Raw genomic sequence first — 257,393 nt, forward strand, 5'->3', positions numbered from 1 at the left:
TGGGCAGCCTAAACTTAGCAGACGTAGACACTGTACATCTAATGATCCTCACACAAATGTAAATGCAACATCCATACCATGATGAAGAAGACAAACATTTTACCTTGGTCCAAGATTGGCCACAGTACAACACTGCATTTATTTGAATATGAAGTTAAAGTAGGTAACAAATTAAATGTAAATGTGTGTCAACTTACTCTCCTCTGGCACATGCGCACCTCCCTGAAGTTCCTCCGGGGCCTCTGCTGCCCATTCAGTAGGTGGGGAAGGAGGCTGGATGGGGGAAGGAGGCTGGATGGCGGAAGGAGGCTGGATGGGGGAAGGAGGCTGGATGGGGGAAGGAGTCTGGATTGGGGAAGGAAGGATGGAAGGGGGAGCTGGTTACAGAGGGTGGGTCTGATTGAGAGGGGGAGGGGGGCAGAGAGGTGGGTTCGGCCACAGAGGGGGAGGGGGCAGAGAGGTGGGTTGGACCACAGAGGGGGAGGGGGGCAGAGAGGTGGGTTGGACCACCGAGAGGGAGGGGGGCAGAGAGGTGGGTTGGACCACAAAGGGGGAGGGGGGCAGAGAGGTGGGTTGGACCACAGAGGGGGAGGGGGGCTGAGAGGTGGGTTGGACCACAGAGGGGGAGGGGGTCAATGAGGGGGATTGTGTCACAGAGGGGTAGGGGGGTGGAGAGGGGGTTTGAGTCACAGAAGGGGAGGGGGGCAAAGAGGGGGATTGTGTCACAGAGGGGGAGGGGGGCGGAGAGGGGGTTTGTGCCACAGAAGGGGAGGGGGGCGAAGAGGGGGATTGTGTCAGAGAGAGGGAGGGGGGCGGAGAGGGGGTTTGGGAAAGAGAGTGGGAGGGGTTTGGAGAGGGGGAGGTTGGGGATGAGGAAGGGGAAATATTTTGTTGGGGTTCAGGGACTTGAGGTGGGGAAGGAGGTTGGGCTGGTGGGGAATGATATTGCCTTCCAGCCGCTGCTTACCGTTGTGCTTGCCCTAGAATGACATATGTTAAAATTAGGATTTTTATCAAATAAATTCCCATCAGCATTTCCAAATTACATTGTTCTGTCCCATTTTAAATACACAGAGCAAGTCATTAATGTGTTCAGCCTACAGCCTGTGTAGAGACTCAGTACAACAACATTCACTTTTTCACAAGCACTTTGCTACACAGTCAGTACTGCAAGCCCTAACCACACACAATCTGGAAACTTGTTAAGTGTGTTATGTTTGTGCTACAATAGTGTAATTACACAGTCTGCTAATTATCTCACTATAGCACTTCTTAGTGAAAATGTGCAGTCTTTAAATTTAATGTTTCTGCTACTAATCTCAGTGTAATAAACATGTTTACACATTGTAATGCGTTTAACTTACTGCGTCGGCGGCATGTGCGTATTTGTTGGCGCAGCTCCTCCAACAGCTCCGGCGTGCGACGGCGGAGGTCACTCCACCGCCGCTCTAATTGTATGATGCTGCGCCGTGTCCAGGTGCGGGTCCGCAGTATGCGGTGGACCTCTGCGTAGGCCTCGCGCTTAACCCGATTGGGGATAAAGGGCCCTGCACTTCCTACGCGGCGGTCCATTACCGCAATCAGCACGCGCAGCTCACGCTGTGAGAATGCAGCTGCGCGCATGGTGCCAATGGCGTTTTCCATACATGGGCATATATTTATAGTGTGTGGTGGCATTTGATTGGTTGTATTCTTATGGTGTCATCTGTATTAAACTTTATTGATATGTGTACATTAATGTGAAGGACAGTGTGTATATACTTAGTTCGCATCAGCAGAGATTCGCACCCGCGGACACACACACACACACACACACACACTTATTATCAACATTTTGTATTCAAAAATCCTGCATCAAAATTAATAGCATTGTAGGTTTGTAGGATGAAAGCAAAATGAACTAAACATGACAATGTTTAGATATCTCTCTCTAGATAGTTATATAGATACACACACACACACACACACACACACACACACACACACACATACCATTAATATATGGCCTAAATGTATAAACATATAAGTCTACATATATATATATATATATATATATATATATATGAAATAGGATTTGTCAGTTCCGCACTAGCAGTGTGCTGTAAAGCCACACTTAGGTATAAACAAATATAAAGATAACCAATATAAACAGTGCTAATGACCAAATCTTTGAATAGCACTTTGATTATTGGTGGTGCTCCCAAAATTACTTTTGTAGATTAACTACACATATAATAGGAAAGGGAAGACAAAAGAAATCCTTTTTGGGAGCACTCTTATTGTTGATTATAATTAATCTAAACAGGTTGATAATGTGATAATGAGTAATCTAAAACTTAGCATTTATTCTGTTCCTATTAAAATATCGACCAATGCGGTCCAATATAGCTTTTATCTTTATCTTAATTTATAGAATAAAGAGTGGAATAGAAAGGTGAAGTATGAAATATAGTGAGAGTGAGCAGCATAGAGTCGCTCCACCAGTGTTATTCTAAATGAAAATTAAGTGATCATCTTGGTGATATCCACAGTGCCTGGTCTTCCTATGTGGTCTCCCTTCAAAGTACTAGCCAGGTCTATCCTATCAGCTTCTGAGATGGAAGATCGGGCTACTTTCAGGATAGTACGACCTTGAATAGTAAAGATGATAAATGAAGGAAGAAAGAACCCACTTCTGCTGTCTGTACTCTGCCTGATACTCGTTACTGGATCAATTGGCCCCAGGCTTTTCCAGATGAGAGAGTGTTGGAAAAGAGAACCATCACCTGTCTCATAGAGGCCTGAATGATCACTTTTCTTAGAAATGAGACAGAGCATAGGAAAGAAAAAAGAAGGAACCACTTCTGCTTTCTGTTGTAACAGCAAAATGTACGCTGAAAAGGGCGAATGTCCTTGTCAACACTGCTGTTAGCCAGATGAGAGAGTGATGAAAGGAAAGGTTCAGCTCGAAACAGATTGTGGGAGGAGTCGATATTGAATAATTAATAATTCAGTTGAAATAAATTCATTCAGAAACCATCCCAAAAATGGCTAATCACCTTTTGATTGGCCTAAAAGGACTGCCCAAAGATAAACAATAATTATACTAGTGATTGGACAATTAAAGCAAGATCCACTAGAATGAGCATTTGGCCATTGTTATATATCATGAATGTAAAATATAGATCAATCTATGTATAATATTGGTTCCAATCAGATAGTTATTCTTAATTATTGTTGTAAATCATGAACATTAATCACTCTATATATCGTGCGGGTTCCAATAGAAGAAAGACACTGGACTCTAACAACAACATATATAATATAGTAAAATTACTAATCAGATCTGCAAAGCACAAAAAGGCTTATAAAGCCAAGAAATTCAATTATCCTTCATTTGATAACATAGTATAAAAGTGGCTATATCATCATACATTGTTAAGCTAATTAATCTATTTGAAGGTTTATTTATCCTCAGCTACAGGTTCAAATCCATAGATTTCAGACAAGTTCATCTATGGAAATACACAATCATAAGTTGATGCTTTCTGCAGAGGAAAAATGGCACAATGCTGAAGAAGAACTAAGTAGTTCAAACATTTCTATGCTAAATATAGTGGTTTGGAATATCATTATCCCCTGCTAACATGATTGAAAAGAAACAAAATCTGACACAGTTGAAAAGAGCAAAATCTGACACATTCGTTTGTCAGATATAAATTAATACTTTCTACAAAGGAGACATTTGCAACATTAGAGAAACATGAGACACTGTTGCTTCACACATAAAAAAACAGCAGTATTTATCCACAGGACATTCATTTATCAAAGTCAGCAGCATTAATCCACAGGACATTTATTAGTTAATATGGAAAGACATGGACTTTTACTTTCTGCAGAGTGCAATATGTAAGAGCATGAAAGTGATGTTTCTTCACTTTCACAGTCGGCAGTATTAATCCACACAAACAGTGAATTAGGCCATCATTAAATCGCACAATGCTGCAGGGGCTGATTTATCAGACATTATTAAGTTAGATGGTAAATTCAAGACCTCAGTGTTTTCTGCTGACGTTGTTACAAAAATGGGTCTCAAGAAAATGTAGAACATTCATTTGCTGAGATAGAAAGTGCTTTATGCAGAAAAGAATACTATAGCATATATATCACTCACATATAGAGTGCACCTCATTAGAAATTTTGTGCAGGGACAAAAGGCGGATTAAGTGTATATATTTTAATTAATACACTATTCCTACAAAGAAGGGTATATGTAGCGAATCCCAATTATCCTTAAAGTTTTAAGGGTGCGCTATATAGATAGGAAAGAAGAGAGCAGAGCAGGGTAAATGCCGCCGTGGGTAGCTACATTAGGTATAGAGTGAGAGAGTGTAAGTTACCAAACGCCGCTCCATACTGCTTCGGATGCCGGCGTGTATCAGTGTCCTCCACTGCCCTGGCTGACTCTCAGCTCCCCGCTCACTTCTATCGCGCGCCGTCCCACTGAGGTGCTGCGGCCGCCCGAACGACAAAGGGGGCGTGGCCGCAAGACGTCCTTAGATGACGTCAGTCCCGACGTACGTTTCACCGCTGGGCTTGTTCATGGGAGGCTCCCGTGAACAAGCCCAGCGGTGAAACGTACGTCGGGACTGACGTCATCTAAGGACGTCTTGCGGCCACGCCCCCTTTGTCGTTCGGGCGGCCGCAGCACCTCAGTGGGACGGCGCGCGATAGAAGTGAGCGGGGAGCTGAGAGTCAGCCAGGGCAGTGGAGGACACTGATACACGCCGGCATCCGAAGCAGTATGGAGCGGCGTTTGGTAACTTACACTCTCTCACTCTATACCTAATGTAGCTACCCACGGCGGCATTTACCCTGCTCTGCTCTCTTCTTTCCTATCTATATAGCGCACCCTTAAAACTTTAAGGATAATTGGGATTCGCTACATATACCCTTCTTTGTAGGAATAGTGTATTAATTAAAATATATACACTTAATCCGCCTTTTGTCCCTGCACAAAATTACTAATGAGGTGCACTCTATATGTGAGTGATATATATGCTATAGTATTCTTTTCTGCATAAAGCACTTTCTATCTCAGCAAATGAATGTTCTACATTTTCTTGAGACCCATTTTTGTAACAACGTCAGCAGAAAACACTGAGGTCTTGAATTTACCATCTAACTTAATAATGTCTGATAAATCAGCCCCTGCAGCATTGTGCGATTTAATGATGGCCTAATTCACTGTTTGTGTGGATTAATACTGCCGACTGTGAAAGTGAAGAAACATCACTTTCATGCTCTTACATATTGCACTCTGCAGAAAGTAAAAGTCCATGTCTTTCCATATTAACTAATAAATGTCCTGTGGATTAATGCTGCTGACTTTGATAAATGAATGTCCTGTGGATAAATACTGCTGTTTTTTTTATGTGTGAAGCAACAGTGTCTCATGTTTCTCTAATGTTGCAAATGTCTCCTTTGTAGAAAGTATTAATTTATATCTGACAAACGAATGTGTCAGATTTTGCTCTTTTCAACTGTGTCAGATTTTGTTTCTTTTCAATCATGTTAGCAGGGGATAATGATATCCCAAACCACTATATTTAGCATAGAAATGTTTGAACTACTTAGTTCTTCTTCAGCATTGTGCCATTTTTCCTCTGCAGAAAGCATCAACTTATGATTGTGTATTTCCATAGATGAACTTGTCTGAAATCTATGGATTTGAACCTGTAGCTGAGGATAAATAAACCTTCAAATAGATTAATTAGCTTAACAATGTATGATGATATAGCCACTTTTATACTATGTTATCAAATGAAGGATAATTGAATTTCTTGGCTTTATAAGCCTTTTTGTGCTTTGCAGATCTGATTAGTAATTTTACTATATTATATATGTTGTTGTTAGAGTCCAGTGTCTTTCTTCTATTGGAACCCGCACGATATATAGAGTGATTAATGTTCATGATTTACAACAATAATTAAGAATAACTATCTGATTGGAACCAATATTATACATAGATTGATCTATATTTTACATTCATGATATATAACAATGGCCAAATGCTCATTCTAGTGGATCTTGCTTTAATTGTCCAATCACTAGTATAATTATTGTTTATCTTTGGGCAGTCCTTTTAGGCCAATCAAAAGGTGATTAGCCATTTTTGGGATGGTTTCTGAATGAATTTATTTCAACTGAATTATTAATTATTCAATATCGACTCCTCCCACAATCTGTTTCGAGCTGAACCTTTCCTTTCATCACTCTCTCATCTGGCTAACAGCAGTGTTGACAAGGACATTCGCCCTTCTCAGCGTACATTTTGCTGTTACAACAGAAAGCAGAAGTGGTTCCTTCTTTTTTCTTTCCTATGCTCTGTCTCATTTCTAAGAAAAGTGATCATTCAGGCCTCTATGAGACAGGTGATGGTTCTCTTTTCCAACACTCTCTCATCTGGAAAAGCCTGGGGCCAATTGATCCAGTAACGAGTATCAGGCAGAGTACAGACAGCAGAAGTGGGTTCTTTCTTCCTTCATTTATCATCTTTACTATTCAAGGTCGTACTATCCTGAAAGTAGCCCGATCTTCCATCTCGGAAGCTGATAGGATAGACCTGGCTAGTACTTTGAAGGGAGACCACATAGGAAGACCAGGCACTGTGGATATCACCAAGATGATCACTTAATTTTCATTTAGAATAACACTGGTGGAGCGACTCTATGCTGCTCACTCTCACTATATTTCATACTTCACCTTTCTATTCCACTCTTTATTCTATAAATTAAGATAAAGATAAAAGCTATATTGGACCGCATTGGTCGATATTTTAATAGGAACAGAATAAATGCTAAGTTTTAGATTACTCATTATCACATTATCAACCTGTTTAGATTAATTATAATCAACAATAAGAGTGCTCCCAAAAAGGATTTCTTTTGTCTTCCCTTTCCTATTATATGTATATATATATATATATATACCAGGTGTGTTGGAGGATCAGCCGACCCCAACAGAGGGCACTCACCAGTCCATATAGATTTTAAAAGCTTTATTGATACATTACAGTCACCAGTAGTGTGTCGACGTTTCGACCCCTAGGGCCTTTCTCAAGACAGTCAGAAAGGACATCCAAACAGCATGCCAGTTACACACATACTGACACTGCCTACCGGTCCCCTTATATAGCACATCATATTCCAATCAATAATGCAATCAACCCAAACAGGTCACATGCAGTGTAATTAAGACCCATACTCTGCATATAGTATAACATCAGAACTCACAAAACATCATAGAAACCATAATCCATATTGCCGGGGTAGACATAGTCAGCACAGTTCAGCAATTCAAAACAGCTAAGGACGCTGAGCCGCGCGCCCGGAACTACCGGAAGCGCGTCATACGCGTCACTCGGTGTCATAGCTACAGTGATCCAGTCGTTCGTGCCATCAGTAACCAAGGCAGCGCAACGCACATCTATCCACACCATGGACACTGATCACATGCCCACCGCTCACAGGAACACACCATATGTGTCACCCGTTACCAAGGTAACCCCAACACACTGTGGAGCACAAACCCGGAAGCGCCGAACAACCAACGTGCGTTCCACCAGCGCTCCTAGCCGCGCTCCACAGTGCTGGGCTCCAACCAGCCTAGAGCCAGCAATATATCAAAATACACTATAGAGGTTAATTAGTAACACAAACACTAATACCTTATAGACCCATAAACTCAACTCTATTTATATACTGAACCTCCGATACGGTATAGCAACATATTAATCAGACATAAGATATAAACTTTATGTCAGCGGCAGAGTAATAAGCATAGATGGTCTTTAGTTTACACTATAGGCACGGATCATCTATACAAATTAATCCAATATAACATTCGCACCACATCGATGATTACGGCAATATCATACTACATCAATTAAATACTAGAATAAGAAATGCAGGAGCAGGGTTACAGCAGTACTTATGAGCTGTAAATGTAAACAATATACTTGAGGTTGTCTGCCCTATATCGTACACATCGAACCAATTATCATATCAATCCCATACTCCCTCAGCGAAATCCCACCAATCGGATATAGGGATTGAATATAGGACACATCAATATAATTATATAACAGACAACCAAAAATATGATGCTATAGAAGAGGACCCGGCAAAAGCAATACACCCATTAATACCCCCAACATAAAATCTCCATATGGTGATCAATATCACCCAAACAGAGAATAACAACATAAAAAAAACAAACGATATACCAATACCAATAACCCTGTGCCTCTGGAAAAAAAGGGTCACAAATTGACCCATAACAAATGCTAACTAATGAACGAATATACTAAGTGGGTTATGTTCATTAAGACCGCGCGGGGTGATAGTGTCCAGCCTATGGATCCACCTCGCCTCACACTTCTTCAGGGTCAAAACACGATCTCCACCCCGCAGGGGTTCAGGAATGTGGTCAATGACCATACAACGTAATGAAGCTACTTGATGATTTGCAAGGAGGAAATGTTTGGCGACTGGTTTATCGGTCACACCAGATTCAATGGCCTGTCGGATGGAATATCTATGGTTTGCCATCCTGTCCCTGAAAGATCTCTTGGTCATCCCCATATAGTAGAGTCCACAGGGGCAGATAACTATATAGACCACAAAGGCACTAGTGCAGGTAAGGTTATATTTGATGGATATTCTAGTACCATTATGCGGATGGCGAAAATCCTTACCACTGATCATAGAATTACAAGTGGTGCACTCCTTGCATTTAAAGCATCCAGTCCTCCCAGAGCGTAACCAACTTGAGGGCCCAACACTGGGTTGCAAAGTGGGGCGCATCAAGAGTTGTCGCAAATTGGGACCTCGTTTATAAGCGCACATCGGGGGTTTATCACCGCGTAATTTCAAACTCGAATCAGTGGTTAGTAGTGGCCAATTCTGTTCATATATCTTCTTGGTGATATGTGAAGTATGATCATATGTACTCACATGTATCATGCGATTATCAGTAGCCTTCTTGGGCAATTTATCCTTTGGGTGATTGTAGCGATGGTATGCTTTATTGATACATCTCTCGAGTGTATTAGGTGAGTACCCTCGTTGTAGAAACCTGGATTTCATCTCATTGATCTGTAGCTGAGCAAATTCACTTGAAGAATTAATCCTGAGCACCCTCAAGAACTGGGAAATCGGTAGACTTTCCTTCAGAGTGGGAGGGTGTTGGTTCGTAGCCTGTAACAAAGTGTTCCGATCCGTTTGCTTACGGAACAGGGTGGTACCCAGTCGGGAACCCTCCCTCCAGACAGTTACATCCAAGAAATTAACGGAGTGTAGATCCATACTATAAGTAAACCTAATTGGTTCATCTAGCGCATTAAGAGTTTCAACCATACTAGTCACTTCGTCCCCAGTGCCAGACCACAGCAGAAAGACAACATCAATAAATCTGACATATATTAAACATTTATGTCCAAATTGGCGAAAGATATAATTACGCTCATATATGGCCATGTACAAATTGGCGTATGCCGGCGCCAGGTTGGAACCCATGGCCGTGCCATTGATTTGGGCAAAAAATGTTGAACCATACATGAAGTAGTTCTGCTTCAATACCAACTCAACCAAGCTAGTCAGAAATTCAATAGGTGGTTGTCTATGAGCAGCTTCAATCAAGTGTCGTCTAATAGCATCAATACCTTCCCTATGTGGTATTACTGTATATAAAGACTGTATATCAAGGGTCACCAACCATACTGCACCATCAGGGAATACAAAATCTTTTATCTTATGAAGAAAATCGGTGGTATCACGAACATAGCTAGTGGTATTGAGCACCAAAGGTTGCAAGAATTGGTCCACATATACCGCAAGCGGCTGTAAAAGAGACCCCCGGGCAGATATAATTGGTCTGCCCGGAGGGTCTTCAAGCCGCCTGTGGATTTTAGGCAGTGTATAAATAATAGGGGTTATAGGATGTTCAACCTTTAAATAACCAGCTGTATCACTATCAATCCACCCTGCCTGCAAACCAAGATCGATGGTATTATCAATAAGCGATTTTCTTCATAAGATAAAAGATTGGTTTGCAGGCAGGGTGGATTGATAGTGATACAGCTGGTTATTTAAAGGTTGAACATCCTATAACCCCTATTATTTATACACTGCCTAAAATCCACAAGCGGCTTGAAGACCCTCCGGGCAGACCAATTATATCTGCCCGGGGGTCTCTTTCACAGCCGCTTGCGGTATATGTGGACCAATTCTTGCAACCTTTGGTGCTCAATACCACTAGCTATGTTCGTGATACCACCGATTTTCTTCATAAGATAAAAGATTTTGTATTCCCTGATGGTGAAGTATGGTTGGTGACCCTTGATATACAGTCTTTATATACAGTAATACCACATAGGGAAGGTATTGATGCTATTAGACGACACTTGATTGAAGCTGCTCATAGACAACCACCTATTGAATTTCTGACTAGCTTGGTTGAGTTGGTATTGAAGCAGAACTACTTCATGTATGGTTCAACATTTTTTGCCCAAATCAATGGCACGGCCATGGGTTCCAACCTGGCGCCGGCATACGCCAATTTGTACATGGCCATATATGAGCGTAATTATATCTTTCGCCAATTTGGACATAAATGTTTGACATATGTCAGATTTATTGATGATGTCTTTCTGCTGTGGTCTGGCACTGGGGACGAAGTGACTAGTATGGTTGAAACTCTTAATGCGCTAGATGAACCAATTAGGTTTACTTATAGTATGGATCTACACTCCGTTAATTTCTTGGATGTAACTGTCTGGAGGGAGGGTTCCCGACTGGGTACCACCCTGTTCCGTAAGCAAACGGATCGGAACACTTTGTTACAGGCTACGAACCAACACCTTCCCACTCTGAAGGAAAGTCTACCGATTTCCCAGTTCTTGAGGGTGCTCAGGATTAATTCTTCAAGTGAACTTGCTCAGCTACAGATCAATGAGATGAAATCCAGGTTTCTACAACGAGGGTACTCACCTAATACACTCGAGAGATGTATCAATAAAGCATACCATCGCTACAATCACCCAAACGATAAATTGCCCAAGAAGGCTACTGATAATCGCATGATACATGTGAGTACATATGATCATACTTCACATATCACCAAGAAGATATATGAACAGAATTGGCCACTACTAACCACTGATTCGAGTTTGAAATTACGCGGTGTTAAACCCCCGATGTGCGCTTATAAACGAGGTCCCAATTTGCGACAACTCTTGATGTGCCCCACTTTGCAACCCAGTGTTGGGCCCTCAAGTTGGTTACGCTCTGGGAGGACTGGATGCTTTAAATGCAAGGGGTGCACCACTTGTAATTCTATGATCAGTGGTAAGGATTTTTGCCATCCGCATAATGGCAGTAGAATATCCATCAAATATAACCTTACCTGCACTAGTGCCTTTGTGGCCTATATAGTTATCTGCCCCTGTGGACTCTACTATACGGGGATGACCAAGAGATCTTTCAGGGACAGGATGGCAAACCATAGATATTCCATCCGACAGGCCATTGAATCAGGTGTGACCGATAAACCAGTCGCCAAACATTTCCTCCTTGCAAATCATCAAGTAGCTTCATTACGTTGTATGGTCATTGACCACATTCCTGAACCCCTGCGGGGTGGAGATCGTGTTTTGACCCTGAAGAAGTGTGAGGCGAGGTGGATCCATAGGCTGGACACTATCACCCCGCGCGGTCTTAATGAACATAACCCACTTAGTATATTCGTTCATTAGTTAGCATTTGTTATGGGTCAATTTGTGACCCTTTTTTTTCCAGAGGCACAGGGTTATTGGTATTGGTATATCGTTTTTTTTTTTAATGTTGTTATTCTCTGTTTGGGTGATATTGATCACCATATATGGAGATTTTATGTTGGGGGTATTAATGGGTGTATTGCTTTTGCCGGGTCCTCTTCTATAGCATCATATTTTTGGTTGTCTGTTATATAATTATATTGATGTGTCCTATATTCAATCCCTATATCCGATTGGTGGGATTTCGCCGAGGGAGTATGGGATTGATATGATAATTGGTACGATGTTTACGATATAGGGCAGACAACCTCTAGTATATTGTTTACATTTACAGCTCATAAGTACTGCTGTAACCCTGCTCCTGCATTTCTTATTCTAGTATTTAATTGATGTAGTATGATATTGCCGTAATCATCGATGTGGTGCGAATGTAATATTGGATTAATTTGTATAGATGATCCGTGCCTATAGTGTAAACTAAAGACCATCTATGCTTATTACTCTGCCGCTGACATAAAGTTTATATCTTATGTCTGATTAATATGTTGCTATACCGTATCGGAGGTTCAGTATATAAATAGAGTTGAGTTTATGGGTCTATAAGGTATTAGTGTTTGTGTTACTAATTAACCTCTATAGTGTATTTTGATATATTGCTGGCTCTAGGCTGGTTGGAGACCAGCACTGTGGAGCGCGGCTAGGAGCGCTGGTGGAACGCACGTTGGTTGTTCGGCGCTTCCGGGTTTGTGCTCCACAGTGTGTTGGGGTTACCTTGGTAACGGGTGACACATATGGTGTGTTCCTGTGAGCGGTGAGCACGTGATCAGTGTCCATGGTGTGGATAGATGTGCATTGCGCTGCCTTGGTTACTGATGGCACGAACGACTGGATCACTGTAGCTATGACACCGAGTGACGCGTATGATGCGCTTCCGGTAGTTCCGGGCGCGCAGCTCAGCGTCCTCAGCTGTTTTGAATTGCTGAACTGTGCTGACTATGTCTACCCCGGCAATATGGATTATGGTTTCTATGATGTTTTGTGAGTTCTGATGTTATACTATATGCAGAGTATGGGTCTTAATTACACTGCATGTGACCTGTTTGGGTTGATTGCATTATTGATTGGAATATGATGTGCTATATAAGGGGACCCAGTAGGCAGTGTCAGTATGTGTGTAACTGGCATGCTGTTTGGATGTCCTTTCTGACTGTCTTGAGAAAGGCCCTAGGGGTCGAAACATCGACACACTACTGGTGACTGTAATGTATCAATAAAGCTTTTAAAATCTATATGGACTGTTGAGTGCCCTCTGTTGGGGTCGGCTGATCCTCCAACACACCTGGTATATGTGAAACCTTTTGGGGTTATCATGAGGAGCACCCCACGTTGATGGCTTATGGGACGTGAGTGCGGACACCTCTATGGAACTATATATATATATATATATATATATATATATTTATTTATATATTTATATATTTATCTATTTATATATTTAAATATATATATATGTCTATAGAGATATAAAGATCTATATATATATATATATATAGAGAGAGAGAGAGAGAGAGAAACAGAGAGAGAGCACAAAAAAGAAATACAGAGATATATACACACACACATATATATATTGTTTTGCTATTTTTGGGGTCAGAAAATACACAACCAAGTTTTTAATTCTGTTTACTCACCACATTTTGCAGGAACAATCAGCTACACAAAGTCCCAAAGTTTTTTTTTGGGATCAGATGTTGTGCCATTTGTATGGTAAACAGATGCACAAGCCAAACATACAAAAATAAAAGAAAAAAGGCTGCTGTTATTGTTGTTTAATAACACAATTACACCAAATATAAAACACACAAAAAAAAACAGTAATACCATTGTATACAACAATATTACACAACAAACATGATAAGGAGAACATTAAAGATAAATTCTGAACTGAAACACTATAAAATACTCACAAAACACAAGCAATACACTCAGAACTTGACCAAGCCAGCTAAATGCCATCAGTCCAAAAAACTAAACATGTACAGACAGATTGGGGAGACAAAAAAAAAACATACCTGAAATAATCACGCACAATTTGAGCCTTTACGGCATGACCGCGGCGGTTCACAATCCCCCCACGGAATGGCCGGCCAACCCCTGGCTCTTCATCCGGCAATTCCTCCATGTGGGGAAGCTCTACGTGAGACTCCTTACAGCGATGTTATGGAGTATAGCGCACAGGACCACAATTTTACTTACCATCTCCGGCGAATACATGATGTCGTCACCAGTGCGGTGGAGCACACGAAAACGCCATTTAAGAACACCAATCGTACGCGCCACTAGCTGTCTAGTGGCAGTAAGTGCGGAGTTAAATGCCGACTGTGGTTCTGGCCTGGGTTTACTGTAAGGAGTCATGAGCCAGGGGGTGCAAGGATATCCACGGTCTCCTGTTTTAGAATATGAGAAGAGAAAAAGGATAAAAGCAACATTAAAGAATGTAATTCAAACAATATGACTGTTCAAAAACAACAAATTAATGAACTCACCCAATAGCCACATGTCTTGGCCTTCCATTGTTCTTAATCTTTGCCATATCCCTGATTGTCGAATGACATGGGCATCATGGGAGTTCCCTGGGAACTTAGCATTCAGGGACAGGATCTGGAGGGATGGGCCACAAACAACCATTACATTCAGAGAATGAAACAGTTTCCTGTTTCTATAGATTTCTTCATTATGTCTTGGCGCAACAATGGCAACATGTGTTCCATCCACAACCCCAATAACGTGTGGGAAGCGACTACCCCCTTCCTGAAATTGCCGCTTCACCACAGCCAGGGCACCAGCATCCAAAGGCATTGTTGGCTGACATGCCGCAGGACCTTACTGAACTGGCCCTGCGACATGCCAACCAGGTCCCCAACTACATGTTGGTATGAGCCAGTGGCCAAAAAATGTAACACAGCAAGGAATTGTGTCAATGCTGGTATTGCTGTAGGATACCTAATGGATTGTTCCAGATCACTCTCTATTATGGAGAGAGTGTCTAGGATTAGATGAGCTGGCAGCCTGTATCTGCGCAATACCACATCATCAGGCATCCCAAAAAGGGTGACACGGGTATGGAAAATTGGTGGCCTTGCACGACTCCGTTGCCTTGGAGGAAGGGAGCCGGTTGGGGTTGGAGGGCTTGCGCAGGTTGGGGTGGGAGGGCTTCCGCAGGTTGGGGTGGTAGGGCTTCAGCAGCCACATATATGGACATCACCAACTTCAAATGAAGGTAAGAATCATTAAAACACACAATCAATTAACAACAAACATTGCCAAAAAAAAAAAAATGTGTATGGGTGTTCAAACACTTACTGCAGGAGCGTACTCCATATCTTCATGATGAAAATACGGAACAAAAAAACCCAAAAAACATTAAGCCACAGTTAGCTACATAGCTACAACATAGTTTACCATCACACCTAAAAATTATAAAAAACCAACAAACATACCCATATAATTAGTGCAACAAGATATGAATTACCTACTAAGTATGGAATACTAAAAAAAAAAATGCATAAAAATATAAAACAAAAGGAGTAAGATAATAGGCCACTTACCTGCTCAGAAAATGAAGAGACACTTGGGTCAAAAAAGAAAAAAAACAATCCTACTTCGGCTACAAAGAAATTAGTCTGGAAACAAACAATAGAGCGACCTACAAGAGAGAGCAAAGGCCAATGAGAATAGCAACACACACACTGTCACCCCTCCAACACCATGCCACCCAGGGACAGGCCACTTACCTGCTCAGAAAATGAGGAGGCACTTGGGTCCAAAAAAGAAAAAAAACAGGCCTACTTCGGCTACAAAGAAATTAGTCTGGAAACAAACAATAGAGCGACCTACAAGAGAGAGCAAAGGCCAATGAGAATAGCAACACACACACTGTCACCCCTCCAACACCATGCCACCCAGGGACAGGCCACTTACCTGCTCAGAAAATGAAGAGACACTTGGGTCCAAAAAAGAAAAAAAAACAGGTCTACTTTGGCTACAAAGAAATTAGTCTGGAAACAAACTATAGAGCGACCTACAAGAGAGAGCAAAGGCCAATGAGAATAGCAACACACACACTGTCACCCCTAGAACGGGCACACTGCAAATTACATGTTACATAACTATTAGATACTACATGTAAACACAGATAATAAATTAAACATAAAACACCATACAAAATAAACACATTTTAACCCACTACAAAGGAGCATTGCACACCCATAGATACTCTGTTTTGTAATATACTAACTAATTTCCAAACAATATAAAAGTTGTGTAAAACACGCCAACCGCAACACAACAGTAAGAAATTAGCAAGCTAACAAACGCACATTTTTATGCAATATACTGCATTAAAAACTCACTCAGAAATGTGCTATGCACCACGTCCGCCATGCTTCTGTAGTAATTCTCACCATACACCCACACACACAGGCTGCATGCAAGGCATTTAAATAGCCAGTACAGCAATTACTGGACCAATTTGCATAATTGACACCTGTGTGAATTACCGCACTGGAAAACACACGCAGCTATAAATCGCAAGACAGCTGTGCAAACACACATGCCACCAGCAACATGGCTACACGTGAGCAGATGGCTGCAGAGTTAGACATGGTGCAGCAGCAGATGTCCGCATTGACATCTAGGCAACTAGCGCTGCGGAGACAGATGCTGCAAGCTGCCAGTGGTGATGATGAAAGAGCAGGACCCAGTACTGTTGAAACCCCATCTTCTGATACACAGGAGTTAGGTGTGAATCTCCTGCCAGACACAGATACTGGGGAAACTGAGGGCGATTCGGGACTACCATCACAAACCCTAAGTACACAACCAGCTAGTGAAGAGGAAGATGGTGAGGAGGTACAGGACGATAGCTCACAGGCTACATCAAAAAAACGTAGAAACCAGCCTTCACTAAGAGGGAGTTACGAGTTTTGGTCACACAGGCCATGGAAAAAATTCATAGAGGCAGCAAAAACATGGGTGCTGCAACCAAAGATCGCATCTAGAGGGACATTACTGATTCTGTAAATGAAGTCGGCTCAATTGTCCGCACCTCACAGGAAGTTAGAAGACGGTAAGTGTATATTGACACACCATTTTCTGTCCTAATTATTATTACAAACTTAGCTAGATGTGATGTTGCCTATAGCAAACAAATACATAACATGTGTACTATCAATAAAAACAGGTATTCTTAACTTTTATGTCCCTTACCCCTAATTCTACTCACATATGTAGTTGGGCCGACTTCAAATCCCGCCTGAAGGGAAAGAGGTCTGCGGAGTGGAATGCCTAGAGGGCAACAGGGGGAAGTCCAGCTGCCACTGTGGAATACACAGATCTTGAGGAGCTGGCGATGGACTGTGTGAGCTACGAGGAGGCGGGTGGGGTGTCTCATATGGACACGGACCTGCCTGAAATAGTTAATCTACATGACTTGCCAGGTAAGTTTACACACATATTCCTATAATTCCGATTTAGTGGTTACAAAAGTCTAATTTTGATTTTTTCTTCCCTTTTTTCACTCATTCTTCTATTTGCTTTTAACCTAACACAGCACAGGTGGGTGAGCAGGTAGAGTCAGAGGAGGGTTATGTGGCTGAGGCTGAGGTGGGGGGACCTAGTGTCTCTGCCAGTGTGGGTCCACAGATTCCATCGGTCCAGATTCCAACTGGCCCCCACACCCAACCCTTTGCTATCCCGGACATCCTGTCTCAAATTGCCAGGTATGGTGAGAGCCTGAATGATTTTCAGGACAGGATGATCCAGGAGGTAAGCCAGATACCTGTCCGGCTCACTGAGCACAGAACCAGTGTGGAGCAAGCTGTAGCTCAACTCTGCCAAGGTCTGGCATAGATCAGGCAGGGCCAAGACCAACTCGCCTCCTCGTTCCAACAAATTGCAAATTCCATTCTGCAAGGGCTCCAGGACATCGCTGGCTGCCTTGCCCACAGTGGCAGAGAGCCAGCCACATCTGCTCCCTCCCCTCCCTCTGCCCAGGAAGAACATCCCACTGGGCAGGGCCCTCGAAGGTCACTTCGCAGACCGAGCCGTGAAGAACAACATCAGGCAGGGCAAAAGAAGAGAAAGTGATGTCTCTCCAGATGCCCAGCACCCATGTTTGACATGTTGCCTCTATGGTTTTTTTTTTTGGCTTGTGTGGCCAGAATGTACAACTCCCTCAAGGTGAAAGGGGGTTGTGTTCTTTTTGGATTTGTAGCCTGTGAGTTATTTTCCTGTACACTTGAGCCATCTTCCTCTTCCTAGCGTGCTGTGTATGTTAGGGTTGGTGTATTGGGTCCAGAATCTACCTCAGTTCCCCTAAAAGTATCCTCTGTCTGGGGGTTCACAACATATTATTAGTCAATATTATACTTCATATATTGCCAGTAGATGGGGTTACCATAGTACTGGGTTCTGTTATGTCAAATTTGCCACTGGCAGCTGCTTGTTGCTATGTCCAACTTTGTATGTCATGCTCATTTGTAGCCATGTTGTGTTGTTGCTTTACTTTATTTATCGAAGTAAAAAAAAAATGAAAACACTTGTTTGTGTGTTTTATTAAAGGTTATGCACTCTTGAAAACTGTGCACTGTAAACTTTAACATGGCATATTTACATTTGTGGAACAAGGGAACAAACAGAATATATATATATTTTTTTAAACATATTTTTATTGAAGCAATATATGTAATACATACATAACATTTTCACAGTAAATCAAAGCTATATTAAATAGGAAAAAGCGAAAGGGGAGTAAGTAATAATATAACCGAATCCCCAATCAAGAGACATTTTGAACACAGTACAAACAAGAATATTACACATGTATGAAACATGCCCCCCGGGGCTTCAGTAACCGCTATATTAGGAGCCGATGTAGTCAGCTGACCCAGACGCGAGCAGGTGAGGACAACAACAAAAAACAAAAAAAAAACCCAGTGCCCGTATGCCAGCTTCCTCCCAGTCGTCTACCGAGTCAAGAATGGCATTCAGTCCTATAGCACAATCGGCGGATCACCCGCAATTGTTCTAGTCAAAAACCATTCTGTGTCAGAGAAGGAATGATGGAGCTGCGTCCTAACTGCTGTCGACAAGGTCGTAATATAGCTTTCCCATACTTCAAAGAATCTCTGTATCTTAGTATCCTTGTCCAGCAAAATTCCTATCCATTCCATCCGAAAGAGATAAAATAATTTGGCCTTAAACAACGAAAGTGTAGGTGGATCCCTAGCCACCCACACTTGCAGAATAGCTTTTCTAGCTGCTATACTAACTGCTAGCAGTAACTTCCTACTTCCCTGAGAGAGACGTAAGTCCGGGGAGAATATACCGAAAAGCGCCCATTTTGGGCACAAACTCCAATAATTCACTAGATTAGTCGTTAAGTAATTCCTTATCCTTATCCAGAACTGTCGAATCCGGGGGCATGTCCACAAGCAGTGATATAGGTCCGCCTGTGGAGAACCACATTTCCAACATGTATGCGTGTCAGCTAGCCCTACGAGACATCGTCTATGAGGCGATAAATAAGTCCTGTGCAAAATATTGAGAGACATTTCTTTATACCTCGAAGAGGGAAACAGTTTACAAGCTTTTACATGGGCCTTAAGCAAGTCAGTCATCTCGATTCCAGGGATGCACTCCCCCCAGGACCGGATACCCCCCTGTCCCGTAGAGTAGTCTAGAACAGTCCGAAAGTATCCATATGTCATTGAAATTGCCTTACTAACTCTAGGGGCTTGTTGCAATAGTTTATCAATCGGATTGTTCCAATCCATAGGTGAGAGACAGCCAATAGTAGCAGAAACATAATGTTGGGCTAATAGAAAGGCCACAGGATAGGCCAGTAAAACTGGATATCTAGCAGTGGCTTCCTGGAACGTGAGCGGCCTCAGGCCCCGTGGATCCACCAAACGGGCTATCTTGGAGACACACCCCACCCGCCAGATATTGAATGGATATTGCGCCCTACCCTCCTGGAAGTCTGGATTAGCCATGAACGGCAGGTACAGTGATTTGTGGGAATTCAGATTTAGTTTATTACGCATCTCAGTCCATAGCTTTTTAATGTTCCACAATAGTGGATTCCTCCTCCACTCCCCGGACACCTCCCGAGTACGCAAATGTAAAAAGGCGACCAGGTCCCCCCCTTGTAGGAATTCTCTATCTAAGTCAGTGTTTGTGTAGTTGGTGTCATTGTGCACCCAGTCATGCAAATACCGTAGTTGAGCGGCATGTGAATACCAAAGAACATTAGGAAAATTAATTCCCCCATTCTCTGTGGTTTGCTGTAGTTTAATCAAGGCTATACGTGTTTTTTTTCCCTGACAAATAAAGCGTCTAAAAAGAAAATTGATGCGCTGAACATCTTTGGGTAGAAGCACATGGGGCATGGCCTGTATAAAGTACATCAGCCGGGGGAATGATATCATCTTTATCAAATTCGCTCTCCCCATGTACGATAAAGGCAGAGATTTCCAGGATTCAAGTTCTGCCTCAATTTTTCTGATCGCCGAAATAAAATTCAGGGTGTAAAGTCGCTCCGGTTGTTTCGATATTCGAATCCCCAAATAAGTGAATTGATCTGAGCTCCATGTCAGTGGTAAACCCCCCACCCCGTTTCTCAAAAACGCACCACTCCCCAGTCGTAGTGCCACTGACTTCGACCAGTTAACATTGAAGCCAGAAATATGGCCATACGCCTGCAATAGATTAAATATATGAGTCAAGGAAGTCCCCGGATCTGACACGTACAGCAGTAGATCATCAGCAAATGCAGTTAGCTTTAGCTCCCTGCAACCTATCTGAATGCCATGAAACTGAGTATCAGTCATTAACAATTGATGTAGGGGATCTATGGCCAAATTGAACAATAAGGGTGACAAGGGACAGCCCTGTCGTGTGCCACGGTGCATTACCACCGGATCACTAGTGTAACCATTCAGTAAGAGGGTAGTGGAAGGAGAGTCATATAAGTAACGAATGATGTTAGTAAAGTCTTGGTGGAAGAGTCGACATTCCAAGACCCTAAATAGATGGGGCCAAAGCACCGTATCGAAGGCCTTAGTAGTGTCCAGGCTGAGGAGTATGTTCCTGGAGTGGGGCGATTGAGCAGAAGCTATAACTGCCGCAATCGCAGCCCGAATTCCTTTTACCGAATGTGTGTTACGAACAAAGCCAAGTTGATGAGTAGTTAGAGCGTGGGGGAGAATCGTTTGTAGTCGATCCGCCAAAATCTTGGTGAATAATTTTATGTCGGTATTTAACAGCGTAATAGGTCTATATGAAGTCACCAGTTGAGGGTCCTGGGCAGGCTTGGGGATCATAACGGTATGGGCTGTTGTGAAATGATGAAAAGGGGCACGGTGTTGCAGCAGGCCGTTAAACAGTTCTAGCAGAGTCGGAATTATGTGAGGTTGAAGGATTTTATAAAATTCATTGGAGAGTCCATCCGGGCCCGGGGATTTGTGCAGGTGGAGTTTGGACATAGCAGAGACAAGCTCCTCCTCAGTAATTGCCCTTACCAAAAAAAATCCGACTGCGTATTCGTTATAGGGGGCAGAGCTGAATCAGGTAAAAGTGCAGCATGGGCAGATTCATTAAAGGGAAGATCTGAATATAAGTCGGCAAAATAAGATTCAAAATGCTTCACTATAGCAGGGGAAGTGGTAAGGAGATGCCCCGTATCCCTATGTTTAACCGCTGTTATAAATTTTAGAGCAGTTTTCTTCCTAGCCATATTAGCCAAAAGTCGACCAGACTTGTTACCCCACTGGTAATATTTGTGGGAAGAAAACACCATGTCCCGCTTCGCCTGCGCCAGCAAGTGGTCATTCAGAGTTGTTTTGCCTGCAAATAGAGCCGCAAAGATTCCTCTGTTTGGAGGGCATGGTGATTTTGTAGCGCAGCATCCAACTCCAAATGTAGTGCAGTGTAAATCGCCAGATTTTTCTTTTTCAATCTATGGACATATTCAATAATTTGACCTCGAAGGACAGTCTTCGCTGCACCCCAGAGAATATTTGGGCGATCCCAGTGCTCAAGGTTATCGTCTAAGAAGTTAGCCCAATTAGTTATCAAGAATTTCCGAAAGTCATCGCAATTATAAAGATAACTCGGAAATCTCCATTGTCTGGAGCCCCCTGACTGAAGAGTTCTCTGTAGCTTCAGTGTCACCGGAGCGTGATCCGAAATCAAAATATTATGGATATCCGCATGCGCGACTCGCGTGACAAGAGAGTCCGCAATCAAGATCGAGTCAATCCTGGACCAGGATCGATGAACCCCGGAGAAAAAAGTAAATGATTTGTCGGATGGGTTTAAGAGACGCCACGCATCAGTAAGCTGGAGGGAAACCATTAAAGTTTGAAGGTGTGACCAAGAAGGAGATTGGGAAGTGCGTGGGACAGGAGACTTGTCAACAGTGGGATCATCCACAGTGTTCCAGTCCCCCCCCAGGACAAGCTGGAAATTGTCGCGTTGCAACAGCCTAGAACTCAATTCCCGGAGGAAGGCAGCAGTTTCGACATTGGGTGCGTAGACATTCACTAATGTATATTTAGTACCCCAAACTTCCACATCTAAAATTATATAGCGTCCCTGTGGGTCCCTAATAGAGTCCAAAATAGTGTAGTATAAATTTTTACTAAATAGAATCCCAACCCCCCTGGTCTTCCGTATATTGTCAGCGGAAATACAGTCATCTAACCAAGGTGCCCGGAGAGCAGAGGATTTAGACCGGTTTCCTCCTGAGATTTAGACCGGTTTCCTCCTGAGGAAGCTGGATTATACCAGTGAAACGCGTTGAGCTTACTTCACTCATCTGGACTTCACTCTCCAACTGGCCCGCAAAGCCTTTGTCATCCTTCGGCACGTTTTGGACTTCTCTCCCATCACTGGACCCATTCATCAAACTGGTCTAAATCTACCCCTACAGCTGTAAAACGGACTTGTTCCAACGCTGATGCTTACCAACGTGGGGATCTGGTAATTATTTACCCATTACAGTGAATGCACAAGGAGAGGGTGTCCTAGCCTTTTAGGAATGGACAATTTCAATATAGGAGAATGTGAAACTCATGAAATTTTATCCAGATAAGACATTATCAAGTTTTATCGCCACCTTGTGGCAACAGGAATTCCTTCTTTCTAGATTTGTTTACATGTGATATGTTAATAAATTGTTACTTTTTTTACATAGAGCAAACCATCCTTATTATTTTAATTATTTAATTGGTTCAGCCAGCGCTGGTATATATTCTCTTTCTACTGTTTAGTTTTGAGGAACTGACCTTCCTCTTACCTGCTGCTGTTGGTCGCGCACCTGCTTATTTATTATCTGCTCAAAACACGCCTACTGCCGGTTGCATACTCCCACACTAGCCGCCCACTTTCACGCCCATTTCGTTAGATAGTGAAGCCGAGCCTCTGCCACGCCTCCGTCACTCCCTGTTTTCGGTGATGTAGTATGAACTGAATTTCAGTTAGTCATTTTGCACAAGTGTCGTATCACTCCCTTTGCGCACGTGCATTTCTACCTTCGCGCATGCGCAGTTTGCATATTTTTGCCGTTTGCGATGCGAAGAACTGCTGCGAATAACTCGGAATGAGGGCCAATATGTTGATGACTTGTTGTTTTGCTCTGACTCATTCGAGTCGTCCCTGGCAGACACTAAACAGCTTCTGTTTCATCTCTCCCAGACAGGACACAAGGTTTCAAAGGATAAGTTGCAGTTGTGTCGGACTAGGGTTAAATACTTGGGACACTGCTTGATGCAAGGAGTTAGGCACCTGACCACCGACAGAATACAGGCCATCTGCGACATGACTCTGCCGCAAACTCAGCAACAGATCCGCACTTTCCTCGGAATGTGTGGGTACTGTCGGAATAGGATTCTGGGGTTCTCTATCCTGGCACTACCTTTGCAAGAAAATGGTCTCCTCAAACAAACCAAAACTGGTCTCTCATACTGAAGAGTCCAAACTGGCGTTTGAGAGACTAAAACAGTGCTTGTCACAAGCACCAGCATTGGGGATGCCAGATTACGAGAAGCCCTTTGAGTTGTACGGTACTGAAAGCGCTGGGTGTGTGGCAGGAGTCTTAACACAGAAACATGGTGATGCCAGCAGACCGGTAGTCTACTACAGTGCAGATTTGGACACTGTAGCACGGTCTCTCCCCACTTGCCTACGAAGTGTTGCAGCCATAGCTTTGTTGGTAAAAGTGAGGACGTAGTGTTAGGACACGACTTGACCATTCATACACCACATGCAGTATCAGCCTTACTGAACTCCGCCCAAACCAGACATGTCTTATCCGCTCGGTTTACAAGGTGGGAACTATCACTGATGGCCCCTGTAAACATCACCATAAAGAGGTGCAGCACACTAAATCCTGCAACTTACTTGCCGAGTGTGCCTGGTCATGCACAAAGGGTGGAGGATGAGAATGATGGTGAAGGAGGATTTAGTGCAGACACTGATACGCATGATTGTATGGAATACCTGAACCAGACCTTCACTGCGAGACCTGACATCAGTGACAACCCACTGGAAGGCTTAGACTTTACCTCCTACACTAATGGTAGTTGCCACAGACAGACGGACTCGGGTGACCTGTGCACCGGATACACAGTTGTAGATGACGAAGGTATCATAGAAGCTGAACCCCTTAATCCACCTCACTTAGCACAAGTCGCTGAGCTGGTAGCACTGACCAGGGCATGTGAGTTGGCAAAGGGTAAGTCAGCTAATATATACACAGACTCTAGGTACACCTTTGGAGTGGTGCATGATTTTGGGGCACTGTGGCGCCTCAGAAATTTCATGACGGCAGCTGGCACACCTGTAGCGCATGCGTCACACATTAAGAAGCTTCTGACAGCCATACAGGAACCAGACAGAGTGGCTGTTATCAAGTGTAAAGCACACACTTACAACCAGGACCCAATTTCACTTGGTAACAGCCGAGCAGACGAAGCTGCAAAATCAGCAGCAAGCACCATCACACAAACCAACATCACACAACTGATGACATTTAACATGGTAAACATGCAACAGTTAATTGAAATGCAAAATTTGTGTTCCCTACATGAGAGGGCGGTCTGGAAGGCGAAGGGATATGGTCAGGAGTCCTCAGGACTTTGGACAGATGGACACGGTAAGCCAGTGGCCCCCAGGGCATATCTCCGGAGCCTAGCTGAGGCGGCACATGGTCTGATTCATCTGGGTAAGGAAGGTATGTTCAAATTGGTAAGAGCCTAGTGGAGTGCACCAGGGTTCTCTTCTCATGCAGGTAAGAAAGCAATGACATGTCTTACTTGCTTGAGGAAGAATATTGGTAAGACAATACCAACGGAGCCATCCCATATCCCTCCTACAGACGGACCTTTCCAGGTAATACAAATCGACTTCATACAGTTACCACCCTGTAGGAATTTAAAGTATGTGTTAGTATGTACCGATGTTTTTTCAAACTAGGTAGAAGCATTCCCCGCTGCCACAAATACTGCCATGTTCACTGCAAAGAAAATCATGCAGGAATTTGTGTGTAGATATGGTATCCCTAGAATGATTGAAAGTGATAGGGGTACCCATTTTACAGGTGAAGTCTTTCAGGTCATGTGCAAACTGATGGGTATTAATAGTAAGCTGCATACTCCATAACGGCCACAGGCAAGTGCGAAGGTGGAAAGAATGAACAGCTCTATTAAGAACAAGCTGAGCAAAGTGATGGCTGAAACTGGACTGTTGTGGCCAGAAGCACTGCCACTAGTGTTGTACAGCATCAGAACCATTCCCAGGTCACCGCTTAACTTATCACCCTTTAATGTTCTTTTTGGACGACAACCTCATGTAATGAGAGACCCCCAGGATGATTTGAAGTGCAATAACGAAATAACTGTGCAATATTTGGTTAGGATGAGCCAGCAACTGAGAAACCAGCAAAGGAATCTAAAACTGGCGGTTCCTGACCTACCAAACAGTAATTGTCATGACATTGAACATGGAGATTATGTGATGATTCGAAATATTCCACTCTCAGGTTGCCTCATTGACAGATGGAAAGGACCGTATCAAGTTTTGTTGACCAGCACGACAGCACTAAAAGTTGCAGAGAGAGAGACTTGGGTCCACTCGTCCCACTGCAAGAAGGTCGCTGACCCGGAGAAAACTCGTGACAAAGAGAAAGGTGAAGAGAACCTCGTATCACTAGAGAGTCTATTCCGGGAAAGCTGAGAGGCAGGACTGTTGGACGGCACCTGAGCGTGGAGAGCAATAAAATCAAGGACGGTTGTCGTACCATTTTTCTTTCCCCCCCCCCCCCCCCCCCCCACTGCATTTTTCTTTTTTTATCTTCCTATTTTTTGCTCCTTAACGAAATGGATCCACACCAAGAGACAATTACCTTTTCACATAGAGCTGATTGTCACGATCCGGGTATCTGGACGCCATTACCTGCCTTTCAGATGTCTCCTGAGGCTCGCTCAGCGTTCCAAGGCCGGATCTCATCTGTGTCCACATACTGCACATCCCTCCTGTCATGCTGAGATGCTGTCACAGCGGCGCCATGTTTGAATCCTGCATGGCGTCTCCCGTCCTCCGCGGCCTCCGCCGCCGCTCCTGTGTTATAGGTGCAGGTTGTCAGTGTGGTGTTCCATGCCTTCCGCGGTCTCCGTTGTCATCCACGAGTATCAGCATACATTTCTCAGTCTGGCGTCTCCTGTCCTCTGCGGCCGGCGCCGCCATTGCAGTTATGTTTCCACATGGTTTCCTAAACCAGTTTTCCCTCCAAGTTCTAACATGGGCGCAGCCATGTTGGATTCAATCACATGTTTCAGTTCCTCCAATCCACTGCCTGGAAATCTGCATAATTGCCCAGCCAATACCTGCATTGCTGCAGGTATAAGTATCCTGTGCCTGGGCCAGCAAATGGTCAGTGCTTTGTTTGTCATACCTTGTTCCAGTCTCTCTCCTGTGGTTGTGTCTCCAGGTTCCAGCTCCTGTCTCCAGCATCCACTAAAGAGACCCGCACCTGCCTACCATCCTGCGGTGCAGCCTGACTCTGCAGTCCTCCGTGACTGATCCAGTTTCCAGCTTCCAGCTATTTCATCTGCTTCCAGCAGTATCCACTACCACCGGTAATCATCCTTCAACTCCTCTGTTTCCACACTCCCTAGCATCTTACTATATTCACTCCGTGTTTCATCACCTGGCTGGTTCCACCCAGTATTCATTCAGTGACTTTATCATCTGGCTGATCCCATTCCGCATCTACTCCGTGTCTTACCCCCTGGCTGGTTCTATCCAGCAAATACAACAGCTGATTCAAGTTACCAACTTCATCTGTTCCATCTACTGGCATGTTCCTTGGATATCTTCACTACTACAGCCAGGCCTGGTAAGGTTATTCCATCTAAGGACTTTAACAGCTGTTCTTAACCTACCAGTGTCCTGTGAAACCATTTCATGGTCAGAGTGCTCCAGGAATCATATTATTTATTACTGCCATTATTAACCTTGAATGCTGTCTGTTTACACGGAGTCTGTTAATAAACTTTTATTTTGACTTTTACCTGGTTGTCATGGTCACACCTTCGGGTTTCATTTTAACACTTACATGTCCAGGGGTCTGATTAAACCTCCCCGGTTTAAGTTCCTCTCAGCCCCTACAACTGAGGCTTTCTCCTGTCAGCCAAAACCCTCAGTTGTGACAGTAAGCACTGACCATATGAATCCAGCCGGAGACCAGGATCAAGCGGCCAGGCCGATGCAAGAACTGGCAGCCCGACTTGAACATCATGAGGCTGCACAAGGCCACATCATCCGCTGTCTCCAGGATCTCTCTACGCGGCTGGACGGGATTCAAACGACCCTCCGTGGACCTGGCACGTCCGGTGCGTCCACAACAGTGACACCAGCTGTAACCCCCCCCACCTTACCCATTTCCATTCCACGTCTTCATCTCCCAACGCCAGCAAAATTTGACGGATCTCCAAGGTTCTGCAGGGGATTTCTTAACCAATGCGAAATCCACTTTGAGCTTCAGCCTGGCAATTTCCCCAGTGACCGTACTAAAATTGCCTATATCATTTCCCTTCTCAACGGCTCAGCCCTTGACTGGGCATCACCTTTATGGGAGAAGTCTGATCCCCTGCTGTCCTCCTATACAGACTTTGTGGCAACATTCAGGCGCATGTTCGACGTGCCAGGCCGGGTAACCTCTGCTTCATCTGAGATTCTCCGTTTACGCCAGGGAACACGTACTGTGGGACAGTATCTCATACAGTTCAAAATCTTGGCATCCGAACTGGCATGGAACGACGAGGCCCTGTATGCTGCATTCTGGCATGGCTTATCAGAACGCATCATGGATGAGTTAGCTACCAGAGACTTGCCCTCTAAGTTGGATGAGCTAATTTCTCCTTGCACGAAGGTTGATCTATGTTTCAGAGAGAGAGCAACCGAGCGAGGAAGATCGTCTGCTCCAAAATCTTCTGCTCCTCCTCTTCGTCAACCGTCTCCATCCAAGGATGAGCCCATGCAAATTGTCCGTTCCCGTCTATCTCCCGCTGAGCGCCGAAGACGTCTGAGTCTCTCTGTCTCTATTGTGCAGCTCCGTCTCACATTATCAATGCCTGTCCCAAACGTCCGGGAAACTCCAAATCCTAGCTCGCCAAGGAGAGGGCCGGCTAGGAGTAATGATCTCCCAGTCTCGCTCCAAATTGCTCAACGTTACAGGAACGTCATTGCCCTCCTTGATTCCGGAGCAGCTGGGAATTTCATAACCGAAGCTTATGTTAAACGGTGGTCCCTACCCACCGAGAGACTTCCTTCGTCCATCTCCTTAACTGCAGTAGATGGCAGCAAGATTTTTGACGCAGTTATTTCTCTAAGGACTCTACCAGTTCGTCTGAGAGTGGGAGTTCTTCATGCAGAATTTATTTCCTTCTTAGTGATTCCAAGAGCAACACATCCAGTGGTTTTGGGCCTTCCATGGCTCCGTCTCCACAATCCGTCGATTGACTGGACAACTACGCAAATACTAGCATGGGGTCCCTCCTGTGCAAAGACTTGTTTGTCCAAAGTGCTTCCTGTTTGTTCTTCTATCCCCAGGTCGTCTGATGTTCCACCTCCTCCATATCAAGACTACACGGACGTGTTCAGTAAAGCTTCTGCTGATATCCTTCCTCCTCATAGAGAATGGGACTGCCCAATTGATCTCATTCCAGGGAAGGTTCCACCTCGAGGCCAAACTTACCCGTTGTCTCTGCCTGAGACGCACTCCATGGAGGAGTACATCAAAGAGAACCTGGCGAAAGGTTTTATCCGACCTTCTTCTTCTCCAGCTGGCGCAAGCTTCTTCTTCGTTAAGAAGAAAGACGGTGGTCTGCGACCGTGCATCGATTACAGAGGTCTGAACGACATTACCGTTGTCACGATCCGGGTATCTGGACGCCATTTCTTACCTATCAGATGCCTCCTAAGGCTGGCTCAGCGCTCCAGGACCGGATCCCATCTGTCATCCTGATGTGCACATTCCCGCATCCTCGCCTGTCTCTCTGGACGCAGTCACAGTAACGCCTTATACATCTGGCATGGCGTCTCCCGCGGCCTCCGCCGCCGTCCCTGAGCTTCTGCATTCAGAGTGGCGATTACGTCAGCCGCGGCCTCCGCTGTGTCCGCGTGGTTGGATGTGCATCTGTCAGCCTGGCGTCTCCTGTCTCCGGTGGCCGGCGCCGCCATTACTGTTTTCCGGACCACATGGATTACAATCCAAACTTCCCTCCAAGTGTCTGCATGGGCGCAGCCATCTTGGATTCTGTCAGCTGATCATTCCTACCAATCCGTTGTCAGTATTATTAATTTGCATAATTGCCTAGCCAATGCCTTCCTTGCTGCAGGTATAAATAGGTTGTGCCTGAGCAAGGAAGGCGTCAGTGCTTTGGTTGTCAAACCTAGTTCCAGTTTGTCTCTCTTCTGTGAATGTCTTCCAGGTTCCAGCTCCTGTCTCCAGACTTCTACTATAGAGACCCGCACCAGCATTCCATCTGCGGTGTAGCCTGACTCTCCGATCCATTCTGGACTCACCTGTTTCCAGCTACAACAATCACCTGCTTCCAGCTCAGCTTCCAGCAGTGTACAGCTTCTCTTAAAGGGCCGGTGTCCTTTCTGCAGTTTACCACTCTCCACCGGTATTATTATTTCTCCGCTCTCAAACTCTACATTTCATCTATATTGCATCGCTCTCAAGCTCTATTTATTATTTAACTGGTTCCAGCCAGTATCCACTCCGTGCCAACACCTGTCTGATTCTAACCAGTACCCACAGCAGCATTTTATCTACAGCAGTCCAGCTTTCCCTGGAACACCAGCTGGTACGACCCTGGGCTTTCCTCATTGCTACAGTTGAGCCTGGTAAGGACTTTCCAACTTGCAGATAATAAGAACTGTCTCATACCACCAGAGCTCTGTGGCCCCTGCCATCCTGTAGTACCCAGGAACTGTATTATTATTTCTCTGCTGATTTTTATGTTACTTTTTACTGCTACTGTGATGCATGGAGTTTGTTATAAATAAATATCATTGACTTTTACTCAAGTTGTCGTGGTCACGCCTTCGGGCGGTTTCTCTTCATGTTACTTACATGTCCAGGGGTCTGATACAACCTCCCAGGTTCCGGTACATCTCAGCCCCTACAACTGAGGCTGCCTTCCGTCAGCTCAGGCCCTCAGTTGTGACAGTAAGCACTGACCAAATGAATCCAGCCGGAGACCAGGATCAAGCGGCCAGGCCGATGCAAGAACTGGCAGCCCGACTTGAACATCAGGAGGCTGCACAGGGCCACATCATCCGCTGTCTCCAGGATCTCTCTACTCGGCTGGATGGGATTCAGACAACTCTCCGTGGATCAGGCGCATCTGGGGCGTCAACCACAGTGACTCCAACTATAACCCCACCCACCTTACCCGTTTCTGCTCCACGTCTTCATCTTCCAACGCCAGCAAAATTTGACGGATCTCCAAGATTCTGCAGGGGATTTCTCAACCAGTGTGAGATTCAGTTTGAGCTACAACCTGGCAATTTTCCCAGTGACCGTACAAAAATTGCCTACATCATCTCACTTCTCAGTGGCTCAGCCCTTGACTGGGCATCACCGTTATGGGAGAGGTCCGACACCCTGCTATCTTCTTACACTGCATTCGTGTCAACATTCAGGCGCATCTTCGACGAGCCAGGCCGGGTAACTTCAGCTTCGTCTGAGATTCTCCGTTTACGCCAGGGATCACATACTGTAGGACAATATCTTATACAGTTCCAGATCCTGGCATCTGAACTGGCATGGAACGACGAGGCCCTGTATGCTGCATTCTGGCATGGTTTATCCGAGCGTATTAAAGATGAGTTAGCTACCAGAGACTTACCCTCCAAGTTAGATGAGCTAATCTCACTTTGTACAAAAGTTGACTTACGTTTCAGAGAGAGAGCAACTGAGCGTGGAAGATCATCTGCTCCAAAATCTTCTGCTCCTCCTCCTCGCCAACTGTCACCAACTAAAGATGAACCCATGCAAATTGGCCGTTCCCGTTTAACTCCTGCTGAGCGCCGAAGACGTCTCTCTGAGTCTCTCTGTCTGTATTGTGCTGCTCCGTCTCACACTATTAATGCCTGTCCCAAACGTCCGGGAAAACTCCAAATCCTAGCTCGCCAAAGAGAGGGCCGGCTAGGAGTAATGATCTCCTCTCCATCTCCTCAAGATTGTAATCTCCCAGTCTCGCTTCAAGTTGCTCAACGTTATCAGAACGTCATTGCCCTCCTGGATTCCGGAGCAGCTGGGAACTTTATTACCGAAGCCTATGTTAAACGGTGGTCCCTACCCACCGAGAGACTTCCTTCCTCCTTTTCCTTAACTGCCGTGGATGGCAGTAAAATTTTTGATACAGTTATTGCTCTAAGGACTCTACCAGTTCGTCTGAGAGTGGGAGTTCTTCATTCCGAACTTATTTCACTTTTAGTGATTCCAAGAGCCACACATCCTGTGGTTCTGGGCCTTCCATGGCTCCGTCTTCACAATCCTACAATTGATTGGACGACTACGCAAATCCTGGCATGGGGTCCCTCCTGTGCTGAGACATGTTTGTTTAAAGTGTTGCCTGTCTGTTCTTCCTCCCCCAGGTCGTCTGATGTTCCACCCCCTCCATATCAAGATTTCACGGATGTGTTCAGTAAAGCTTCTGCTGATATCCTTCCTCCTCATAGAGAATGGGACTGCCCGATTGATCTCGTTCCAGGGAAGGTTCCACCTCGAGGCCGAACTTATCCGTTGTCTCTGCCCGAGACGCATTCTATGGAGGAATACATTAAAGAGAACCTAGCAAAGGGGTTCATTCGACCTTCTTCTTCTCCAGCCGGCGCAGGCTTCTTTTTTGTAAAAAAGAAAGATGGTGGTCTGCGGCCGTGCATCGACTACAGAGGTTTGAACGACATTACCATCAAGAACCGCTATCCTTTACCCCTGATTACTGAGCTCTTTGACAGAGTTAGCGGAGCTACCATCTTTACAAAGCTGGACTTGAGAGGTGCATACAATCTCATCCGGATCCGTGAGGGTGACGAGTGGAAGACCGCATTTAACACCCGTGACGGACATTATGAGTACCTCGTCATGCCCTTCGGATTGAGCAATGCTCCAGCTGTCTTCCAGCATTTCGTCAATGAGATCTTCAGAGACATTCTATACCGTCATGTCGTGGTCTATCTAGATGATATCCTCATTTTTGCCAACAATTTAGAGGAACATCGTTTTTGGGTAAAGGAGGTTCTGTCCCGTCTCCGTGTCAATCATCTCTATTGCAAATTAGAGAAATGCGTCTTTGAAGTCAAGTCCATTCCGTTTCTAGGGTACATTGTGTCCGGTTCCGGACTAGAGATGGATCCTGAGAAACTACAAGCAATCCAGAATTGGCCGGTACCCTTAACCCTCAAAGGGGTCCAGAGGTTCTTGGGGTTCGCCAATTATTACCGAAAGTTTATACGAGACTTTTCCACCATTGTGGCGCCTATTACTGCTTTCACCAAGAAGGGTGCTAACCCGTCCAAGTGGTCTGAAGAAGCCATGCAAGCTTTTCATCTTTTAAAACAGAGGTTCATCTCTGCGCCTGTCCTGAAACAGCCTGACATCGACTCTCCTTTCATCCTAGAGGTGGATGCCTCCTCCGTTGGAGTAGGAGCGGTGTTATCTCAGAGGGCTAAAGATGGCCATTTACACCCTTGCAGTTTCTTCTCCCGGAAGTTCTCCCCAGCTGAGCGCAACTATGCCATTGGTGACCAGGAGTTGCTAGCCATCAAGCTCGCTCTAGAAGAGTGGAGGTATCTGTTGGAGGGAGCTTCTCATTCAATCACCATACTTACAGACCACAAGAACCTTTTATATTTGAAAGGCGCACAATGTCTCAACCCTCGTCAGGCCAGATGGGCACTTTTCTTTTCCAGGTTCGACTTTAAACTCCAGTTCTGTCCGGGCTCTCAGAATCGCAAGGCCGATGCCCTTTCCCGCTCATGGGAGCAAGAAAATGAGTCAGAGTCTTCAGACAAGCATCCTATTATAAATCCGTTGGCATTCTCCACGGTAGGGATGGACTCTACGCCCCCATCAGGGAAAAGTTTTGTGAAACCGATGCTAAGGAAGAAGCTCATGCATTGGGCCCATGCTTCCCGTTTTGCCGGACATACAGGTATCCAAAAAACCCTGGAGTTTATCTCTAGGTCCTATTGGTGGCCAACTCTGAAAAAGGACGTCTTGGAGTTTATTGCATCTTGCCCAAAGTGTGCTCAACATAAGGTATCCCGCCAGTCGCCTGCGGGGCAACTGGTTCCACTATCTGTTCCCCGTCGACCTTGGACCCATTTGTCGATGGATTTTATTACAGATTTACCCATGTGCAACAAGTTCAATACCATCTGGGTGGTAGTTGACCGGTTCACCAAGATGGCACACTTCATTCCTCTCACCGGTCTTCCGTCAGCTTCCAAGTTGGCTCAAGTATTCATACAAGAGATCTTCCGACTCCACGGTCTTCCTGAAGAAATTATCTCAGATCGAGGAGTTCAATTCACAGCCAAATTCTGGCGAAGTTTATGTCAAGTCCTTCAAGTCAAGCTAAAGTTTTCCACGGCTTACCATCCTCAGACCAATGGTCAAACCGAGAGGGTGAATCAGGACTTGGAGGCCTTCCTCCGCATCTATGTGTCCTCCTCTCAAGATGACTGGGTTCAATTACTTCCCTGGGCTGAGTTCTGTCATAACAACCAGTATCATTCTTCATCTGCTTCAACACCATTCTTCACCAACTTTGGATTCCACCCTAAAGTCCCTGAGTTCCAACCGCTTCCAGCAACTTCTGTTCCCACAGTGGATATCACCTTGCATCAGTTTGCCAATATCTGGAAGAGCGTACGATCAGCTCTGCTCAAGGCATCGTTCAGGTACAAGAAGTTTGCGGATAAGAAGCGTCGAGCAGTTCCTGCTCTCAAGGTGGGTGATCGGGTATGGTTATCCACGAAGAATTTGAGGTTAAGAGTTCCCAGTATGAAGTTTGCACCTCGCTACATCGGTACTTTTAAAATTGATCAAGTCATCAATCCTGTTGCTTACAGACTCCAGTTGCCTCCCTTCTTAAAGATACCCAGGACATTCCATGTTTCCCTGTTGAAACCGCTAATTTTGAATCGGTTTCATTCCTCACTTCCTCCAACTCCGAAAGTCCAAACTCAACGAGGCGTTGAGTATGAAGTAGCCAAGATCCTGGACTCACGTCACCGTTACGGTCAACTTCAGTATCTTATTGACTGGAAGGGTTATGGCCCTGAGGAACGTTCATGGACCAATGCTTCTGATGTCCATGCTCCTGCCTTGGTCCGGAGATTCCATTCCAAGTTTCCTCAAAAGCCAAAGAAGTGTCCTGGGGCCTCTCCTAAAGGGGGGGGTGCTGTCACGATCTGGGTATCTGGACGCCATTTCTTACCTATCAGATGCCTCCTAAGGCTGGCTCAGCGCTCCAGGACCGGATCCCATCTGTCATCCTGATGTGCACATTCCCGCATCCTCGCCTGTCTCTCTGGACGCAGTCACAGTAACGCCTTATACATCTGGCATGGCGTCTCCCGCGGCCTCCGCCACCGTCCCTGAGCTTCTGCATTCAGAGTGGCGATTACGTCAGCCGCGGCCTCCGCTGTGTCCGCGTGGTTGGATGTGCATCTGTCAGCCTGGCGTCTCCTGTCTCCGGTGGCCGGCGCCGCCATTACTGTTTTCCGGACCACATGGATTACAATCCAAACTTCCCTCCAAGTGTCTGCATGGGCGCAGCCATCTTGGATTCTGTCAGCTGATCATTCCTACCAATCCGTTGTCAGTATTATTAATTTGCATAATTGCCTAGCCAATGCCTTCCTTGCTGCAGGTATAAATAGGTTGTGCCTGAGCAAGGAAGGCGTCAGTGCTTTGGTTGTCAAACCTAGTTCCAGTTTGTCTCTCTTCTGTGAATGTCTTCCAGGTTCCAGCTCCTGTCTCCAGACTTCTACTATAGAGACCCGCACCAGCATTCCATCTGCGGTGTAGCCTGACTCTCCGATCCATTCTGGACTCACCTGTTTCCAGCTACAACAATCACCTGCTTCCAGCTCAGCTTCCAGCAGTGTACAGCTTCTCTTAAAGGGCCGGTGTCCTTTCTGCAGTTTACCACTCTCCACCGGTATTATTATTTCTCCGCTCTCAAACTCTACATTTCATCTATATTGCATCGCTCTCAAGCTCTATTTATTATTTAACTGGTTCCAGCCAGTATCCACTCCGTGCCAACACCTGTCTGGTTCTAACCAGTACCCACAGCAGCATTTTATCTACAGCAGTCCAGCTTTCCCTGGAACACCAGCTGGTACGACCCTGGGCTTTCCTCATTGCTACAGTTGAGCCTGGTAAGGACTTTCCAACTTGCAGATAATAAGAACTGTCTCATACCACCAGAGCTCTGTGGCCCCTGCCATCCTGTAGTACCCAGGAACTGTATTATTATTTCTCTGCTGATTTTTATGTTACTTTTTACTGCTACTGTGATGCATGGAGTTTGTTATAAATAAATATCATTGACTTTTACTCAAGTTGTCGTGGTCACGCCTTCGGGCGGTTTATCTTCATGTTACTTACATGTCCAGGGGTCTGATACAACCTCCCAGGTTCCGGTACATCTCAGCCCCTACAACTGAGGCTGCCTTCCGTCAGCTCAGGCCCTCAGTTGTGACAACCGTTAAGAACCGGTATCCTTTACCTTTGATTACAGAGCTCTTCGATAGAGTCAGCGGAGCAACCATCTTTACAAAGTTGGATTTGAGGGGTGCCTACAATCTCATCCGGATCCGTGAGGGTGACGAGTGGAAGACCGCCTTTAACACCCGTGATGGACATTATGAGTACCTCGTCATGCCCTTCGGATTGAGTAATGCTCCAGCTGTCTTCCAGCATTTCGTGAATGAGATCTTCAGAGACATCTTATACCGCCATGTCGTGGTTTATTTAGATGATATCCTCATCTTTGCCAATAATCTAGAGGAACATCGTTTCTGGGTAAAGGAGGTTCTGTCCCGTCTCCGTGTCAATCATCTCTATTGCAAATTGGAGAAATGTGTCTTTGAAGTTAAATCCATTCCGTTTCTAGGTTACATTGTGTCCGGTTCCGGACTAGAGATGGATCCTGAGAAACTACAAGCAATCCAGAATTGGCCGATACCCTTAACCCTCAAAGGGGTCCAGAGGTTCTTAGGGTTCGCCAATTATTACAGAAAGTTCATACGAGACTTTTCCACCATTGTGGCGCCTATCACTGCATTAACCAAGAAGGGTGCTAACCCGTCCAAGTGGTCTGAAGAAGCTACGCAAGCTTTTCATCTTCTAAAACAACGTTTCATCTCTGCACCAGTTCTGAAACAGCCCGACACCGACTCTCCTTTCATCTTAGAGGTGGATGCCTCCTCCGTTGGAGTAGGAGCGGTATTATCCCAGAGGGCTAAAGATGGCCATCTACATCCTTGCAGTTTCTTCTCCCGGAAGTTCTCCCCAGCTGAGCGCAACTATGCCATTGGCGACCAGGAGTTGCTAGCCATCAAGCTCGCTCTAGAGGAGTGGAGATATCTGTTGGAGGGAGCTTCTCATTCAATCACGATACTTACCGACCACAAGAATCTTTTATACCTGAAAGGCGCACAATGTCTTAACCCTCGTCAGGCCAGATGGGCACTTTTCTTTTCCAGGTTCGACTTTAAACTCCAGTTCTGTCCGGGCTCTCAGAATCGCAAGGCCAATGCCCTTTTCCGCTCTTGGGAGCAAGAAAACGAGTCAGAGTCTTCAGACAAGCATCCTATTATTAATCCGTTGGCATTCTCCACGGTAGGGATGGACTCTACGCCCCCACCAGGGAAAAGTTTTGTGAAGCCGGTGTTAAGGAAGAAGCTCATGCATTGGGCCCATGCTTCCCGTTTTGCCAGACATACAGGCATTCAGAAAACCCTCGAGTTTATCTCTAGGTCCTACTGGTGGCCAACTCTGAAGAAGGATGTCAAGGAGTTTATTGCCTCTTGCCCAAAGTGTGCCCAACACAAAGATCCCCGCCAGTCTCCTGCGGGGCAACTGGTTCCATTATCTGTTCCCAGTCGACCGTGGACCCATTTGTCGATGGACTTTGTTACAGATCTGCCTATATGCAACAAGTTTAATACCATCTGGGTGGTAGTTGACCGGTTCACCAAGATGGCACATTTCATACCCCTCACCGGTCTTCCGTCAGCTTCCAAGTTGGCTCAAGTGTTTATCCAAGAGATCTTCCGACTTCACGGTCTTCCTGAAGAGATCATCTCTGATCGTGGAGTACAATTTGTAGCCAAATTTTGGCAAAGTTTGTGTCAAGCCCTCCAAGTCAAGTTAAAGTTTTCTACGGCTTACCATCCTCAGACCAATGGTCAAACCGAGAGGGTGAATCGGGACTTGGAGTCCTTCCTCCGCATTTACGTGTCTTCCTCCCAAGATGACTGGGTTCAACTCCTTCCTTGGGCCGAGTTTAGCCACAACAATCAATACCATTCCTCATCCTCCTCAACACCATTCTTCATCAACTATGGATTTCACCCTAAGGTTCCAGAATTCCAACCGCTTCCAGCAACTTCTGTTCCAGCAGTGGATGTCACCTTACGTCAGTTTTTAAACAACTGGAAGAATGTCTGCGCAGCCCTGCTTAAAGCCTCATTTAGGTACAAGAAGTTTGCCGATAGGAAGCGTAGAGCGGTTCCTGCTCTCAAGGTGGGTGATCGAGTATGGTTGTCCACGAAGAATTTGAGGTTGAGAGTTCCCAGCATGAAATTTGCTCCTCTTAACATCGGTCTGTCACGATCCGGGTATCTGGACGCCATTACTTACCCTTCAGATGCCTCCTAAGGCGGGCTCAGCGTTCCAGGACCGGATTCCGCTGTTCCTGAGTTTCCACATGCAGAGTGTCAGAGTGGTGTTTTCATCAGCCGCGGCCTCCGCTGTGCCCGCGTGGTTAAATGTGCATCTATCAGCCTGGCGTCTCCTGTCTCCGGTGGCCGGCGCCGCCATTACTGTTTCCCAGACCACATGGATTACAAACCAAACTTCCCTCCAAGTGTCTGCATGGGCGCAGCCATCTTGGATTCTGTCATCTGATCATTTCCACCAATCTGCTGTTTGTATTGTTGATTTGCATAATTGCCTAGCCAACCCCTTCCTTGCTGCAGGTATAAGTAAGCTGTGCCTGAGCAAGGAAGACGTCAGTGCTTTGGTTGTCAAACCTAGTTCCTGTTTGTCTCTCTCCTGTGATTGTCTTCCAGGTTCCAGCTCCTGTCTCAAGACTTCCACCATAGAGACCCGCACCAGCATTCCACCTGCGGTGTAGCCTGACTCTCCAATCCATTGTGGATTCATCTGTTTCCAGCTACAACATTACCTGCTTCCAGCATCAGCTTCCAGCAGAGTACAGCTTCCCTTAAAGGGCCGGTGTCCTTTCTACACTTTACCACTCTCCACCGGTATTATTATTTCTCCGCTCTCAAGTTCCACATTTCAGTTCATATTTCATCGCTCCCAAGTTCATTTATTATTTAACTGGTTCCAGCCAGTATCCACTCCGTGCTAACAACAGTCTGGTTCCAGCCAGTATCCACAGCAGCTGTTTTACCTTCAGCAACCCAGCTTTTCCTGGAACACCAGCTGGCACAATCCTGGGTTATCTCCTTTGCTACAGTCGGGCCTGGTAAGGACTTTCCATCTAGAAGATCATAAGAACTATCTCACACTACCAGTGCCCTGTGGCTCCTGCCATCCTGTAGTACTCAGGAACTGTATTTATTCTTTGCTGACTTTTACGTTTTCTTTTACTGCTGCTGTGTTGCGGAGTTGTCATAATAAACATCATTGACTTTTATCCAAGTTGTCGTGGTCACGCCTTCGGGCAGTTATTATTCATGTTACTTACATGTCCAGGGGTCTGATACAACCTCCCAGGTTCCGGTACATCTCAGCCCCTACAACTGAGGCTGCCTCCCGTCAGCTCAGGCCCTCAGTTGTGACAGTAAGCACTGACCTAATGAATCCAGCCGGAGACCAGGATCAAGCGGCCAGGCCGATGCAAGAACTGGCAGCCCGACTAGAACATCAGGAGGCTGCACAGGGCCACATCATCCGCTGTCTCCAGGATCTCTCTACTCGGCTGGATGGGATTCAGACAACTCTCCGTGGATCAGGCGCGTCTGGTGCGTCAACCACAGTGACTCCAGCTATAACCCCACCCACCTTACCCATTTCTGCTCCACGTCTTCATCTTCCAACGCCAGCAAAATTTGACGGATCTCCAAGATTCTGCAGGGGATTTCTCAACCAGTGTGAGATTCAGTTTGAGCTACAACCTAGCAATTTCCCCAGTGACCGTACAAAAATTGCCTACATTATTTCTCTTCTCAGTGGCTCAGCCCTTGATTGGGCATCACCGTTATGGGAGAGGTCCGACACCCTGCTATCTTCTTACACTGCATTCGTGTCAACATTCAGGCGCATCTTCGACGAGCCAGGCCGGGTAACTTCAGCTTCGTCTGAGATTCTCCGTTTACGCCAGGGATCACGTACTGTAGGACAATATCTTATACAGTTCCAGATCCTGGCATCCGAACTGGCATGGAACGACGAGGCCCTGTATGCTGCATTCTGGCATGGTTTATCCGAGCGTATTAAAGATGAGTTAGCTACCAGAGACTTACCCTCCAAGTTAGATGAGTTAATCTCACTTTGTACGAAAGTTGACTTACGTTTCAGAGAGAGAGCAACTGAGCGTGGAAGATCATCTGCTCCAAAATCTTCTGCTCCTCCTCCTCGCCAACTGTCACCAACTAAAGATGAACCCATGCAAATTGGCCGTTCCCGTTTAACTCCTGCTGAGCGCCGAAGACGTCTCTCCGAGTTTCTCTGTTTGTATTGTGCAGCTCCGTCTCACACCATTAATGCCTGTCCCAAACGTCCGGGAAACTCCAAATCCTAGCTCGCCAAGGAGAGGGCCGGCTAGGAGTAATGATCTCCTCTCCATCTCCTCAAGATTGTAACCTCCCAGTCTCGCTTCAAGTTGCTCAACGTTATCAGAACGTCATTGCCCTCCTGGATTCCGGAGCAGCTGGGAACTTTATTACCGAAGCCTATGTTAAACGGTGGTCCCTACCCACCGAGAGACTTCCTTCGTCCTTTTCCTTAACTGCTGTGGATGGCAGTAAAATTTTTGATACAGTTATTTCTCTAAGGACTCTACCAGTTCGTCTGAGAGTGGGAGTTCTTCATTCTGAACTTATTTCACTTTTAGTGATTCCAAGAGCCACACATCCTGTGGTCCTGGGCCTTCCATGGCTCCGTCTTCACAATCCTACAATTGATTGGACGACTACGCAAATCCTGGCATGGGGTTCCTCCTGTACTAAGACATGTTTGTTTAAAGTGTTGCCTGTCTGTTCTTCCTCCCCCAGGTCGTCTGATGTTCCACCTCCTCCATATCAAGATTTCACGGATGTGTTCAGTAAAGCTTCTGCTGATATCCTTCCTCCTCATAGAGAATGGGACTGCCCGATTGATCTCGTTCCAGGGAAGGTTCCACCTCGAGGCCGAACTTATCCGTTGTCTCTCCCCGAGACGCATTCTATGGAGGAATACATTAAAGAGAACCTAGCAAAGGGGTTCATTCGACCTTCTTCTTCTCCAGCCGGCGCAGGCTTCTTTTTTGTAAAGAAGAAAGATGGTGGTCTGCGGCCGTGCATCGACTACAGAGGTTTGAACGACATTACCATCAAGAATCGCTATCCTTTACCCCTGATTACTGAGCTCTTTGACAGAGTTAGCGGAGCTACCATCTTTACAAAGCTGGACCTGAGAGGTGCATACAATCTCATCCGGATCCGTGAGGGTGACGAGTGGAAGACCGCATTTAACACCCGTGACGGACATTATGAGTACCTCGTCATGCCCTTCGGATTGAGCAATGCTCCAGCTGTCTTCCAGCATTTCGTCAATGAGATCTTCAGAGACATTCTATACCGTCATGTCGTGGTCTATCTAGATGATATCCTCATTTTTGCCAACGATTTAGAGGAACATCGTTTCTGGGTAAAGGAGGTTCTGTCCCGTCTCCGTGTCAATCATCTCTACTGCAAATTAGAGAAATGCGTCTTTGAAGTCAAGTCCATTCCGTTTCTAGGGTACATTGTGTCCGGTTCCGGACTAGAGATGGATCCTGAGAAACTACAAGCAATCCAGAATTGGCCGGTACCCTTAACCCTCAAAGGGGTCCAGAGGTTCTTAGGGTTCGCCAATTATTACCGAAAGTTTATACGAGACTTTTCCACCATTGTGGCGCCTATTACTGCTTTCACCAAGAAGGGTGCTAACCCGTCCAAGTGGTCTGAAGAAGCCATGCAAGCTTTTCATCTTTTAAAACAGAGGTTCATCTCTGCACCTGTCCTGAAACAGCCTGACGTCGACTCTCCTTTCATCTTAGAGGTGGATGCCTCCTCCGTTGGAGTAGGAGCGGTGTTATCTCAGAGGGCTAAAGATGGTAATTTACATCCTTGCAGTTTCTTCTCACGGAAGTTCTCCCCAGCGGAGCGCAACTATGCCATTGGCGACCAGGAGTTGCTAGCCATCAAGCTCGCTCTAGAGGAGTGGAGATATCTGTTGGAGGGAGCTTCTCATTCAATCACCATCCTTACAGACCACAAGAACCTTCTATATCTAAAAGGCGCACAATGTCTCAACCCTCGTCAGGCCAGATGGGCACTTTTCTTTTCCAGGTTCGACTTTAAACTCCAGTTCTGTCCGGGCTCTCAGAATCGCAAGGCCGATGCCCTTTCCCGCTCATGGGAGCAAGAAAATGAGTCAGAGTCTTCAGACAAGCATCCTATTATAAATCCGTTGGCATTCTCCACGGTAGGGATGGACTCTACGCCCCCATCAGGGAAAAGTTTTGTGAAGCCGACACTAAGGAAGAAGCTCATGCATTGGGCCCATGCTTCCCGTTTTGCCGGACATACAGGTATCCAAAAAACCCTGGAGTTTATCTCTAGGTCCTATTGGTGGCCAACTCTGAAAAAGGACGTTTTGGAGTTTATTGCATCTTGCCCAAAGTGTGCTCAACATAAAGTATCCCGCCAGTCGCCTGCGGGGCAACTGGTTCCACTATCTGTTCCCCGTCGACCATGGACCCATTTGTCGATGGATTTTATTACAGATTTGCCCATGTGCAACAAGTTCAATACCATCTGGGTGGTAGTTGACCGGTTCACCAAGATGGCACACTTCATTCCTCTCACCGGTCTTCCGTCAGCTTCCAAGTTGGCTCAAGTATTCATACAAGAGATCTTCCGACTCCACGGTCTTCCAGAAGAAATTATCTCAGATCGAGGAGTTCAATTCACAGCCAAATTCTGGCGAAGTTTATGTCAAGTCCTCCAAGTCAAGTTAAAGTTTTCCACGGCTTACCATCCTCAGACCAATGGTCAAACTGAGAGGGTGAATCAGGACTTGGAGGCCTTCCTCCGCATCTATGTGTCCTCCTCTCAAGATGACTGGGTTCAATTACTTCCCTGGGCCGAGTTCTGTCATAACAACCAGTATCATTCTTCATCTTCTTCAACACCATTCTTCACCAACTTTGGATTCCACCCTAAAGTCCCTGAGTTCCAACCGCTTCCAGCAACTTCTGTTCCCGCAGTGGATATCACCTTGCATCAGTTTGCCAATATCTGGAAGAGCGTCCGATCAGCTCTGCTCAAGGCATCGTTCAGGTACAAGAAGTTTGCGGATAAGAAGCGTCGAGCAGTTCCTGCTCTCAAGGTGGGTGATCGGGTATGGTTATCCACGAAGAATTTGAGGTTAAGAGTTCCCAGTATGAAGTTTGCACCTCGCTACATCGGTCCTTTTAAAATTGATCAAGTCATCAATCCTGTTGCTTACAGACTCCAGTTACCTCCCTTCTTAAAAATACCCAGGACATTCCATGTTTCCCTGTTGAAACCGCTAATCTTGAATCGGTTTCATTCCTCACTTCCACCAACTCCGAAAGTCCAAACTCAACGAGGCGTTGAGTATGAAGTGGCCAAGATCCTGGACTCACGTCACCGTTACGGTCAACTTCAGTATCTCATTGACTGGAAGGGCTATGGTCCTGAAGAACGCTCTTGGACCAATGCCTCTGACGTCCATGCTCCTGCCTTGGTCCGAAATTTCCACGCAAAGTTTCCTTTAAAGCCTAAGAAGTGTCCTGGGGCCACTCCTAAAGGGGGGGGTGCTGTCACGATCCGGGTATCTGGACGCCATTACTTACCCTTCAGATGCCTCCTAAGGCGGGCTCAGCGTTCCAGGACCGGATTCCGCTGTTCCTGAGTTTCCACATGCAGAGTGTCAGAGTGGTGTTTTCATCAGCCGCGGCCTCCGCTGTGCCCGCGTGGTTAAATGTGCATCTATCAGCCTGGCGTCTCCTGTCTCCGGTGGCCGGCGCCGCCATTACTGTTTCCCAGACCACATGGATTACAAACCAAACTTCCCTCCAAGTGTCTGCATGGGCGCAGCCATCTTGGATTCTGTCATCTGATCATTTCCACCAATCTGCTGTTTGTATTGTTGATTTGCATAATTGCCTAGCCAACCCCTTCCTTGCTGCAGGTATAAGTAAGCTGTGCCTGAGCAAGGAAGACGTCAGTGCTTTGGTTGTCAAACCTAGTTCCTGTTTGTCTCTCTCCTGTGATTGTCTTCCAGGTTCCAGCTCCTGTCTCAAGACTTCCACCATAGAGACCCGCACCAGCATTCCACCTGCGGTGTAGCCTGACTCTCCAATCCATTGTGGATTCATCTGTTTCCAGCTACAACATTACCTGCTTCCAGCATCAGCTTCCAGCAGAGTACAGCTTCCCTTAAAGGGCCGGTGTCCTTTCTACACTTTACCACTCTCCACCGGTATTATTATTTCTCCGCTCTCAAGTTCCACATTTCAGTTCATATTTCATCGCTCCCAAGTTCATTTATTATTTAACTGGTTCCAGCCAGTATCCACTCCGTGCTAACAACAGTCTGGTTCCAGCCAGTATCCACAGCAGCTGTTTTACCTTCAGCAACCCAGCTTTTCCTGGAACACCAGCTGGCACAATCCTGGGTTATCTCCTTTGCTACAGTCGGGCCTGGTAAGGACTTTCCATCTAGAAGATCATAAGAACTATCTCACACTACCAGTGCCCTGTGGCTCCTGCCATCCTGTAGTACTCAGGAACTGCATTTATTCTTTGCTGACTTTTACGTTTTCTTTTACTGCTGCTGTGTTGCGGAGTTGTCATAATAAACATCATTGACTTTTATCCAAGTTGTCGTGGTCACGCCTTCGGGCAGTTATTATTCATGTTACTTACATGTCCAGGGGTCTGATACAACCTCCCAGGTTCCGGTACATCTCAGCCCCTACAACTGAGGCTGCCTCCCGTCAGCTCAGGCCCTCAGTTGTGACACGGTCCTTTTAATATTGAACAAGTAATCAATCCTGTTGCTTACAGACTCCAGTTACCTCCCTTCTTGAAAATACCCAGGACATTCCATGTTTCCCTGTTGAAACCGCTGATCCTGAATCGGTTTCATTCTGTACTTCCTCCAACTCCTAAAGTTCAGACTCAACGGGGAATCGAGTATGAGGTGGCCAAGAGTCTGGACTCACGATTCCGTTACGGTCAGTTGCAGTATCTTATTGACTGGAAAGGCTATGGTCCTGAAGAACGCTCTTGGACCAATGCGTCTGATGTCCATGCTCCTGCCTTGGTCCGGAATTTCCACTCGAAGTTTCCTCTAAAGCCTAAGAAGTGTCCTGGGGCCACTCCTAAAGGGGAGGGGGGGTGCTGTCATGATCCGGGTATCTGGACGCCATTACCTGCCTTTCAGATGTCTCCTGAGGCTCGCTCAGCGTTCCAAGGCCAGATCTCATCTGTGTCCACATACTGCACATCCCTCCTGTCATGCTGAGATGCTGTCACAGCGGCGCCATGTTTGAATCCTGCATGGCGTCTCCCGTCCTCCGCAGCCACTCCTGTGTTATAGGTGCAGGTTGTCAGTGTGGTGTTCCATGCCTGCCACGGTCTCCGTTGTCATCCACGAGTATCAGCATACATTTCTCAGTCTGGCGTCTCCTGTCCTCTGCGGCCGGCGCCGCCATTGCAGTTATGTTTCCACATGGTTTCCTAAACCAGTTTTCCCTCCAAGTTCCAACATGGGCGCAGCCATGTTGGATTCAATCACATGTTTCAGTTCCTCCAATCCACTGCCTGGAAATCTGCATAATTGCCCAGCCAATACCTGCGTTGCTGCAGGTATAAGTATCCTGTGCCTGGGCCAGCAAATGGTCAGTGCTTTGTTTGTCATACCTTGTTCCAGTCTCTCTCCTGTGGTTGTGTCTCCCGGTTCCAGCTCCTGTCTCCAGCATCCACTAAAGAGACCCGCACCTGCCTACCATCCTGCGGTGCAGCCTGACTCTGTAGTCCTCCGTGGCTGATCCAGTTTCCAGCTTCCAGCTATTTCATCTGCTTCCAGCAGTATCCACTACCACCGGTAATCATCCTTCAACTCCTCTGTTTCCACGCTCCCTAGCATCTTACTATATTCACTCCGTGTTTCATCACCTGGCTGGTTCCACCCAGTATTCATTCAGTGACTTTATCATCTGGCTGATCCCATTCCGCATCTACTCCGTGTCTTACCCCCTGGCTGGTTCTATCCAGCAAATACAACAGCTGATTCAAGTTACCAACTTCATCTGTTCCATCTACTGGCATGTTCCTTGGATATCTTCACTACTACAGCCAGGCCTGGTAAGGTTATTCCATCTAAGGACTTTAACAGCTGTTCTTAACCTACCAGTGTCCTGTGAAACCATTTCATGGTCAGAGTGCTCCAGGAATCATATTATTTATTACTGCCATTATTAACCTTGAATGCTGTCTGTTTACACGGAGTCTGTTAATAAACTTTTATTTTGACTTTTACCTGGTTGTCATGGTCACACCTTCGGGTTTCATTTTAACAATTACATGTCCAGGGGTCTGATTAAACCTCCCCGGTTTAAGTTCCTCTCAGCCCCTACAACTGAGGCTTTCTCCTGTCAGCCAAAACCCTCAGTTGTGACACTGATAAAATACCTATCGACTCCGAACTTGTACGTAAGATAGCCACAAGTGGGAAGTATTTTCGGTATAGGTATACACGTGGGATCAAAACCATTTGGGCTGGAAAAGTGTTGCAGGGGTATTGTGCCCACATCATCCAGCACGATACTTGTACTGAGCAAATGAGAGAACTGGGGACCGGTTTCTTTATAAGAAAAATATGTGATATGGTTTTGTTGCATTTTGTCCCTTATGTTCTCCCAGTTGATGCCTACTTCATATGTGGAAGGAAAGCGTACAAGTAGCTTACTCCGAGCTCTGAAGGGTTGTGTTATATTGGCACAACCATAGCACACGACAAAATGAAAGACATTCACCGCAACGCTCAGACTCCTTATACTCATACACATTATGAAAACATCAAGAGACACCTCATAGATAGGACAGAGCACGCAGCCTCTGATTTAATCCATGAATTCACCGGGATTCAGTTCCTTCTCGCATTAGATATCACCCGTACTGCCAGAGGAACTATAAATTATAAGTACATCCATGCGCTGGCAATCTTGATTTATAATATCACTGAGATGTATGATGACACCTTCAGGTATACGGGTAGGGATCTACAAGCCTACAAGAAGGAGTTGGTCCAGCACAGGATGGTCCTGAATTATGTCACGGCTGTGACAGGTGGGTACTGTGTTACTTTGGCAACTCAATATGGTGTGAAGTGCTGTACGTATTGTCGAAGTCAAAAATATTACATAAAGAGAACATACAAACTACACACATATAAGTCGCTATACTTGCAAATACGCGCAGCGAGCACAGCAATATATGGTAACACACACATTTACACGGACATGCCACAGAGATTGATTTGACACTTATTTCATACAGTACATAACTATAATAATATCAAGCGCCAGACATCATGATGATTTAAAATTATATATAATGAAGTAATGTCATGTATGTGTATTATTTGAACGAAACAAGATAGACCAGTCATGTTTACTATTGAAGCAACCAGATTGATGTGTAGATTCCTTTGATGCTTGTTGTGAAGTTGTGGGACATTGCAGCGGATAATTATGATTAAATGTATAAAAGCTAAAATCACTCTTATTAGGACAGTGGACAGGAAACTCAGGCCAGCCCTTTGGATGTCTTCAAGGCTGAACCTGATTACCATATACAAAGGGACTGGTGACTCATCGTGAACCCCTCCCCCAGAAACTAGATAACACATTGATCACACAGGAGCTCAGTTGCTTTTTGGTCTCAGAGGATGATGGACTTGCTGCCAGTTCAGTTCCTGTATTTATTTACAGAGAGAGAGAGACATAAAATGCATTGGAGGGAATGGTAAGTGTATCGCTGGCCTGTAACTGTATGAAATTTGTATGTAACTGTATGTTTTAACTGCTTACTGTGTGAGTGTAACCATGTAACTATAGGTATACTGTACTTTGTATATATGCAATACAGAAAGAGGACTACTCCTGATTGGCGCTTGTCAGACAACACCCACATAAAACATTATGATTGAGCCATGATTGGTAGGAAATAAAGCATGTGTCTAGTGTTATGTAAAAACAATCTCTGTTTTAATTTAAATAAACACTTAAATCTCGCCTTCCGGAGCCTTATGCAGGGTATCTTTCCCGGGTATACCTTGCATATAACACCTGCGGCTCCGGCCACCATCTTGGTAGGATTCTCTGTGTTATCTACTTCCATTTTATATGTGTTTTGATTTTAAGTGTTTGTTTAAATTAAAACAGAGATTGTTTTTACATAACACTAGACACATGCTTTATTTCCTACCAATCATGGCTCAATCATAATGTTTTATGTGGGTGTTATCTGACAAGCGCCAATCAGGAGTAGTCCTCTTTCTGTATTGCATATATCCATTTCTATTTTTGGGCTCAACAGGGGAGCCCTGTGACCACCCCTAGGCCAGCTAAAGTCTATACATCGCAGTTTTTCTACCTCAACCCCATTTTGACAATACTGTACTTTGTAATATATATTGAATCCATATCCTTTTTAATAACAAATATATACATCAATGAGCTTTGGAACTCAGATAATGTGTGGGTGTATTGTTTTCTCTTATGGGATGCAGTGTTTTGCAATGTATAGCGCACATTCATGGGATATGGTAATAAGAGGTGCAGGCGTTTACAATATATATTAGAGCGGGCATTTTAAATATTAGTGAGAAATCAATTTGGCATTCACAGATGAGGGCTCTTACGGGATATCAGGGTCTTAATGATGCACTGTACATTACAAACGCGGCTGTAATTGACCGTCTCCGATGGACGCATCGCGAAGCTGATGAAAATAACATCCACGTGTATTGTTGTGGTATCAGTAAGCCAATGATATGACATTTCAAGGGACAATGTGTTTCTCATAATATTTAAGATGCTAAAATGTATTTTTATTGTTGCAAAACAAGGTTCAAATAAGTCATATTGTGTTTGATTCAGATTGGATTGTTTATCTGTTAAGTAGGTTTAAAAGATGCTGCATAGCCTTGATATAGTTTTTTTTAACTCAGGCCTAAAATAACTTCTGGTGCTTGTATGCTGTGTGATTTCTTTGTGACAAAGGAAGCCGCATGGTCTGTCCTCCATTTTGGACTAACCACATGGCCTGTCCACCATTTTGTGTAACCCTCATGGATGTGGAAGGGGGAGGAGCAGCGGCCATTTTGGGAAGGTCATTTTCTAAATGGCTGATTTTCACTGCTCAGAATAATCAGCTTTCCTTGGTCACATTAAACACGATTTATGAGTTACCAATGCATTTATTTAACCCATGCCATAGTCAATTACAAATAGTTTCAGCTGGGCCTAGTTAATAGATGAATACTTGATGTAAGAATTACACACAGATATAAACAAAGTTTTTTTCTTTTTCCTCCAGGATTTAGTTAAATCTGCTTGCTAGTTTAGGATAGCCATTGAAATGTTAATGAACCTGTCCCACTATCCTCTTGAACAGGCATATGAACCTCTGCTATGCAAATTAGAGACTTTGAAGGAAATGCATTCATTCAGTAGGTGTGTACTGTGTGGGGGTTCTATGAGAGTCAAGTGGTATATATATTATATAAATATATATTATATATAATATTATTATAATTATGTGTGTGTTTATATCAGTGTATGTTCTGCAGGATAGCTATCCAATCTGAATCATATCATTTAAATTATTGATCATTGCTAGAGTCATTATAGATCTGTGTGAAACCGAATACATTTGTTGCTATATAGTTAAAACTAAAATAAATGTTTTAAAGCACAAACGCAGTCTGGTCTGGTTGTAAAGGTTTATACAGAAAGAAACTGTGTGTTGTGTTAAGTGAGCGATTATAGTTAGTATTGCTCACAGTTATAGAAGCTGTGTGATTTGTTTTATTGCAGACGCAGGGTTTTGTACACGTGTCTCAGACAAAGTAAAGGACTGCGCACGCAGCGTAAGAGACACTCACGGTCACGTGTTTACGTAAAGTGCATAAGAATGCGGGCGCTAAGTACAAATTACACAATAGTGTTGTTTAGTTCAAAGGTGGGAGACATTTAATACATTAGCACAAAACTATCAGATTTCAAAAGCAGGTTACTCTAAATTTAGTTTAAAAACTGTATTGCCTATGGGGGTTAGAGCTGCCTATCTGAATGAATTAAAATTTTCTGTACAGAAAAATCAAAGTGTATTTGAGTGAGCGAATGTAGGAGTGAGTGGATATTGAACTTAAAGTGGTCTGAAGTGGTAACACCAGGTTAGCAGAGGCCCGGTGGCGTAGGGTTCGCTACCCTGCGTTATTAGGAACTGAAGTGGTCTGAAGTGGTATCCCATACAACTAAAGTGGTCTGGAGTGGTCTAGGCTAAGTGGTCTACAGCAATCATAGGGCATATAGATAACTAGTATTTATAGGCTGTGCTATTGCATCACATGTCCGTTTGTTCTGCACAGCGCAACGTGATATTATTGTGTTATATGCGCTGTGGAAGAGCATACGCAGACGTGATTGTATAGACAAAGGGGTTTTTCTTTGACAACGTCGGGAAATCTCCCTGGTGGGCTTCACTGGAAAGGGTGAAGGATAGTTATCTAATTTCTCTGTTTTTCACCCTGCAAACAATTCCAGCTGAAAGATACCGAAAAGGAATTTTTCGCTGCCTCTCTCAGGAAAACATTCCAATCAGAACTTCCACCGTAAGAAATTACGGTGTTGTAAGGTCTGATAGGAGCCCTAAGTTGGGTACATTGCCTTCGCTATCAAGAGTATTTTGGTATTTGTGGGAATAGCCGAGAAGGCAAGACCCACAAATTATGGGAGCCAGTTGCTCAACTAAGGGACGTATGGTAGCCAGGGTTCAGGCAGAAGAGTTAGGACCGAGAAGGTCATGTGTGAAAAATCTGAAGTGGTCTAAGTGATGGTTCACACACAGAAGTTTTATGCAATGAATGGTTATGTATGACTGACAAAGATAGGGTATCATTCCCTAGGGTGGGCAGCTTTGAACCAGAGGTACTGCAGAACTTAAGGATAAGAATATGTCTGATAAAATCCCGAAAACAAAGGGTCAGACATACAAATTGTTTAAACCTGTGACAGCAAGAGGGGTTGGCGAGTTTGATCCTAAGGTATTGCAGGTGGTATGTCTAACCAAAGTCATATAAGACAAGAATGGAAATATAAGAAATGTTTGAACTTGTAGCAACAATAAACAAGTAGGAAGAAAAAAGAGAATGCAAGTACACCGCCTTATGTAGATGTGGAAGCAGTTACGGCCAGCATACAAACTATAGAAAAGAATAAAAATATGAAAAATATGACTGTAACCTATATATGTACTAATGAATGTTGAAATTTTATTTAGGAGGAGAAGGTGACCTGATCGTTTTCAGCCATTTCTCATGCACCCAGAGGAGTATCCAACCGGTAAAAGAAGAGCAGTAGCCTGTGGGGGAAGTGGCTGAGACCAGTGGAACAGGTAAGTATGGTATCATTCGTGTACATATATAGTTAAACAAAAAAATAAAAAATAAAAATAAAAAAAAATCAAGAAAGTAACATAAGAAATGGAGAAAAAAACCTGTCCGCACATTAGTATTTGCCAGTAGGAAAGCGGACAGAGACAAGGTAACCCCAGGGTATTTCTTTCAGTTACCATATAAGAAGTATTCATTACTAGTAATGCCCCTAGTAAAGATGAGCCTGGAAATGTTTGTTGGACCATGTACAGACCCTTAATACGGGATGAGAAGGATTGAATGAAATACTTCGCATGACCTAGAAGCTTGTTCAACTTTTTTGTTGTTTTTGTCTCTTGCAGTAATAGAAAACTCTCTTCTGGATAAGACCACTGGTAAACACTAATTCAGCAAATAGGAGATGGCTGTCTCTGTGCAAATGGACGGGCTCAATAAGGCATTGAGTGTCAGGGTGCAGACTTCTTTGCAAAATTGGAAAGGTCACAGTAGCTAATCTTAGATAGTGTGCTATTGAACATCACAAGAATAGTGTTAGGTGCAGAGAAAAACAGGTGGAGAGGTTGAGGACGGTAAGTATACTGGCACATACAGGAAAGACCCATCAGTCCAAACCCCAGATCCCTAATGGTCAATAATATGTTACACTTGTAGGAAGGAAGGGCATTTTGCCAGAGATTGTAGGAGTAGTAGGACACATAGTCAATATAGATCCCCTAGACAGAAAACACAAGCCACATTATTAAACACATAGACGGGACCAATGGACATATAGTAAGGAATCATAAGCCATATAGAAAACACAGATTCGGCTAATGGGAAGAACAAAATAAATGCAACATTACCCTTTGACAAAATTTGAAGACTAATGTCGCATTCTGCTGTTCTAGATGCATGTCCATCACAGGTAGAGGAAATTATCTCACAGATACCAGGTTCCCTATGAACTTAGGATGGACAGGACACTGGATTGATGGCTGGGATAGTCCCAGTAGAGATAAGACACACAGAATTTTTTTTAGGGGTATAGACCAAGTAGAGAATCACTTCCCCGTAGTGCCCAATCCAGTTGTCAAATTTTTATAAAATCTTCTTCACCTCTACAAACTCATCTGTCACCAACCTCTATTCTGTTTCTCTACAGTTTCCTCTTCATCTTTTGCGTTCACACAGGGTGGTACAATACATGGACCCAAGTACAATTCAAACTCCACATGCCTAGGTCCTTCAGAGTTCTGCCCGAACCCAGTATATCTCAACAGCACGATGACACCAGTATTACTGCAGTGTGCCTTGTCATGCACAAAGGGTGGAGAATGGGAATACTGGTGAAGGGAAATTTTGTATAGACACTGATATGCCTGTTGGTGAATGGCAAACCTGACATTTTCTTTTTCATCTTCTTTCTCTCCTCTAGAGATGTTTCTTTTTTCTTTTCTTTTTTGAGTTATGCTCATGGTACTCTACATTGCAAACACACGATAGAAAATTAAAACAAAAAAATGTGTGTTCCCTGCAGGTAGAGGCAGTCTGGAGGACAAAAGGGTATGGCCAGGAGTCCTCAGGACTGTGGGCAGGTGTACACGGTAAGCCAGTAGCCCCCAGAGCATACCTTCCAAGTCTAGCTGAGGTGGCACACGGTCTGACTCATCTAGGCAAAGAGGGTAGGTGCAGGATGATGAGAGCCTACTGGTGTGCACCAGGATTATATTCTCATGCAGGTAAAGAGAGCAATGACCTGTCTTGCTTGCTTGAGGAAGAATATTGGTAAAGCAATACCAACAGAGCCATCCCATATCCCTCCTGCAGACGGATCTTTTCAGGAAATACAAATCGACTTCGTACAGTTAACACCCTTTAGGAATTATTGTTATGTATCGGTGTGCACTGATGTTTTCTCAAACTGGGTAGAGGCATTTCCTGCCGCCACGGATGCTGCTGTGTTTACCACAAAGAAAAATTGCGCAGAAATTTGTATGTAGATAATGGTACCCCTAGAAGTAGGAGCAAAGCTTGAAATTGTACTATTGTGATCATAGATACTGCCACTAGTATTATGTAGCTTCGGAACCACTCCCAGATCTTCACTCAATGAATCACCCACTTCGAAATTTGTTTTTGTTTTGGTATTTGTGTTTTTCTTTGGTTGTTTTTGGAAGACAACCTCATGTCATGATTGATCCGCACAATGATCAGAAATACACCAATGAGGTGACAGTACAGTACCTTATTGAGATGAGCCAGCATTTGAGAACTTGACAAAAGAACTTGAAACTGTTGATTGCTGGTATGCCAAATACTAATTGTCTTGATTGTGAACCAAGAGACAGTGTGATTTTTCTTACGCTCAGGTTGCGTAATAGACAGGTGGGAAGGACCATACCAAGTTTTGTTGACAGCACTAAAGGTCGCCGAAAGAGAGATTTGGGTCCACTCGTCCCACTGCAAGAAGGTCGCTGACCCGGAGAGAACTCGTGACAAAGTAGTTTATTGCTCACATTCGAGTTTGTGAACTGTGTGTTCGAAGTGAACTGGGTGTTCCAAGTGAACTGTGTGTTCAAAGAGCAAGGTGGAGAGCAAAGTGAACTGTGTGTTCCAAGTGAACTGTGTGTCCAAAGAGCAAGGCAAAGAGAACCTCATATCACCAGAGACTGTGTTCCGTGAAGACTGAGAGGCGGCACTGTTGAACACTACCTGAGCGTACTAAAGGATTGCAGAAAGACCAGTAATTGTAATTGATTTGTTATGAACAAGAGTTGTTTTGTTCTATTTCTCTTTTCTCTCTTTCCCGCTGACAAACATTTTCTTTCGGGATATTCTATTTTTGCGAGGTTTTTTTTATGAGGAGTCGAGTGTGGGACTGGAACTGGTTCTGTAGGAAGGAGTGATTTCCTTATAGGATCCCAGGATTATCCGATCAGTTTGTTAAAATCAGAGAAATATCAAAGGTCTAGTAGTTATGGAGTTCAGAGGTAATCAGAAAAAAATCAGACAATGGCTGTTCATACATTGCAGATAAACAGCTCATTAATATATGTGGAAGAAAGGTTTATGAGTGTCTCTCCCCGAACTCCGAAGGTTTATGTTATTTAGGAAGGACACTACTTATAACCCTTGTTCAATTATTAAACAGACCTAGCATACGTTCCAGAAATGGAAACAATGTTCAGAAAATGATAGGAATATATAGATCATGAAAATGTTATATGTCACTGTCACGATTTGTTTGTGTCTTCTTCATCTACCCAGCAGAACCTCAATCGAATCCAAACATCAGTGTACAAAGACGTAGGTACATGTATGTGTGAAGTGTTCATTGCAAATCAGACAGTATAGGCCAAAGCACTGTCCCAGCATACTCTATAGGTTGAATGTTGTCCCACACCCAACCAGTGGTCCCGTGACCGCTGAGTGCATATAGAGGATGTCTCATCCTCCTCCCTGTCTTCCCCAAATATAGTCAAGCGTCTGATTTGCGAAATGCATACATATTTGTGTCTAGGTCACCGTTTATTGTATGAAATATTTTTTTCATATGTTAAGAATTGATGGCAGTTATTGTTTGCTGCCAAAGGGTGGACTGTCGAAGTAAAAAATATTACATAAAGAGAACATACAAACTACACACATATAAGTCGCTATACTTGCAAATACGCGCAGCGAGCACAGCAATATATGGTAACACACATTTACACTGACATGCCACAGAGATGGATTTGACACTTATTTCATACAGTACATAACTATAATAATATCAAGCGCCAGACATCATGATGATTTAAAATTATATATAATGAAGTAATGTCATGTATGTGTATTATTTGAACGAAACAAGATAGACCGGTCATGTTTACTATTGAAGCAACCAGATTGATGTGTAGATTCATTTGATGCTTGTTGTGAAGTTGTGGGACATTGCAGAGGATAATTATGATTAAATGTATAAAAGCTAAAATCACTCTTATTAGGACAGTGGACAGGAAACTCAGGCCAGCCCTTTGGATGTCTTCAAGGCTGAACCTGATTACCATATACAAAGGGACTGGTGACTCATCATGAACCCCTCCCCCAGAAACTAGATAACACATTGATCACACAGGAGCTCAGTTGCTTTTTGATCTCAGAGGATGATGGACAGTTCAGTTCCTGTGTTTATTTACAGAGAGAGAGACATAAGATGCATTGGAGGGAATTGTAATTGTATCGCTGGCCGGTAACTTTATGAAATTTGTATGTAACTGTATGTTTTAACTGCTTACTGTGTGAGTATAACCATGTAACTATAGGTATACTGTACTTTGTAATATATATTGAATCCATATCCTTTTTAATAATAAATATATACATCAATGAGCTTTGGAACTCAGATAATGTGTGGGTGTATTGTTTTCTCTTATGGGATGCAGTGTTTTGCGATGTATAGCGCACATTCATGGGATATGATAATAAGAGGTGCAGGCGTTTACAATATATATTAGAGCGGGCATTTTAAATATTTGTGAGAAATCAATTTGGCATTCACAGTATATTACGAATAGTACTGAAGACCCAACGGAGATCATTGATCAAAAGATGGATGAGATCTTGCAGTTAAAGTGGGAGTTCTGAAGGAAACACAACCTTACCTTGACGGCTGTGGGTAATGAACTGACCGGCTGGGCCTCATGGTTGAACCCACTCAAATGGTTCTCTGGGTTAGGAGAGTGGGCGCAAAATGTAATTGTGAGTGTGGGAAAGTTTATCCTTTGTATCCTGGGTGTCATCATAATTATCGGCTTGATATTCAGATGTGTTCGAATTTTGATGAGGTGCAAACACAGGACAAATTTGATGAGTCTAAGGAGCGAGGGCATTGTAACAGCGGCAGATTTGATTTATGACCCATCCGTAGAAACAGTGTTATGATAAGGATTGCAAATGAATTTCATGGCCTGTTTCTTTCACCACTTTTTTTTCTGTTTTCCCCTCTACCCAGAAACATCCAACCGGAAAAGACTTCAACCATTCCCAAAATTTTTGTGAATGTATTTTTATGCGTCTTACCCTCATCTCTGCAACCTTCAGTTAATGGCACACATAGTCGATAAATGTTATCCACATATAGTAGCACACACATACATTTCCCCTCCATGTATCATCAGACAAATGTGCTCCCCATTTGTTGGTATAAGTAGATGGAAAGTTGAGGACTAATGGCCCTTGCCCGAAAAGAGCTCGGTAGTGTTTGTTTGCCCATGTACAGACCCTTAATACAGGATGAGAAGGATTTAATGTATACTTCACAATACCTCGAAGCTTATTTAGAACATATACGGCACGATGATACATGCCCCATCAGACATTAATTCATACACACGCTTTTCCTATCCCACTAGGCTATACATTTCCCACCTACAAATCTTCTCTGGATACATTTATTTTGTATATAATGTATATGTAATATTTTCAGTTATATTAGTAATGTGTGTCAGTTATTGTTTACTGCCAAAGGGTGGACTGTCAAAGTCAAAAATATTATAGCCACATGCATCACGTGCAAACACCACACAGAGTGGCCTCCGTGCATGTGCTTGTTAAGCCGTGTGTGCGCATACCCGCACATTGCGTATATTGGCTCACGAGGTCCTGCGTATTATCGCATGGTATGAGTAAATACAGTAGCATACGCATTCACATGGTAGAGCCACAAAGACATATCTCATATTTAATCCAAATAGTACATAATTTACACATAGCCTACACGCACCGCACCAGCAAGTTACATTTGCTTCAGAGGTATAACAGAGGAATTCGACTTTACAGGATATGAGGGGACAGAGTTAGGTTAGGAGGTGGTGTTTGGTATCCAGCTGTACAGTATTTCAAGGGCAATATTTCGATGGCAGTTTGCAGATAGAAGCACGCTCCTGCGCATAGATATGCACAGGAGTACAATATTAATATCACACTGTATTTACTGTACTCTTGATATTCGGCGGGAACCCAGTGGAGGACATCTGCAAGTGCACCTGGACCAGGCATCACCCACCTATTCAAACCCACCTAAGTCCCCTCATGTACTGTAAATGACCAGTCCTTTGACCTATGGATGAAGAGATTACAGTTTCCTTTGTGTCACACTTTGGACTATTGTATAAAAGCCAAGCCTCCTGGCCTGTCAGACACATTCTCTGAAGGTCATCTATCCAGATTAACTGAGGACCGGAACCGGGTGACGCTGGCGAACAAACGTATGTATCATTGATTGTAGCCTTTTCTCTTATGTTATTGTATTTCTGTTGTACCCCCTTGTCACAATCCATGTAGTTTCTCCTCCATGCCTGGGGTGGCGCTCTCTGCTCTGGTGCTCAGCGTTCTGCTCTGTATCTGCAGCTTGATCATTAGCTGTTACCACAGCTGTGAGCAGCACCTGAACTCACTACTTAGGCCAGCCACACAGGCTCCCTGTTGCCAGTTCATCGTGTCGAGATTGTTACAGCTCCTGGTCCTGGTCATGCTGGTCTCTGCTGCTAAATCGACCAAAGAACTGCCAGTGCTCTTGTTCCCGGCGAGTTTCTCCGCAGTCTACCCCAGTGTCTCCGGTGCTTCCAGCGTTAACTGCTGCACAGCTTCCAGCGTTCTCAAGCAGCTTCTGGACTTTCATGTGTCTCGGTCATCAGCGTGCTGGGAGTCAGTGTCTGCATCAGAGTCTTTAAGTATTATTTTCAAGTTCCTAGAATCATCAGTGTCTCCAGTCACCGTTTACTACTCTGCAAACCACCAGTGTCTTTAATTATTATTCTCAAGTTCCTGGAATCATCAGCGTCTTCAGTCACCGTTTACTACTCTGCAAACCACCAGTGTCTTTAATTATTATTCTCAAGTTCCTGGAATCATCAGCATCTTCAGTCACCATTTACAAGTCTGCAAATCACCAGTGTCTTCAATCATCATTCACAAGTTCCTTAACTCATCAGCATCTTCATTCACCATTTACAAGTCTGCAAATCACCAGTGTCTTCAATCATCATTCACAAGTTCCTTAACTCATCAGCATCTTCAGTCACCATTTACAAGTCTGCAAATCACCAGTGTCTTCAATCATAATTCTCAAGTTCCTTAACTCATCAGCATCTTCATTCACCATTTACAAGTCTGCAAATCACCAGTGTCTTCAATCATCATTCACAAGTTCCTTAACTCATCAGCATCTTCAGTCACCATTTACAAGTCTGCAAATCACCAGTGTCTTCAATCATCATTCACAAGTTCCTTAACTCATCAGCACCTTTAGTCACCGTTCACAAGTTTACAAATCATCAGTGCCATCCTGTGATCCAGCTACAGTGCAATCCTGCAGTCCTGTTACAGTGCAATCCTGCAGTCCAGCTACAGTGCAATCCTGCAACCCTGGTACGTGCATACTCTACCACAGTCTACATCATTTTCATGTACTCACAGTCTCCTGGCATCCCATGTCCCCTCAGTTTTCCCTTTGTGTTCTCTAGTTATTCCTGCTTTATATTTATTGTTTACAGTTGTACACTGCTTTAATAAACTTGCTATTTTACCGTGAACATCTGTCCCTGCTAATATGTTCTCACAATGGGAGATCCAAACGAATTCTGACACCCCTTTTAAGTAAATATTTGTTGCTGGGTTGGACCTCAACATTACATATACAATTGGTGTCGCATTTCTTTCCTGTTAGGGGTTATAAAGTGTATTCTGCCACACTGTAGCTACTTTGTGCTTACAGCGTGATGGTGTGCTTACGCAACGTGTACACATTTCATAGGGGTTTCACACACATGCTTAGCGGTCGCAGCGGCCTGAACATTTGTGCATTTAAGGTATTGCTTTTCTTTCCTGAAAGTTAATCAAACTTAACACCCCATCCTGCCTTGTGTCCAGGCTTGCTTTCGGGCCACCTACCTCATCTGTGTCCCTGTGCAGCTACCGCTATGCTGTGAGACCGCCGTGTCCCTCCTGTCTGGTTAACGCTGTGCCTGGTGGCTTGCTGCCTGTGCACTCCGTGAACCTCGCCGCATCGCCGGACTTCCGGTTGCACACTCGTTGGCTGCCCGGCTCCAGTCTCCGCAACACGGCCTGGAGCTCTCCTGCATCTGAGGTGCGCAGTTTGACCTCCGTGATAGTGGGATTCCGCGCTGCCTGTGCCCTGTCCTTGGCTTTGTGGATAGAGGGGGAGAGGCCTGTGTCCGGCGGCCATCTTGAGGGAGTGTGTTTCTCCCTATATGCACACCCAGTCTGCTGACATGCTGTGGCTTTCCTGAGGATACAGAGTTCTCTGGGGCTCCTCTCCCGTGTTGTGCTGCACTTTCTCAGTGAGTAAACGCTTATTTCTGCCTCCATTTCTGCTCATCTACCTATTTCTATTGTTATCTGCCCCTGCTGGACTGGTGACTGTTGCCCTGACTATAACCTCCTATTGCTGCACCTTCCTTGTTTTTTTTTTTTTTTTATATCTATGTTGCTGGCCTGGGACTGTTCCTGCTTATCCCTGCTATTGGTCAGATCACCTTATCTGTGCACTATGGGGAAAGGTGGTTCTGCTGCAGCTAAACTGGAGAAATTTGCCAGACAATCTGTAACCTAGGCTACTGCCTACCCGCCTATGCCTGGTCAGTCTGCTCATCCTGATCCCCACTCTTCAGTGGGCCCCAGCTCCTCCTCTTCGCCATCTCTCCAGAAGGTGCTCGAGGCTATTGCGGGCAGTGAGAAGCGACTCTCTGACAAAATGGAAAAGGTACAGTGTGATCTCTCCCTGTTGCGGCAGGATGGGCAGCATATCCGAGAACGAGTTGGGGAGGTTGAGACCCGTGTCTATACACTGGAAGATGCGAGTGGTCCCCTCAAACAAAATGTTTCCTCTTTGTCTCAGCAAGTTTCCTCAATTCAAACTAAGCTACTGGATATGGAGGGACGCCTACGTCGGAATAACGTCAGGTTCGTTGGCCTACTGGAGAAAGAAGAGGGTGCACACACTGAGGAGTATTTGGAAACCTGGCTTACAGAATTGTATGGCGCAGCCTCATTTACTCAATTTGCAGTGGAACGTGCTCACAGAGTCCCTTTCCGGCCTTTGCCACCTGGTGCACCCCTGCGTACATTCATTGCAAAATTTTTGCACTATAAAGATAGAGACGCAGTCCTTCGTATGGGGCGCACTAAGAGCCCATTTACCAGAAATGGTGTGAAGATATCCGCATTTCCTGATTTTGCCACTGATGTCCAGAAACTTTGGGCTCAATTTATGCCTATCAAGAGACTCCTTCGGGACCTTAACCTCTCTTACTCCATGTTGTTTCCTTTCAGGGTTATAGCGAGGGGGAATCTAAGTTCTTTAACACGCCTCGAGAGGCTGCTTCTTGGCTTGACCGCTATGTACCGGGTGATCGACAATTGGCTCTGGACTAAATGTTTGTTTCTCATACTTGGTAATGGGGGTTATTCCGAGTTGTTCGCTAGCTGCTTTCGTTCGCTGCGCAGTGATCAGGCAAAAAAACTGCACTTCTGCGCATGCGGCGCAATGCACACGTGCGTCGTACTATTACAACAAACGATGTAGTTTCACACAAGGTCTAGCAAAGCTTTTCAGTCGCACTGCTGGCCACAGAGTGATTGACAGGAAGAGGGTGTTTCTGGGTGTCAACCGACCGTTTTCAGGGAGTGTTTGAAAAAACTCAGGCATGCCAGGAAAAACACAGTCGTGGCTGGGCGAACGCAGGGTGTGTTCGTGACGTCAAAACTGGAACTGAATAGTCTGAAGTGATCGCAAGCGTTGAGTAGGTCTGAAGCTACTCTGAAACTGCACAAAATTATTTTGTTGCCGCTCTGCGATCCTTTCGTTCGCACTTCTGCTAAGCTAGAATACACTCCCAGTGTGAGGTGGCATAGCGTTTGCATGGCTGCTAAAAACTGCTAGTGAGAGAACAACTCGGAATGACCACCAATGTCTCCTGGACCTGTACACATTGATCTGGGGAGCCACCATGCGTTTGTGGTGTTAGTGTTATTGCCTCACTGTTTTTAGTTATATGTTAGATTTCTACTGCTTACTGTGGTTGTTTAGCATATACTTGTTTTATGTGTCTTCGTTTTGGTTTAGGGGTTAAAGTATGCCACTGTTCGGGGAGGTGTACGGGGTGGGGGGTAGTTGGGTTATGGGTTTGTTTTTGTTTTTTTGTTATTGTTTTTTGGCTGACTCTATGATTGATCATTCCAACTGTCTTCTTGCCATGTATTATGATGGAAGGTCTGTGTGCGCTCTTCAGCGTACTTTTTTTTTTTTTTCAGTTATGATTATCCTTATCCTGTATTTTGCCTTGTGTGATTTATGTCTGTATTGCAATTTCTAGCATGGAATGTCCAGGAAATAAATGATAGGGTGAAGCACTCCCTAGTCCTCAGAATGTTTAAGAAGTATGACCCGGACATTGCATGCCTTAGTGAGACGCATTTAGAAGGTAGCAGCAGGGCCGGTGCAAGGTTTCTCGGCACCCTAGGCAAAAAATCTGCGCACTCTCCCCCCACTCCCCCTCAGGTGAAAATGTGCAGGTGGCGTCTCAGAAGTTCCACAGCTGATATTGTTAAATAGAGAACGCCACCTACAACAAAAAATAAGAATTTACTTACCGATAATTCTATTTCTCATAGTCCGTAGTGGATGCTGGGGACTCCGTAAGGACCATGGGGAATAGCGGCTCCGCAGAAGACTGGGCACATCTAAAGAAAGCTTTAGGACTATCTGGTGTGCACTGGCTCCTCCCCCTATGACCCTCCTCCAAGCCTCAGTTAGGATACTGTGCCCGGACGAGCGTACACAATAAGGAAGGATTTTGAATCCCGGGTAAGACTCATACCAGCCACACCAATCACACCGTATAACCTGTGATCTGAACCCAGTTAACAGCATGATAACAGAGGAGCCTCTGAAAGATGGCTCACAACAATAATAACCCGATTTTTGTAACAATAACTATGTACAAGTATTGCAGACAATCCGCACTTGGGATGGGCGCCCAGCATCCACTACGGACTATGAGAAATAGAATTATCGGTAAGTAAATTCTTATTTTCTCTGACGTCCTAAGTGGATGCTGGGGACTCCGTAAGGACCATGGGGATTATACCAAAGCTCCCAAACGGGCGGGAGAGTGCGGATGACTCTGCAGCACCAAATGAGAGAACTCCAGGTCCTCCTCAGCCAGGATATCAATTTTGTAGAATTTTACAAACGTATTTGCTCCTGACCAAGTAGCTGCTCGGCAAAGTTGTAAAGCCGAGACCCCTCGGGCAGCCGCCCAAGATGAGCCCACCTTCCTTGTGGAGTGGGCATTTACAGATTTTTGGCTGTGGCAGGCCTGCCACAGAATGTGCAAGCTGAATTGTACTACAAATCCAACGAGCAATAGTCTGCTTAGAAGCAGGAGCACCCAGCTTGTTGGGTGCACACAGGATAAACAGCGAGTCAGATTTCCTGACTCCAGCCGTCCTGGAAACATATATTTTCAGGGCACTGACAACGTCTAGCAACTTGGAGGCCTCCAAGTCCCTAGTAGCCGCAGGCACCACCAATAGGTTGGTTCAGGTGAGACGCTGAAACCACCTTGGGGAGAAACTGAGGACGAGTCCTCAATTCCGCCCTGTCCGAATGGAAAATCAGATAAGGGCTTTTTCAGGATAAAGCCGCCAATTCTGACACGCGCCTGGCCCAGGCCAGGGCCAACAGCTTGACCACTTTCCATGTGAGATATTTTAACTCCACAGATTTAAGTGGTTCAAACCAATGTGACTTTTGGAACCCAAAACTACATTGAGATCCCAAAGTGCCACTGGAGGCACAAAAGGAGGCTGTATATGCAGTACCCCTTTTACAAACGTCTGAACTTCAGGGACTGAAGCTAGTTCTTTTTGGAAGAAAATTGACAGGGCCGAAATTTGAACCTTAATGGACCCCAATTTCAGGCCCATAGACACTCCTGTTTGCAGGAAATGTAGGAATCGACTCAGTTGAATTTCCTCCGTCGGGCCTTACTGGCCTCGCACCACGCAACATATTTTCGCCAATTGCGGTGATAATGTTTTTGCGGTTACATCCTTCCTGGCTTTGATCAGGATAGGGATGACTTCATCCGGAATGCCTTTTTTCCTTCAGGATCCGGCGTTCAACCGCCATGCCGTCAAACGCAGCCGCGGTAAGTCTTGGAACAGACAGGGTCCTTGCTGGAGCAGGTCCCTTCTTAGAGGTAGAGGCCACGGATCCTCCGTGAGCATCTCTTGAAGTTCCGGTTACCAAGTCCTTCTTGGCCAATCCGGAACCACGAATATAGTGCTTACTCCTCTCCATCTTATCAATCTCAGTACCTTGGGTATGAGAGGCAGAGGAGGGAACACATACCCTGACTGGTACACCCACGGTGTTACCAGAGCGTCTACAGCTTATTGCCTGAGGGTCCCTGGACCTGGCGCAATACCTGTCGAGTTTTTAATCATGTGGAAGACTTCTGGGTGAAGTCCCCACTCTCCCGGGTGGAGGTCGTGCTGAGGAAGTCTGCTTCCCAGTTGTCCACTCCCGGAATGAATACTGCTGACAGTGCTATCACATGATTTTCCGCCCAGCGAAGAATCCTTGCAGCTTCTGCCATTGCCCTCCTGCTTCTTGTGCCACCCTGTCTGTTTACGTGGGTGACTGCCGTGATGTTGTCCGACTGGATCAACACCGGCTGACCTTGAAGCAGAGGTCTTGCTAAGCTTAGAGCATTGTAAATGTCCCTTAGCTTCAGGATATTTATGTGAAGTGATGTCTCCAGGCTTGACCATAAGCCCTGGATATTCCTTCCCTGTGTGACTGCTCCCCTTCCTTCCCTGTGTGACTGCTCCCCAGCCTCGCAGGCTGGCATCCGTGGTCACCAGGACCCAGTCCTGAATGCCTAATCTGCGGCCCTCTAGAAGATGAGCACTCTGCAACCACCACAGGAGGGACACCCTTGGTGACAGGGTTATCCGCTGATGCATCTGAAGATGCGATCCGGACCATTTGTCCAGCAGGTCCCACTGGAAAGTTCTTGCGTGGAATCTGCCGAATGGGATTGCTTCGTAGGAAGCCACCATTTTACCCAGAACCCTTGTGCATTGATGCACTGAGACTTGGCTCGGTTTTAGGAGGTTCCTGACTAGCTCGGGTAACTCCCTGGCTTTCTCCTCCGGGAGAAACACCTTTTTCTGGACTGTGTCCAGGATCATCCCTAGGAACAGAAGACACGTCGTCGGAACCAGGTGCGATTTTGGAATATTGAGAATCCAATCGTGCTGCCGCAACACTACCTGAGATAGTGCTACACCGACCTCCAACTGTTCCCTGGATCTTACCCTTATCAGGGAATTGTCCAAGGAAGGGATAACTAAAATTCACTTCCTTCGAAGGAATATCATCATTTCGGCCATTACCTTGGTAAAGACCCGGGGTGCCGTGTACCATCCATACGGCAGCGTCTGAACTGATAGTGACAGTTCTGTACCATAAACCTGAGGTACCCTTGGTGAGAAGGGTAAATTTTGACATGAAGGTAAGCATCCTTGATGTCCCGAGACATCATGTTGTCCCCTTCTTCCAGGTTCGCAATCACTGCTCTGAGTGACTCAATCTTGAATTTGAACCTCTGTACGTAAGTGTTCAAAGATTTTAGATTTAGAATCGGTCTCACCGAGCCGTCCGGCTTCGGTACCACAACAGTGTGGAATAATACCCCGTTCCCTGTTGCAGGAGGGGTATCTTGATTATCACCTGCTGGGAATACAGCTTGTGAATGGCTTCCAAAACTGTCTCCCTGTCAGAAGGAGACATCGGTAAAGCCGACTTTAGGAAACGGCGAGGGGGAGACGTCTCGAATTCTAATTTGTACCCCTGAGATATCACCTGAAGGATCCAGGGGTCTACTTGCGAGTGAGCCCACTGCGCGCTGAAATTCATTGAGACGGGCCCCCCACCGTGCCTGATTCTGCTTGTAAAGCCCCAGCGTATACTGAGGGCTTGGCAGAGGCGGGAGAGGGTTTCTGTTCCTGGGAACTGGCTGATTTCTGCAGCCTTTTTCCTCTCCCTCTGTCACGGGGCAGAAATGAGGAACCTTTTGCCCGCTTGTCCACGAAAAGACTGCGCCTGATAATACGGCGTCTTCTCATGTTGAGAGGCGACCTGGGGTACAAACGTGGAATTCCCAGCTGTTGCCGTGGCCACCAGGTCTGAAAGACCGACCCCAAATAACTCCTCCCTTAATAAAGCAATACTTCCAAATGCCGTTTGGAATACGCATCACCTGACCACTGACGTGTCCATAACCCTCTACTGGTAGAAATGGACAACGCGCTTAGACTTGATGCCAGTCGGCAAATATTCCGTGGTGCATCACGCATATATAAAAATGCATCTTTTAAATGCTCTATAGGCAAAAATATACTGTCCCTATCTAGGGTATCAATATTTTCAGTCAGGGAATCCGACCACGCCAACCCAGCACTGCACATCCAGGCTGAGGCGATTGCTGGTCGCAGTATAACACCAGTATGTGTGTAAATACCTTTTAGGATACCCTCCTGCTTTCTATCAGCAGGATCCTTAAGGGCGGCCATCTCAGGCGAAGGTAGAGCCCTTACAAGCGTGTGAGCGCTTTATCCCCCCTAGGGGGTGTTTCCCAACGCACCCTAACCTCTGGCGGGAAAGGATATAATGCCAATAACATTTTAGAAATTATCCGTTGTTTTCGGGGGAAACCCACGCATCATCACACACCTCATTTAATTTCTCAGATTCAGGAAAACTACAGGTAGTTTTTCCTCACCGAACATAATACCCCTTTTTTTGGTGGTACTCGTATTATCAGAAATGTGTAAAACATTTTTCATTGCCTCAATCATGTAACGTGTGGCCCTACTGGAAGTCACATTCGTCTCTTCACCGTCGACACTGGAGTCAGTATCCGTGTCGGCGTCTATATCTGCCATCTGAGGTAACGGGCGCTTTAGAGCCCCTGACGGCCTATGAGACGTCTGGACAGGCACAAGCTGAGTAGCCGGCTGTCTCATGTCAACCACTGTCTTTTATACAGAGCTGACACTGTCACGTAATTCCTTCCAACAGTTCATCCACTCAGGTGTCGACCCCCTAGGGGGTGACATCACTATTACAGGCAATCTGCTCCGTCTCCACATCATTTTTCTCCTCATACATGTCGACACAAAAGTACCGACATACAGCACACACACAGGGAATGCTCTGATAGAGGACAGGACCCCACTAGCCCTTTGGGGAGACAGAGGGAGAGTTTGCCAGCACACACCAGAGCGCTATATATATACAGGGATAACCTTATATAAGTGTTTTTCCCCTTATAGCTGCTGTATAGTTAATACTGCGCCTAATTAGTGCCCCCCTCTCTTTTTTTAACCCTTTCTGTAGTGTAGTGACTGCAGGGGAGAGACAGGGAGCTTCCCTCCAACGGAGCTGTGAGGGAAAATGGCGCCAGTGTGCTGAGGAGATAGGCTCCGCCCCTTTTTCGCGGACTTTTCTCCTGCTTTTTTATGGATTCTGGCAGGGGTTAAATGCATCCATATAGCCCAGGAGCTATATGTGATGCATTTTTTTTGCCATCCAAGGTGTTTTTATTGCGTCTCAGGGCGCCCCCCCCAGCGCCCTGCACCCTCAGTGACCGAAGTGTGAAGTGTGCTGAGAGCAATGGCGCACAGCTGCAGTGCTGTGCGCTACCTTGTTGAAGACAGGACGTCTTCTGCCGCCGATTTTCCGGACCTCTTCTGCCTTCTGGCTCTGTAAGGGGGCCGGCGGCGCGGCTCTGGGACCCATCCAAGCTGGGCCTGTGATCGTCCCTCTGGAGCTAATGTCCAGTAGCCTAAGAAGCCCAATCCACTCTGCACGCAGGTGAGTTCGCTTCTTCTCCCCTTAGTCCCTCGATGCAGTGAGCCTGTTGCCAGCAGGTCTCACTGAAAATAAAAAACCTAATCTAAAACTTTCACTAAGAAGCTCAGGAGAGCCCCTAGTGTGCACCCTTCTCGTTCGGGCACAGAGATCTAACTGAGGCTTGGAGGAGGGTCATAGGGGGAGGAGCCAGTGCACACCAGATAGTCCTAAAGCTTTCTTTAGATGTGCCCAGTCTCCTGCGGAGCCGCTATTCCCCATGGTCCTTGCGGAGTCCCCAGCATCCACTTAGGACGTCAGAGAAATAAAAAATGCTAAGCACGACTTTTGCGGGGACCCCATGTAGGCTGTATTGTAGGAAAGGGGGACAACACAGGCAGGAGATATACAGCATATGGACTATAGTTGTGGGGGTGGGGGAGGGAATGCGGTTAACATCCCGACTGTTGGGATCCCGTGGTCAGAATACTGATGTCGGAATCCGAACACTTGGCGGAATACCGACACAAGCCCAGAATTCACCCTTGGGTGGTGGTCCATGTCACCACCCAAGAGGGAATATAATAGTGTGGCCAAAGGTCGCCACCGGAGCCGACGAGTGGCAACCGCAGCGAGCAAGAGGGGATTCGCTGTGCTCGCTGCTGGGATTTCGCCTGTCGGGATTTCGCCTGTCGGGATCCCGGCGTCGGTCTTCTGACCGCCGGGATCCCATACCGATCCTCTTTGCTCATTATGATGAGCAGATCAAATTATGCCACATTACAGTGCCCTCACTTCATATTATGTCACATTACAGCGCCCCCCTACCATTATAACATCCACTACACACTGCTCTCACTGACAGTGTCACACAGCTCAGGCTGGGAATGGATCAGACCCTATTACTTAGCAGCCAAAACTAGGGAAATTGCTATGCAACTTTATAACTTGGGTCCAGGCCCCCCTGAGCACCTGTGCCCCATAACAATGGCACCCCCCTGCACCCACAATAGTTACACCCATGATTATAGGCATCAATGCAGTGACAGACCATACAATACTGATATCACTGCAGTGACCGCAATGCTGCACATTCACTGTCCCAACGACTACCATACCACATAGACAGCATGCCTGTAATTGCCGTACCACACAGAGGTGGTAATTCAGACCTGGTCGCTGGGCTGTGTTTTTTGCTGTCCTGCGATCAGATAGTCGCCTACAGGGGGAGTGCATTTTCGCTGTGCAAGTGTGCGTTCCTATGTGTAGCAGAGCTGCTAAAAATCAGTTTGTGCAGTCTCTGCGCAGCCCGGGACTTACTCTTCCAATGCGATTGAATCCTGCTGATCGAGCCGAAGCTGACGTCAGACACCCTCCCTCAAAACGCTTGGACACGCCTACATTTTTCCGGACACTCCCTGTATGCGGTCAGTTGCCACCCACAAACGGCCTCTTCCTGTCAATCACCTTGCGGTGCCTGTGCGAACGGATCCTTTGCGATGCCCGTTGTAGCTGTCCGACGCGCCTGCGTATTGCGGTGCATACGCATGCGCAGTTTGGACCTGATCGCAGGTCCAGCAGCAATCAGATCTGAATTACCCCCAGAGAACATTCTATCATCTACCGTATTGCACAGACTGCACACGGTATCAGTGACCACCATACCATACAGACGACACCTTTGGGATTGCAATACTGCAATACAGTCCACTGAGTACAATGTGTGCTGGGACTTGTAGTACCTCTACTGCTGGATACTTGTGGTCCCTCTGCTAGCTGGGCATAGGCATGCCAGTCAGTTACGTGTATTAATACGGGATTCACAAAATTCCCATTATCCGCAGCTGCAGTTGCCAAATGTGGTGACATGCACCAGAAACAAAAGGGGTGGGATAATTCATTGCTGACCAGGAGGGAATGGAGAGACTACAGCCAGGGAGGAGCCACCCGAGAACAGGTTACTGTACGGGCAGGTGACATCACAGCACACGACAGTCATGTGACTGTCAGTGCCGATGCTGTATCCACGCTGAGACCAGCACCTAGAGCCAGGGCCGGACTGGGACTAAAAATAGGCCCTGGCATTTTTGAAGCACACAGGCCCACCTTTGTGACTCCTCCCCTTACTATTCCTGACTCCTCCCACTTATTAGTCTATACTCTTACAAATATAATTAATATTCTAACAACATACAAGCGTACATCATTTTCTATTAAAATACACACAACCTGTGGTTGAAGTGGAAATTTTTAAGTGGGGGTATGTAAATGTGAAGTTTGTAAATAAGCGTGCGCGGGGGCATGGCCACTCAAAAGGGGGCATGTCCTTCAGTGTAGTTTATCACACCATACACCCCTTATACGCATTATGCACCACAATAGTAGGACCCCTTATACTATCTAGTACTGGTGCCTCTTTCACATTATACCACACAGTATGAGCCAAAATTCACATTATAGCACCCAGTATGAGCCGAAATTTACATTATAGCACCCAGTATGAGCCGAAATTTACATTATATGCCCCCAATAGTGCAGTGCCAGATCCACAATTGCCCCCACAGTGCCAGGTATACAAATGCCCCCACAGTGCCAGGTATACAAATGCCCCCACAGTGTCAGGTATACAAATGCCCCCACAGTGCCAGGTAAACAATTGCCCCCACAGTGCCAGGTATACAATTGCCCCCACAGTGCCAGGTATACAATTGCCCCCACAGTGCCAGGTAAACAATTGCCCCCACAGTGCCAGGTAAACAATTGCCCCCACAGTGTCAGGTATACAAATGCCCCCACAGTGTCAGGTATACAAATGCCCCCACAGTGCCAGGTATACAATTGCCCCCACAGTGCCAGGTATACAAATGCCCCCACAGTGCCAGGTAAACAATTGCCCCCACAGTGCCAGGTATACAAATGCCCCCACAGTGCCAGGTAAACAATTGCCCCCACAGTGCCAGGTATACAAATGCCCCACAGTGCCAGCCAATTGCCCCCACAGTGCCAGATATACAATTGTCCCCACAGCAGCCAGTGGTGCAGCTACTTACCGCTGCTGCACTGCTGCTGCTCCTCCGGGCTGTGAGGGACGGGGGTGAATCAGGAGAGCAGAGCGCCCGCCAGCGCGGCTGTGTCTGGTGCTGCGGCGGCTTCGTTCAAACCAGCCGCCGGTTCGTGAGCCAATCAGAGCTCGCGGACCGGCGGCTTCTGATTGGCTGCCGGTCCGCGAGCTCTGATTGGCTCACGAACCGGCGGCTGGTTTGAACGAAGCCGCCGCAGCACCAGACACAGCCGCGCTGCGGGAGCTCTGCTCTCCTCTCCTGACAGCTGAGACATGCTGCCGCCGGACTGAGCCTGCAGCGTGTCTCAGTGACCTCTGGACCGGCCCAAGTGGCCATCGGCCCTTCTGGCATTTGCCAGATGGCCAGTCCGGCCCTGCCTAGAGCCAGGATGGCAGTTTAGTCATATGTGCAGGCAGTGCCGTAACTAGACATTTTAGCACTGTGTGCAAAAAACAGCATTGGCGCCCCCCTTACGTAATATAAGGGCAGTGCGCGCCGCAGGCATGCGGAAAAATATATAGGGGCGTGGCTTCATGGGGAAGGGGTGTGGCCACAAAATAATACCAATTCCTATTACGGTGCACAGTAGTCTCCATTATTCAAATTACGCCACAAGGTAGCGCCACTACACCATGTAGAGACCCTTTTACACATTACGGCGGACAGATCCCCCTTTTTACACATTACAGCAGACAGAGTCCCCTTTTTACACATTACGGGAGACAGCGTCCCGTTGTTACACATTACGGCAGACAGCGTCCCCTTATTACACATTACGGCAGACTGTGACCCCCTTTTTACTCATTACGGCAGACAGCGTCCCGCTTTTTACACGTTACGGCAGACAGCGTCTCCCTTATTACACATTACGAGCTGCTGATGATTTTAGGGAAAGTGGGCAGTTGCGCCCTCAGGGCGACTGCGCTGTCGCGTAGTTACGGCTCTGTGTGCAGGGCAAACGCAGAATTTGTGCCAGGGTGTTTCCAAAGATGGGATGGAGAACTGCAGAGACTGAGGTGACCATCTATATGCTGGGTTTGTTAGTGTTTGTGTGTATGCTCTGATTGGCTCACGGATCGGCGCTGAATTAAACTGAGACACCCGCCGGAGACTGAGGGGAAGGAGAGGCGCAGGCTGCGCTCTCCTCCCCTCACATCAGCGGCGGTGCGGCGGGGACGGCGGGTGCGGCGTGGAGCAGCAGAGGGAGGGAAGAGAAGCGGCGGCCCGTCGGTGTGGGTACGGCGTACCCACGGCTAAATTCTTACGGGTACGCCGTACCCACCCGTACCCGCCCACTTGCACCACTGTATATATACACCCCCATAAGTACACTGGCAGCAATAATTACAAGTCAGACTGTACACACACCCCGTCCGTCATGCTTAACTTACCACTGAGGTCAGCAGCAGGAACAGCACAGCAGAAAGCCTAGTACAGTAGTTCACGACTGGAACAGGAGCCGGCCGGGTGCCTAACTTAATGAAGCCCTGCCCCCTTGCAATGTGCTCTGGTCAGTAGAAAGGGGGCGGAGCCAAATGCCGAGAGGGGCGGGGCTTAAATAGCGGGTCTGGGCTGGCGACTTCATTGCATGAAAAACAATGCTAGCCTGTGGGGAAGGGGTTGGGGGGTTTGTGAGGGAGGGTTGATAAGTCCAGCGGCCTGCAGCTGCTGCCGGCATTATCTAAATGGAAGGATGTCTCGATGTCTCTCAGACAAGAGACATCCTTCTGTGTTGTTTGTTAAGGGGATCAGTGCCGCCCTCCAGTGGCTGGCGCTCTAGGCAGCTGCCTAAAGCTGCCTAGTGGTAGCGCCGGCCCTGTGTAGCAGACTGTTATCGCTTCGTAGACCGTCGGTTGGGTGGCCTTACCATGCCTCACACTCTTCATTCTCACGGGGTGTATCTGTTTAAATTTAAAAAAAAATGGTACAATTTGAATTGCTATCCCTGCAGACGGATCCCTATAGTAGATTTGTTTTTATAGATTGTAAATTGTATTCGCAACCGACTTTTATATTGGCTGTATATGTCCCCTCCCCCCTTTTTCGTACAATGTTTTACAAAAGGCGGCCACCTTTAAAACTTCTTCTCCCTGTACTCCTGTTATCTGCCTGGGTGACTTTAATAACCTCCTAGACTTTTCCCTTGACAAATGGAGATCACCCCCCACCTCTACTACTAGCGGTGGCACCTCAAAATTTGCAGGAAATATCAACAGTTTAGGATGGGTAGACGCATGGAGAACTGGTAACACGCTGCTACAGAAATTCTCTTGCTTTTCTAGGACACATGGCTCTTTCTCCAAAATCGTCCTGTCCTTAGTGTCCCCTTCACTTCTTTCCAGAATTACTGATATCCATTATGAGGCTAGGGGGATCTCTGACCATTCACCTTTATTGCTATCACTCACTGTTGAATGCCAAAGGGGTCACTCTTACTGGAAACTGCATCCGTCCTGGCTAGCTCAGATAAGTGCTAATGCCGATTTGATTGGACAATGGGAGGGTTATTTTAACACTAACATTGGTTCTGCCCACGTGGATGTTGTATAGTATTCATTTAAAGTCTTCTTACAAGGCAAATTTATTAGAAGTGTTGCTGCCATTAAATCATCATGGCGGCGCACTGAGAAAGATTTAGAATCTGACTTTGGGAAGTTAGAGATGCAGTACCTTAGGGATGGTTCTCTCACCACCAAGGCTAGCTGGCGATTGGCTCAATCGGCCCGGTTGGCCCACTTGGCAGATAAAAATTCCCGAAGCCTTATATTTCGTGTAAATTCCATGTGCATGCGGACAGGCCTGATGGCCCACTTAGTTCATTATGACCGCCCAGGGACTGTTGTCACACAACTGGTTGACCCTGCTGGTATTACTGTTACTACAACGCCTGATGTTGCACATGTTTTCCTGTCTTTTTATAAGAAGGTATATAGATCCAGGCTGTATTGCTGTGAACAGGAGCTGTCCCAATATCTGGCGACAGTACCTCTTCCTAAATTGTCAGTTGAAGCATGTGCCTTTCTGGACATTCCTATTACTATTGCGTAGATTTCTGCGGCCATCAGAGCCTTTCCCAAAGAAGGACCTCTTCGGAGCAGGAGCTGCTGAGGGAAGATGCGGAGACTTACCCGCAGTAGCGGTAGATATCCACGCGTCTAGGGCTTCCCCAAAGAGAGCTTGACCTGTATAGGGCAGCGACTCCACCCTTTTTCTGGATTCCGTGTTGGCCGACCACTGGCGGAGCCACAGTCCCCGACGGGCTGAGACAGACATGGAAGAAATTCCTGCAGCCATGGAACCCAGGTCCTTCATAGATTTCACCATGAAACCTGCAGAATCATGAATGTTACGCAAATATAATGCAACGTAATCCCTATCCATCGTATCCAAATCCTCCATCAAGGCAGCCGACCATTTCATTATAGCCTTAGCAATCCACGCATTGGCAATAGTGGGATGTAATATGGCCCCTGAAGCAGTGTACACTGATTTCAGAGTATTATCAATTTTCCTATCTGCTGGCTCCTTTAAGGCGGTAGATCCCGGTACCGGCAAAACCACCTTCTTTGAGAGTCTAGATACAGAAGCATCAACGATTGGCGGGTTTTCCCATTTTTTCCTGTCCTCCTCAGGGAAAGGAAAAGCTACCAGAACCCTTTTAGGGATCTGAAACTTCTTTTCAGGGTTCACCCAGGCCTTCTCAAATATAGCATTCAGCTCTTTTGATGCAGGGAACGTTAGCGAAGCTTTCTTGTTTTCAGTGAAGAAAGCCTCCTCAACATGCTCAGGTGTGGTATCATTAACGTTTAACACATCCCTGGTCGCCTCTATCAACAGCCGCACCCCCCTTGCAAGAGATGCTGACCCCCGCAACACATCCCCGTCACCATCTGTAGTGTCAGAATCGGTATCTGTGTCATCTTGTGTTACCTGCACAAGCGCACGTTTGTAGGGATATGTAGCGGGGAGACCCGGGGTACCCGACAAGGGCCACACAGCCATAGAGGACTGTAATACCTGGGTTACCGACTCATTACTGGTAACCCTGTCAGCAATCTGGGACATCCAAGTCCTGATAGAGGAAAACCACTCTGGTTCCCTTGCTGGAACCTGTGCTAACCTGATTGCATGGAATGGGACCATCCTGGGAGGATAAATCCTCAGCAGCATAAGAAACAGTATCCTTGGACATTGCTGCTAGTGACCACCACACACACACAGGATGGGGTAGGACAGAGTCCCCCCCCCCCCAAGAATGGCAAGAGAGAGACAGAGACTGGAGCCAACCCACACCAGCGCTTCCTATACTAAGAGACACCTCTTACCAGTGCTGACTTGTGCTCCTTAATAGGACACACAGTCAAGTATTCAGCCTCCCCTCCCTACTACAACCCCTGGTACCGTACAGTAACTGGAGCTGCTGTGGAGTGGATGAAGATCTTCCTTCAGCATGCAGCATGGAGAAAAATGGCGCTGGAACGCGGCAGGTCCGCTCTGAAGAGAAGCTCCGCCCCCTTCCCAGCGTTGTCTTCCCGCTCAGCAGTTTTCAAATCTTGGTCTGAGGAGTTATGCTGGCTGGATCCCAGGGGCCCGATAGGCTTGCTGACCAAGTGGGAAGGGTAAGCGCTGGCCCAGGGCGCCCCTTACAGCGCCGCACAGTGTGCCTCTGGTAACCATCCAGGAGCGCGGTAATACCGTGCTCCCTCCCCTGTTGCCGCCATCTTCACACCGGCCCACCGCTTGTTAGGGGGATCAGTGACTAACACTCCACTTTCTTCAGCTTTGTAAGGGGTCGGCGGCATGCTGCTGGGGTGAGCGGTGTCCCTGCGGCGGGGACCGATCAGCCCCCTCTGGAGCTCAGTGTCCAGTCAGCGGAGTCAGTGGCTCAGACCCCGCAGGGCGGACACTGCTCCCCCCCTTAGTCCCATGCTGCAGGGAGGCTGTTGCCAGCAGTCTCCCTGTAAAATACAAAACTCTAAACTAAACTTTTCCCAGGAAAGCTCAGGAGAGCTCCCCTAGCTGTGACCGGCAATTTCTAAACTGAGTCTGGTAGGAGGGGCATAGAGGGAGGAGCCAGCCCACATTCTCAAACTCTTAAAGTGCCAATGGCTCCTGGTGGACCCATCTAGACCCCATGGTACTAATGTGGACCCCAGCATCCTCTAGGACGTTAGAGAAAATAAGAATTTACTTACCGATAATTCTATTTCTCGGAGTCCGTAGTGGATGCTGGGGTTCCTGAAAGGACCATGGGGAATAGCGGCTCCGCAGGAGACAGGGCACAAAAGTAAAGCTTTCCGATCAGGTGGTGTGCACTGGCTCCTCCCCCTATGACCCTCCTCCAAGCCAGTTAGGTACTGTGCCCGGACGAGCGTACACAATAAGGGAGGAATTTTGAATCCCGGGTAAGACTCATACCAGCCACACCAATCACACCGTACAACTTGTGATCCAAACCCAGTTAACAGTATGATAACAGCGGAGCCTCTGAAAAGATGGCTCACAACAATAATAACCCGATTTTTGTAACTATGTACAAGTATTGCAGATAATCCGCACTTGGGATGGGCGCCCAGCATCCACTACGGACTCCGAGAAATAGAATTATCGGTAAGTAAATTCTTATTTTCTCTATCGTCCTAGTGGATGCTGGGGTTCCTGAAAGGACCATGGGGATTATACCAAAGCTCCCAAACGGGCGGGAGAGTGCGGATGACTCTGCAGCACCGAATGAGAGAACTCCAGGTCCTCCTTAGCCAGGGTATCAAATTTGTAGAATTTAGCAAACGTGTTTGCCCCTGACCAAGTAGCTGCTCGGCAAAGTTGTAAAACCGAGACCCCTCGGGCAGCCGCCCAAGATGAGCCCACCTTCCTTGTGGAATGGGCATTTACATATTTTGGCTGTGGCAGGCCTGCCACAGAATGTGCAAGCTGAATTGTATTACACATCCAACTAGCAATAGTCTGCTTAGAAGCAAGAGCACCCAGTTTGTTGGGTGCATACAGGATAACAGCAAGTCAGTTTTCCTGACTCCAGCCGTCCTGGAACATATTTTCAGGGCCCTGACAACATCTAGCAACTTGGAGTCCTCCAAGTCCCTAGTAGGTGCAAGGCACCACAATAAGCTGGTTCAGGTGAAACACTGACACCACCTTAGGGAGAGAACTGGGGACGAGTCCGCAGCTCTGCCCTGTCCGAATGGACAAACAGATATGGGCTTTTTTGAGAAAAAACCACCAATTTGACACTCGCCTGGTCCAGGCCAGGGCCAAGAGCATGGTCACTTTTCAAGTGAGATGCTTCAAATCCACAGATTTGACTGGTTTTAAACCAATGTGATTTGAGGAATCCCAGAACTACGTTGAGATCCCACAGTGCCACTGGAGGCACAAAAGGGGGTTGTATATGCAATACTCCCTTGACAAACTTCTGGACTTCAGGAACTGAAGCCAATTCTTTCTGGAAGAAAATCGACAGGGCCGAAATTTGAACCTTAATGGACCCCAATTTGAGGCCCATAGACACTCCTGTTTGCAGGAAATGCAGGAAACGACCGAGTTGAAATTTCTTTGTGGGGCCTTCCTGGCCTCACACCACGCAACATATTTTCGCCACATGTGGTGATAATGTTGTGCGGTCACCTCCTTTCTGGCTTTGACCAGGGTAGGAATGACCTCTTCCGGAATGCCTTTTTCCCTTAGGATCCGGCTTTCCACCGCCATGCCGACAAACGCAGCTGCGGTAAGTCTTGGAACAGACACGGTACTTGCTGAAGCAAGTCCCTTCTTAGCGGCAGAGGCCATAAGACCTCTGTAAGCATCTCTTGAAGTTCCGGGTACCAAGTCCTTCTTGGCCAATCCGGAGCCATGAGTATAGTTCTTACTCCTCTACGTCTTATAATTCTCAGCACCTTAGGTATGAGAAGCAGAGGAGGGAACACATACACCGACTGGTACACCCACGGTGTTACCAGAACGTCCACAGCTATTGCCTGAGGGTCTCTTGACCTGGCGCAATACCTGTCCCGTTTTTTGGTCAGACGGGACGCCATCATGTCCACCTTGGTATTTCCCAACGGTTTACAATCATGTGGAAAAAACTTCCCGATGAAGTTTCCACTCTCCCGGGTGGAGGTCGTGCCTGCTGAGGAAGTCTGCTTCCCAGTTTCCATTCCCGGGATGAAACACTGCTGACAGTGCTATCACATGATTTTCCGCCCAGCGAAAAGTCCTTGCAGTTTTTGCCATTGCCCTCCTGCTTCTTGTGTCGCCCTGTCTGTTTACGTGGGCGACTGCCGTGATGTTTTTCCCACTGGATCAATACCGGCTGACCTTGAAGCAGAGGTCTTGCTAAGCTTAGAGCATTATAAATTTACCCTTAGCTCCAGTATATTTATGTGGAGAAAAGTCTCCAGACTTGATCACACTCCCTGGAAATTTTTTCCTTGTGTGACTGCTCCCCAGCCTCTCGGGCTGGGCTCCGTGGTCACCAGCATCCAATCCTGAATGCCGAATCTGCGGCCCTCTAGAAGATGAGCACTCTATAACCACCACAGGAGAGACACCCTTGTCCTTGGATATAGGGTTATCCGCTGATGCATCTGAAGATGCGATCCGGACCATTTGTCCAGCAGATCCCACTGAAAAGTTCTTGCGTGAAATCTGCCGAATGGAATTGCTTCGTAGGAAGCCACCATTTTTACCAGGACCCTTGTGCAATGATGCACTGTTTTTAGGAGGTTCCTGACTAGCTCGGATAACTCCCTGGCTTTCTCTTCCGGGAGAAACACCTTTTTCTGGACTGTGTCCAGAATCATCCCTAGGCACAGCAGACGTGTCGTCGGGATCAGCTGCGATTTTGGAATATTTAGAATCCACCCGTGCTGTTGTAGCAGTATCCGAGATAGTGCTACTCCGACCTCCAACTGTTCCCTGGACTATGCCCTTATCAGGAGAACGTCCAAGTAAGGGATAATTAAGACGCCTTTTCTTCGAAGAAGAATCATCATTTCGGCCATTACCTTGGTAAAGACCCGGGGTGCCGTGGACAATCCAAACGGCAGCGTCTGAAACTGATAGTGACAGTTCTGCACCACGAACCTGAGGTACCCTTAGTGAGAAGGGCAAATTTGGGACATAGAGGTAAGCATCCCTGATGTCCCGGGACACTATATAGTCCCCTTCTTCCTGGTTCGTTATCACTGCTCTGAGTGACTCCATCTTGATTTGAACCTTTGTAAGTGTTCAAAAAATTTTTAGAATAAGTCTCACCTAGCCTTCTGGCTTCAGTACCACAATATAGTGTGGAATAATACCCCTTTTCTTGTAGTAGGAGGGGTAATTTAATTATCACCTGCTGGGAATACAGCTTGTGAATTTTTTTCCCATACTGCCTCCTTGTCGGAGGGAGACCTTGGTAAAGCAGACTTCAGGAGCCTGCGAAGGGGAAACGTCTCGACATTCCAATCTGTACCCCTGGGATACTACTTGTAGGATCCAGGGGTCCTGTACGGTCTCAGCGCCATGCTGAGAACTTGTCAGAAGCGGTGGAACGCTTCTGTTCCTGGGAATGGGCTGCCTGCTGCAGTCTTCTTCCCTTTCCTCTATCCCTGGGCAGATATGATCTTATAGGGACGAAAGGACTGAGGCTGAAAAGACGGTGTCTTTTTCTGCAGAGATGTGACTTAGGGTAAAAACGGCGGATTTTCCAGCAGTTGCCGTGGCCACCAGGTCCGATGGACCGACCCCAAATAACTCCTCTTCCTTTATACGGCAATACACCTTTGTGCCGTTTGGAATCTGCATCACCTGACCACTGTCGTGTCCATAACATCTTCTGGCAGATATGGACATCGCATTTACTCTTGATGCCAGAGTGCAAATATCCCTCTGTGCATCTCGCATATATAGAAATGCATCCTTTAAATGCTCTATAGTCAATAAAAAACTGTCCCTGTCAAGGGTATCAATATTTTTAGTCAGGGAATCCGACCAAGCCACCCCAGCTCTGCACATCCAGGCTGAGGCGATCGCTGGTCGCAGTATAACACCAGTATGTGTGTATATACTTTTTATGATATTTTCCAGCCTCCTGTCAGCTGGTCCTTGAGGACGGCCCTATCTATAGACGGTACCGCCACTTGTTTTGATAAGCGTGTGAGCGCCTTATCCACCCTAAGGGGTGTTTCCCAACGCGCCCTAACTTCTGGCGGGAAAGGGTATACCGCCCATAATTTTCTATCGGGGGGAACCCACGCATCATCACACACTTTATTTAATTTATCTGATTCAGGAAAAACTACGGTAGTTTTTTCACATCCCACATAATACCCTCTTTTGTGGTACTTGTAGTATCAGAAATATGTAACACCTCCTTCATTGCCTTTAACGTGTGGCTCTAATAAGGAATACGTTTGTTTATTCACCGTCGACACTGGATTCAGTGTCCCTGTCTGTGTCTGTGTCGACCGACTAAAGTAAACAGGCGTTTTAAAACCCCTGACGGTGTTTTTGAGACGTCTGGACCGGTACTAATTGTTTGTCGGCCGTCTCATGTCGTCAACCGACCTTGCAGCGTGTTGACATTATCACGTAATTCCCTAAATAAGCCATCCATTCCGGTGTCGACTCCCTAGAGAGTGACATCACCATTACAGGCAATTGCTCCGCCTCCTCACCAACATCGTCCTCATACATGTCGACACACACGTACCGACACACAGCACACACACAGGGAATGCTCTGATAGAGGACAGGACCCACTAGCCCTTTGGAGAGACAGAGGGAGAGTTTACCAGCACACACCAAAAACGCTATAATTATATAGGGACAACCTTATATAAGTGTTTTCCCTTATAGCATCTTTTTTATATATTTCTAACGCCAAATTAGTGCCCCCCCTCTCTGTTTTAACCCTGTTTCTGTAGTGCAGTGCAGGGGAGAGCCTGGGAGCCTTCCCTCCAGCCTTTCTGTGAGGGAAAATGGCGCTGTGTGCTGAGGAGATAGGCCCCGCCCCTTTTTCGGCGGCCTCGTCTCCCGCTCTTAACGGATTCTGGCAGGGGTTAAATATCTCCATATAGCCTCCGGAGGCTATATGTGAGGTATTTTTAGCCAAAATAGGTATTCATTTGCCTCCCAGGGCGCCCCCCTCCCAGCGCCCTGCACCCTCAGCGACTGCCGTGTGAAGTGTGCTGAGTGGAAAATGGCGCACAGCTGCAGTGCTGTGCGCTACCTTTAGAAGACTGAGGAGTCTTCTGCCGCCGATTCTGGACCTCTTCTTACTTCAGCATCTGCAAGGGGGCCGGCGGCAAGGCTCCGGTGACCATCCAGGCTGTACCTGTGATCGTCCCTCTGGAGCTGATGTCCAGTAGCCAAGAAGCCAATCCATCCTGCACGCAGGTGAGTTCACTTCTTCTCCCCTAAGTCCCTCGTTGCAGTGATCCTGTTGCCAGCAGGACTCACTGTAAAATAAAAAACCTAAGCTAAACTTTTTTCTAAGCAGCTCTTTAGGAGAGCCACCTAGATTGCACCCTTCTCGGCCGGGCACAAAAATCTAACTGGCTTGGAGGAGGGTCATAGGGGGAGGAGCCAGTGCACACCACCTGATCGGAAAGCTTTACTTTTGTGCCCTGTCTCCTGCGGAGCCGCTATTCCCCATGGTCCTTTCAGGAACCCCAGCATCCACTAGGACGATAGAGAAAACCTAAAAGTATTTTTCCAGCAAAGCTCTGTAGAGCTCCACTAGTGTGCATCCAGTCTCCTGGGCACATTTTCTAAACTGAGGTCTGGAGGAGGGGCATAGAGGTAGGAGCCAGTTCACACTGTTGACAAGTCTTAAAGTGCCGAAGGCTCCTGCGGAACCGTCTATACCCCATGGTACTAAAATGGACCCCAGCATCCTCTAGGACGCAAGAGAAAATGCTGTGCTGTGAAGTGGATAAGATGTCTACAAGTAGATACACTTGATGTAGGGTCCAACTAGGGACAGGTAAAAGCACCTTTAAGCAGGTTACATAGCGTTAGGACTGACCATACATGTATTATTAATGTGTACAGGTGTAAACACAGAATACGTATGATATGCCGGCAGTCATATGGCCAACAGTGGCATCCCGAAGCGGAGAGTTGGGCAAGTATGTTTACCCTCCGCACTTACCCTCCCTTCCAGCAGCTTAACCCTAACCTTCCCCACCCCACAGCCTAACCCTATGCCTCCCCAGTGGTGACTAAACCTTACCCTCCCCCCGTAGCCTAACCCAAACTGTCCCTTCCCAACAGTCTAACCCCAACCTAACACTCCCTTCCCTACAGCCTAATCCTAACCAACCCAGTGTCGTATTTCCGACTGCTGGCATCTGGTTAACACTGAGATTATGGGGGTTCTTTACCCACTTATGTGCTGGAAATGTAATAATGTGGACATCTTGACAAAGGTTTATGACAAGGACTGAAATATATCGACTTGCCCTGTGCTACTATGGAAACTATATGAACAAAGCTGATGGTTTTTAGCTGCAAAAAGCCTGGTGAGTGCCTTCTAAAATTACAATGTGCATGTGTGTGCGTGTGTGTGTACAGAAGCATCCTCATACACTGTTGCTGCAGACAAGCCAAATAGCCCTTCTCGGCGTGCCAGCTCCAATGCCACTCTGCCAATCAATTGTTTTGCTTGAATGTGCATCTCAAACGCAGAGGTCTGTATCAAAACAAATTCAAAAGGTTGCATGGATTAATGCACAACATTGTACATGTGTGTGTATGAGTCAGAATCTGTACGTGTCATCTATATTGCCGGGTGTGATTTTTTTTTTTTTGTACAAGCATGCAACACACCAGCTGGAGCGTGCACCCGCACATCCATGGGCACACTAATCACGGCAAATGTGCCATGATTAGCCACTGCCACAGGTAAGAAGAACTGTGAGATATCTGTACAAACTGCTACGATGCAGCGGCCATGGCTTGTTTTCATGGCAAGTTCCATTGTGCTTCATCTGTGACAAACAGTATTTTAAAGTAACGCCTGTGTGGTAAAGTCATAGCCAGTGTCTCTGGTACAAATTGAGCGGTGTTTCACGGTGTGCGCATTACAAATGAGAAAAAGTCGCTACGCCACACCCCGTGACGCTGGCTTGCACCAAGTGTCCTCTGCTGCATGCTGTATTTAGGCTAGGTATATCGGTCACTCAGGCTCTAGGACAATTGGTTGGCATTGTGTGCTTGTGAAGTAGCTGTCAGCAATATCAGCATTACTTCATCCCTATCCTTTGTGGCCTCTGCATACGCACACCACCTCACTGCTCACAAAATTCCCCACACTCCCGCAGTAGATTTACAGCAGGGGCGAAAGCTTAGTTGCAGCCCAGTTACACCTACTCAGCCACAAGCGGAGATGTTTGTGACTCTGAATTAGTCAAATGGTGCCCACACACAGTGTGCTAGGTGCGATTTGAGCTATACAATGTGTGCTATGCGATTTGAACTACACCCGAATTTGACTACACTACAATATGTAATGTATGCGATGTAGTTCGGAAATACCTGCCTGCACATACTATTTTGCCTTGCGATATTGACTAGATTGGAGCGTGCATTGCATGGGACAATACGCACGGTGCAATTTGAACCAGACGCGATGCTATTTGAACTTAAAAGATCAAATAGCATGTGAGAATCGCATCATGTGTGGGCACCAAAAGTGGAATATGCACAGCTTAGGAGCAGTGTATTCACTCACTCAGCCTATGATGCAGAGTAACCTAGAACAGATTAGTGACATCTTCTTCTGGTGCCCACCAGTGCTACAAGGGATACCCTATTGGTATATAAGAATCCCTATTGGTATATAAACAAGCTCAATGTATATTTTGAGCCATATATGTAAATAAATTCTAATGTTTTATTTCTATGTAATATACAGCACATAAATACTAGTGCAACCTATAAAAATAAATTCTAACACAACACTATGTAAACAGAAACAGTTTTTACCATTTTTTATTTTTATTATGTGACATTTAACACGTTATCTGCAGGTAAATTTATAGAGAAAAATAATTATGGTACAGAGAAATTACACATTCTAAGCACAAAATATACCATAATACACGTGTGAAACATGCTGCTGCATAACCAGATGCTAAAGGATTCCAAAGTCGCACCTGATCGGAGCACCCGCGATGTGTCACTGATGCATCCGATTCAGACAGATCATATGTGCTGCACATAAGATCTCCAGGCTCCGATCCGATGCGCACGGGAACACGCATCGGATTGGATGTCAAACACATCCTATTTGGCCTGTTTTCATTCGATATATCGGCCCGATCCGCAGGAATCGGATGAAAACAGGTCAAATCGGACCTGTGTATGGGGGCCTTAATGGACCGCACCACAGCAGGGTTCCCAGATGTCCTGTGCCAGCCCCATGCCAAACATGTGACATCATGTCTGGGAGAGGGGCCACCGGCAGGAGAAAGTGTAGACCTCCGGATGCTCCAGCACCTCCACAGCACATACCTGGAGCATCAGCAGGGTGCCAGTCCAGGAACCCTGCTATCCAGATGCAGGGACCATGCTCCTACAAGACTTTGTGTTGCCCTGCTAATAAGGTCACTTGTATGGAGGGTTATTGTCAATTTCACGTGACACATGAATAATCAGTACATTCTGCTATACCAAACAACAGTGTTCTAGTCATTTCTTACAGCAACATGCACATTTCTAATCAATCATTTTTAGCTTACTATTCTCCGAATCGGCTAGTTTAATTTGTTGGCTTTGGCTCGTTAATTCCCGAAAACCATTAAAGCTGTACATGGACAGGTTTCCTGTTTACACAACAAATACAATACATATACAGGTTGAGTATCCCTTATCGAAAATTCAAAATCACACATTTTTTGTTCCCCTACTGAGATAATGACACATATATACGTATATTATATATCTATATATATATATATATATATATATACACACACAATATAGAATATATATATATATATATATATATATATATATATATATATATATATATCTATATATATCTATATATATCTCCTTATCTCAGTTGGGGACCCAAAAATGTGGGATTTAGAATTTTGGATAAGGGATACTCAACCTGTACAAACATGTAGCAAGCCATAAAATAGTTGACAAGTAACTCATTTTGTCACAGATTTTAAAGTAATCAACAATATGTCATCTGTAAAACGCCTCTGAAGACAGATCTGGCTAAAGCAGCTCACACAGACAATTCCCTACAGAGACTAATTGGCAGTATGGTTTTAGTGGCTTGTTTCTAATATAAGAGCTGGGCAACTGTGTAGCTCTGAGGATCCTCAAGGCACCCTAATGGTCCAGGCTTTAAGGATAACCATGCTTGGGCACAGGTGACTTCATCAGTACCTCAGTTAATTATATTTAACCATCAGTGCTCAGCTATGGAGATCTTTAAAGGGGTGGTCTTCAGTATGCCGACTGACGGGATCCCGGCGCACAGTATACCGGCGCCGGGATCCCGACCGCCGGCATACCGACACTTATTCTCCCTCGTGGGAGTCCACGACCCCCCTGGAGGGAGAATAAAATAGCGTGGCGCGCCACCGTGCCCAAAGCGTGGCGAGCGCAGCGAGCCCACAAGGGGCTCATTTGCGCTCGCCACACTGTCGGTAAGCCGGCGGTCGGGCTCCCGGCGCCGGTATGCTGGTCGCCGGGAGCCCGACCGCCGGCATATTGTAGTGAACCCCCTTAAAGACCTGCCCCCATTCATCAACAATCACAAAAAACATTTTGCAGATTCTGAAATTTTTTGGCAGATTTAAAAACATTCCCCAAACCACCAATCTGCACCCAGACATTAGATATTTTCAGTGATTTGCAGATCATTCAGCAAATACAGATCTGCCAATCATGAAAGACTCATCAGTTTACTAGAAACGGTCTGCAAATCTGCTGATTGTTACCTTATGCTGGGTACACACTGGCAGATATATCGGCCGTTCTATTGAATAGCAGATATATTGCTTGCCCGTCGGCTAGTGTGTACGAATAATGTCTGAACGCCGTTGTTCACAGACATATCGCGGCGGCCCTGCAGCACAGCTGATGGACAATATAGCTAACGATAAATTGGTGCATCGTGCTGCGTGTACGGGCTAGCAATCTGCAGCCCCAATTGATCTGTGATATCCAACATGTTAGACAACCTGATTTAACAAACCCAATAATTTTGTGGTCTGATTCTTCCATCTGTGAACACCATACATTGCAGATTTATTTGCACTATCATCTGGAAAACATCAAATTTCCCCAACAGATTACTGATGTATGGGGGCCTTTAGGGCACCTTGAGGACAGAGTTTATGAACCACTGATGTAGCTGGTAACTGGTGTAAGCCACGGAATTAGAGCAAATATGGGGGTCATTCAGACCCGATCGCACGCTAGCTTTTTTGGCAGCAGTGCGATTGGGTCTAAACTGCGCATGCTCCGCAATGCGCAGGCGCGTCTGACTTTTGTTTGTGCAGCTCTCTGCACAAGTGATCGCACACCTGCACAGCGTTTACCCCTTCCCCCTGTAGGCGGTAACTACCTGATCGCAGCACTGCAAAAAAACGCCTGCGTGCGATCAGGTCTGAATCACCCCCTATGTTCATTTATACCCATGAGTGTTGGTGAATTTAGTGGTGCATTAAGCTTTACAAATATATATTTTAAATAGCATTATTTAATGGTAATTCAAATAAAATGATTATATGAAATTTAATCACTTAAAATTATCCAGATTGTTTGGGGACTAGGAAATTCCTAGATTTATTTTCTGTAATTCAAAAAGATACCAAATTTATAATCTACAAAAAAATAAAATCTTGCAAATCTCTGATCTCTTGATCTCGTCACATGTGCAGGAGTCGCACTGTGCAGATCTGATCTTGCTACTGATTTACATGCCGATGGCGGTGACAGGGAAGGCCAAGAAAAGTGCATGTCGCCCCAGTTTTCTGGGTGTGCCGAAGCAAATAGAAGTGTCCTCAGATGCAGCTTTGCTGGCCATGGCAGTGTGGTTTTGCCCTATGGCCACCCGATATTCACACAGAATCCAGTGCTGCATCTTCGGGTCACAGAAGCTGGCTCTTAAAGGACACCCAATGCGAATTTTGCATATTTTAGCACAGCCGCTGCGTACAAAGATGCAGTGGCTGCGATTTTACTATAAATCTTTGAATCAGGTTGTTAATCACTTCAATTTGGTGGAATAATGGGGGCCAACAGAAGTCCAAATCCAGTAGTCTTATGTTGTGGATATTTGAAATTGAATGATACGGCTGCGAGTGGGTCCCTTACCCACTGCCCGGAAAGTCACATGCTTTCCTGTGCAAAGTGTACCTAACCAAGTAAGCCTAATGTGCAGAACGTACTGCCTATTTCTTTCTTTACACACGTCTTGTAATAAAATACTACTAAGTCTTTTATTAAAAGGACTGTATTTAAATTCCACCAATTGTAGATTTTTTTGCCCACAGGATTTAAAACTGCAATAATAGTGAACGTAAAACCCTTCCATTTAAGATATTCTATTGTCATCGTAACACAGGCAATTCACCTATAAACGTTGGTTTTGAAAAACAGCCGCTTTGCAAATACAGCCTTAGGGGTCAAGTCTCAGATCATCCATGAAAAGTTTAGATTCTAGATACATACAGATATTATCACGTGTTCTTATGTAGAAATTTGCCCCATAGAGGCTCATTATTATTTGTCACAGCAGCTACAGACAGCCGACTTTATAGAAGCATATCTAAGAAAATACTATAAAAAGTCTAAAGACATAATGTGTCTGGCATCATTCTTCCAGCAACAGTCTTCGCATACAAATCTATATTTAATAATTTTAGCCATTTACAGTATGTACATTGGGTTCAACTGAATCACTTTATATGATGACCGTAAATACTATAAACCGACCGCTACACACTTCAGAGCATGTTCTAATGTGGCGGATACCACTCCTAATAAAAGTGAAAGATCACTCTGCTATTTCAATTGTTATCTTTTATCCATTGTTCAATCCACTGAGAAATCTGCTCCAGGTTTTGCTCCAGGTCCTCTGGTGTGTTACTGGGCAGCTGGTGAACTATTTCTTTTCGATAGGACTCTACAGCCTCTTCGTAAATAGTCTGGAAGATCTCACACTGGAGGTTATCCTGTAGTTTTTTCTCCTTGTATCCCCTAAACGATAAGATTTAGGTCAAGAGGGGTGCACTGTCAAATACCAGACTGGTGTACAGGTGTCAAGAATTAACACTCCAATATAAGACTGCAGGAAATACATATGTGACCCCGGCAGACGGGATGCCGGCTGTCAGTATACAGACAGCGGCATCCCAGCGGCGAGTGCACTCACCATGCTTCGGGCCTGGTGGCAAGTTTCACACCCCACATGTTACATTCGAACTCGGGTGGTGGCATGGACCCCACACCCAAGTGGGAATACTGGGCTGCGGTAAGATGCCAAACGCTAGCAGAGTTGCACAGGACAGGATGGCTCAGTCGTGCCAGGTATCTCCTGCTATGTGGCATATTTAGGCTAGATGTAGGAGGATAAATCTGTAAATTTCCTGTGGTGCTCAGGCGCACAGTTTCCTCTGAGGGCTACATTTAATAACAATACTAAATTCCGATGGCTTATTTAGTTTAGTATTACAATGATACATGCAAATATTCCACCGGTATCTAAAATATCCGGCAAGGTCTAGCAGCGTCCTTCTCCTTGGCGGTGTCCTCTGCCGTGCTCCCGGCAGCGGATTGTTAACAAGTGCACATGCACAATAGCCGCCTGCACTGTGCTTCAACCCAGAAGGAACACCGCAAAGCCTAGACATCATATGCAGTACAGTCAGTAACCGTAGTAAGCTAAGCTTATCGCTGTTTACTGAATACAAAATGGATGTCATAACCCCTTTTAGTAAGCTCTATTATGGCTCTTTCTTCAACAGAGCCCTGAGTATTTTACCCTTCAGTATAATAAGGACAGTTATGTGCTTACCTGCTCTCTAATCTCTCATAGAGCAAGGAATTTTCTGTTCTTAGGACAAACACTATGTGGAACCATCTCTCAGGGAAAAAGTCACAACCATGATAGTCTACAATGACTCCACCTTCACTCATGCTGTCCTCCAGCTCATCAATCACCTACCAGACAAGAAAACTGCTGAAAAAGGAACCCACTATACTGTACAGACACAAAGCAGGTGCTAAAAAAAAATATACCAGCACTCAACTCCACTTTGGAGAATTATTATATATCACAGTAAAATTAAAATACAAGAGTGTGACACAGCCCACATTACCTCACTGCATACACTGCTGTTATATACAGGTTTATAGCTTTACATTGGCTTTCAAAGATTGAAATAATTTCTTCTAGAATGATTAATTAGGGTATATATTCTGACAGCATATTTATCATGAAACAATAGAATTGATATTTTGGAACGGAGCAGGCGGTAGACAACGAGGTCACCCAGCATATACCAGGTCCCTTTACTAGGGCTACATAAGAAGTATTCATAGGCACAGATCTGTGGTCCCCAGGTTTGGTAGTAAAAGTACAAGAATAAACATACTCATAACTATAGTTTATCATTAGTGTGTCTATATTGTGGTTACAGAAAATTATTTTCATCGCTAGAAACATTTGAATCACATGGTCATTACTGGTGACATCTGTCATTCCTCCTGTACAGCTGCTATTGTTTATGGGTTTAGCGCCCCCCACCCCCGCACTAAATTTAAAGTGGTAACTCGAATGCTGTATTATCACCTACATAACAGTTCAGTTAAAATTTTCCATGTTTCACTGTATGCAAGTCTGTGACAATATACTGTATACACTTGCACAATATTTTTTTTTCATTGAAGTGATAAAAAAACAACTTACTCTGTCTTCATCAAGAACAGGACAACTATATACTTCATCATAACCCTCATACAAGTTACCTACAACAAGAAGGAAACATGCTCTTACCATCATAAATTGTAATTAACTGAACAACTTGTAGGGCGAGATTTTATCCCACCGGCAGCCACTAGATGGCACCCAAATGGAGCTATTCAATTGTAGCTCTGTATAGGCACGATGGCTGCCGGCGTCTGCATTTCAGTTCGCACCCACTGGGGGTGAAATGTGCGAACAGTGACCTGTTTGGCCACCTAAACAGTACTTATCACAATTGCTACCAGCAGTTTAGTCAGGCTTAGCCGCTTTACGCTCCTCACAGAAACACAAGTGAAATAATTATCTCTACCTGTGGATCTTTTAAAATGTCAGTGAGTAATGAATACACCTGTGCACCTGCTAGGTGACCTGAAAACATGAACTGTTGGGGGTCCTTGAGGTCTAAGTTTGGGAACCACTGTTCTCGGAGATGCTAGATAGATAAGTAGAATCTGATGCTATGGGCAGCATCCACCTTTCTAAAATCCAACTCTTTAGTAAATATGCCCCCTAGAGTATTTTGACACAGCAAGTCGCTTTTCTGTGACAGATAAATAGTGTTCCCCATTGATTTCAGTTTGACTGTTGGTGAGCATATCATTACTTCAGAACGCAATGATTTCCCTAGCATTTACTTTTTTCAAATGACAAATCACCTGTGAGATAGTGGTGTTCTGTCTTACGTTATTTGCCAGTCATGCGTACCCATGGCATCTTTGTGCCATTACAGGTGCCAACACAGTTTATTATTCTACGCGACACAAAATTACCCTTTCAAAATAAATACATATTAATGCTAGACACTATCAACACAACGAAACACACACTTCAAATGCAACAATAATTAAATGTAAAAATCTACACTTTCACAACGTTATAGTACAATAAAATGCAATGCTAGCACGGGTTTAGTATGAAATACCAACAATCAAAATTCCGACAGCAGTGGACTATATATATTCCCACTATTATATTCCCCCTCCAGGTCCACTGGGATAGTAGAGTATGGACAAATCAGTTTCAATTAAAAACTCATGTCGAAATTTTTGACCTGTCGACATTTTATGTCGGTACTTTTACCTTGTCTGTATTTTAAATGTCGGTATTTTGACCTTGTCGGGATTTTGATTGTAGGTAAATTGACCACATCCCGCTAGTACTAAACTTACTATACCTTCTTTTGCCAAGTCTCCAACATTAACAAATGTCAGACCATTTCTCTCTGCAAGCTCTTTGCCAAGAGTGGTCTTACCAACGCCAGGAGTGCCTGCAAAACAGCAAAATCATTAACAGTTTGCCAAACCTACAAAGTCTGTAAGCCTGAATATTTAATTTTGCAGGGTTTTTGTTTATATAAATGATGCTGTACATACTATTTTTCTCGAACGTCCTAAGTGGATGCTGGGGACTCCGTAAGGACCATGGGGAATAGCGGCTCCGCAGGAGACTGGGCACAAAAGTAAAGCTTTAGAACTACCTGGTGTGCACTGGCTCCTCCCCCTATGACCCTCCTCCAAGCCTCAGTTAGATTTTTGTGCCCGAACGAGAAGGGTGCACACTAGGTGGCTCTCCTGAGCTGCTTAGTGAAAAGTTTAGTTTTAGGTTTTTTATTTTCAGTGAGACCTGCTGGCAACAGGCTCACTGCATCGAGGGACTAAGGGGAGAAGAAGCGAACTCACCTGCGTGCAGAGTGGATTGGGCTTCTTAGGCTACTGGACATTAGCTCCAGAGGGACGATCACAGGCCCAGCCATGGATGGGTCCCAGAGCCGCGCCGCCGGCCCCCTTACAGAGCCAGAAGACAGAAGAGGTCCGGAAAATCGGCGGCAGAAGACGTCCTGTCTTCAACAAGGTAGCGCACAGCACTGCAGCTGTGCGCCATTGCTCTCAGCACACTTCACACTCCGGTCACTGAGGGTGCAGGGCGCTGGGGGGGGGGGGGGGAGGGGGGCGCCCTGAGACGCAATAAAAACACCTTGGATGGCAAAAAATGCATCACATATAGCTCCTGGGCTATATGGATGAATTTAACCCCTGCCAGAATACATAGAAAAACGGGAGATAAGGCCGCCGAGAAGGGGGCGGAGCCTATCTCCTCAGCACACTGGCGCCATTTTCCCTCACAGCTCCGTTGGAGGGAAGCTCCCTGGCTCTCCCCTGCAGTCACTACACTACAGAAAGGGTTAAAAAAGAGTAGGGGGGCACTAATTACGCGCAGTATTAAAGATACAGCAGCTATAAGGGGAAAAACACTTATATAAGGTTATCCCTGTATATATATAGCGCTCTGGTGTGTGCTGGCAAACTCTCCCTCTGTCTCCCCAAAGGGCTAGTGGGGTCCTGTCCTCTATCAGAGCATTCCCTGTGTGTGTGCTGTACGTCGGTACGTTTGTGTTGACATGTATGAGGAGAAAAATGATGTGGAGACGGAGCAGATTGCCTGTAATAGTGATGTCACCCCCTAGGGGGTCGACACCTGAGTGGATGAACTGTTGGAAGAATTACGTAACAGTGTCAGCTCTGTATAAAAATAGGATTTTGGTACTTACCAGGTAAATCCTTTTCTTTGAATCCATAGGGGGCACTGGAGTACTCTTGGGATATGGACGGGCGTAGCCGAACAAAGGCACTGAATATTCAAATTTAGGACTCTCCCCCCCCTCCATATCCCCAAGTACCTCAGTGTACTTTGCCAGTGTTTTTTACTGAGCGAACAGGATATAGAGAGGTTGACAATGGAGAATCCCTATAACATAACGGACAACCACAAAGTTGATCCGTAACCTTATTGTCAACTAAACAGTTGACACCTTAACCGATAGAACTTTATAATTTGAGCCAATTGGTGAAAATGTGTTACCCTAAGCTCCTTCGAGCTTAATACCATCCAAGTTAAATTTGTTCACTAAGCTCCCTTGAGCTTACAACAACCCAGGTAAAACTGCTCTGGGTGGGCGTCCAGTGCCCCCTATGGATTCAAAGAAAAGGATTTACCTGGTAAGTACCAAAATCCTATTTTCTTTATCATCCACTAGGGGTCACTGGAGTACTCTTTGGACGTACCAAAGCTTCCCTCGTGGGCGGGAGAGCTGTTTGATACTTGTAACAGTAGACAGCCAAAGCTAAATGCTGATGGCGCCACCATTCATAACGTGTAAACGTGCACAAACGTGGTGCACTAAAGGCTATGTAGCCGCGTCGTAGACGCTCCACGACCCGCTGGGTGTGACATTCCCACAGAACCTGTGGGATGCTATTACTGACGTAGGCGATTGTAACTTAGCCTTAAAGTAAGCCTGACTTGTAGTCATTATTATCCAACCGGATAAAATCTGCTGAGAAACTGGCTAACCCCAGTTTGCAGTATCATATAGAACAAACAACGTATTCATATCACGTACTACATATATAAACGCGTAACGCGTGTACCACATTCAGAATTTTAGAATGTGCTGTCCCCACAGGAACCACTATTGGTATATTGATGTGAAGAATACGAAAGCGGATTTCGTCGGAAGATCTGCTTTGTAATGAGAAAACTCAAATACGGTGGCTTGGAATACAAGGCACCCAAATATGAAAACAAAATCCTTGCCGAAGCACCCTTGGCGAAGCCAAGGCTAGAAGAAAAATGTTTTCCAAAGTGAGAACTTAATACCCATTTGTTGAAAGGATTCCAAAATATGAAAACTAAGAAATCTGAACCCAACCTTAAATCGCCTGGCGCTGTAGGTGGGATAAATAGAGTCTGAACTTTGGTGACACCTTGTAGAAAGATGTTTACAGACGTAAATAGAGGCAAACGCTTTGAAAATAAGTTTACCACACAGATACCTGCACTCTTAGTGCAGATGAACGCAGTTTTCCATCCCATCCCGTTTAACAGAATACGGGTACTTGAAGTATGATGTTGGAAACTTCCGAGGTTTATAACCTATGTAAGCACACGAAAAATTTTTTTTTTTTTTTTTTTTTTAATTATGAGCTGCCTTAAGCGGCTTACTATTTCGTAACATGGTTGGTATAACCGATACTGTAATTCTCTATTTTTTAAGAGAGCGGTCTGAACTCTCACCCCGTCAACCGCAGCTGCGGTACATAGATAATAGGTACATAGGTAACTATGGGTAAAAGAACGTTCCGTGATGTAACAGGTTGGCCGTATTATGAGCGGGCCAAGATCGTGTGCAAGTATTACTTGAAAATTCGAGAAGCAAACTTCTCCGAAACCCATGAGATACCACCAGTATGACTGTGACGAACTGTCTTCTGATCCGTTTTGGCAACGAAGAGAGAAGCGGAAAATGGTGGAGCCAGATACACGATGCTGAATGACCCCATGAATGTGATGTACACATACTGAGCTTTTGTAATTGTGGCGAGATGCCATTATGTATACTTGGGGTAACCGCCTTCTGTGGACTCACATATGAAACACCTCTGGATTTAATGTCCAGTTTTCAAGATCCAAACCCTGACGGGTGAGATCTTTTGTCTAACAAATGTCCACTCACGGATTGATGTCTTGACATTTTCACATAATGGCGTTCTGAGCCATTGAAGATTTGAGTTACCTGCCGCATTGCCATGCGGCTTCTTGGTTTTCACTGGTTGTTGTGTATGCAACTGCCGTTGCTTTGTTTGACTGCTTAAGGGCAGCGTGAGCCAGGCATGAAAAAACAAAATTACATGAAACTCACGGTTGTTCCTGTCCACAGAAATCTTTAGTAAAAAGCGAAAGATTTATTCGTTCTGAAGAGAACCCAGAGTCTATCCCTGGTCAGACTGAAAACGAATCATTTATTGCATTGTAAAATGCACAGAGTTCTAGGACATTTATCTATTGCATTGTAAAATGCACAGAGTTCTAGGACATTTATTGACAGCAATCTGTCGTGTTTTAGAACCTTTGCGTTGAAAACACATCTTTATTCTTAATAAGTGAATACACCAATGTACCGCTGTGCGTGTACCTTTGTTCTTGCTGGTGTAGTAGGTAAAAGTCTTTGATTTACCTTATTTATAATCTTACCTAGGAATTGACATCGTTTAGACCGACTTAGATGTGATTGTTTTCGAACTTAATCTGCTACCGCAGTATACCTTAGTAGCGCAAGATAGAGGAACTTTGTTGATACATAGTTCTTATGTGAGATGAGCGATTATTCCAACATCACTTTGGTAAATACCGGAAGCGATAAGCAACGGTATAAATGAAATGGTTAATGGTTGTGGCGATTTGCAAACGCTAGAACCTGTGATGAAGAAACCGGACTGGGTAAATACGCATTGTGAAGATCAAATGCAATTATACAATTTTGTGGCTGCAATAAGCAAAAACTAACTGCAGAAAATCCATTTTCTAACTGTAGTAAATGACTTGCTGATTGATATTGCAACGGAGCTGTTTGATTTTGCTCAAACAGACGGGAATAAGTAATTTTGACTCTGTTGGCGTACTATTGCCTGGTTTATAAACCAGCAAAGACTAAATGACAACCTGCCAAACCGTTCGCCAGAAGCAGTTTTGTACTCTAAGCTGTAAATAGCTGAGACATATATGAGTTGAAGTCATGAAACCTCGCAAATGTAACCTGAAAAGACGCACTTCCACAATTGTAAAAGAGGTCATCAAACCACTGGCTTGCTGACTGTAACGTCCTGTCGTTACAAGGCGTGAGTGATTTTTATAAAGGAATAAAACGCCGTTACAAGTATATTGTATGCGCTAATGGCAGAATATCGTAAAGGGATAAAATGTCGTTACACATATATCCAATTTAGGAGCAAACAAGCTCTGGCCTTGTTGCGCTTAACTAGCGACATTGAAAATAACCGGCGTTAGCAAAAGCTTTACAGATATACTCTGCAGCTTCTTTTAACCGTGATCGGCATGGTTTCATACATAGATTCTAGTGACCCAAATGTATCTGTGGTTTTTATAATGTTTGACAGAAACGCATATACCAATGGCGGATCGCGTCCTTTTGGAAACGATTATGTATGGTTGTCCAAAACCCCGCACTATCTGAATGCTGGACTAATGTACCCTTCTCACTTGTAGTTATCGGTGTGAGATTTGACATAGAATCGTGCATTAAATTATAAGACTAGTGAAATAAACACTCTGGTACCCAAAGGAAAATTGTCACTTTGGAAAGATTGTCTTTTGTTAGCGCTGGCGGAGTTATTCTGAGACTCCGATTACCGCTGTTTTAATTTGAATTGCCAATGTTAACATTTTTAGTCTGCACTAGAGCCTTATTCGCTATGTAGACAGACATCATAATAGGCAACAGACAGACACTTGCACGACTTAATAACATTATTATATGGCATATATATCTATATATATATATGTTATTGCTGAACAGCATATTTATTAGGAAACTAAAGTCTTTATGTGAAAAGCAGTTCACATGGGCATGAAACCCGAACCAAATTCCTACTAACACCCCTGCGCCTTCTGGTGGCTTAAAGATGTAGGGCAGGAATGTTCTAGAATTATCTTGAACTAAAAAATTCCCACTAACACCCCTGCGCCTCCTTGTGGAGTAGAGGTGTATGGTCTGGAATTATAACTGGAAAACCAGCAATGATTAAAATGGCCGTCATGCCATGCTTTCCCAGAAAATCACAGTACAGGTTACCTGCTGCAGTTTTAATATAGGCTTAATAGCCTATTATACAGTTACTTTGCCCAGGTGTAGGATACAGTAAAATATATGCATTTATGAGCACTGCCTGCAGTGTATTTATCTTGCAACTGTAACCAAAAATAACAGAAAACATGGTTAAACGTGCAATAGGTTATGCCACTGATAACCTATTGCCAGCCAAAGCCTCATATATATATTATATATATATACAAAGTGTTTACACATATAATCACAGTTCATACTGATATTATAGACAGTTTCGCCAGCAAAAGCTTCATTATATGTATATATATAAAACGTGCTGAAACATCACAGTACACAGTGTACATTGTTTAACGTGCTTCGCTGCTTGTGTATTTTGAACCCCTGCAGCCTTTGCTGCTGCTATGGGTATTATTCCCCCCCCCCCCCCCACCCTGCATCCCTTACCTGCAGCGTACGGAGATCGGGAGCAGGGAGAGCAGGAGAGCCTGAATCTAGCGCCGGGGAGCCGTCCGGCAGCTGCTTCCTACAGCAGTACACAGTCTCCCTGTGTCTGCGGTGTCTCTCTGGAAGAGTGGCCTGCGTCCTTTAGTGACGTGCGGCCGCTCTCTTTAGTAGAGGAGCGTCTCGGCGGCGTGTAGCGGTGCCGGGCCAACAGAGCAGTGAGAGCGGCCGGCGTCTGAGTGACGTGCGGCCGCTCTGCTTAGTTGAGCGCCCGGAGAATGTCGGCGGCGTGTAACGGTGCCGCATCAGAGCAGTGAGAGCGGCCGGCGTCTGAGTGACGTGCGGCCGCTCTGCTTAGTTCAGCCCAGGAGAATGTCGGTGGCGTGTAGCGGTGCCGTGCCCTCAGAGCAGTGAGAGCGGCCGGCGTCTGAGTGACGTGCGGCCGCTCTGCTTAGTACAGCGCACGGAGATTCTCGTACCGGGCCATCAGCGCAGTGAGAGCGGCCAACGTCTGAGTGACGTGCGGCCGCTCTGCGCATCGTTCAGCAAGACCTTCAGCGGCGTGCTCTTTCTACAGTATAACACTCACGTGCTCAGCGGCTATGGCATTTCTACAGTATAACACTCACACACAGCAGGGCGGCAGCGTGAGCTGACCGCCCTGACACTCATACCTTGTGCCGCCTTCTCTTCTCTCTGCAAGCTCCGTTTCAGCCTCATCTTGGCTGTGACGGAGCTTCTGTAAGCTCCTTGCAGCTGTAGATCCTTCCAGCTCTTTGTCTTATCCTGGCTGTGACGGAGCTTCTTTCTGTAAGCTCCGTTCAGTTTGCAGGAGACAGTGGCTGCCTGTGGCTGTGAGGGTGCTCTTTGTGAGGACCGACACGCCATGCGCTTGCCTATAGCGCCTGTGGCTGTGAGGGTGCTCTTTGTGAGGACCGACACGCCATCCGCTGCCTTGCAGCGGCACCATCCCGGACCCATGTTTTTCCATAAACTGAGACGGGAAGTGTAAAAATTAAAAATAAAAATAAAAATAAAAATCTGAAAAGTGGCCATTGCCACAAGCCGATGTTCATCTGTGAGCACCGAAAAAACACTGGCAAAGTACACTGAGGTACTTGGGGATATGGAGGGGGGGGGAAGAGTCCTAAATTTGAATATTCAGTGCCTTTGTTCGGCTACGCCCGTCCATATCCCAAGAGTACTCCAGTGACCCCTAGTGGATGATAAAGAAAGACAGTGGTTGACATGAGACAGCCGGCTACTCAGCTTGTGCCTGTCCAGACGTCTCATAGGCCGTCAGGGGCTCTAAAGCGCCCGTTACCTCAGATGGCAGATATAGACGCCGACACGGATACTGACTCCAGTGTCGACGGTGAAGAGACAAATGTGACTTCCAGTGGGGCCACACGTTACATGATTGAGGCAATGAAAAATGTTTTACACATTTCTGATAATACGAGTACCACCAAAAAGGGGTATTATGTTCGGTGAGGAAAAACTACCTGTAGTTTTCCTGAATCTGAGAAATTAAATGAGGTGTGTGATGATGCGTGGTTTTCCCCCGATAACAACTGATAATTTCTAAAATGTTATTGGCATTATATCCTTTCCCGCCAGAGGTTAGGGTGCGTTGGGAAACACCCCCTAGGGTGGATAAAGCGCTCACACGCTTGTAAGAACAAGGGCTCTACCCTCTCCTGAGATGGCCGCCCTTAAGGATCCTGCTGATAGAAAGCAGGAGGGCATCCTAAAAGGTATTTACACACATACTGGTGTTATACTGCGACCAGCAATCGCCTCAGCCTGGATGTGCAGTGCTGGGTTGGCGTGGTCGGATTCCCTGACTGAAAATATTGATACCCTAGATAGGGACAGTATATTATTGCCTATAGAGCATTTAAAAGATGCATTTCTATATAGGCGTGATGCACAGCGGAATATTTGCCGACTGGCATCAAGTCAAAGTGCGTTGTCCATTTCTACCAGTAGAGGGTTATGGACACGACAGTGGTCAGGTGATGCGGATTCCAAACGGCATTTGGAAGTATTGCCTTATTAAGGGGAGGAGTTATTTGGGGTCGGTCTTTCAGACCTGGTGGCCACGGCAACAGCTGGGAAATCCACGTTTGTACCCCAGGTCGCCTCTCAACATGAGAAGACGCCGTATTATCAGGCGCAGTCTTTTCGTGGGCAAGCGGGCAAAAGGTTCCTCATTTCTGCCCCGTGACAGAGGGAGAGGAAAAAGGCTGCAGAAATCAGCCAGTTCCCAGGAACAGAAACCCTCTCCCGCCTCTGCCAAGCCCTCAGTATGACGCTGGGGCTTTACAAGCAGAATCAGGCACGGTGGGGGCCCGTCTCAATGAATTTCAGCGCGCAGTGGGCTCACTCGCAAGTCGCCTCCTGGATCCTTCAGGTGATATCTCAGGGGTACAAATTGGAATTCGAGACGTCTCCCCCTCGCCGTTTCCTAAAGTCGGCTTTACCGATGTCTCCTTCTAACAGGGAGACAGTTTTGGAAGCCATTCACAAGCTGTATTCCCAGCAGGTGATAATCAAGGTACCCCTCCTGCAACAGGGAACGGGGTATTATTCCACACTGTTGTGGTACCGAAGCCGGACGGCTCGGTGAGACCGATTCTAAATCTAAAATCTTTGAACACTTACATACAGAGGTTCAAATTCAAGATTGAGTCACTCAGAGCAGTGATTGCGAACCTGGAAGAAGAGGACTACATGATGTCTCGGTACATCAAGGATGCTTACCTTCATGTCCCAATTTACCCTTCTCACCAAGGGTACCTCAGGTTTATGGTACAGAACTGTCACTATCAGTTTCAGACGCTGCCGTAGGGATGGTCCACGGCACCCCGGGTCTTTACCAAGGTAATGGCCGAAATGATGATACTCCTTCGAAGGAAGGGAATTTTAGTTATCCCTTACTTGGACGATTCCCTGATAAGGGTAAGATCCAGGGAACAGTTGGAGGTCGGTGTAGCACTATCTCAGGTAGTGTTGCGGCAGCACGATTGGATTCTCAATATTCCAAAATCGCAGCTGATTCCGACGACTCGTCTTCTGTTCTTAGGGATGATCCTGGACACAGTTCAGAAAAAGGTGTTTCTCCCGGAGGAGAAAGTCAGGGAGTTATCCGAGCTAGTCGGGAACCTCCTATAACCGAGCCAAGTCTCAGTACATCAATGAGATGGTTCTGGAAAAAATGGTGGCTTCCTATGAAGCAATCCCATGCGGCAGATTCCACGCAAGAACTTTCCAGTGGGACCTGCTGGACAAATGGTCTGGGTCGCATCTTCAGATGCATCAGCGGATAACCCTGTCACCAAGCACAAGGGTGTCTCTCCTGTGGTGGTTGCAGAGTGCTCATCTTCTAGAGGGCCGCACATTCAGGACTGGGTCCTGGTGACCACGGATGCCAGCCTGCGAGGCTGGGGAGCAGTCACACAGGGAAAGAATTTCCAGAGCTTATGGTCAAGCCTGGAGACATCACTTCACATAAATATCCTGAAGCTAAGGGCCATTTACAATGCTCTAAGCTCAGCAAGACCTCTGCTTCAAGGTCACCCGGAGTTGATCCATTCGGACAACATCACGGCAGTCACCCACGTAAACAGACAGGGTGACACAAGAAGCAGAAGGGCAATGGCAGAAGCTGCAAGGATTCTTCGCTGGGCGGAAAATCATGTGATAGCACTGTCAGCATTATTCATTCCGGGAGTGGACAACTGGGAAGCAGACTTCCTCAGCAGACACGACCTCCACCCGGGAGAGTGGGGACTTCACCCAGAAGTCTTCCACATGTTTATAAAACTCGACAAGTATTGCGCCAGGTCAAGGGACCCTCAGGCAATAGCTGTAGACGCTCTGGTAACACAGTGGGTGTACCAGTCAGTGTATGTGTTCCCTCCTCTGCCTCTCATAACCAAGGTACTGAGAATTATAAGATGGAGAGGAGTAAGCACTATATTCGTGGCTCCGGATTGGCCAAGAAGGACTTGGTAAACGGAACTTCAAGAGATGCTCACGGAGGATCCGTGGCCTCTACCTCTAAGAAGGGTCCTGCTCCAGCAAGGACCCTGTCTGTTCCAAGACTTACCACGGCTGCGTTTAACGGCAGGGCGGTTGAACGCCGGATCCTGAAGGAAAAAGGCATTCCGGATGAAGTCATCCCTATCCTGATCAAAGCCAGGAAAGATATAACCGCAAAACATTATCACCGCATTTGGCGAAAATATGTTGCGTGGTGCGAGGCCAGTAAGGCCCCGACGGAGGAATTTTCAACTAGGTCGATTCCTACATTTCCTGCAAACAGGAGTGTCTATGGGCCTGAAATGGGGGTCCATTAAGGTTCAAATTTCGGCCCTGTCAATTTTCTTCCAAAAAGAACTAACTTCAGTCCCTGAAGTTCAGACGTTTGTGAAAGGGGTACTGTATATACAGCCTCCTTTTGTGCCTCCAGTGGCACCTTGGGATCTAAATGTAGTTTTTGGGTTCCAAAAGTCACATTGGTTTGAACCACTTAAATATGTGGAGTTAAAATATCTCACATGGAAAGTGGTCATGCTGTTGGCCCTGGCCTGGGCCAGGTGCGTGTCAGAATTGGCGGCTTTATCCTGTAAAAGCCCTCATCTGATTTTCCATTCGGACAGGGCGGAATTGAGGACTTGTCCTCAGTTTCTCCCTAAGGTGGTTTTCAGCGTTTCACCTGAATCAACCTATTGTGGTGCCTGCGGCTACTAGGGACTTGGAGGACTCCAAGTTGCTAGACGTTGTCAGAGCCCTGGAAATATAGGTTTCCAGGACGGCTGGAGTCAGAAAATCTGACTTGTTGTTTATTCTGTATGCACCCAACAAGCTGGGTGCTCCTGCTGCTAAGCAGACTATTGCTCGTTGGATTTGTAGTACAATTCAGCTCGCACATTCTGTGGCAGGCCTGCCACAGCCAAAATCTGTAAAAGCCCATTCCACAAGGAAGGTGGGCTCATCTTGGGCGGCTGCCCGAGGGATCTCGGCTTTACAACTTTGCCGAGCAGCTACTTGGTCAGGAGCAAATACGTTTGTAAAATTCTACAAATTTGATACCCTGGCTGAGGAGGACCGGGAGTTCTCTCATTTGGTGCTGCAGAGTCATCCGCACTCTCCCGCCCGTTTGGGAGCTTTGGTATAATCCCCATGGTCCTTACGGAGTCCCCAGCATCCACTTAGGACGTTAGAGAAAATAAGAATTTACTTACCGATAATTCTATTTCTCGTAGTCCGTAGTGGATGCTGGGCGCCCATCCCAAGTGCGGATTGTCTGCAATACTGGTACATAGTTATTGTTACCAAAAAATCGGGTTATTGCTGTAGTGAGCCATCTTTTCTAGAGGCTCCTCTGTTATCATGCTGTTAACTGGGTTTAGATCACAAGTTATATGGTGTGATTGGTGTGGCTGGTATGAGTCTTACCCGGGATTCAAAATCCTTCCTTATTGTGTACGCTCGTCCGGGCACAGTATCCTAACTGAGGCTTGGAGGAGGGTCATAGGGGGAGGAGCCAGTGCACACCAGGTAGTTCTAAAGCTTTACTTTTGTGCCCAGTCTCCTGCGGAGCCGCTATTCCCCATGGTCCTTACGGAGTCCCCAGCATCCACTACGGACTACGAGAAATAGAATTATCGGTAAGTAAATTCTTATTATTGCTTTTAAGTAGATTTCTCTACAATAGAAATTAAACAGAACCCTTACAGTCAGTAAAGGGCAGTACCTACTCCCAATTTTGGAATTTGTGATCAGTAAAAGGCACCCATGCACAAGCAAATGATAAAGATCATACAATTTTGGGGAAAAAAACCCCCAAAACCGGACTGATCCAGCCCCATACAGGTAGAGTGCTATGACGTGTGTGTGGTGAGGCAGACGATTTGCCATATGGTAGAAAAGACGCTGGGGCAGTACGGATGGTGTAACGCAGGCATGTCCAAACTGCGGCCCTCCAGCTGTTGTGAAACTGCATATCCCAGCATGCCCTGACACAGTTTTGCTGTCAGAGAATGCTAAAGCTGTGTCAGGGCATGCTGGGATGTGTAGTTTCTCAACAGCTGGAGGGCCGCAGTTTGGACATGCCTGGTGTAACGTTTAACATTATGGCCTCACTGAGGTTGTGGGTTGGATTCCCAGTACAGCCCTAACTGTGTGGAGTTTGTATATTCTTCCCGTGCTTGCGTGGGTTTCCACTGGGTACGCTTGTTTACTCCACACTCCAAAAATATACTAGGTTACTGCCTAAACAAAAAAAATAAAAAATGAACCCTGGTGTGTAAATGGGCAGACTAGATGGGCCAAGTGGTTCTTATCTGCCATCATATTCTATGTTTCTATGTTACCCGGGACTTAGTTTGATGACAGGAAGGATGCCAGTGAGGACTTAGCTGATAGATGGAAGCATGATGGAGTGGGACTCGTCTGACAACTAGAAGGATGTTGAGTTCATTGGGGGCAGTGTTGGGGGGCGGGGTATCAGGAAGAATGCAGGAATACAGAGGAGCGGTGGGATAATAGGCAGGAGTCACTTGTCAGCAGAATCTTGGTATGCAGAGAGACCCATGTGCGCCAGTTGATACAGTATGAGGTGGTTGCTCACCTGTCAGAAGCATGCTGGGTTACTAGGAAGGAAAATACCTGGGAGCAGGCTGTAAGGCACCATGAGGGAATCGAGGTAACAGGGGGTTACTCACCTATAATCAGGATATTGGGGCACTATATGGGAACCGGGTTAACATGTGCTACTGACCTGTGGGCAGGATATAGCGGCACTATAGGGGGACAGGGATGACAGAAGGTTACTGACCTGTGAGCAAGATATAAGGCACTATAGGGGGACCGGGGTGACAGAAAGTCACTGACCTGTGAGCAGGATATTGGGGCACCCTGGTATCAGAGGGTCACTGACCTGTGAGCAGGATATAGGAGCATTATAGGGTACCGGGGATGACAGAGGGTAGTGACCTGTGAGCACGAAATAGGGCACTATAGGGGGACCAGGATGACAGAGGGTCACTGACCTGTGAACAGGATGTAGGACCCTATAGGGGAGCGGGGTGACAGAGGGACACTGACTTGTGAGCAGGATATTGGGGCACCGGGTAGCAGAGGAAAACTGACCTGTAAGCAGGATATAGGGCACTATAGGGGACCAAAGTGACAGAGGGTCACTGACCTGTAAGCAGCATGTAGGAGCACTATAGGGGACCGGGGTGACAGAGGTTCACTGACCTGTGAGCAGGATATTAGGGCACCCGGGTAAAAGAGGGTCACTAACCTGTGAGCAGGATATTAACGTTATGGTAAGAACTTACCGTTGATAACGTGATTTCTCTTATGTCCACAGGTATCCACAGGATAACATTGGGATATTGTCGAGCGACAGCGAAAATGGCACCAACACGGTCACGAGCTTTCTGGCCTCCCAGGATGCATTGGGGCCTCCACTATATAGTCCCGCCCACTGACTCAGTCAGATCAGTTCTTTCCACAGCGATTATAGGCAGGAACATTAGGTAGAGACCTGTACAGGCGATAAGAACACACATGCACACCCTTCCATACAAGAAGGAAGAGGTTTTTAGTGTTTGTCTAGATCCTCAAATCAGATGCGTCCGGGTGGGATCCCTGTGGATACCTGTGGACATAAGAGAAATCACGTTATCAACGGTAAGTTCTTACCATAACGTTTATTTCTCTGGCTGGGTCCACAGGATTATACACAGGATAACATTGGGATTCCCAAAGCCATTTTAGTGGTGGGGACGCTCCTGATTGCACAGGAGGACCTTTCGCCCGAAGTCTGCGTCATGAGAGGCAAAAGTATCCAAGGCATAATGTCTGATGAATGTGTTTATGGAAGACCATGTGGCTGCCTTACATATCTGTTCTGCTGATGCACCCTGTTGTGCTGCCCAAGAAGGACCTACCTTACGTGTAGAGTGTGCAGAGACATTAGCCGGAATAGGGAGATCTGCATGAGAATAAGCTTCAGATATTACCACTCGGAGCCATCTCGCCAGCGTCTGTTTACTAGCAGGCCAACCTCTCCTATGGAATCCGTAGAGGATGAAGAGGGAATCTGTTTTCCTGATGGCACTAGTACGATCTATATAGATTTTTAAAGACCGGACCACGTCCAGTGACGCTTCTCCCGCAGATAGTCCCGATACCTGAAAAGCTGGGACTACAATCTCTTCATTCAGGTGAAACTTTGACACCACCTTTGGAAGATAACTAGATCTCGTTCTGAGAACTGCTCTGTCTGGAAAAAAACTTAGGAAAGGAGACTTACATGATAATGCTCCTAAATCTGACACTCTTCTGGCGGACGCCATTGCCAGTAAAAAAAGAACTTTAAATCGTTAACCACTTAAGATCCGCTCTCTCAAGTGGTTCAAACAAAGGACCCTGGAGAAATTTAAGAACTAAATTCAAATCCCAGGGAGCTGCAGGAGGAACAAATGGAGGTTGAATATGTACTACTCATAGGAAAAACGTACGTACATCCTGTAGGTCAGCAATCTTCTGCTGAAACCATACAGTCAACGCTGAGACTTGCACCCTCAAGGAAGCAACCTTCAACCCCTTATCCAATCCTGCCTGCAGAAAATCCAAAATTCTAGCTACTTTAAAGGCTCTTGGATTGTAATTTTTTCCAGAACACCAATGAATATAGGCTTGCCATATTCTATAATATACACGGGCCGAAGAAGGCTTTCTTGCTCTAAGCATGGTTTGGATCACTTGCTTTGAAAATCCTTTAGCCTCTAAGATAGAGGTTTCAACAGCCACGCCGTCAAAGACAGGCGATCCAGATGACTGTGACAACAAGGACCCTGCATTAACAGATCTGGACGTTGAGGGAGCAGTATCGGTGCTTCCACGGACATTCTCCACAGATCTGTGTACCAATGCCTTCTTGGCCAAGCTGGAGCTATTAGAATGATTGCTCCTTTTGCCTGTTTTATCTTTCTCACTACTCTGGGTAACAGAGATATTGGAGGGAACAGATATGCCAGCTGAAACCTCCATTCTACTGACAGTGCGTCTACCAGGACTGCTCCTGGGTCCCTTGTTCTTGATCCGTACCTCGGAACTTTGTTGTTTAGACGAGACGCCATAAGGTCTATCTCCGGTAGACCCCATCTGTTCACCAGTGTCTGAAACACTTCTGGGTGTAGTGCCCATTCGGTTTCCTGAATGGTGTGCCGACTGAAAAAATCTGCTTCCCAATTTAGTACACCCGGGACAAATACTGCTGACAATGCTGGGAGATGGAGTTCTGCCCACTTTAGAATGGGAGTTACTTCCTCCATCAGACTCTTGCTGTGAGTCCCTCCTTGATGATTTAGGTATGCTACTGCCGTCGCATTGTCTGAGCGGATCTGGACTGGTCTTCCTTGTAGATTGTCCTTTGCCTGAACTAGGGCCAAGTAAATGGCTCTTATTTCTAACAGATTTATCGGCAGGCGACTTTCCCTTGCGGTCCATTTTCCCTGGAACCATAGGCTTCCGAGTACCGCCCCCCAACCTTGCAGGCTGGCATCTGTCGTCAGGACTTGCCACTCTTTTATCCAAAAGGGTCTACCCTTGTTTAAATGGTCTGTCTGTAGCCACCATGCTAGAGACCTTTTTACATTTACTGGAATCTTTATCATCTGCTTCTTTATTGTTTGATGATTTCCGTTCCATTTTGTCAAAATGAGATGCTGCAATGGTCTGGAGTGGAATTGCGCATATTCCACCATGTCGAACGTTGATACCATCAGACCCAACAGTCGCATTGCTGCATGGACTGACATTGTCTGGGCTTGCAACGCTTCCTGAGCCATGACCTGCACCTTGACTATTTTCTTCTCTGGTAAGAGAACTCTCTGTAGGTCTGAATCCAATATGGCTCCCAAATGAACCATCCGCTGTGATGGATTCAGGGACGACTTCTCCCAATTTATGAGCCACCCGTGTCTCTGTAAACAAACTATCGTCTGTTGGAGATGGCTCAACAGTAAATCTTGCGACTGTGCTAAGATTAATAGGTCGTCTAGGTATGGGAATATCCTTATCCCTTGTTTGCGCAGACAAGCTGCCATAACCACCATGATCTTGGTAAACACCCTGGGTGCTGTAGCTAGCCCGAAGGGCAGAGCTTGGAACTGGAAGTGTTCCTTGAGGATGGCAAACCTGAGGTAACACTGATGTGATAGTGCTACAGGCACATGTAGGTAAGCATCCCGCACATCCAGAGATACCATATAGTCTCCCGGTTCCATAGCCAACATTATGGAGCGTAACGTCTCCATGTGGAACTTCGGGATCCATATGTAATTGTTCAACATCTTCAGATTTAGAATTGGTCGATATGACCCATTTGGTTTCTGGATTAGAAACAGATTGGAGTAATACCCCTGTCCCTTTTGTGATGGAGGTACTGGGACAATCACACCTGACTGCAGTAATTTTTGGACTGCTTCTTGCAGGGCATTGGCCTTCGACTCTATACGAGACGGGCTGGTGCAAAAAAATATTTGAGGAGGCTGCCTCCTGAATGGGAACCCATACCCCTGAGATACTACCTTCTGCACCCAGGCATCTGTTGTTGACTGTTGCCATGTGTGTGCAAATTGCAGGAGTCGGCCCCCAACCCTGGAATCCTCCAGGCGGAGGCCCGTCTCTTCAGGCTGAGGGCTTTTGTTCAGGTTTGGAAGCTGGCTTTTTGCTAGCCCACTGCTTCCTACCCCTGGATTTAAACTGGGGTTGTTTAGGCTCCTCTTTACTTTTCGCTTTGCTTTGCCAGCGAAATGAGCGAAATTTTAAACCCTTGGACTTAGGGTTGTAGGTAGCCGGAAATCTGACCTTCTTCGATTCAGCCTCTGACTCTAGGATATCCGATAAAGGTTTTCCAAATAATATATTACCCACGAAAGGCAATGCTTCCAATTCCTTCTTGGACTCCGCATCTGCCTTCCAGGTCCGTAGCCAGACTGCTCTGCGAGCGACTACTGCCAGGGCTGAAGCTTTAGAAGCAACAGTGCCTACATCAATGGCTGCTTCTTCTAAATACTGGGCAAATTGTCTTAAACGGCAAAGACGATCCTCTTGCTCCCTAGTAGGAGAGGGGATGTCATTCTCTAGTTCCTCTATCCATTCGCCCATTGCCTTTGCTACCCAGGCCGAAGCCATAGCAGGTCTTACCACTGCACCCACAAGAGAAAAAATATTTTTCAATAGGCTCTCTACCCTCCTGTCTGTGACATCATTCAAAGAGGTAGATGACAGTGGCAAAGCAGATTTGTGCACGAGTCGCAGAACATGTGCATCTACTTTTGGAGGAACTTCTCTCTTCGAACAATCTCCAGCAGGAAATGGATAATAAGAATCCCATCTCCTAGGAATCTTATACTTTTTACCGGGCGCTGCCCAAGACTCATCCATCATTTCCGTCAACTCCTCTGACGCTGGAAATTCAGCTTTCACTGACTTTGTTCGTTTGAATACAGGTGCTTTTGCTTTTAACGCTGTCTTGGCTGGTTCTTCCAGAGAAAGCACAGCCTTTACTGCATTAATGAGTTCAGCTACATCATCTGAACTAAAGCTCTGTGACTGATCATCATACGGAGTTGAATCTATTGTTTCCGCATCATCATCCGATGTATCCTCTTGTGTAGTCTGCCATACAGACGTATCTGTCTTAGTCTTACCTACCCCTTGGTTGCTTGTAGAGGCTACTGGAACCAAACCATAGGAAGGGAGCTGCATGTATGGGTTCATAGTGTAACCTAACCCTTGAGGTGGTGCTACTGGAGCTAACCTGTCCGCTATTGAAGACAGAGTCTTTGCGAACATATTCCATGGTGGCTCTACTGGAGGTTGAACTAACTCCTGTTTTTTACTTCGCTGAAAAGCCAAACAGTTTGCACACAAACCCTCATAAGTGACCAATTGAATCATATCAATTACCCCTGACTTACAAGATAAGCATGTTAGGGCTGTAGGAGTGCTTGACAAATTCTCCTCATCACTTTTGCCGCTCACAGACATTTTTTCTGATATTGACTACACAATTTTGTGACTGAACCACACCCTATAATCAGTATATAGAGGTGAAATCAATCTGACCACAGTGCACCCGATTTGAGGGTCAGAACAGGACTGACATTACACAGAAAAGTCAGCACACATACTAGCAGTCAGTCACATGTTAAAGCATTAGACATTGTCATATGAGAATACAACCTCCATAATAACTTATACATAAGTAGGAAAATTGTACTTCTGTTTAACTGGTTCTTTTTCAACATAACATGCAGAAAACACAGTAATATACAGGTCTCATATGCAATAGGTACTAAAAATTAACAGTGCACACTAAGAAGTAGAAGGAATTTTTAGTACTGTATACCCTGCCTCCAGGGAGCGGGATACAGGGAGACTCACCACACTTCCATATCCAAGCAAAGACGCTCGAAAGACGCTGAGTGGATTAAGACGCTACTGGTGTACACTGCCGCTCTTGGTAACTGATAACAGACACGGACGCTCACCAACGGACACGGACGCTGAGCGACTCCACGTGCATGCAGACCTCGGTCTGGGCGGGTTTATATCCAGTGTACACAACCGCAGCGTCTAAGCTGCGACCGAGTACCCTCGTGGTAGCGTCTGAGCCGGAAGTGAGGTCATTCAGTTCATGAAACGAGAGACCCGCGGGAACTGGCCATGAACTCGGAGGAGGGACGGCCAGGAGAGCGTCTGAAACCCCCTGTTGACTTAAACTCCCAGGATCGCGGCCTCACCTAGTCCTGGCGCCTATGATCCCCGGAGCGTAGCGCTGTCACACTCGAGATGTTCGGCGCATCAACACGCTGTTTGTAGTCTCCACCAAATCAGCGTAGCTGTGTCCTGACCCCTCTAGTAAGAGGAAGTCCATATACTCACTGTCTCCCCATGCTCCGGCCACAGCCTGGTAACGTCTGCTGGACCTGCTAGAACATCCGACACAGACGCCCGTCGAGACAGCACTGTACCGCGAAGGTAAGCGTTGTTGCGACCCGGTGGGGAGTTGTTGGAGCGACTCTTTCTAATACACGTTTAAGACGCTGTTAAGAGAAGTCGCTCAAACCAAAACAGTAAGTCTATAAAAATAAAGTAATGAAAACTTGAGGCTGCTTTCACAGCAGCCCTGTGACCATGCGGCTTCCTGCCGCACCAAGCAAAAAACTGATCTGACTGAGTCAGTGGGCGGGACTATATAGTGGAGGCCCCAATGCATCCTGGGAGGCCAGAAAGCTTGTGACCGTGTTGGTGCCATTTTCGCTGTCGCTCGACAATATCCCAATGTTATTTTGTGGATAATCCTGTGGACCCAGCCAGAGAAATAGGAGCACTATAGGGGACAGGGATGACAGAGGGTAGTGACCTGTGAGCAGTATATAGGGCACTATAAGGGGACCGGGATGACAGAGGATTACTGACCTGTGAGCAGGACGTAGGAGCACTATATGAGACCGGGGTGACAGAGGGTCACTGACCTGTGAGCAGGATGTAGGAGCACTATAGGGGACTGGGGTGACAGAGGGTCACTGACCTGTGAGCACTATGGGGGACCGGGGTGACAGGGTTACTGTCCTGTGAGCAGGATATAGGAGCACTATAGGGGACCAGGGTGACAGAGGGTACTGACCTGTCAGGATAGGGAACTATAGGAGGACCAGGGTGACAGAGGATCACGGATCTGTGAGCAGGATGTAGGAGCACTATAGGGGACCGGGGTGACAGAGGGCACTGACCTGTGAGCAGGATGTAGGAGCACTATAGGGGACCGGGGTGACAGGGTTACTGTCCTGTGAGCAGGATGTAGGAGCACTATAGGGGACCGGGGTGACAGGGTTACTGTCCTGTGAGCAGGATGTAGGAGCACTATAGGGGACCGGGATGACAGGGTCACTGACCTGTGAGCAGCATTTAGGAGCACTATAGGGAACCTGGATGACAGAGGGTAGTGACCTGTGAGCAGGATATAGGAGCACTATAGGGGGACCGGGGTGACAGAGGATCACTGACCTGTGAGCAGGATATTAGGGCAACAGGGTAAAAGAGGGTCACTGACCTGTGAGCAGGATGTAGGAGCACTATAGGGGACCAGGGTGACAGGGTTACTGTCCTGTGAGCAGGATGTAGGAGCACTATAGGGGACCAGGGTGACAGAGGGTACTGACCTGTCAGGATAGGGAACTATAGGAGGACCAGGGTGACAGAGGATCACGGATCTGTGAGCAGGATGTAGGAGCACTATAGGGGACCGGGGTGACAGAGGGCACTGACCTGTGAGCAGGATGTAGGAGCACTATAGGGGACCGGGGTGACAGGGTTACTGTCCTGTGAGCAGGATGTAGGAGCACTATAGGGGACTGGGGTGACAGGGTTACTGTCCTGTGAGCAGGATGTAGGAGCACTATAGGGGACCGGGATGACAGGGTCACTGACCTGTGAGCAGCATTTAGGAGCACTATAGGGAACCTGGATGACAGAGGGTAGTGACCTGTGAGCAGGATATAGGAGCACTATAGGGGGACCGGGGTGACAGAGGATCACTGACCTGTGAGCAGGATATTAGGGCACCAGGGTAAAAGAGGATCACTGACCTGTGAGCAGGATATTAGGGCACCAGGGTAAAAGAGGGTCACTGACCTGTGAGCAGGATGTAGGAGCACTATAGGGGACCGGGGTGACAGAGGGTCACTGACCTGTGAGCAGGATGTAGGAGCACTATAGGGGACCGGGGTGACAGAGGGCACTGACCTGTGAGCAGGATGTAGGAGCACTATAGGGGACCAGGGTGACAGGGTTACTGTCCTGTGAGCAGGATGTAGGAGCACTATAGGGCACTGGGTGACAGGGTTACTGTCCTGTGAGCAGGATCTAGGAGCACTATAGGGGACCGGGATGACAGGGTCACTGACCTGTGAGCAGCATTTAGGAGCACTATAGGGAACCTGGATGACAGAGGGTAGTGACCTGTGAGCAGGATATAGGAGCACTATAGGGGGACCGGGGTGACAGAGGATCACTGACCTGTGAGCAGGATATTAGGGCACCAGGGTAAAAGAGGGTCACTGACCTGTGAGCAGGATGTAGGAGCACTATAGGGGACCGGGGTGACAGAGGGTCACTGACCTGTGAGCAGGATGTAGGAGCACTATAGGGGACCGGGGTGACAGAGGGCACTGACCTGTGAGCAGGATGTAGGAGCACTATAGGGGACCAGGGTGACAGGGTTACTGTCCTGTGAGCAGGATGTAGGAGCACTATAGGGGACCGGGGTGACAGGGTTACTGTCCTGTGAGCAGGATGTAGGAGCACTATAGGGGACCGGGGTGACAGGGTTACTGTCCTGTGAGCAGGATGTAGGAGCACTATAGGGGACCGGGGTGACAGGGTTACTGTCCTGTGAGCAGGATGTAGGAGCACTATAGGGGACCGGGGTGACAGGGTTACTGTCCTGTGAGCAGGATGTAGGAGCACTATAGGGGACCGGGATGACAGGGTCACTGAACTGTGAGCAGCATTTAGGAGCACTATAGGGAACCTGGATGACAGAGGGTAGTGACCTGTGAGCAGGATATAGGAGCACTATAGGGGACCAGGGTGACAGAGGGTACTGACCTGTGAGGATAGGGAACTATAGGAGGACCAGGGTGACAGAGGATCACTGACCTGTGAGCAGGATGTAGAAGCACTATAGGGGACCGGGGTGACAGAGGGTCACTGACCTGTGAGCAGGATGTAGGAGTACTATAGGGGACCGGGGTGACAGGGTTACTGTCCTGTGAGCAGGATGTAGGAGCACTATAGGGTACCGGGATGACAGAGGGTAGTGATCTGTGAGCAGGATATAGGAGCACTATAGGGGGACCGGGATGACAGAGGATCACTGACCTGTGAGCAGGATATTAGGGCACCAGGGTAAAAGAGGGTCACTGACCTGTGAGCAGGATGTAGGAGCACTATAGGGGACCGGGGTGACAGAGGGTACTGACCTGTGAGCAGGATGTAGGAGCACTATAGGCGACTGTGGTGACAGAGGGCACTGACCTGTGAGCAGGATGCAGGAGTACTATAGGGGACCGGGGTGACAGGGTTACTGTCCTGTGAGCAGGATGTAGGAGCACTATAGGGGACCGGGGTGACAGGGTTACTGTCCTGTGAGCAGGATGTAGGAGCACTATAGGGGACCTGGATGATAGAGGGTAGTGACCTGTGAGCAGGATATAGGAGCACTATAGGAAACCAGGGTGACAGAGGGTACTGACCTGTGAGGATAGGGAACAATAGGAGGACCAGGGTGACAGAGGATCACTGACCTGTGAGCAGGATGTAGAAGCACTATAGGGGACCGGGGTGACAGAGGGTCACTGACCTGTGAGCAGGATGTAGGAGTACTATAGGGGACCGGGATGACAGAGGGTAGTGACCTGTGAGCAGGATATAGGAGCACTATAGGGGGACCGGGGTGACAGAGGATCACTGACCTGTGAGCAGGATATTAGGGCACCAGGGTAAAAGAGGGTCACTAACCTGTGAGCAGGATGTAGGAGCACTATAGGGGACCAGGGTGACAGAGGGTACTGACCTGTGAGGATCGGGAACTATAGGAGGACCAGGGTGACAGAGGATCACTGACCTGTGAGCAGGATGTAGGAGTACTATAGGGGACCGGGATGACAGAGGGTAGTGACCTGTGAGCAGGATATAGGAGCACTATAGGGAACCAGGGTGACAGAGGGTACTGACCTGTGAGGATAGGAGGACCAGGGTGACAGAGGATCACGGACCTGTGAGCAGGATGTAGGAGTACTATAGGGGACCGGGGTGACAGAGGGTCACTGACCTGTGAGCAGGATGTAGGAGTACTATAGGGGACCGGGGTGACAGAGGATCACTGACCTGTGAGCAGGATATTAGGGCACCAGGGTAAAAGAGGGTCACTAACCTGTGAGCAGGATGTAGGAGCACTATAGGGGACCGGGATAACAGAGGGTAGTGAACTGTGAGCAGGATATAGGGCACTATAGGGGACCGGGGTGACAGAGGGTCACTGACCTGTGAGCAGGATATTGGGGCTCTTCATTGTCGCACCACTGTCTCGCGTTTCCACGCACGTGTTATTACTCTCAGGCCGTGGGCGGGGCGGTGTGACTGTGACGATAAGCATTGGCCAATAGCATTACGCCTCACGAGCTATAATCATTGGACGACAGACAGGCATGACGTGACGGTTGGTTCTATATCGGAGTGGCTGAAGGGACCTTGTGACGTATCTAGGGGAGGAGCTACGTCACCAGGGGGAGGAGCTACGTGCGAACAGGGTACCCGAAAAGTTCGCTCGCCACGCTTCGGGCACGGTGGCTCGCTCCGCTTCGCTCACCACCTAATTACTAAAGGTAATAGTTGGTGGCGTGGATAGTAGAGGAACTATCCCGCTGGCCTAGCTCCTCCCCCTTGCGTCGTAACTCCTCCCCCTTACGGAAAAGGTCCCTTAGCCCACTTGATTCTAGCATCTACCATGACGTGACTGCGCACTACAGCCGCTTCTATTCCATAAAAAAATAATAATAATAAAATAAATTAAAATAATAATAATAACAACTAAGACGTTTTCAGCTTTGTAACAAACAGTAATTATGGAGCCAGAGCCACTGCCCACTTCCAAGATGGTGGCCCGTGGCTCACTGGACAGCCCCGCCGGCCGCCGCTTTCATCCCGGAGTGCGCGTCACTCCCGCGCCGGTGACGTAGTTGTCAAGCGCCCACAGCCTGAGAGGTTCCACCGTGCAAAGTGACAACGGTTCGGTACGGGGTAGTGTGTGTCCAGACGGTGAGTTACCCGACGTGTACCCCCGGGCCTCCAGCAGTGACCCAGCCCGGGCCACCCGCTCCGCCATACCCGGTCACTTTCCGGTAATGAGAGGCTGGGGCAGGACCAGTGACAGCAGTCAGGGCAGCATTAGCCGCAGTGCATGCCAGCCTGCGTTCTTCCCCCAGTGTGGTGGGACTATAAGTTCCAGCTTGTCTTACCAACAAGAGTCGCAACTTCAAGTGATTCTTCAGTCCTACCGGCTGTTGTGGAACTACAAGTACCAGCATTTCCGGCAACACCGCCTCCTCCTGATGCATGATTGTATACATGTACTTATTATTATATGATGCTATGTGCTGTGTGCTTTATTCCAGGCAGCGGAAGCATGGTGCAGCGCTGAGGGCATGGGACGCCCACTGCTCTATCATGTCAAAGGCATCCCGCAGGAGAAAAGTCACTTCTGCTAAGGTAATGGGGCTGACGTGTGTAACACTATGTAGCAGCGTGATAAATGTGGGCATAGGAGGAATAAATTAAACTTTATCTGCAGAATCTCCCTCCACACTTCTTCCGGCACATCACTTTATTCATAATAGTAATAGGTCTTCCAACCTTGTTACCTACAGGGATGTAGTTTCTATTTATTTATTAACTTAAATTATGATACTTGTTGCAGATTCAACATGATATATAGTGTAGCAATTCACATGGAGACTAGAATTCTAATTATATTACTGCTTGAAAGTCATTATTTTTAAGCATTGAAATAATTAGTAATTAGTGTATTTTCTTTATTTAGCAAGATGTGATTTAAGTGAAAGTGCAGTAAACAAGCAATCTTTCTACTGGTGACCTCTTCTATGGTGTGGTGTTTTGTGTTTTCTACTGTCTAAGAATTCTGTTTATTCGTACTAATTTTTTTAATATGCTATTGTAGTAAAGGGCGCCCCATTTTGTATTACATCATGTTGCCTTTTAACTCTTAAGCTTTTCCATTTAACACAGTTTGGTACTGTAATTAAAAAATCAGAACATTACTTTAAAGTACACAGAAAAATGCATTATTAGACCTCAGTAGGCCTTCGCATGGGATGCAGTTAGTTTGCTGGCTGTTGGGATCCCAGCGGTAAGGATAACGAAACACCGGAATCCCGATAGCTAGCAATTCCGTCAGACAGAATCCCGGCGCTCAGGGTCTGTACCCACTAGTGGATGTCCACGACACCCATAGAGTGGGACTAGAACCTCTGGCAAGTGCAGTGAGCCCGCGAGGGGACTCTACGATCGCCCCGCTGCTGGCTGGGATGCTGTTGTCTGTATAGTGAGGGCCGGAATCTTTAACGCATACTGATCCCCGTCTCGCCTCATACGGGATATTGCATGAGAGGTACAAGGGTATGGATCATTAGGTTGACCCAATATGATCATTAGGTCGACAGTTACAAGTTAGTAGAAAAGATTGACATGTACAAAATGTTGACACAAAAAAGGTAGACACACTTTTTTTTTATGTCGTTTACACTTGTAACCACTTAACTGACAAATTTTTTCCCCAAAACCCACTCAGAATTTATTTATTTTTTTCTAGTCAGGTGGAGAATGTGTATTTAACATCATCTAAATTGATTTTAGTTAAAAATAAATAAATATTTTTTATTTTTTTTGTATTTGAAAAAAAAAAAGAGAGAATTTTTTTTCAAACATCGTGACCATCGCGGCTTTCATTTTGACAGCCGGGACAGCCTCCAGGTACACTGTGTATCTGACTGGTCGCGTCCTGTGCGACCAGGTCAGATAAAGCACTTGCTGGTATTGTAGCATCTGATGCGAACATGCCAGGCAAGTGGTTAAAGCACAGGGAACAGCTTTACTCGTCATGCTTTGGGCAAGGTGCATCGCTTCCCTGCAGCTGTGATCTGCACAGGTTACTATTATCAGTTATAGTCCACAAGGATGGTAACTAGAGATGAGCGCCTGAAATTTTTCGGGTTTTGGGTTCGGTTCCGCGGCCGTGTTTTGGGTTCGAACGCGTTTTGGCAAAACCTCACCGAATTATTTTTGTCGGATTCGGGTGTGTTTTGGATTCGGGTGTTTTTTTCAAAAAACCCTAAAAAACAGCTTAAATCATAGAATTTGGGGGTAATTTTGATCCCAAAGTATTATTAACCTCAAAAAACATAATTTACACTCATTTTCAGCCTATTCTGAACACATCACACCTCACAATATTATTTTTAGTCCTAAAATTTGCACCGAGGTCGCTGTGTGAGTAAGATAAGCGACCCTAGTGGCCGACACAAACACCGGGCCCATCTAGGAGTGGCACTGCAGTGTCACGCAGGATGTCCCTTCCAAAAAACCCTCCCCAAACAGCACATGACGCAAAGAAAAAAAGAGGCGCAATGAGGTAGCTGTGTGAGTAAGATTAGCGACCCTAGTGGCCGACACAAACACCGGGCCCATCTAGGAGTGGCACTGCAGTGTCACGCAGGATGGCCCTTCCAAAAAACCCTCCCCAAACAGCACATGACGCAAAGAAAAAAAGAGGCGCAATGAGGTAGCTGTGTGAGTAAGATTAGCGACCCTAGTGGCCGACACAAACACCGGGCCCATCTAGGAGTGGCACTGCAGTGTCACGCAGGATGGCCCTTCCAAAAAACCCTCCCCAAACAGCACATGACGCAAAGAAAAAAAGAGGCGCAATGAGGTAGCTGACTGTGTGAGTAAGATTAGCGACCCTAGTGGCCGACACAAACACCGGGCACATCTAGGAGTGGCACTGCAGTGTCACGCAGGATGTCCCTTCCAAAAAACCCTCCCCAAACAGCACATGACGCAAAGAAAAAAAGAGGCGCAATGAGGTAGCTGTGTGAGTAAGATTAGCGACCCTAGTGGCCGACACAAACACCGGGCCCATCTAGGAGTGGCACTGCAGTGTCACGCAGGATGTCCCTTCCAAAAAACCCTCCCCAATCAGCACATGATGCAAAGAAAAAGAAAAGAAAAAAGAGGTGCAAGATGGAATTATCCTTGGGCCCTCCCACCCACCCTTATGTTGTATAAACAAAACAGGACATGCACACTTTAACCAACCCATCATTTCAGTGACAGGGTCTGCCACACGACTGTGACTGATATGACGGGTTGGTTTGGACCCCCCCCAAAAAAGAAGCAATTAATCTCTCCTTGCACAAACTGGCTCTACAGAGGCAAGATGTCCACCTCATCTTCACCCTCCGATATATCACCGTGTACATCCCCCTCCTCACAGATTATCAATTCGTCCCCACTGGAATCCACCATCTCAGCTCCCTGTGTACTTTGTGGAGGCAATTGCTGCTGGTCAATGTCTCCGCGGAGGAATTGATTATAATTCATTTTAATGAACATCATCTTCTCCACATTTTCTGGATGTAACCTCGTACGCCGATTGCTGACAAGGTGAGCGGCGGCACTAAACACTCTTTCGGAGTACACACTTGTGGGAGGGCAACTTAGGTAGAATAAAGCCAGTTTGTGCAAGGGCCTCCAAATTGCCTCTTTTTCCTGCCAGTATAAGTACGGACTGTGTGACGTGCCTACTTGGATGCGGTCACTCATATAATCCTCCACCATTCTATCAATGTTGAGAGAATCATATGCAGTGACAGTAGACGACATGTCCGTAATCGTTGTCAGGTCCTTCAGTCCGGACCAGATGTCAGCATCAGCAGTCGCTCCAGACTGCCCTGCATCACCGCCAGCGGGTGGGCTCGGAATTCTGAGCCTTTTCCTCGCACCCCCAGTTGCGGGAGAATGTGAAGGAGGAGATGTTGACAGGTCGCGTTCCGCTTGACTTGACAATTTTGTCACCAGCAGGTCTTTCAACCCCAGCAGACCTGTGTCTGCCGGAAAGAGAGATCCAAGGTAGGCTTTAAATCTAGGATCGAGCACGGTGGCCAAAATGTAGTGCTCTGATTTCAACAGATTGACCACCCGTGAATCCTTGTTAAGCGAATTAAGGGCTGCATCCACAAGTCCCACATGCCTAGCGGAATCGCTCCGTGTTAGCTCCTTCTTCAATGCCTCCAGCTTCTTCTGCAAAAGCCTGATGAGGGGAATGACCTGACTCAGGCTGGCAGTGTCTGAACTGACTTCACGTGTGGCAAGTTCAAAGGGCATCAGAACCTTGCACAACGTTGAAATCATTCTCCACTGCACTTGAGACAGGTGCATTCCATCTCCTATATCGTGCTCAATTGTATAGGCTTGAATGGCCTTTTGCTGCTCCTCCAACCTCTGAAGCATATAGAGGGTTGAATTCCACCTCGTTACCACTTCTTGCTTCAGATGATGGCAGGGCAGGTTCAGTAGTTTTTGGTGGTGCTCCAGTCTTCTGTACGTGGTGCCTGTACGCCGAAAGTGTCCCGCAATTTTTCTGGCCACCGACAGCATCTCTTGCACGCCCCTGTCGTTTTTTTAAAAATTCTGCACCACCAAATTCAAGGTATGTGCAAAACATGGGACGTGCTGGAATTTGCCCATATTTAATGCACACACAATATTGCTGGCGTTGTCCGATGCCACAAATCCACAGGAGAGTCCAATTGGGGTAAGCCATTCCGCGATGATCTTCCTCAGTTGCCGTAAGAGGTTTTCAGCTGTGTGCGTATTCTGGAAAGCGGTGATACAAAGCGTAGCCTGCCTAGGAAAGAGTTGGCGTTTGCGAGATGCTGCTACTGGTGCCGCCGCTGCTGTTCTTGCGGCGGGAGTCCATACATCTACCCAGTGGGCTGTCACAGTCATATAGTCCTGACCCTGCCCTGCTCCACTTGTCCACATGTCCGTGGTTAAGTGGACATTGGGTACAACTGCATTTTTTAGGACACTGGTGAGTCTTTTTCTGACGTCCGTGTACATTCTCGGTATCGCCTGCCTAGAGAAGTGGAACCTAGATGGTATTTGGTAACGGGGGCACACTGCCTCAATAAATTGTCTAGTTCCCTGTGAACTAACGGCGGATACCGGACGCACGTCTAACACCAACATAGTTGTCAAGGACTCAGTTATCCGCTTTGCAGTAGGATGACTGCTGTGATATTTCATCTTCCTCGCAAAGGACTGTTGAACAGTCAATTGCTTACTGGAAGTAGTACAAGTGGGCTTACGACTTCCCCTCTGGGATGACCATCGACTCCCAGCGGCAACAACAGCAGCGCCAGCAGCAGTAGGCGTTACACGCAAGGATGCATCGGAGGAATCCCAGGCAGGAAAGGACTCGTCAGACTTGCCAGTGACATGGCCTGCAGGACTATTGGCATTCCTGGGGAAGGAGGAAATTGACACTGAGGGAGTTGGTGGGGTGGTTTGCGTGAGCTTGGTTACAAGAGGAAGGGATTTACTGGTCAGTGGACTGCTTCCGCTGTCACCCAAAGTTTTTGAACTTGTCACTGACTTATTATGAATGCGCTGCAGGTGACGTATAAGGGAGGATGTTCCGAGGTGGTTAACGTCCTTACCCCTACTTATTACAGCTTGACAAAGGGAACACACGGCTTGACACCTGTTGTCCGCATTTCTGGTGAAATACCTCCACACCGAAGAGCTGATTTTTTTGGTATTTTCACCTGGCATGTCAACGGCCATATTCCTCCCACGGACAACAGGTGTCTCCCCGGGTGCCTGACTTAAACAAACCACCTCACCATCAGAATCCTCCTGGTCAATTTCCTCCCCAGCGCCAGCAACACCCATATCCTCCTCATCCTGGTGTACTTCAACACTGACATCTTCAATCTGACTATCAGGAACTGGACTGCGGGTGCTCCTTCCAGCACTTGCAGGGGGCATGCAAATAGTGGAAGGCGCATGCTCTTCACGTCCAGTGTTGGGAAGGTCAGGCATCGCAAACGACACAATTGGACTCTCCTTGTGGATTTGGGATTTCAAAGAACGCACAGTTCTTTGCGGTGCTTTTGCCAGCTTGAGTCTTTTCAGTTTTCTAGCGAGAGGCTGAGTGCTTCCATCCTCATGTGAAGCTGAACCACTAGCCATGAACATAGGCCAGGGCCTCAGCCGTTCCTTGCCACTCCGTGTGGTAAATGGCATATTGGCAAGTTTACGCTTCTCCTCCGACAATTTTATTTTAGGTTTTGGAGTCCTTTTTTTTCTGATATTTGGTGTTTTGGATTTGACATGCTCTGTACTATGACATTGGGCATCGGCCTTGGCAGACGACGTTGCTGGCATTTCATCGTCTCGGCCATGACTAGTGGCAGCAGCTTCAGCACGAGGTGGAAGTGGATCTTGATCTTTCCCTAATTTTGGAACCTCAACTTTTTTGTTCTCCATATTTTATAGGCAGAACTAAAAGGCACCTCAGGTAAACAATGGAGATGGATGGATTGGATAGTTTACTAGTATACAATTATGGACGGACTGCCACGGTTAGGTGGTATAAAAAAACCACGGTTAGGTGGTATATATTATAATAATAATACAATTATGGATGGACGGACTGCCTGCCGACTGCCGACACAGAGGTAGCCACAGCCGTGAACTACCGCACTGTACACTGGTTGATAAAGAGATAGTAGTATACTCGAAACAACTAGTATGACACTATGACGACGGTATAAAGAATGGAAAAAAAACCACGGTTAGGTGGTATATATTATAATAATAATACAATTATGGATGGACGGACTGCCTGCCGACTGCCGACACAGAGGTAGCCACAGCCGTGAACTACCGCACTGTACACTGGTTGATAAAGAGATAGTAGTATACTCGTAACAACTAGTATGACACTATGACGACGGTATAAAGAATGGAAAAAAAACCACGGTTAGGTGGTATATATTATAATAATAATACAATTATGGATGGACGGACTGCCTGCCGACTGCCGACACAGAGGTAGCCACAGCCGTGAACTACCGCACTGTACACTGGTTGATAAAGAGATAGTAGTATACTCGTAACAACTAGTATGACACTATGACGACGGTATAAAGAATGAAAAAAAAACCACGGTTAGGTGGTATATATTATAATAATAATACAATTATGGATGGACGGACTGCCTGCCGACTGCCGACACAGAGGTAGCCACAGCCGTGAACTACCGCACTGTACACTGGTTGATAAAGAGATAGTAGTATACTCGTAACAACTAGTATGACACTATGACGACGGTATAAAGAATGGAAAAAAAACCACGGTTAGGTGGTATATATTATAATAATAATACAATTATGGATGGACGGACTGCCTGCCGACTGCCGACACAGAGGTAGCCACAGCCGTGAACTACCGCACTGTACACTGGTTGATAAAGAGATAGTAGTATACTCGTAACAACTAGTATGACACTATGACGACGGTATAAAGAATGGAAAAAAAACCACGGTTAGGTGGTATATATTATAATAATAATACAATTATGGATGGACGGACTGCCTGCCGACTGCCGACACAGAGGTAGCCACAGCCGTGAACTACCGCACTGTACACTGGTTGATAAAGAGATAGTAGTATACTCGTAACAACTAGTATGACACTATGACGACGGTATAAAGAATGGAAAAAAAACCACGGTTAGGTGGTATATATTATAATAATAATACAATTATGGATGGACGGACTGCCTGCCGACTGCCGACACAGAGGTAGCCACAGCCGTGAACTACCGCACTGTACACTGGTTGATAAAGAGATAGTAGTATACTCGTAACAACTAGTATGACACTATGACGACGGTATAAAGAATGGAAAAAAAACCACGGTTAGGTGGTATATATTATAATAATAATACAATTATGGATGGACGGACTGCCTGCCGACTGCCGACACAGAGGTAGCCACAGCCGTGAACTACCGCACTGTACACTGGTTGATAAAGAGATAGTAGTATACTCGTAACAACTAGTATGACACTATGACGACGGTATAAAGAATGGAAAAAAAACCACGGTTAGGTGGTATATATTATAATAATAATACAATTATGGATGGACGGACTGCCTGCCGACTGCCGACACAGAGGTAGCCACAGCCGTGAACTACCGCACTGTACACTGGTTGATAAAGAGATAGTAGTATACTCGTAACAACTAGTATGACACTATGACGGTATAAAGAAAGAAAAAAAAATACCACGGTTAGGTGGTATATATTGTAATACAATTATGGACGGACTGCCTGCCGAGTTCCGACTGCCGACACAGAGGTAGCCACAGCCGTGAACTACCGCACTGTACTGTGTCTGCTGCTAATATAGACTGGTTGATAAAGAGATAGTATACAATACATACAACAATGAATATACTACTATACTGGTGGTCAGGCACTGGTCACCACTAGTCACACTGGCAGTGGCACTCCTGCAGCAAAAGTGTGCACTGTTTAATTTTAAATTAATATAATATTATGTACTCCTGGGGGCTCCTGCTATAACAACCTGCAGTGCTCCCCAGTCTCCCCCACAATTATTATAAGCTTTGCCTTTTATACATTGATGTGCAGCACACTGGGCTGAGCTGAGTGCACACAGACTGAGTCACACTGTGTGACTGGCTGCTGCTGTGTATCGTTTTTTTTCAGGCAGAGAACGGATATAGCAGAGAACGGATATATATTAAAATAAATAAAAGTTAACTAACAACAACTGCACTGGTCACTGTGGTAAACTCTGTCTGACTCTGCACAATCTCTCTCTCTCTCTTCTAATCTAATTTCTAATGGAGAGGACGCCAGCCACGTCCTCTCCCTATCAATCTCAATGCACGTGTGAAAATGGCGGCGACGCGCGGCTCCTTATATAGAATCCGAGTCTCGCGAGAATCCGACAGCGTCATGATGACGTTCGGGCGCGCTCGGGTTAACCGAGCAAGGCGGGAGGATCCGAGTCTGCTCGGACCCGTGAAAAAAACATGAAGTTCGTGCGGGTTCGGTTTCAGAGAAACCGAACCCGCTCATCTCTAATGGTAACGTGTGAAAAAGTTGAATGTGCTTAGCAGTAGTTGCAGAAGAGGTACAGTATAAGGCATACAATCATCTGTAGGTGGACAACAATTTTGTGTTAGTTTATTGACCATTAATTGGCCAAATTGCTTATGAAATGCAAATAAGAATGGCTGTTCTAGTGGGCAACACGCACTGTGATGGGTCAGCATTATGCTTATTTATGGAAAATGTAACAAATATTTTTACATTTCTATGGTTTGTACAAAATGACCAGAAGTCTAATCTAATGTGTCTGCAGATCACAGACTGGGTAGAGCCGTCATTTGAAAACTTGTTTGGAAACACTGTGGACTCATCCACTCGGGCTTCAGGAGCAGCTAAAAGAGTTGTACCCAAGAAAGATGAGACTTTACTAGAGAACAAAGTTCAGAGCAAGAAAAGAGCAAATCCATTTTCCACAAATCATTCCAGTGACCTGATTAAACCCACCTCAGGTCAGTCACAGGATGACCCATGGATTGACAAATACAGACCTGAAGCTCAGGTAACTAAAACCAGAGAGATGAGAACAATATTGTATTGTATGGAACGGTTTAGGGTTTGTCCAGCCTGAAATTATTTAATTCTGAAATTCTGTTTTAATGAGGTTGAACTTTGTTGTTCCTGCAGACAGACCTTGCTGTACATAAGAAGAAAGTTGAGGAGGTTGAGACCTGGTTAAGAGCCCATGCTGGGCAAAAACAGGTTTGGTTTACTCTTGATACGTATTTGTATTTTATATTTGTATCGCAGCACACATTCATATCAGTCCTGGCCCCAGTGAAGCTTACAGTCTCTATTCTCTACAACATATATACACATTATGGTTAATATTTGTAGAATCCATTTAACCTACTAATATGTTTTTGGAGTGTGGGAGGAAACCCAACTAAACATTCGGAGACTATGTAAACGTCAAATGGTTAGAGCCTTGGTCAGGAATTAGACTCCTTGGTGTGAGGCAGTGACACTCACCACTATGGCACCATGCTGCCCAGTTTTATATAGCTTGTGCTCATGGGGAAAAACTCCATGGGGTATATTTACTAAAATTTGATTTTGGGAAGCACTTTATGAATCTTCAAAATCGATTGAAATCTATTCCTTTTGGAGTTTCTAAACTTTTTGATAAATCCCTAATTTACTAAAAATTTATTGTGCATTCAGTTTTCGATGTGGATTCATGTTTGGAAGGGATTTAGAATTGAATTGATGAAATCCCTGCCTAAATCGAACCTCAAATCCCCATTGAAATCACCAAAATCGAACTTTAGTACATTTTTGCCCCGTGTTACTGTTGATCAGTGTGTTGAGAAGAGTTTATCAATTATCCCTTTACGTCTTCACAGAATGGATCCATATTGTTACTCACTGGTCCTCCCGGCTGTGGCAAGTCCACAACTATTCTAGTTCTTGCTAAGGAACTAGGAATTGAGGTGCAGGAATGGATCAACCCTTTGATGCAAGAGTTTAAACAGGACGAGCCAGATGTTTTTTGTCGAGGTAGTGTTAAAATTTGTATATATTCTATTTTATTGCAATAGATTCCTGATTGGACTCATTTTTATAAAGCTTTTCTGGCTTTAATCAAGTATATGTTATTTAATCATACAACTTATGTCCCTTATTGTGGCTCTGCTTTTTTGTTTTCTTCAGATATGGGATTCCAGCCTTATACCAGCCAGTCTCAGTCAGCTCTCTTTCAGGACTTTCTGTTGAGGGCAAACAAATATAACAGATTACAGATGCTGGGAGAGTCACCATGTGCCGACAGCAAAGTCATCATAGTTGATGTAAGTTACATGGTAAAATGAAAATATACTCTGCTAATTAATCACCTATAGTGGTAAACATAGATAATTAAAGGAAAATATCACAAGTTTATACAGAGTGGTGTAATTGTTTTTTTAAATCTAATTTAATGAAGTGAAGTCCTGCAAACATTCTCCGTATTGATCTTTAGAAATGTACCTGTCACAAGATTGTTTGTTATGCGAGGGGATATGTATGGCAGTTAAAAAGGTAGTTATGAAACCCCTACTGGCATCAGTGGTTAACAGCAGACTGGGTATAACCTGGTTCTACTCCAGAACCTAAATGGACGATATAACACAAAACTTTAAGAGATACTTCTGGGCACTAATACTACAATTAAATGTTAATAATGAATAACAATACAAAGGGAATCACAATGAAAAAGCATGAATAAAAATAGTCCATTCCCTAAATGTTTTATTTTATTTTATTTTATTACTCTCTCTTTACTTGCAACAAGCACCTTTAGGTGATAGGCAGGAGAATCTTCAGCCTCTTAAATCCTACTTACATCATTTATTGTCTGCAGTGGTTTGGTCCTTTCCAATTTGGAAATCCTTTATATTTCTTATTGTTGTTTGCATTAGTAATTTATTAAACATGTTTTAAAGCTATAATACATTATGTTGTGGCTATATATTTGTCATGCATGGTTTTTTTTCTTGTTTTTGTTTACTTTATCACAGGATATGCCCAACCTATTTTATAGGGATCCTGGAAGTTTGCATGACATTCTCAGGTAAGGTTAATTGTAACCCTTTGTGTCTTTTCCTATTGCATTAGCATGTCTCTAACTGAGCCATACTGTTTTGTGATGCACTGTAGGAGATTTGTAAAAACCGGTCGCTGCCCTCTGGTGTTTATAGTCTCAGACAGTTTGAGTGGCGACAGCCATCAAAGACGACTGTTCCCGAAAGAGATTCAGGATGAATTATGCGTCTGTAATATCAGGTAAAAGATTTAAGTTTTTGGACCATCGCATAAAGGCATACTGTAAATATAAATTAGTAATCTATTTTTCTCTTACATCCTAGAGGATACTGGGTTTCCATTTAGTACCATGGTGTATAGACGGGTCCACTAGTAGTCATGGGCACTTTAAGAATTTGATAGTGTGGGCTGGCTTCTCCCTCTATGCCCCTCCTACCAGACTCAGTTTCAGAAATGTGCCCGAAGGAGCCGGTCACGCTGAAGGAAGCTCCTGAAGAGGTTTCTGCCTTTATTTTATCTGTTTGTTATTTTCAGGTAGGGCTGGTTGGCACCAGCCTGCCTGGTTCGTGGGACTTAGGGGGGGAACAGCCCAACCTCTTGAAGGGTTAATTGTCCCGTCCGCTGACAGAACACTGAGCTCCTTAGGGAACTATTCGCAAGCCCCACCATGGCGAGCGTACATTACCGCAGCATGTCGCCACCCCTAACAGAGCCAGAAGAAAGAAGAGTGGTGAGTACTAAGCCGGCGTCTCGGCTAGCAGTTCGCCGGCCTTTATGGCGGCATGAGGCTACGGAGAGGCACGGCTTCTAACCGTGGCGGAATATATCTCCAGACACAGCTGCGTCTCAGTACACAGTACCCACACTGGCAAAAACAGCCTTAAAATGGTTTTCTCTCCATTTTAAGCACCAGATTACCTCAGCCAGTATAAGAAAAGCGGGAAGACCGTGCGCCATTGAAGGGGCGGGGCCTTCACTATGAGCGGATCCAGCAGCTCACCAGCGCCATTTTCCCTCTGCAGTGGACACAGACGCTGACTGACAAGGACGTGCAGCTCCTCCGGAGAGACTCCAGATTACCTCAGCGGTACCAGGGGGTCATAGTAGTGGGGGAGCGATTATTAGTGTACTAAGTCCCCTATCAGGGTACTTAGTCTGCGACCTGGCTAAGCTTGGCATTAGCGATAAGGGCGAGGTGGGGGCTGGCTCCAAATAACTGTGTCTCCCTGAAGGGCTCTTTGTGGGTTAATTGTTGCTTAACCTTTTCCTGTGTGTGTGCTGTCACATTTACATTGTCAGGCAAAGAGTGTGTTTCTTGTACAGCGGAGTGTTCCTCTTCACCAGGGGGCTCACTACTGGGTACTCAGGGCAGTGCTACTTCCCAGAATAGCGGGGCTGAACCGGAGTGGGTCAATTCCATTAAGGGAATAATCTCAAATATTTCTCCAAAACTATCCCACAATGAGAAAGAGACAAAATACTTAAACTGTGGATGACTTTAGGAATAGAGACTCAGTCCCCAAACCAGTGTCTCAATCCCCTCACATTTGTGCGCACAAACGATCTCTGGCCCATAGCCTGCAGTCTGACTCTGACAGGTCAGACATAGAGGAGGGTGAGGTGGATTTGGAGGGGGGGGGGGGATGTTGCTCTGTCACAGGAAATAGAGGCTCTTATAGAGGCTATCAGAGATGTTCTGCAAATTCCTGATAAGGTGTCAGAGGAGTGTGAGGAATTTTATTTTAATGTAAAAAAGAAATCCTCAGTCACTTTTCCTGCGTCAAAGGAATTGAATACCCTGTTTGAAGAACCGTGGGTTAATCCTGATAAGAAATTTCAAATCCCTAAAAGGTTGCTCTCACCTTTTCTCTTTCATCCACTAGGGGACACTGGAGTCCTATACAGTAGGGGTGTGAAGCCTTGAACCGGAGGTGTGGCACAATCTAAAATTAGCATTGTCTCCACAGCCGGCTCCTCCCCTTCACATCCCTCCTCCCTCAGTTTGAAAAATTGTGCTGGAGGCACAATACGTGGAGCACTGAGCTCCTGACAGAAAAGCTAAAAGGGGCTGCGTAACCCTAAGAAAGGGGGAACAAAGCTACCTAAGTCCAGAGAGACAAAGATCTCTATTGAAGGGACCTGCATCTCTCCACAGGAGATCCTCCAAAAACCAACTAATAGTGAGTACTGGTCGAATTAGGCTAGGGACTTCCAGTTAGAAAAGTATTTTTTTTTTTTCTTTTTCTCATTCTATCTCTTATAATAATACTGTTAAAACTCCCTTTTATACAATAATCAGGGAGGAAGGGCAGAGCGAAGGTGACCGGCGCGTAGGAGACTTAGTGCTGCGCAGGACTCAGCCTGTCTTCCCTGCAGGGGGGACGGCGGAAGCTGCGCACTGCACAGTATAAAAGACATCGGGCAGAGCAGAGCACAGGCGCCGCTACGGGAGACGGACCCGTCGCGCGCACCAGCCGGCGGCTCCAGGGCAACTACATGAGTCACACGAGCGGAGCACAGGCGCGGCTACGGGAGACGGACCCGTCGCGCGCGCCAGCCGGCGGGTCCGGAGCGCACTGCAGGGCTCGGCACGCACAGGGGGTGAGATGCTAGAGACCAGCGGGACATAAAGAGCAGAATCCCGCAGAGCATTGAGGCGCAGGATTTTAAAGCAGTACTGCAGGTAATGGAATTACATTTAGTGGGGGCCATATTTTTTTCGTTTTGGCGCCAGGCTGAGGTGAGGGATAGGTCCTCCTCCCCCCTCCCCCGCAGTAGTGTACATAGGGGAAGGTTTATTAATAAAAGAATTAACTCCCCCTGCTGCTCGGCCTGGATAGTGCATGTATTCAGATAGTAGAGAGAGAGTTAGGTAACAGCTCCCTCTGCTGGTAAAATGTATATATACAACATATGAGGATCTCCTGAAAAGTAATCAAAATTTACAAATTATATTTTCAAGGGACGTCTGTTTCAAAGATCCCAGAGAAAATACACGGAAGCAAGCCAACTCTAACATCGTAGCTGATTTACAGTTGGGGTGTGAGGGTTGCGAGTCGGCTGGTGTTTTATTTTATTTTTATTTTTTGGCCTGTTCCTTTTCTAGAGAAAGAGGGGACGGGTAATTCCAGCCGGATCCTATACCTTCGCTTCCGTCATCTCCCAGTCTTTCTCTTCCTAGTTTAAAGGGTGAAAGCGCTGCGTAGTACCCGACTAAGGGGTTTTAAAAAGAAAAACAGCATGTCTAAGGCTACCAAGACCTCAAAGACCTGCTATGTTTGTACGAAATGTAACAAGAAGAGCACGCGGGTTGGCAGCTCCGGGGTGTGCGACTCCTGCTTAGACAAGGACGCTCCACCTGGGAGCAGTGCTCTAGCTAAGGCATGGGAAGACAACCTTGCTAATAGAATTTCCAAGGAGATGGCAGAATCCCGCAAGCAGCAATCGGAATGGGCTGCAGGATTCTCAAAGATGATGGAGGAATTTCTCATCAAGTTAACGCCACCCGCACACGCAGAGACGAGTGTGCGCAGGGCCGTTAAAAGAGCTCTTCCTATTATACCAGAAACTGAGGAGGAAGAGGGTTTTCTTCTGGAAACGGAAGAAGGTGAGTTAATTGAACCTAACCTAGACGCCGATTTTCCTGAAGAAGATTCCGCGATCTCGGGTCTGGATTCCTTAATTGACGCGGTAAAGGACATCCTAAGCTTTAAGGAAGAGGAAGTCCGGGAACCGGAAGATTTCGATTTGTTCGAATCCCAGAAGCCGCGTGCAGCAGCGTTCCCCATTCCTAAATCCCTCCAAACTCAGATGGAGGAGGCTTGGAAACAACCTGACAAACGTTTTCAATTTCCAAAACGTTTTCAGGTAACTTACCCCCTACCTAAGGGTGTAATGGACAAGTGGGAGTCTCCGCCAGTAGTGGATGCTTCACTAGGAAGATTGTCAAAGAAGACAATCTTGCCAATTCCTAACGTAACTACTTTAAAGGATGCGTCCGACCGTAAGGTTGAAACTGCGTTAAAATCAATGTTTGTAGCAGCAGGTGCAGCGCAGAGACCTGCGATCGTCTGTGCTTGGGTCAACAAGGCCATGGGTGCATGGTCCGGCCGTATTGTACAAGCTATTGAGGAGGAAAATAGCTTAGAAGAGATTACACAGTTGGCGGAACACATTCGAGAATCTGCTTCATACTTGTGTCAGGCTTCTAAGGATATTAGCAGAATAGCATCGCGCATATCTGCATCGGCCATATCGGCTAGAAGGATTTTATGGCTCAGAGAATGGCAGGGTGACTCTGACACCAAAAAGGCAGTAGAATCCATCCCCTTTGGGGGTGAGATGCTATTCGGACCAGAGTTGGACAAGTGGATTTCGCAGGCTACAGCGGGGAAGTCCACCTTTCTGCCGACTCCTTATACGAGAACCGCTCCACAGACTAGGAGGGGTTATTCGGGACCAGCATTTACTTCGTTTAGATCTCAGTCCTTTCGAGCCAGAGGAAGGGGTTTCGGTACACAAGCACGTGGGGGCAGAGGTAGAGGCCGCTCACAAGCCACAACCAGAAAGCAGGATAAACCTGCTGACAAGACCGTGGCATGACGGCCTCCCAGCTCACCTGGGGTCCCCCTTGGTGGGCGGCCGACTGGAAGGTTTTCAGGACATCTGGGCCAAAACCTCACCAGAACTTTGGGTGAACAACTTGATCTCTCAGGGATACAAGCTGGAATTTCAACAGAGGCCTCACAGTCAGTTTTTTACAACAGGATTGCCTCGGTGTCCTCAGAAAGCAAGGGCACTACGGGCGGCAATTCTCAGATTGCTACATGCAGAGGTCATTATTCCAGTTCCCGCTTCTCAGAGAGGAACAGGGTTCTATTCCAATCTTTTTGTCGTGCCAAAACCAGACGGGACGGTCAGACCAATACTCAATTTAAAAGTTTTCAACCAGTTTTTAAGAGTATACAAATTCAAGATGGAATCAATCCAATCAGTCATTGCAGGCTTGGAACAGGGAGAGTTCATGGTATCCATGGACATATAAAGGATGCATATCTGCATATTCCAATCTGGACTCCTCACCAGGCTTACTTAAGGTTCGCACTGGTGGCGGATCACTATCAATTCCGGGCATTGCCGTTCGGTCTAGCATCAGCCCCAAGAATTTTCACAAAGATCATGGCGATCATGGTTGCAGGACTGAGACTGTTGGGGGTCACGATTATACCTTATCTGGACGATTTTTTGATCAAGGCTCCATCTCAGAATCGACTGCTCAAGGATGCTCAGACATCCCATCACTTCCTAATTCAACATGGATGGATTGTCAATTTTCAAAAGTCCAACCTCATACCGACTCAACGGATTCAATTCCTCGGTCTCATCTTGGACACGGTTCTATTACGGGTGTTCCTACCAGAGAACAAGGTCCAGGACCTACAGAGATTAGTGGCTCAGGTACTGAGGACGCAAACAGTCTCTCTGCACCTCTGCGTACAACTTCTCGGGAAGATGGTGGCGTCGTTCGAAGCTCTCCAGTGCGGCAGACTTCATTCACGACCATTCCAGATGAACCTCATTGCTCAGGGAGCAGGCTCGCACTGGCTTCTCCATCGGAGAATCCGACTTCGCCCACAAGTACGGGTCTCCCTGATATGGTGGTCACTACACAAGAACCTTGCAGCCGGCAAGAAATGCGGCATTTGGGATTGGAGGATCCTGACGACGGATGCCAGTCTCAGAGGTTGGGGAGCCGTCCTAGAGGGCAATCAGTTTCAAGGACGGTGGACGCTGCAGTAGAGCAAACTACCCATAAATATCCTCGAACTAAGAGCAGTTTACAATGCACTTCTCTTAGCAGAAGACCTAGTCGTGAATCAACACATCAGGGTTCAGTCAGACAATGTCACGACGACGGCTTATATAAACCGTCAGGGAGGAACAAAGAGCAGGATGGCGTTAAAAGAAGCCACAAAGATCTTGTTGTGGGCGGAAAGAAGAGACATCATTCTCTCGGCAGTGTTCATTCCAGGTCTGGAGAACTGGGAGGCAGATTACCTCAGTCGCCAGGACATGCATCCGGGAGAGTGGGGCCTTCACCCACGGATTTTCAACATGATTGTGAGAAGATGGGGTCTACCTCAGGTGGACCTAATGGCGTCTCGACAAAACCATCAGCTGCCCAGATATGTGTCAAGGACACGAGACCCAGAGGCAGAAGGAGTGGACGCATTGACACTTCCTTGGTGTTACAGGAGGATTTACATCTTTCCGCCATTCCCACTCATACCCAGGGTTCTGAAAAGAGTAAAACGGAAACGAGTGTGGGCCATTTTAATCGCACCAGATTGGCCCCGCAGGAGTTGGTACTCCGATCTGCGGGGGTTACTTGCGGAAGATCCTTGGAGGTTACCTCAGAGAGAGGACCTGCTGTCTCAGGGACCATTCCTACACCCCGACCTGAACAGGCTGCGTTTGACGGCGTGGCTATTGAAACCAGGATCTTAAGAAACAGAGGGATTCCACGAACGGCCATCCCTACAATGATTGCCGCTAGGAAGCCGGTCACAGCCAGGCACTACTATAGGATTTGGAGACGGTACATGGCTTGGTGTTAGGAGCGGGGATGGAATTCAACGAAGTTCCATTTAGCTCGGCTTTTACTTTTCCTTCAGGCCGGTCTAGAGGGAGGACTCAGACTGGGCTCTCTGAAGGTTCAGATTTCGGCTCTTTCCATTCTTTTTCAACAGCGGCTCGCATCTTTGCCAGAGATTCAAACCTTTTTACAGGGGGTTCTGAGGATTAAACCCCCTTTTCGTCCTCCCACGGCACCATGGGACTTGAATTTGGTGTTAGAATATTTGAAGTCACCAATTTTTGAACCGCTGACAAGAACAGACCTGAAATATCTCTCTTGGAAGGTCACGTTATTGCTTGCCTTGGCTTCGGCTAGGCGGGTTTCTGAGTTGGGAGCCTTATCCTGTAAGAGTCCTTTCTTGGTTTTTCATGAGGATAGGGCGGAACTCCGTACAAGAGCAGACTTCCTTCCGAAGGTGGTTTCGGGGTTTCACGTCAACCAGCCAATCGTGGTCCCATCTTTCCAGGGTCTCACAGCTGAGGACGTGTCATTGGATGTTGTCCGAGCTTTACGAATATACGTACAGGTTGCGTCGTCTTTCAGAAGGTCGGATCATTTGTTTGTTCTTTATGATGGGCCAAAGAAAGGTTGGCCGGCATCTAAGCAGAGGGACTCTGTCTAGATGGATTAGACTTGCCATTCGGCAAGCGTATATTTCCTGTGGCAAACAGGTTCCAGTACAGACGGGTGCTCATACTACCCGATCAGTGGGTGCCTCGTGGGCGGCTGCCAGAGGTGCTTCCACTACTCAACTTTGCAGAGCGGCGACGTGGTCTTCAGCCCACACGTTCGCAAGATTTTACAAGTTTGATACTTTTGCGTCCGGAGAATCTAAGTTCGGACGTTTAGTCTTGCAGGCCACCGACAGCACTCCCTCCCTGGGGGAAAACTTTGGGACGTCCCCTACTGTATAGGACTCCAGTGTCCCCTAGTGGATGAAAGAGAAAAGATGATTTTGGTACTTACCGATAAATCCATTTCTCTGAATCCTCTAGGGGACACTGGACGTCCGCCTCGGTGCTGTCAGCCTGCTGTGTTCAAAGTTCTTGTTTTAAACAGTTCGTGCAAACAGTGTTTGTTGTTCGGTTAAGAGTTCTTGGCCGCTGTTTGATATGTTGTACGGTTCGGTTCCTCGCCATGGGCTATAGTGTCATGTCCTATTCTCTCAGTCACATTTTTCAAACTGAGGGAGGAGGGATGTGAAGGGGGAGGAACCGGCTGTGGAGACAATGCTAATTTTAATTGTGCCACACCTCCGGTTCAAGGCTTCACACCCCTACTGTATAGGACTCCAGTGTCCCCTAGAGGATTCAGAGAAATGGATTTATCGGTAAGTACCGAAATCCTCTTTTCCTTTTCCTCTGAAGGATAGGAAAAAATGGGAAAATCCACCGATAGTGGACGCATCAGTCTCTAGGCTGTCATGAAAAATTGTATTGCCTGTCCCTGGTGCAGCCTCCCTAAAAGACACGGCTGATCGTAAAATTGAGTCTATACTCAAATCATTGTACACAGCTGCCGGGATGGCCCGGAGACCGACTATTGCATGTGCGTGGATCACAAAAGCCATTGCTAAATGGTCATGTAACCTAATTGAGAGGTTAGATTCCTTGTCTAGGGGGGATGTTATTTTACTCCTGCAGCATATACAGGACCCTGCGAACTTTATGGTGGAAGCCATAAAAGAGATTGATTTGCTTATTGCACGTACCACCACTATGGCAGTGTCAGCACGCAGGGGCTTGTGGCTACGTCAGTGGACTGCTGATGCGGACTCCAGGAAAGGCGTGGAAGGCCTACCATTCACAGGAGAGGCCTTGTTTGGAGACGAACTAGACAAATGGATCTCCAAAGCTACTGCAGGTAAGTCTACGTATTTTCCTTCCGCAGCTCCCCCTGCCAGGAAAGCTTATTCAGCTTCAAATTTACAGTCCTTTGGACAGCCAAAATTAAGGGCATATCCAGAGGTGCTTCTACGGCCTCCAGAGGCGCAAGAGGTAATCCACGAAACCAGCAATTGCAGGTGCTCAGGAACAGGGCTCAGGCTCTACTACCTCAAAGCCTTCAGCATGACGGTGGACCGCGATGCCTGGAGGACTGTCAGGTGGGAGCCCAACTAAAATTCTTCAGTCACATTTGGTCAGGTTCGTGCCGGGATCCCTGGGTCATAGATCTTATTTCCCAGGGCTACAGACTGGAGTTACAATACCTCCCACCTCACAGATTCTTCAAATCAGGCTTATCAGCTTCACAAGAGGCAAGTATAACTTTACAGCAGGCCATCCAAAAACTAGTACAGACTCAAGTCATTGTTCCAGTTCCACCTCATCTACACAACAAGGGGTACTATTCCAACTTGTTTGTTTGTACCGAAACCGGATGGTTCGATACGACCAATTCTGGTCATCAATTCCTTGTTCTTAAGAGTTACAAACAATGTTTAAGAAGAACTGCAGCGCCCCTATTGATCGCAGTGGCGATTTCTATGGGATGTCACTCAGCAGCCACAACAATATAAACAGAAAATTATAGACACCACTTCTGCGCTCACAATAGGTGAGAAGTGTATAATGTAATCATATAAAGGTCCAAAGCCTTTCAATGGGTGGAAAGAATGAACATGGAAAAATCAATGGTAATAAGCGATCTCCTTTTCTAAAATTCTTCTACATAAAGGTTAAAACATTGGAGGAGGCACTCAAATTCGTACTGTACTCGTGGGAGCATGTGGTTTTCCTCATATAAAGGTATCTTTTGTTCCAGTATTAGGTGGTCCCAGATGTGGTTTACATGCCATCAAGTGATCCCCATGGATCTTCAGAAACAAAAGAAAGGGAAGGGAAAAACAGAGAGAAACCAATTGTGTGATCAGTTCTATCCAGAAAAATGGTTTCTCAAAGATAGATTCCTTCCCCTTTTCTCTAGTTATTGGGTAAACGGAATGCGTACCATACTCGCATCCGTCAGTGGTAATATATGCATATAAAGGTTTCTTTCTCTGACGTCCTAGTGGATGCTGGGAACTCAGTAAGGACCATGGGGATTAGACGGGCTCCGCAGGAGACTGGGCACTCTAAAAGAAAGATTAGGTACTATCTGGTGTGCACTGGCTCCTCCCTCCATGCCCCTCCTCCAGACCTCAGTTAGATTTCTGTGCCCGGCCGAGCTGGATGCACACTAGGGGCTCTCCTGAGCTCCTAGAAAGAAAGTATATGTTAGGTTTTTTATTTTACAGTGAGACCTGCTGGCAACAGGCTCACTGCAACGAGGGACTAAGGGGAGAAGAAGCGAACCTACCTGCTTGCAGCTAGCTTGGGCTTCTTAGGCTACTGGACACCATTAGCTCCAGAGGGATCGACCGCAGGACCCGTCCTTGGTGTTCGTTCCCGGAGCCGCGCCGCCGTCCCCCTTACAGAGCCAGAAGCATGAAGATGGTCTGGAAAATCGGCGGCAGAAGACTTCAGTCTTCACCAAGGTAGCGCACAGCACTGCAGCTGTGCGCCATTGCTCCTCATACACACTAAACACTCCGGTCACTGAGGGTGCAGGGCGCTGGGGGGGGGCGCCCTGAGCAGCAATAAAAACACCTTGGCTGGCAAAATAATCACAATATATAGCCCCAGAGGCTATATATGTGATAATTACCCCTGCCAGAATCCATAAAAAAGCGGGAGAAAAGTCAGCGAAAAAGGGGCGGAGCTATCTCCCTCGGCACACTGGCGCCATTTTCTCTTCACAGTGTAGATGGACGACAGCTCCCCAGGCTCTCCCCTGTAGTTTTCAGGCTCAAAGGGTTAAAAAGAGAGGGGGGGCACTAAATTTAGGCGCAATATTGTTTATACAAGCAGCTATTGGGGAAAATTCACTCAGTGATAGTGTTTATCCCTACATTATATAGCGCTCTGGTGTGTGCTGGCATACTCTCTCTCTGTCTCCCCAAAGGGCTGTGTGGGGTCCTGTCCTCAGTCAGAGCATTCCCTGTGTGTGTGCGGTGTGTCGGTACGGCTGTGTCGACATGTTGGATGAGGAGGCTTATGTGGAGGCGGAGCAGATGCCGATAAATGGGATGTCGCCCCCTGTGGGGCCGACACCAGAGTGGATGGATAGGTGGAAGGTATTAACCGACAGTGTCAACTCCTTACATAAAAGGCTGGATGACGTAACAGCTGTGGGACAGCCGGCTTCTCAGCCCGCGCCTGCCCAGGCGTCTCAAAGGCCATCAGGAGCTCAAAAAACGCCCGTTACCTCAGATGGCAGACACAGATGTCGACACGGAGTCTGACTCCAGTGTCGACAAGGTTGAGACATATACACAATCCACTAGGAACATCCGTTGCATGATCTCGGAAATAAAAATTGTGTTACACATTTCTGACATTAACCCAAGTACCACATAAAAGGGGTTTTATGTTTGGGGAGAAAAAGCAGCCGGTGTTTTGTTCCCCCATCAGATGAGTGAATGAAGTGTGTGAAGAAGCGTGGGTTCCCCCGATAAGAAACTGGTAATTTCAAAAAAATTACTGCTGGCGTACCCTTTCCCGCCAGAGGATAGGTCACGTTGGGAGATATCCCCTAGGGTGGATAAGGCGCTCACACATTTGTCATAAAAGGTGGCACTGCCGTCTTAGGATACGGCCACTTTGAAGGAGCCTGCTGATAAAAAGCAGGAGGCTATCCTGAAGTCTGTATATACACACTCAGGTATTATACTGAGACCTGCAATTGCCTCAGCATGAATAGTGCTGCTGCAGCAGGGTCTGATACCCTGTCAGATAATATTAATACCCTAGACAGGGAGAATATGGTGCTAACATAGAGCATATTAAAGACGTCTTATATATGAGGGATGCACAGGGGGATATTTGCCGGCTGGCGTCCAGAATTAATGCAAGGTCCATTCTGCCAGGAGGGTATTAGAGACCCGGCAGTGGACAGGTGATGTTGACTTTAAAAGGCACATGGAGATTATGCCTTATAAGGGTGAGGAATTGTTTGGGGATGGTCTCTGGGACCTTGTATCCACAGCAACAGCTGGGAAGAAAAATTTCTACCTCAGGTTTCCTCACACCCTAAGAAAGCACTGTATTATCGGGTACAGTCCTTTCGGCTTCAGAAAAGCAAGGGGGCCAAAGGCGCTTCTTTTCTGCACAAGGGAAGAAGGAAAAAGCTGCACAGACAGCCAGTTCCCAGGATCAAAAATCCTCCCCCGCTTCCTCTGAGTCCACAGCATGACGCTGGGGCTCCACAGACAGGTGCGGTGGGGGCGCGTCTCGGGAACTTCAGGGACCAGTGGGCTTGCCCACAGGTGAATCACTGGGTTCTGCAAGTAGTATCACAGGGATACAAGCTGGAGTTCGAGGCGACTCCCCCTCGCCGTTACCTCACATCAGCCTTGCCTGCTGCCCTCGGATATAGGGAGTTAGTACTGGCGGCAATTCACAAGCTGTACTTCCAGCAGGTGAAATCAAGGTACCCCTCCTTCAACAAGGCCGGGGTTACTATTCCAAAATGTTGTGGTACCGAAACCAGACGGTTCGGTGAGACCCATTCTAAAATTGAAATCCTTGAACACTTATATACGAAGGTTCAAGTTGAAAATGGAAACTCTCAGGGCGATTATTGCAAGCCTGGAGAATTTCAGGGTATCACTGGACATCAAGGATGCTTACCTGCATGTCCCTATTTACCCTCCTCACCAGGAGTACCTCAAAATTGTGGTACAGAATTGTCATTACCAATTCCAGACGTTGCCGTTGGTCTGTCCCCGGCACCGAGGGTATTTACCAAGGTAATGGCCGAAAGAATTATCCAGTACTTGGACAATCTCCTTATAAAGGCGAGGTCCAGGGAGCAGTTGTTTGTCAGAGTAGCACTATCTCGGGAAGTGCTACAACAGCACGGCTGGATTCTGAATATTCCAAAGTCGCAGCTGGTTCCTACGACGCATCTACTGTTCCTGGGGATGGTTCTGGACACAGAACAGAAAAAAGTGTTTCTCCCGCAGGAGAAAGCCAAGGGGCTGTCATCTCTAGTCAGAGGCCTCCTGAAACCAAAACAGGTGTCGGTGCATCACTGCACGCGAGTCCTGGAAAAAATGGTAGCTTCCTACGAAGCAGTTCCATTCGGCAGGTTCCATGCAAGAACTTTTCAGTGGGACCTCTTGGACGGGATCGCATCTTCAGATGCATTGGCTGATAACCCTGTCTCCAAGGACCAGGGTGTCTCTGCTGTGGTGGCTGCAGAGTGCTCATCTTCTAGAGGGCCGCAGATTCGGCATACAGGACTAGGTCCTGGTGATCACGGATGCCAGCCTTCGAGGCTGGGGGGCAGTCACACAGGGAAAAAATTTCCAAGGACTTTGGTCAAGTCAGGAGTCGTCCCTACACATAAATATTCTGGAACTGAGGGCCATTTACAATGCCCTAAGTCAGGCAAGACCTCTGCTTCAAAACCAGCCGGTACTGATCCAATCAGACAACATCACGGCAGTCGCCCATGTAAACCGACAGGGCGGCACAAGAAGCAGGATGGCGTGGCAGAAGCCACAAGGATTCTCCGATGGGCGGAAAATCACGTCTTAGCACTGTCAGCAGTGTTCATTCCGGGAGTGGACAACTGGGAAGCAGACTTCCTCAGCAGACACGACCTACACCCGGGAGAGTGGGGACTTCATCCAGAAGTCTTCAAACTGTTGGTAAACCGTTGGGAAAGGCCACAGGTGGACATGATGGCGTCCCACCTCAACAAAAAGCTAAAGAGATATTGCGCCAGGTCAAGGGACCCTCAGGCGATAGCTGTGGACGCTCTAGTGACACCGTGGGTGTACCAGTCGGTTTATGTGTTCCCTCCTCTTCCTCTCATACCAAAGGTACTGAGAATAATAAGAAGGCGAGGAGTAAGAACGATACTCGTGGTTCCGGATTGGCCAAGAAGAGCTTGGTACCCAGAACTTCAAGAAATGATATCAGAGGACCCATGGCCTCTACCGCTCAGACAGGATCTGTTACAGCAGGGGCCCTGTCTGTTCCAAGACTTCCCGCGGCTGCGTTTGACGGCATGGCGGTTGAATTCCGGATCCTAAAGGAAAAGGGCATTCCGGAGGAAGTCATTCCTACGCTGATAAAAGCCAGGAAAGAAGTAACCGCAAACCATTATCACCGTATTTGGCGAAAATATGTTGCGTGGTGTGAGGCCAGGAAGGCCCCTACAGAGGAATTTCAGCTGGGTCGTTTTCTGCACTTCCTACAGTCGGGAGTGACTATGGGCCTAAAAATTGGGTTCCATTAAGGTCCAGATTTCGGCTCTGTCGATTTTCTTCCAGAAAGAACTGGCTTCACTGCCTGAAGTTCAGACATTTGTAAAGGGAGTGCTACATATTCAGCCCCTTTTGTGCCTCCTGTGGCACCGTGGGATCTCAACGTGGTGTTGAGTTTCCTGAAATCACATTGGTTTGAGCCACTTAAAACTGTGGATCTGAAATATCTCACGTGGAAAAAAGTGGTCATGTTATTGGCCTTGGCTTCGGCCAGGCGTGTGTCAGAATTGGCGGCTTTGTCATGTAAAAGCCCTTATCTGATTTTCCATATGGATAGGGCAGAATTGAGGACTCGTCCCCAGTTTCTCCCTAAGGTGGTATCAGCTTTTCACTTGAACCAACCTATTGTAGTGCCTGCGGCTACTAGGGGCTTGGAAGATTCCAAGTTACTGGACGTAGTCAGGGCCTTGAAATTTATGTTTCCAGGACGGCTGGAGTCAGGAAAACTGACTCGCTTTTTATCCTGTAGGCACCCAACAAACTAGGTGCTCCTGCTTCTGAGCAGACTATTGCTCGCTGGATTTGTAGCACAATTCAGCTGGCGCATTCTGCGGCTGGATTGCCGCATCCTAAATCAGTAAAAGCCCATTCCACAAGGAAAGTGGGCTCATCTTGGGCGGCTGCCCGAGGGGTCTCGGCTTTACAACTTTGCAGAGCTGCAACTTGGTCAGGGGCAAACACGTTTGCTAAATTCTACAAATTTGATACCCTGGCTGAGGAGGACCTTGAGTTCTCTCATTCGGTGCTGCAGAGTCATCCGCACTCTCCCGCCCGTTTGGGAGCTTTGGTATAATCCCCATGGTCCTTACGGAGTTCCCAGCATCCACTAGGACGTCAGAGAAAATAAGATTTTACTCGCCGGTAAATCTATTTCTCGTAGTCCGTAGTGGATGCTGGGCGCCCATCCCAAGTGCGGATTGTCTGCAATACTTGTATATAGTTATTGCTTAACTAAAGGGTTATTGTTGAGCCATCTGTTGAGAGGCTCAGTTATATTTCATACTGTTAACTGGGTATAGTATCACGAGTTATACGGTGTGATTGGTGTGGCTGGTATGAGTCTTACCCGGGATTCAAAATCCTTCCTTATTGTGTCAGCTCTTCCGGGCACAGTATCCTAACTGAGGTCTGGAGGAGGGGCATGGAGGGAGGAGCCAGTGCACACCAGATAGTACCTAATCTTTCTTTTAGAGTGCCCAGTCTCCTGCGGAGCCCGTCTAATCCCCATGGTCCTTACGGAGTTCCCAGCATCCACTACGGACTACGAGAAATAGATTTACCGGTGAGTAAAATCGTATTTTTTCAACACCTATGATCTTTAAACGGTGGTTCTAGCCCTTTCATTCACCAACACGACTCCCCAAAAGTAAGTGAGACAACAGTGCGCGTGTGGGACATATGGGACGTACCCCAACTCACAGTTTAATGTATGGAGATGTGTCCATAAAGGTTTCTTTAGACCTCCTGATGGCTTCTTCCCCTCAATCCGGGAATTCCATCCAGTTCGACACATGGAGATGCGTTCACGAAGATTATGCTACACATCCTCCCTTTTTTTTCGCCTAACCACCCCCACTCCATTTGAGACATCCAGTCCATACATTGGGTAGAAGAAACCATCGGAAGACCCATAGAAATCTTCATGAACGCATCTCCACATGTCGAACTGGATGGAATTCACAGATTGAAGGGAAGAAGCCATCAGGAGGTTTAAAGAAACCTTTATGGACACATCTCCATACATTAAACTGTGAGTTGTGGTACGTCCAATACGTCCCACACGTGCACTGTTGTCTCACTTACTTTTGGAGAGTCGTGTTGGTGCATAAAAGGGCTAGAACCACCTTTTAAAAAATCATAGGCGTTGAAAAAGAAACCTTCATATGCATATATTACTTTTCGAAGGATGTAAGTATGGTACGCATTCCATCTGCCCAATAACTAGAAAAAAGGGGAAGGAATCTCTCTTCTTTTAGAAACCATTTTTCTGAATAGAACTTATCACACGATTGGTTTCCCTCTATTTTCCCCTTCCCTTTCTTTTGTTTCTGAGGATCCATGGGGACCACTTGACGGCCGTACTTAAGAGTGTTCAAGATGGAGTCTCTGAGAGCGGAGATCTCAGGTCTGGAGAAAGGGGATTCCTAGTGTCTCTGGATATCAAGGATGCGTACCTTCACATTCCGATCTGGCCGCCTCATCAGGCTTATCTACGGTTTGCACTGCAAGGCTGTCACTATCAGTTCCAGGCCCTGCCATTTGGTCTCTCCACGGCACCGACGGTGTTCACCAAAGTGATGGTAGAGATGATGTTTATACTCTGCAAGCAGGGAGTGAACATAACTCCATACCTGGATGATCTTCTGATAAAGGCACCGTCCAGAGAGAGGTTGCTGGACAGCATTGCTCTCTCAACCAAACTTCTCCAGGATCACGGGTGGATTCTGAACCTTCCGAAATCTCACCTAGAGCCAACATGGAGGCTCCCATTCCTGGGAATGATACTGGACACAGAGTCGCAGAAAGTGTTCCTTCCGTTGGAAAAGGCATTGGTAATCCAGTCTGATTCGGGATGTCCTGAAGCCAACCCGGATATCGGTGCATTTGCCTTCTGGGGAAAATGGTGACCTCTTACGAGGCGCTTCAATATGGAAGGTTTCACGCAAGACCCTTCCAGCTCGATCTGTTGGACAAATGGTCCGGATCGCATCTTCACATGCACCAGAGGATCCGTCTGTCGCCAAAAGCCAGGATCTCCCTTCTGTGGTGGCTACAGATTTCTCACCTCGTCGAGGGTCGGAGGTTCAGAATTCAGGACTGGATCCTGTTAACCACGGACGCAAGCCTCAGAGGTTGGGGAGCGGTCACCCAGTGGGTGCAGTTTCAAGGAAGATGGTCAAGTCAGGAAGTCATCCTTCCAATCAACATTCTGGAACTCAGGACCATATACAACGCCCTTCTGCAGGCCTCTTATCTTCAAGATCGGTCCATTCAGGTCCAGTCGGACAATGTGGCGGCAGTGACGTACATAAACCGACAGGCCGGAACGAAAAGCAGAGCAGCAATGTCAGAGGTGTCAAGAATTCTCCTCTGGGCAGAAAAAAACGCTGTGGTGTTGTCAGCGGTCTTTATTCCAGGAGTAGACAACTGGCAAGCAGACTTCCTCAGCAGACACGACCTGCAACCAAGGGAGTGGGGCCTTCACCCGGAAGTGTTCAGGTGCTTGACACATTGGTGGGGATATCCTCAAATCGACATGATGGCTTCTCATCTCAACAAGAAGCTCAAGCGGTATTGTTCCAGGTCGAGAGACCCACCGGCAGTGGCGGTAGACGCTCTGACGACTCAATGGGTCTATCAGATGTTGTACGTGTTTCCTCCACTTCTTCTGATCCCAAGAATTCTCAAATGAATAAAAAGGGAAAAGGTTCTAGCAATACTCATTGCTCCGGACTGGCCAAGAAGGGCTTGGTACACGGACCTTCTGGAGATGCTCCTCGAAGATCCGTGGCCTCTACCTCTTTGCAAGGATCTTCTGCAACAGGGACCGTTCGTCTATCAGGACTTACCACGGCTACGTTTGACGGCATGGAAGTTGAACGGCTGATTCTAGCCAGAAGAGGATCCCTAACAAAGTTATCCAGACTATGATCCAAGCTAGATGTGGGCCAACGTCTGGGCTCCATAAAAGTCCAGATTTCAGCCTTGTCCATTTTCTTTCAAAAACAATTGGCTTCTCTTCCTGAGGTCCAGACATTTTTGAAAGGTTTTCTTCTCATCCAACCTCCCTTTGTGCCTCCCATGGCACCTTGGGATCTCAATTTGGTGCTGCAGTTCCTCCAATTGGACTGGTTTGAACCATTACAGGATGTGGACGTAAAATATCTTACGTGGAAGACCGTCACACTGTTGGCCTTGGCTTCTTCAGCAAGATGTGTGTCCGGAGCTAGGGGCTTTGTCTCACAAGAGCCCATATTTAATTTTCCATGAGGGCAGAGCTGAACTCGGAACTCGTCAGCAATTTCTTCCCAAAGCGGTGTCTGCATTTCACATCAACCAACCTATTTTGGTTTTGGTCATCACCGACACTTCCGCTACTTCAAAGTCTTTGGATGTTGTGAGGGCTTTGAATGTATACGTAAAGAGGACAGCTCGTCACAGGAAATCCGACTCTGTTCGTTCTATATGATCCCAATTAAATTGTGTGTCCTCTTCAAAGCAGACAATTGCACGCTGGTTCAGGCTTACTATCCAGCATGTTTATTCCACGGCAGGATTGCCGGTTCCAAAATCTGTACAGGCCTACTCTACTAGGTTGGTGGGTTCATCTTGGGCAGCTGCCTGAGATGTCGCGGCTTTACAGCTCTGCCGAGCAGCTTCTTGGTCTGGTTCGAACACGTTTGCTAAGTTCTACACGTTCAATACTTTGGCCTCTGTGGTCCTTCAGTTTGGTCAATCCGTTCTGCAGGAACCTTCACACTCTCCCACCCGGTTTGAGAGCTTTGGTACATCTTCATGGTACTAAATGTAACCCCAGTATACTCTAGGACGTAAGAGAAAATAGGATTTTAATTACCTACCGGTAAATCCTTTTCTCGTAGTCCGTAGAGGGTACTGGGTGCCCGTCTGGTGCTTCGTTCTTTCTGCACTGTTACTTTAAGTATGGTTGATTCAGCTGTTGCTGTTTCTGTTTAAAGTTGGCTTAGCATAGCTTTCCTCTGTTTTGTATGTGCTGGTTCGGAATCTCACCACTATATTTATCTATCCTTTTCTCAAAGTATTTCTCTCTCCTCGGGCACAGTTTCTAGACGGAGTCTGGTAGGAGGGGCATAGAGGGAGGATCCAGCCCACACTATCAAATTCTTAAAGTGCTCATGGCTCCTAGTAGACCCATCTATACCCCATGGTACTAAATGAAACCCCAGTATACTCTATGGACTACGAGAAAAGGATTTACCGTTAGGATTTTAATTACCTATTATTTGAAATAATGGATCCTTCGCCTACACATCACATTTTCGCCCCTAAGTACTCTTGAAGGTTTGTTTTGCATTTTCAGAATTTTCCTCTGATCTCCCTTTCAATCTTGTCACTCCTACTGTACTCTGGCATCTATTCCCACAATTCCATTTACCACTTCTTAAGATATTTGATCTCTTTGAGAACAAAGCAAGTGTGGCATTCTTAGGATGCACTCCATTTGCTGCTCAACATGATTGCTGGGTGATAGAATCGTGTTCAGTGTGTTCACACACATTGTTGAGAAGAGCCAGCCCCTTGGACTGATCGGCTATTTCACTTCCAGCATGACTGCTTCTTTTTATTGCAGTCAGCTGACCACGTACATTGGTAGGTTGCAGTGATCTGTAGTCTCCTCTTCAAATTTTCCAACTTGCCCGGTGATTTTTTTAAATCTGATAAAAATTATTTATATCTGATTATTATCCTTTTTTGACTGCATATACTGGATTATGGGTCCAGTGGTCTGATATTGGTGGCAGTTTCACGATGTGTGGCCAGCATTACCTTGGTTTACAAACTATGAACATGACAGAAAAGTTACAGATGTTGAAGAAATCACCCCGTCTTATATTTATGTTGTGTATTTTCAGATTTACTGAATGCTGCCACACTTGACATCTAATTTGCATAACTGTACATTTGTAGTGTAGTATTTCCTCCCGTGGGTAATGGTTTTTGCTTAGTGAGAGGCCTTATGTATAGTTACATAATGTTCCTGATTGAAATCTTCTCCATGCCATTCTTAGCACACCCACCCCCATTCCTCGTAGCTGCATGTATTTATTTAATAAATTCTTTTTTACAATGAGAAACTGATTGCACATTTTGTTTTCCAGCTTCAACCCTGTTGCTCCCACCAGCATGATGAAAGTTCTGACTAGAATTGCTACTGCAGAGGCTGTTGCGGTAAGTGTCTGTATAATCTGAGCTAATAACCACTTCATTCAACCATGCAAACTTACATATCTTGAAACTATGAACTCCTGTACTAGGACTACCAGTCCCAGGAACAGGCCATCCCGCTTTGGTATATTTTTAGGCTTATTTCTCTTACGTCCTAGAGGATGCTGGGGACTCCGTAAGGACCACAGGGGGTATAGACGGGCTCCGCAGGAGATAGGGCACCTAAAAAGAACTTTGACTATGGGTGTGCACTGGCTCCTCCCTCTATGCCCCTCCTCCAGACATCAGTTAGATCTTGTGCCCAGAGGAGAATGGGTGCACTGCAGAGAGCTCTCCAGAGTTTTCTGTTTTAAAAGAATTTTGTTAGGTTTTTTATTTTCAGGGAGTCTTGTTGGCAACAGGCTCCCTGCATCGTGGGACTGAGGAGAGAGAAGCAGGGCTGGCTTTACGGTTGGGCTCTGTTTCTAGGCTACTGGACACCATTAGCTCCAGAGGGTGTCTGAACACAGGTCTCACCTGGGGTTCGTCCCGGAGCCGCGCCGCCGTCCTCCTCACAGATGCCGAAGATAGAAGCCGGGTGAGTATGAGAAGGCAGAAGACATCAGGCGGCAGAAGACATCAGATCTTCATGAGGTAATGCTCCCACTATACACACACAGAGCAGCACTGAAGGGTGCAGGGCGCTGGGGGGGGGGGGGCGCCCTGGGCAGCAATATTCCTCACTTCTGGGCATGTTAAGATGGATTAGGCTGCGGAGGCAGTAAATCCAAGAATCCCCCGCCATTGTAATAAAAAAAAGCACTTGGACCGAAGCCCGCCGTCGGGTCGGCGGGGCTTGATCCTCCGCACTAACCAGCGCCATTTTCTCCACAGAGGCTGCATGCTGAACGCTGGCTCCCTGGTCTCTCCCCTGCTGAACTTCACAGGCTGGAAAAAAGAGGAGGGGGGCACATTGGCGACGCAGTGAGTGGGAATTGGAATATTATTATATAAAAAAGCGCTATCTGGTCATATTTTTCCACAGTGTTATTAAGCGCTGGGTGTGTGCTGGCATACTCTCTCTCTGTCTCTCCTAAGGGCCTGGTTGGGGTTTTGTCCCCTTGTAGGTTAATCCCTGTGTGTGTGGGGTGTCGGTACGTGGTGTCGACATGTCTGAAGCGGAAGGCTTCTCCAAGGAGGAGGTGGAGCAAATGAGTGGTGTGTCCCGTCGGTTGTGCCGACTCCGGAATGGATGGACATATGTGGCATATGTTGAATGCAAGTGTGGCATCTTTACATAAAAGGCTTGATAAGGCTGAATTAGGGGGGACATCAGGGGGTCAATCCTTGGATTGGACCGACTCACAGGGCCTGTCGGGGTCTCAAAAGCGTCCCTTAACACAAGACACTACTACCGACACGGATTCTGATTCCAGTGTCGACTATGACGAAGTAAAATTGCACCCTAGGGTGACTAAAACCATTCAGTGTATGATTGTGGCAATAAGGGATGTGTTGCATATTGAGGATGAACCCTCGGTCCCCGACACAAGGGTACACATGTTTAAGGAAAAGAAACAGATTATTAATTTTCCCACATCTCATGAATTAAATGATTTCTTTGGAAAAGCTTGGGAGACTCCGGAAAAGAGACGGCAGATCCCCAAAAGAATTTATATGGCATACCCCTTCCCTAAGCAGGACAGGGAGATTTGGGAATTACCCCCCACTGTGGACAAGGCCCTGACGCGCTTGTCAAGAAAGTGGCGCTACCGTCTCCTGACACAGCGGCCCTTAAGGACCCTGCAGATCGCAGGCAAGAAACTAACTTAAAGTGTATTTATTCTCATACGGGTGCTGTGCTAAGACCGACAATTGCGTCGGCATGGGTGTGTAGTGCAATTGCAGCTTGGACAGATGAGCTGACAGATCAATTTGATAATATGGATAAGGATACTATATTCTTAACTCTAGCCCATATTAAAGACGCAGTCTTATTTATGAGGGATGCTCAAAGGGACATTGGACTGCTAGCTTCTAGGGCCAATGCCATGTCTATCTCGGCGAGAAGATCCTTATGGACTCGCCAATGGACGGGTGATGCGGATTCCAAAAAACATATGGAAGTACTACCCTATAAGAGTGAGGTATTGTTTGGGGATGGGCTGACGGACCTGGTTTCCACAGCTACAGCAGGTAAATCAAATTTTTTACCATATATTCCCCAACAGCAAAAGAAAGTAACACCCTATCAGATGCAGTCCTTTCGGTCGCACAAGTCCAGAAGAGATCGGGGATCTTCTTTCCTCGCCAGAGGTAAGGGCAGAGGCAAAAGAGCACCTGCTTCGGTAGGTGCCCAGGATCAAAAGTCCTCCCCGGCTGCTCCAAAACCCACAGCATGACGCTGGGGCTCCCCTGAGGGAGTCCGCACCGGTGGGGGCACGTCTTCGACTTTTCAGTCAGACCTGGGTCAGATCAGACCTAAATCCCTGGGTGTTGGAAATAGTTTCCCAGGGGTACAAACTGGAATTCGAGGAGGTGCCCCCGCGCCGGTTTTTCAAATCGTCCCTACCAGCTTCCACATCGGAAAGGGATGTAGTGTTAGCTGCAATTCAAACGCTGTGTATACAGCAAGTGATAATCAAGGTTCCCCTGCACCAGCAGGGAAGAGGTTACTACTCAACCCTATTTGTGGTCCCGAAACTGGACGGTTCGGTCAGACCTATTTTGAATCTGAAATCCCTAAACCTGTACATAAAAAGATTCAAATTCTGAATGGGATCACTCAGAGCGATAATAGCCAACATGGAGGAGGGGGAGTTTATGGTGTCTCTGGACATAAAGGATGCGTACCTTCATGTCCCCATATATGCCCCCCATCAGGAATACCTGAGATTCGCTGTACAGGATTGTCATTACCAATTTCAGACGTTGCCGTTTGGACTTTCCACGGCCCCGAGGATTTTCACCAAGATAATGGCGGAAATGATGGTGGTCCTGCGCAAGCAGGGAGTCACAATTATCCCATACTTGGACGATCTCCTGATAAAAGCGAGATCAACGGAGAAATTGCTGAGCAGTGTGGCGCTCTCTCTGAGAGTGCTCCAGCAACACGGTTGGATTTTAAATCTACCGAAGTCACAGTTGATTCCGACAACTCGACTGCCGTTCCTAGGTATGATACTGGATACGGAACAAATGAAGGTCTTCCTCCCAATAGAGAGAGCCCAGGACATCCAGAACATGGTCAGAGACCTGCTAAAACCGAAAAGGGTGTCCGTTCACCAATGCACTCGAGTTCTGGGGAAAAATGGTGGCGGCCTACGAGGCCATTCCCTTCGGAAGGTTCCATGCAAGGACTTTTCAGTGGGACCTTCTGGACAAGTGGTCCGGGTCCCATCTGCACTTACAGCGGAAAATAACTCTGTCCCCAGGGGCCAGAGTGTCTCTCCTGTGGTGGTTGCAAAGTGCTCACCTGCTGGAGGGTCGCCGGTTCGGAATTCAGGACTGGATCCTGGTTACTACGGACGCGAGCCTCCGAGGATGGGGAGCGGTCACACAGGGAAAACATTTTCAGGGACTTTGGTCAGACCAGGAGTCCTGTCTACACATCAATGTGTTGGAACTCAGGGCCATTTACAACGGCCTTCGACAAACCTACTGTTTCTGATTCAATCAGACAATGTCACAGCAGTGGCTCATGTGAACCGCCAAGGCGGGACAAGAAGCAGAGTCGCGATGGCGGAAGCCACCAGGATTCTTCGCTGGGCGGAAAATCATGTAAGCGCTCTGTCGGCTGTCTTCATTCCGGGAGTGGACAACTGGGAAGCACACTTCCTCAGCAGACACAATCTTCATCCAGGAGAGTGGGGACTTCATCAAGAAGTCTTTACAGACATAACACGTCTTTGGGGAACTCCTCAAGTAGACATGATGGCGTCACACCTCAACGAAAAGCTTCGGAGGTATTGTGCCAGGTCTCGGGACCCTCAGGCAGTGGCAGTAGACGCTCTGATAACACCGTGGGTGTTCAAATCGGTCTACGTGTTTCCTCCTCTTCCTCTCATCACAAAAGTGTTGAGGATCATAAGAAGAGTACAGACGATACTCGTTGTCCCAGACTGGCCTCGAAGGGCCTGGTACTCAGATCTACAAGAGATGCTCACAGGAGATCCCTGGCCTCTTCCTCTGAGGGAAGACCTGTTGCAACAGGGGCCCTGTGTATTTCAGGACTTACCGCGGTTACGTTTGACGGCATGGCGGTTGAACGCCGAATCCTAGCGAAAAAGGGGATTCCGGAAGAGGTCATCCCTACCTTAATAAAGGCTAGGAAGGAGGTGACGGTTAAGCATTATCACCGTATCTGGCGAAAGTATGTGTCTTGGTGTGAGACCAAGAATGCACCTACGGAAGATTTTCATCTGGGTCGTTTTCTCCACTTCCTACAGACAGGAGTGGATATGGGCCTGAAATTAGGCTCTGTTAAGGTTCAGATTTCGGCCCTCTCGATTTTCTTTCAGAAGGAATTGGCTTCTCTTCCAGAAGTCCAGATGTTTGTAAAGGGAATGCTACACATCCAGCCTCCTTTTGTGCCTCCAGTGGCACCGTGGGACCACAACGTGGTGTTGCAGTTCCTAAAATCACACTGGTTTGAACCGCTTAACAAGGTTGAGTTGAAATTTCTTACTTGGAAGGTGGTCCTGTTGTTGGCCTTGGCATCAGCAAGGCGAGTGTCAGAATTGGCAGCTTTGTCACACAAAAGCCCCTACTTGATTTTTCATGTGGATCGAGCTGAATTGAGGACACGTCCGCAATTTTTGCCTAAGGTGGTTTCTTCATTCCATGTGAATCAACCTATTGTGGTGCCTGTGGCTACAAGTGACATGGAGGATTCCAGATCCCTGGACGTAGTCAGGGCCTTAAAGATTTATGTAGCCAGGACGGCTAGAATTAGGAAAACAGAGGCTCTGTTTGTCCTGTATGCGGCCAATAAGATTGGCGCACCTGCTTCGAAGTAGACTATTGCTCGCTGGATCTGTAATACGATTCAGCAGGCTCACTCTACGGCTGGATTGCCGGTACCAAATTCGGTTAAGGCCCATTCCACTAATAAGGTGGGCTCTTCTTGGGCGGCTGCCCGAGGCGTCTCGGCATTACAACTTTGCCGAGCGACGACTTGGTCGGGGTCAAACACTTTTGCTAAATTCTACAAGTTTGATACCCTGGCTGATGAGGACCTAGCGTTTGCTCAGTCGGTGCTGCAGAGTCATACGCACTCTCCCGCCCGATTGGATGCTTTGGTATAAACCCCATGGTCCTTACGGAGTCCCCAGCATCCTCTAGGACGTGGGGAGAAAATAAGATTTTAAACCTACCGGTAAATCTATTTCTCCTAGTCCGTAGAGGATGCTGGGCGCCCGTCCCAGTGCGGAAACTCTGCAAGACTTGTATATAGTTGTTGCTTACATAAGGGTTATGTTACAGTTGGAATCGGTCTTGGACCGTTACTGTTGTTGTTCATACGGTTAACTGGTTATGTATGATCCAGGTTACATGGTATGATTGGTGTGGGCTGGTATGAATCTTGCCCTTGGATTTCTAAATCCTGCCTTGTATTGTCCATCTCCTCGGCACAGTTCTCTAACTGAGGTCTGGAGGAGGGGCATAGAGGGAGGAGCCAGTGCACACCCATAGTCAAAGTTCTTTTTAGGTGCCCTATCTCCTGCGGAGCCCGTCTATACCCCATGGTCCTTACGGAGTCCCCAGCATCCTCTACGGACTAGGAGAAATAGATTTACCGGTAGGTTTAAAATCTTATTTTCTGTTCTAACATGTAAAACCCAGACACATCCCACTCACATGGTTCTGACTGCAAGGGGTAGATTTACTATAACTGCTCAAAATTAAATGTACAGTTGTTGCCCATAGCAACCAATCATATTCTAGTTATAATTTATTGCATTCTAGATAATTTTAGAAGCTGGTTGCTATGGGCAACACCTCCACTTGTCTGTTTTAGAAGTTTTACACTGTCGAGTCACATTATTATGACTACCGGCTAATAGCCAGAGAAGTTGCCGTGTGCAGCACAGACAGCATCTAGATGGGCTGAACTGTCATTTTTAGACACTCGTCTGGTAACCCCCAGGTTCAATTTGACAGTGAGATGCTCCTCTGTAGCGTGTCTGGCGGCCCTCACGCACCTGCGTTGCCAGCGTTCACCCCTCACAACAATGGCACGTGGTGCTCAGCAGTTTCCATGTCTGTTATTCGCAATGGTGCCATTTGTCCAGTCACAATATACCTTCACCACAGCAGCACGAGAACAGTTCACAAACTGTTGTTTCAGAAACGCTACCACCCTTGGACCAAAAGCCGATAATCATCCCTTTTTGCCACTGGGATAAATCACTCCTTTTACTCATGACCGCAAGGAGTGATGTGTGCGGACGGCCTATCGCACACCTTATATACCCACCAAGTCAACACACGATATGTGACATACTTTATGGGCTATGTGCTGCTGAAGTCAAATGTAAGAGGTGATCATAATAATGTAACTTGACTGTGTAATAACTCTGCCTCCAAGTCTCTATATCTTGCATGGTTTTGTTTTGCCTCATGTCAGTTTCTTTTTTCAGAGTGGGGGAAGATTGATCATTCCTGACAAGAACACACTGGAGCTGCTGTCCTCTGGAAGTTCAGGAGATGTTAGAAGTGCCATAAATAGTCTTCAGTTCTCAGCACTTAAAGGTAAAGTTTGAACTTTAAGATTCCCAGTAAATGCAACATTCACTCAATAAAACTGCAAATCTGGCATCCAATACCTGTACTAAGAAAGTGGGTCACTATTTGGGGTGAACCCGGCGTGTTTTGCATTTGATGACTTTGCTGCTGTAAAACAGACTGATCAAATCAAGAAAACGTAACCGTTTTGAAAAAAATGCAGCTCAATAAATTGACCCCTTTGTTTCCTTTCAGCACCTGAGGTTGTGCATTGTGGCATTCAGCTACCAGGATGGATTTGAAAAAATATTTTCATAAATGCTCAATTTGTCACAAATAACTTTTTCTCTCATGTAGCGTGATGGACATGTTGGTATTCCTGTCAGCAGGCAGGGAGTCACTTCAAGATTTAAGAAATTCAAGCCCTTCAAAAAGACAGAAAGGAATAGATAACAAAAGCACTGCGATAAGCAACATAGGAATTACTGTAAGAATGTAATTTTGCCCAGCAGTGCTATAATGATGAAGCAAAGAATGATTACTATAACGAAACGAGATGGATCTGGACTGAGAACCTTTTTTATTCATCACTCATTTCTCACAGTGTAATGTATTTTTTTATTTTATTTTTGCAATATCAGTTTTCATTGACCAACTAGAAAGAGACATACAGAAATACATATGGTATCAATCACAGAGATGCATAGAGACCAGAAACCACTTTGTGGGTAAAAAAAAAATGATATATATATATAACAAACAAAGAATGCAATTTAGAGCACAAAGTCATAACCGTCAGTGCATTCCAGAGAACAACATAAAGTCTCCACAATATTGTAAGAGAAATCAAACTTATAAATATGTAAAAAATAAAGTATGGAGAAGAGAAGACCAAAAAGTAGAAAGAGGTGGAAAGAAGAGGGAAAAGGAAGACGGGAGTGTCGCCATCGTGGTTTTAAGTTGCCGCAGAAGGGACTGTCATCCTATAGGTTTTATAAACCTGAGATTCTTTAAAGGCGAGCCATTCTGACCAGGTAGCATCAAATCTAGAGACATTCAGTTGAGGGGGTGAAGTGAGTTCCTTCATGGCCATGTAAAAGTCAACTCTGTGGAGTAATAGGAGGCTGCACGGTGGTCCTCCAGTAGCTTGGTATAGTGGCCCTAGCTGCATTCATCAGATATCGTAGCAAAGAGCTTTTGTATTGGGATAGAGGAATGTCCATTAAACCAAGAAGCCAAAATTCAGGGGTTGCTGGGATTGGATATCCAGTGATTTGGCGAGTGACCGTTTGTACCTGTCCTAAGCTGACTGGCTTCTGGCAACAATGCCATCATACGTGGATAGGGGCACCTAATGCCTGTTCACAGCGCCAACAGAGAGCAGGCACAGTCGGGAACATCTGGTGAATGTGCTCAGGGCAGCGGTACCATCAAGACATAATTTTGTACTGGGTTTCTGAAACCTGAATAGAAGGAGAGCTGGCAAACATAAGCAAATATTTGAGGCCACTGGTCCTCAGTAAGCTCCCGATGGAGATCTCTGTGCCATCCCGCCACGAATGAAGGGGTCGGGAGCGAGAGACAAGTTAAACATTGTTGATACAAATGAGATATCATATGTCTATGAAGGGGGGCATTGAGACACAAGATCTCAAAGGGGGCCGGATGACACCCAGTAGAATGGGCTGGTAAAGAGGTTATATAGTGTCGGATTTGTAGAAAACCCCGAAAACTGTGACAGCTCAGAAAAAGATCAAAAGCCAGTTGCGTTGATTAAATGGGATATTCTAGAAATACCAACCGTGACCCAGTGGAACAATAGAACTTGGAAAAACGTGATTCGGAGGTAAATCAGGGTTGTATAGCAAAGGTGTGGGCAGAGATGTGTTCGGGCTAAAGGCTGGTAAGTGTATACATTTTTTCTAACAGAGGAAGGTGGGATCTAAGGTAGGGTGTTGGAACCGTGGGATTTTACCAACGCCATGGAAGAACATGGATAGGGGCATCAGTGGTAGATACTGCAATCGGAAGCCATTGTTTAGTAGCAGGATATTGAGACATTTCAATTATCCTGGTAAGGTGTATTGCGTGGTAGTAGCTTATGAAATGAGGGAGTTGCAATCCACCATCCTTACGGCTCCGAATCAGTACTGATTGGGCCAATCTATGACCCATCTTACCCCAAACAAAACTACATACCATGGCTTGGAGTGCTCTAAAAAAGGTGGTGGTAATAGTGATGGGTAAGGTCTGTAGGAGGTAAAGAATTTTGGGGAGGACATTCATTTTTACGGTATTAATTCTGCCCCACCAAGTGGGCTAAGGGACAACCATTTATTAAAATCAGTCTTAAGTTTATGTAGTAACGGAAGCAAATTAAGTCTATATAAATCTGAATGGTCTCGGGATATAATAACCCCCAAGTATGTAAAATGAGATGGGTGCCATAGAAATGGGAACGAGTCACAGAGGCCCTTAATCACTCGTTGTGGGGTGGTAATATTCAAGGCAATCGATTTGGTATAATTAATTTTTGAAATTTAGAGAAGGTGATAAATCTAGTAAATTCCGCTATCAATGCTGGCAGAGAGACTACCGGTTCAGATATCGTAGCTATGAGATCATCAGTATACAATGCAAGTTTGTATTCATGATCCTCTGCCCGTATACCCTGGATGTTCTGGTTGGTTCTAATAGCTTTGGCTAATGCTTCCATACAGAGCACAAATATGAGTGGGAAAAGGGGGCAACCCTGTCTCATTCCATTTCTAATCTCAAAAAGGATTGGAGAGGGTACCATTTACTCGGACTCTGGCTGAAGGGGATCTATATAGGGCCATGATGCGTTGGAGACAAACAGGGCCCAGACCCAGATGAATGAGGAGGCCTTCCATAAAGTGCCAGTCCACTCTGTGGAAGGCCTTCTCCGCGTCGGTGGACAAGAGAACCATGGGGGCCGACCCAGACCGAGCAAAATGTATAAGATGATTTTGATTTTGGACGTGTTGTCCTTTGCTTCTCGGCCCGGGAGGAAGCCCACCTGGTCCCCATGAACCACATCAGATAGGCGAGGGCTCAGCCGAATAACAAGCAATTTGGCATACAGTTTCACATCACAATTCAGTAAAGAAATAGGCCTGTAACTTGAGCAATGTGTGGGGTCTTTGCCCTCTTTAGGTATTACAGAGATATGAGCTGTTTGGGAAAGCCACTATCACGGGATACCGTATTGCAATCCTTTAGAAATAAGGGTAATAGGGAAGATTTAAACGCTTTATAATAACACACTGGGAAACCATCCAGACCTGAGCTTTTGCCCAGCGGGGATAACAACAGAGCCGCTTCAAGCTCCTTAATTGTAAACAGTGACTCCAGTGAATCGAGGTCCATCTCCGAAAGTTTTGGAAAATCTATCTCATGCAGGTAGTTGTAAAGCAGAGTCTTCAAGTCAAAGACCTCCGAAGGGGATTGGCCTGCACGTAAGTTATAAAGGGAGGCGTAGTATTGTTGGAAAGATTCCGCTATCAATGGGAGCGTGTGGACCAGGTTACCATGGGGATCCTGGACCGAATGGATGTAAGATTGAAGTCTCTGTGCCCTCAATGCTCGTGCAAGCATGGAGACTGGCTTATTGCCCCTAAAAAAGAATTTGTTGGCATTTACCCAAATCCCTTTTGGTAGTATCACCAAGGAGTTTGTTCAGTGTCTGTCTGGCCTCGGTTAGATCGAGCAGAACTTGAGGATCTAGTGTGGACTGGTGTTGAATTTCCAAGGTTGCAATACTGTCAAGGAGAAGTTACCTCCTTGGCTTTTTTCTCTCTCTCTCTTTAACTAACTGTGTGCCCAACTGTATGCATTTACCCCTGATGACAAATTTGTGTGCTTCCCAGACAGCCTAACACTCCAACATCAGGCTTATCATTATATTCAATATATTCTGCGATAGCAGAGCTAATCTCTGATGTGAGGCGTGGGTCGCTGAACATGGAAGAGTTAAACTTCCAGGTCCAGGGCGAACGTGTCGATGGGGACAAGTTAACCAAGGCATACACCGGTGCATTGGCTGACCAGGATATCTGTCCTATCTTAGTAGAGGGAAAAAATTGCAGAAACCTATGGTCTACAAAGTAGTCTAGCCTAGAGTACATATTATGGAGGGAGGAAAAGAAAGTGTAGACCTATAAAGTCGGGTGGTGGATCCTCCATAAGTCCATTAGTTGGAACTCATGGAGGAGCCGGCGCATCTTCCTGTGGTCATGAGTCAGTTGGCGTGGAGAAGTTGACAAACCGTCAATGACAGGGTCAAATGACCAATTAAAGTCGCCCCCAATCACCAGACAACCGTCTTTTCCATTCTAGAAAGGAATTGTCTCTGACCCTGGTTCGGAGAATATACTGTATATTAACAAAAGTGTTGTTTCGATCAAAAATTTGGCATTTGAGGACCTGACATCTCCCTTCTGCGAGAACTGAGTGTGAGATAGTGAGGCGACGGGAGAAGAGGATCGCTACTCCAAGGGATTTACACTGGGGATTGTCTCTACAATAAACCGAGGGATAAAAGAAGTTGCCCAATTTTGGGGAGGCCTAAAATTTAAAATGCGTATCCTGGATGAATGCGACATCAGCACATTCAATCTGGAGTTCACGTAGTAGGGTGTACCGTTTCTCAGGGATGTTGAGCCCCTTGACATTGAAGGAGCATAATTTAATACTAGATGGTGCCATGTAAACAGGGTGGAATGGGGGTGGGGGGGGTAGTGTTAGTGGTCGACGACGTTGAAAATAGAATATTGGTGTGATTACTCGCCAAAAGCTGAAGACGACCTTCCAAAGGACAGGTCCAGGCAGCGGCATACCACGATGACTAACAGGATGGGGGAGGAGTGGAAGGAGGAGGAGGAAGAAGAGAGGGGGGGGGGAGGAACAAAAGAATAATCGCATACATTGGCACATAGTAATAGAATAAAGAATTGAATAAACACTATATATGACACCAAAACCGCCAATGGGCCACAGGGGCTAGCCCCATGACCCAGAATCCAGTACAGGATGGTGGATAACCCAACTGGGGTGTGGTGGTGAGTGAACCAACCAGGATAAACAGGCAACAGTCGTGAGGCACGGCGGCGTCCAGGCCAATATTGTCGTAAGTGGAAAATTAGCAATATAAAAAACATGGAAAATGTAACTGTACAAACGGCAAGGCACAGTATGTACAGGGGAAAAAGACAAAAAAACAAACCTGAAATCAGAAGAACATTAACTGCTAACGTAGTTCGTGGCATGGGGGATTCAAAGGAACAAGGGAATGGGGTGGTGGGGAAATAGCGCCTCCATCTTGTGTGACCTTGAGACCGATCAAAGGACCAGGCGGTGGGATCGGTGGCCGAGCAGTCACCAGAACTGAGTGAAGGCAATGGGTGCATTAAAGAAAAGGCGAGTCTCAAGCAAACAAAATTACTCAGGTCGGAGGTGAGGATTAGGGACCCCGTTTCCGATTACCCATCGGAGTCCAGGAGGCACGTGGAACAGGAAGGCCAGGTGGGTCAAGATGTCTAGGACCAGTCTCCAAGGGAAGTTTCACGATATTTTAGGCCAAACAGAAGGCATCCAGATCTTCCGGGTACTGTAGAGTAACCTGGCGACCTTCGTGCATGACCTGGACGCTCATTGGGAAGCCCCATCTAAACCGCATGTCTTTGTCCTTCAAGACATCCGTTAGCGGTTTAAGGAGGCGGCGCTGTTGGAGCGCATGCCAGGAGAGGTCAGGAAAGAGGTGTATAGCTGAACCATTGAACTCCAGACGGTCAAGCTTCCTCGCTTTGCCAAGAATTTCCTCCTTGATGTGGTAGTAATGGAGGCGGCAGATAATATCTCTAGGGGCTTCTGTTTTGAAGGCCCCTCGGGCGAAGAGCCCAGTGAGCCCGGTCAAAAGTATAATATTGTCAGAGTCTGCTGCCAAGACTTCATTAAAATCAGAGGTTAGAGCGTCTATTACTCCCTGACCCTGTATATCTTCCGAAATTCCACGTATCCAAAAGTTATTTCTCCTGCCTCTATTATCCAGGTCATCTTGCTTCCGCTGCAGGGCCCTAAGCTCTTGAGCTTGTAAGGGAACGATGTTGTGGAGTGCCCGGTGCGAGGATCCAATTCTCCAAGATGATCTTCGACATCAGAAACCTGGTGCGTCATTTGGGAAAGGTCAGCTTGAAGGGCCGAAATTTCTGATTTGACAGTCTCCCGCAGCTTGTGTTCAAGATCCTGAAAGTCTTGCTTAGTTGGTAGAACTTGTTTTGTCGGGAGGGAGCGTAAGTGGGACAATAGATCAGCCATAATGACTTCAGAGCCACCGTCCGATATCGGCGACGTAGAGGAGGCCATGGTATCTACATCTTCAGGAGAAAGGGAAGAGGTAGGAGTTAAATGAGAATCCCCATCGTCTTCTTCCACTTGTTGGTAACTACATAAGTTAGGTTGCAAAGCGGTGGTGTTTTGTTTCTTAAGTGCCGGCGTATGCCTCTTCCTCCCGGTCTTCCCCATCAGCAAAGCGACTCCATAAGATGATTACAGGGAGGATATGGAAGGTGGTGCCACACAAGGAACTAGCAATGAGAGCACATGCATTGCCGTTTTGAGATCCTGGGATATAACATCACCCACTGGGCCCCATGACTTGCGGATGAGTTAGGGGATCGTGGCCAAGCAGGAGGCCCCAGATCAGTGCAATGGAAGCATGAGCCAGATACGAGATGTAACCGAGGGCCCTGACTTCGGACAGCAGGCAGCTAGATCACCAGGTTACGGGGAAGGGGGGTATAGGCCAGATGTGCACTGGACAGGACAGGTCACAAACGAGGGCCAGCAGCACTGGACTAGGATCCTGGAGCCACTACGGTGCTATAATATAGCAGATCAGCAGGGGGTTATGTCCCCCGAAGCAGCCAGGCCACCCAGACACCAGATTCCAGGGCACTGCCGCCTGTCCCTGAACTCTGCAGCACAGATAGGGTGGTAATACAGAGCTCAACTGCATAAAAAAATAAAATAAAATAAATGCCTCACTGAGGATAAGCCAGAACTAGCCCCTGCAGCAGACACCCCCTGCGCACCAGTGACACTCAAGACAGCAGGGAGCAGTGAGTGATGCAGGTAGCGGTGGCCAGCCCCGTGAGCAGGCGTTCAGGGCCCCTCTATATAGAAGCCCGCACCTCCCCTGGCTGCTGGACCGACAGCGGGAGCGCCGGGCGGGAAGCAGTGGAACTCACCAGGGCAGCGGGTGCGAGAGGCTGCAGACAGAGGAGCGTCAGAGCGTAGGAGTCACCGACTGTACAGCAGGCGGGCGGGGATGTCTCTCTGGCGGGTAGCATCCCGGGGCTCCGGCGGGGACATGGCACCCTGGTGAAGTCCTCCACGCCAGCAGCACCTCTTCGGCAGGTCCCAGGAGGTAGGAAAGGCCGCGTATTCCGGGTCTGGGTAGGCCGCAACCCGCAGAGACCAGCGCAGGGTCTCCCAGCTCTGCAGCACAGACCCAGGATGGTCTCCTCCACTCAATATTAACCCGGGGGACCAAGGATACGGGGGAGAGGGCTAGGAAAGCAAATTAAGGGGGTCACTTGGCAGGAGCAGTGTAAAAGCACGCCCTCCAGGATCTGTGCCAGGCCACGCCCCTCGTAATGTATTTTTTAATCCTTGGCCCAGTCTAGGTATATACACCAGAGCATAGGTGTATCATGTATACTGTTATTTCATGTTATTAGGTATATATTGCCCTTGCTAATACCTGCAATATGGTATGTATTGGAAATATAAGGACCATTGCCATACTGTGTGACTATAGCAGGACAGCAGAAGCTGTAGTGTGTGTGACAGGAGGGAGAGCCAGGCAGCTGTGCTAGCTCATTACCATTTGTATCACATATGTGAGTCCATTGTGTGAGGTGTGATAGGTGTTCCTGGTAATGTAATCAGAACAATGACAGAGTGACTGGTAAGATAGCTAGCTGCCAGCCCAAGTTATTTATCTAGGTCATCAGGTAATCTGGGAGGTAATTAGGTTAGAAATCCCAGAGGATGTTCAATGGGTCTCCACAGCACTGTACTGGCTGAAATAGCCTTGGGATATCCTGACCCAGCACCCTGAGTAGACTGTTTGGCACCAGAGGGGATCTGCCAGTCAGGTATATAAGGAGAGCAGGTCTCAATGGAGGAGATTCTGTTGTGGTGGATCCTGTAAATCAGCAGGAAACCCTCTGAGCTTGGCATCGCTGTGCCACCATAGGAAACTTTACCAGGACAGTGTCAGTGTGAGCCAGTACCCCAGGCTGGGGGACACAGGACTGTCTAGCAAACGGTAGTGGTAAGATACAGATTATTGCTACTGCTACTTATGGATGCTGACTGCAAGAGGCTGCTGGAGGATATGTGCTACCAATTACCCTGTAACATCTAACCACCGTCCCAGCGAACTGTGGTTTCCACCAAATTACATTCTGCAAAAAAAATGTAAATACATTTTTTTCTTTATTGAAATATGACATATGTGTCACCAAAGATGTATTTTCCATGAGTACAATAGAACACACATTAAGAACATTTATCCAGTAATAACAAATGTGACAGGAATTACATAGACTAAGTATAATCTAACACACTTTATTTCCACCTCAGGCAGGATACAGCTTCACGTGCAGGTCAGGTTATACAGGCTGTTATTAAAACAGCAGTATAACATTCCAAGTTCTGCTAGTCACAAACACTGCATAATCCAAATGGCTCCTAACTGAACCTCAGATTCCCATCTATCACCTGACCACTTGATGACAGCAGGAGCCATGACCTATTGACCAAAAGACATTTTTAAAGACCGCAAACAAGGTGAAGTGATTAGCCCAAATGTGGCTTACCACATACTCGGCTAAAACCTGCATTGGATTCCATCAGACTTGCTGCTGCTGTTCCAATCCTGCAAAAGCCGGTCGTTCCACAATAATCTCATGTAGAATAATGCTGTCCCTGCCGCACAATCTTAAATGAAAAATATGTTCAAATCTGGTATTACATTCTGCAATTCTTACATCTTGCCAAGAGCTGAAAACGTCAAAAGGAAATTTCTTTCAAAAACGGATTGTCTTAAAATGGCTTTTCCTATATTTCTGTTGATTACAGATGCTGCTTTACCAAATGATTTCTGGTCTAAAAAGAAAGGAAAACCAACAAAACTAGAAAAACTGTCATCCAAAGCAAAGAGTAAAAAAAAATCTGATAAGACAGGAGAAAACGATGATGATATCCAAGCAATTGGAGGCAAAGATGCATCGCTCTTCCTGTTCCGAGCACTGGGGAAGATACTTCACTGCAAAAGTAAGGTCATCTTAAAACATTGTTCTATTTATGACTATTTTGTGCCTGCCGTTTACAGTTTGACTGGAAAAGTGACCTTATGTGTAATAATACCAATTTCTCGTACGTCCTAGAGGATACTGGGGTCCATTTAGTACCATGGGGTATAGACGGGTCCACTAGGAGCCTTGGGCATTTTAAGAAATCAATAGTGTGCACTGGCTCCTCCCTCTATGCCCCTCCTACCAGACTCAGTTTAGAAAATGTGCCTGGAGGAGCCGGTCACGCTTAGGGAAGCTCCTGAAGAGTGTTCTGCATTTATTTTCTGTTTGTTATTTTCAGACAGGGCTGGTTGGCATCAGCCTGTCTGCTTCGTGGGATTTAGAGAGGGAACAGCCCAACCTCCTATAGTGTTAATGGTCCCGTTCCCCGCTGACTGGACACTGAGCTCCTGAGGGAACTATTCGCAAGGCCCACCACGGCGAGCGTACATTCCCGCACCACGCCGCCACCCCTAACAGAGCCAGAAGAAGAGTGGTGAGTAGGCGGCCCGGTTAGCGGGTCGCCGGCTGTAATGGTGGCTTAGGGTTATGGAGCGCGGCTGTAATGGTGGCTTAGGGTTATGGAGCGCAGCGCTGACATGCAGACTGCGTCTCCAGGCTCAGAACAACATGCTGTGTGTGAGTTCCGCTGTGAGGGGTGAGCTGAGCCACTAAGAACAAAAACAATACCCACACTGGCAGTACAGCATACAGGGGTTCTAACCTGCTGTTAAGCATCACAAACACCACAGTCCAGTATAATAAAACCGGGAAAACCGCGTGCCATTAAGGGGTCGGGGCTTCACTATGAGTGGATCCAGCATCTCACAAGTGCCATTTTCCCTCTGCAGCTCACACTGACAAGATGGGCAGGGAAGCGCAACTCCTCTACAAGGACTCCACATTTCCTCAGCGGTACTAGGGGGTCATAGTAAGGGGGGGGAAGCGGTGTTAGAATACTAAGCCCCTATTAAGGGTGCTTAGTCTGCGACCCAGCTAAGCTTGGCATTAGCAAGAAAGGCGCTGTGTGGCTGGCTTCATCATACTCTGTATCTCAGTAGTAGGGCTCTGTGTGAGTTACTTGTGCTTAACCCTTTCCTGTGTGTGTGTGGTTATGATATCACATTTACGATGTCAAAGGAGTGTGTTTCTTGCACAGCGGAGTGTTTTTCTTCCCCAGGGGGATCACTACAGTGTACTCAGGATAGTACACATTCTCAGACTAATGGGTCCTAACCAGTATGGTTGGATTTGCTAAAAGGGATGATCTCGAATATTTCTAATAAATTATCCCAGAACGAGATAGAGACAGTCTGTGGATGACCTGATGAATAGAGATTCAGGCAGCACCTCAGACCCCTACCATTTGTCCACAAAAGCGTACACTGGCCCAAATCCTGTAGGCTGATACTTATAACGACGTAGAAAGACCAGGCGCAGACGCGCTGTCACTGCTGCCAGTGAGGGATTGTCAGTCCCAAAAGTACAAATGTAAAAAGCAAGAATGCACCGGAGCAAAATGATGTTTCTCCAATATTAATAAACAGACGTGGATGAATGTAAAAATACATCTAATTTATTAACTAAACCACTTGTGTACCATAGTAATAATACTCAGATAAAAACATAAAATTGGGGCATATAAAAAAAAAAACTAAGCATAAGATTGATGCAGCTGCTAAAATAGGTCCACAAAGGATCCTGGACTCGAAATGAATAAAAGTTCCCTGGGGAAGGGTGATGTTAAATACAGCTGGTGTTACCCATGGTGACGGAGACTTCCAAATGCTTGATAATTAACAGCAGGCAGGCTGTGGTGATAGGCAGAAGCTGGGTCTCTCCAGTCAAATGCTGTAAAAGTGCAGTCCCACAGAGAAAGTTCCAAAAGTGAAACGTAGATTATGAGTCCATATCTGGAGCCTTGGAAAGTGGAGCGAATGTAGTGATGGCAGCTTGACAATTAACGCGTTTCCCTAGGCCAGGTCGCCTAGCTTCATCAGAAGTAAAGCTCAGTCAGAAAGTGGGATCTATTTAAACCCCTTTAACGACCTGATGCCCCACAGGTGTGGTACAAACAATTAATTCATTCATCCACATTAATAGTATAATAAACCATTCAATACATTAAAATATATAATTAGAGGTGACTGGGAGGCAAACCCACATGAAAAACAGCAACCAATTTGTTGTTTTATATATGAAAGCATTTAAAAATCAATCTGATAGCATAAAGGGTCAGAGGTCAAGGTAGTCATATGACTCACCTGCAAACATCGGATATATCAGTAATAATAATAATGTATGTTTTCTTAATCCATCTGGATTCCCCCAAGTACCAGGGGAACAGGTTCCCTCTGTAACAATGGTGCCATTAATAACTTTATTATTAAATGTCCGTCTCATTTTCGACGGCTGTCCCTACCCGCAGGCCCCCGTGGAGCACATTACATGTTCCTTCCGGGTCACATGACAGTGTTTACTGAGTAGAACCAATGAACTGCGGATAGAACATTTGAGGTTGCTAGGTGACCAGTGTGGACAGTCTCCGTGATACACCATAACGTCACCCCCCCGACACGTAACCGGGAGTACGGAGAGCCACATCGAGGCTTGAATACACATTCACTAAGCAACCAATTAGACTTGGATGGAGTGCACTCATGTGACTGATCACAGTCACATGAGAAATAGTCAGTTTGAACCAATGGGAGACTCGTATGATAGGGTTGCTAAGCAACCTAAAAAACAAATAAAATAGTCTAAATAATCATTAGCTTTATAAATAAGACAGCACAGACTTAGGGAATGACGGCCCCACCGCCCAGGTCGGGTGACTGCGCAGCCGTGGAGCAACTCCTGCAAGCAGGAGAAACCTTGTCATTAGGAACTTGTCCCAAATGACCACTCACCCTAGATGAGCTGACAGGGATTAACCTCTGTACCATCCTGGGTGTGCGTGGAATACTCCAGGGCTGCGCAGAACACAGACAGGTGGCACAGAGTTGTCACCTGTACCGACCCAAGTGCGGACGCGGCCGCCATGACTGGTCCTGCTTGATAAATCCACAGGGTTAATATACCATGACCCAAACTGTAAGGGTCCCAAATATGATGTATGATGTTATGCATCTCATTAATTAAAAATTTTTTGTTTAACCACAGTAATCTCTGTATAAACGTATGGTGCCTATGGAGAAATGCAGAATATTCCTGATACTCAATAGGAGTATAAACAGTGAAGCTCCAGAAATAGAGTAGGGAGGTAAGGGAAGTGGACAGAAACAACACAGACAGCCCAATGTATATTCAAATAATGGATTATTCAGATGACTACATTCAATTCCATCGTCTCATTTAAACCCGTTGGATATACCGAAATAAATTGAAGCATCCAATAAATTTCTCTTTTACACAAAAGTGAAAATCTGTCCCCCCCCCCTCTAATGGTGGGGGCCACGTGTTCTAAAGCTAGAACAGAGAGGCACCCAGGGTCTCTTTGATGTACGGAATGAAAGTGACGTGAAACACTATGTTTCAGATAACCCTTAACAATGTTTCTTTTGTGTTCCATAAATCTGGTTCGGAGTTTTCTGGTTGTACGACCCACATAATATAAATGACAACTGCACCGAAGGAGGTAAATAATGTATGAAGAGTCACAATTAATAAATGATTTAATTGTATATACCTCTTTTTTAGTTGGTAATTCAATTGATGATGTTTTCCTGGGCATATGGGAACACATTTGGCATTTATTTTTGCCACAATGGAAGAAACCAGATGGTTTCTTTGTCAACCATTCTGATCCTTGTGTTGGTTTCTTAGTGGTGTTACCATTATCTACTCTTTTCAAAAGACTCTGGGCTAGAAGAGTTTTCAATGACTTATTCTTTCTATATATTATTTGCGGTGTTGAGGGTAGTAGTTCCCCCAAAATTCGATCCTGTTTCAAAATTTCTATTTATGATGTTTCTAATTTGTCCTGCACCGCTATTATATTTACATATAAAGGAGGAGCTTTTATCTTTATTGTTATCAAGCTTGTCATTTTTGGAACGATATTGTAAAAGTGTATTTCTATCTGTATCAGAAACCTCCTTAAGGGCTTTTTGTAAAATATTCTCTGGATTCCCACACTCCCTGAAGGAAGTTAGTAGAGTATCTGCCTGTTCAGAGAAGGTGTCAAAATTTGAAAAATTACGTCTAAGGCGAATAAGTTGTCCCTTAGGGATGTTTTGCTTCCAGGGTCTAAAATGAGAGCTTGTAAAATGTAGATAAGAGTTGGTGTTTGTTTCCTTAGTAAATGTAGACGTGACTATTTGATTCTTAATAATCTCTAGAACTAACATCTAGAAAATTAATTTTAGTGGTATGAAACGTGGAAGTAAAAGTGAGATTATAATTATTAAGAGACAGTGATTGAATAAACTGTGTCGCAGAGTGATAATCCCCATCCCAAATAATAAAAAGATCATCGATGTAACGGCCATATAGGACCAGGCTCGAGACCAGCCGCCCCCCCACACATGGATTTGTTCAAACTCCCCCATGTAGAGGTTGGTATAGCTGGGCGCGAACCTGGTCCCCATGGCCGTACCCATCACCTGTAGATAAAAAACCCAGAGAAACACAAAATAATGGTGCGATAAGATAAAAGAAATAGAAGCAATAAGGAAGGATTTTTGTTCCTCACTGAGGTCATTATCAGAATCCAATCTTCTTTTGATGACATCACAACCTAAGAGGTGTGGCATATGTGTATACAGAGCAGAGACGTCCAAGGTGAGAAAGGCATAAGTTTCTTTCCATGTAATAGTATTTAATAAATTTAAAAAGTGTGTGGTATCTTTAATATGGGACCTCAGTGAGGACACTCTAGATTGAAGAAAAGAGTCAACATAAAAAGAAAGATTGGAAGTCAAAGAATCAATACCAGAAATGGTAGGACGTCCAGGAGGTGCAGTGAGGGATTTGTGGATTTTGGGAAGGTGATAGAAAACAGGAATGTGAGGAATAAAGAAAATGAAAGGTATCCCTAGATATAGTCCCGGATTGTACAGCTCCTTCTAGTAGAGTTTCTAATTCTATCTGGAATTTTAATGTTGGATCACCCTCTATTCTACAATAATGTTCCAGGTTGTTCAGTTGTCTAAGGGATTCAGCTATGTAATCAGTGCGGTTAAGAACGACTAACGACTTTTTTTTTTATATGCCCCAATTTTATGTTTTTATCTGAGTATTATTACTATGGTACACAAGTGGTTTAGTTAATAAATTATATGTATTTTTACATTCATCCACGTCTGTTTACTTATAACGACGTGTCAGACGCAGAGAAGGGTGAGGTGGACTCAGTGGGGGGGATGCAGCTCTGTCACAAGGGGTACAGGCTCTGATGGAAGCTATTAGAGATGTCCTGCAAATTCCTGATAAGGTGACAGAGGAGGATGAGGAGTCTTATTTTAATGTAAAAAAGAAATCCTCTGCTACTGTACTTTTCCTGCATCTAGAGTTGAATTCTCTGTTTGAAGAAACTTGGATTAATCCTGATAAGAAGTTTCAGATCCCTAAGAGATTACTCATATCCTTCCCTTTTCCTCAGGATGATAGGAAAAAATGGGAAAACCCACCGATTGTTGACGCATCTGTGTCTAGGTTGTCACGTAAGATAGTCTTACCTGTCCCTGGAGCAGCCTCCTTAAAGGACATGGCTGACCGCAAAATTAAGACCACTCTGAAATCCCTGTACACAGCTGCTGGAGTTGCCCAGAGACCCACTATTGCATGTGCATTTATCACTGGGGCCATTGCTAAATGGTCGGGTAATCTAATTGACGGGTTAGATTCCTTGTCCAGGGGGGAGATAGTTTTACTCCTACAGCATATACAGGACTCTGCAAATTTTATGGTGGAGGCCATAAAAGAAATTTGCTTGCTTAATGCTCGCACCACTGCCATGGCAGTGTCAGCATGCAGGGGCTTGTGGCTACGCCAGTGGACTGCGGATTCCAGGAAAGGCTTGGAAAGCCTACCATTCACAGGTGAGGCCCTATTTGGAGATGAACTGGATACGTGGATATCCATGGCTACGGCGGGTAAGTCTACATACTTTCCTTCCGCGGCCCCCCCAGCTAGGAAGACCTACTCTGCTCCAACTCTGCAGTCCTTTTTGGTCAGCCAAATGTAAAAGTAAAACCATAGGTTCTTCTACAGGCTTCAAAGGCAATAGAGGTAAACCCAGAAAACAAAGCAACTGCAGGTTCACAGGAACAGAACTCCGGTTCTGCTTCCTCAAAGCTTACAGCATGGCTGTGGACCGCACTGCCTGGGAGACAGGCAGGTGGGAGCACCATTTAAAATATTTCAGTCACATATGGGCAACATCATGCCAGGATCCCTGGGTCAAAGATCTTATCGCCAGGGCTACAGACTGGAGTTTCAGGAACTCCCACCTCACAGATTCTTCAAATCAGGCTTACCAGTTTCTCAAGAGGCAAGTATGACTTTACAGGAAGCAATTCAAAAACTGGTACAGACTCAGGTCATTGTTCCAGTTCCCCTTCAGCTACAAAACAAGGGTTATTATTTCAACCTGTTTGTGGTACCGAAACCAGACGGCTCGGTAAGGCCCATTTTAAACCTCGAGTCACTGAACCCGTACTTAAGGATGTTCAAGTTCAAGATGGAGTCTCTGAGAGCGGTGATCTCAGGTCTGAAGGAGGGGGAATTCCTGGTGTCTCTGGATACCAAGGATGCGTACCTTCATATTCCGATTTGGCCGCTTCATCAGGCTTATCTAAGGTTTGCATTACAGGACTGTCGCTACCAGTTCCAGGCCCTGCCATTTGGCCTCGCCAGTGCACCGAGAGTGTTCACCTAGGTAATGACAGAGATGATGTTTCTCTTCCACAAACAAGGAGTGAACATAATACCGTAACTGGACGATCTGCTAATAAAAGCACCATCTAGGGAGAGGTTGTTGTACAGCTATGCCCTCTCAACCCGACTACTCCAGGATCACGGGTGGATTCTGAACCTACCAAAATCTCACCTGGAACCAACACGGAGGCTTCCGTTCCTGGGGATGATGCGGAAGGTATTCCTTCCATTAGCAAAGGCATTGGTAATGTAGTCGATGGTGCGGGATGTTCTAAAACCAACCCGGATATCGGTGCATCTATGCATTCGCCTTCTGGGGAAGGTGGTAGCCTCTTACGAGGCACTGCAGTACTGAAGGTTTCACGCAAGGCCCTTCCGGCTCGATCTGTTGGACAAATGGTCTGGATCGCATCTTCACATGCATCAGTGCATACGTTTGTCGCCAAAAGCCAGGATTTCTCTATCGTCCTAGTGGATGCTGGGGTTCCTGAAAGGACCATGGGGAATAGCGGCTCCGCAGGAGACAGGGCACAAAAAGTAAAGCTTTCCGATCAGGTGGTGTGCACTGGCTCCTCCCCCTATGACCCTCCTCCAAGCCTCAGTTAGATTTTTGTGCCCGGCCGAGAAGGGTGCAATCTAGGTGGCTCTCCTAAAGAGCTGCTTAGAGAAAGTTTAGCTTAGGTTTTTTATTTTACAGTGAGTCCTGCTGGCAACAGGATCACTGCAACGAGGGACTTAGGGGAGAAGAAGTGAACTCACCTGCGTGCAGGATGGATTGGCTTCTTGGCTACTGGACATCAGCTCCAGAGGGACGATCACAGGTACAGCCTGGATGGTCACCGGAGCCTCGCCGCCGGCCCCCTTGCAGATGCTGAAACATGAAGAGGTCCAGAATCGGCGGCAGAAGACTCCTCAGTCTTCTAAAGGTAGCGCACAGCACTGCAGCTGTGCGCCATTTTCCTCTCAGCACACTTCACACGGCAGTCACTGAGGGTGCAGGGCGCTGGGAGGGGAGCGCCCTGGGAGGCAAATGAAAACCTATTTGGCTAAAAAATACCTCACATATAGCCTCCGGGGGCTATATGGAGATATTTAACCCCTGCCAGAATACACTAAAGAGCGGGAGACGAGCCCGCCGGAAAAGGGGCGGGGCCTATCTCCTCAGCACACAGCGCCATTTTCCTTACACAGCTCCGCTGGTCAGGACGGCTCCCAGGTCTCTCCCCTGCACTGCACTACAGAAACAGGGTAAAACAAGAGAGGGGGGGCAAAATAGTGGCAAAAATTATATTATAAAAGCAGCTATACAGGGAGCACTTATTATAAGGCTATCCCTGTCATATATAGCGCTTTTGGTGTGTGCTGGCAAACTCTCCCTCTGTCTCCCCAAAGGGCTAGTGGGGTCCTGTCTTCGTTAAGAGCATTCCCTGTGTGTCTGCTGTGTGTCGGTACGTGTGTCGACATGTATGAGGACGATATTGGTGTGGAGGCGGAGCAATTGCCAAATATGGGGATGTCACCTCCTAGGGGGTCGACACCAGAATGGATGCCTTTATTTATGGAATTACGGGATAGTGTCAACACGCTAAAGCAGTCGTTTGACGACATGAGACGGCCGGACAATCAGTTAGTGCCTGTCCAGGCGCCTCAAACACCGTCAGGGGCTGTAAAACGCCCTTTGCCTCAGTCGGTCGACACAGACCCAGACACAGGCACTGATTCCAGTGGCGACGGTGACGAATCAACCGTATTTTCCAGTAGGGCCACAAGTTATATGATTTTGGCAATGAAGGAGGCGTTACATTTAGCTGATACTACAGGTACCACTAAACAGGGTATTATGTGGGGTGTGAAAAAACTACCTATAGTTTTTCCTGAATCAGAAGAACTAAATGATGTATGTGATGAAGCGTGGGTTGCCCCCGATAAAAAGATGCTAATTTCAAAGAAGTTATTAGCTTTATACCCTTTCCCGTCAGAGGTTAGGGCGCGCTGGGAAACACCTCCTAGGGTGGACAAGGCGCTCACACGCTTATCTAAACAAGTGGCGTTACCCTCTCCTGAGACGGCCGCACTTAAAGATCCAGCAGATAGGAGGATGGAAAATATCCAAAAAAGTATATACACACATACAGGTGTTATACTACGACCAGCTATAGCGACAGCCTGGATGTGCAGTGCTGGAGTAGCTTGGTCAGAGTCCCTGATTGAAAATATTGATACCCTGGATAGGGACAATGTTTTACTGTCTTTAGAGCAAATAAAGGATGCATTTCTTTATATGCGTGATGCACAGAGGGATATCTGCACACTGGCATCACGGGTAAGTGCTATGTCCATTTCGGCCAGAAGAAGTTTATGGACGCGACAGTGGTCAGGCGATGCGGACTCAAAACGGCATATGGAAGTTTTGCCGTATAAAGGGGAGGAGTTATTTGGAGTCGGTCTATCAGATTTGGTGGCCACGGCTACAGCCGGGAAATCCACCTTTTTACCTCAAGCTACTCCCCAACAGAAAAAGACACCGACTTTTCAACCGCAGCCCTTTCGTTCCTTTAAAAACAAGAGAGCAAAGGGATATTCATATCTGCCACGAGGCAGAGGAAGGGGGAAGAGACACCAACAGGCAGCTCCTTCCCAGGAACAGAAGCCCTCCCCCGCTTCTACAAAAGCCTCAGCATGACGCTGGGGCTTCTCAAGCGGACTCGGGGGCGGTGGGCGGTCGTCTCAAGAATTTCAGCGCGCAGTGGGCTCACTCGCAGGTAGATCCCTGGATCCTGCAGATAATATCTCAGGGGTACAGGTTGGAACTAGAGACAGATCCGCCTCGCCGTTTCCTGAAGTCTGCTTTACCAACGTCCCCCTCAGAAAGGGAGACGGTTTTGGAAGCCATTCACAAGCTGTACTCTCAGCAGGTGATAGTCAAGGTACCTCTTCTACAACAGGGAAAGGGGTATTATTCCACTCTATTTGTGGTACCGAAGCCGGACGGCTCGGTAAGACCTATTCTAAATCTGAAGTCCTTGAACCTGTACATAAAGAAGTTCAAGTTCAAAATGGAGTCACTCAGAGCAGTGATAGCGAACCTGGAAGAAGGGGACTTTATGGTGTCCTTGGACATCAAGGATGCGTACCTCCACGTTCTAATTTACCCCTCACACCAGGGGTACCTCAGGTTCGTTGTACAAAACTGTCACTATCAGTTTCAGACGCTGCCGTTCGGATTGTCCACGGCACCTCGGGTCTTTACAAAGGTAATGGCCGAGATGATGATTCTTCTTCGAAGAAAAGGCGTATTAATTATCCCATACTTGGACGATCTCCTAATAAGGGCAAGGTCCAGAGAACAGCTAGAGAGGGGATTAGCACTGTCTCAAGAAGTGCTAAAACAGCACGGCTGGATTCTGAATATTCCAAAATCCCAGTTAATGCCGACAACTCGTCTGCTGTTCCTAGGGATGATTCTGGACACGGTTCAGAAAAAGGTTTTTCTCGCGGAGGAAAAAGCCAAGGAGTTATCCGAGCTTGTCAGGAACCTCCTAAAACCAGGAAAGGTGTCTGTACATCAATGCACAAGAGTCCTGGGAAAAATGGTGGCTTCTTACGAAGCAATTCCATTCGGCAGATTCCATGCACGAATTTTCCAGAGGGATCTGTTGGACAAATGGTCAGGGTCGCATCTTCAGATGCACCAGCGGATAACCCTGTCTCCAAGGACAAGGGTATCTCTTCTGTGGTGGTTGCAGAGTGCTCATCTATTGGAGGGCCGCAGATTCGGCATACAGGATTGGATCCTGGTGACCACGGACGCCAGCCTGAGAGGCTGGGGAGCAGTCACACAAGGAAGAAACTTCCAGGGAGTGTGGACGAGCCTGGAAACGTCTCTTCACATAAACATTCTGGAACTAAGAGCAATCTACAATGCTCTAAGCCAGGCAGAACCTCTGCTTCAAGGAAAACCGGTGTTGATCCAGTCGGACAACATCACGGCAGTCGCCCATGTAAACAGACAGGGCGGCACAAGAAGCAGGAGTGCAATGGCAGAAGCTGCAAGGATTCTTCGCTGGGCAGAGAATCATGTGATAGCACTGTCAGCAGTGTTCATCCCGGGAGTGGACAACTGGGAAGCAGACTTCCTCAGCAGACACGACCTTCACCCGGGAGAGTGGGGACTTCATCCGGAAGTCTTCCACATGCTGGTAACCCGTTGGGAAAGACCAATGGTGGACATGATGGCGTCTCGCCTCAACAAAAAACTGGACAGGTATTGCGCCAGGTCAAGAGATCCGCAGGCAATAGCTGTGGACGCGCTGGTAACGCCTTGGGTGTACCAGTCGGTGTATGTGTTTCCTCCTCTGCCTCTCATACCAAAAGTATTGAGAATTATACGGCAAAGAGGCGTAAGAACGATACTAGTGGTTCCGGATTGGCCAAGAATGACTTGGTACCCGGAACTTCAAGAGATGATCACGGAAGATCCGTGGCCTCTACCTTTAAGGAGGGACTTGCTTCAGCAGGGTCCCTGTCTGTTTCAAGACTTACCGCGGCTGCGTTTGACGGCATGGCGGTTGAACGCCGGATCCTAAAGGAAAAAGGCATGCCGGAAGAAGTCATTCCTACTTTGATTAAAGCAAGGAAGGAAGTAACCGTGCAACACTATCACCGCATTTGGCGAAGATATGTTGCGTGGTGCGAGGATCGGAGTGCTCCGACGGAGGAATTTCAACTGGGTCGATTCCTACATTTCCTGCAATCAGGATTGTCTATGGGTCTCAAATTGGGATCTATTAAGGTTCAAATTTCGGCCCTGTCGATTTTCTTTCAAAAAGAATTGGCTTCAGTTCCTGAAGTCCAGACTTTTGTTAAGGGAGTGCTGCATATACAGCCTCCTGTGGTGCCTCCAGTGGCACCGTGGGATCTCAATGTGGTTTTGGAATTTCTAAAATCTCATTGGTTTGAACCACTAAAAAAGGTGGATTTAAAATATCTCACATGGAAAGTGACCATGTTACTAGCCCTGGCTTCGGCCAGGAGAGTGTCAGAACTGGCAGCTTTATCTTACAAAAGCCCATATCTGATTTTCCATTCGGACAGGGCAGAACTGCGGACTCGTCCGCATTTTCTCCCTAAGGTGGTGTCAGCATTTCATCTGAACCAGCCTATTGTAGTGCCTGCGGCTACAAGTGACTTGGAGGACTCCAAGTTACTGGACGTTGTCAGAGCATTAAAAATATATATTGCAAGGACAGCTGGAGTCAGAAAATCTGACTCGTTGTTTATATTGTATGCACCCAACAAGATGGGTGCTCCTGCGTCTAAGCAGACGATTGCTCGTTGGATCTGTAGCACAATCCAACTTGCACATTCTGTGGCAGGCCTGCCACAGCCTAAATCTGTAAAGGCCCACTCCACAAGGAAGGTGGGCTCATCTTGGGCGGCTGCCCGAGGGGTCTCGGCATTACAACTTTGCCGAGCAGCTACGTGGTCAGGGGAGAACACGTTTGTAAAATTTTACAAATTTGATACTCTGGCTGAGGAGGACCTGGAGTTCTCTCATTCGGTGCTACAGAGTCATCCGCACTCTCCCGCCCGTTTGGGAGCTTTGGTATAATCCCCATGGTCCTTTCAGGAACCCCAGCATCCACTAGGACGATAGAGAAAATAAGAATTTACTTACCGATAATTCTATTTCTCGGAGTCCGTAGTGGATGCTGGGCGCCCATCCCAAGTGCGGATTATCTGCAATAATTGTACATAGTTATTGTTAACTAATTCGGGTTATTGTTTAGGAAGCCATCTTTCAGAGGCTCCTCTGTTATCATACTGTTAACTGGGTTTGATCACAAGTTGTACGGTGTGATTGGTGTGGCTGGTATGAGTCTTACCCGGGATTCAAAATTCCTCCCTTATTGTGTACGCTCGTCCGGGCACAGTACCTAACTGAGGCTTGGAGGAGGGTCATAGGGGGAGGAGCCAGTGCACACCACCTGATCGGAAAGCTTTACTTTTTGTGCCCTGTCTCCTGCGGAGCCGCTATTCCCCATGGTCCTTTCAGGAACCCCAGCATCCACTACGGACTCCGAGAAATAGAATTATCGTTAAGTAAATTCTTATTTTCTCTTCTGTGCTGGCTTCAGACTTCTCACCTGACCGAGGGCCGAAGGTTCGGTATTCAAAATTGGATTTTGCTAACCACAGACGCAAGCCTCGGAGGTTGGGGAGCAGTCACCCAAGGGAAACAGTTCCAAGGAAAATGGTCAAGTCAGTAAACCATTCTTCCAATCAACATTCTGGAACGAAGGGCCATATACAACGCCCTTCTACAGGCATCACATCTACTTCAAGATCCCGCCATTCAGGTTCAGTTGGACAATGTGATGGCGGTAACGTACATAAACCGACAGGGCGGAACGAAGAGCGGAGCAATAATGTCAGAGGGAACAAGGATTTTCCTCTGGGCAGAAAGATCCCAAGAATTCTCAAAAGAATAAAAAGGGAGAAAATTCAAGCAATTCTCATTGCTCCGGACTGGCCAAGAAGGGCCTGGTACGCGGATCTACTGGAGATGCTCTTAGAGGATCCGTGGCCTCTACGTCTTCGCGAGGATCTTCTACAACAGGGTCCGTTCGTCTATCAAGACTTACCATGGCTACGTTTGACGGCATGGAAGTTGAGCGTCAAATTCCAGCCCGCAAAGGGATCCCAGACAGGGTTATTTCGACCTTGATTCAAGCCAGAAAGAGGGTAACGTCTAAACATTACCACCGTATTCAGAAAAAATAAGTCTTTTGGTGTGAGAACAGGAATTATCCTACGGTGGAATTTCAACTGGGACGTTTTCTGCTTTTTCTGCAGTCAGGTGAGGATGTGGGCCTACATTTGTGCTCCATAAAAGTCCAGATTTCGGCCTTAACCATTTTCTTCCACAAACAATTGGCTTCTCTCCCTGAGGTTCAGACATTATTGAAGGGGGTTCTGCACATCCAACCGCCCTTTGTGCCTCCTAAGGCACATTGGGATCTCAACGTGGTGTTGAGGTTCCTACAATTGGAATAGTTTGAGCCTTTACAGGAGGTTGACGTACAGTTTCTTACGTGGAAGACCGTGACACTGTTGGCCTTGGCTTCAGCAACACGTGTGTTGGAGCTGGGGGCGTTATCTCACAAAAGCTCCAATTTGATTTTTCATGAAGATAGAGCTGAACTCAGAACTCGTCAGCAATTTCTTCCTAAGGTGGTGTCTGCATTTCATATCAACCAACCTATTGTGGTTCCAGTGGTTACCGACACCTCTGCTGCTTCAAAGTCCTTGGATGTTGTGCGGGCTTTGAAGATCTATGTAAAGCGGACAGCTCGTCACAGAAAATCAGACTCGCCGTTTGTTCTCTATGATCCCAATAAAATTGGGTGTCCTGCTTCAAGGCAGTCTATTGCTTTCTGGATCAGGCTTACTATCCAGAATGCTTATTCTACGGCAGGTTTGCCGGTTCCAAGATCTGTACATGGCCACACTACTAGGTCGGTGGGTTCTTCCTGGGCGGCTGCCCGGGGTGTCTCGACTTTACAGCTCTGCCGAGCAGCTACTTGGTCAGGTTCAGTCCAGTATCCTCTAGGACCTAAGAGAAAATAGGATTTTAATTACCTACCTGTAAATCCTTTTCATGTAGAGCAGGCATGTCCAAACTGCGGCCCTCCAGCTGTTGTGAAAGCCCTGACACAGTTTTGCTGTCAGAGAATGCTAAAGCTGTGTCAGGGCATGCTGGGATGTGTAGTTTCTCAACAGCTGGAGGGCCGCAGTTTGGACATGCCTGCCGTAGAGGATACTGGGCACCCACCCAGTGCTTTGTTTCCTGCACAGTTACTTGGTTAAGTATTGTTGTTGGTTCAGCTGTTGCTGTTCCTGTTCAAGTTTGGTTAGCATGGCTTTCATCTTGGTTTGTGTGTGCTGGTTCGAATCTCACCACTGTGCTTTTAAATCCTTCTCTCAAAGTATGTCCGTCTCCTCGGGCACATTTTCTGGTAGGAGGGCATGGAGGAGCCAGCGCACACTATTGATTTCTTAAAGTGCCCAAGGCTCCTAGTGGACCCGTCTATACCCCATGGTGCTAAATGGACCCCAGTATCCTCTACGGATTACGAGAAAAGGATTTACCAGTAGGTAATTAAAATCCTATATTTTGGCTAAGAGAGCAGGTGAGCTAGTTGAGACTGGGTTGTGACAAAGGCCAGTTGCAGTTGTATCTTGTAGAGATGAGTGTAGCTTACAGCTGCTGCAGAAAGGATCTATGGTATTTGTAATACTAATATTGGCGCTGAATAGGCAATGCTAATACCCGATGGGTCACTAAAATTGTGTCTCAAGTGACGTTGTACACTTCTATGCATTGTCATCCACCGCTCATACAGTGGCTTATAAAACCATTTTTTTCTTCTCCTTAGTAGTAAACATCAAAATGTCTATTAACATAACATTTACTGACTGATATGACTATTTTATCGGGAAAGGTCCAGGCTACATGCTAGATGGCTCACTATACACTACTGGAACCAATATTTGTTGGTAAACTCAATCAAATACAGTGTTAGATGTTATGACAAGGGCACTGTCTATGTGGAGTTTGTATGTCCCCCATGTGTATGTGCATTTCTTTTAAATGTCCAAAAGCGTATTTGGTAGGTTAATGTTCGTGTGTGTTTAGACTAGGAGTTCCACATGGTCAGGGTGTAAATGATTAAAGATTTTCTGTAAAGCGCTTTTTTAATATATTGGCACTCTATAAACAAATGTTAATAATTATAAAAATGATGATTTATATATTTTATTTATTCTTTTAAATATCTATTTCTCAGGAGAGACTCCAGACATGGACTCAGGCTACCATAAATTGCCAGCACATTTGTCGCAGCATGATAGAGATATACTTCTTGTTCTTCCAGAGGTGAGAAAGATCCTTAAGCGGAAAATGAGTCCATGATCATTATCTGCTAATTATCAAAGAGAAGCTTGTCCTGTAGTGTCACATGGTAAAATTTCCAAAGGCGTATCTGCCATATGTCCATGTTTATAGAAGCTGCGATTGGGAGAAATCTGGTTTGCATCTTCAAATACGTTTCTTCTGCAACCCGTCCAACAACCCAAGCTGGACAGTAATGCTGCATCTAAAGGCGCATTATGCCTGGATACGTGCGTCAATCCTCAGCATTGTAGTTAATAAGACCCTATGTTAACAGACTCATCACTCTATATTCTATCTTCCCTCTCCTATTAGTTGGTATAATGCTGGAAAAATATTAAAAATCTTCATCACTTTTTCCAGTTTACCATGCCCGAGTGCAAAGCAAAGGTCCCCTTCATCGGGTTACATTGTTCTAGGGGTCATTGGGGCACTATATTTGCATGATGTACGAGTGGGAGTGAGAAGCTGTAAACTTGGCTTGGTGACTCCAGGCATGGTATTGCTGTGTGGGTTACAAGTGGCTCTTTAATTTTTACATTTCCCTGACCATTCCATGTTACCTTCTCTCTGTCCTGATTCCTCTCACACAATCTTGTCTGGTATTAAATAATTCTACAAAAACACAAAATATCCCGATCAGTGTCCACACTATAGATAAGAGTCAACCTAAAGCTGCTGGTTGAATTAAATGGGGATGTTTTCTTAAAACTAAATAGAGAGGAGTTAACAACCTGCACTATGTCAACTTGAAAATATAAGTAAATCTAACAATACTGTAAAAGTGCCTCAAATTTACACAATATAACAATATACCAATAAATAAAGAGCAAAGAAAAATACACAAAAGGCTAAATATCCATAACATTCCTCCTACTCATTATGAATTACTAGAAATGATCGTGTTCGGATTCTCTCGGTTTTACTCCGATTTATTTGGAAATTAAAAACTGCATCCTATTGGCTGTTGACTCTCACAGGTTGGGTAGCCAATAAGATAAATCCGAACTTGTGCTACTGTGGCGGAAAAAAATATTAAATTCGAACCTGCTTATCGCAATAAATTACATTGGCGTCCATTTGTGTTGATGGGATTGCAGGTTGGGGCTGGAGTTTGCACTTAAATGAAACTCTAGCTTTAAAAAGTACAGTGAGCTCTCTTTTTTCCAGGTTTCTGCACAGTGGCTCCCTCACAGGAGTACTCATACACCAGGCAGCTGTGTCAGCGGCTGGTCCCAGGGTTTTCCCCATAACAAGAGGAAATACCAAGGATGAGGAACAGTGGATGGAGCTTCTTAGGCTGGCACCCTCCGTTCTCTTGCTGTGTGCAAGGCTTTGCAATGGCCATTCCCAGGTTTTTCCCCATGAAAGAGGAAGTACCCATGACCATGTACAAAGGAAGCACTGCATGGAGGGAGGGGGGAGTAAATGCACTGTGCTGGGTGTGGAGCTTGCTGAACTGGCCTCTGCCTTAGTGACCATTCCATACGTCAAGTTCCACTGTTTCGGTGGAAAATGGAAATGTGCCGCTCCGCCGTCTCCTTTCAGTTTTCTCGTTCTGGCAGACATATATTGTCTATCTTTCTTTTGGGGTTTTTCTTTTGTCTCACCGGTTTTGGTCATTGTGACTACTAAAGCGGCGTTTGGAACACAGGGTGCCATTATGTTACAACGCTCTGTTGTGCAAGGTTTTGTTCTTGACTGTTTTTTCCCTACTAGTTGGATTGTTACAACAGTTTCACTGAGTTACTGCTACTACTTTTCTGGACTTTTTTTTTTTTTTAAGTAGTACTGGAATTCTGAGGTTGTAGGGGGAGGAGTTTACTTTTTAAAGCTACAGTTAAATTTAGGTGCCAACTTCTGTCCCAACCTGCAGTCCCATGGTCCAGTGTTTCCCAGCCTGTCTCAGAGAAAATGATTCAACGGTAAGTGCCCAAAAATCCTGTTATCACCATATTGTTTGTTCTAAGCATTATGGATCAGCTTGCTTTTGTTCCCTAACCCAGAGGTTCCCAAACTGTGTGCCGTATCTCCCTGGGGTGCCTCGGGACACTTGCAGGGGTGCCCTGGGTTGGTGGTCCAGGACCAATTCAAATTATTCATGGTCAATATAATAGGCAAAACCAGTGCTGGTGGCTGCCAGTCATAAAAGATGTGGCCAAACAGAAGCAAATCTTATCCCTCACCACACAACTGACCCGAAGGATGACCTATAAATGCGATCTACTTAATGTAATATTTCTTTCTAAATTTCTCAATAAGAAATTTTTGGCTTAGGGGTTTCATGAAAAAAATTCCGATATTCTAGGGCGCCGTGATTCAAAAATGTTTGGAAACCACTGCCCTAACCTAATTAATTTCTGCGAAGTGTTTTTTTTTTTTTTAATGTGAAATTCTAATTGTAAGATTGTTTCTCCTTGTGTTTGCTCCCCAGGTTGTTGTAGAGAAGTCGCACATGCGAAGTGAGCTGTTTAACTTGTATCTTCACCAAAACTATTTAGATTTTTTCTCCGATATTGATGATGTTGTCAGAGCCAGCGAGTACCTCAGCACCGCAGACGTTCTCTCTGGGGACTGGAATGTAAGGAGTGTTTTATATGTGACGTTTTAACTAGATCAGTCCTAGCGTAATACCATTTAAGGAATACTGTCTAGAAATTTACAGTACAGCCACCAAAGCACTACAAGTAATTGAATGCTGATGGAAGTATGTTACAGTTGTACATAGAGCCTGATTCAGAGATGGATGGAAGTTCAATACCGCATGCACGCAGCATTGAATTTCTGTCCGATTTTCTAGGACGGGTATGTTTGAGACGTCTTATCAGAAGAGACTCCTGCTGCATGTAACTGCGACCAACGTCACAAGCTGGGATCCAACATTGCGACCATTGATTGTGATGTTCCCCGCAGACGGCCGGCTGAGTAAGCGGGGGTTGCAAGTATGGTGGCCAATCCCGGGATCGGGATCAGCGGGATCCTGGGATTTAGGGCCAAAAATGGCCAGGATTCAATCCCGGGACGCTCAGACGCTGCCCGGCTTCCTTCTTCCGGCTCCCCAGCGCAGCGTTGTCAGCTGCTGCCGGGAGCCGCCAGGAGAGAGCAGAGGATGTTCCCCACCCGACCGCCCTCAGTATATGGTGAGTTATGTAGGCAGGGCGAAGGGGCGGGGCCCCATTGTTGAAAGCCAATACCGGGAATCCCGGAATTGGCCATTTTTCAATCCCGATACCCGGGATTGAAAAAAAATGGCCCGGGATTGGCTTGCCTAGTTGCAAGGTCAGAGTGCATGGTGACACACAGACCCCAGCTCTCCCCTCCCAGAAAACGGGGCGACACACCCCTGTTTTCAGGAACACAGTCCTCCCTCCGCCCCCTGCACATCAGTCAGTCAGGCAGTGGAAGAGGGGAACTGCGGACGACATGTGCAGAACGGATCTTGCGTAGCTGCAGATTCTCAATCTGGAATCTGCGTGGTGGTGCTGAACTCTGAATCAGGCCCATAATTAAGCATGCATAAGTGTAACAAAGGTATTCCTAACTAAGGGGGTAATTCAGACCTGATCATAGCAGCAAAGTTGGGCAAAACCATGGGGGTCATTCCGAGTTGATCGCTCGCTAGCAGTTTCTAGCATCCGTGCAAACGCTATGCCTCCTCCCGCCGGGAGTGTATTTTAGCTTAGCAGAAGTGAGATCGAAAGGATCGCAGAATGGCTACAAAATTAATTTTGTGCAGTTTCAGAGTAGCTTCAAACCTACTCAGCGCTTGCGATCACTTCAGACCATTCAGTTCCAGATTTGACGTCACAAACACACCCTGCGTTCGCCCAGCTACGCCTGCGTTTTTCTTGGCACGCCTGCGGTTTTCCGAACACTCCCTGAAAACGGTCAGTTGACACCCAGAAACGCCCTCTTCCTGTCAATCACTCTGCGGCAGCCAGTGCGACTGGAAAGCATTGCTAGACCCTGTGCAAAACTACATCGGCGGTTGTAATAGTAGGTCACGCGTGCGCATTGTGCCGCGTACGCATTCGCAGAAGTGCAGTTTTTTGCCTCATCGCTGCACAGCGAACGAATGCAGCTAGCGAACAACTCAGAATGACCCCCCATGTGCACTGCAGGGTAGGCAGACATAACGTGCATAGAGAGTTAGATTTGGGTTCAGACTGAAATCTAAATTGCAGTGTAAAAATAAAGCAGCCAGTATTTACCGTGCACAGAAACAAAATATCCCACCCAAATCTAACTCTCTCTGCAAATGTTATATCTGCCACACACCTGCAGTGCACATGGTTTTGCCCAACTGCTAACAAATTTGCTGCTACGATCAGGTCTGAATTACCCCCAAAATAAATCATGAATAATCAGAATCGGCTTTATTGGCCAGGTATACTAGCGTATACTAGGAATTTGTCTTAGGTTTGCTATACAACAGCCAAGTAGGTAACAGATAAGCGGGGGGTGGGGGGGGTAAAGTCACACATATAGGTATACGGTAGGGACACAAGTTAGTTACATGTACGTCTAGTCAGTCAATATTCAGGAGTTCAGCAGGCGGACCGCTTGGGGAAAGAAACTTTTGAGGCTTCTGGTGGACCTGGCGCGGACGGCCCTGTAACGCCTGCCTGAAGGAAGCAAGTTAAACATGCTGTGGCCAGTGTGTAGAGGGTCTTTTACTATCTTCATTGCCCGCTTTTTAGCTCTGGAAAGGTACAGGTCCTGCACTGAGGGAAGGTTGGCCCTGATGATCTTCTCTGCCGTTCTGACCACCTTTTGGAGCCTGCATCTGTCCCTCGTGCTGGCGGAGCTGTACCATACGAGTATCGAGGAGCACAGTACCGACTCCACAATTGCGGAGTAGAAGAGGAGCAGGAGCTTCTGTGGGATGTTGAACTTCCTTAGTTGCCTGAGGCAGAACAACCTCTGCTGCGCTTTCCCAACAGTGGCGTCAGCGTTGGACCCCCATTTAAGGTCCTGGTAGATTGTGGTCCCTAGAAACTTGAAGGAGTCCACCAACCATACCACACTGTCAGCAATCATTAGCGGAGGTGCACTAGATGACTTCTTCCTGAAGTCCACTATCATCTCGACAGTTTTGAGGGGGTTGAGCTCAAGGTTGTTGTGGATACACCACTGGGCCAACTGGTCTACTTCCCGTCTATAGGCCAATTCGTCCCCGTCCTTGATGAGGCCGATGACGGTGGTGTCATCGGCGAATTTGATGATCTTTACTGATTGCGCCTTTGAGGTACAGTCATTTGTGTACAGGGAGAAGAGCAGGGGTGAGAGGACACAGCCCTGAGGGGCCCCTGTACTAATGGACCGCGCTTGCGGTCGGAATAACGTAATAAATGAGCAAATTAAAGACTAATATTCAGTCTAAAATAATAATCTAAATTACATTGTGTTCCTGACATGCAAGTGTTTTTACAATGGCCATGTTTTCTGGAGTTCTTCTCTTTTTAGATGTATATTAGATCATTTCCATCTGAATTCTGATGTTAGGGGTGTGGTATACGAGGTAGATTTTCGTAATATCAACATTCAGCAAATCAAAAGCATTCACCATGTTGACACTGACAGAATATTTACATACTCGACAGCAGCATCTAACCCTTACGCTGACTTGTTCTTATTGTAGACATGCATATTATCTACATTTTTGAACTTGTCAACTCTTTTGAATACAGTTGTTAACCTTCAGAACCATTCGACATTACAGTGTCTCAACATTGTAAACAATATGGCTGCAAACCAATATTAGAGTAAGGGCTGTATGCTGCCGTTTTATACATTTATTACAGACTAGGGGGTTGGGCAGAGCCACATTGATCATAGATGGGGGAAGAGTGGGCTCTGGTTTCACATATGTGCATTTTTTATAGCTTGTTTTTTTTTGGGGGGGGGAGGGGGACTTAACAGTGCATGTGTTGAAGTTGGTTTCAAAAAACGTGTGTCTGCCTACTATTTAGGACTGACAGTCACATTGTAAAAAGCTGTGGTAGGCCATTGGCGTGGATTATTGATTCCAAATTTACCTGCCTGATCTGTACCATATTTAGATAATCAGATTATTACAAATCAACGTGTGTGTGTGTGTGTGTGTGTGTGTGTGTGTATGTATATGTATGTATATATATATATATATATATATATATATATATATATATATATATATATATATATATATATATATATATATATATATATAATGTATGTAAGTATAATATATATTTTTATTTTTATTTGCAGTTCCGGTCCACGCTGAATGTGTACAGCTCCTCCGTTGCTAGCAGAGGTGTCATACATGCCAACAGTTCTAGGGCTTTTGCCAACTGTCAATCAGGAGTTGGATTCCGACCGCTACACAAACCACAGTGGCTTCTTGTTAATAAAAAAGTGAGTAGGTTTAGGTTTAATAATTCCACAGTACCAAGTCTGGTTGTTGTTTTTTTTTTTTTTTTGCTGTTTATTTTTCCCCTTCAGCCTTTGTTCTTCGTATACTTATTCCATGTTAACCTCTTTTTCACCTTTCTCATATCCTTCCCCTATTCATCAAAACTTTTTCTAGGTTCCCTGCTTTACACAGGTATTGTTCAGTTCCCCATCTGGTAATTTATTGATGTTCTGCGAGTCGATATTCGGTATATTTTTACTGTAGTGTTAAATAAAAGGTTTAAGAAAAAAAGTGGGTACAACTCTATTTTATTGTGCAAAAATAAACTGTCCCAAGTTTACAAGCCACTAACACAATGAATGAGGCAGGAAGGAATTCTTCACCTTTTTCATTTTGCACAGCTTCACCTGCCTAATATATTATGAGCTAAATAAGACATCAATACAGTATTATGTCCAAATCCTTTATTTTACGAACCGTTTGGCCAATGTGATCTCCTTCATTTCTCTTCAGAGAACACGTTACCTACACACAAGTGACGCAGCCATATTATATAGGAAATGTAGCAACGTTCATTAGGAACAAGCACTTTTAGTATAATAATTTGAATTTCTATTTCGTCCTAGAGGATGTTGGGCTGCTCAAAGAACCATGGGGGTATAGACGGGATCCACAGGAGACATGGGCACTTTAAGACTTTCAAAGGGGCGTGACCTGGCTCCTCCCTCTATATCCCCCACCAGACTCCGTTTTAGAAATGTGCCCGGACGAGACACAGGGCACAAGGAGGAGCTCCTAGAGTTTCTCTGAAAGACTTAATGTTAGGTTTTTTATTTTGGGAAGATCTGCTGGCTACAGACTCCCTGCTTCGTGGGCAAGAGGGGAGAGCAGTCTAGACCCACTTCTGATGAGTTCCAGGGCTCTGCTACTGCTGACAGGATGCCTTCAGCTCCTGAGGGGAGACGAACGCCGGGCTCTCCTGGATGCTCCCTCCCACAGCTTGCCGTCCCCCCTCTTCAAGCCAGAAGTCAGAAGACAGGTGAGTATAAGAGGAAAAGACTTCTCTTCATCTAAAGATGGCATATAAGGGGTACCGCGCACCGGCTTTGCTCAGTGCGCGCCTGGCTCCCGGACAGTACACACCGTGGGTGCATGGTGCTGGGTGGGGGGGCGCCCTTGGGAGCAAGTATATACCTCATATAAGGCTGGCATATGTCTACAGTGCCCAGGCACTGCCCGCAAACCCCCGCCAGGATAAAAAAAGATAAAAAATGCGGGAAGAAGCGCGCCATGTTGGGGGCGGAGCTTCTTCCTCACTGCTTACTCAGCGCCATTTCCTCCTCCTCACAGCAGCGCTGGTCCTTCCTCACAGGCAGCAAGGACCAGAGGGGCTAAAAACGGGGGGGGGGGGGGGGGGAGGCAGTTTAAATTAAATATAAAAATGTATTATCGCTGAGGTGTGGGCTGGATTGTCCCTCTGTGTTCCCTGACAGACTTTTCTTTAGGTGCTGTCTTATATATGGCTGTATATGATGTGTATGTACATAATGTTTAGAACTATATATGTATATATGTTCAATGGGGAAATGTTGGTGCTTGTGTGTCAACATATCTGAAGCCGAAGTTCCTCTCAGGAGGAAAATATAGTAGGGACACAATAATGTTATGAGGGTAGCCGGGTCGGCACCGCCAATGGCTCAGGGGTTAACTACTTGCAAAATGTGACTCTCCCATAGTCAGATTTTAATTATGGGATCTATAAAAGATTAGTTTTCTTGCAGATCCAGGACCCCATGGGGTCTCAATAATGTAGTTGCCCAGTTGACTGACACAGGTACCGACACGGGCTCTGATCATGTGTCGACTATGCTGATTCCAGATTAGATGCTAAAATGGCAGTGCGATTTCAGTACATTGTTGTAATAAAACTGTGTTATATGATAAGGAAAAGAAACCGGTGTTTACATTTCCTCACTCTTCTATACTGAACGCTGTTTTTGCAGTAGTCTGGGACAGCCCTGACAGAATAATCTCGACTCCTCGTAGGATTACAGTGAAGTCCCCATTTTTTCCCCTGCTGAGGGAAAACGTGGGGATTGCCTCCCAAAGGAGGACAAAAGTCTGTCTCATTGTAAAATCAAGTGGCTCGGCCAGCCTCTGGTACAGCAGCCCTCAAAGACGCTACGTTACTATACATTATAACGGTACACAACTCAGTCTGATTATACTTGGGTGGGTAGCGCCATTGAGACGCAGACAGAGAACTGGTTCTCTGATTTGGGATGCCCTGGATAGGGATAGCATCCTCTTGACGCTCAGTTATCTGGGACGCTACAGCGTTCCAATTGAAAACTGCGAGGGACATTGCCCTTTTATTAAAAGGTGCCATGTCAGTCGCTGTTGGGCGTGATTTGGGGGTTCACCAGTAGAATACTGTTGCTACCTCTAGGAATTATATGGACTTTCTACCATATGAAGGTGGTGTTTTTTGTTTAGATACAAAGGCCGCGGGTAAGCCGTCCCCTGTTTGTTTACGGTAGGTTCCTACGCTACTACAGGTGACACACCACTATCATCTACAGTCTGATATATGCTAGAGAGGATGAAGTTTTTTCCTTCCTTGCTTCTAGGGTAGGAGAAAGAGAGAGAAAAAAAAAGAGAACCCGCCTCCTCGGGTTCCCTGGAGCAGAAGTCCTCCCCGGCTTCTGCCAAATCCACCGTATGACGCCGGGCCCCCCTTTCAGGGGCCCGCACCGATGGGGACACGTCTACAGCTTTTTCAGTTAGGTCTGGGTTCGCTCGGGTCTAGACCCTTGGGTATTGAGTATTGTGTCCCAAGGGTACAAACTGGAGTTTCAAGACGTGCCCCCTCGACGTTTTTCATATCAGCCTTACCTGCTTCGCTGCAGGATAGGGCGCTGATCTGCGGTGCAGTACAAAATCGGGTTGTGGTCCCGGTACCCCTAGCGCAACAGGGGCAGGGCTTTTATTCAAGCCTGTTTGTGGTGCCGAAGCCGGACGGCTCAGTAAGACCAATCCTCAACCTGAAATCTCTCAATTTCTTTCTGAGGAAATTCAAATTCAAGATGGAGTCTCTCAGAGCGGTGATCTCCAGTCTGGAGGAGGGGGAATTTATGGTTTCATTGGACATAAAGAACGCTTACCTTTATGTACCCATTTATCCTCCTCACCAGAGTTTCCTGAGGTTTGCAATCCAGGATACACATTACCAATTTCAAACGTTGCCGTTTGGTCTATCCGCGGCTCCGAGGATTTTCACCAAAGTAATGGTAGAAATGATGGTTCTCCTGCGCAAGCAGGGTGTTACAATTATCCCGTACTTGGACGATCTCCTGATAAAGGCGAGGTCCAAAGACAAATTGTTACAGGACATTGCAATGTCCCTGTCCGTTCTGCAACAGCACAGCTGGCTCCTAAACTTGCCGAAATCACAGTTAGTCCCGACAACACGCTTGGCGTTTTTGGGCATGATACTGGACACGGTCCAGCAGAGGGTGCCTCCCTATGGAGAAAGCTCTGGAAATTCAGAGTTTGGTAAAACTCTTGCTGACACCGAAAACTGTATCCATCCATCAATGCATTCGATTGATGGGAAAGATGGTAGTGGCATACGAGGCCCTCCAGTTCGGGAGGTTCCATGTCAGGGTGTTTCAGTGAGACCTGTTGGACAAGTGGTCCGGATCCCACCTGCATATGCACCGGAATATAATTCTATCTCCCAACACCAGGATCTCCCTCCTGTGGTGGCTCAACAGCTCTCACCCAGCAGGACGTCGGTTCGGGATCCAGGACTGGATTTTAGTGACCACGGATGCAAGTCTCCGAGGTTGGGGGGCAGTCACTCTGGGGTGACCTTCCAGGGAAGATGGTCAAGTCAAGAAACTCATCTTCACATCAACGTTCTGGAACTGAGGGCCATTTACAACGGCCTTCTACAAGCGGAACATCTTCGAAATCTGCTGGTTCTGATCCCATCGGACAATGTCACGGCAGTAGCTTACATAAACCGCCAAGGCGGCACAAGAAGCAGAGCGGCAATGGCGGAAGCCACAAAGATTCTTTGCTGGGCGGAGAGGCATACAAGCGCTCTGTCGGCAATATTCATTCCGGGAGTGGACAACTGGAAAGCAGACTTCCTCAGCAGACACGACCTGAATCCAGGAGAGTGGAGCCTCCATTAGGAGGTCTTCACGCTGCTAACAAATCGATGGGGGGTTCCCCATATAGACATGATGGCATCTCGCCTCAACAAGAAACTTCCGAGGCATTGTTCCTGGTCCAGGGACCCTCAGGCGGACGCGGTGGATGCACTGACAACACCCTGGGTGTTCCCCTCAGTGTATGTGTTCCCTCCGGTTCCTCTCATCCCAAAGGTGCTGAGGCTTCTAAAAAGAACAAGCATACCGGCGATCCTTGTGGTCCTGGACTGGCCAAGGAGAACTTGGTACCCGGATCTTCTGACGTTACTGGTCGACGATCTCTGGCCTCTTCCTCTGCGCGAGGACCTGCTGCGGCAGGGGCCGTTCGTCTATCAAGACTTACAGTGGCTACATTTGACGGCATGGCAGTTGAACGCCAGATTTTAGCCCAAAAGGGTATTCCCAGTGAAGTCATACCTACTCTTATCCTTGCCAGGAAGGGTGTGTCGTCGAAGCACTATCACCGCATTTGGAGGAAATATATTTCCTGGTGCGAGTCCAAGAAAGCTCCTGTGGAGATATTTGACCTTGGACGTTTTTCTCCATTTTCTACAAAATGGTGTGGATGCGGGCCTTAAATTGGGCTCCATTAAAAGTGCAGATTTCTGCTTTGTCCATTTTCTTTCAGAAACAATTGGCCTCACTTCCTGAGGTGCAGACCTTTGTGAAAGGGGTGTTGCATATCCAACCTCCTTTTGTGCCCCCTGTGGCACCTTGGGATCTTAACGGGGTGTTATCGTTCCTTCAGTCACATTGGTTTGAACCTTTACGTAAAATGGAGTTGAAATTCCTCACTTGGAAGGTTGTCATTTTATTGGCATTGGCATCCGCTAGGCGGGTGTCAGAGTTGGCGGCCTTGTCTCACAAGAGCCCTTATTTGATCTTCCATGAAGATCGTGCTGAGTTAAGAACTCTGCTACAATTTCTGTCAAAGGTGGTTTCCTCTTTTCGTATTAACCAACCTATTGTGGTGCCAGTGGCTACTGGCGCTTTGGCTGAGGATAAGTCTCTGGATATGGTCAGAGGCTTTGAAAATCTATGTAGCCAGAACGGCTCCATTGCGGAAAACAGAGGTTGTTTATTTTATACGCTCCCAATAAGATTGGATGTCCTGCTTCCAAGCAGACCATTGCCCGCTGGATTTGTCAAATAATTCAGCAGGCTCATTCCAAGGCAGGCTTGCCGTTACCGAAATCGGTGAATACCCATTCCACTAGGAAGGTGGGCTCCTCCTGGGCGGCTGCCCGGGGTGTCTCGGCATTGCAACTTTGCCGAGCTACTACTTGGCTGGGGTCAAACACGTTTGCTAAGTTTTACAAGTTTGATACCTTTGCCGATGAAGACTTTAGTTTTGGTCTATCGGTGCTGCAGAGTCATCCGCACTCTCCCGCCCGTTTTTAGAGCTTTGGTATAATCCCCATGGTTCTTTGAGCGGCCCAACATCCTCAAGGACGAAATAGAAAATAGGATTTTGAATACCTACCGGTAAATCCTTTTCTATGAGTCTGTAGAGGATGTTGGGCGCCTGTCCCAGTGCGTAATGTATCTGCAGTGTAGTTCTGGTTAAACACAGTTGGTGTTATGGTTTTTTTTTCAGCTTCTTGCTGAATCTTGTTCATGTCCGTTGACATGTGTTTAGTTATCTGCCTTGTTGTACGGCATGTTTATGGCGTGAGCTGGTGTTGTGCTCACCTTTGTTGTTAAATCCTTTCCTCGAAATGTCCGTCTCGCCGGGCACAGCTCCAAACTGAGTCTGGTGGGGGATATAGAGGGAGGAGCCAGGTCACGCCCCTTTGAAAGTCTTAAAGTGCCCATGTCTCCTGCGGATCCCGTCTATACCCCCATGGTTCTTTGAGCGGCCGAACATCCTCTACGGACTCATAGAAAAGGATTTACCAGTAGGTATTCAAAATCCTATTATTGGTCAGGAGGTCGCACAGTGCGGTCACTGGTTCATGGTGAGATGATAGCCTGCAATGGATATAGGGCCTAATATAGAGCTGATTGTGTTGTGCGCACATGAAAGCATCTCACTGGTACTATCGCCTTTGCCTTATTGAAAGGCAGACGTGGTCGCGGGGCTGGAGGGGGTATGCCAGCTTTGTTTGAATGCCATTGGAGGAGGGTGCGGTCCGGACAATACAGGTGTGTCCGGACTGTTGCAGGGGCAGGCTGTAGCGTCACACGCAGCCGCTGTGACCCACAACATGTCGGGTAGTTGCCTGCCTTTTCCGGCAAGGGGGGGGGGGGTGTTTAGGGCTTTAGATGCGGGGCGGAATAGCCCTGTGCTGCATGTCAGAGATTGTGATCGTAGATGTGCTATTTTTAGCACATCTATGATCAGCTCTGAATCACTCCCATAGATTGAAGCTACAGAATGATTTCATTTTGCTTGGCTCATTTATTACAAACTCTGGTTGCACCCTGCAAGTCGCCTCGGTTTTGCACTGGTGCGCCTAGAAAGTCCACCCAGCGCAGCTCAAGATCATTCACATAGCAGTATTATTTCAGAGACAAAAAGTACTCAGCTGCTGATGCTGGACTCTCCGAGGGGCTCTAGAGGGGCTTCAGAAATGCTTTCTAACCTTTTAAATGCACTTCTGAAGTCTTAACTAAAAGAATAACGAGTCTATGTTCTAGGCCTTTGAGAGCAATAAAGAACAAGCTAGTTTGCTCCTAAATATCATTGTCTAACACAGCCTAAGACATAGCAGTTAGGAGCTGGCTGGCTGGTACTTAATCTCCGGCCACTTTATCTCTTTCCGAGACTTCGTACGTAGACCCCACAGTCTATAGGTTTCGTTTTTTTTCATATAAAAATATAAATGCATGTTAAATTGTTTTACCCAACACTTTAACACAGTGACAGTGTTTAATATAAATTAGCCCTTAGATCGCAAAATGTACCCTTTGCACAGCACTATGATACTGTTTATTCAGCTATTATGGAATGATTTTCATGCTACAGATGTGCCCTTATACACCAAGCTTCAATACGCCTGGCACGAGTGAGCCACACCAAGTGGTGTAGCAAAGCGACTTTTTATTTGAATTGGCATCTTATTCGCACCAGAGATGCAGTAAAACACCACTCAGTCTGTACTAGAAACACCAGGCTGTGACTTTGACCACACAGGAATTAGTTATAAATAAGTACAAAGTCGCAGTTGAGCACAATGGAACTTGGAGTAAAGAAAAAATCTGCCACTGCATCGTAGCAATTTGTATACAGATTCACACTTATTCGCACACAGATGGTCAAGTGTCACATATCAAATTGGATTGCACCTAAGGTGCACATTTGAGCAAAAGAAACGCCGCAAACAAATATACGCACAGGACCTGTTGTGCTGAGAAGGGTAGTTTGGCACGACTGCGGCAATAGTGTATGAGGGCACATCTGTATTTCAAATGTGTTTACAACTAATATACACTATGTTCCACATTTGTGTTTGCAAGTCATGAAATGTAATGCTAATTGCATAATTCCGCTGTATATATCCTCTTGAAACAAAGATTGACCTAGGAGATAGTTTACTTTGAACAAATCAGGGGCAATATAATTCTTCCTTTTCATTGTTTTTCTGGCTTGCAGTACCAGGAAAATTCCCATGCCGCAAGAGAGCTATTTTCCATCTTCTGTTCCTCACCACTGTGCCTTCAAACCCAGGTCATCCCATATCTGGCTAAATTGACGAACCCGCTGAGAAACCAAGGTACACTTATCTGTGTTGTTCCTTTGTAAAAATGTGAAATGCAAATGTATTATGAGCTAGCTGGGTCCTCAATTGTATGCTCAAATCCTTTATTTTACTACTTTGTAGTATCACCAATATGATCCCATTAATTTCTTCAAAGATCATGTTCTGTCCACAAGTTTCTACCCTTCTGCTCCATGAAGTGTTTCTGTCCTCCCTGAGCTATCCATAGGGCACTTGCATTATGATTTGCCCTTCTGTTCCGCGTGAGGTTTCTGTCCTCCCTGAGCTCTCCAAGGACACTTGCATTACGGTTTGCATTTCCGCTCCAAGGGTTTCTGTTCTCCCTGAGCTTTAGGACACTTTCGTTACTTTGGTGTACTGCGCAAGTCAAACTATCACCTCCCTAAACTTTGTAGTAAAACAGTCATCAGAATACAATGTCTTGACTGTTGGGCACTGCAGCTGGTTCCTTTTATAAAAAAAAATGTGTATTTTTCAGTGATACTTCATATGTTGTTTTGACACACTTTCTTCCTAGAATGCAGTTGTGTGTGGCATAACTAGAAGTTCCCCTCACTTCTTTTCACAACAACCTTCAGTACCTCATTATAACGTTTATTATTACCATCCCAAACACTGAAATCCTAAGCACTATGGGGTTGATTCAATTAGATGCAGATTGCTTGCAGCCGCGAATAAGTGCGGCTATTGACATTTCTCATACGTCCTAGAGGATGCTGGGGATGCTTCAAGAACCATGGGGTATAGACTGGATCCGCAGGAGACATGGGCACACTATAAGACTTTGAATGGGTGTGAACTGGCTCCTCCCTCTATGCCCCTCCATAACTCCAGTTAGATTCTGTGCCCAGTGAGACTGGATGCACACTGAGGAGCTCTCCAGAGCTTCTCAGGAAAAGACTTTATTAGGTTTATTATTTTCAGGGAGACCTGCTGGCAACAGGCTCCCTGCATCGTGGGACTGAGGGGAGAGAAGCAGACCTACTTCTTATAAGTTTAAGGGCTCTGCTTCTTTGGCTACTGGACACCATTAGCTCCAGAGGGTTCGATCACTTGGTACGCCTAGCTGCTTGTTCCCGGGCCGCGCCGTCACTCCCCTCACAGAGCCAGAAGACAGAAGCCTGGTAAGTATGAGAAGATCAGAAGACTTCCGTGACGGCAGAAGACGCGTTTGAGGTAACGCGCAGCGGCCGCGCTGCGCACCATGCTCCCACACAGATCACGGCACTGCAGGGTGCAGGGCGCAGGAGGGGCGCCCTGGGCAGCATGGGGGACCTCAGACACCACTGGCAATACACATAACAGTGCCCAGGCTCTAGTTAAGGGACCCCCGCCAGTATAAAGAATTTTGAGCGGGACTGAAGCTTCCATGTAGTGGGCGGGGCTTAGCACAGCTCTGACCAGCGCCATTTTTCTCTTCACAGAAGGCTGCAGAGACGCTGGCCCTGACCTCCACACTGCTGTGCAAGTAACAAAGTGCAAAATGGGGGGGGGGGGCACTAGTGATTTGGTTATTATATGTAAAAAGCGCTAGCAGGTCTGGGCAGTCTTGTGCTGGCTTCAGTACCGGGATAGGCGCTGGGTGTGAGCTGGCAGAACTCTCTCTGTGTCTCTCTGGCAGGCTTTATTGTGGGTCTGTCTCCTATAGCCCCAGTGTGGTTGTGGCTGTTGGTACGTGTATGTGTCGACATGTCTGAGGCTGAATGCTCGTCCCAGGAGAAGGCTGGAGTGGGGACAGACAATTCTGTGAGAGTGGCAGTGTCGGCACCGCCGACGGATGATTGGGTGAATATGTTGAGTGTTTTAAATGCAAATGTGACTAAGTTGGCTAAGAGATTTGATAAATCTGAGTCCAAAAACCAGACATGGAGGAAATCCATGGAAGATGCTTTGTCACAGGCCCAGACCCCTTCGGGGTCACAGAAACGTGCATTTACCCAGATAACTGATACAGATACAGACACGGACTCTGATTCCAGTGTCGACTATAGTGATGCCAGATTACATCCGAAACTGGCTAAGAGTATTCAGTACATGATTATGGCGATAAAGGAAGTATTACATATCACTGAGGACCCTGCTGTTCCTGATACAAGGGTCTGTATGTATAAAGGAAAGAAACCGGAGGTAACGTTTGCTCCCTCTCATGAACTGAACGCACTTTTTGAAAAAGCTTGGGAAAATCCTGACAAAAGGATTCATGTTCCCAAAAGAATTTTAGTGGCATATCCGTTCCCTGCTGGGGATAGGGAAAGGTGGGAGTCAATCCCCACGGTAGACAAAGCTTTATCGCGTCTTTCCAAAAAGGTGGCGTTCCCGTCCCCTGACACGGCAGCCCTAAAAGATCCTGCGGATCATAAGCAGGAAAATGCACTAAAATTCATTTATGTCGCTACGCGGGCGCTACTCAGGCCTGCCGTTGCTGCGGTATGGGTGAGTAGCGCTATTGAAAGGTGGGCAGATAACTTATCATCTGAGGTAGATACCCTAGACAGGGATAGTGTGCTTTTGACTCTGGGTCACATCAGGGACGCTGCAGCATATTTAAAAGAAGCTGTGAGGGATAATGGCCTTCTGGGATCAAGGGCCAATGCCACGGCAGTCTCAGCGAGAAGAGCGTTGTGGATTCATCAATGGAATGCTGATGCTGACTCTAAGAAGGCGATGGAGTCTCTACCGTTTAACGGTAGGGTCTTGTTTGGCGACGGCCTCATTGACCTGGTGTCTACGGCTACTACGGATAAGTCGTCATTTTTACCTTATGTTCTGGCACAACAGAAGAAAACACCCCACTATCAGATGCAGTCCTTTCGGACCAATAAATTCATAAAAGGACGAGGGTCCTCCTTCCTTGCTGCGAGAGGAAGGGGAAAAAGGTCACAGGCTGTGGCAAGTTCCCAAGAGCAGAAGTCCTCTCCGGCTTCTACCAAATCCACCGCATGACGCTGGGGCTCCTCTGCGGGAGTCCGCAACGGTGGAGGCACGTCTCCGACTCATCAGTCAGGTCTGGGTACACTCGGATCTGGATCCTTGGATATTGGAAATAATAACCCAAGGGTACAAGTTAGAGTTTCAAGATGTGCCCCCTTACCGATTTTTTTCAAATCGGCCTTGCCAGCTTCTCTTCCAGAAAGGGAGATAGTAAGCGCTGCGATACTAAAGTTGTGTCAAAAGTGATTGTCACGGTACCCCCGGCTCAACAGGGGGAAGGCTTTTATTCGAGCCTGTTTGTGGTCCCGAAGCCGGATGGCTCAGTCAGACCGATTCTAAACCTAACATCCCTCAATTTCTTTCTCAAAAAAATTCAAATTCAAGATGAAATCTCTACGAGCAGTGATCTACAGTTTGGAGGAGGGAGATTTTATGGTGTCGGTCGACATAAAAGATGCCTACTTACATGTCCCCATATATCGTCCACATCAGGCTTACCTGAGATTTGCTGTGCAGGATTGTCATAACCAATTTCAGACGTTGCCGTTTGAGCTGTCCACGGCTCCGAGGATTTTCACCAAAGTAATGGTGGAAATGATGGTTCTCCTGCGTAAGCAGGGAATCACAATTATCCCGTACTTGGACGATCTCCTCATAAAGGCGAGGCCCAAGGAACAATTGTTGAAGAATGTTGCCCTTTCACTGACGATTCTGCAACAACACGGTTGGCTCCTAAATTTGCCAAAATCACAGTTGGATCCAATGACACGGCTGTCGTTCCTGGGTATGATTCTGGATACGGAATTGCAGAGAGTTTTTCTTCCAGTGGAAAAAGCTCAGGAAATACAGAACATGGTAAAACAGATTCTGAAACCAGCAAGGGTGTCTCTTCTTCACTGCACTCGGTTGCTGGGGAAGATGCTGGTGGCCTACGAGGCCATCCCGTATGGCAGGTTCCATGCCAGGGTGTTTCAATGAAACCTGTTGGACCAGTGGTCCGGTTCTCACCTGGACATGCACCGGAAAATAATTCTATCTCCCAGGACCAGGATTTCCCTTCTGTGGTGGCTGCACAGTTCTCACCTTCTTGAGGGACGCAGGTTCGGGATTCAGGATTGGATCCTGGTGACCACACATGCAAGCCTCCGAGGCTGGGGAGCAGTCACGCAGGGAAGAAACTTTCAGGGAAAGTGGTCGAGCCAGGAAGCTTGTCTACACATAAACATTCTGGAATTAAGAGCTGTCTACATCGGCATACTGCAAGCAGAACATCTTCTTCGAGGCCTGCCGGTCTTGATTCAGTCAGAAAACGTGACAGCAGTGGCGTACATAAACCGCTAGGGCGGAACAAAGAGCAGAGCGTCAATGGCCGAGGCCACGAAGATTCTTCGCTGGGCGGAAAAACATGCCAGCGCTCTGTCAGCGGTCTTCATTCCAGAAGTGGACAACTGGGAAGCAGACTTCCTCAGCAGACACGATCTCCATCCAGGAGAGTGGGGTCTTCATCAAGAGGTCTTTGCAGAAGTGACAAGGCGTTGGGGAGTTCCTCAAGTGGACATGATGGCGTCCCGCCTCAACAAGAAACTTCAGAGATATTGTTCCGGGTCAAGGGACCCTCAAGCGATAGCGGTGGACGCCCTAGTGACGCCGTGGGTGTTTCCGTCAGTATATGTGTTCCCTCCACTTCCACTCATTCCAAAGGTGATAAAAATTATAAGAAGAACAAGGGTTCAGGCGATCCTCATTGTTCCGGATTGGCCAAAAAGGGCCTGGTATCCAGACCTTCGGGAGTTACTCGTAGAAGATCCCTGGCCTCTTCCTCTTTGGGAGGACCGGTTACAACAGGGGCCGTGCGTGTATCAGGACTTACCGCGGCTGCGTTTGACGGCATGGCGGTTGAACGCCAAATCCTAGCCCAAAAGGGTATTTCCAGTGAAGTCATTCCTACACTTCTTCAGGCTAGAAAAGAAGTAACGGCGAAGCATTACCACCGTATTTGGAGGAAATGTGTGTCTTGGTGTGAATCCAAGAAGGCTTCTACGGAAGAATTTCACCTGGGGCGTTTGCTCCATTTCCTGCAAGCAGGTGTGGATGTGGGCCTAAAGTTAGGCTGTATTAAAGTACAGATTTCGACCTTGTCAATCTTTTTTTTCAAAAAGAATTAGCCTCCCTTCCAGAAGTTCAGACCTTCGTAAAAGGCGTGCTGCACATCCAACCTCCTTTTGTGGCACCTTGGGACCTTAATGTGGTGTTGCACTTCTTGCAATCACATTGGTTTGAACCTTTGCGCAAGGTTAAGTTAAAATTCCTTACTTGGAAAGTGGTCATGTTGTTGGCCTTAGCGTCTGCAAGGCGAGTGTCTGAGTTGGCGGCTTTGTCTAACAAAAGGCCCTATTTGGTTTTCCATGCTGATAGAGTGGAGTTGAGAACTCGTCCGCAATTTCTGCCAAAAGTTGTTTCATCATTTCATGTTAACCAAGCAATTGTGGTGCCTGTGACCACTGACGCCTTGGCGGAGTCTAAGTCTCTAGATGTGGTCAGAGCTTTGAAGATCTATGTCGCCAGAACGGCACAGATTAGGAAAACAGAGGCTCTGTTTGTCCTGTGGGCTCCCAACAAGATTGGGGCTCCTGCTTCTAAGCAGACTATTGCGCACTGGATTTGTAATACGATTCAGCAGGCTCATTCTACGGCAGGATTGCAGTTACCGAAATCGGTAAAAGCCCATTCTACAAGAATGGTGGGTTCATCCTGGGCGGCTGCCCGGGGAGTCTCGGCGTTACAACTTTGCCGAGCTGCTACTTGGTCGGGTTCAAACACCTTTGCAAAGTTTTACAAGTTTGATACCCTGGCTGAGGAGGGCCTCTTGTTTGGTCAATCGGTGCTGCAGAGTCGTCCGCACTATCCAGCCCGTTCTAGAGCTTTGGTATAAACCCCATGGTTCTTGAAGCATCCCCAGCATCCTCTAGGACGTATGAGAAAATAAGATTTTAATACCTACCGGTAAATCCTTTTCTCTTAGTCCGTAGAGGATGCTGGGCGCCCGTCCCAGTGCGGGCTGTGTCTGCAGTTTGGTTATAGTTACGCTCATGTTGCGTTGAGTTCAGTCAATCTGCGACTGTTGTTGGTCATGCAGTTGCATGCGTTGTTGTTGAATGCCATGTTGTACGGCGTGTTAGTGGTGTGAGCTGGTATGTATCTCGCCTTAGTTTAGAATAATTAAATAAATCCTTTTCCTCAAAATGTCCGTCTCCCTGGGCACAGTTCCTATAACTGGAGTCTGGAGGAGGGGCATAGAGGGAGGAGCCAGTTCACACCCATTCAAAGTCTTATAGTGTGCCCATGTCTCCTGCGGATCCCGTCTATACCCCATGGTTCTTGAAGCATCCCCAGCATCCTCTACGGACTAAGAGAAAAGGATTTACCGGTAGGTATTAAAATCCTATTTTATGGTACCTCCGGACTCGTGGATTTTTGTTCACAGTCCCATATGGCTACGTACAAAAATGCATAAGTCTGGGATGAGATCGGGCTCACAACTAATTGAATCGACCCTTATATACCCTTTTTCCTTGTACATCCATCACATGCCCATTAAAAACTCACTAAATGTGGCTGAAGCATGTTACTTGCTTTGATACAATTCCAGGCCAATCACTAGCACTTAGCTTACAGGTAACAAGTCAATTCCAAACAAAGGGTGCCAGCTGCCATTGCCGCGACGTTTAAATGCCGGCAACAGCACCGCATCTTTCATCCTTTGCCCGTCCGGCAAAATGCCAGATTTGCTCAAAAGTACTCGCTTACCCTACAGGTATGCGAACACTTTTGTGTGATATTGAGCTGCTGTAATTAACGGCTATTGCTGCGCTTATTCGGCTGGACGGATGACTTCGTCTGGAATTGAATATCCCCATAGGGGGGAATTCAGTTAGCCAGTTATTTAACGACAGCAAAAAAGCTGCTTATCTCGGGTTTGTGCAATCGCAGTATTCAGATGCAAATTCACAAACTGGATACTTGCAATAATTCTTGCTTTCAAAACCAGAAAAAAGTGTAGGAGAAAATGGGGAAGTCTATCCTGTACCCCAAAAAAAACCATCTAAGAAAACAGTATGGGAGTATAGTAGTGGTCATAATAAAAATATTTGGAGCACTTAAATTGGGTCATATTACTATTATATGCATTTTTCAAAAAAATTTTTAAAAAAATTACATTTAAAAAAAAAAAAGATTGAAAACGAGTGTTTTTCAGCAAAATAAGTGCTCAAGTTACATTGGGGGTACATAAAAATAAGTATATATTTGGGTCATTTTAAGCCGCCTCCAAAATATTTGATGATTGCTCCCACCTGCAAGCCTAAAATCCATTGTCCCACTCATAGAGCACTCCAATATACCTGGCCCATACCTTGTACCCCAATTTCCACCATTATGCATTTTTTCACCCCAAAAATGACATCCTTATTGGCCAATGAAAATAATTAAAATTTCTCAGTGCCCAATTAGACCCCCCATCGGGGTGTCCCAAGGGTTATAAACCAAATCTTAAAGTTTTTATCTTTTAACATAGGGATTATCCCCAAGCTTATCAGCTGATCAGAAGTAGTGAAGTGAAATTTGTAATAAACCTATGGAGAATTATCGTCTGTAATTTATTGTGGACATTTAGATAGGGGCTTATTGCGGGTCACAATAAAATCTCTATTTTACAGTGAAAACTGCAGTTTGTAGCTAATTAAATTTCCCCAATGCCGCTTTCAGACATGTGACCCTGGAATTTGCCGGGTCTAGTAAGCTCTACGCTCAATGACCCTGGTCGGGAGAAGGGTTGTGGACCCGGGTTGTTTCCCTTGACACATGCAGAAATCCCAGCTTATAGATGCATGTGTAAAAGGGAACGGGGGTGGGGGGGGGGGGGGGGGGGTGGAGAGGATCTCTGTTTTATCCCAAAATCCAAGCTTCAAAGCAAATCAAACAGTATTTGTTACTCCACGTGCACTTTATCTACAGCTATTATTACTGTGATTAATGAAGATTATTTAAACTGACTAACCATTTTAGTAGGAGGAGCAACAGCAAAATACTACATCTAATAAACTAAAATTGCAGAGTCCAAGTATGTTTCAATTTACATGGCCCTTAACAAATATTTTTAACTACAAGATCAATATCTGAAGTCTGCTGTGATATATCTTATCATTTGTGTGTAGATAAGGTTTAGTTGTATGGAAAAGATAAATAAACAATGATAAATACAGCGGTGGCCACTTTATTAGTATACCATGTACACTTTCTCGTTGATATCTAATCAGACAATCCTGTGGCAGCAGTTCAATCTATAAAAGCAAGCCATCATGGTCAAGAGGTTCAGTTGTTGATCAGGCCAAAAAACAGAATGGAGTAGAAATGTGATCTGAGTCACTTTGACTGTGGAATGATTGTCAGTGCCAGGCAGATGGTTGGAGTGTCTTAGAACCCGAAAGTTTACAGAGACTCTTGAGCAAAACAAAAAAAATCAAGTGCGTTAAAATACCTGGTTAAAGTGATGAAATAGCCAGACTTGCTCAAGCTGACAGGATGGTGACATTTACTAAAATAACACTGGGTAACAACAGTGGTATACAGAAGCATGTCTCTGAAAGCATAGCCTGATTAACTTTGAAATGAAGGGCTACAGCAACAGATTACAGCGGGTTCCACTGGAAACTCAGGCTACAGGCTCATAAGAACAGGACAGGTGAAGGTTGGAAATACACCCCCTAAACTAATGTAGATTTTTTTGGGTCCGAATTTGGCATAACATAAATCCATCCTGCATTGTATTAACGGTTTATGCTGGTTTTGGTGTAATGGTGTGGTGAATATTTAATTTCTGCAGCGGGGTATACTGGGTTCCACAGGGAATAACATTGGGGTGTAGAGTAGGATCTTGATCCGAGGCGCCAACAGGCTAAAACTTTGACTGTTCCCAGAATGCATAGCGCCGCCTCCTCTATATCCCAGCCTCTGTGCACAGGAGCTCAGTTTTGTAGTTGGTGCCATGCAGTGCAGGCATACAACAGGTAGGGCTGCTCCAGCAGCCCTCAGAAGAGCTTTTTAAAGTGAAATCTGAAGACTTCAAGGGCAGCAGCAGAGACACTGCGAGTGTTAGATGTCAGTCAGACATCACCTGCTGCAGCTCCATCACCTCCCTCAGCGGCACTGTATACTCCCGCGCCCTGGTTGCCGGGTACTTACAGTGGAGGCTCCGGTTTGCTTCAGTCAGTCACTCACCCTACCGCAGCTCTCCAGGATCGCGTGGCCGCACTTAGGGCGGAGGTAAGAGGGTCCCCCATGCGGGACCTGCCGGAAACTGCGATCCGGTGGGAGGCTGGCCACACATGCTGGCGTGGACACTGTGGTAGTACAGGGACCCCACTAGACCACCAGGGCAAAGGCACAGGTCGGTTTTACTAAAAACCGTTTGTCACATAGCCCACAGAACCCGGTGGTGAAGCCCAGCAAGGGAATAAGGCTTTGACCTGTAGACCCTCCCCCAGGGCGCCATTTAGAGTAAATGTTCCTGCCCTGGAGCTGCATCTCTCTCACTCCCTCACTCCCTGTCAGCGTTTGGGCGCCATTACCACAAGCTGAGCTGATCCTGGGACTGTTTGGGCAAATCCTCCTCTGTAAAGCCGCCTGCATGTCAGCACTGTGCATTTTACAGGACACTTAAGTATTCTACATGTCTGCTGACAGTGTTAGTTAAGAAGCAGTGCATTTAGTCAGGGTTATTTAGTACAAGTACCCTGTGATATACATCCAGTATTTACTGTGCATTGATATTTCTATTGATTATATAGCTGTACTTAGTACTGCTTTGTATTGCTAGTCCAGTGCAATTTTATTGCATGTCATAATTTCTGCATTGTACATGTGACTCTCTGTGTGTGTGCATATAGCTGCTGCGTGACTTCCATTTCGTGTATCTCACTCAGATTGCTATCCCTATATTCTGTACCCTGAAGGGGGCTTAGTGCGTCAGGGTTATTGTTTAATATAGGTGTTTCACAGGATATACTTACTATGTATTTTTCTCTGTTATTTTCAGTCACCATATACCTCTTGAATTCTCTGTTTGTGCTGATACCCTGACAGGGGGTTCTTGTTAAGGTATTAGGCTGCTGATATTGTACTGGGTTGCCCGTGAATTGAGCTTTCAAACATGTCGGCTACAAGGGGAGCTGGGGCTGATCCCACATTGCATGGTGGTGACGCTGCAGACATATTAGAGGAAAACATAGCAGCAGAGGGTTCAAGTTCTGGGGGTTCCCTACCCCCCAGTGGAACTGTAGCAATGGGGGTTCATAACGACCCACCTTGGGCTACTTTCTCCACAACGTTAAGTACGCTGGTAACTAGACTTACGCCCCCTGTGGGACCCCCTGTGCCGTTACAACCGCTTATGGTCCCTGCGGTTAATCCGCCATGGGCAGATCAACTGTCCACTTAGTTGCAGCAATTGAACCACTCACTGACTAAACAGACGTCTAACCCTCGCTCGCCTAAGACCAAGGGGTCCTCTAAGCGGGCCATTACTTCCTCACAATCCCCCCACGTCCCAGACACCTCGTCTGATGAAGAAGGCGTATATACTGACCCCACAGACACCGATCCAGATAATTCTGATTGGGAGTCGGTCTCTCAGGTGGATGTTCCTGACTTATTGGAGGCTATCAGGCTAATTCTGATGACCCAGAGCCTGATGCTACCTCTAAGAAACCGGACAGATTTAAACGTCAGAAAGTTATTAAACAAGTTTTACCTCATTCTGACCATTTAGTTGAAATACGTCAGGAATCCTGGGAAAATCCAGGAAAGAAATTCACACCTTACAAGAAGATGCTGGCTCGCTATCCCCTCGCTGCGGAGCTAAGTAAAAATTGGGAAACACCCCCGCCAGTGGATTCGCAAGTGACGCGGCTGGTGGTATCCTCAGCTCTGCCTGTAACTACGGTCACTTCTCTGAAAGAACCGACGGATAAGCTTTTGGAGGGTTGTTTAAAAGCGATTTACACCCTGGCAGGTGCTGTGCATCAGCCCACTATTGCAGCGACATGGGCTGCAGAGGCTATTGAAGCGTGGGCTCAGGAGGTGGAAGCAAAGCTGCCATCCAACTTTTCCGATAATGCTAGACAATGTCTCTCATATATTGTCACAGCATCTCATTACATTAAGGAGGCGGCTTCTGATGCCGGTATTCTGGCAGCCTAGGCTTCTACTACGTCCATTTTGGCTCGCCGGATTCTCTGGTTACGGTCCTGGACGGTGGATCTGGACTCTAAGAAAACCCTGGAGGTGCTCCCTTTTTGGAGAGGACCTCAACAAGATAGTGGCTGACTTAGCTTCTGCTAAAACAGCGTGTCTACCTAGTACTGCTCCTTCGGTACCGAAGGCTAAGAGTACTCCCTTTCGCTCCTTTGTCCTTCAGGTAAAGCAAAAGGTCAAGCGTACCCGAAACAGGCTCGCACTTCCAAAGCGGCTTAGCCCAAACTTAAACGGGCCTGGGCTGCCCGTCGGCCTGCTTCCAAAACTGACAAGCCTGCTGCATGACGGGGCGGGCCTCCCTCTGGGGGATCCCAGGGTGGGAGGCCGACTTCTAGGGTTTACCCAGGAATGGTTGAAGACCACTTCCAATGCCTGGGTACGGGAAGTCGTCACTCGAGGTTACGCCGTATCCTTCAAGAATCGTCCCCCTCATCGATTTTGCCTGACAGACGTCCCTTCGGATCAGATGAAGGCAAAAACTCTCCATTCGGTGGTACAGTCCCTCCTGGATACAGGAGTGGTAGTACAGGTGCCTCTGGCTCAGAGAGGCAAGGGGTACTATTCACCGCTATTCCTAGTCCCGAAACCGAATGGGTCCTCTCCGCCCATTCTCAACCTCTTCGCTCTATTGTTCTGGCCTTGGAACCTGGGGATTATATGGTCTTCCTGGACATACAGTTTGCTGTTGGCAACCTCCATTACCAATTTCGGGCGTTACCTTTTGGCTTGACCACGGCCCCGCGGGTCTTCACCAAGTCATGGCAGTAATGATGGCTGTACTGCGCCGTCAAGGGGTCAGGATCCTCCCGTATCTGGACGACTTATTGATCCTGGTGAATTCCCCAGAAATTCTCCTACGCCATTTGGAACTGATGCTCCAGTTTCTGCAAGCCTACGGGTGACTCATCAACTGGAAGAAATCTTCCCTGGTCCATGCTCAGAGCATGGTGCACCTGGGGGCGTTGTTAGACACTCACAATCAGCGGTTGTTCTTGTCTCAGGAGAAGGTCCTGAAACTTCAGGACCGGATTCGATGCTTCCTATCTTGTCCGCAAGTGTCGATTACATTCGGCGATGCAAGTGCTAGGTCTCATGGTGTCGGCTTTTGACATGGTGGAGTACGCTCGGTTCCATTCCCGCCCTCTACAGAAATTGATTCTTGCCAAGTGGGACGGCCTCCCCCACGGGATCAGGTCTCACATGATCCTGTCCTAGGAGGTCCGTCTGTCACTGAGCTGGTGGCTTCAGGACCAACGATTGAGCAGGGGTCGTCCCTTCTGGATCTCCAACTTGGTCCTTCTGACGACGGATGCCAGTCTGAGGTGTTGGGGCGCGGTGTTGGAACAACACTCCCTTCAGGGTCGGTGGACCAAGGAGGAGTCTCTTCTCCCGATTAAACATTCTGGAACTGCGGGTGGTGTTCAATGCTCTGAACTTGGCCAACATTTAATCCAGAACAGACCTGTTCAAGTACAGTCAGACAACGCCACCACGGTGGCGTACATATATCATCAAGGCGGCACTCGAAGCTGCATGGCAATGAGGGAAGTATCCAGAATTCTTCAGTGGGCAGAACGCCATCTGCCAAGTATATCGGCAGTGTTCATTCCGGGAGTCCTAAGCAGGGAAGCGGACTTCCTCAGTCGTCAGGATGTACACGCCGGAGAGTGGAGCCTCCTTCCAGAAGTATTTCAACTCCTAGTGGACAAGTGGGGTCTCCCAGATGTAGACCTGATGGCGTCTCGACACAATCACAAGGTTCTGGTCTTCAGAGCAAGGACAAGGGATCCTCAAGCAGCGTTCGTGGATGCTCTTGCAATTCCATGGAACTTTCGGCTGCCATACGTGTTCCCTCCGGTGTCACTTCTGCCCAGAGTAATAAGGAAGTTCAAGCAAGAAGGAGGAATCCTACTTCTGATCGCTCCAGCGTGGCCCAGACGGCATTGGTTCTCAGACCTTCAGGGTCTCTTATTAGATCGTCCTCTTCTGCTTCCACAATGCCCAGACCTCTTCGTTCAGGGCCTTTGTGTTTACCAGGATTTGGCCCATCTGGCTTTGATGGCATTGCTCTTGAAGCTTCCGTACTAAGGGCCAAGGGTTTTTCTGAGGAGGTCATTCAGACTATGTTGAAGGCCCGTAAACCGGCTTCTGCTCAGATTTACCATAGGGTCTGGAATCCTTACTTTGCTTGGTGCACATTTAACAATCATGACGCTTACAAGTTTAGTACGGCCAAACTTTTGGCCTTTCTACAACAGGGCCTGGACTTGGGCCTTTGTCTGGCCTCCATCAAGGTTCATATTTCTGCCTTGTCGGTTTGGTTTCAGAGAAAAATTGCCACTTTGCCTGATGTTCATACATTCACTCAGGGTGTGTTACGGATTCAACCTCCTTACATCCTGTTTGTGGCTCCTTGGGATCTGTTGGTGGTTCTAGAGGCATTACAGGGGTCTCCGTTTGAGCCTCTTGAATCTGCAAATCTTAAGTGGCTTTCCCTTAAGGTATTGTTTCTACTGGCTATTGCCTCTGCTAGACGGGTGTCGGATTTGGGTGCCTTGTCTTGTAGGTCCCCCTATCTGATTTTTCACCATGACCGAGTGGTTCTTAGGACACGTCCTGGGTACCTACCTAAGGTGGTGTCTTCTTTCCACCTTAATCAGGAGATTGTCTCTCCTGGATTGTCTTCCAAAGAGCGGTCTTTGGATGTGGTACGGGCTGTCCGTATCTTTGTGAAGAGGACAGCTCCCATCAGGAAGTCTGATTCTCTCTCTTTGTTCTGTTTGGTTTTCACAAACGTGGCTGGCCTGCTAACAAGCAGACCTTGGCCATATGGATTAGAATGGTGATTGCACATGCTTATGTACAGGCTGGCCTTCCAGCTCCTGCTACCATCTAAGCCCATTCTACTCGGTCTGTTGGACCTTCTTGGGCGGCCCACCGTGGTGTGACCCTTGAACTATTGTGCAAGGCAGCTACGTGGTCCTCAGTGAACACGTTCATAAGGTTCTATGCCTTTTGATACATCCGCCTCCCAGGATGCTTCCTTTGGACGCCGGGTTCTTGTGCCCGCTACAGTGCGTCCCCTCCCATGAGGAACTTCTTTAGGACATCCCGATGTCATTCCCTGTTGAACCCAGTGTAACCCGCTGCAGAAAACGAGATTTATGGTAAGAACTTACCGTTGTTAAAAATCTTTCTGCGAGGTACACTGGGTTCCACAGGGCGCCCACCCTGACGCACTTCGCTTCTTTGGGTTTGTATGGCATTAGCCGCTGACACCTTCTCCTGTCGTGAGAATGTGGTGTATGTGGCTACTAACGGTTGTCGTCTTTTACCTGCTACTGCATTGGGCTGGTTAACAAAACTGAGCTCCTGTGCACGGAGGCGGGGTTATAGAGGAGGCGGCACTATGCATTCTGGGAATAGTCAAAGCTTTTAGCTTGTTGGTGCCTCGGATCAAGAAGATCCTACTCTACACCCCAATGTTATTCCCTGTGGAACCCAGTGTACCTCGCAGAAACAGATTTAACAACGGTAAGTTCTTACCATAAATCTCGTTATACAAATGATGCATTAATCTAATTGCTACTTCCAACAGTATAATGCAGCATGTCACAAAGTATAAGTCTTCTCAGGCTGGTTCTCTGACCACGACATTGAGAACACTGTACTACAATGGCCTCCACAGTCACCAGATCTCAATCCAAAATTGTGGTGGAATATTAGATTTGCAGCCAACAAATCTGCAGCAGCTATGTGATGCCATTATTTCACAATGGGGAATCTATGACACAAAGACTGTTCTGGGGCCAAATGGGATCCTACCCAATACTAGAAAGGTGTACCTAACAAAGTGGCCACATAATATGCATTTTTTTGCTCTTGCAGTGACTCCTCAGGTGGCTTACGGCCATATTTATCAATATTTTTTTCACAATACAGGTTGAGTATCCCATATCCAAAATGCTTGGGACCAGAAGTATTTTGGATATCGGATTTTTCCGTATTTTGGAATATTTGTATACCATAATGAGATATCATGGCGATGGGACCTAAGTCTAAGCACAGAATGCATTTATGATTCATATATTCCTTATACACACAGCCTGAAGGTAATTTTTGCCAATATTTTTAATAAATTCGTGCATTAAACAAAGTTTGTATACATACACACAATTCATTTGTTTCATATACACCTTATACACACAGCCTGAAGGTCATTTAATACAATTTCTGCAGCAGGATACATTGGTTTCCACAGTAAATCATCGGTGTGTAGAGTAGGTCTTGATCCAGAGGCACCAACAGGCTAAAGGCTGTCCCAGGTTACATTGGGTCCTCCTCTATAAATCCCGCCTCCAGGCACTGGAGCTCAGTTTCGAGTTGGTGCCTGCAGCAGCAGGTCACCTAACAGGAGGGCTGCACTGGGCAGCCCTGAAAAAGCTTTTCTAAGAAGATTTCTTCAACTGGGCTGTCAGCGCTGTATGTCAGGAGACACTTCAGCGCTGTAGTTCCATTACCTCCCAAGCGGCATTGCATACTCCCGTGGCTTTGTTCCCAGGTACTTGTGGCGGCGACGCTCCGGCTTAGGCACACAGTCGCAGACCGCTCTCCTGGACCACATGGCTGCTACGAGGAGGAGGTAAGAGGATCCCCCAGGTGGGACCTGCCATTAAATCGCGTTCTGTCCGCGACCTAGGGAGACGGGTCGCTTTGCTGGCTTGGACACTGTCACCGAGCAGGTACTCCACTAGACCGCCAGGGCGTAAGTGTACAGGTTGGGTGTATGAACGCCCCATTTAATAAGACTCTGTAGTACCGGCGGTGGAAGTCCAGCATAGGGGAACCGGCACTTGACCTGTAGCCCTTCCCCTGGCCCAGGGCGCCATCTCGGAGTAGATTTTCCCGCCCTGGAGCTGCCTCACTTTCTCCTTCATTCCCTGACAGAGACGCTGGGCGCCATCTTTTGAACATAGTTGCTACTGGCTCTGGGATTGCAGGGTAAGGTCTCCCTTGTAAAGCTGCCTGTATACAGCGCTGTGACTTTACAAACACTTGAGTATTCTACCTGTCTTTATGAAGACCGCATTAGTTAAAGAGTGTACCTGTGACAGAATATATTGTGCGAGTATTCAGATATATACCTACGGTCTTGCTGTGTGGTTTCACACTCAGTGTTTCCCAGATATAACGGTCACTATATTCTGTACCCTAAGAGGCTAGGTGCGTCTCGGTCTGCTAATATAGTGCGCCACAGTATTTGTCCAATACGTATAGTCTACTGTGTACTCAGTAACATATTACCAGATTTATTCGCAGGTGTTGCACTTTCTGCCAATATAGTACTTGGTCGCTCTGCTGTTGCATTCTCACATAATGTCTAACAGAAAGGGCAGTAAAACAGTGGAAGTTCCTGCATCATGCAGAGCATGCTCCAGGGATTTACCAGAGGGGGAAGTGTTATATGACTATCTGTGTACTAAGGTCATATGCCTCCCAGTCAGCCTGCAGCTCCTGCAATGGAGCACTCTGGGCTGCGTTCACCAACCTACTGGGTACACTGGTGGAAAGCATAGTGCCTCTATGGGACCACCGGTGCTCTGCACATAATATTGTCCATGGTTAAACCGCCTTGGGTGGAATAATTGTCTAACCAACTGCAGCAATATATCCGTCTTTGGTTAGACAGAAAACCTACACCAGGCCACTTCCGTGTTTCTGGGTCCTCAAAGCGGGCAGCTTCCTCCTCGCAATCCAAAATCCTCTCTGGTGTTTCAACTGAAGAGGAGGGGGAGCATATGGTCCTGTTAGACACTGAATCCTGTGTACTGATGAGGATTCTCCCTCGCAGATTGATGTCCCTGCCTTAGTGGATGCTAATAGCATTTCCTTCATAGAGGAGGATTCCACTACTGTGGCAAAGAAAACTGATAAGTTTAAACAGTAGAAGGTGGTTAAAATTATATTACCCCATTCTGATCATTTTGTGGACATCAAACGGGAACCCTGGTCTAATAGGGGAGGAAATTCCCTCTGCCAAAATGGGCCTTGGCTCGCTATCCTCTCCCTGCAGAGTTATATAACAATGGGAAACTCCACCGTTGGTTGATTCTCACGTCACCCGCCTTGTGGTATCATTCTCTCTGCCTGTCACCACTGTCACCTCACAGAAGGAACTGACAGATAAGCGTGTGGAGGGATGCCTGAAGTTTGTATACTCCTTCACTGGAGCCATTCATATACCTGCTATAGCTGCCTCCTGGGCTGCAAAAGGTATTGAGGTGTGGGTTCAGGCATTAGAGGAAGAGCTGCCCGAGGATATATCTGACAATGCCATACACTACCTGTCTCACAATACCACCGCCACCTATTACGTTCAGGAGGCGTCCTCTGAGGCGGGTGTATTGGCAGCCAAGGCGTTGACTACGTCTGTCCTGGCTCGCCGCATACTGTGGTTGAGGTCATGGAAAGTGGACTTTGGAGGTACTCCCATTTACTGGGGACCTCATGTTTGTGGAAGACCTAAACAAAATAGTGTCTGAAATAGCAGCCACTATGATGGCTTTTCTCCCCACTACTAATCCTTCTGCACAGAAGGAAATAGGTACCACTTTTCGTTCCTTTCGGCCTCAAAGGAATGCAAAAGGTAAGGCATACCCGAGACAATCTCGTGCTCCCAAAACCAGAAAGCCCATGGCAAAACAATCCTGGGCAGCCCGTCAGCCTGCTTAAAAACATGACAAGCTTGTTGCATGATGGGGTGGGCCTCCCTCTGGGGGTTCCCAGGGTGGGAGGCCGACTTCTACAGTTCACCCAGATTGGTTAAAGACTACTTCAGATGCATGGGTACTGGAAGTTGTCTCTCACGGGTATTCTGTCTCGTTCAAGAGATGTTACCTTTGCCAGTTTTGCAACTACGGCCCTCCTTTTGGATCCGTTAAAGGTGCAAACTCTACAAACTGTGATTGTGCCGGTACCTCAGTCCCAGAGAGGCAGAGGTTAATATTCGACCCTGTTTCTGTCCCGAAACTCAGTGGGTCCTTCCAGCCTATACTAAATCACAAATCTTTAAACAAGTTTGTGAGAGTGTCCAAGTTTCATATGGAAACACTGCGCTCCATTGTACTGGCTCGGGAACCCGGAGATTATATGGTATCCCTGGATATACAGGATGCATACCTGCATATACCTTTTGCCATATCCCACTAGCAGTTTCTGCGGTTTGCTAATGGCAACCTCCATTCCATTTCCAGACTCTGCCATTTGGACTGGCTACGTATCCTCGGATCTTCACAAGGTCATGGCTGTTATGACAGCTCGTCTCCATTGCCAGGGAGTCAGCATCCTGCTGTATCTAGACGACCTGATGATTCTGGCAAATTCCCACGAAGTACTCCTCTGTCATCTGCAACTGAAGGTAACATTCCTGCAAGCCCACGGGTGGCTTATCAAATGGAAGAAGTCCTCGCTGGTCCCAGGTCAGAGCATGGTGCACCTGGGGGGTCAATCCTGGACACACGCAGTCAGAAGACTGGTGTTGTCTCCAGAAAAAGTCTTGAAGATTCCGGACAGGATAAGATGCTTCCTCAGTTGTCCTAGAGTGTCTTTACACTTGGCGATGCAAGTACTTGGCCTGATGGTATCGGCATTCGACATGGTAGAGTACGCTTAATTTAATTCCCGCCCACTATACAGGTTAATCCTGTACAAATAGGATGGCCTGCCTCATTGGATCAAATTTCACATGATCTCTTAGACTCCGGAGGTGTGCCTGTTGTTGACCTGGTGAATCAAGGACCAGCAAAAACAGGGGCTGTCCCTTCTGGGTTCCTGGCTGGATTCCGCTTACTACGGGAGCCTGTTGAGGGGATGGGGAGCGGTGTGGGAGCAACACTAATTTCAAGGTCATTGGATCAAGGAGGAATCACTCCTTCTAATAAATATTCTGGAGCTGAGGACAGTGTTCAATGCACTATTTTTCGCCCTACCTCTAGTAGAGAAGAGGCTTGTTCAAGTACGATCAGACAACGCTACCTCTGTGGCATACATTAACCATCATCGCGGCACTCGAGGCTGCATGGCAATAATGGAAGTGTCAAAGATCCTTTATTGGGCGGAACGCCCTCTGCCAGCCATATCGGCAGTGTTCATTCCGTGTGTCCTGAACTGGGAAGCGGATTTCATCAGTCACTAGGACGTGCACGCTGGAGAGTGGAGTCTTCATCCAGAAGTCTTTCGACTCCTAGTGGACATGTGGTGTCTACTTGATGTAGACCTCATGGCGTCTCGACATGATCACAAGGTTCCGGTCTTCGGATCAAGGACCAGGGATCCTCAAGCAGTGTTCATGTATGCATTGGCGGTTCCATGGAACTTTCGGCTGCCCTACGTGTCCCCTCCGGTGTCACTCCTGCCCAGGGTGATAAGGAAGTTCAAGCAAGAAGGAGGATTACTACTTCTAATCGCTCCAGCGTGGCCTCAATGGCAGTGGTTCTTCAGACCTGCAGGGTCTATCGACAGAGACACCCCTTCTACTTCCTCAGCACCCGGACCTTCTCGTACAGGGCTCTTGTGTCTCCCCAGACTTTGCCAAGACTAGCTTTGACGGTGTGGCTCTTGAAGCATCATTCCAGAGGGCCAAAGGATTTTCCGAGGCGGTTATCCAGACTATGTTGAAAGCCCGGAAACCGGCATCTGTCCGGATTTATTACAGGGTCTGGAATTCTTACTTCACCTGGTGTGCTGATAAGAATTATGATGTATATCGAATCAGAACGTCCAGAATCCTGGCTTTTCTGCACTGAGGCCTTGACCCAGGTCTTTGTCTGGCCACCCTCAAGGTTCATAAATCTGCCTTGTTGGTATGGTTTCAGAGGAAAATTGTGTCTATACCTGACGTTCATACTTTCACTCAGGGCTTACTTAGGATTCAGCCTCCCTATGTCCCTCTTGTGGCTCCATGGGAATTGATTGTTGTACCGAAAGCCCTGCAAGAGTCTACATTTGAACCTCTTGAGTTGGCGGACCTTAAATGGTTCACGGCCAAGTTCCTGTTGATGAACTCGACCGGGATATTTACCTGAGTAGGTGTCATCTTTTCACCTTAACCAAGAGATGTGGTTCCAGCCTTTTTATAAATCTCTTCAGACCTGTCTTCCAAAGAGCGTTCTTTGGTTGTGGTAAGGGTTCTCTGTATTTATGTGGAGAGGACTGCCTCTATCAGGTTTCCACATATGTGGCTGGCCTGCGAATAAGCAAACACTTGGCCAGATAGAATAGAATGGTGATTGCACAAGCTTATGTGCAGGCTGGACTCCCAGCTCCTGCTGCTATTAAAGCCCATTCTACTCGGTCTGTTGGACCTTCTTGGGCAGCGCGTCTGAAGAACAATGTGCAAGGCAGCTACGTGGTCCTCAGTGAACACATCTATTAGGTTTTATGCTTTGAAATTTCCACCTCCCGGGATGCTTCCTTTGGATGCCGGGTTCTTATACCCGCTAAGGCACGTCCCCTCACTTCAGGAACTGCTTTAGGACATCCCCCGATGTTTTCCTGTGGAAACCAATGTAACTCTTTCTGCGAGGTACATTGGTTCCACAGGGCGCCCACCTTGCTGTGGGTTTGTATGGCATTAGCTGTTGGTACCTTCTCCTGTCGTGAGAATGTGGTTCTATGTTACTAACATCTGCCTTTTCTCTTGCCTGCTCCTGCATTTGAATGGTTCGAAACTGAGCTCCAGTGCCTGGAGGCGGGATTTATATAGGAGGCCCCAATGCATCCTGGGACAGCCTAAAGCTTTAAGGTGTGTACACCTGGTGAGATTTTTACTTACGATTTTGACTATATAGTCAAAATCGTAAGAAAAGTTAGTGAAGACTTTCACCTTGCGATCCCGATTCGATGCCGATGCGCGGTCCCGTGCGGTCGGCATCGCAAGAATAGATAGACTGTGCAGGCAAGTCAATTCTGACTATCTCTATAGACTATCGCAGCCGTGCGATCGGGTCGGAACTGCGCATGCGCCGGCGCCGCAGTGCACCAGCGCATGGCAGTCATCGTTGCCTAGCGATCGCCTCTGAGACAGAGGAGGTCGCTGGGCGGGAGGGGGCTGAACGGTGGCGTTTAGCCGCCGTTTAGGGGGAACGGTCCGGCCAACGCAGGCGTGGCCGGACCGTTCGGGGGGGGCGGGGCGTGGCGGCTGCGTGACGTGTCACGGAGCCGCTGCGGCCAGCGGGAGCGACGAGTAACTCCCGGCCAGCCGCAGGAGCTGCGCTGGCCGGGAGTTACTCCTCAAATACAAAGGCATCGCCTCTGTGCGATGCTTTTGTATTTGTGCGGGGGGGGGCCGGCACTGACATGCTGAGCGTCCCCCCGCATGTCTGAGTTAAGGATCATAGCTGTGCTAAACTTAGCACAGCTACGATCAACTCGGAATGAGGGCCATAGTCGGTATCACAAGCACATTCATTATGTGCTTGCGATACTGACTATGTGCCGACCTAGCCCCTGTCGCATAGTGATAATCGGGCATAGACCGAATCTCACCGTGTGTATGGGTCATTAGGTTGTTGGTGCCTCTGGATCAAGATCCACTCTACACCCCGATGTTTTCCTGTGGAACCAATGTTTCTCGCAGAAAGAGAGTTAACAATAGTAAGTCTACCATAACTCTTCTTATTTTGAATAATTTTCTGTATTAAAGTTTGTGTACATTGAGCAATCAGATAACAAAGGTTTCACTATCTCAGTCTCACACAAAATTCAGTTTTTCGGAATATTTGGATATGGGATACTCAACCTATATTTTAACATCGCCTAAATGTACTAAAGAGCAATTGGATAAAAATTCACAACATTCTCCTCCAAGCCCTATAATATCGTATTTTTTATATCTATTTTTTTTTGGTTAGCACATCACATTTGCAATACTTGTAATGGGAAATGCGATCTGTACGAATTTACTAAAACAATTAATTAAAATATAAAAAAAAATACAGGAGGGTGCCCCGTGATAACACTATCTTGAGATAGCGTTATTCTGCGCTTCCCTCTGGTTTCTCATCTCCTGCACAGCGTTCTCTGCTTGCTGGCAGTGAAGGCTGTGCTTTGTGTCTGGCCTCTGTCATCAGTATCTGATAGACACACAGGCTGATCAGTGTAAAAAATAAATTAATTAAAATACCAGGGATTTGGAATCGGTGCGCTTTAGTTATCTGTTCCTGTGCTGCTGCTGTAACCCTGGTCATCTGATCAGCAAAGTGAGCTGAGATGCTGCAAAGTGCAGGGGTCACAGCAGCAGCACAGGAAACCATATGACTGGAGTTCAACTAGCACAATTTCTGGGTGCAGGTAAGTGTAAACTTCGCAGGGGAATGGGTTATGGTAGCCGGCGGTGTTTGCATGGTTACACTCTGAAAAATACCATGAAAAGTTTAGGTGGAGTATTCACAGGGACAGCGCGTTCTCACAAGCTCTGTCCCTGCATACGATAATTGATACATCCTTGCAATGTATTCAATTATCGCACTGCGAATTTGGACCATTATATCACTTCCCATCTGCATCTGAGATGCAGATTGTAATTATTATGCCCCGTAGCCTTGATTTAGCAGTTACCAGGCTAGAATAATAGACGATCGATATGTCTAATTTTTATTCCTGTTTAATAAGATTTTATTTTATCTGTTATGTTTTTCTCCAGCACAAATTGCATTTATCCAGGATGTTGGCAGACTTCCCTTAAAGAGACATTTTGGAAGGTAATGTGACTAATCACTGACTGGTATACGTTTAATTTGCCGTCTGTCAGGATCCCGGCAGACGGCAAATTAACATGACTATTCCCACTGGTGGGTGTCCACTACACCCATAGAGTGGAAATAGAACCTATGGCGAGTGCAGCGAGCACGTAGCGTGTCAAGCCTGCAAGAGGACTCTGCGCTCGCCCCGCTGCTGGGATGCCGCTGTCTGTCTACTTGCTGCCTGAAAATCATACTAAACCCCACTGACTAAGCTCTTAGCAATTGTTATGGTCTACAGAAGGTGGTGTTTGCAGTTTGTGATAGAAGATGATTGCTATTGGGTGGTCATTCCAAGTTGATCGCTAGCAGCTTTCGTTCGCTGCGCAGTGATCAGGCAAAAAATACGGCACTTCTGCATATGCAGCGCAATGCGCACGCGCGTCGTACTATTACAACGAATGATGTAGTGTCACACAAGGTCTAGCGAAGCTTTTCAGTCGCACTGCTGGCCGCAGAGTGATTGACATGAAGTTGGCGTTTCTGGGTGTCCACTGACCGTTTTCAGGGAGTGTTCGAAAAAACGCAGGCGTGCCAGGAAAAACGCAGGCGTGGCTGGGCGAGCACAGGGCGTGTTCGTGACGTCAAACCAGGAACGGAACAGTCTGAAGTGATCGCAAGCGCTGAGTAGGTCTGGAGCTACTCGGAAACTGCACAATTTTTTTTTATTTTAAATTCACTTTAAAACACAGATGTCATAAAAACACAATTGATTATCAAAAAGAATTCATATAATACGACACAATCATTTGTCCCCTTCATTCATGATTGTATTACTCTGTGCTTTATTTGTATTATAATGCTTTTCAGGATGAGGCTGGAAGCGCTCACTGACAAGGACACCGGTGTGCCTGACAGTGGTGATGAAGAGGACACAAATGATATACAAAGCATAAAAGAAAGCAGTAAGAGTAAAGAAGGGTCTGGTGCAAGCATACTGCCTTCCAGCCAAGGAGGGGAATCTGATCTCCCAACCAGCCAACCTCAGCCTATTGCAGCCCAGGCAGTTATGGAAGATGAAGATATGAAGATAGAAGAGTTTGACAGTGACTGAGCTTACTGACGTCAGCCATTCATAGGACTTCTGCCTGCACCAGCTGCCTACTAGTGTGCCTAGACTATACCTATTTAAAAGAGACCTTTTCTTCACAGAAGTCTTCATATGTAAATGTACACGGCCTAGCTTCATTTATACATTTTATAGGTCAGAAAAGCAACTTATTTTCACTTGAAGTGCAAGAACATCAGTACACAATGGAGCCAGGTTGAAACATTTCTTTGCATTTCCTTTTTTACTGCCCATGTTCACCGTTGCTATAAAGTCACAGATGTCTTTATACAGTATCTTTATTGCAAGTAGGCATACATTTAATGTGAAATGTAGTTTATGTAAAGTTCTGCACTAAACTATTTATGTAAATAAAATATTTGTTGTTTTTTTCCCACAGTGCTTGATTTTCAGCAGACTTTAGTTCATAAAATAGAACTGCTATCAGATCAAATAGTCTTGCATCCCAAGCTGGCTGTGATATAGGGCAGGTTTTATATATATATATATATATATATATATATATATATATATATATATATATATTCTCTATCGTACACCCACATCTAAGCAATCTCATGGAAGCTGCATCCTCCTATTTCATCCTCAAAGAAAAGAATGGTTATATGGTTACTATTCTTTCCAATGGTCAGCAACATCCCCTGTGTAAGTACTTGACTGTTAACTGCTGTCCCCGGAACTTCTCAGTAAGACCAGATCACCCTGTATTATCAGATATGAGCCTCAGGCACATCAGTATTGCCGGAGTCCTGTGCTGGTTGTTCGTGAGCACTGTAGAAAGAGTAGAACCCAAAGATGCACTTGGCAGTCACAGCAGCTTTTTTAGCTTGGAGTTGAGGTTCTCAAGCATTGTCCAGGTTTTAAGTTTTTCCATGATTGGACACAGGTGAATTAATTAGCACTTCAGTCAATTTGATTTAATCATCTGTGCTGAGCCATAGATATACCTAAAACCTGGACAGTTGGGGTGCCTTGAGGACCGCGTTTCAGAACCTCTGGCTTAGGGCAGTTCCATTGCTGTAAGTGCTGGTACTGTCTTTTATTTCACTAGCTTACTGTTCTTTCTTTCTTAGTTGTTAAATGTAAACAGGTGGAGAATCTCCTATATTTTTAGCCTCTTCAGGAGTAATCCCAGATCCTCTCAGGGCCACAGTGCATAGTTACAAGCGGGTCTTCTGCAGCAGCAGTAAGTGTACAGTATGTTTGTGTGTGTATGAGTGTCTGTGGGTATGTGTGTGTGACCCCCGGTGTGTATGCCCCCTCCCCCTCTAATGTGAATCAGCAGCTGGGAGAACTACGTATCCCAACACTCCCTGAGTCTCCCAGCAAACTCCACGCCTCCCAGCAGCCCCCTCCCCAGTGTAAAGATGGAGGAGAGACCACGATTGAGTGTAATTTTTTTTTTAAAACATTTTTTTAAACTCGCGATTCAGGGTTTTCAGAGCTGAAAACCCTGTGACCATTTAAAAAAATAAATGGGATACCGCGGGTATCGGGAGCGCACATACTAACCGTAATCCAAAATTGGGCGCAAGGTTGTTTACCTTTGATGATTAGAAAAAATAGCTTTGAACAAAAATAAATTTAGAATAATATTTTTTTTAAATAATGCCAGTAGTATAAGTACAGCAATTTCACCTGTTAAATAGACTTTCCCATACAAAGGCATATCTGATCAGCAGCTACCAGCTGCCTATATCGTCTAGGTGAGGAAGAGGGAAAAGTGTCATGGTTGCAGGGGTTGGGTATAGGATCCGGCGGACAGAATACAGACGCCGGGATCCCGACCGCCAGAATGTCGGCGGGCAGGCGCAACTAAGCCCCTTGAGCTCGCCACAGGGTTCTATTCCCACTCCATGGGTGTCGTGGACACCTAGTAGTGGGAATAGCTGTGGCAGCGCTGCCGGCATTCTGGCGGTTGGGCTCCTGACTACATCCCGGTGGCAGAAGTGGAAAATGAGAGGGGAGATTCTGGCACGAAAAGAAAGTTTTGAATGGATGGCAGATTGAGAAAGTACAGAGGATAAGGAAACAAATGGAAATACAGTATGCAAGCATAGGTGAAAAAGAAATCAACAGACAGACACAAAAAGTACACAGTGATGTACCCGTCTAATGAGGAGTGGGGGCATAAACTTGGAAAGGAGGACATAATTACACATGGGTAGGTGGTAATATATCACACCTGGGCAGGGGAGGCACACTCAAACATTGGAAAAGGGGTAGGGGCAGTAGTCACACATGGGCAGGTGGGAGTATATTCACACATGGGGACAGTCTCACATGGGAGCTAGTACAGACAACAGCTTACATTTATGGAGAAATTATTTATTATTATTTATTACCAGTTACTTATATAGCGCACATATCTTCCGCAGCGCTTTACTGATAATATTTGGCCATCCACATCAGTCCCTTCCCCAGTTGAGCTTACAATCTATATTCCCTATCACATGTGCACGCACACTTTCACACTAGGGTTAAGAAATGAAGTCAAAGTTGGGCTGTGCAGAAAGAGGAAGTCAAGGCAGGTGGTGGTCAGCTGCCTTTCCTGTTTGTGATCCAACTGAGGGAGGTAGATAAGAGGGGAAGTAGAGGTGTGGGGAAACTGCACTTCAGGGGTCTTCTGTGACTGAGAGGGAGCATACATAACGGAGGGGGCTCCGAAATCAGCACTGTGTTCCTGTTAGTCTGGCTATGTGAGCCCTGATGATGCTATCTGTGAACTGTGTCTGGTTCACAGCTGTGAGCATTAATGTTAGCAGGCCCTTCTGTCAGATCAGGGCCCCGTACTAGTATCCCCTGCCCCCCCCCTCTTCCCCCAGATGATAGCCCTGAGTTATATCTACATATACTCAAGTTACTACTGAAGAAATAGGGAATGCCACAAAAACCCACATGTCCGAAATACACGAAACAGCTGAACGTGCATGCTTATAGAGGTGGAGATCATGTCTAAACTGTAGATGTGTTCATCATCCACTAGATGTTCTAGCTATATCTCATTTTTTCTACTATCTCCTCATTGCTAGGGTATGGAGGAAATCATGAGCAATAATTCCATGGTGACTTTAGAGCAGTGATGTGCTATATTAAGAAAACTGCTTTGTACGGGGGGCTGCAAAAACATTCTCACAGTTCTTTCCTCCCAAGCAATTAGGTAAGGCTTCTTTGCTGAGTATATCTTCTAAGAAACATTAAAAATAATCAAATATCATGAAGTAAATCCTACTTTTAATTTAGATTGCAAGTTTAATCACTGTGAAGAGATGCTGTATTAATACAAACAGTGATGTGTTTCCTAATATATAGTCGTCAGTGCATTTAAATAATGGCCAGGTCTCTAGCTCTTCATTGCATATTCTCTTTTCTCCTCAGAAGCAGTCAGCGGTCCTTGTCCACCTGTGTCTGACTCTGCGGCGGGTGGGAAGCCCGGGGGTGGTTGGGATGGCCAAGGGGTGGGATACCAGGGCAGGGTGCTGCTTCAATTCTGGGGGTGTTCCCTTAGATCTGTCTCTTGAACAAGGCAGGTGCCGTTCTCCTTACTTGCAGGGGCGGAGGTGCAGGTGTGTAGCGGCTGGTCAGACTCCAAACTGCAATCTGTTCAGACAGATGCATTAGATCAAATAGAGGGCTGCATTTTGCCCATGGGAGCTGATTCTGAGACGGACGCAGCCACGCATCAGCGTCCATCTGGTCTGCGCACGCGCACTGGATGTAGTGCACGTGCGTGACCTTACACATTGCGACCTTACACATCCATCCAGGAAGAATGCGACTGCGGCGTGATCAACAGCGGCAGCCGCTGGGGATGCGTTGTTGCAGCAATGGGGGGGCATTTTGAACGCCGGTAGGCAATTACCCTTTTTGGTTCGCTGCGTGACGTCACACGCAGCCGCTTCAGTAAATAAATGGCGGACGACCGCCTGTTGCGCTGCTAGGGGTCAACCTTAGTTCCCATGCTTTTGCAATCTAATTGTGGATGCTTCGGGAGGCGGTCTCGCACATGCTGGCTGGCCCCCAGCATATGAGGAGATGGACGCAGATCTGGCTGCATATGCTGATTCTACAATCAGGTCTTGAAGATAGTTCAGCCATTAGGGCAACCTCACTCGCTACTGGTACTGATGGATGGTAGAGTCGGACATCCAATCCGGTATCTCAATCCCCCTTGCCAGATGGATTAAATAGCGTGTCCACTCTCCACTTAGTACATCTCTCCAAATTCATGGGTGTGGTCTGTTAGATAGACTAGACTTAGTTAGACAGTAAGTAGGACTCTAGGGACGACATGGACTCTAGGTCGACATGTACTAGCCCGATATGAAAAAAGGTCGACATGACTTTGAAAAAAACATTTGGTGTCCTTTTCTTCGTAGAGTGACCAGGAACCCCAATGAGTGCACCGTGTTTGCTCGCCATGCTTCGGGCAAGGTGCCTTGCTCAGCTACCGCTGCGCTCGGCACAGGTTACCATTCCCAATTATAGTCCACGTGGATCGTAAGGTATGAAAAAGTAAAAAAAAAAAAAAAACATTGTGTAAAGAATTATGTCAACCTTTTGTCATGTCAACCTACTTAATGTTGACCAATAATGGTCGACCTAAGTCTTGTCGACTTAGAGACCGGATCCCAAATTCAGTGTAGACGTTTCACAAGCCATTGTGTGATTGCATTAGGAATTTATTTTAAATACTAAATATACACCTTTACTTAATTTATAAAATAGGATTTTAATTACCTACCGGTAAATCCTTTTCTCGTAGTTCGTAGAGGATACTGGGGTCCACATTAGTACCATGGGGTATAGATGGGTCCACTAGGAGCCTTGGGCACTTTAAGAAATCAATAGTGTGCACTGGCTCCTCCCTCTATGCCTCTCCTACCAGAATCAGTCTAGAAACTGTCCCCAAGGAGACGGACATACCTTGAGGAAAGGATTGAAAGGCCAGTGGTGAGATTTGAACCAGCACACACAAATAAGAAAGACATGCTAACCAAACTTGACCAGGAACAGCAACAGCTGAACCAACAACAATACTCATCCAAGTAACAGTGCAGGAAACACGAAGCACTGGGCGGGCGCCCAGTATCTTCTACGGGCTACGAGAAAAGGATTTACCGGTAGGTAATTAAAATCCTATTTCTCTAACGTCCTAAGTGGATGCTGGGGACTCCGTAAGGACCATGGGGAATAGCGGCTCGGCAGGAGACTGGGCACATCTAAAGAAAGCTTTAGGACTATCTGGTGTGCACTGGCTCCTCCCCCCATGACCCTCCTCCAAGCCTCAGTTAGATCTCTGTGCCCGAACGAGAAGGGTGCACACTAGGGGCTCTCCTGAGCTTCTTAGTGAAAGTTTTAGATTAGGTTTTTTATTTTCAGTGAGACCTGCTGGCAACAGGCTCACTGCATCGAGGGACTAAGGGGAGAAGAAGCGAACTCACCTGCGTGCAGAGTGGATTGGGCTTCTTAGGCTACTGGACATTAGCTCCAGAGGGACGATCACAGGCCCAGCTTGGATGGGTCCCAGAGCCGCGCCGCCGGCCCCCTTACAGAGCCAGAAGGCAGAAGACGTCCTGTCTTCAACAAGGTAGCGCACAGCACTGCAGCTGTGCGCCATTGCTCTCAGCACACTTCACACTTCGGTCACTGAGGGTGCAGGGCGCTGGGGGGGGGGGCGCCCTGAGACGCAATAAAAACACCTTGGATGGCAAAAAAAATGCATCACATATAGCTCCTGGGCTATATGGATGCATTTAACCCCTGCCAGAATACATAAAAAAAGCAGGAGAAAAGTCCGTGAAAAAGGGGCGGAGCCTATCTCCTCAGCACACTGGCGCCATTTTCCCTCACAGCTCCGTTGGAGGGAAGCTCCCTGTCTCTCCCCTGCAGTCACTACACTACAGAAAGGGTTAAAAAAAGAGAGGGGGGCACTAATTGGGCGCAGTATTAACTATACAGCAGCTATAAGGGGAAAAACACTTATATAAGGTTATCCCTGTATATATATAGCGCTCTGGTGTGTGCTGGCAAACTCTCCCTCTGTCTCCCCAAAGGGCTAGTGGGGTCCTGTCCTCTATCAGAGCATTCCCTGTGTGTGTGCTGTATGTCGGTACTTTTGTGTCGACATGTATGAGGAGAAAAATGATGTGGAGACGGAGCAGATTGCCTGTAATAGTGATGTCACCCCCTAGGGGGTCGACACCTGAGTGGATGAACTGTTGGAAGGAATTACGTGACAGTGTCAGCTCTGTATAAAAGACAGTGGTTGACATGAGACAGCCGGCTACTCAGCTTGTGCCTTTCCAGACGTCTCATAGGCCGTCAGGGGCTCTAAAGCGCCCGTTACCTCAGATGGCAGATATAGACGCCGACACGGATACTGACTCCAGTGTCGACGGTGAAGAGACGAATGTGACTTCCAGTAGGGCCACACGTTACATGATTGAGGCAATGAAAAATGTTTTACACATTTCTGATAATACGAGTACCACCAAAAAAAAGGGGTATTATGTTCGGTGAGGAAAAACTACCTGTAGTTTTCCTGAATCTGAGAAATTAAATGAGGTGTGTGATGATGCGTGGGTTTCCCCCGATAACAACGGATAATTTCTAAGATGTTATTGGCATTATATCCTTTCCCGCCAGAGGTTAGGGTGCGTTGGGAAACACCCCCTAGGGGGGATAAAGCGCTCACACGCTTGTAAGGGCTCTACCTTCGCCTGAGATGGCCGCCCTTAAGGATCCTGCTGATAGAAAGCAGGAGGGTATCCTAAAAGGTATTTACACACATACTGGTGTTATACTGCGACCAGCAATCGCCTCAGCCTGGATGTGCAGTGCTGGGTTGGCGTGGTCGGATTCCCTGACTGAAAATATTGATACCCTAGATCAGGCCTGGCCAACCTGTGGCTCTCCAGCTGTTGTAAAACTACAATTCCCATCATGCTTTACCACAGTTTTGCTATTAGGGAATGCTAACACTGTGGCAGGGCATGCTGGGATGTGTAGTTTCACAACATCTGGAGAGCCACAGGTTGGCCAGGCCTGCCCTAGATAGGGACAGTATATTTTTGCCTATAGAGCATTTAAAAGATGCATTTTTATATATGCGTGATGCACAGCGGAATATTTGCCGACTGGCATCAAGTCTAAGCGCGTTGTCCATTTCTACCAGTAGAGTGTTATGGACACGTCAGTGGTCAGGTGATGCGTATTCCAAACGGCATTTGGAAGTATTGCTTTATTAAGGGAGGAGTTATTTGGGGTCGGTCTTTCAGACCTGGTGGCCACGGCAACAGCTGGGAATTCCACGTTTGTACCCCAGGTCGCCTCTCAACATGAGAAGACGCCGTATTATCAGGCGCAGTCTTTTCGTGGACAAGCGGGCAAAAGGTTCCTCATTTCTGCCCCGTGACAGAGGGAGAGGAAAAAGGCTGCAGAAATCAGCCAGTTCCCAGGAACAGAAACCCTCTCCCGCCTCTGCCAAGCCCTCAGTATACGCTGGGGCTTTACAAGCAGAATCAGGCACGGTGGGGGGCCCGTCTCAATGAATTTCAGCGCGCAGTGGGCTCACTCGCAAGTAGACCCCTGGATCCTTCAGGTGATATCTCAGGGGTACAAATTAGAATTCGAGACGTCTCCCCCTCGCCGTTTCCTAAAGTCGGCTTTACTGATGTCTCCTTCTGACAGGGAGACAGTTTTGGAAGCCATTCACAAGCTGTATTCCCAGCAGGTGATAATCAAGATACCCCTCCTGCAACAGGGAACGGGGTATTATTCCACACTGTTGTGGTACCGAAGCCGGACGGCTCGGTGAGACCGATTCTAAATCTAAAATCTTTGAACACTTACGTACAGAGGTTCAAATTCAAGATTGAGTCACTCAGAGCAGTGATTGCGAACCTGGAAGAAGGGGACTACATGATGTCTCGGGACATCAAGGATGCTTACCTTCATGTCAAAATTTACCCTTCTCACCAAGGGTACCTCAGGTTTATGGTACAGAACTGTCACTATCAGTTCAGACGCTGCCGTATGGATGGTACACGGCACCCCGGGTCTTTACCAAGGTAATGGCCGAAATGATGATATTCCTTCGAAGGAAGTGAATTTTAGTTATCCCTTCCTTGGACAATTCCCTGATAAGGGTAAGATCCAGGGAACAGTTGGAGGTCGGTGTAGCACTATCTCAGGTAGTGTTGCGGCAGCACGATTGGATTCTCAATATTCCAAAATCGCACCTGGTTCCGACGACGTGTCTTCTGTTCCTAGGGATGATCCTGGACACAGTCCAGAAAAAAGTGTTTCTCCCGGAGGAGAAAGCCAGGGAGTTATCCGAGCTAGTCAGGAACCTCCTAAAACCGAGGCAAGTCTCAGTGCATCAATGCACAAGGGTTCTGGGTAAAATGGTGGCTTCCTACGAAGCAATCCCATTCGGCAGATTCCACGCAAGAACTTTCCAGTGGGACCTGCTGGACAAATGGTCCGGATCGCATCTTCAGATGCATCAGCGGATAACCCTGTCACCAAGGACAAGGGTGTCCCTCCTGTGGTGGTTGCAGAGTGCTCATCTTCTAGAGGGCCGCAGATTAGGCATTTAGGACTGGGTCCTGGTGACCACGGATGCCAGCCTGCGAGGCTGGGGAGCAGTCACACAGGGAAGGAATATCCAGGGCTTATGGTCAAGCCTGGAGACATCACTTCACATAAATATCCTGAAGCTAAGGGACATTTACAATGCTCTAAGCTTAGCAAGACCTCTGCTTCAAGGTCAGCCGGTGTTGATCCAGTCGGACAACATCACGGCAGTCACCCACGTAAACAGACAGGGTGGCACAAGAAGCAGGAGGGCAATGGCAGAAGCTGCAAGGATTCTTCGCTGGGCGGAAAATCATGTGATAGCACTGTCAGCAGTATTCATTCCGGGATTGGACAACTGGGAAGCAGACTTCCTCAGCACGACCTCCACCCGGGAGAGTGGGGACTTCACCCAGAAGTCTTCCACATGATTAAAAACTCGACAGGTATTGCGCCAGGTCCAGGGACCCTCAGGCAATAAGCTGTAGACGCTCTGGTAACACCGTGGGTGTACCAGTCAGGGTATGTGTTCCCTCCTCTGCCTCTCATACCCAAGGTACTGAGATTGATCAGATGGAGAGGAGTAAGCACTATATTCGTGGTTCCGGATTGGCCAAGAAGGACTTGGTAACCGGAACTTCAAGAGATGCTCACGGAGGATCCGTGGCCTCTACCTCTAAGAAGGGACCTGCTCCAGCAAGGACCCTGTCTGTTCCAAGACTTACCGCGGCTGCGTTTGACGGCATGGCGGTTGAACGCCGGATCCTGAAGGAAAAAAGGCATTCCGGATGAAGTCATCCCTATCCTGATCAAAGCCAGGAAGGATGTAACCGCAAAAACATTATCACCGCAATTGGCGAAAATATGTTGCGTGGTGCGAGGCCAGTAAGGCCCGACGGAGGAAATTCAACTGGGTCGATTCCTACATTTCCTGCAAACAGGAGTGTCTATGGGCCTGAAATTGGGGTCCATTAAGGTTCAAATTTCGGCCCTGTCAATTTTCTTCCAAAAAGAACTAGCTTCAGTCCCTGAAGTTCAGACGTTTGTAAAAGGGGTACTGCATATACAGCCTCCTTTTGTGCCTCCAGTGGCACTTTGGGATCTCAATGTAGTTTTGGGTTCCAAAAGTCACATTGGTTTGAACCACTTAAATCTGTGGAGTTAAAATATCTCACATGGAAAGTGGTCATGCTGTTGGCCCTGGCCTGGGCCAGGCGCGTGTCAGAATTGTCGGCTTTATCCTGAAAAAGCCCTTATCTGATTTTCCATTCGGACAGGGCGGAATTGAGGACTCGTCCTCAGTTTCTCCCCAAGGTGGTTTCAGCGTCTCACCTGAACCAACCTATTGGTGGTGCCTGCGGCTACTAGGGACTTGGAGGCCTCCAAGTTGCTAGACGTTGTCAGTGCCCTGAAAATATATGTTTCCAGGACGGCTGGAGTCAGGAAATCTGACTCGCTGTTTATCCTGTGTGCACCCAACAAGCTGGGTGCTCCTGCTTCTAAGCAGACTATTGCTCGTTGGATTTGTAGTACAATTCAGCTTGCACATTCTGTGGCAGGCCTGCCACAGCCAAAAATCTGTAAATGCCCACTCCACAAGGAAGGTGGGCTCATCTTGGGCGGCTGCCCGAGGGGTCTCGGCTTTACAACTTTGCCGAGCAGCTACTTGGTCAGGAGCAAATACGTTTGTAAAATTCTACAAAATTGATATCCTGGCTGAGGAGGACCTGGAGTTCTCTCATTTGGTGCTGCAGAGTCATCCGCACTCTCCCGCCCGTTTGGGAGCTTTGGTATAATCCCCATGGTCCTTACGGAGTCCCCAGCATCCACTTAGGACGTTAGAGAAAATAAGAATTTACTTACCGATAATTCTATTTCTCATAGTCCGTAGTGGATGCTGGGCGCCCATCCCAAGTGCGGATTGTCTGCAATACTTGTACATAGTTATTGTTACAAAAATCGGGTTATTATTGTTGTGAGCCATCTTTCAGAGGCTCCTCTGTTATCATGCTGTTAACTGGGTTCAGATCACAGGTTATACGGTGTGATTGGTGTGGCTGGTATGAGTCTTACCCGGGATTCAAAATCCTTCCTTATTGTGTACGCTCGTCCGGGCACAGTATCCTAACTGAGGCTTGGAGGAGGGTCATGGGGGGAGGAGCCAGTGCACACCAGATAGTCCTAAAGCTTTCTTTAGATGTGCCCAGTCTCCTGCGGAGCCGCTATTCCCCATGGTCCTTACGGAGTCCCCAGCATCCACTACGGACTATGAGAAATAGAATTATCGGTAAGTAAATTCTTATTTTTCTCTTACGTCCTAGAGGATACTGGGGTCCACATTAGTACCATGGGGATGTACCAAAGCTCCCAAACTGGGTGGGAGAGTGCTGAGGTTCCTGCAGAACTGATTGACCAAACTGAAGGTCCTCAGAGGCCAAAGTATTGAACTTGTAGAACTTGGCAAACGTGTTGGAACCTGACCAAGTAGCCGCTCGGCAGAGCTGTAAAGCCCAGATACCCCTGGCAGCCGCCCAAGAAGAACCCACTGACCTAGTAGTCTTTGAGGTAGCAGAGGTGTCATTAAGCACCGAACCACAATAGGTTGGTTGATATGAAACGCAGACACCACCTTAGGAAGAAATTGCTGACGAGTTCTGAGTTCAGCTCTATTTTCATGAAAAATCAAATAGGGGCTCTTGTGAGACAGCGCTCCCAGCTCCGACACACGCCTTGCTGAAGCCAAGGCCAACAGTGTGATGGTCTTCCACGTAAGAAACATTACGTCCACCTCCTATAAAGGCTCAAATCATTCCGATTGTAGGAACTGCAACACCACGTTGAGATGCCAAGGTGCTGTAGGAGGCGCAAAGGGCTGTTGGATGTGCAGAACACCCTTCAAAAATGTCTGAACCTCCGGGAGGGAAGCCAATTGTTTCTGGAAGAAAATGGATAAAGCCGAAATCTGGACTTTTAAGGAGCCCAAACGTAGGCCCACATCCACACCTGACTGCAGAAAAAGGAGAAAACGTCCCAGGTGAAACTCCACTGCAGGGAATTTCCTGTTTTCACACCAAGAGACGTATTTTTTCCAAACACGGTGGTAATGTTTAGACGTTACCCCTTTTCTGGCTTGGATCAAGGTTGGAATAACCTTGTCCGGGATCCCTTTCCGGGCTTGAATTTGACACCCAGCCTCCATGCCGTCAAACGTAGCCGTGGTAAGTCTTGATAGACGAAGGGTCCCTGTTGTAGAAGATCCTTGCGAAGAGGCAGAGGCCACAGGTCCTCTAGGAGCATCCCCAGTAGATCCACATACCAGGCCCTTTTTGGCCAGTCCGGAGCAATGAGAATTGCTTGAACTTTTCCCTTTTTATTCTTTTGGGAATTTTTGGGCTTAATGGAAGAGGTGGAAACACGTGCACCATCTGATAGACCCACGGAGTCACCAGAGTGTCCACCGCCACTGCTTGTGGGTCCCTCGACCTGGAACAATACCGCATCAGCTTCTTGTTGAGACGAGAGGCCATCATGTCGATTTGTGGAATTCCCCCACGACGTGTCAAGGACTCGAACACTTGCGGGTGAAGGCCCCACTCTCCTGGGTGGAGGTAGTGTCTGCTGAGGAAGTCTTCTTCCCAGTTGTCTACTCCCGGAATGACGATTGCCGACAGCGCCACTGCGTGCCTTTCTGCCCAGAGGAGAATCTCTGTTACCTCTGACATTGCTGCTCTGCTCTTAATTCCGCTCTGTCAGTTTATGTACGTTACTGCCGTCACATTGTCCGACTGAACTTGAATGGCGTGATCTTGAAGAAGATGTGATGCCTGTAGAAGGGCGTTGTATATGGCCCTTAGCTGCAGAATGTTGATCGGAAGAATGGTTTCCTGACATGACCGTTTTCCTTGGAACTGTTTCCCCTGGGTGACTGCTCCCCAACCTCTGAGGCTTGCGTCTGTGGTTAGCAGAATCCAATTTTGAATCTCGAACCTTCGACCCTCAGTCTGAAGCCACCACAGAAGAGAAATCCTGGCTTTCGGCGACAGACTTATCCTCTGGCACATGTGACGATGCAATCCGGACCATTTGTCCAACAGATCCAGCTGGAAGGGCCTTTCATGAAACCTTCCGTACTGCAGAGCTTCATAAGAGGCTACCATCTTCCCCAGAAGGCGAATGCATAGATGCACCGATATCCGGGTTGGTTTTAGAACATTCCGCACCATCGACTGGATTACCAATGCCTTTTCCAATGGAAGGAATACCTTCTGTTCCTTCGTATCCAGTATCATCCCCGGGAACGTAAGCCTCCATGTTGGTTCCAGGTGGGATTTTGGTAGGTTCAGAATCCACCCGTGATCCTGGAGTAGTTGGGTTGAAAGGGCAATGTTGTCCAATAACCTCTCACTGGATGGTGCTTTTATCAGCAGGTCGTCCAGGTACAGTATTATGTTCACTCCTTGCTTGCGGAGTAGTAACATCATCTCTGCCATTACCTTGGTGAATACCGTCGGTGTCGTGGAGAGGCCAAATGGCAGGTCCTGGAAATTGTAGTGACAGTCCTGTAGTGCAAACTGTAGATAAGCCTGATGAGGCGGCCACATCGGAATATGAAGGTACGTATCCTTGATGTCCAGAGACACCAGAAATTCCCCCTCCTCCAGACCTGAGATCACTGCTCTTAGAGACTCCATCTTGAACTTGAACACCCTTAAGTACGGGTTCAGTGACTTGAGGTTTAATATGAGCCTAACCGAACCGTCCGGTTTCAGTACCACAAACAGGTTGGAGTAATAACCCTTGTTTTGTAGTTGAAGTGGACCTGGGACCTGAGTTTGTACCAGTTTCTGAATTGCTTCCTGTAAAGTGAAGTCATACTTACTTCTGGAGAAACTGGTAACCCTGATTTGAAGAATCTGTGCGGTGGGAGTTCATGAAACTCCAGTCTGTAACCCTGGGCGATAAGGTCTTTCACACAGGAATCCTGGCATGATGTTGTCCAAATGTGCCTGAAATAACATAACCGGGCTCCCACCTGCCTGTCTTCCAGGCAGTGTGGTCCACCGTCATGCTGAAGGCTTTGAGGAAGCAGAACCGGAGGTCTGTTCCTGAGAACCTGCAGCTGCTGGTTTTCTTTGTTTACCTCTATTGCCTTTGAAGGCTGTAGAAGAACCTTTGGATTTACCTTTAAATTTTGCTTTCTGAAAGGACTACAGAGTTGGAGAAGAGTAGGATTTCCTAGCTGTGGGTGCTGCGGAAGGAAGACTTACCCGCCATAGCCTTGGATATCCACGTATCCAGTTCATCTCCAAAAAGAGCCTCACCTGTGAATGGTAGGCTTTCCACGCCTTTCCTGGAATCCGCTTCCGCAGTCCACTGGCGTAGCCACAAGCCCCTGCGTGCTGACACTGCCATGGCAGTGTTGCGTGCATTGAGCAAGGCAATTTCCTTTATGGCCTCCACCATAAAGTTAGCAGAGTCCTGAATATGCTGTAGGAGCAAAACTATCTCCCCCCTGGGTAAGGAATCTAACCCGTCAATTAGATTACCTGACCATTTAGCAATGGCCTTAGTGATCCATGCACAAGCAATAGTGAGTCTCTGGGCCACCCCAGCAGCAGTGTATAGGGATTTGAGAGTGGTCTCAATCTTGCGGTCAGCCGTGTCCTTTAAGGATGTTGCCCCAGGAACAGGTAAGACTATCTTACGTGACAACCTAGATACCGATGCGTCCACAATTAGCGGGTTTTCCCATTTCTTTCTATCTTCCAGAGGAAAGGGAAAGGATGTAATTAACCTTTTAGGGATCTGAAACTTCTTGTCAGGATTAGCCCAAATTTCCTCAAACATGGCATTCAATTCCTTTGATGCTGGAAAAGTAGCTGAGGATTTATTTTTTACATTAAAATAAGATTACTCATCTACCTCCGCCACCTTGTCAGGAATGTGCAGGACATCTCTAATAGGCCTGTATTCCTTGTGACAGGACCGCAACTCCACCTCTCGCGTCCACTTCACCCTCTTCTGTGTCGGATACATCGTCATCAGTATCGGCCTGCAGGAGCTGGGCCAGAATATGCATTTGTGGACAAATGGCAGGGGTCTGAGATGCTGGTGTGGGAACTGAATCTCTATTCATCAGGTCATCCATAGACCGTTTTAAGTATTGCGTCTCTTTTTCAGTATGGGACAATTTATTAGAAATAACAGAGATCATCCCCTTAATGGACTCTTAACCACGGGGGTTCTGACCCACTGTCTTGAGAATGTGTACTATCTTTGGTACACGGTATCGAGTCTACTGGGGAGGACAGACATTCTGCTGTGCAGGAAACACAGTCCCGTGACATGGTAACGTGAAGGGACACACACACACCATGCACAGAAGGTGAAAACTCAGTTCAACCCACACCGAGCCCGCAGGGAGACACAGAAAATGGAGCCAGCCACACCGCGCTGTAAATGCTGATTTACTTACAGGACTAAAAGCAATACTTTAAAATACACTCCATACACTTTAAAATCGAGCCGCTGCGGCTGCTGTATTCAATCCTTAACCAACGTACTTTTTACTCGGTTAGCGTACAAAGGCCCGTACCGTGTACACACTTTGCGTACACACGCCGCAACGGACGTACAAAGTACACGCAGTGCATACACACACACACACCGACACGCTGATAGCACTATGCAGCTACACGTGCGGCTGAGTTACACTTTAAAACCTTAGCAGGAAAAGAGACACGACACCAATTGTATTTAAAATGCTGGGATCCGACCCACCAGCATATAATTGCTAAAAGGGGGTTACAACAGATATACAATACAATAAGAGAAAAAGGCTACAGTCAATGGTACATACGTTTTGTTCGCCTGCGCTTCCTGGTCCGGTCCTCAATCATCAAGGTAGATGATTTTCAGAGATTGTGTGTGACTGGGCCTGCAGCTGGCTTTTTATACATTTGTCCATAACCTAACACAATGGAAACTGTAATTTCTTTGTCTATTTGTCACTGGGATGGTCATTTACAGTACAGGAGAGGTCATAGGTCGGTTTGAATAGGTGGGCGATGTCTGGTCCAGGTGCACTTGCAGATGTTCTTCACTGGGTTCCCGCCGAATATCAGTAGTACAGTAAATACAGTTAATATTAATATTCTGCTCCTGCGCATAACTATTCGCAGGAGCGTGCTATCTTCTGCAAACTGCTACCGGAATGTTGCCCTTAAAATACCCTACAGTTGGATACCAAACACCACTTTATAACCTAATGCTGTCCCCTAATATCCTGTAAAGGTGAATCCCTTTGTTGTTGTACCATTTAAACAAGTATAAATTGCTGGTGTGGTGAATGTGGGCTATGTGTACATTGTGCACTATGTGGATTAAATATGAGATATGTCTTTATGGCTTTTCCATTCAAGTACCAATGCTACCGTAATTACTCATACCACGCGCTAATACGCAGGGCGGCGTGAGCGGACATACGCAACTTGCGAATATGTGCACACACGGCAGAACAAGTACGCGCACGGAGGCCATCTGTGTGTAGTTTGTACGTGATGTGTGTATTGCAATATTTTCAACTTCGACAGTCCACCCTTTGGCATTCATCAATAATTGCCACACTTGACTACTAAACAGAAAATATTATCTACACAATATATACAAGTTTGGATGATCGGGGGAGAGTTGTAGGTGGGAAATGTATAGCCTAGTGGGATAGTAAAAGCATGTATGTATGAATCAATGTCTGGGCATGTATCATCGTGCTGTATATGTTCTAAGTAAGCTTCGTGGTATTGCGAAGTATACATTAATTCCTTCTCATCCCGTATTAAGGGTCTGTAAATGGGCAAACAAACACTACCGAGCTCTTTTCGGCTTCTTATTCCAACAAATGGGGAGCATATTTAGTTGATGATGCAGATGCATGGAGGGGGAACATATATGAGTGCTAGTATATGTGGATAACACCTGTCGACTATGTGTGCCATTAACTGGGGGTTGCAGAGATGAAGATAAGACACATATCTAAAAATATATTTACATAAATATTGGGTAGGGCTGACGTCTTTTCCGGTTGAATGTTTCTGGGTAAAGGGGGAAACAGAGAAAAATGGTGAAAGAAACAGGCCATGAAATTCATTTGCAATCCTTATCATAACGCTGTCTCAATGGATGGATCATAAATCAAATCTGCTGCTGTAACAATGCCCTCGCTCCTTAGACTCATCAAATTTGTGCTGCGCTTGCGCCGTGTCAGAATTCGAACACACCTAAATATCAAACCAATAATTATGACAACACCTAGGATACACAGGAGAAACTTTTCTACACTTGCAATTACATTCTGCACCCACTCTCCTAATCCAGAAAACCATTTAAGTGGGTTTAACCATGAGACCCAGCCGGTCAATTCATTACCCATAGCCGTCAAGGTAAGATTGTGTCTCCTCCGGAACTCCCACTTCAACTGCAAGATCTCGTCCATTCTTTGATCGATGATCTCTGTGGGGTCATCAGTGCTGTTCATAATATACGTACAGCACTTCACACCATATTGAGTTGCCAAAGTGACACAATACCCACCCGCCACAGCCGTGACATAATTCAGGACCATCCTGTGCTGGACCAACTCCGTCTTGTATGCTTGTAACTCCCTGCCCGTATACCTAAAGGTGCCATCATACATTTCAGTGATATTATCTATCAAGTTCGCAAGCGCATGGATGTACTTAAAATGTATAATTCCTCTGGCAGTACGGGTGATGTCTAATGCGAGAAGAATTTGAATCCCGGTGGACTCATGGATCAAATCAGAGGCTGCGTGCTCTGCCCTATCTATGATGTGTCTCTTGATGATGTATTCATAATGGGTATGAGTATAAGGAGTCTGAGCATTGCGGTGAACGTCTTTAATTTTATCATGGGTTATGGTCATGACCTCTGGTAGTACCCTTCCAATGTAACACAATCCCTCAGAGCTCGGAGTGAGCCACTTGTACACTTTCCTCCCACATATGAAATAGGCATCGTCTGGGAGAACATAGGGGACAAAATGTAACAACACCATATTGCAAATTTTCCAGGTAAAGCAACCAATCCCTAGTTCTATACACACAACAAAAAGTAATCCCGCACCAGTAACCATTTTCTGTACAAGTTGTTCTCTTTCCCTTTTTCCCTATTCTATAGCCTCAAATAGGCAACAATATAGCCGATTAGGGAGTGCCACCCAAAGCTTAGATAATATGACACAAACACACAGAAAAAGCAAAAGCTCTATTCTGGGTGCACTGAGAACCTCACAATTAAATTTAAAACGTAACTTTTATTAGTATATACTCATGCAAAAATTATTGATCAGCCAATATGAAATATTAAAAAAGATAGTGTGATGATAGAAAAGAAAAAGTGTTTAAAACAAATCTTTTATTATTTAAAAACAGAGACTGTTACGACTCTAGGGAATTCCCTATATAAAGGCTATATAGCCCACCGCTGTAGTATTATGTATTATCCTTTCTGTCCTCTAAGTGTTACTTTCTGTAGTTAAATTGATTCACATAAGTTGAAGAACTAAATATATTCAACTATCTTGCTTTTTAGATTGTGTTGATACAAATAGAAGAAAAAGGTTGTCACATTTAAATTATACTCATTTCATAAAGTATCCTAGTGACAGTCTATAACAGGGGTGAGGAACCTTTTTTCTACCAAGGGCCATTTAGATATTTATAAAATCCTTCGAGGGCCATACAAAAATTATCAATTTAAAAATTAGCCTGCCCCCAGTCAGTAGTTATGCCCCCAGTCACTTGTTATTCCCGATTAGATTTGCCCCCAGTCAGTTATGCCCCATTAGATTTGCCCCCAGTCAGTTGTTATGCCCCATTAGATATGCCCACTGTCAGTTGTTTTGGCCCATTAGATATGCCCCGTCAGTTGTTATGCCCCATTAAATATGCCCCCTGTAGTTATGCCCTCTTGTAGTTATGCCCCATTAAATATGCCCCCTGTAGTTTTGTCCCATTAGATATGCCCCCTGTAGTTATGCCCCATTAAATATGTCCCATAGTAGTGCCGCTTACACACACACATAAAAAAAAAGAAAAAAAAAACCCACAATGCTCACCAGCCCTGCTCCTGCTTCCGGAAGGCTGCCCTCCATCTCCTCGAAACTATGGGAGAGATGTCATGACGTCTCTCCCATAGCGCCACACAGCCACACATGTACACTGCCTGAGCCAGAAGCTGGAGCTCAGGAGTGAGCTCTGCCTCCGGCTGCTGCTGAGGAGCAGGGCGCCCGCTGGTGGTAAAATCTCTATGCGGGCGCTCGGCATCTCCTCTCGTTTAGGTGAGCCTGGGTGGGCCGGATCAAGTGGCTTTGAGGGCCTTATACGGCCCCCGGGCCTGAGGTTCCCCACCCCTGGTCTATAATAAAGTATCCTATTAGTTGCTTCTGTTCTTCAATTCGTTACATATTACAGAGGTCAGGTAATGTGTTATCAACATTCTGTATTATCATTCTAAATGCTACTTTATTTAAACAGAATTTAACCAGAAATCGCACCCATGTTCTTTGTATTCTAACTAATCCGTATGCTCTCCAGCACCCCGTCTCTGACTCTTAGTGCTGATTAGTCTCCCTAGTTCTCTCATTTGCTCAGTACAAGTATCGGGCTGGATGATGTGGGCACAATACCCCTGTGATACCTTTCCAACCCACATGGTCTTGCTCCCACGTGTATACCTGTACCGAAATTACCTCTCACTGTTGGCTATCTTGCGTACAAGTTCAGAGTCAATAGGTATCCTATCAGCTCTGTGTGAGAAGGTCATTGTCTCGTTATTCCATGTTACTTCCCAATTTCTGGGTTTTCAGAAATTGGAGATATTTAAACAGATGAGTGATTTATCTACATGATACTGGTGGAGCTTCAAGCTAGGGGGCCTAGATATATTGAATTTCTTGTCCACCGGTCTCCCACCCCGTAATTCGAGTACCTCATCTAATGTTAAAGGTTATGGCACTAATCCCGACTTACTCTGTCCTTGAGGTACTTGGGAGCACACCCAACATTCTGTCTGGTTTAAGACCTTACCCACTAATGAGTGGTAATCACTCAACCGATGTCGGTCCAGGTCGATATTAAAGTTGGACTGACATCTCTGGATGCACCCATCTTCGACTATGTTCTCGCAATATCTACAAATACAATATTCATCAGACAATAACCCCTCACATTGCCTCCGAGCTCCATGACTACCAGAGCGCTTGCTGATACCAGCCTTTACTCGAGTGATGTGCTGCTCCTGAGATCCTACAAATTCATACTCGCCATCAGAACCCATTCCAGATCCTTGCTCGACTTCTCTGGGACCCTCACCAAAACAAATTGTCCTGATCAAAACCAAAATTACCAGTAGAACCCGAAACGCAGTATCTTGTGATAGATCTCTTGTGTTAGGGGAAAGAAGGATAATGAGGAGAAAAGAAAGGAAAATGCGGGGGGATGAAAAAAGAAAATGGTGCGACAACCGTCCTTGGTCTTGATGCTCTCCGTGCTCAGGTGCCGTTCAACAGTCCTGCCTCTCAGCTTTCCCGGAATAGACTCTCTAGTGATATGAGGTTCTCTTCACCTTGCTCTTTGTCACAAGTTTTCTCTGGGTCAGCGACCTTCTTGAGTGGACCCAAGTCTCTCTTTCAGCGACCTTTAATGCTGTTGTGCTGGTTAACAGGACTTGGTACGGTCCTTCCCACCTGTCTATGAAGCAACCTGAGCGTAGAAAATTTTGTATCATCACATAATCCCCAGGCTCAATGTCATGACAATTACTGTTCGGTAGGTCAGGAATCACCAGCTTTAGATTTCTTTGTTGATTTCTCAGCTGCTGGCTCATCCTAACCAAATATTTCACAGTTATTTCATTATTGCATTTCAAATCATCCTGGGGGTCTATCATTACATGCGGTTGTCGACCAAAAAGGATTTCAAAGGGTGATAAGTTAAGCGGTGACCTGGGAGTGGTTCTGATGCTGTACAACACTAGTGGCAAAGCTTCTGGCCACTACAATCCAGTTTCAGCCATCACCTTGCTCAGCTTGTTCTTAATAGTGCTGTTCATTCTCTCCACCTTTGCACTCGCCTGTGGGCGGTACGGAGTATGCAGCTTGCTATTAATTCCCTTCAGTTTGCACATGACCTGAAAGACTTCACCTGTAAAGTGGGTACCCCTATCACTTTCAATCATTCTAGGGATACCATATCTACACATAAATTCCTGCACGATTTTCTTTGCAGTGAACATAGCAGTGTTTGTAGCAGCAGAAAACGCTTCTACTTAGTTGGAAAACACATCAGTACATACTAACACATATGTTAAATTCCTACAGGGTGGTAACTGTATGAAGTCGATTTGTATTACCTGAAAAGGTCCGTCTGTAGGAGGGATATGGGATGGCTCCGTTGGTATTGTTTTACCAACATTCTTCCTCAAGCAAGTAAGACATGTCATTGCTCTCTTACCTGCATGAGAAGAGAATCCCGGCGCGCTCCAGTAGGCTCCTACCAGCTTGCACATACCCTCTTTGCCCAGATGAGTCAGACCGTGTGCCGCCTCAGCTAGACTAGGAAGATATGCCATGGGGGGCACTGGCTTACCGTGTCCATCTGTCCAAAGTCCTGAGGATTCCTGACCATACCCCTTCGCCTTCCAGACCGCCTTTTCCTGTAGGGAACATAAATTTTGCATTTCAATTAACTGTTGTGTGTTGACCGTGTTAAATGTCATAAGTGATGTGATGTTAGTTCATATGGTTGTGCTTGCTGCTGATTTAGCAGCTTCGTCTGCCCGGCTTTTACCAAGTGAGATTGGGTCTTGGTTGTAAGTGTGTGCTTTACACTTGATAACAGCCACTCTGTCTGGTTCTTGTATTGCTTTCAGGAGCCTTTTGATGTGGGACGCATGTGCTACAGGTGTGCCAGCTGCTGTCATGAAATTTCTGAGGCGCCACAGGGCACCAAAATCATGCACCACTCCAAAGGTGTACCTAGAGTCCGTGTATATATTAGCTGACTTACCTTTGGCCAACTCACATGCTCTGGTTAGAGCTACCAACTCAGCGACTTGGTGGGCCAAGGGGTTCAGCTTCTATGATACTTTCGTCATCTACAACTGCATATCCGGTGCACAAGTCTCCCGATTCCGTCTGTCTGTGGCAACTACCATCAGTGTAGAAGGTAACGTCTACTCCTTCCACTGGGTTGTCGCTGATGTCAGGTCTCGCAGTGAAAGTTTGGTTCAGGTATTCCATACAATCATGAGTATCAGTATCTGCACTAAATCCTCCTTCACCATTGTTCTCATCCTCCACCCTGTCCAGGCACACTTGGCAAGTAAGTTGCAGGATTTAGTGAGCTGCATCTCTTAATGGTGATGTTTACAGGGGCCATCAGTGATAATTCCCACTTTGTAAACCGAGCAGATGAGACATGTCTGGTTTGGGCGGAGTTTAGTAAGGCTAATACTGCATGAGGTGTATGGATGGTCAGGTCGTGTCCTAACACTACGTCCTCGCTTTTACTTACCAGCAATGCTATCGCTGCAACACTTCGCAAGCAAGTGGGGAGAGACCGTGCTACGGTGTCCAACTGTGCACTGTAGTAGTCTACCGGTCTGCTGGCATCACCATGTCTCTGTGTTAAAATTCCTGCCGCGCACCCAGCACTTTCAGTACCGTACAATTCAAAGGGCTTCTCATAATCTGGCATACCTAATGCAGGTGCTTGTGATAAACACTGTTTGAGTCTCTCAAACGCCAGTTCGGACTCATCTGTGTGAGAGACCCGTTCCGGTTTGTTCGAAGAGACCATTTCTTGCAAAGGTAAAGCCAGTATGGAGAACCCTGGAATCCAGTTACGTCAGTACCCACACATTCCGAGAAAAGTGCGGATCAGTTGCTGAGTTTGTGGCAGAGTCATGTCGCGAATCGCCTGTATTCTATCAGTGGTGAGGTGTCTAAGTCCTTGCATCAAGCAGTGTCCCAAGTATTTAACCCTGGTCTGGCACAACTGCAACTTATCTTTTGAAACCTTGTGTCCTGTCTGGGAAAGATGAAACAGAAGCTGTTTAGTATCTTTCAAGGACGACTCGAGTGAGTCAGAACACAACAAGTCATCAACATACTGTATTAGCACTGACCCACTCTCAGGTTGAAAAGATTGCAACAGTCATGTAAGGCCTCGGAGAACATACTTGGGCTGTCAATGAAACCTTGGGGAAGTCGAGTCCAGGTGTATTGTACTCCCCTGTACGTAAAGGCAAAGAGGTATTGGCTGTCAGGGTGAAGAGGGACAGAAAAGAAAGCAGAACAGAGGTCTATGACCGTGAAGAATTTTGCGTTAGGGGGTATTTGCATAAGGATGACAGCTGGATTGGGCACTACGGGAAATTGGCTCTCAACTATTTTGTTTATCCCCCTTAGATCCTGCACTAGCCTGTAACCCCTCCCCCCACTCTTTTTCACAGGGAAGATGGGACTATTGGTGGTGCTGGACATCCTGACTAGGATGCCCTGCTGTAGCAGCCGCTCTATGACGGGGTACACTCCTAACTCTACCTCTGGCTTCAGAGGATACTGGGGAATTTTTGGAGCTATCCTAGCATCTTTTACTTGTACTGCTACTGGAGCTACATTTGCCATCAATCCAGTGTCCTGTCCATCTTTGGTCCAAAGGGAACCCGGTATTTGTGAGATCATTTCCTCTACCTGCGATGGACACGTGTCTTTAACAGTAGAATGCGACATTAGCCTTTGAGGGGTGTCTAGTATATCTTGCACTTCTTGTGCGTGGTTCTCAGGTATATCCAAGAAGACACCCTCAGGAGTACAATATATGACACACCGCATTTTACACAATAAGTCTCTGCCAAGTAGATTAGTCGGAGCCGATGCAGCCAGCAGAAAGGAATGTTTTGTCTGCAACGGCCCTATCGTAATATCTGCAGGTCTACTCAAAGGGTATTGTTGCACCGTTCCTGTTACTCCCATTGCCGAAATCGTTTTACCCGTGGTTTTTACACCTGATGTGGAATTCAACACTGACCTGGCCGCCCCTGTATCGACAAGAAAAGGTAATGGTACACCAGCTACATCGACCATGACCTCAGGTTCACTACCAAGGCTAGCAATCAACTTCACTGGCTGCAGACTACAGGTGTGGCCCCACCCCTGTTGTTTAGTGGGACCCTCCCGCAGCGCATTGGCAGCTACAATATGTGAGGGGGTTATCTGAGAGTTTTCGGAGGACTGCCAGTCTCTCCTTGGTGGGTACCTCCTTGTTTCCCCTCTATGTGGCTCGTAATTTCTTCCATTTGGTCCCTGATCCCAATTATGTGAATTGTAGTGTGGCTCGTATTCAGGTCTAGGGGGTCTGTATACGTTATGTGTCCTTTTATTCCTACAGTCCCTTGCAAAATGTCCTTCCTTCTTACAATAGAAACATACTATTGACCGTGACTTACCATCAGGGGTCTGGGGTTTTGGCTGATAGGATTTTCCTGTAAGTGCCTGTATACTCACCGTCATCAGCTTATCCCCTTGCGACTCCCTGTGTTTACTGATGTTCCGATCGTGCTCGATAGCGGACTCTCTAAACGCAGTCACCGAGATACCTCTCCAGTTAGGTAGAGAGGTTTGCACCCTTGTCCTCAGTGCCTCCTTTAAACCATCCATTAACACCAAGACAGCTACCTCCCTCTGATGTGCATTATCCTTAATATCCTCGATCCCAGTGTATCTAGCTGTTTCCTGCAGTGCTTGATGGAAATATTCAGATGCTATTTCACCTTCCTTTTGTCTTATGGAGAAGATTTTATTCCATTTAACAACAGTAGGGAAATATACTTCTAATTGCAGATTGATTTTCTTTACGTTCTCCTGATTGTACTCATCAGTGAGAGGTACCTCTGCATCTAACTTACAATCCGTTATGAATTTTGTGATGTCAATATTTGAGGGTAGACACACCCGTAGCACTGTTCGCCAATCTTTATTCGTGGGCTCGTGAGCGTTACCTAGCTCTTTAACGAATTTCTGGCATCCGACTAGATCTTTTCTGGGATCGGGGAATTCTGACATAATTGACCTTAACTCTGCTCGGGACCAAGGACAATGCATGGCAATGTTCCTGATGGGAGTTACTCCCTGACTTTCAGTTCTCCCGTTGGGAACTGCGATCACCCTGATAGGATTTAATTCAACTACATCATTTTGGCTTGACTATATAATGCGGGGAGCTATTGTCTCTGCATAGTGTATGGTGCCGTACTTACCTGTGGACACAACCTCACTCACCCCTCCACTGGGGGGCCTTGCTACTACTCTTGGTGGTTGGGCCATGCCCACCTGGGTGTCCCCTATGGTGGCTGCTAGAAAGAGTGCCGATATCGTGCTGGGCTCATCTTCCTGTTCACAATCCTGGGGCAAATTTAAGATGGGATACAACTGGCAAGGGTTAGGGTTAACACATTAATCAATCACTTTCCTATCCTTTACCAATGTACCATTGCTTGTAGCCAATTTCTCCCCATCAACATATGGTGGTGGTGGTGCGCTCGCAATCGCTTTCCCGCTAGGTTTGGAACCTGCTGTGCGAGCTAGTTCCTTCTGCACCTCCCCCTCTTGCTGCCATAAGTTTAAACAATCGGTATGTCTGACCCTTTGTTTTCTAGATTTAATCAGACATATTTAAATCCTTATGTTCTGCAGTACCTCTGATTCAAAGCTGCCCATCTTGGGGAATGAGGCCCTATCTTTATCAGTCATACGTACCCACTCATTGCAAAAAGCCTCCGTGTGTGAACCATATTTCTCACACATAATAAACCTTGCTGACCCTCTCGGCCGCAATTCTGACCCTCTCGGTCCCATTTCTTCAGCCTGAACTCTAGCTACCAAACGTCCACTGCTTGTGCAATTGGATCCCATCGCAGACCTTTTGCCTGTAAACGCAATCCCCAAATGCACAACACAACAGACGGTGAAAGACACCTAACGCTTTCACTCGCTCCTTCTCCGCTGATGTACCATGACTCACTCCAATAGTGACCACCAAGTACCCAGTGAGGCCCTAACTGGTTTCTATTCACTGGAAGTTTTAGGAGTAACTTACCTTTTCCAGTGAATATCTACCGTTGAAGATTTTCCTGAGAGAGACCAGCGAAAACTTCCCTTTTGACGTACACAAATCACGCCTGCGTGTGCTCTACACAGCGCTAATGATACCGCGATTTTACGCAAAGTTCGTAAAGGGGTATCAAGTTGCGCTACATATCACACCCACAAACATGCGGTCCAATTGCACAGCGTATAGGTACTTGTTACCTATCGGCCCTACGATCACTGGAGTCGAATATACAAGCTGCGCTCCTCAGCCGGAGTGTAATACAAAACCTTTAAACTTCAATTACAATTCTACTACACAATGCACAATTCCCTATTACGCTCCTCTGCAAATCTCCTCACGATTTGCGTACTTCACTATCTGTATTAACGTGAGTCAGCCGCCTCACGCCACCAAGCCTCCACTTACTTGGTGTACCACGGGATCTGAATTTCCGGGGTTCAAATCCACTCACTCCGCTTTCACACACTCAGATACACCTTGTTTTTCTTTTCTGTACAGAAAATACCACTCCCTTCGGTTGGCTACTTTACGATATAGAAGGAAAAAAAAGAGAAAAGGATCTGTTTCTGGTGCACAAAGTGATATATTGTAATAAAAATTTACTTTTAATTAATTTCTTAGAAATTAATTAAAAGTTAATTTTTATTCCAATATATCACTTTGTGCACCAGAAACAGATCCTTTTCCTTTTTTTCCTTCTATATCCTAATGTACTCTTACATGATCTGTGGTAGCACCCCCATAAACTGTACGATTATCTGATACAGTATCAAGATTTGGGGTTCTCCTGCAACATTGATCTAAAGATATTTATACAAGATAGACACAACTATTCCAGTGCAACAGTTCCTTTCCCCTTTCCTTTTATTACAGTTGGCTAATTTACCCCAGAAGAACTTGCAGTTTAGACTAAATTTTTTTAAGGTAACCTGTTTTTGAAATCGGATAGTTATGAGCTATTGTATTTAATATATACTATCCCGCCTTTTAATTGAACAAACTATCGTGTGATTTGTACTCAGCGTCCGTTCTCCTATGCAACCTTGCGTACACACGCTACCGTGCGTGCCTTTTGCGCTGCGCGTGCGACCTTGTACTTTGTCCGGACCACGTGTACAAACGTGCATCCGCAATAAAACAAATCACACAATCTCTATAAATGTGATCGATAAAAGCTACTATCGTTCACAAACACAACCCACACTTGTTCTGTATAAACAATCACAACAGCGCTAGTGTATATGTGTAAATATTTATTACCACAATTTAAAAATGGATTTATCAATTAAAACCGTACCGGATAATAAGCATGCAGATTAGCTGAACATAGGAGCTTATACAAAGAATCCAATTACACTTCAAATGCAGTAATACAGGTTGAGTATCCCATATCCAAATATTCCGAAATACGGAATATTCCGAAATACGGACTTTTTTGAGTGAGAGTGAGATAGTGAAACCTTTGTTTTTTGATGGCTCAATGTACACAAACTTTGTTTAATACACAAAGTTATTAATAATATTGTAGTAAATGACCTTCAGGCTGTGTGTATAAGTTGTATATGAAACATAAATGAATTGTGTGAATGTAGACACACTTTGTTTAATGCACAAAGTTATAAAAAATATTGGCTAAAATTACTTTCAGGCTGTGTGTATAAGGTGTATATGTAACATAAATGCATTCTGTGCTTAGATTTAGGTCCCATCGCCATGATATCTCATTATGGTATGCAATTATTCCAAAATACGGAAAAATCCCATATCCAAAATACCTCTGGTCCCAAGCATTTTGGATAAGGGATACTCAACCTGTATATGCAATTAGAAATAAGCCATTAGTTCATTAGGCCTACATTAGTTAAAGACTCTGTATAATTGAGATGGGCATATTTAAATAGCCTTGGATGCCCAATCGGTGGCAGTTAGGTGAGTCCAACTTGGTGTTAATTATGTTAGTAGATTCGCAAGCTTAGTAATTAGAAAGTTATGCAGCAAGCAAACACAGTGGGAGTTTGTATCACCTGTAGATTAAGCCCCGCTTCCACCAATGCATAGGAAGCGCCTCCCGGCTCCTGGTGCCTTCAGCACATTCAAGGTGCCATATCCGGAGTGTCCAAAAGTGGGGCTTTTTGTAAGGCTATTTGCAGAGTCCCAAATGCCGGTACCGGGTGTTTAAAAAGATGTCTTAGGCGTTTCTCCGCCTTTTAGCAACTCGGCGGCTTCCTCAGAGGTTTCTGTATAAACCTAAAACGACTAGGTCAGAACTGCATTTTTTTGTTTTATAATTACACCCTTAAATACTTTTATTTAAAATGTATCTATATAGCAAACAAATGTATCCGATTTTGCACAGATCTATAATGACTAATAAACTATGGCAACAATATGTGGGGGAAGTATGCAAAATATTGGTACGCATTGCTACGCTTTTGGCACCAAAAAAAAATTACACAGATTTTAAATAGCTTTTTTTCCTGTTATCTCCGGATTCTATCAGCACCTCTACAGACTAAACAGAGCAGACGCAATCTAACAGCACAAAATAGGGTTTCAAAACATCCACGCAACCAGGAAAAGGTTTTACTGACAGATGTATCTCCACCCTTTGCTGATAGATTAAAGTCTGCTATGATCTGCTAGCCCTTGAGCGTGTGAAAAACCAGATCGAGCCCCCAATTGTAAATGCTGATTTATTTACAGGACTAAAAGCAATACTTTAAAATAAACTCAATACACTTTAAAATCGAGCCGCTGCGGCCGCTGTATTCAATCCTTAACCTACGTACTTTTTACTCAGTTAGCGTACAAAGGCCCGTACCGTGTACGCACTTTGAGTACACACGCCGCGACGGACATACAAAGTACACGCAGTGCATACACACACACACCGACACGCTGATAGCACTATGCAGCTACACGTGCAACTGAGTTACACTTTAAAACCTTAGCAGGAAAAGAGACACAACACCAATTGTATTTAAAATGCTGGGATCCGACCCACCAGCATATAATTGCTAAAAGGGGGTTACAACAGATATACAATACAATAAGAGAAAAAGGCTACAGTCAATGGTACATACATTTTGTTTGCCTGCGCTTCCCGGTCCGGTCCTCAGTTATCAATGTAGATGATCTTCAGAGATTGTGTGTGACCGGGCCTGCAGCTGGCTTTTTATACATTTGTCCAAAACCTAACACAATGGAAACTGTAATCTCTTTGTCTATTGGTCACTGGGATGGTCATTTACAGTACAGGAGAGGTCATAGGTCGGTTTGAATAGGTGGGCGATGTCTAGTCCAGGTGCACTTGCAGATGTTCTCCACTGGTTTCCCGCCGAATATCAGGAGTACAGTAAATACAGTTGATATTAATATTCTGCTCCTGCGCATAACTATTCGCAGGAGCGTGCTATCTTCTGCAAACTGCTACCGGAATGTTGCCCTTAAAATACCCTACAGTTGGATACCAAACACCACCTTATAACCTAATGCTGTCCCTCATATCCTGTAAAGTTGAATCATTTTGTTGTTGTACCATTTAAACAAGTATAAATTGCTGGTGTGGTGCATGTGGGCTATGTGTACATTGTGCACTATGTGGATTAAATATGAGGTATGTCTTTATGGCTTTTCCATGCGAGTACAGTAGTGAGTTCAGGTGCTGCTCACAGCAGTGGTAACAGCTAATTACCAAGCTGCAGATACAGAGCAGAGTGCTGAGCACCAGAGCAGAGAGCGCCACCCCAGGCATGGATGAGAAACTGCATGGATCATGACACGCATCCTGTAGCTCTCCTCTACATTCAGCTACTCGTATTCAGTAACAGCTCCTTCTACTCCATGTAAAGAATTCTAATTAAGCCACCTAGCTTCCTGCATGTAGCCTCTAGCCCAGCTTCTGGCACTCAACCCTGTCCGGGTACAGAGGAATCATCAGGTGTGACAAATGGGGGAGCTAATGGGGCAAAAGAGGGCATTGAGGAATAGACAGTTTGAGAGAATGGCGATAAGGGTGCAGGGAACGGTATGGGGCACAATAATGGGCGGGTGACTTACAGAGTAAGGGGGTGATTCTGAGTCGGATGCATTTGAAGTAGTGGATGCATCTATTGGCACAGCCGCTACTGCATGTTTATGGTAATGCCATTGCCAATGCACATCCTATTGAGACGCCATCCAGCTGCAGCGTTAATCTGCCGATATGCGTGCAAATACACACTATCGGTGGGCCATCAACCTGGAGATTGCCCCAGGCACAGATTTTCCGATCACCATGGCTGCCTGCATCTTTAAATTCAGTCGCCGACACTGACACACCTGCCACACGCCCGTTAATGGCCAAAATGGCATCGCAGACAATTGGATGCCCCCCAAAAACTGTTCTTACCAAACCTCATTACATACTGACTTGTTCCAAAAAGATTGTCAGAACGGTATATGTTGAATTTGCCGGCTGTGAGGATCCCGGTGATCAGCATACAGACGCCGGAATCCCGATAGCAAGCAATGCCGGCAGCCGGAATACTGGCGCAACAGGATCATTCCCACAGCGTGGCGAGTACAGCGAGCCCGCAAGGGGACTCTTTCCGCTCGCCTCGCTGCCAGCATACTGGCGGCAGGAATGCTGTTGTCGGTATAAATCATACTGAAACGGTCAGAACCTATGTTAAGGTACTGGGGCACCCTGATGTTGGAAAGTCACTTTGGGCCTGAGTAACACGCTATGCCGATAGTAATGTATACTATAGTAAACAAAAAATATGTTTCTAATTTTGGTGCGCAAGAAAACCCCCCTATATTGCAGCTAGTTATGTATATCAGAGTAGTACATCCAGGTTACTCAGAAAACAGTGAATAGAAGAAGAAGATAGATATACACACTCCAGCGCTAAGGAGAGTACCACATTCACAAAATATATTCAGAACACTTCATGCAAAAAACTTATCACCAGTGTGGATAATAGGTCAATCGGTAATACTTAACGTTAGGGAAGTAATCAGCACAAATGTAGAATGGTCTTAATCCGTAGATTTCCACAGTTTACCATTTAAAAAGAACAAAAAATATATAATAGTGCAGATTATTTAAAACAAGATTCAAATTTTATTACAGGAATCCACTTACAAACATGAGGTTTGGTTTGAGCCTGATATTATTCCTGTAGTGGCAATTTCAGCATCTAGTAGTTGCATCGATTCCAGGTATACTTTGGATCCTTCAAATTGACTCCATGATAAGGTGTATGATACCACTGTGTGATGGCTTCACTTGTAGTTGTCTGCAGTTCCAGACTCTGACTCACAGCAAGTCCAGTTATCGGTTTCAATGAGTTTTAGCAGTATTACAAGGGAAAGGCAGAAGCAAATCCTTTAAAAAAGTCCAGAGATCTGTTACACAAGGTATCCAGCAGGCAGGTGGACTTTTTTAAAGGATTTGCTTCTGCCTTTCCCTTGTAATACTGCTAAAACTCATTGAAACCGATAACTGGACTTGCTGTGAGTCAGAGTCTGGAACTGCAGACAACTACAGTGAAGCCATCACACAGTGGTATCATACACCTTATCATGGAGTCAATTTGAAGGATCCAAAGTATACCTGGAATCGATGCAACTACTAGATGCTGAAATTGCCACTACAGGAATAATATCAGGCTCAAACCAAACCTCATGTTTGTAAGTGGATTCCTGTAATAAAATTTGAATCTTGTTTTAAATAATCTGCACTATTATATATTTTTTGTTCTTTTTAAATGGTAAACTGTGGAAATCTACGGATTAAGACCATTCTACATTTGTGCTGATTACTTCCCTAACGTTAAGTATTACCGATTGACCTATTATCCACACTGGTGATAAGTTTTTTGCATGAAGTGTTCTGAATATATTTTGTGAATGTGGTACTCTCCTTAGCGCTGGAGTGTGTACAGTATATCTATCTTCTTCTTCGATAGTAATGTATACGGCTGATGTTTTGTCTTCTGTGCATGCGACGGAGTCGCACAGCACATGAGTCCCGATTGCTACTGCATGGAGATGCAGGATAGATTTGGATGCAGGGTTTGTGTTATTTAGTGGCCATACCTAGGCTAGGAGGTAACAGGGAGGCGGCTTAGCAGATGCGGGTGTGTCACTGGTATGTCATACCGCATTCAGATCGCAATGCCAGGGGTCCCACCTGGGAATTAATAAACGGGTCCTTCCCATGTGGGACTGCCATTAGAACCTACACACCGCAATCCCGACCCGGGTCGGGTTGCCATCCGAGGGCGGGGGCGGAGCCGGCATCAGGGGCTGGTGCGGAGGCAGCGCTGTGAGATGATATCATCTCAGCGCTGCCTCTCTCTATGCAGTGAACTGGTACCGGGTTGTATCGACTGGGGTAACCAGTTCACACTGCGCCTGACCTGGTAATTACCTGGGAATAACCCTTCTTACAACCCGGGTTGAATTACTGGGTCAGACGACTCTGGATTTCTGGCGTGACCCTTTCACACCACAGAGTGGCCCATGTAGACCTGGCAATATTATTTGTTACAGTCGCTCACTTTTGAATCAGAATTAGCATCCTATTCAGGTTGGATTGCAACTCGTGATGCAACTGCAAAAAAATAGGATTTTGATAACCTACCGGTAAATCCTTTTCTCCTAGTCCGTAGAGGATGCTGGGGATGACATCAAGACCATGGGGTATAGACGGGATCCGCATGAGACATGGGCACTCTAAAGACTTTTCATTGGGTGTGAACTGGCTCCTCCCTCTATGCCCCTCCTCCAGACCTCAGTTGTAGGAACTGTGCCCAGGGAGACTGACATTTCGAGGAAATGAATTACTTAACTAGTGGTGAGATATCTACCAACTCACACCCTCAACCATGCCGCACACATGGCATTCAACATAACACACGCCAACAGGCATGAACTAATTGCAGCAACATGCTGAAACCAAGATAACACAACTTGTGTAACTGTAATAACTAAAGTGCAGGTCAAGTACGCACTGGGACGGGCGCCCAGCATCCTCTACGGACTAGGAGAAAAGGATTTACCGGTAGGTTATCAAAATCCTATTTTCTCATACGTCCTAGAGGATGCTGGGGACGACATCAAGACCATGGGGTCTATACCAAAGCTCCAATACGGGCGGAAGAGTGCGGATGACCCTGCAGCACCAATTGACCAAACTTTAGGTCCTCATCGGCCAAGGTGTCAAACTTGTAGAATTTTGCAAATGTGTTTGACCCTGACCAAGTAGCTGCTCGGCAAAGTTGTAATGCCGAGACCCCCCGGGCTGCCGCCCAGGAGGAGCCCACCTTCATAGTAGAATGGGCCTTCACCGCAGAGGTGTAATTAAGGGGGGTCGAGCAGGGCACGTGCCCTGGGCGCCTTTGCAGTCCCAGCAGAGGGGGGCGCATCATGACCACCCAGAGCCGCCATCAGGGGTGTACTGTCAAGCCGGAAGCGGAGTGGAACGGCGCCGCCACATGATTACAGCCTGGGTGGCAGCTTGGCAGAGACAGCGCCAGCTGCATTTTTAATACAGAGTCAGCCGCGAGCCAGTCAGAGCTCGCAGGCTGACAGCCAATCAGGAGCCGCTGTTGCGGTGGCTCCTGATTGGCTGCTGGTCAGGAGCTCCAATAGGCTTGCTGCTGGCTCCATAATCAAAATGCCGCTTGGGCTGTCTGAACCCTGGAGCTGTCTGGTGTTCTCGCAACCAAGAAGAGGGGATCCGCACAGCATCTCTGTGCGCTCCTGATGCCCATCAGGACCCATGAAGCCGGGGAAGTTAGGAGCGAGCAGCTTCACCAATGTTGGGGTCTCCTGATGCCGGGGTCTCCCTGTGTACACTACAGTTCCCAGTGCCCACGCAGCAAGCGCTTTTACACACCTCGCCGCCTCTAACCTTTGTACCAGATGTCCCGCTGCTGCTGAGTGACCTGTCAGATGGGAGGAGAAGATTGCCACAGTGTGCGCAGATGACCGCAGTGCAGCAGGGACTGAGAGAGGCAGCTGCAGCCGCCGAGAGGTACTCTCCGTCGCTGGGGGGTGGGGGGAAAGCACTGGTCTATAAAGTGTCAGGAGAGCAACCATTTTAGCCAGTCTGTCCTGGAGATCGCAAAACTGTAGAAGTGTTTACATTTCTCCATTTAATCTTATGCTTGTTTCATTTCTCCTAATAACTTATTTCTGAATTTCACCCTCCACTATTCCCCGTTTCCTTCCTTGTACCTCCTTGTTTCTCCCCACCATTTTCTCCTAGCCCACACTGCACAGTTACCCAGGCCACCCCGCTGCAGCTTATCTTAAGTATATAATATGCCCTGTCCACACCACAGCACTCCCCCTCCCCACTGCCTTATTGAAGCAGCCAACCATTCACCTCTGCGGACTAGGCTGTTGGCAGCGGTTTTTCCTCCTCAACCCGCCAGGACTGCTGGGATCATTCCACGATCCTTGGCTACCATGGCTGCCCTGCTGAACTGGCTGGGAGGTACAGCGAGTCAAGCAGGCACCCCCAGGCTAGTTCCCAGCCTTCTCTTGCTGTTGTTTTGGCCAAGCCATGCTCTGGACAGGAGCCCCAGCCACCAAGCCACGGTGGCCATTTTAGATACATCAGATAATGGCTGCAGCCCTACAGTACTTTGGACCCCACAGTGTCAGGCACTGGGTAGGGGGGGCAGGATTGAAATATAGCAATAGGGGCATCATGTAGTGCTTCAGATGGTCACAAAGACCAGGACTTTATAGATAATATGGGAGGGGGTACACACACAAAACACAGATTCATAAAATAAAGAGTGGGGGAGACACAGAGAGGCATAGAATAAAGGGGGGGGGGCACACACTAAGGCACAGAATGACAGGCACTGGGGGAGACACACAGAGAGGCCAAGATTTGGGGGGGCACAGGGAGACAAGAATGATAGGGGAGACAACGCCGGGCGGGAGATGATAGTAGTCTGAGAGACTACGCAGGGGGTAGGTGATAGTGTGCTGAGAGACAACGCAGGGGGTAGGTGATGGTGTGCTGAGAGATGCAGGGTGAGATGGTGTGGTTGAGAGATGCAGGGGTCAGGATGTGAGTCTGGCTGAATTGCTGTTGTATGATGGTGACCTTGTTAATATTCATACATGAACAGGCATCTTCTGGATGATGTGATCTCCTACATGGATAGAGAATACCGACTGAAGATGCCGTCTGCCTTAAAGGATACATTTCTTTAGAGGTTCCACAGTGTGAGAAACCAACATATCGGTAAGGTACATGTGGAATTGAAAAGAATGATGCCAGTGTGACGTGAATCAGGTGGCGTGTCATGTTGGCACGCCCCATTTTCAGTGGCCATGCACCTTCTGGTATGTAACCACGCCCCTTCTGGTGCGTGGTCAGGGACATTTTTCAGCACGCGCCTTCGGCGCGCACACATAGTTAATTTTATGTCTGTGGGGGTTTTTTTTTTTGGGGGGGGCGCCACTCTTCATCTTGCCCTGGGCTCCGAAAACCCTAGTTACGCCTCTGCTTCACCGACATCGGTAACGGTAATCCAGCTGTAGAATGAGTTTGCTGAATTGTACCTCTGATCCAGCGCGCAATATTCTGCTTGGAAGCAGGACACCCAATCTTGTTGGCAGCATACAGGACAAACAAAACCTCTGTTTTCCGTATTCAAGCTGTTCTAGCGACATAAATCTTCAAAGCTCTAACCACATCTAGAGACTTTGACTAGCGAATGTGTCAGTAGCAACTGGCACCACAATAGGTTGGTTTATGTGGAAAGAGGAACCACCTTTGGAAGAAAATGTTGACGAGTTCTCAACTCTGCCCTATCTTCATGGAAGATCAGGTAAGGGCTCTTGTGGGACAAGGCCCCCAGTTCAGACACCCGCCATTGCGGATGCCAACGCCAAAAGCATCACCACTTTCCAAGTGAGAAACTTCAACTCTATTTCTTGTAGAGGCTCAAACCAACCCGACTGAAGGAACTGCAACACCACATTAAGGTCCCATGGTGCCACTGGAGGCACAAATGGAGGCTGGATGTGCAGAACCCCTTTCACGAACGTCTGAACTTCTGGAAAGGAGGCCAATTGTTTTTGAAAGAAAACATATAAGGCCGAAATCTGGACCTTGATTGACCCCAATCTAAGGCCCGCATCCACACCAGCCTGCAGAAAATGGAGAAAACGTCCCAACTCAAACTCTTCCGTAGGAGCCTTCTTGGATTCACACCAAGACACATATTTTCTCCAAATACGGTGGTAATGTTTAGACGTTACTCCTTTCCTGGCCTGAATAAGAGTGGGGATGACTTCCTTGGGAATACCCTTTCGGGCTAGGATCCGACGCTCAACAGCCATGCCGTCAAACGTAGCCGCGGTAAGTCTTGATACACATGGCCCCTGCTGTAGTAGGTCCTCTCGAGGAGGAAGAGGCCGAGGATCTTCTATGAGCAACTCCTGAAGATCTGGATACCAAGCCCTCCTTGGCCAGTCTGGGGCAATGAAGATTGCTCAAACTCTTATTATTGTTTTGAGAACTTTTGGCATCAGTGGAAGTGAAGGGAAAACATATAAAGACCGAAACACCCACTGGGTCACCAGTGTATCCACTGCCATTGCTTTAGGGTCTCTCGACCTGAAACAATATCTCTGAAGCTTCTTGTTTAGACGAGATGCCATCATGTCTACTTGAGGAACTCCCCAAAGACTCGTCACCTCTGCGAAGACTTCTTGATGGAGGCCCCACTCTCCTGGATGGAGATCGTGTCTGCTGAGGAAGTCTTCTTCCCAGTTGTCCACTCCCGGACTGAAAATTGCTGACAGAACTCTAACATGTCTTTCTGCCCAGAGGAGAATCCTTGTCACCTCTGCCATTGCCTCTCTGCTTTTCGTTCCGCCTTGCCTGTTTATGTACGCGACTGCTGTTACATTGTCCGACTGGATCTGCATGGGATCTTGAAGAAGATGTACTGCTTGTAGAAGGCTGTTGTAAATGGCTTTCAATTCCAGAATGTTTATGTGAAGGCAGGCTTCCTGACTTGACCATTTTCCTTGGAAGCTTTCCCCCTGTGTGACAGCTCTCCAGCCTTGGAGACTTGCATCCGTGGTTATTAGGACCCAGTCGTGAATCCCAAACCTGCGCCCCGCTAGTAGGCGAGAACTGTGTAGCCACCACAGTAGCGAAATCCTGGCTTTGGGGGACAGGATTATTTTCTGGTGTATGTGTAGGTGGCATCCGGATCACTTGTCCAACAGGTCCCACTGGAATACTCTGGCATGAAATCGGCCAAACTGTATGGCCTCGTAGGCCGCTACCATTTTCCCCAACAACCGAATGCATTCATGGATCAACACGCTTGTTGGTTTAAATATTTGTTTGACCATTTTCTGGATTTCCAGAGCCTTTTCCACTGGAAGAAATACTCTCCGTACTTCTGTGTCCAGAATCATCCCTAAAAACAACAATCTTGTCGTCGGTTCCAACTGCGACTTTGGAAAATTCATGATCCAACTGTGTTGTTGGAGTGCTGACAGGGAGAGTGCGATGTTCTGCACCAACTGTTCCCCGGATCTCGCTTTTATCAGGAGATCGTCCAGATAAGGAATTATATTGACTCCTTTTTAAAGAAGGAGGACCATCATCTCCGCCATCACCTTGGTGAATACCCTCGGTGCCGTGGAGAGTCCGAATGGCAACGTCTGAAACTGGTAATGGCAATCCTGTACTGTGAATCTCAGATAAGCTTGGTGAGGAGGATAAATGGGAACATGCAAGTAAGCATCTTTTATCTCTACTGACACCATGAAGTCACCCTCTTCCAGACTGGAAATCACTACTGATATGATTCACACTATCATGTAACCTTTCACCCAGTCAGGCTCTTGGTGTCATATTACACCTCTGTGTCCCTAACATGTCTCCACAAAGTTCCCTGCCACAGACATGTCACACACGTGCAGAACCACACCACAGACACTCCGGGATTTATAGGGGACAGACCCACAGTAAAATCTGTCAGAGGGACACAGATGGGATTTGCCAGTTCACAACCCAGCGCCAGTAACACACTGGGCAGGATGTACTAAAGCAAAAATGCGGTAAAACCCCCGAAAACGGGGATTTTACCGCATTTTCATATTTACTAACACCCTACCGCCGCGTTTTCGGCGTCCAGGGTATCGCCATCTCTGGATGGCGATACCCTATAGAAGCCTATGGGCTTCTTTTCGCCGACCGCCGCAACCCGCCGACACCACCGCAGACGCCTCCCCCCCTCCCCCCCAGCTTACCTTCCTCCATGATGCCCCGGAAGGTAATCTCCTCCTCCCCCTAGCAATGCAGCCGGACGTCCTTCCGGCTGCAGGGGGGAGGAGAAGGCGCCGGGGGCAGCCTGCTGCTGCTTCCCGGCATCTAGCCTGTGTGGGGACCCCATGGAGGTGACGGAGACCCCCCGCAGACCACCTAACAGGTATCGCGGGGGGCCTCCGTCACCGCATCGCGATGTTGATTGCATATGTTAGTACATACGCGATCAACATCGCTGCGGTAACCGGCGAGGTGCGGCGATGTATGTTAATACATCCCGCCCAATGTCTGTGAACACAAAATGCCCACTGACATTCAGCGCTTTTATAATGTTAATCACACAATTATATAGCACCAAATTCACTGTGCCCCCCCCCCTCCCCCGTTTTGCACCCTGATACTTGTTCAGTAGTGGAGGAGGACCAGCGTTGTCTCTGCAGCCTGAGGAGAGAGAGAAAATGGCGCTGAGCAGTGTGCTGGCTGACTGAGGAAGCTCCACTCTTCAATGGTGTGTTTCTCCTCAGCTTTTATGAGGTAATTTTTTTATACTGGCGGGGGTAGGACTGTGCCTCAGCAACGTATGTCCCTTCTTTATGCCAGTTTCCATATGTTTCATGCTGCCCAGGGCACCCCCCAACCGCGCCCTGCACTCTGCAGTGCCTGTGTATGTGTGAGCAACATGGCACGCTGCGCTCCCGCCAGCCGCGCGGTACCTTTAGCCATCACTTTCTTGATTGAAGATCTGTCTTCTAACACTCACGTGTCTTCTGACTTCTGGCTCTGTGAGGGGGGTGACGGCGTGCTGTGGGAGTGAGCATCTAGGCACGGCTAGCGTTCAGTTCCCTTCAGGAGCTAATGGTGTCCTGTCAGCCAGAAGCAGAGCCATGAAACTCTTTAGGAAGTTGGTTCCTACTTCTGCCCCCTCAGTCCCACGAAGCAGGGAGTCTGATGCCAGCAGATCTCCCTGAAAATAAAAAACCTAACATAAGTCTTTTCAGAGAAACTCAGTAGAGCTCCTCAGAGTGCATCCAGTCGACCTGGGCACATTTCTAAAACTGAGGTCTGGAGGAGGGGCATAGAGGGAGGAGCCAGTTCACACCCAATGAAAAGTCTTTAGAGTGCCCATGTCTCCTCTGGATCCCGTCTATACCCCATGGTCTTGATGTCGTCCCCAGCATCCTTTAGGACGTATGAGAAATACGATGATGATGCAGGCGCATGCGCAGGGCCCGTCCTGCGCCCGCATTTCCTGAGGGCGCCCCACAGTAAATGCGACCGCCTCTGTGTGTCAATCAAGCAGAGGCATTCGTGGGACGGGAGGGGGCAAAAAAAAAAAGTGTAGAATTTGCAATCCTTACTGAATAGGGTCCTGAATGTCCCTCGTCCGTCCTGTGACAGTTCCTAATTGTAAAGCGCAACGGAATATGCTGGCGCTGCATAAATAAATGGGGGAAATTCAATTGTTTTCATCTCTGCCGCCACTAGATGGCAGTCTCCTGAGGAGCGAGAAAAATGTGTGCAAACTCGGCACTTTGGGCCAGGGGTGTATCTTCCTATTGGCCAGGATGGCACTCGCCAGGGGCGCCAGCCAAGGAGGGGCGCCGTCCAGAGGTGCCACCCGCGGGCAGTAGGTAGATTCACTTTTAGAGTCAGCAGCTATCCCCCCACCCCCGTGTCGTTCCTCACCAGCAGGGATGCCCAATAATGATCACAGCATGAAGCAGTGGCTACTGGGAGGTGTAGTTTATTTAGAGTTTCTTGTCTGTATTGTGGTGCAGTGGTGGACCCCGGTGCCAATTACAATGGCTGCTGCTGCTGCATTCTTTGATCATTAATGGGCATCCCTGCTGTCGAGGAACTACACGGGAGTGGGTTAATAGCTGCCACCTCTAAAAGTGAATCTACCTAAAAGTGATGCCTTTAATAGTAAAATCAACATGGGGCATATGTGTGTCTGGCACTGTGGGGGCATACGTGTATCTGGCACTGTGGGGGCATACGTGTATCTGGCACTGTGAGGGCATACGTGTGTCTGGCACTGTGGGGGCATTTAAATGTCCGGCACTGAAGGGGCATATGAGTGTCTGGCACTGAGGGGGCATATGTGCATCTGGCACTGTGGGGGCATATGTGTATCTGGCACTATATTCAGAGGCATTATGTGTATCTGGCACTGCACTACTGGGGTCATTATGTGTAACTGGCACTATACTGGACATTATGTGTAAGGAGAACTACTGTAGGTATTGTGTGTAAGGCTGTTAATTGTGTGTGTGCATGTGTAGGGCGTGTGATTATATATTTATAGTTTGATATCATAATATAAAATTGTGAGGCCACGCCCACTCTCCCAGGAGCATGCACGCCTTCATATATATATATATAGATAGATAGATAGATAGATAGATAGATAGATAGATAGATAGATAGATAGATATAGGCAGTTCTGTATGGCATAATGTGTATAAGGGGTACTACTGTGTAGCATAACGTGAATAATGCACATTACTGTGCTGTGTAATGTGAGTAAGGTACACTACTGTGGTGTAATTTGAATTGGGGTACTATTGAGCGGCCACGCCCCTTTTTTGGCACACATGCCTTCCCTATTTCAAATATGGGGGGGGGGGGGGGGGCACCAGTCCTTTACTTTGCCAGGGGCGCTCGGACCCCTAAATACAGCCCTGCTTTGGGCATCCAAACAGTAGTTTGTACGCACAAAGAAGGACTTTAGGTGGGTTTATCTGCTTTGAGCGACTAAACCCGGAGCTAACAGCCGCGTAAAATGCTAATGGTCATCTGATATGAGCAACAATCGAATAGCTCCGATACACTCCCATTACTATAGACGGCCAGCAGGGGGCACTCGCAACATTTGAATAGGCCCCAATATGTCTTTAAGTGCAAAACAAGTAACTGTTGTCTTAGACGTAGGAGACATGCTGTTGTGAAAGGGGTGGGCTTTAGATTTTTTTCAGGTATGATTGGGAG

The 257,393-nt window shown here is 46.5% G+C and overlaps 2 protein-coding genes and 1 non-coding gene across 5 annotated transcripts; 1 reads left to right on the forward strand and 2 right to left on the reverse strand.

Moving 5' to 3' along the window:
- Positions 1-87,452: 87,452 nt before the first annotated feature.
- AK6 (adenylate kinase 6) lies at positions 87,453-113,949 on the reverse strand. The gene is made up of 5 exons (XM_063963904.1): positions 113,813-113,949; positions 90,761-90,853; positions 89,530-89,588; positions 88,636-88,781; positions 87,453-87,818 (listed from the first exon to the last, which is right to left on the reverse strand). Exons 1-5 carry the CDS (start codon positions 113,922-113,924, stop codon positions 87,629-87,631), a joined length of 600 nt encoding a protein of 199 aa, XP_063819974.1. The 5' UTR covers positions 113,925-113,949; the 3' UTR covers positions 87,453-87,628.
- Positions 94,242-94,357, reverse strand: LOC134961920 (U5 spliceosomal RNA). Its single transcript, XR_010187980.1, has one exon. It is a non-coding gene; the product is annotated as a U5 spliceosomal RNA (small nuclear RNA).
- A 110-nt stretch (positions 113,950-114,059) lies between the features above and the next one.
- Positions 114,060-216,695, forward strand: RAD17 (RAD17 checkpoint clamp loader component). Of its 3 annotated transcripts, none has more exons than XM_063963901.1 (17): positions 114,060-114,153; positions 114,943-115,036; positions 123,813-124,058; positions 124,184-124,258; positions 124,903-125,056; positions 125,210-125,346; positions 126,055-126,107; positions 126,194-126,319; positions 145,890-145,959; positions 152,577-152,688; positions 161,830-162,024; positions 177,773-177,861; positions 180,311-180,457; positions 184,129-184,275; positions 192,089-192,209; positions 215,158-215,215; positions 216,065-216,695. In XM_063963901.1, the coding sequence occupies exons 2-17, from the start codon at positions 114,995-114,997 to the stop codon at positions 216,306-216,308; spliced, it is 2,016 nt and encodes a 671-aa protein (XP_063819971.1). In that variant the 5' UTR covers positions 114,060-114,153; positions 114,943-114,994; the 3' UTR covers positions 216,309-216,695. The 3 variants fall into 3 exon arrangements, with proteins under 3 accessions (XP_063819971.1, XP_063819970.1, XP_063819973.1); XM_063963900.1 differs by lacking the exon at positions 114,060-114,153 and adding an exon at positions 114,480-114,586; XM_063963903.1 differs by lacking the exon at positions 114,060-114,153 and adding an exon at positions 114,646-114,669.
- Positions 216,696-257,393: the final 40,698 nt, after the last annotated feature.

Source organism: Pseudophryne corroboree, chromosome 1 (genome assembly GCF_028390025.1).
Source record: "Pseudophryne corroboree isolate aPseCor3 chromosome 1, aPseCor3.hap2, whole genome shotgun sequence".
Lineage (NCBI taxonomy): Eukaryota > Metazoa > Chordata > Amphibia > Anura > Myobatrachidae > Pseudophryne > Pseudophryne corroboree.

Coding starts and splice junctions, on each gene's coding strand:
- AK6 (XM_063963904.1), bottom strand. CDS start 113,924: ATGCTTATCGTCACAGTCACACCGCCCCGCCCACGGCCTGAGAGTAAT. Junction 90,854..113,812: donor CCCCAATATCCTGCTCACAG/GTCAGTGACCCT, acceptor GCTGTTTTGCAG/GCACTCCTGGCGTTGGTAAG. Junction 87,819..88,635: donor TATGAGAGATTAGAGAGCAG/GTAAGCACATAA, acceptor CTTATCGTTTAG/GGGATACAAGGAGAAAAAAC.
- RAD17 (XM_063963901.1), top strand. CDS start 114,995: ATGTCAAAGGCATCCCGCAGGAGAAAAGTCACTTCTGCTAAG. Junction 126,108..126,193: donor AGTTTGCATGACATTCTCAG/GTAAGGTTAATT, acceptor GATGCACTGTAG/GAGATTTGTAAAAACCGGTC. Junction 177,862..180,310: donor TACTTCTTGTTCTTCCAGAG/GTGAGAAAGATC, acceptor TTTGCTCCCCAG/GTTGTTGTAGAGAAGTCGCA.